Here is a 288358-nt window from a genome sequence, read left to right on the forward strand (position 1 = left end):
GGGGCTCTGACATGAGCTGGCACCTTGTCTGCCAGCATCACAGGGAAACCCATCAGTCAGGGCCCTTTATTCAATCAGGATAATAACATTTCTTTACCTCCACATTCAAGCTAATGTTAAAAAATTATATAATACACAGGTTAAGAAAAGAGTGTCTGTACATCTGGGTATAGTGCTTAGATTATCCACAAATACAAAGTTGTTTTTAAAAAGTCATATGCTACATATAGTACATAATCAGCAATAACCCAAATTTGGGTGAATAAATTTAAGAATACAGTTTAGATATTAGCATCCAAGTATTCAGGTATATCACTCATAAAAAGCTGTACAGAGATTTGGTTGTGGAAAGCAAAATATATCAATGAGTGAAGATTGTCCCTCAGTAATTAAGAATTAGGTAGGTTGTCCATTTAGAAAATACAATCCATGAGGAAAGTATTTCAGTTACTTTTCTGACTGCGCTTCTCATCGGCACTCCAGCTCATCCCTCCTGGTATTGCTGATGTCTGGTGATGTGTTATATGTAGATGTCCTTTGACCATCTGATGGTGTCCGACACCATGAGTTGCCGCATCAGCTGAGCATAGCACTAACCAATTCTTCATTCTCTCAACATTCGCTCATTACCGGGGTCTCATGCACCAAAGGCTCTGACTATCAGTGCCTGTGTCTGAACCTGGTAACCCCTAGCTCTCAAGGTTTCAGCCAGAGGGGCATATTTCTCCACCTTTCAAGCTTGGGCATCATGGAAGTCTGGGGTCCTGTTCTAGAAGGGCACTGTGACATCCACCATGATGATCTTCTGGTCCTCGCCGGTGATGATGATGTCTGGTCACAGTTGGCTATCGGTTCTGGGGATGGTGGAGTTCATGGCAACCTTCCCTATGGGTGCCGAGATGGCTCTGACCAGGTGATCTTGGATGGTGTTGTGTTGCAGATGCCAAGCTCTCGAATGGAGCTTGCAGCTACACAGGATGTGGGGTAGTGTCTTGTTGGCATAGCTGCACTTCCTGCATCTCTTGTCCCGATTCCCATGGTGGATGGCTCCATTCAGTGGGATGCAGTTGAGCTGGGCCCTGAGGATGAACCTCCGGTTGGCAAATCAGGTGAAGTTGCTCCTAGGGAGGAAGTGATTGCTGGCATCCCACTTGCAAGTCACCTCAAACGCCTTGCCCTGGTCTGGTTTCCGCTTCAGGTTTTCCACATATGGGCAGTGGATGTCATCCTTCAGCGTCCTCTCCAGCATAGTTCTAACTTTCAGAGTGAGGACTGTGTGGTGATTTGTAACCCAAAATCAACCAAAATTGATCATTTTGGCAAAGCAGTTCCCTCTGCTAAATTCCTAGACTGGTAGGTGTGTTTGTGCAAATAGACCTGTTCAGCTCGTCACTAGATGTTGAGGGGTGACGTGGGGAGGGGAGCTCATTCAGACCTTGCTGACATTCTCCCCCAGCTAAGAATTTGTCATCCTGACAAATCACATTCTATAGTATACCAAGTCCACTAGATCTCCCCAAAGTATCTGAGGAAGCCAACTATATGTGCTACCGGCCTGTGAGCTAAATGTGTTGGCTCTTCACTAACCGCCAGCTGCATCATAAGTTAACCTGTCTACTGGCCTGCTAACCCTGTCACAGCTATTGAAAGTGGGCATTGCAGCAGCAAGGGGTCTTCTTCTTGGGTTAGGGACAGTGAAAGTTTTCTCAAGGATCCCTTAGATTCAGACATAGGCCCCTGCATCTCTTGTTCTAGTACTGGAGGGTCCAGGATTCCAGCGAAAGCTTCCCCAATGTCCAACAGCCTAGGTGTGTCATCACAGTTTGTCTTTCTTCAAGGAGGTCTGGGAATGCTGGTGGGGAAGACTCAGGTGGGGAAGGCTGGTCTCATTGGTGGCAGGTGTGCCAGCAACAGACCTAAATGCTTCCCAATCCTGTGTACATTTGTTATCTTATAAATATTAAGAATGTCAAGCCTGATCTTCCCTAGTTTTCCTGGGGAGCCTCCTGGATACCTCAGGGCAGAGGTATTGTGCGCTCTCACATCTAAAAGAAAGAAACAGGAGTGTTGAGACTTTAACAAAGATGTTGTTTATAAAGAATCCCAGTGTAGACAAAGGGGTAGGATCAAAAATGTAACTAAATTACTGAACTGGCAACATGGAGACAATGCTACAGCTCCACAAATTTAAAAACAAAACAAAATGCTGAAACCAGGCAAACCTCACAAACCTTTTGGAAAGTTTAGTCTGATGCATGGGTTTGGTTGGAAATCTTACAGATTTCAGTGGTCTTCATAGGGTACAAAGAAGAAAACAGACACAATTTGGTAGTTTTGGCTAAGTTTCACTTGGAAGTGTTCAGACAGACTCACACAAGCACAGAGATTCTTATGAAGTGAAATGATGGCCACACAATTTCCCATCAGATACAACAAGAAGTTTTCCTTTTAATAGGTCTTCAACTTTTAGAATCATAAGGGCTCATCCTTTGAAACTGGCAGCAGAGAGCAGTTTTCTCCAATAAGGCAAGGGAAGGGAGGGTGGTCCCAAGCTGTAGGAAAATGGGTTGGGATTGGCTCAACACAGCAGTCCTTTCCCAGCTCCTCCACCCCTCCTCCTCTTGCCCTTCTCCCTATTATAACATGCACTTGCCACCAGACATGAAAGTAAGCTGGTCCAATCTGGTACACCATACCAGTAAGAGCTGGTACACAGCCGACCGTACCGGCAGGGCTGCTGATGAGGGGGGCCAAAAGGGACAGCTTCTCTGGGGCCCATCAATTTAAAAGGGCCTGGGGCTCCCGGCAGCAGCCAGAGCCCCTGGCCCTTCAAATCACCGCCAGAGTCCCAGGGCTCCTGGCTGCTGCCGCCGCTACTGCTACCATGGGGCTCCAGCGGGTAATTTAAAGGTCCTGGGGTTCCCGCCACCACTACTGCTACTGCGACAGCGGCCAGAGCCCTGGGGTAGTGGTACTGGCAGTGGTGGCCGGGAGCCCTGTGCCCTTTAAATTGCCATCGGAGCCCCGGGCGGCGTGGGCTGGGGAGTGCTGAAGGGCTGGCTGGGGGAGTCTGGCCCCAGCCCCGCCCCTTCCGCCATAGGCCCCGACCCTTCCAGGGGTCCAGAGCTGCCTCCCCACCTTGCTCAGTACCCTGGCCACCCTGTGTACCGGTAAGTCCCTTAAGTTACTTTCACTCCTGCTTGCCACAAGCCCAAGGAAACAGCCTAGCCTGTGTATCAAGGCTTAATGAGCCTCCTCATGTTTTGTTTTGTTTTTTAAAAAAACATTGGAAATTTCCCCTATAGGTTGAAGAGTTGAGGTTTCCTTTCAAAGTTACATAGTACCAAAATATCTGAAGAAAGAATATTTAGGGTTGGTACTTTTTAAAAAGGTTAATAAAATACATGCTAGACATGAAAAGATATCAGAACTAATGGTTTATTTCTGAGTTGGAAAGAAATACAACCCTTTTTCGATTTCCTTCCTGACTAAGGAAGGTTTGGTTCAAGAATTGGCTGTATTCTTGTTTTAATTTCCAGCAGGAATGTTTTTTGTAAGTGTAAATAGCATGGGAGTTTTGGAAGCTGCATTGCTATTTCCTTTTATAATTAATAATGGAAACCTTTGAGATTTATATGAGCCTCTGGTAGAAGCTTCACGTCTCCTAAAATGCATGATTACCTGCCATTCTAAAACACTCCTCTCAACTGAGAGCAGTTGACTGTACACTCCTCAAGCCTCACTAACTCATGGCTGCATGAGAAAGCTGGTTGAGTCAGTGACTGTCTGGTTCATACAAAAAAATCTTTTTGGGGTTCACAGTGTGAAGAGGAAAGCTGCTCCACAGCTTTAGTTACTCCAAATTTACTCTGCACACAGTGCTATTAAAAAAGAATAAGCAGAAACATGGTGATGTGTGCAGAATTAACCGGAACAAGTACATTCTAGGTCAGACGGATGTAACCCTCTTCTTCCAAGCCTATTGGTCCCCTAGGTTTTTTTATTATTATTATTCTTAGTTTTGCTTCCCGCCTTCCTGGGGTGCATTTTCTGTGCTGTGCTTCTCCTCAGAAGGTACAGCACAAAATCTGCCTCAGACAACTAGGGTGGGGCACAGTGTAATTACAGCAGGCATATATAAAATTATTAGTGATCAGCCAATGCTAAAATCAAAAGCTAAACGTGTTTCATATAATAGAGCACGAAATGAACATGGCAAAGCTAACGTGCATCACAGCCTCATTTTTTAAGACTATCTTTTGCGTAATGTTCTGTGGTGAGGCAAAGAAAAGACCCTTACACTGAATAAGAGCAAATGTCAGATTGGGTTGATTTAGATTCATTAGGTCAGATTCAGACTCAATAACAAAGGAGTTTGACCCAATTCAAGAATGGTGGAGGCAATTATGCAAAGAGGAAGACCCTAGGGACAGTTTTTTTGCTGTTTGTTCAGCATCTCGCACAATGGGGTCCTGGTCCATGAGTAGGGCTCCTGGGTGCTACGCCAATACAAGCAATGAAAATAATACTAATAAGAGGCATATAGAGATTCAAAGGCCTGTTAACACATTTATGCAAATTCATCCCTATTGTGTTACAATTAAGTTCTCCATCCATCATTGTCAGCTATCCCTCGATATGAGGTAGTCTGACAAGAGAAAAGCCAATGATGAGACTTAAGATGGCTAAGGAGTCCAATCCATGTTATACAGGTTTTTCCACATATGTGACAGGTGGTTGCTTGGAGATCACAGCTGCTGGCTGGGATGCTGTACCTTTTCCTTCCTCCTCTGCCATTTCTCAGCCTCTTGAGCAAGGTGATTCTCCAAAACGGGCTGAGGCTTGATGTATGATGTGACGCCATTGCAGTCTATTGCCAATCAGCTCTTCCCAATTCGTGGGGTCAATGCCTCCCTTCTTAAGATATACTTTCAGGTGTCCTTGTAGCATTTCCTCTGTCCCTCAAAGGTCCTCTTACCATGGCTAAGTTGAGAAAACAGGACTTGCTTCGGAAGATGGGTATCAGCCATCCGCACACAATGGCCAGCCCACCAAAGTTAATGTTTCATAATCTTCACCTCAACACTGGTGATGTTAGTTGCAGAGAGAATGCGGTCATTGGTGCGATGGTCTTCCTATCCGATACAGAGAATCTTCCTCAGGCAGCACTGTTGGTACCACTCCAGATGCTTAAGTTGGCTTTGGTATGTCACCCATGTCTGATGCTCATAAAGGAGAGTGGCAATGACTACTGCATTGTAGACCAGGATCTTAGTTTCCGTCCGCAGATCTCTGTCAATAAAGACACAATGGAACAACTTTCTGAAGGATGCACTGACACAATGGAGTCTATGTGTAAGCAGGGTCTGAATGAATGCTTCCCTGACAGCTAGCTTGGAGGGTAAGAGACTGTGTATTTATGTAAATACAGTTCGCTCCTCCTCTGTCTACATATTCATCATTTACAGCTGTGTCAAGGGGTCAACTTTGGCTGATGTTGGGTACAAATGACCTTAGTACTGAATGAGGGATAGTGAAATACAGTTACCAATGTTGTAATTAGTGTAGGAATACAGGAAAGCAGGACTGTGCTTAACCTGTCCCAAATGAGGGGGGGGCACCCTCTGTTGGAAGAACCTCATTAAGCTGGGGCTTGAATGTCAGAGCCCTGTGAAAGTAAGAGGGGTGGGGACAGGAGTCCTCTCAGGAGGCTGCACAACCCCCCACCCCAGGGGTCCTCTCTAGACTGGCTTAACCTATTCTTCTCCTCCCTCCCCTTCACATAATAGAGCTAAATAGGCTTCATTAGGAGCCTCTTTTGTTATTTTAATTGTTCAATCAGAGCTGAAACCAGTTGTGGTAGGACTGTGTTTATGCCCTGCTAAGAGCTAAAATCACTTGAGATGGGGCAGTGTTTCTACCCAGCCTGGAAAAGAGCTGAAAATCACTGAGAGACTGATGTGCAGAGGTCACAGCAGAGAGGCAGAAGGTGACTGACAGTTAGCTGGGCCAGCAGGGTGGTGGTAGAGAGGTGTGAATCATAGAATCATAGTATATCAGGATTGGAAGGGACCTCAGGAGGTCATCTAGTCCAACGTCCTGCTCAAAGCAGGACCAATTCCCAACAAAATCATCCCAGCCAGGGCTTTGTCAAGCCTGACCTTAAAAACCTCAAAGGAAGGAGATTCCACCACCTCCCTAGGTAATGCATTTCAGTGCTTCACCACCCTCCTAGTGAAAAAGTTTTTCCTAATATCCAACCTAAACCTCCCCCACTGCAACTTGAGACCATTACTCCTTGTTCTGTCATCTGCTACCACTGAGAACAGTCTAGATCCATCCTCTTTGGAACCCCCTTTCAGGTAGTTGAAAGCAGCTATCAAATCCCCCCTCATTCTTCTCTTCTGCAGACTAAACAATCCCAGTTCCCTCAGCCTCTCCTCATAAGTCATGTGTTCCAGTCCCTTAATCATTTTTCTTGCCCTCCACTGGACGTTTTCCAATTTTTCCACATCCTTCTTGTAGTGTGGGGCCCAAAACTGGACACAGTACTCCAGATGAGGCCTCACCAATGTTGAATAGAGGGGAACGATCATGTCCCTCGATCTGCTGGCAATGCCCCTAATTATACATCCCAAAATGCCATTGGCATTCTTGGCATCAAGGGCACACTGTTGACTCTTATCCAGCTTCTCATCCACTGTTATCCCTAAGTCCTTTTCTGCAGAACTGCTGCCTAGCCATTCGGTTCCTAGTCTATAACGGTGCATGGGATTCTTCCGTCCTAAGTGCAAGACTCTGCACTTGTCCTTGTTGAAGCTCATCAGATTTCTTTTGGCCCAATCCTCTAATTTGTCTAGGTCCCTCTGTATCCTATCCCTACCCTCCATTGTATCTACCTCTCCTCCCAGTTTAGCGTCATCTGCAAACCTGCTGAGGGTGTGCAATCCACACCATCCTCCAGATCATTAATGAAGATATTGAACAAAACCGGCCCCAGGACTTACCCTTGGGGCACTCCGCTTGATACCAGCTGCCAAATAGAAATGGAGCCATTGATCACTACCCATTGAGCCCGATGATCTAGCCGGCCTTCTATCCACCTTATAGTCCATTCATCCAGTCCATACTTCTTTAACTTGCTGGCAAGAATACTGTGGGAGACCATGTCAAAAGCTTTGCTAAAGTCAAGGAACAACACGTCCGCTGCTTTCTCCTCATCCACAGAGCCAATTATTTCATCATAGAAGGCAATTAGACTTGCCCTTGGTGAATCCATGCTGACTGTTCCTGATCACTTTCCTCTCCTCTAAGTGTTTCAAACTGATTCCTTGAGGACCTGCTCCATGATTTTTACGGGGACTGAGGTGAGGCTGACTTGCCTGTAGTTCCCCAGATCCTCCTTCTTCCCTTTTTAAAAGATGGGCACTACATTAGCCTTTTTCGAGTCATCCGGGACCTCCCCTGATTGCCATGAGTTTTCAAAGATAATGGCCAATGGCTCTGCAATCACATCCACCAACTCCTTGCGCACTCTCAGATGCAGCACATCCAGCCCCATGGACTTGTGCTTGTCCAGCTTTTCTAAATAGTCCTGAACTACTTTCTCCACAGAGGGCTGGTCACCTCCTCCCCATGCTGTGCTGCCCAGTGCAGTAGTCTGGGAGCTGATCTTGTTCGTGAAGACAGAGGCAAAAAAAGCATTGAGTACATTAGCTTTTTCCACGTCCTCTGTCACTAGGTTACCTCCCTCATTCAGTAAGGGACCACACTTTCCTTGACTTTCTCCTTGTTGCTAACATACGGTGGTGTTTAGATGTTGCTTGTAATTATTAGAATTGGGAGCACTGGCTGTTGGGAGTCTGAAAGGACAGGAAACAAGAAGGAGGGGGGAGGACTTGAGAGGCTGGGAGAGAGCTACAGAGGGTGCAGCAGCAGCTTGGTAAAGAAAAGGTTTCCACTTTGAAAATAAAGTCCTGTTGAAGCTTGTTAGTACCTTGCCTGGTTGATACAACACATATCTGAAGAAACTTTTCTTGTTACTCCTAATATCTCTTGCTAGCTGCAACTCCAAGTGTGATTTGGTCTTCCTGATTTCACTCCTGCATGCCTGAGCAATAATTTTATACTCTTCCCTGGCCATTTGTCCAATCTTTCACTTCTTGTAAGCTTCTTTTTTGTGTTTAAGATCAGCAAGGATTACACTGTTAAGCTAAGCTGGTCACCTGCCATATTTACTATTCTTTCTACACATCGGGATGGTTTGTCCCTGTAACCTCAATAAGGATTCTTTAAAATACAGCAAGCTGTCCTGGACTCCTTTGATGAGAAGCCACCAGGGCAGCGGTGGAGAGGTGCAATGAACAGCCAGCTGGGTGGCTGGTGGAAGGGCACGGTGAGAGTGGGTCTTGTAAAGAGGCGCGATGAGAGCAGTCAGCAGGTGAGCAGCCAGTGGAGCGAGTAAGTTGCCTCTTTACCCCACCCTCCCACAGGGTGGGAGGTGAACTTTGCCGATGCACCTCTGAACTCTGGGTCTGCACTGAGCAAGGACAGCAACTGTGAGTGAGGTGCAGAGAAGGGTCGGGCATGTGAAAGGGACTTTTGGGTTGCTGGACTTAAGAACCTGAGGGGAAACCTGACGGCACTGCCCAACTTACTTGGTGGTGTGTCTTTTACTCATGGTTTATGTTTATGAACTCTGTTTGCAGTGTTTTCCCAAATTAACTCTGAGTTACTTCCCTCCTTTTATTAAAAGTTTCTTTTCTACACTTGGGCCACGTCTACACTACCCGCCGCATCGGCGGGTAGTGATCGATCTATCGGGGATCAATTTATCATGTCTAGTGTAGACGCGATAAATCGATCCCCGATCACTCTGCTGTCGACTCCAGAACTCCACCAGGGTGAGAGGCAGAAGCAGAGTCGATGTGGGAGCGGCGGTCATCGATCCCGCGCTGCGAGGACACGAAGTAAGTGATTCTAAGTTGTTCTAAGATACGTCGACTTCAGCTACGCTATTCTTGTAGCTGAAGTTGCGTATCTTAGATGGATCTCCCCATAGTGTAGACCAGGCCTTGGACTCTGTGTTTGCAAGTGGGGAAGTATTGCCTCTCAAAGGCGCCCAGGGTGGTATGTAATTTTCCCATGTTACTGGGTGGGGGCTTGAGCTGGTTCTGTGTTGTATCGATGAACCCAGCCCTTGTTGCTGCTGGCTCCACCTGGCAGAAGGTTACATATGTTTGCTCTCCACATCAAGATTGGCTGTCTGGGAGAGGTGGCTACCAAAGTAAGGGAAATGCTCAACATTTTCCAGGAGTTCACCACTGATGAGAGTTTGTGGGAGAAGAGGGGCAACTTGTGCTGGGGCAGGCTGGTAGAGCAACTTCATCTTCCCAATGCTGAGGGAGAGTCCCAGGCTATGATAGATGCCTGAGAAAAGATCTAGGGTAGATTGCAAGTCAGCCTTGGTGTGCACGAGCACCGTTGCCAACATACTGAACATCGGTAATAACAGTCCTGGTGACCTTAATTTTAGAATGAAGAGGCCGCAGGTTGAAGAGCTGGCCGTCCATGTGATAATCAATCCCAATTTCAGAAGAAAGGCGGTCACAAATAAGAATCAAGATCATGGCAAGAAGCGTTGGGGCAATAACACAGCCCTGCTTAACACCAGTATGGATGGTGAAGGTGTCTGTCTCCAATCCATTTCAGAGGACAGTCGCAGTCATCCATCATGAAGTAGCCTGAGAATGCGAATGAACTTCAATGGACAACCAAATCGAGACAGCACCTTCTATAATGCTTCACTGACTGATGGAATCAATAAGTGCCATAAACAATGGCTGGAGTTGTTCTCCGCACTTCTCTTGGATCTATTGTGCAACAAGTGTGCTGCTTGATGGCAGTACGAAATGGCACTAAGATGATTGGTAAGAAAACAGCTTTTCGAAATGTGAACCAAGTCACGACAGAAGCACCAATGCTGAACTATTATGAGGTTAAGAGCCTAAGCTTTCAGTCAATATATGCTCACATAGGCTGGAATCCATCTTTTTGCATGATCAGCTAGAAGCATATGCTTCTAATACTCTGGTTAAAACACAAAAGAATCTGCTTAGATTGAAAGAGAAATGTTAGTAACTAGTTTTGGTTGTGAGTAGTTTTGTAAATTAGTTTATGGACAGAAATCAGTTGCGGTAGAAACAGACCATAAGTAGCTGGAAACTCTATTATGGAAGCAATTGTGCAAAGCACCACCTAGATGTCAGAAAATGATTTTGTCATTGCAAAAGTGCTGATTCAAGGTGATAAGGGTCTGAGGTGAAATTCTGACTGCAAAGAAATCAGTGCTGATATTCCTATTGACTTCAGTAGAGCCAGGATTTAACTCCTGGGAAGGAGCTTCTTGTATAGATGTGCTTTCAAAAGTGCCTATTAAAAATGAAAGCAAGGAACTACAAGAAAATTTTTTTGAAGGAATGGGGATTCAGCTACTACCCATTTCTGAAACAAAATTTTAAAAGCTCAGACGAGAAACAAAATGACCCAACCTTACAAGAGCTTGAGAGAATATTTCTTGATGGATGGCCATTAGGAAAATCTGAGGCACCTTCAAACATAAGAACTTCAAGATGAAATTGCGCCATATGATGAGATTCTTCAAAAAGGATATCATGCCATGATACCACACACCTTGAGGTTGGAAATGTTAAGCAGAATCTGCAGTGCTCATCTGAGTAGTGACATCAGTAAGAACAGAATCCAAGATGTCCTATTCTGGCCAGGAATTAATTGGCTCTTGGTACTAACTTATCTAAGGGTGATTTGCAAATATAGTAAAGTTGCCATTAACGCTGACTGTGTTTATGAGGAAATATCTAAACGCCTTTGGAGTGTGACTGTCATGAGCAGAGTGGTTTCTTTGCAAAGCCAGAGTTAGTAAACAGTGTGCAGGAAAATTCCAGAGGAGAGCCAAGTGCAATAAGTTAAAATTGCTGAATGTGCATTTATTTATTCACCCATTTATTTTTGTGAGTGAGAAGATATACACAGTAGATTTAACTCAGAGAAAAAGATAGCTTTTTTGTACACACCAGCATACAAAGAAAGAAGAAACTGTGGCCAAAACTTTCATACATGGATGCCAAAAATTGGGCCCCCAAGCCCAGATTCAGGCACTTAAGTAAGTGGTCTGATTTTCAGAGAAGATGAGTACCTATTGCTCTCATTGAAGTATCAGCACTTCTTAATATAAGATCACTTATTTTGGGTGAGCTGATATTAAATAGGCACCTAAGTATATAACCTTCAGATGTCCAAGGCTGAAACCCTTGGCCTATATTTCTGAAATACACCAGCTATAAGCAATGGTAATTAACAAATTTCTGTAAAAAATATCTTGGCATTTTTCTAAGATCAGGTGTAAAATATTTGTTTACTATCACTAGATACCTGTATTTATGGGACTGTGCTCTGTGATCTAAGAGGACTTTTCCACCTCTATTTATTATGACTCAACAGATTTACATAGCACATCTCATAGGGAACATGCTTTTCAGAATAACAAACTATATGTATTGTATGTAGGGATCACTTCATACACCACCAAAATACACACCCTCTGAAATAGAATTATAATGGCACCAGCCTACACAACAGAACAACTTTAGTTCAGGAAATGAAGAATGTCTTATCTAATTGAAAAGGAGTACTTGTGGCACCTTAGAGACTAACCAATTTATTTGAGCATGAGCTTTCGTGAGCTACAGCTCACTTCATCGGATGCATACCGTGGAAATCTCCTGCTGGTAATAGCTATTACCAGCAGGAGATTTCCACGGTATGCATCCGATGAAGTGAGCTGTAGCTCACTATTACCAGCAGGAGATTTCCACGGTATGCATCCGATGAAGTGAGCTGTAGCTCACGAAAGCTCATGCTCAAATAAATTGATTAGTCTCTAAGGTGCCACAAGTACTCCTTTTCTTTTTGCGAATATAGACTAACACAGCTGTTACTCTGAAACTTATCTAATTGACTCTCCACAGGAGTTTTAGGCAGCAAGAATGCAAGCACCCAAACTACAGTGCAGTTGGGACACAGGCATTAACAACCTTAACACTTGTGTAAAAGGCCACAGGACCAATAATGATCATGAGAATCATAGAATCATAGAATATCAGGGTTGGAAGGGACCTCAGGAGGTCATCTAGTCCAACCTCCTGCTCAAAAGCAGGACCCATACCCAATTAAATCATCCCAGCCAGGACTTTGTCAAGCCTGACCTTAAAAACTTCTAAGGAAGGAGATTCCACCACCTCCCTAGGCAATGCATTCCAGAGTTTCACCACCCTCCTAGTGAAAAAGTTTTTCCTAATATCCAACCTAAACCTCCCCCACTGCAACTTGAGACCATTACTCCTTGTCCTGTCCTCTTCCACCACTGAGAATAGTCTAGAACCATCCTCTCTGGAACTACCTCTCAGGTAGTTGAAAGCAGCTATCAAATCCCCCCTCATTCTTCTCTTCTGCAGACTAAACAATCCCAGTTCCCTCAGCCTCTCCTCATAACTCATGTGTTCCAGACGCCTAATCATTTTTGTTGCCCTTCGCTGGACTCTCTCCAATTTTTCCACATCCTTCTTGTAGTGTGGGGCCCAAAACTGGACACAGTACTCCAGATGAGGCCTCACCAATGTTGAATAGAGGGGGACGATCACGTCCCTCGATCTCCTCGCTATGCCCCTACTTATACATCCCAAAATGCCAATGGCCTTCTTGGCAACAAGGGCACACTGCTGGCTCATATCCAGCTTGTCGTCCACTGTCACCCCTAGGTCCTTTTCTGCAGAACTGTTGCCTAGCCATTCGGTCCCTAGTCTGTAGCTGTGCATTGGGTTCTTCCGTCCTAAGTGCAGGACCCTGCACTTATCCTTATTGAACCTCATCAGATTTCTTTTGGCCCAATCCTCTAATTTGTCTAGGTCCCTCTGTATCCTATCCCTGCCCTCCAGCGTATCTACCACTCCTCCCAGTTTAGTATCATCCGCAAATTTGCTGAGAGTGCAATCCACACCATCCTCCAGATCATTTATGAAGATATTGAACAAAACCGGCCCCAGGACCGACCCCTGGGGCACTCCACTTGACACCAGCTGCCAACTAGACATGGAGCCATTGATCACTACCCGTTGAGCCCGACAATCTAGCCAACTTTCTACCCACCTTATAGTGCATTCATCCAGCCCATACTTCCTTAACTTGCTTAAATTGTGACAAGACCAAGTACCTAGATTAATAGATTCCAAAATCAGAAGGGATCATTATTATCATCTAGTCTGACTTCCTGGATAACACAGTCCCAAGAACTTCCTACTGCATCATTTTTAGGGAAAAAAAATCGAGTCTTGATACAAAAATTATCAGTGATATAGAAGCATAGTCTCTAATGTCATGCCAGGGCACTGATGCAGTCCAGTCTTTGTCAGCCAGAAGACTGTTAGGGCTTGTCTACACTTACATTTTATAGCGCTCTGACTTGCTGAAAAATCACCCCCCTGAGTGCAGCAAGTCAGAGCGCTTTAAAGCGCTAGTGTAAGCAGGCTCCCAGCGCTCGGCGCTAATCCCCTCGTGGCGGTGGATTACCAGGAGCGCTAGGAGAGCTCTGGTGTGCGACCACACTCGGACTTCAAAGTGCTGCTGCGGGAGTGCTCCCGCAACAGTGTTTTGAAATTTCCAGTGTATCCATGCCCTTAGTTGCGATGTAGGGCCTCCAAGGTATCCAGCATCCTTACAGCTTCAGTGAGAATAAGGAAATGTCCTGAGGGAAAAACAATGTTTAGCACTAGATGCAACATTTTGGTCATAGTGCCCTTAATGGTTTCTGGAAAATGCAGAAAAAGGATGCATGTCTTCCACTTTTTGCACAGTCCAAGAAAGGCCGTGAAACATCATGTGCTAAAAACTGTTGAAAATGTCACTTTTATGGGGACAAATCCCGCCCTGCCCCAAGCCCCAAACAAATCCAAAGCTGTACATTTCGTTTCTATCTGCTACTGTTTATTTTTCCTTATTAGCAAAGGATGTATCCTATGCTCCAGTTCTGTCCTCCTGGACTGTGGAGGATCTCATGTTCTACAGGTGAATTTGGGGCTGAGGTTTTTCTTAGGGCTGTCGAGCGATTAAAAAAATTAATTGCAATTAATCGTGTTGTTAAACAACAATAGAATACCATTTATTTTAAATATTTTTGGATGTTTACTACATTTTCAAACATATTAATTTCAATTACAACACAGAATACAAAGTGTACAGTGCTCACTTTATATTTATTTTTATTACAAATATTTGCATTGTAAAAAACAAAAAAAATTATTTTTCAATTCACCTCATACAAGTACTGTAGAGCAATATCTTTACCATGAAAGTTGAACATACAAATGTAGAATTATGTAAAAAAACCTCCTGCATTCAAAAATATAACAATGTAAAACAAGTCCACTCAGTTCTACTTCTTGGTCAGCCAATCACTCAGACAAATAAAGTTGGTTACAATTTGCAGGAGATAATGTTGCCTGCTTCTTGTTTACAATGTCACCTGAAAGTGAGAACAGACATTCGCATGGCACTGTTGTAACTGACATTGCAAGATATTTACGTGCCAGATGCGCTAAAGATTCATATGTCCCTTCATGCTTCAACCACCATTCCAGAGGACATGCTTCCATGCTGATGATGGGTTCTGCTTGATAACAATCCAAAGTAGTGTGGACTGACGCATATTCATTTTCATCATCTGAGTCAGATGCCACCAGCAGAGAGTTAATTTTCTTTTTTGGTGGTTTGGGTTCTGCAGTTTCCACATCAGATTGTTGCTCTTTTAAGACTTCTAAAAGCATTCTCCACACCTCGTCCCTCTCAGATTTTGGACGGCACTTCAGATTCTTAAACCTTGGTCGAGTGCCCTAGCTGTCTTTAGAAATCTCACATTGGTACCTTCTTTGCGTTTTGTCAAATCTGCGCTGAAAGTGTTCTTAAAACGAACATGTGCTGGCTCATCATCTGAGACTGCGATAACATGAAATATATGCAGACTGTGGGTAAAACAGAGCAGGAGACATACAATTCTCCCCCAAGGAGTACAGTCACAAATTTAATTGACGCATTTTTTTAATGAGCATCATCATGGAAGCAAGAATGGTGGCCGAAGCATGAAGAGGCATACAAATATTTAGCACATCTAGCATGTAAATACCTTGCAACACCAGCTACAAAAGTGCCATGCAAACACCTGTTCTCATTTTCAGGTGACATTGTAAATAAGAAGCAGGCAGAAGTATCTTCTGTCAATGTAAACAAACTTATTTGTCTTAGTGATTGGCAAAATAAGAAGTAGGACTGAGAGGACTTGTAGGCTCTAAAATTTTACACTGTTTTGTTTTTGAGTGCAATTATGTAACCAAAAAAAATCTGCAGTTGTAAGTTACACTTTCATGATAAAGAAATTGCACTATTTCTATTGTTTATCATTTTTACAGTGCATATATTTGTAATAAAACTAATAATATAAAGTGAGCACTGTGCACTTTGCATTCTGTGTTGTAATTGAAATCCATATTGAAAACGTAGAAAAAAATCCCAAAATATTTAATAAATTTCAATTGGTATTCTATTGTTATAAGTGCGATTAATCATGCTTAATTTTTTTAATCGTGATTAATTTTTTTGAGTTAAACACGTGTATTAACTGCAATTAATTGGCAGCCCTGGTTTTTCTAGTACAGTGGTTTCCCCCGGGCTCCGCAGACTATGTCCAAAGGGTCCGCAAAAGGTTATTGTTACCGTAGAACAGTGGTTTTCAACTTGTGGTTTGTGGACCCTTGCAGGTCTGCAGACTATGTCTAAGATTTCCAAAGGAGTCCACACCTCAATTCAAAAATTTTTCGGGGTCCGCAAATAAAAAAAGGTTGAAAAACCACTGTTCTATTAGAAACAGAACTGCAAACCTGTTTCTAAGTACTGCCATCCACTGTCAAATGACAGTTACATGTGGTGCTGCTTGAAAAGCCATGACAACCTCCTCAAATGAATATGATTTGGCTTTCTACACTACAATTTTCCTATGCCATGGATCTTGCCTCTGAAATTGAAAGATGTCTCTTGGTAGAGCTAAAGCCAGTGCCATCCCTAGAGGCACTCAAAACAAAAAGCCACATTGGGCTCCAAGTTGCAAGTGTGCTCTGGGCTCCTTTTGGCCTTCACAGAAAAAAAAAAATCACACCTCGTTTTTATGCCCTTTCGGCTTACAAAGTCCTCACTTGCTGATGTTTAGCTGCCTATGTTTTTACCCATATGAGACAGTTCTAGACAGTTCTAGTTCTAGAAGTTCTAGGCTTCTGGTTTATGCTTGTGTCTTAATAGTAACTTCTCTTCTCTCTAATGTAAATAAAGACAAGATACAATTGTGTTCATACACTGCTTTTGAAGTGAAAGCCTAACGTTTTCATTTTTCTAAACAAAATTCGCTTTTAGAAAACTCTCCCATCTCTGAGCTCAACTACGCCATTAAAATCTAGTTTTGTTTAGCCTACCAAAAAACTAAGATTGGCCCTGAGCACAGCTGAACTAGTTGCCAGTAGGACAGTTACCTATGCACCTGTCTGGTGATAAAGCATATTATAATAATGTAGTTAGCTTGGCATGGTGGTAGTTGGCTGCAAGGAACAGGCAGAGGAAGGCTAAATCGACCAAGAACCAACCATTGAGGATTTCAGTCAGATTATGAAACAGAATTTCTTTTGTCTTCCTAGGCCTTGTCAACACTTGAAAGGATTTCCGGTATACTATACCAGCAGGCCCCCTAGTGGAAACGCAGCTTATAGCAGCAAAACAATTTTGTTGATCTCGCTTGTACCAGTTCTCCAAACTAAATAAACTGTACCAGCAAAAGGATTTGTTGCCAGTATAACTGCATCTACACGACAATACTTTTTGCCTGTATAAAAATTTCATAACAACTCAAACTCCTAATCAACATTTTTATCCAACAGAACTTTTTGAGCATAGACCTGGTCCTACAGAATTTTAGGCAGCCAGGATGACCTCCACAAAGGGTACTTCGTGTCACAACCAGGATGTGGGCAGTCTGACCTAATGGTCAGAGAAGGAGTCAGGCTGGGGCAGATACCAAGAGGTCAGAGTCCAAGACAGGAGTCAGGTATCAGGAGGCAGGCAGGGTCAGGCTACCAAGGGTTCAGCAGCAGCTACAAGTATTGCAGGAGAAGCAGTCCTAAGCAGGGGCAACCCAGTTGCATGGATAACTTCCTGTCCCTGTGCTTGGTTTAAATAGAAGCTGGGAAGCAATCAGGACCCCGCAGTGTTCAGCCAATCAAATCCCAGGATTGGAGTCCTCTGTCAGCATTCAGCTTCTATTCTGACAACTGTTAAACAGGTCACTGAGTGGCAGGTTAGAACTTACTGTCTCCTGGGAGCCCTGTGTATCAGCATTCAAGATCCATGGTCCCTGACACCTAGGTGGCTAAGTCCCATTTTTAGGCACCACTGCGATCCACAAAACATCTGCTTGGCTTCCGCCTAACTTTGTAGGTGCCTAAAGTCACTCAGGGCCTACGTTTTTGCAGTGAAAGTTCCCTATGCATCTATGTTTCTGCCTCTGCCTCTCTCTAGGCCAGTGGTCTCCAAACTTTTTGGCTCGTGCACCCCCAGAGTGAAGACTGGAAGACCTGCCACAGATGTGCTGCCAACGGAAGAAGACTGGAAGGCCTGCCGCAGATGAACGGAAGACTTACTGCAGGCAGACCGCCAAAGGGGAACACCAGCCATGGACTTGCAGAGCTGCCGCCGAAAAAAAACCTGGCGGACTGTTGTCTGGCAGTGCTTCTGCTGCCGAACACCCCCGGGATCATCTCGCACCCCAGTTTGGAGACCACAGCTCTAGGCACCCAGACACCTATCGCCCAGGCCCGGATCGATACACAAACCGGGGAAAGATAGACCCTTGGATGCATGTGTGTGTGGAGACGGGGGCAGAGTCAGTAGGCATGCCCAGAGCCTGCTTAACTCTGCACAAAACAGCCAGGACCTCTCTTATAACACAGTAGTTGGGGTATACCAAGGCTGTGAGAGACCCCCTTGTTCAAGTCCCCATTTGCCTGCTGAGAAGGTATTTGAACAGGGAGTTGTCAGGTGCATGCCCTACCAACTCGGCTATGGGCTATTCTGATGTAGGTCTCAATTCTAATTCAATTAAATCATTGGATAATTAAATACTAATTGGGCCAGAAAAAAAATCAGAATGTAGCTGTAGCTCATGAAAGCTTATGCTCAAATAAATTTGTTCGTCTCTAGTGTAAACAGAGTAATTAAAACATTGGCAGCTGGTCTACAGAGGGAAATGCACAGATCAAAGTGCCAGTTTCCCCATCACTATTCCACTAAATAAACAGTGCAATAGCCCCACTGGCATTGTGCATGGTACACTGTGTAACATGTACTATACATTTTGATATTTGCATCTCTTATGGTTGACCCCATTAGGGATTGTGAATCGTAGAGGATCAGGCCTCTAAATTTGAGGAACGCTGCTTGACCTGCTTCAAGAAAACATATTATTGGAACTCTGTCCTTTTAAAATGATCATAACATCCATGCAATAAGGATTTAAATACAAGGTAAAAAAAAAAACCAAAAAACTACATGCTCCCAGCAGTTAACTTCACCAATCAGAAGTTTGCCCAAGCCGACCTCAGTTAAGACAGCGGAATCTGCAGGAACAGCTTTCTGGCGCTGAACAGGGTGTGAAAACATATCCTGGAAAGGGGCTCAAAAAAATGAAAGAGACCAGTTGAAAGTCTGAGCATGAAACTAGTTATGTATGAAGTGAAGGATTTCAAGTATGAATGTGTGTGTGTTCTTGCATGTGCTGAGGAAAGAAGGATTTGCAGAGGAGACAAGGGAGAGCTTTGTGTACAGTGCTCACTCTGACACAGCTCAGCCTGTTCTCTATCTCTCTCTTTCACTTCTGACTCTTCAGGAACATGCAGTGGCTCCTCATTCCCACTCTCCTCACCATCATTTATATGCAACAGGTAAGTTTTCTCGAAAGATTTTTTTTCTCCCTTGAGTGGTTAAAACTTTTATTTGCTTCATGACAAAATAAAATTCACTCAAGCAAATACTATGTGCAGAATAGGAAGCCAATTTTTTACTACCATGTACAAGTTTATTTGCAGCTTATTCATTGTACAGTCACAATTTTGATATTTTCCTCTTACTTCAGTTCATTGCTAAGAAATTTTAAATTCTCAGTGACTTCAACTCTCTCGCTCTCTTTTTTCTGAGTGCAAATTCTTGTCTGACACAAAGTAAGTAAACATCTTTCCCTCATTCATATTCCAGGTACGTGCACTGATCTGGCTCTAGGGCTCCATGAGCTAGTTTTGCAAATTAGCAAGGAGCTCTGGTGTTATTAAACTGTTTTAACAACAAAGAAATTCTGCTCTATTTACTCCAGTTTCAAAGTCCAATTCCATTAAAAAAAAATACCTTGCAAATGTGTTTTTTCCTCTTTTAGTGATGAAGTTAAATCTCCAAGTGGACAGTTTTCAAAACAATTATGCTTTGGTATTAATTTACCTACCTCATACATAATTTGCTTAATCTTAAAAACCAACCACCCACCCATCAAGAGATTTCCACACAATGGTCTCCTTTTTGAATCTGCCCATAGGATTGGCAAAATACGTGCACGGGTTTGTGTGATGTGGACACAATTGTTATAGTAGGCTAGGGAAGGAAGAATCATAAAATATTTGGTTTGTCAACTTTACAGGCAGGCTTTACATTTTTATCCTAACTTGATAGACTGTTGAAGATTTTTCAAGTAAACAGTGTTATTCAGTGGCAGCAGAGTTAACTCAACCACAGGCTGTTTTCTCATGATTTGTTTTTCTTGCTGTGAAGAAACCTCTGAGTTGTCCTCTCTTTCTTTTGTTTTGTTTAGGTAGAGCTCTGCAGGTTCAAAGTACAATTCTGATTTATAATACAATAGCTTAAATAACTGCATCAATGTAAGCAATATTGGCTGACTCACAGTGTATGAAGGAATCCTGTTAAGAGCACACAGATCCATTTTGAAATAAGAGATACCTGATTTCAGTCACACAGACAATACCACAGTGTGTAGTTCAGACCCTACCCAATTTTTTACAAGGAAGATAATATTTTGGGGGAAAAGATTTCAGCAAATGTTGAGCTGTGCTGATGGGAGTTTCCTAAAGTAACCATCCCATCACTTATACTGATAAATGTTTAAGAGCACCTGTTTACCCCACATCCTTCTTCCAGAGACACAAACTTTAAAAAGCTGTAACAACTGGCACCCGAAGTACAGATTAAGCTAATTTTTATGGCTGGTTGAAAGGTTAACATAAAGCCGTTCCTTAAAAAAATCAGTTATAAGAGCTAGTGATTTGTCATATTACTACTATGTTTGTGTGGCGATTGAATGAAAATAAATAATGGAATGATTAAAAACACCGCCTGTATTAACCTGTGCCTGGTGCATTGCAGAGCCTGTTGTGAGGCATGGAATAATATTTCAGCTCCCATAGTGGTTGATTTTGTGAACAGGTGCGGATCTTAAAAAATAGTTCTAGTCAAGTGACCATGGAAGCCGTATGTTGGAACCCAGTAAAACTGTATAGCTTATAAACCTCAAAGTATGGTGGAATGCTTGAAAAATGATTATCATCGCTAGAAAAATTATGATAAATATGAAAATCAGAGCGGAAAAACCCCATTCGGAAGATCCCCTATTCCCTATGGTGAACTGGAATTCAGTTACGCAGCTGGTTGTTGTGGCATGCAAAGCAGAGTTCTGCAGCAACTTCCAGTTTAAAAATGGGAATTTGTATTGAATTAAAAAGGAAAATGAATAATATATCTAGTACAATAGTCTTCCATAGTCTGCCAAAGGTTGTTTTTACTGACCAGACAGTACTGCACTGCAGAATTTGTTTGGGGAAAGAGAGAGAGAAGCTGATAGCATTTAGCTGGGTCCTTAGGTACTCAGAAAAATGTTGAAGATGGATCAGGTTTTTGGCACCTACGTGATAGCTGAGGCTTTTGTCAGTGGGGAGTGCCTGTATCTTCTCTTTCCCTGCCTCTTAATGGGCAAGGTTGCAGGTTTCTTTAAGCTACACTAGTAGATCTACTAGTACTCCTTGTTCCCAAACCCATTAGAGCATGGGAACTACTAGCTGCTCTACGGGTCCTTTCCCCATATCAATCTATCTATTCACCACGGCTAAATAAGCACATTAAGGTCTAGGTTTTTATTTAAGACCAGTGAAATAGTTAGGGTTGACATTTAAATTGTCATTATGTTTGAGCATTAATACGCCGTTGAAATAAACAGAAACAATGCTCTGCTCTCGGAAACATTGTTTCAGGCTCACTGTGGACTTCAGAAAACATCACTAATAGCTCATTTCTGCAAGGTTCTCTATTCAATCACAGGCTAGAACCAGTTTTCCTTTAAAGTGAAGACTTAAATTCTGAAGCAGGAGCTAGACTGCATGGAGAATTCTGTAGATGCAGAATCATGAGACACACAGGACTTTTGCTTTAGGTCACTCAGACTACCATCTTGCCATCTCAGTGCTGCCACCAGTCTGTTAAGATCTCTTTCCTGCTTAAGCCCTAGATCCTGCAAACACTCATGTGAGTAAATTTATGCACGTGAACAAATCCACGAAACTCAGTGGAACTGCTCACATGTGTACCTGTTTGCAAGATCAGCACCCTACAACACTAGCACAGCAAAGCCAACACAACAATGGAAAAGTGACCTGTCTTCTGTTCCTTTGCACACCAACAACCCAATTATCAAGTAAGCTGTGAGTGCCAAATTTTCAAATATTTGTGCCAATGTAAGTGGCAGAAAGAACATCACTTGGCTTCCAGATACCAGAGTGAATTTGTAGGGCTGACAGATACAGTCTATAGATTAGGGCTGAGTACGTTTGGTATATCATCATCATCAATAGTGTGAAACCCTACAATACCAAATTTAAAACCTTGTCCTGACTCTAACTACACTAAAAGTTTTATTTTGTTGAAAGAAGAGACAGATTAATTTTCTTTGAAATAAACAGTAGGTCAGATTCACTGTTGGTGTAACACTCCAAATGTGCTAAGTTAGTGGTGAATTTGGTCCTTTGTTTCTCATGTACTACCTCACTTTTTCATCTTGTGAATTTTTACAAAAGCTTTAGTGGCTTTATGAAACTCTCTTCCTTCATCCTTACTAAAGTTTATGTACTAACCACGCTAAAGTAACCCAGCCCTCAAAAGTCCAACCATTGTAAGTTTTTCTGCAGGGCACAAGGCAATGGACAACTAGAAGTGAAGCCTGGGGAAAAATCTGCAGAAGCCAGTGAGGTACATCAGCGTAAAGAATTTTGTCACTGGCCATGCAAATGCCCCCATGTGCCAACCTGCACCCCTGGAGTGAGCCTGGTAAAGGATGGTTGTGGATGTTGTAAAATCTGTGCCAAGCAGGCCGGAGAGATCTGTAATGAAGCAGATACCTGTGACCCTCACAAAGGGCTTTACTGTGATTACTCTGCAGACAGGCCTAGGTATGAAACAGGAGTATGTGCATGTAAGTTACTCTTTCACGTCCTATTCTTGAAACTTCAGGGGGTGATAAGCATGGCTCTTTATAGTCTGACTCAAAAGAAAAAAAAAAGTCTTTTAGTTTGGGCTGTATAGTTCCTTGCCTGTAAATTACACCAATTTCCTTACACTCACTCATTTACTGATGTGTAAATAAGTATGTTTAGGGTGTTACTGCTACATCATTTTACACATCAGTCAAAGTGGTCCATTATTTATGGATGCATTTGTGACTGGGTTGAAACAAAGCAGCCAATAAGTAGAATTTCTCACAGATAAAAGTTGTGTTTGGGTGGGAAAGGGCAGAACTCTCCTCTTACATCTGCAGAACTTCATCCATAGAAGTACTGGGTGCAGTATACACTGCTGGTAATTGGAGTAGGAAAGGATGGTCTCGCCTTACCATTTGGTATCCATTAACTGCATTTTATAGCTTGTAGCTGGATTAGTAATTCTGCTCTTTACCATTTTCAGATACGATAGCAGTCGGATGTGAGCTCAATGGAGTCTATTATGTCAATGGCCAGGCCTTCCAGCCTACCCCACTTTATAAGTGTCTCTGTGTTAGTGGTGCAATAGGATGTACACCTGTGTTCACCTCAAAGGCAGCAGCAAGTCAGTGCGTCATGGTCAAGGGCAGAAAAACGTCTGGACATTCCAACTGTGGCCCTGGACAACAGAAACAGCTACAATCAACAGGCTACAGATTAATGCCAGGTGTGCATGACTAGAATGGTAAACCATTTTCATACATGGTAAATTTTTAAACTACACATTTATTTAAAAAAAAAAGAAAAAATGGGTCAATATTCTATTTACCGACATCTTGTAGGGACCTTCTTCTCAATAGAAAATGGAGGATTCTAGATTTGGCTCCGACAGCCTGGTTGGTTATTGACAAAATCTCAGTCATTGAAAGGGGGGAAAAACCAACCTCTTTCTCTATGTTGAATTCAGTCTATAAGAATATGGAGCAATTTCTGGCTTCTAAACTACTCAATATTATCAGGTTCAAATTATAATCGCTATTTCCTGGTTAAATCGTTTGTCTTCTGCTTCTAGGATGAGGAGAATAAAATAAAACTAAGGGTAGCCCAAGGCTCAAGAACAAATCAGATTCAAGTATTGCAGATATATAGGAAGGAGCATGCAAGCAAGCGAGCCAGCCCAGGCTATAGCAAATTTATACACATGTGCTGGTGGTTAACCTCACAAAACCTGGAATTCAGTTTGGACAAGCTTCCAAGAAGTTCAAGTGCTTATGCAAGCTATCCTAAAAATGGAAACTCATCCGACATCAAAACAGTAAATTTGATACTTAGACCAGACGTGAAGGATAGCAATTCCTTTTTACAGAATTTATCCAAAGCTGGGAATAAAACCATACACAGTAGGAAAGGCACTCAGAAAAGCAACCGAGTCTAAATGAATGAACTGCACACTTTTAAAGAATGTTATTAATTTAACCGAGGAGAGACAACCTCGAATATTCGATACCAAATCATTTAAACCAATTAAAATGTAATAATAAACTGAAATTATAATTTTATATACCTGCACAGCAACAAGAAGTTGCTTCCTCCCAGCACCTTAATACAATAGAAATCTTAAGGTGCCTTTTCAATCATTTTTACTGAGAATGAAGAGCAACACTTCAGTGCTTGCTATGACTTGAGAAATTTGGATAAACCGTGGAACACAATGAAAAAGCAATGCAAAGCAACTGCTTCCCTAGTTGGCTCTCAGTTCACAGGGCTGAGCACTCCAGCCCCATGTTTGCAGGGGATGGGAAGGATCACTGGTTGCTACACATGTTGAATGCAAATAGACTAGTCAAGTTTATTTACATGTCTAGTTTCACTTTCTGGTTTTCATGTATTACCATGATGTTACAATATTTGGGTTACAAACTCCTGGTAGACATTTAAATCTAACTAAAAATTTCCTTTGATTTAAAAAATGAACTTTGTGGGTCACATGCCTGTTCATCTTAGGTTTCAAACTATGATTTTATAGACCCAAGCCAACAATGAATCACTGCAGAGTGATGGACTCAAAAATTAAATTAAATTTATTGTTAACCCTCAGCATGACCATCTGAGGATCTGGATTAATAATCTATTTCTGGAGGAATTCTGTGCCAAAAATTAAAAATTCTGCACACAATATTTTAAAATTCTGCAAAATTCTTCACATTTTATTTGTCAAAATAACACAATATAATCATGCCCATTTCAATTATTTTGGTAATTTATTTCAAAATACCTGTGAGCTATTATGTCTGTAACAGTACAGACACAAAAATTCCCCTAGGAGTAGAGAGTTAAAGAAACCCCTATGACAACCTAGTTGTTTCTCTGCCCCCTACCCCCCCTAGAGCCCAGCCAGGGGGCCAGACACTCACATCCCTCTCCTCTCAGAGCCCAGCATCAGGTGCCCCCAGCCCAGACACTCACACCTCCTACCCTCCAAAGGCCAGCTGCAGGCCCCCCCATAGCCCAGATACTCTCAGCCCCTACCCTCCTAGAGCCTAGGGATCCAGAGGGAGAAACAGCCTGATGCTAGGTCCCAGGCTTGCACAGAGTTTCCTGCATGCCACCTCCTTCCTTCAGGGAACGTTGGGAACTGCAGCTGCTGGGAATCCTCCAGTTCCCTCCCCCTTACCCAGCCTTGTCTTCCATTTGCGAGCTGGGCTCTGCGAGGTCCAATGGTCCCTAGTGGAGGCCAACATCTCTGCAGCCCATTTCTGTGGGGGCAAAAAGGAAATTCTGCACACACAACATTAATTTCTGCAAAATTCTGCATTGCGCAGTGGCACAGATTTGAACCTGGAAGCAAGAGCTCTTGGAAGAAAAGTACCATTTAGCACTCCCTGAATAAACTGAAGGTCTGTACTATGTGGAGGCCTTATTTATTACATCTGAAGCACCAGAGATGTACATGGCACTTTACAATACTGATTAAGATTGAGGGATGACCCAAACAAGAACAGGGAGACAACGTGGAAAGTGAGGAAGAGGGAAGGGACAAAAACAAAATGGAGTAGGAATCCTTGGTAGGAAAAATGCTCTTTTTTCCCCTCTCAGAGAAAACCTGAAAATTTGTTTAAAAAATGATGTTCTCTCCTTAACATAATATAATAATCTATAGTTTAAATTCAATTTGTGCATAGTTTGCATGAAGTCATGCAGTGGCTTGTTAGCTCTAAGATAGTTTTAATTCTTTCCTTCCTTCTGTTAATGCTGGTAGCAAATGCTGAGCTTAATTTTATTGCTTTTACTGTTCTTTCAGTTTTCCTGCTTTCCTTAAGCATTTTCTGTTTAGCTAATAATTCCTAAATGAAGACAGTATCTATATCATACGTAGAAAATGTACTACATATGAGCAACTATGTAACCTCCCTTTATTTATTGCAGATCTGTGCCAGGCTTTTAATCTGCTTCCTGCACTGAGATCTTTAACCTGCTGTCTACCTTCCAGGTACCCTCATAATTCTGCCCTACCCTCTTAACTACATGTGCAGATTTCAAACCCTATGAGCCCTTCTTGAGTATTTCACCAAGATTTGCCACAGTGATTTTAAAATCTTATTTTATACCTTTACTTATTTGCACTCCTATTAGGTAGGGGATTCGATTTATTAGCATCAGATATTTAGAAATGACTGGAAAAAAATCATTCCTGACATTAAAAAAAAAGTTACATATCAAAAGATTTATTTACATAGGTTCATATAACTTTTCACAGCTACACTTGGTCTGCAGTTTAAGAAGTTTTTAAAATGTGTTCTTCACTACTCTGGATGTTTCATAACAGTTCTTCAGAAGGGATTTTGGGTTCCCATAACATTAATCTGGAGGGTCATAGAACATACAGTCACGCTGAGATTTTCAAAGCCATCTCGGAGTTTTGGATGTCAAATTCCAATTTTAATGGAAATTGGTGTCCAAATTTCTTAGGCAGCTTTGCACATCTCAGCCTCAGCCTTTTAGATCTACCTATGAGAGAAACCACATGAACAGAAATCAAATGCTAATCACTTTCAATTAATGCTACTTTAGACACAGAACTTTTAAAAATAGCCTGTCTTGCTGTGTTGCAACATATAATATATTGCTCTGTCTCTCAGTTTACAGAAGTCTACCACTTGTTTTGAAGGAGAAGTGCTTAGTACAGGCAACTTCTTGGACACCTTGTTCCAGAACCTGTGGCATAGGTATATCCAACAGGGTGACCAATGAAAACAGTAAATGTGAAATGAGAAAAGAAGAGAGGTTGTGTTTCATTCAACCTTGTCAGACCAATATATTGAAGACTATAAAGGTAAACTGTGGTGCAAAATGGCTTTCCATTATCTCCGATATGTGAGCCTTCCTGAAATACAAGATTGATCTTGTCTTTATCATGTAGCAGTGAACTACAGAAGTATAATTTTAAAGAAAGCCACAAATCTGAGGATTATTATGGTAGCCCGCTGTTTTATTACTTTAAAAAAATAAATCTCAGTCTCTGACTGGTACAAAGAAAAATAAGACAGCTTTAAAAAAAAGTAGTGTTTCAAATGCTATCGCTATTTAAATGCATAAGAACCTTTGTTGTTTGTTCTGTTGGTTTTTTTCATGTGACGTTTCAAGCTTTGTTTTATTTTACATTTAAGATTCCAAAAGGAAAAACATGTCAGCCAACATTCCAGCCTCCCAAAGCAGAGAAGCTAGCCTTTTCTGGATGCTCAAGCACAAAAAGCTACAAACCTACTTTCTGTGGTGTGTGTCTGGACAAGAGATGTTGCATACCTAACAAATCCAAAATGATCATTGTACAGTTTGACTGCCCCAAAGAAGGCTCCTTTAAGTGGAAGATGATGTGGATCACATCTTGTGTTTGTCAGAGGATTTGTAGTGATCCAGGAGATATATTTTCTGGACTCAAGTTATTATAACTTACAACATGGACAGCAGTGTATCATCAGGATGGCAGCATGCTCATAGTTTGAAGAGTTAGCTAAAGAGAAGACCCTTCCACTGAAACCAAACTTGTTGGCATTCTTCTGTTAAATACCCTGAGAACATGGTTTAAGAACAACATCTATGTATGTAAAACAAGACACTCAAAACACGTAAGAATTAAATTGTTTGAAACGTGAGTATACCTTTGAGGTACAAGTCTAGCTAACATAGGGACAGTCATGGAGGGAAAACTTTTGTAATTTAAAAAAATCTACAGGAATGCAGGGGTGAGTTTGCTCCATATAGACACAAAAAACTCCTAGAAATAGGTGTCCTCCCTCATCTTCAACAAACATGCAGGTTTAAATTAATTAAACATCCAAGTAACTTCGTAGAAAAAGGAATCTTAACTTTTTTTGCTATAACATCTGATCTATCATTCTTGATCCACAAGACAGATATTCTTACAGCTACACTGACACAGCATTAGAAAAAAAAGGATGATCTTTTGTGAGTTAGAAAAAAAACATTACATATTGTAGCATACAACTACAAATAAATTTTAAGCTCAGTTTGGTTGTTCACCAATTCTTATATTTTACATTTCTCCAAATGCAGTGAATAAGAAACATTATATTTGCACCAGTACAAATGAAAACATATTTGTCAAGACGTAGGTTAATTCACTTCATCCCCAGTGAACCATTTTTCTAGGTTTTAATTTTAAATGTATACAATTTGCCATTTCTTTATTTTCCCCCACTCATGACATGCTAACAAAAACAAAAACACTACGTATACAATGAAAAGTAAGCTACTGATCTTATACTGGTCCCACCTTCATTTCTGTTCTCTCTTCATGCTATTTTGTATCTATTTAACCTAGACTGCAAGATCCTTGGGGTAGGGACCATGGGTGAAGTCCTGGCCTCATTGAAGTCTATGGCAAAACTCCCCGTGACTTCAATGGGGATAGGATTTTACCCTATGTTTTTTGTCAGAAAGTGCCAAGCACATTTATAGTGTTCTATAGGTAAGTTGTTTCACCAGAGTGACTTTCAAAATGCTTTCAACCTAATAAGAATTGCCTCTACAAATATTTGTCTTGTGTATTTCTGGCCTCATACATTGAAAATTAGAACCAATACTATTGTGTCTGGTCATACTGCCACTGAAGCTCTCTTAAAGAAACGTGTAATTAAAAAAAATGTCATTTTATGGGTCCATTTGTAGTGGCTTAATGCAGTTTTAAGACAAGAGAGTCAGGTTGGCAGACAAATTCTGAATATCTGTATATTTTATTCTGCAAAAGCATAGTAGTTGTTATTAAGACAACTGTTTATAAATATAATCTGATCATAATATAAAAATCTCTTTAATTTAAAATATGCTTCTATTTTAATTAGGTTCTTTTAAGAATATAATCTTCATTCTCCAAACAATCCATATCATATGTACTTATGATCACAGCTATTGGATAAAGAGGCAACATACTACGCTAGCCTCTTATCCTCATCAGTACATAAACCAACATTAGTGCAACCTACAGTTCATGAAAGGTGAATCATTATTATACAATATATTAGTATTGTACTTGATGCATTCGTTTTGCCAAATTATTCTTGATATTGCCAGTTTTGATATCAACTTGGAAAATTTTAGTTCAATTACATCTAAATACAATGACGAAGCAACACTCTAAGTTGTGAATAGTGACACACATCTTAGACCGTCATTTTGGAAATAAATTTTCTAGGATATTCGGAACTTCAGAAACAAGACTCACTAGATGCCTCCTTTCATTGCAGAAAAGGGAATGTAGGATTTCCCTTCCCTCGTGTATCTTATACCAAAGGAGACTCTTTTCTCCAAAGCAGGGATCAATTTAATTTAGCTTAAGTTGGTCTAAGGAGTTCACCAACTCCATTTTGGCCTGTTATAATTCCTCCCCCTCTCCTCCTGGCAGACGTCATCACTATTTACTCCGCTAGCGTGCAATATATGCTGGTCCCTTTTCCACAGGCTGAGCACTTGATACAACACTCCCGGCCAGCCTGGAGAGTGACAGTACCAGGATCCCTGCGGAATAATTAGTCCTAGATGCTTCACAAACCATCCAGTTGGCTTAGGCGGTTTGCTGTTCTCCAAATAACAGCAATTCTTCCTCTGTTACATAGCTATCTTCAGTCTTGAGGGATCTGTTCTAGGTGCACCTTTAGTGGCATCTAGCTGGTTATACTCCTCTATTAGGTCTGACAAGGAAGATATGGCTTCGGAGAAGCAGCTTTGCTCCATCCCATCAACGTGCAAGTAATGGTGAAGGTGAGCCTATAAGAATATACACAGATTATCTATATCCTTTTCTGTGCACAAGGAGTCAGATTAACCTAGCTCAATATACATTATTGTTTAGCCTGCCTTGAAAGGGGACAACAAGCACTATCATAAAGAGATTGAAAGACTGTCTGGAGTCACCATATCCTTTGCTGAAATGCTACTTAGCAACTTCCTGTTGCAATACTCTGGGGCATGCCCACACTACAGCTACTACAACGACACCACTACAGTGCCATAGCTGTGCTGCTGTAGACTTTCCCCCATCAATGGAAGGGGGTTTTTCTATTGATGTAGTTAATCCACCTGTCCGAGAGGTGGTAGCTAGGTTGATGGAAGAATTCTTCCGTTGACCTAGCTGCATCTGCACCGGGGGTTAGGTCAACCTAGCGACAGCGCTCAGGGCGTGAATTTTTTCACAGCTCTGAGTGATGTAGCTAGGTTGATCTAATTCTCTTTGGGTGAGTAGGGAGGGGATCTTGAACAATACCGCCAGCCAGATCAGTCACATACCTCATTCGCCATCCTGTCTTACTCTAAATAAAGGTCATGAAGACTTGTTCCTTTGTGAAACGATTCCCCAATACATAGTTAAGAATCTTAGGCTATGTCTACGCTGCACTGCAGTGTGGACTATTGGGGGTGTGAATTGCAGAACATACCAGAGAGTTGCACACACAAAGAGTTGTGTGGATGTTGCTGGCATGAAAGTAAGAAGTATCTAGTTCACGTTAACATAGTCCTAACAGAGAACACAAACTAGTTTGGCCAGCAGCATCCATATGGGGCAGTTAGTGCAAAACACTTTGGTACACTTTGCAATTCACGCCCCAATATTCCGCACTATGGCACAGTGTAGGCAAGCCCTTAGTGTCACTTCTGACCAAGCCCTGTATAGTGAAAGCCACGTGCCAGTTGTGGTTCAAAAGTGTTTTTTCCAGTGTCGCAAGTTATCAAGGTAGTAATGGAATGAAGGCAATAAATGCTTTATTATTGTAATTCCTGATTAGTAGAGTTTACAGCAGAGCTTCTCAACTATTTGCCACTTGTAAAAATGCTGCTGCATTCTGAACTCCTTGGTTTGACTGACTGTTGGCTGCTTCTGAAGTGGCAGGTGGTTCACAACACTATTATTTTCAAAAGCCTTTAAGGGCCTAAATCCTGGCTACTTTAGAGACCGCATCTTGAACCTTGGGCAAAGCCCTCATCCCTCCTCCAGCCCATTTGTGACAGGCAAAAGGGCCACAGCACATAAAGAAGCCCTAATAACCCTGGTTCTGCCTGGGAAAGGCAGCCTCCTGTGACTTCTCTTGAAAGTTTTGGTGTAGTCTGCGGGTGGGTGGAGCAGTGCTGTATGCTGCAGAAATTCTGGGCAGCGCAGCAGTCCATAGGATAATCTGTGGAAGCTGCTGTAATTTAGACAAGCCCTCAGGGCTGCCTACATTACGCTGAGGGCCTCTCTGGCCCTTGGAGAAGCCCAGGATTGGGAGCATACAATGACGACTCCCCCAGCTAGAAAGTCAGTGCTTATGTTTATCTACCACCAACCTTTAGAGGGCCCATCAAAGCAGGCAGGCAGACAATTGTGGCTTTGTTGTGGTGGGCTGCGGTGTCTGGAATTCACTGACATTAGTATTTAGCCTAGACTACACTTAAAATGTAGCTAACTACAACCTAGCAACCTCACTCAGGTATGTGAAAAATTCAAACCTGGAGCGCCATTGTTAAGCTGATTTAACTCCCCAGTGTAAATGCAACTACATCCATATAGCTGCTTGGGCACTGGGAGGTGGATCATTTACATTAACAGAAAACTTCCTTCAGTCCACATAGGAAGCATCAACAGCTCTAGCACCTATAGTGTAGGCATGCCCTAAAGTTAATCTTCCCACTTTTTAGGTTCCCTTTAAAAACTCTGAACTTCCAATAATGTTTTAGAACAGTGGTTCTCAACCAGGGGTACACGTATCCCTGGAGTGTGCAGAGGTCTTCCAAGGGGGTGCATCAACTCATCTAGATATTTGCTGGTTTTACAACAGGCTACATAAAAAGCACTAGTGAAGTCAGCAAAAACTAAAATTTCATACAGACAATGACTTGTTTATACTGCTCTATATACTATACACTGAAATGTAAGTACAATATATTCCAACTGATTTATTTTATAATTATATGGTAAAAATGAGAAAGTAAACATTTTTTCAGTAAGTGTGCTGTGACACACTTGTATTTTTATGTCTGGTTTTGTAAGCAAGTAGTTTTTAAGTGAGGTGTAACTTGGGGGTACACAAGACAAGTCAGATTCCTGAAAGGGGCACAGTAGTCTGGAAAGGTTGAGAGCCACTGTTTTAGAATATCCTGTTAACCCAATATAGGTTTCTTTTCCTTTCAGTCTTTTCTTGGGTTATCTGCCCAACTTAGTTTTAGTTAACTTAAACACCACCTGCATTTTAGCTAAGGCTGTATGTTTGCCACAGCCATGACTTTCATGACAAAACTGAAGTCTCAGTCTGTGTTACATGACAGCTTCATCGGATTTTACAAGTTTGATACAGTGAGTTAGAGTACTGGTGTTAAAAACTTAAAGGTTTTTAAACAATTTTTGTTGCTTAATAGCACAGGACTTATAATGACAAACATTAAAAAAACCCAACCTATGAGCTATAACTTAGTAAATGTTTCTATCTTTTACTTTGACAAAGCTGCAGCTTTTCCACTTCCTTTGCCATGACAAACAGCCAGGCTTAATTAAAGTGTTTTTAGCTATATTTAGAAGTGCTACACCTTTGTAGCATGCTCTCAGCTATACCGGTGAGGTGCAATTCAGACAGATGTGTTATCAAGACACTCATTCTGCTGGTAGAGGAATACTAATAAAAAAAAAAGGTAATGCATTGTTATCAGAAAAGGTAGGTTCCCAATACTGCCTTGCATTCGGAGTGCAGTCTATTGCATCTATATTAAAGCAATATCTTGTTACAGCTTGCACTGAAATTTGCTTTTCTCCTCCACTTCTCAAAAAAATAAAATGTTAGAAGAGACTACTGCTACTTTAAAGTACACTGGGATGTTATGCTGCTTTTCACCGTACCTTTTTCTTGTAGAGCTTCATGAATCTGTCTTTGAGCTCTGTAAAGGTTGGTTTCACACAAGTATTGTTTGCTAATGCCAACAGTGAGTGAGAATGGCCCACAGGAGGTACTGAACATAAGCCAGTTTTCCAGCCTTCTTGATTCCATGAGACAAAATGAAGGGAAGGCTTCAACCTGCAATACATACATTCATAGCTAAAATAAGCAAGCAAAGAGGTACAGTACATTGCACAGTGTTAACAGTTCTGTTTACTTTGCTAAAACAAGAAATCTCAAGGGTACCTGCATATAAAATTTCAGGAAGAAAAAAGCCATTATAATTAGCATTTGGCATAACTCTTAGATTTTATAACGTGGAATTAGCATCTTAATTAATGTAACCTTAAAAACCACAGGAGAATACTAATTTTCATAATAATCTGTGAGTTTATTTTATATTTCAGTATAAAATAGAAAGCTACCTTCAAGGGACTTGTATCATAAGGCACTTCACTCAGTTTGTTTTCCATAAAAAAGGGGAAGCCTACCTGCAGCCAAAACTAGTCAGACATAGTGTAATACAATAGACAGCATATTCTTAAGTTTGTTGACATATCATATAGGCTATTCACTGGTGCTGGAAGGAAGGACAGTTACTTATCTCCCAGTAACAGTGGTTCTTCAAGACATGTTGTCCACATGGATTACACTCTTGGTGCACATGCACAAGATTGGATTCCTTTGTCTTGGGGCTGCCCCTGTGCCTTAGATGTCCTTGCACCTCAGCACCCGAGGGCATAAAGGGCAGGGCAAGCCCAACCATTCTTCAGTTGTTTTGTCAATAACGAATCTCGGAGGAGGACTCTGTAGTAGAAGGGAAGGAGGACGGCTCCTGAAGTCCATGTGGATAACACATCTCGAAGAGCTACAGTTGCTGTAAAGTAAAAAGTAACCGCTCTTCCTTCAGTGATTGTCCGCATAGATTTCATTCTTGGTGATCGTTTCCTTGGAGATGGGTACTGGAGTCCTACTTGAAAATGACAGCCCTACTAAAACGGGCATCTGATCTGGAAGCCTCTACAATGAATAGTGACTTGTGAATGAGTTGACTGAGCTCCAGGAGGCTGCCTTACGTATTTTCAGTAAGGAACATTCATCAATCTGGTAGCAGAGGCTGACTGAACTCTAGCAGAATGAGTTCTAATATAGCTAGCTGGGTCTAACTTGGATAGCTTGTACCATGTTTTTATATAGCTGAAGACCCATTTTGATAAGCTGTGAGGATACTGCCTGACCTTTAACCCTCTCAGTAGGGTTAGCAGAATTCAAGGTTTTTAAAAATAACTTTGACAGATATTCATATTTATTTTCAAGCATTTTTTATATTTAGTGATTTAAATTATCACAGTTGTACAAAATTATGGGTGTCAAGGTTCCTCCCCCACTCTGAACTCTAGGGTACAGATGTGGGGACCTGCATGAAAAACCTCCTAAGCTTATCTTTACCAGCTTAGGTCAAAACTTCCCCAAGGTACAAAATATTCCACCCTTTGTCCTTGGATTGACCGCTACCACCACCAAACTAGTACTGGTTACTGGGGAAGAGCTGTTTGGACACGTCTTTCCCCCCAAAATACTTCCCAAAACCTTGCACCCCACTTCCTGGACAAGGTTTGGTAAAAAGCCTCACCAATTTGCCTAGGTGACTACAGACCCTTGGATCTTAAGAACAATGAACAATCCTCCCAACACTTGCACCCCCCCTTTTCTGGGAAATGTTGGATAAAAAGCCTCACCAATTTGCCTAGGTGACCACAGACCCAAACCCTTGGATCTGAGAACAATGAAAAAGCATTCAGTTTTCTTACAAGAAGACTTTTAATAAAAATAGAAGTAAACAGAAATAAAGAAATCTCCCCTGTAAAATCAGGATGGTAGATACCTTACAGGGTAATTAGATTCAAAACATAGAGAACCCCTCTAGGCAAAACCTTACGTTACAAAAAAGATACACAGACAGAAATAGTTATTCTATTCAGCACAGTTCTTTTCTCAGCCATTTAAAGAAATCATAATCTAACACGTACCTAGCTAGATTACTTACTAAAAGTTCTAAGACTCCATTCCTGGTCTATCCCCAGCAGAAACCAGCATATAGACAGACACACAGACCCCTTGTTTCTCTCCCTCCTCCCAGCTTTTGAAAGTATCTTGTCTCCTCATTGGTCATTTTGGTCAGGTGCCAGCGAGGTTACCTTTAGCTTCTTAACCCTTTACAGGTGAGAAGAGCTTTCCCCTGGCCAGGAGGGATTTCAAAGGGGTTTACCCTTCCCTTTATATTTATGACAATGTGTTTGAAGCATTTTTAAATTTTTATCGCACAATTGTTGTAAATTATGGAGGAGTTCAGATTTAATGACAGTAGCAGATGAGATTAAAAAAAAAGTTAAAGCTTTATAACTGCTAAAACCCAAATTGTCACTATCACATGTCAAAATATACAAAGTAAATATCCTTAAATCAAACTTTAAGAAGTTTTCAAGCATCATTTTTCTTACTTTGCCTACCTGTAAATTTTGATTATTACTAGGGCTGTCAATTAATCACAATTAACTCACACAATTAACTCAAAAAAATTAATCACGATTAAAAAAATTAACTGATTCATCACAGTTTTTAATCACACTGTTAAACTGAAAATTATAAATATTTGTGCATGTTTTTCTACATTTTCAAATATATTTGAAAATGCCCTTTCATGCTTCTGCCACCATTCCAGAGGACATGATTCCATGCTGATGACGCTTGTTAAAAAATAATGTGTTAATTAAATTTGTGATTGAACTCCTTGGGGGAGAATTGTATGTCCCCTGCTCTGTTTTACACCTGCATTCTGCCATATATTTCATGTAATATCAGTCTCAGATGATGACCCAGCACATTTGTTTTAAGACTACTTTCACTGCAGATTTGACAAAACACAAAGAAGGTACCAGTGTGAAATTTCTACAGCACTCAACCCATGTTTTAAGAATCTGAAGTGCCTTCCAAAATCTGAGAGGGACAAGGTGTAGAGCATGCCATCAGAAGTCTTAAAAGAGTAACCCTACAACGCAGAAACTACAGAACCAGAACCACCAAAAAATAAAATCAACCTGTTGTTGGTGGCATCTGACTCTGATGATGAAAATGAACGTGTGTCAGTCCACACTGCTTTGGATTGTTATTGAGCAGAACCTGTCAACAGCATGGAAGCATGTCCTCTGGAATGTTGGCCAAAGCATGAAGGGGCATATGAATGTTTAGCATATCTGGCACGTAAATACTGTGCAATGCCGGCTACAAAAGTGTCATGCCAATGCCTGTTCTCACTTTCAGGTGACACTGTAAATAAGAAGCGGGCAGCATTATCTCCTGTAAATGTAAACAAATTTATTTGTCTTAGCGATTGGCTGAACAAGAAGTAGGAATGAGTGAACTTGTAGGCTCTAAAATTTTACCCAGTTTTGTTTTGAGTTCGGTTATGTAACAACACAAATCTACATTTATAAGTTGCACTTCACGATAAAGAGATTGCACTACAGTACTTGTATGAGGGAACTGAAAAATACTATTTCTTTTGTTTATCTTTTTACAGTGCAAATATTTTAATGAAAAATAATGATATAAAGTGAGCACTGTACACTTCGTATACTGTGTTGTAACTGAAATAAATATATTTGAAATTGTAGAAAAACATCCAAAATATTTATAATAAATTTGTATTGGTAGTCTATTATTAATAGGACAATTAAAAGGGTGAATAATAACGATTAATATTTTAATCTTGCGATTACTTTTTAAAATAGTTTGACAGCCCTAATAATTACCAATAGAAATATTTTTCATCTGGTGGTACATGTACGGTGAAATCAATGTTTACCTACATTTATCAATAAAAAAAATGAATCCTTCCAAGCCTATCATCAAAGATCACTAGGTGTGCTTCTGAATGATTTTGTCATGTTAATATTACAATGCCTTTATTACATTAAGTGTATGAAGTTTAGCTTCCCCTGGAGTTGAGTGAGGCTTAGGGGGGAAAACTGGGAGATGAACTGAACCATTCTCTCACCAAACATCTTTATGACAGGTGTATGATAAGAATGGTGGAGGTTTTTGATAGTATGCAGATAACTATTTGGTAATCACTTGATCATAACCACAAATTGATTTGGCTTGGAAAGGGTCCAATGATGCTTAGAAAGGGTCACTACTTACAAAGCTTAACAAATGTCATTAGGAAGCACAGAATAGTATTTTTAAGCTCTTTCACTTATTTTCTGTTGGTCAGTAACATTTCTTCTCTCAAGTGCCTATAACTAAACTTTTCTCTTTTTGCTGAATTTATTGTTGAAACTTTTTGTATGAATAGGGATATCACTGTGAGCATCTGACAACAGCTTCTGTAATAAGTATTGTGCACAAACAAGCTATAACAATAGATCAAACCTTTCAATGTTTCTGCGAAGGTCTGAAACCTGTACATTTCCTCGAACCAGAAGTGCACAGGCAAGGTACAAGCTATGCTTTGGGTCTGCTTGAATCAACTGGTGATCTTTACTGAAAGCATCTGAAAACATTTGATCCAACCTAAATTAAGAAAAAAAGGCTGTTACCTACTTTTATTAAGCATGTTGAAGTTCTTCACTAATCCTATAGCTTGTAATTTAAGAGCAACTAAAATTCATCCACTTCCTTGTTATTTGAAAGTATAAATTAGACAGTCAAAAAGAATATTCAAACAATAGCACAAGCTGGATGAACTATTTCAACTTACATCATCTTATGCCCACATATTATTTGCTTTTCTTGGCTCTCTTTCCTTTGAGCACTTTAGCATATAAGTTACACCAAGGTCAGAAATAGTGGATAAAGGGGAGTAAGGTACATGCCAGTAACTTGTGTTGAGTATACCAGTCGTGTCCAAGAGTTGTGATGAGTGTACAAGAGTTGATGCAACCTGAACCCACTGAACCACACTTCATCTTTATTTCTTAAGGAGTTGTTTGGCACTTTTGGGAAAATTTCCTTTTTTTTTTTCAAGTTCAAATTGGATTGGCTTATGTGATCTGTGGAAGGAGAGCCATGGTTGAACAGATCTTTTGGGGCCCAAAGTGGTAAAGCTCCTCTACCGTAGAATCTGGAAAGTTCATAAAGGGGTGGAATCTTGGGAAGAGAGGTACAATTATACCTGGGCATAATATCGAGAAGTAGATGGTGGAAAGAAAGTTTAAAGCTTTATGCCTAGAAAGTTAAGTTTTTAATGTAAATAAAAGACTCCACTTTCACAAGTCGCCTTCATGCCTTCTTTTAGTCCCCGGTATACTCCTTTAAGCTGCCCTTCCATGTGCCCAAGATATACAGTTTGTCCCCACTCTGTGTCCTCTACCACTTACCTCACCCAGAATCTCTCTATTAAAAGAGCTGAGAACATAATGCTACCCTGCATGTGTCCCCCATTCCCTACCAACATAGGTACATCTCCCAGTTCCCTGCATCTTACTCCATACCCCATCCTGGAATATCATCACTGCATTTCCCCTTAATCTTCCACCCTCCCATTTACCTGTACAGGGACCCTCACCAGCACTGCACCACCCTCTATCACTGCTCTACTGGTGAGATTCAATTCCTGGGTGGGAGGTAGAAACACCCCATCACCAAGCTCTTAATATAATACATCTTTGCAGTCCCCTCACTGATTTTCAAAGAACCCACTAAAAAGGCACTTCTCTGAAAGGCTAACAAAACATATTTTGAGTTTGTAAGCCAAGCCATAGTGGAGATTGAGCTTAAAAAAAACACTATTAAGAACATTTTTAAGGTGAATATCAGGGCAATTTTGGAAATACCACAATACTTTTAAATTTCTTTTATTTTTTCCCACAGGCTTCCAACGAATTTTTTATCCTGGGGTTAGATATAGAATATGCAGTTTTCTTTTTGTGGATGTTAGAAGAGTTAAAAATAGGGTTTAAACCAGACCTCAGCTATGGCGTAGCCTCCCACCATAACAGTCTGTTTCACCTACCTTCTAGAAGGTACATTAACATCAGCCAATGTATACAGAGGAGTCAAGCTGGAAACCAGGTAATGAAGTCGAGGAAAGGGAACCAAATTCATGCTGATTTCATTAAGATCCATATTAAGGGAACCTTCAAACCTGGCAGAGCTAAAAGTTTAATAGTACTATTATAAAACCAAAATCATTTATTTACAAAAAGTTATGTAGAAGCTTGATATGTTACTGTTATATCCATATTTTTTTCCAGTTGTTCCCTATAACAGAGAACATCATGGAAATGAAATATAATGCTTGCAGTGTTGTTGAAGCCGTGATGGTCCCATGATATGAGAGACACAAGGTGATTTATTTTATTGGACCAACTTCTGTTGGTGAAAGATCAGCTTTCGAGCACCACCGAGGCAATCTGTTCCATCTTGTACTTAGCTGTGACACTCTAATTACCTTTCCAAGAGCCGAAGATGACCTCCATGGAGTCTGAAAGCTTGTCTCTTTCACCAACAGAAGCTGGTCTAATAAAAGATATTACCTCACCCCCTTGTCTCTCTCATGAAGTATAATGTCATTTTACAACTCCAGAATTGGTGATTCAATCACTATCACGAGAGTTACTGGTTTTTCATACATTTGTACCAATATCCTTTGTGTCTCTTAAAAAAAAAAGCACTGAACATTAACACTAAGCACCACTGTTTACTGGTTAAGGTACTGCTCTACAGCGAGGTGGTGTTTGGCTGAAGATAAGCCTGAGGTGTGATAACTCCCTTAGTAACTAGACATTTCAGGGTTACTACTGCAGATCATTTCCCATAATTGGGAATAGGCAGTAAGGGCTGCTATACTACTAAACACAATGGGGGGTTAACAGTTAGCTATGGTCATTAACTGAAATAAAGAGAATTGGCTAGCAGGAACATATACAAAAAGTCTTAACCTCTCGGTTTAACACAGAGTCAGTATATGACTGTATAAAGCTACAGGCCATCTATATCTATACATGTGCAAGAATCTTTCCACCAATTCATTTCAACCAAAAGAACTGCATTATGCAAATAAACAGACGATGACAAGAATGGAGAGAAGAGAGGAGGAGTTATGCCTCCATCCCACTGAGTGTACTGCACTGATAACAGAGCAGCCACAAAAGGAGAAAAAAAGAGGGGAAAAAAAGCAGAAAAAAATGGATGCCACAATCCTGATGTCACAATCCTAAACAAAATGTTCACAGGGTAGCAGCAGGTGGCAGGAGACGGAGGGCCAGAGACATGGAATGCTCAAAGGATGAAAGAGTCAAGAAACCTGGAAACACTAGACAAAAAGTTTTCATGGTTAAAGAAAAAAAAGAGAGAAGTAATCATTAGACATCAGTTTTAGTAACCAAACCTATTTTAATAATGATTTTGCATAAATTCACACATCTTTTGCACCAATCAGTTACAAAAAGTAGAGGAGTACTCTTAAAGCATTAATCCCAATTAACTTCAATGGGAGTTTATAGTGATTAGTTTTGTATATTAAAGAACCAGTGTTTTGGGGGCAGCGGGTATATTCAAGAGGTGGTGTATCACTACTTGAGTAATATTCGTTTAGACCCTGTCTTGTCTCATTAGGTTCCTATTTTTAATAAAGGTGAAATGGCATTTCTGCTGCATAAATATTTTCTTATATTTGAATGTACTTCAATTTGTCTTTTGAAAAATCACTCAATAACAACTTCTCACTTTTTAAATTTATTTAACACCTACTTGACACACAATGTAAGGGTCGAAGACCTGAACATCTTAAAAAATTTCTACTTGCCTGTGGTGAGTAATCACTTCCTCCAATGGGTGAGTAAATTAAAAAAAAAAAAAACCCTCCACACCACCACAAAATAAACAAACACCACACACACCAGATCTTTAGGCCAAACCATGGATTTAAAAAAAAAAAAAAAAAAAAAAAGTTTCTTTTGAGAAGGGCAAGTTCTCATGATAGGTTTGCAAAGCCAGGCTAGCATGTTAGAAAAGTATCAGTCCTAAGAATTCAGATGACCTCTTTCTTCATCTGTACCACAGTTCAGGATTTCTCCTACTGAATGTCAGAGGGGTGTCACTGAAGTCAATGAGAGTTTTGCCATTGACTTCAATGGGACAGGATTTAATTCAATATCCCTTTTAGGGGTTCTACAGTAGTTTCCTCATGCTAAAATGTAAGCCACTTTGCCAAATTACCCCCTGAAGTGGGTTCTCTAGACTGCTGTTACAAGACTTGAACAGTGCTTATTAACTTAATTACAACAGCTGACTAATACCAAACTGAGAATGGATCAATATTTTCAGAAGTGCAGAACATCCACTGTGCATACTATCTCTCGCAGCATTACTTGCATAGTGGAAATCTCAGTAAGATTACCTTGTCAGGTTCAGCAGCAAGTTGGCCACAATATTGTTCATAGCATCAAATGGCTTCTCCTGTTCAGTTTTGATACTGCCTGAACTTGAGGTTAACAAGCTGTTTTGTTTCACAGTTGATCCTAGCTTTCCAGAATTTGTCATCTGATGAATTTTACTAACTATAGAAAATAAAGACTTGGAGAGAAGACAAAATGAAATAATTATAATAAAAAAAAAAGCTTCCAGATACTCCTGTACATAGAGCTTTCACATTCAGTGTCCCTGTTCATTTCAGTTAAACTTAGAACCTAAGAACAAAAATTTAAGCACAGTAGCTAAAGTTAACAGTTTGTGCCTTTGAAGTCTGCTTCACTTCACAGTTTGGTCATTCGCAATTGACTAAATGTATTTTTGAACTGCTTTTCTTAAAATGTGTCAAGGAAATTGAAACTTAACTCAAACAAGTTTAACTTTTATTCAAATACAGAAAAACCAGAAAAAAAAATAGGATATTTGTTCTCATGTTCATATAATTCAAAAGAGAGTACAAGAGTTTCTTCAAACAAAAAAATTCACTTTTGCATGGGGGACAATTTTGTTTATAAACCAATAGCCTTATATTGAGAATAAGGATCTTAAAAACAAGGGTTTTTGCAATCATTTACTGTTTACCTTAAAGCAGACATAGGAATAAAATTCCCTGCTACAGACCATTTCTGTAAGGAAGGGGAAAAGTACTGGGCAATTTTTAAATGATTCCCAAAATAAGGATACAGTTTTCAAAAAACCCAAAATAACTTAGGACCCTAAGTAGGGTTGCCACATGTCTGGTTTCTGACTGCAAAGTCTAGTCGAAAAGGGAACCTGGCAGTGTCACTAAAAGTCCAGTTACCAGAGTAAATGTGATCAACCTCCCTGCTGAGAGGGAGGGAAGATCAGCAGATGTTCAGCTGCTGACGGAGAGCATCAGTTACGGCTGCAGGAGGCATCTCACAGCCCGGGGAGGCACGTCTGACTGAGGAGGGAGCCGGCCCAGGGCTGGGGAGTGCCCACAGGTTCGCACTGGCGCTGCGAGCAGAGTGGGTGAGGGGAGGGTAAGCTTCAAGCACGAGCGAGAGGCCATAGGAAGGAAAGGGGCAGCCCACTACCTACAGGGCGCGGATGTTGGGAGAGGGGCCATTTGGAGAGCAGTGCTTGGATCTGCTTGCCCCCCTGCCGGTTGCAGAGGGGTCTGGGCTCGGCACGCTGCACCGCATGGGGCCACTTCCCCTGACGGGCCAGGCTCCCCATCCCCACTCCCTGCATGGTATGATCACTGCCCAGGTAGGACCCTGGCTACCCCCCGATGCTACTCTCTGGGAACTCGGGTGCTTGCTCGCTCTGGGCAGCAGAAGTTGGCAGACTTCAGTGCATTGAAGCCAGCCAGCTCCAGCCTTAGCCAGGGTAGCCTGGGAGCTGGGGCCCCGGGGCCTCAAGAGCCCCTCGCTGTGGGGTGCAGAGGAACCAGGAGCGGAGGCTCGTTAAACCCCTCGAGAGAAGTGGGGAGACCCCAGAATCAATATTTCTGTGCAAATTTTCTGAAGCCAGCCAGGCCGAGCGGGTCACCGCTGCTGGGGGTGGAGGGTGGGGGAAGGGGGGCTACAAACAATGGGGCAAGTTCCCCAGATGGAAGCGACCAGCCCCCTACCCCCAGTTCTATGGACCCAGACAGGCAAGGGACATCTGAGCGTGTTTGGAACCGTCCCTTGCCTCAGTGTTGGGGGCGGGGGGAGGGGGGGCAGCCTGAGGAGCTGGTGTGGGGAGCTGGGAGTCAGGACTCCTGGGTTCTCTTCCTGGCTTTGGGAGGGGAGTGGGGGCTAGTAGGTTAGAGCGGGGGGCTGGAAGTCAGGAATCTTGGGTTCTATCCCCAGCTCCAAGCTGTGTGACGTGAGTGGCTTATGCAGAGAGTGCCCCCCGCAGGTAAATGGTGGGGGGGGCAGAGTGTGGCGGTCCCCAGGTTGGGCGCAGGGTGGAGGAGGGGGAGGAGTGAATGGAGGGCGGAACCTTGGGGGAGAGGGTGGTGGAGCAGAGGGTGGGGCCTCGGGGGAGCAGCAGGGTGTCCAGTTTTCAGAAATGGGAAAATTGGCAACCTTAACCTTAAGTCTCATTTTCAAAAGTGACATAAGAGCCCAAGCCACTTTGGCTCTTTTTGAAAATAAGTTTCAGGATAACATTTTCCTGTTCATCAATACAGAGAAGGAAGAAACACTTCCTACGTAATGTACACCACAAGAGAAATTGACAAGAATATGAATACTCTCTTACTTCATTTTCAATTGGAAGCACACAGTCCGCATGCTCATTAAGTTCCTTCATAGCCAGAACACTATTATATGGAGAAGTAATGACATCATCCTCCCCAGAAGGGTAAACTGAAGTAACAAATCTATATACTTCCGGGAACTCATCCTCAAGCACATTTAGTACAAAAGTACCAAGACCAGATCCTGTCCCTAAGAATAATTAAGAAGATAGTTACAATGAAAAGAGATAATGCTTAAAACATCCTGAATTATTTAAATCCCCTCTGAAACACAAGATTTCTTTGTACATTACAGACCAGATTTTCATAAGAGCTCAGCACTCGGTGATCACAGAAGGATTTAGTAGAGTTGGACAGGAAAAGGTTTTTCCATCCTGAACTGGGATAAGAATTTGATATCTTGAACATTTTTGTGAACCAAAAATCTGAAAACAATTTTTATTTGGGTCAGCTGAAGAAATGTTGAAACAATTTCTAAATTAAAAAAAAATATTTTGAAATGGGAAATTTGTCAATTTAACAGGGATCCTGGTTGATTTTCCATCACTGACAATTTTAAAATCAAGACTGGACGTTTTTCTAAAGTCTGCTGTAGGAATTATTTTGGGGAAGTTCTATGGCCTCTGCTATATAGGAAGTCAGACTTTATGATCTAAATCCCTTCTGACCTTGGAATCTATGAAAAATGACTCTTTTCCGTAAAAAGTTTGTTTGGATGAATTTGTGTTTTCTGACTGAAAAACTTTTAGTTGAAAAATTCCAGACCAGCTCTCGTACTAAGCTTTTATGAAATACCCTTAAGTGTTACATCTAGTCTACTGTGGAACATTTCTTGTGATGGGACCATGACTCCTCTTAGCAAGTTGTTCTAGTGTCTAGCTAACTTTATTGTTAAAAACATAAGCATGGATATTTATAAAAGATGTGGTTTTCTAATCTTTTTAGAAAACTTAAATATTGTATCCCATCAGTGTGTATTTCTACTTAAGCCTAAAATACAGATTCAAGTAGAACAATAATGCAGGTAAAAGAGCATCTTCAGCTTGTGTGTGTAGATATATCATCCTGGGAAAAGGCAGGGTATCTACATAATGAGTTTTGTATAGTACAGTTTGTATGTTAGAGTATAATTATACTCAGAGATGACTGCAAGTGGTACTTTTTCGTGTTCAAATTTATTTTTCCTTCAGTGACTTCCTTATTAAGTTTGCTTGGTTTTCAAGTCAGAACATGATTTCCCCCCCTTTCTTTACTATCAACATTAAGTTCAAATCAGAGACCTGAAAATTAAGCTGTGGATCTTCTGCCTTGGACAGCTAATGTTCTGGAATCCTAGCAGCTGGCAATTTCAATTATGAGGCTGGAGGATGAGGAGAATATAACTGCTTTTCTGCAATGCTGAGAGTAGTAATAAGCAGGTTCTCTCAAACTAAGCATATTACACTGAAGACACAGCACAAAGATACATGGAAACGGGGCTACTTTCATATTCAGTTTTCAGATCCTAGTCATTTAAACTATCTTCTCTTAATGTAACAGCACTGAAGTTGTTCAAGTTTGGTTCCAATATGCTAACACCAAAGTTATCATTGCACAAGGTTCCCCTTGGATACATTTACAAAAATGGTACTAGGAGAACACTTCATTTATGTTGATAATAGGTAAAAAAGTTAGAAGAAAACCCTGTGGGAGCAGGATGGTCTGACAATCATGGTCCAAACACCCCAAAGGAGAACAGAAAATCACAGATGGAAACAAAAAAAAAAAATACCACAGATAGAAACACAAAAAAATTAAGCTACCTCATTATCCTCCTTAAAACTCTGCTTTTCTGTGATGCCTACAAAAAAAAAAACCCTTGAAAATCATTAGGCACTTATGTACTTAGACCTATTGCCTATCACGCTGACCTGTATGGTCTCTTTGTGCACCCCCATCTGTCTCTATCCATCTGTTGTCTCTAGTCTTATACTTGGATTGTACGCTGTTTGAGGCAGGGATTGTCTTTTTGTTCTGTGTATACAGTGTAACAAAAAGGAGTCCTAGTCACGAAACAGGAACCCAAGGTGCTACGGTAATATTACTATAACTACTAACTTGACTTAAAGGGTATTTGTTGATTAAAAAAATTCCTTACCATGTTACCAGTGTCTTATATTAAAGTAAAAAATTTTCAAAATCTAGTTCCTTTTTCACTTGTGGCATTTGCAGACATGTTAACCATGAAAAAAAGCTTACCACCTCCCATTGAATGAATTACAAAAAAACACTGCAGACAGTCGCAGTGTTCTGCCATCCTCCTCAGCTTTTCCACAATATGTTCCCGGTACCGACAGCCATACAGTTGATGACCTACAGCCCTGCATATATGAGAAATGATTAAGAAAGTTTAAACTTAAGCTTTGTACTCTAATACTTCCTATTCTTGTCTGTACACACAGTTGAATGGTTCAGAATCTGTACTCAGTATTTTGTTCTCATAGAAAAATAAATTGTGATGTTGGAAGCATATACAAAATGATGATACAGCATAACACAGAAGTACTGCTTATTTAATAATTTTTTAAAGTCACAAATGGGAAGGAAGGGAACTATTTTTCCTTCAACCCGTTACTATCAATGGAAGTTAGACACCCACATTAAGGGGAAAAATCCAGTTCACTATTTAGTAAAATGAAAACTGACAGACAGTTTTTATTATAGGAGCTCTGAATACTGGAGCTCGTAGTTACAACAATTACTGAAGGTAAAACCAAGGTTTTTTCCAGTACCACTTTACCTATAATGACCAATATACTAATGTGTTAAGAGACTCAATATTATGGGATTCTCAACCGCTGCATTGCTCCCTACTTTGGGATATTGCTTAGGGCCTGTCTACATTACCCGCTGGACGGATGGGCAACGATCAATCCAGCAGGGGTCGACTTATCGCATCTACTCTAGATAAATCGACCGCTGAGCGCTTTCCCGTCGACTCCAGTACTCTACCAGAGCGAGAGGCGTAGGCAGAGTCGACGGGGGAGCGTCAGCCATCGACTTACTGCAGTAAGTAGATCTAAGTACGTCGACTTCAGCTACGTTATTCACATAGCTGAATTTGCGTAACTTAGATCAACCCCCTCCTCCCCCGCCAATGTAGACCAGGCCTTAGAACTCTTTAGTGAGCTGAGTATTGTGCTAACGCCTCAGAGAAAAATTGGAAATTTGTTCAGTTATCTACTTTATTCTGAGTTTCTCCTCCCTTTTTTGTGACTTGGCGTATATGCAAAAAGTCAGGATCTGTGTTGCCAGAAGTCAGAAATTCATCTGCTTCCGTTATTCACTCCTCACTCGGTCTCCAAGCAAGTTGCACAAATGTCCCAAACAAGATTATGACCTCCAGTGAAGAATGAGCCGCTGGAGCAGGAGAATGCCTAAGACAAACAATCCTTTCTTCATGCAAGTAGGCCAAGTAACAAAAAACAGTGAGGGAAGAGAAACACAGAAGAAATGATATATCAGCAGAATGATTCATAAATAAAGTGCTTTTCAAAGTTCTCCTCAAGGTGACAGCAATTCTAAGATTTACTGTTAATGTGGCACAGTTCCCCCCGGTGCAATAGAATCCTCTTGAAAGACATTGCTATCATTTCCCTTTTCAACTGCCATCTATTAGTAGCTAAAATTGCTTTGCGAAGAAGAGTTTATTCTCACCAGTTGTTCCCTGAACCAGAAACATCTGTGATGAGCTGCTTGCTATCAAACACATCTCTCAATGGCCCCTGCAGAATTTCATTCACTACACCCTCCTCCATGTCAATCAAGAGAGCCTTAGAGAAAGAAAATTTTTAGTTCAGTCAGTATGCCACTCTTTGAAATAGTTACACAAAAGGGATGCAAGTACTTGCAAGATAAAAGGTTTCTTGTTCCTTTAAAGTTTCAGGCAGAAAGATCTTATTTTAAAAGATACACTATGACTGAGAAGCCGACTCTAGAAAAATTCACCTTGATCTCCTTGTCAGAAGACAAAATTTAATGAAGCATTATTTCAGTTATTTCAACTTTTGTTTATGCTGTTCAAAACTTCAAGGGTTAAATGCATAACATGCTGAATACTTAGTAACAAAAAAAAAAAATTGCCATAGCTTTTCAAAGATGTTTCCTCTTAAAAACTTAGTTAACATAAATGGCTCAAATAAAACCCTTTACTGCCCCCTCCAAACAAACACCATCTATTCATGTGATCTACACAATCATTTTCCCAAATTATACATTTTAAATTATTACTGAAGTCTGCCCGTGAAGTGGACTCTAATACTGTTACACTAATCTGGGGAACTAAGAAATTTCAGTTTGAGAAACATGTCTAAAATTGTGCATTTAAGACAAAAGGTAAACATAGGAAGTTTAAACTGTGAGCTTTTTACAGTCATAAGTATGCAATGTATACATCTATAAAGATAATTTTGGTCTTACTCGTGCTTTTAAAGAGAAGATTTTTCCTTTGTGAATATCAGCACCATCACCACCATTTCTGGAAAAGGGAGAAATGTTTTATAAGATCAAAACCATTATGGAAGTGATACAGTATCATTAAAATTCTCTTTCCTTCTCATTGATCTCTGCTGTCCATAGAGGTTTGGCTCAATGCAAAACTATACCACTCCCCCTCACACACAAACACATTCCACTAGCAAAGTCTTAACGGAAATTCCCTAAAATAAAATCTTCACAGGATCCCATCCCACTGATGATATCTTAATATCAACTTCACGTGACGTTAAGATGGTCAGCATGAAATATTTACCATCAGGAACATCCCCCTACTCGTAGCTGCCAAAGTAGCTGGCTCTGGGAGAGGAGTATAGTATACAGTGGTTAGACAGAGGACAACTAGACTGGTTTAATCACTCTGAAATGAAGTATGGTGCCGTGTGTAATATCTGGGCCTGTCAAAAGAAAAACCTGGGTCCTGTGCCTGCAGTGACCTTGCATAAGCTCTCAGCTAACTTATTTTTAAAAAACAAAAAAAAGAGTAGGGGAGTGTTCAGCAGCTCTTCACTATCTTCTAGGTTATGTTTCATTATAAATTAATTATAAAGGTAATGAATTGTTTGGGAATTTAAACAGCACTCAGAGGTTAGATTTGAGCTCCTACTCTCCTTTTTTTCCAGTTCAGGAACTTCCCCCAGGCTACAGGGCACAGTCAAGTAACTATGATGTGATTGGAATAACAGAGACTTGGTGGGGTAAGTTACATGTCTGGAGTACTGTCATGGATGGGTATAAACTGTTCAGGAAGGAGAGGCCGGGGAGAAAAGGTGAAGAAGTTGCACTGCATGTAAGAGAACAGTATGATTGCTCAGAGCTCCAGGATGAAACTGGAGAAAAGCCTGTTGAGAGTCTTTGGGTTAAGTTTCGAGGCAAGAGTAACAATGGTGGTGTTGTGGTGGGCGTCTGCTATATTCCACCAGACCAGAAGGATGAGGTAGACGAGGCTTTCTTCGGACAACTCACAGAAGTTTCCAGAACACAGGCCCTGGTTCTTATGGGGGACTTCAATCAACCTGACATCAGCTGGGAGAGCAATACAGCGGTGCACAGACCATCCAGGAAGTTTTTTGAGAGTGTTGGGGACAACTTCCTGGTGCAAGTGCTGGAGGAACCAACTAGGGGCTGTATTTCTCCTGACCTGCTGCTCAAACAGGGAAGAACTGGTAGGGGAAGTAGAAATGGGTGGCATCCTGGGCAGCAGTGACCATGAGATGGTCAAGTTCAGGATCCTGACAAAAGGAAGAAAAGAGAGCAACAGAACACAGACCCTGGACTTCAGAAAAGCAGACTTTGATTCTCTCAGGGAACTGATGGGCAGGATCCCCTAGAGGCATAAGATGAGGGGGAAAGGAGTCCAGGAGAGTTGGCTGCATTTTAAAGCAGCCTTATTGAGGACACAGGAACAAATCATCCCGCTGTGCAGAAAATAGCAAATATGGCAGGTGACCAGCTTGGCTTAACAGAGAAATCTTTGGTGAGCTTAAACACAAAAAGGAAACTTACAAGAAGTGGAAGCTTGGACAGATGAGTAGGGAGGAGTATAAAAATATTGTTTGAGCATGCAGGGATATAATCAAGAAGGCCAAAGCACAACTGGAGTTGCAGGTAGCACGGGATGTGTAGGGTAACAAGAAGGATTTCTACAGGTAGGTTAGCAAGAAGGTTGTCAGGGAAAGTGTGGGACCCTTACTGAATCAGGAAGGCAACCTAGTGACAGATGATGTGGAAAAAGCTGAAGTACTCAATGCTTTTTTTGCCTTGGTCTTCCCAGACAACATCAGCTCCCAGATTGCTGCATTGGGCAGCGCAGTATGGGGAGGAGGTGAGCAGCCCTCAGTGGTGAAAGAACAGGTTAAGGACTATTTAGAAAAGCTGGACAAGCACAAATCCATGGGGCTGGATGCAATGCATCCGAGGGTGCTAAAGGAGCTGGCTGATGTGATTGCAGAGCCATTGGCCGTTATCTTTGAAAATTCGCGGTGATCGGGGGAAGTCCCAAACAACTGGAAAAAGTGCCCATCTTTAAAAAAGGGAAGAAGGAGAATCTGGAGAACTACAGACCAGTCAGCCTCACCTCAGTCCCTGAAAAAATCATGGAGCAGGTCCTCAAGGAATTCATTCTGAAGAACCTGAAGGACAGGAAGGTGATCAGGGTCAACATGGATTCACCAAGGGCAAGTCATGCCTGACCAACCTGATTGCCTTCTATGATGAGATGACTGGCTCAGGATATGGGGAAAGCAGTGGACCCGATATATCTTGACTTTTTCAAAGCTTTTGATAAAGTCTCCCAAAGTAATTCTTGCCAGCAAGTTAAAGTAGTATGGATTGGATGAATGGACTATAAAATGGATAGAAAGCTGGCTAGATCATCTGGCTCAACAGGTAGTGATCAACGCTCAATGTCTAGTTGGCAGCTGGTATCAAGCGGAGTGCCCCAGGGGTTGGTTCTGGGGCTGGATTTGTTCATCATCTTTATTAATTATCTGGATGATGGAATGGATTGCACCCTCAGCAAGTCTGCGGATGACATTAAGAATGGGGGGGGGGGGGAAGAGGTAAATACGCTGGAAGGTAGGGATAGGGTCCAGAGTGACATAGACAAATTGGAGGATTGGGCCAAAAGAAATCTGATGAGGTGCAACAAGGACAAGTGCAGAGTGACAAGTGACGGAAGAATCCCATGCCCTGCTACAGGCTGGGGACCTACTGGCTAAGCAGCAGTTCTGCAGCAAAGACCTGGGGATTATCGGGGATGAGAAGCAGGATATGAGTCAACAGTGTGCCCTTGTTGCCAAGAAGGCTAATAGCATATTGGGCTGCATTACTAGAAGCACTGCCAGCAGATCGAGGGAAGTGATTATTCCCCTCTATTTGGCACTGATGAGGCCACATCTGGAGCATTGCGTCCAGTTTTGGGTCCCCCACTACAGAAAGGATGTGGGCAAATTGGAGAGAGTCCAGCAGAGGGCAACTAAAATGATTAGAGGGCTGGGGCACATGATGTATGAGGAGAGGCTGAGGGAACTGGGCTGTTCTCAGTGGTGGCAGATGACAAGCAGCAGCAATGGCATCAAGTTGTAGTAGGGGAGGTCTAGGTTGGATATTAGGAAAAACTATTTCACTAGGAGGGTGGTGAAGCACTGGAATGGGTTACCTAGGGAGGTGGTGGAATCTATAGCCTTAGAGGTTTTTAAGGCCCAGCTTGACAAAGCCCTTGCTGGGATGCTTTAGTTGGGGTTGGTCCTGCTTTGAGCAGGGGGCTGGACTACATGACCTCCTGAGGTCTCTTCCAACCCTCATCTATGATTTGATGAGGTACACACTCTCTCCCTTCCCCACCCTCCCTGAGTGGGCGATAGCATTTGTGCTGCAGCAGATTTGTCATCAAACTAAAATCTGGTGGGTTCACCTTGACATCCATTTTCTGTTACGGCAAAAAAAGTTATAAAGCAGTCTATGGACAAACATATTGATGTATAACTGGTATTCAAGGAATCAGCATACGAGGAGCAGCAATGTGGCCAAAGAATGTGGCCAAAGCAGCATGTTTTTCCTTTATGCTCTTTTTGCAAGAAATCTAAGTGAGTCAATCCAAAATTCAAATAATACTCTAAATTTATTGTCTGTATTTTAGTTTTTGCCATTTCAATGAAGTCTTTACAAAATAAAGGTTTAAAGCCACTGTTATAATTGAACGTTGCCACACAACCTTAACTATCTTGCAGCTACTGATCCACCATCGTATTAGATAGAAAGCTGCTTAATAGTTTTACAGCTAAATACCATGCATGGGAAGCAGCACAACTGTTTTATTCCTTTAATTAAGTTACAGAGCATGGGGCGTAGATGCACATGTGTAAGCAGGGAGGAGTAGAAGGGGTGCCAGTATGGTGGGATAGGTGGGTTTGTTTTTCTCTCTAGCTATGGGTTCTCGTGCTCATGCTAGAAAAGGTTAGGTAAATTTTTCAAGGCCTGCATAGTTTGTGCTTCTTAAATGAATTCCTCTTGCAAGATCCGCAATCAACACTAAAAATCATAATTATAAAGCCTGACATTTGAATATGACTGAGCGGCTGAAGCAGAATACATTTTATTTTAAAGGAAAATTAATGTGCAGTTATTAACTGACTGCTTTTTTTTGGCAGGAGGGAGAAGGGTGAAGGAGGAGGAGAATACTTTCATAGACTTAGAATAGCAAAGGTCTATATCAAAGAGGAGGAGGAGGATAGGCACAATGTATGAAAGTACAAGACGTTAGGATCTCTTTCTAGCACAATTAGTAGTTTGACCTGAAACACAGATAAAACTGTAGTTTATTATGGACAATAGCAGATCGGGATTGCTGACCTACTGAAATCAATTACTGTGATAAATTTCAAATAGCTCTCTTGATACAGCAAAGCTTACCTGGTATCCACATTTCTAAAGAAGCTGCTTAATGCTTCATCATAAATTCCTTTCTGAAAAACAGAAACGTTGCACAAGTTAAGTTTTAAGTGTGCAATTTTAGAGATTCTCTGCTATTTCTGGCTAACACTATACAACAGTATTTAGTTAAAAATATACATAGAATTTGAAATTATTAAAGTAAACCATTCATTCAATAAGAAACATTTTATTCAACATAAGATTTAACAAATCACAACCAATATTATATTTTCTTTACTTTGTGTTTTTGAAGATTTTTGTATTTTATGAAAAAAATACATTAATTAGCAATAGAACGAGCTTAGCTAACTGCTTTACATGTATTTGTTATGGTATTATAGCTGATCCATATCTTCAGTATAGCTGCCCACTAAACAGCTGAAAATGAAAGCTGTGTTGCTGAATACAATACTAGAAACATAGTATTTGCCATAACGAATCAGAGGAGTATTCCATCTAGTCCCATATCTTGTCACAACTGAGGCCAGTACTAGCTGCTTTGAAGCAAGGTAGCCAAAAGGACTGTCCACCACTATCTTTATTAACACATTGACATTTTCTTTAAATCATGTCTATATATTCCTTGTAAATTGGACACATTTCCATTCAGGGGTCCTCGGCATGCTAATTACTCTGTCCCTGTGCTGAACATAGAAATGGAGAAGGGACCAACGGTGACTTTAGTGAACCTTTATACTCCTTGTATTTTGGACCCTGCCGGGGGCCTACTTGGATAAGTTAGAGAAACCCCAGGGTTGCTCTGATATACACTCTATTTGCTGTTGACCATGACAAGTAGAGAACAGTTGGACCACAGCAGTGTTCCAAATACACACACTACACAGGGATGTGGAAGGGGAGTGGTGTAGAGATGTTCCACTGATTCTATGTCAATTGGGCAAGCCCCCTGAAGGGGTGGGATTCCCAGGGTCTGTCGCTGCCCCTTTAAGCTGAAGCCACATAATTTGCCTGTGGGACAATAAGAATTGGGCCCCAAGTGTTCTTTATTGATGTCTATACTCAACTTTTTCTAGAAAAATCACTGCTGTTGCCTTGTGATCACATCTGACAGCCAAAGAACTAAACGTTAATTTTTTGTTCAAGGTCTACATGTGTTTTGATAACTAAATCACTTTTTGGAGCAATGCTCAAATACCTTCATAGACTGTACTATTTGTAATGCCAAAAAATCAACAGGCCACCATACTGCAAATCAATATTAGTACAATAGTGAGAAAATATGCACACCCTTTGGCAGTGACTAGATCTGTCAGAGTACCATGGGCTGGAGAGGAGTGTATTTTTGTGTATTTGCATAAGCAGAACTGTAGTAATATAGTTTGCAGGACTTAAAAAGACTTGCACAGGGAGCACATAGGCTTTAGCAGGACTAAAACTGGCAAACACATTCCCTCAGGCGAAGAGAAGGATTGGTCAACCTAGAGATGTTTAAATCACCTCAGAACAAGAGTTGGCAGGTCAAAAGTCAATATGCGGCAGTGGGGTTATTTCAATGACCCAGATACATGTGACTGTAGTGAAATATAAATCATGTCTGTCGGCTCCTGGGAGGAGCCATGAACCATGGAAGATCTTGCCAGGGCTACAGACTAGACCTTACGTGCCCAACACTGGAAAAAACCGATTGTGATGGAAGGGTATGGGACACCAGAAGGAGGAGGACAGAGAAGGGAACATAGTAACTGCCATACTGGATCAGACCCTAAGTACATCTAGTCCAGTATCCTGTCTGCAACAGCAGCCAGCATCAGATACTTCAGAGGAAAGTGGAAGAAACCCATAGCAGGACAATGTAGGATAATCCGCTGCATCATGAAAGGTTCCTTATGGGAAACAATTACTTAGTACTTGGAAAAGGATAAGCAATACTAACTGCTCAGTCCTAGCTGGAGCTGAAAGTTTGTCAGAAAATCATTCAGACGAAAAATGCCCTTTTCACAAAACTGAATTTGTCTCAATTTACCAGAAAATTTCTGTTTCTCATGAGGAAAAATCAAAGGGGATGGCTCCTGGTTGGGCCTGGAAGGCCCTGTGAAACTGTCAAGAGCCTGCCAGGCCTACCCAGGAGCCATCCTTGGGATTTTTCCTATGAGAAAAAGAAATTTTTGGTTAATTGAAATTTGCAGAAAGTGAAACTTACAAAGGCTTTGGAGGGCTATGAGGCAGAGCGCTCACCCAGCAGGTGACTGCTGAGCATGTCAGTTTCACTCCGCAGCTGTCTGGGTCCCCGGAGCAGACTTTGTTTCATGCATTGGGGTTTCCCTCCCAAAGAAGGGTTTCTCGGGAGGCGGAGTTCATGGGAAATTTCGAAGCCACTAATTTCCCGGCGAAGTGGGACGGCGGCGCGCGGGGCGGCTCCAGCGGCGGGGCAGTGGGAGGAGCTGCTCGTGCTCACCCCGGTGCGATTTCAGATTCCCAGGGGCTGCGCTGCACAGGTCAGGGAGTCCCCCCGGCGCCCAGCCCAGTAACGCCCAGTCCTCAGGCTGCCCCGGCCCCCGGAGGCGGAGACAGACGCTGGGGAGACACCGCGCGGAGCCGCCACCGAGGGCGGGAACGAACGGGACCTCAGCGCCGACCTTCCACGGGGGCGGCACCGGCTGGGCAGCCGCGCTCAGGGCGGGGGTCCCGGGCTCTGCTCCGAATCAGCGGCCGACGCGGCGCGCGCTCAGGAGCAACCCGGTGGCCGCGCCGCCCCGGGAGCTGACGCTGCGCCGCCCGGCAGCTGGGGCCGCTCCCGGGGGCCGTTACCTTGTTGACGGCGGCGTGTTCCCTCAGCGCCAGGTCCCAGAAGCGACAGCCGATCTGGTTCCCGCACTGGCCCACTGCAAATGGGGAGAGACACGGGTCAGCGGGGCTGGGGGGGGCGGGGTCAGAGTGGGGGGGGCGGGGTCAGAGTGGGGGAGGGGCGGGTCACACCGGCTTACCCTGCACCACCACCGACTGGGTCATGCTCCCCGCTCCAGGGGCCGTTACTAGGGGCGCGCGGGCACCAACGGCGGCTCCACCTCCTCCAACCGGCGGGGAGCTGGCCCCGCCTACTCCGCCCCAGGCTTCCGAAAGCCCCGCCCCTCGCGCGCGCCCGGCGCCGGGTGGGTGAGGCTCACGCAAGCGTTTCCAATAAGGCCAGGCTCGGCGTGGAAGGTACCATCCGCTCTCCTGTCTCCGCCGCGGGCGAGCGCATGCGCGACACCTCTCCCCGCCCACTGGCTGGGTCCTCTCTCCTCCCGCAGATGGAACGTTCGGTGCTGGAACGCTCCGCGCGGCGGCTGCTACAGGCGGCAAAGGGAAAGCTGGAGCCTGATGTGCTCAAGGGCAGCGCCGGCCCTCGGCTTGCAGCCCTCCTGCCTCCCTAGGGTTGGTTGTTGATATTTGGATGCTCTCTGACCCCTGGTGATGCGCCTCGTCAGGGGCACGTGCCGCCGAATCCAGAAAAAAGGACACTATTGCCAGGCGTCAGAGTGGGGCAGTAGGGGGCATGGTGTGGAGGCGGCATGGCAACCTCTGCAGGATTTGAAGCTTTCCGTAAAAAAAAAAAAAATCAAAACTCAACCACATACCAGTGCTGTACGCTGATTGCTGCCAAAAGTAGGGGTAGGGTTTATAGCCACCTTTCAGCCTTTAGAGAGTAAGTAGCTCATCAACGGCTGAGCCCCTAAAATTACAAATTACGGGCTCAGCCGTTGTCCTCCAAGAACATTGGAATATGCAAATACTCATTCCAAACTTGTTGAATGGCGAGTAACGCACCACCAGGTGTCACTATGTGATGATCATACTCCCAGCCCACCAAGGCCTGAATGCGGTATTGGCAACCCCAAAATCATGAGTCAGCCTTAGCCCTCCCTCCCCCAAATAATGAGATTGTTCCCAAAATCATGAGATTTAAAAAAACCCTGAAAGACTATATTGTGATTTTTGGTCTGTTTTTTAATTTTTTTAAAAATAGCCCTTCACTTTGGACATGCCATGGACTGTGTACAGTCATCAATGTTTAACCATCTAGCAGTCTAATGCTATGTTTCCATCCTCTATATTAATGCCGGTCAAACTGCTCATGGTGTAGTACTATACTATACTGAGCCTTCTGAACAAAATTTTTTGGATTCCAGGAGTGAATTATTCTGTTGCTGAGATATACATGAGTTGACAGGCCACTGTGTCCTAGCTTCATTTTTTTGTATAGTGAGTATGCTCTTGAATCTGAGAGATATGTTAGATAACAAAAGAAAAATGCAGTTTGTAACTCAGACATGCACCATACTTTCAGAAATTTAGCAAATTTCTTATCACTGTCACTTTTAACTACTTAGACCACATGCTGCTGTAGGGAGATATCTTGGAATTCATAGTAAGCCTGTGATTAGCTTTGCCTCAGGGCTTTGTTCACTTTACAAAGTTGATATTTTATGGGGGTCATTTGCTTTCAGAAGAATTACTACCACACCTTTAACTTCTTTATCTTTCCTTATCTTTTTCAGGATGTTGTCCACTACCTTGACCTCTTAGGAGGATGGAAGACTGCTCAGTGTCTTCAAACAGTGTCCCTTGGGCATAGAGATGTTAATCACAGATGAACACATATGGTGCCTTCTCTGCTTGCAAATCAAGTAGGCTGTACCGGGGTGTTACATCCCTTGCAGATATTACTCTGAGCACTGAAGTGTCCCAGAAAAACACTTACAAGAATTCCTTCAAAGTTCTCACAATTTCTAGAGAAGCTGGCCAAGACAGCTGAGTTTGCATTAGTACTGGTCCAGGACTGTTCAGGGGCCCAACATGAGAAATATAGAGGGAGTGGGAGGAGTTGATCGGCGGGGCCTCTGGTAGGCAGGAAGCACTGGGGAGGTACGGGGGGAAGCTGACTGTCAGTGGGTGCTACACACCTAATTTTTTTCCGCGGGTGCTCCAGCCCTGGAGCACCTAGGGAGTGAGTGCATATGATTTTGCGCTGGACAATTAAGTGAGTCAAATGGACTCATGATTAAAAGCAATTCCATCATAATTCCAAATGATATGAGAAGGGAAATCCTAAACCTCATCCATGAAGGCCTTGAACAGGCTCACCAATCAGTGTGATGGTTGGGCATCAGCCAGGACATAAAGAATAAAATATTTGCATATGAACATTGCAGAACTAACAGACCAACAAAGCACAGAGCACCTTTAATAACAACACCTGTATCAGACAGACCTTGGAAGAGACTATCTGAAGATTTATGCGAATTCAGAAGACATCATTACCAGGTCACTGTGGACTGTTTTTCCAGGAATACAGAAATAACCTACTTGGAAGATATAAAATGTCACAGCTTTATCGAGAAACTGAAGAACAATTTTGCTCACTTTGGTATTCCAGAACAACTAGTGATGGAGAATGGACCACAATTTACTAAGCAGAATTTAAGTCATTCAGAACAAAAATTAGAGAAGCCATTTACAACACACACTTTGCTTCTCTGCAAAGGAAAAAGGGCACTAAACTATCTAAACCAGTGCTACTCAAAGTGGTGATCCGCGGACCAGTGCCGGTCCGCAAGCCGTCGGCTGCCAGTCTGCGCGCACATTGGAAAAAAAAAATTGCCAGTCCGCCACAACAGATAGCTTGAGAAGCACTGGTCTAAACTACTACATGCCACAAGGGGTCACAACAGCAGTTTCCTTAACTCACCCAACAATATTGTTAATCTATCCAGCTATACTTTTAACCTGGAAAAAGAGTCTGTCCTATCTCGGGGCCTCTCCTTCTGCCCCTCCACCCCCACGCACATGATACAGTTCTGTGGTGACCTGGAATCCTACTTTTGATGTCTCCAACTCAAGGAATATTTCCAACACACCTCTGAACAAACAGCACACTAATCCACAGAAACCTTTCTGCCAACACTACAAAAAGAAGGATTCTGTGTAGACTCCTCCTGAAGGTTGAAACAAGAGACTGGACTTCTACATAGAGTGCTTCCGCCGAATTGCATGGGCTGAAATTGTGGAAAAGCAGCATCACTTGCCCCATAACCTCAGCCGTGCAGAACACAATGCCATCCACAGCCTCAGGAACAACTCTGACATCATACTCAAAAAGGCTGACAAAGGACGTGATGTTGTCATCATGAATAGTTCGGAATATGAACGAGAGGCTGCTAGGCAGCTCTCCAACACCACTTTATACAGGCCATACCCTCTGATCCCACTGAGGGTTACCAAAAGAAACTACACCATTTGCTCAGTAAACTCCCTGAAAAAGAACAGGAACAAATCTGCATAGAATCCCTAGAATCCCGACCAGGGGTATTCTCTCTGCTACCCAAGATCCATAAACCTGGAAATCCTGGACGCCCCATCATCTCAGGCATTGGCACCCTGACAGCAGGATTGTCTGGCTATGTAGACTCTCTCCTCAGGCCCTTCGCTACCAGCACTCCCAGCTATCTTCGAGACACCACTGACTTCCTGAGGAAACTACAATCCATTGGTGATCTTTGAGAAAACACTATCCTGGCCACTATGGATGTAGAAGCCCTCTACACCAACATTCAACCACACAAAGATGGACCACAAGCCGTCAGGAACAGTATCTCCGATAATGTCGCGGCAAACCTGGTGGCTGAACTTTGTGATTTTGTCCTCACCCACAACTATTTCACAATTGGGGACAATGTATACCTTCAAGTCAGTGGCACTGCTATGGGTACCCACATGGTCCCACAGTATGCCAACATTTTTAAGGCTGACTTAGAACAATGCTTCCTCAGCTCTCGTCCCCTAATGCCCCTACTCTACTTGCGCTACATTGATGACCTCTTCATCATCTGGACCCATGGAAAAGAAGCCCTTGAGGAATTCCACCATGATTTCAACAATTTCCATTCCACCATCAACTTCAGCCTGGACCAGTCCACACAAGAGATCCACTTCGTGGACACTACGGTGCTAATAAGTGATGTTCACATAAACACCACTGTATACCGGAAACCTCCTGACCGCTATAGTTACTTACATGCTTCCAGCTTTCATCGAGACCACATCACACGATCCATTGTCTACAGCCAAACTCTGAGATACAACTGCATTTGCTCCAACCCCTCAGACAAACACCTACAAGATCTCCATCAAGCATTCTTACAACTACAGTACCCACCTGCTGACGTGAAGAAACAGATTGACAGAGCCAGAGGGGTACTCAGAAGTCACCTGCTACAGGACAGGCCCAACAAAGAAAGTAACAGAATGCCGCTAGCCATCACCTTCAGCCCCCAACTAAAACCTCTCCAGCGCATCATTAAGGATCTACAACCTATCCTGAAAGACAATTCCTCACTCTCACAGATCTTGGGAGACAGGCCAGTCCTCGCTTACAGACAGCCCCCCAACCTGAAGCAAATAGTCACCAGCAACCACACACCACACAACAAAAACACGAACCCAGGAACCTATCTTTGCAACAAAGCCCATTGCCAACTCTGTCGACTTATCTATTCAAGGGACACCATCATAGGAACTAATCACATCAGCCACACCATCAGAGCCTCATTCACCACACATCTACCAATGTGATATATGCCATCGTGTACCAGCAATGCCCCTCTGCCGTGTACATTGGCCAAACCGGACAATCTCTATGCAAAAGAATAAATGGACACAAATCAGATGTCAAGAATTATAACATTCAAAAACCAGTTGGAGAACACTTCAACCTCCCTGGTCACTCAATTTCAGACCTAAAAGTGGCAATTCTTCAACAAAAAAACTTCAAAAATAGACTCCAATGAGAAACTGCGGAATTTGAATTAATTTGCAAACTGGACACCATTAAATTAGGCTTGAATAAAGACTGGGAGTGGATGGGTCATTTAAACAAAGTAAAAACTATTTCCCCACGCTAATTTTTCCCCCTACTGTTACTCACACCTTCTTGTCAAATGGTTGAAATGAGCCATCCTGATTATCACTACAGAAGTTTTTTTTCTCCTGCTGATAATAGCCCACCTTAATTGATTAGTCTCATTACAGTTGGTATGGCAACACCCATTTTTTCATGTTCTCTGTGTATATATATCTTCCTACTCTATTTTCCGCTGCATGCATCCGATGAAGTGGGTTTTAGCCCACGAAATCTTATGCCCAAATAAATTTGTTAGTCTCTAAGGTGCTACAAGTACTCCTCATTTTTTTTTCAGAACAAAAAGTGATCTTGATCATATTACTAGTGTAACCCTTCTGCCCGTCAGAGTTGGCAGCAACAAGGGCCGGGTTCAATATCTAGGGGATCCATTCCAATAACACAATGCAAACTGGCTCGAGCCCCCACCCAGTGACCTGGGACAAATATATACCACCCCCGCTGGGCGCTTCGAAGAGGCAATACTTCCCCTCTCGCAAGCACATAGTCTGAGTGTAGCAAAAGCCTTTTAATAACAGAGAGAAACAATGTGGCATTATGTTGGGGAAACACCACCAACAGGATTCATAACACAATCCATGAGCAAAAAAAACCCACCCCAAGCAAATTGGGGCATGCCCTTTTCCCTTTGGTTCTTGAGTCCAGCAACCCCAAATCACCCAAAGTCCCAAAAGTCCAATGCCCCAAAAGTCTCTGTCCCTGGTCAGGGCAGCCCCAGAGTTCGAAAGTTTATCTGCGGAGCTTTACCTCCCAACCTGGGTGGAAATGGGACGGGGGTAAGAGGCACCTTACATGATCTGAAGCTGACCGCCCCATAGCGGCGCTCCGCTCCGCCAGCCGCCCCACGAACTCCTTCGCTCAGCTGCGCTCCGCTCCACCAGCCGCCCCACGAACTCCTTCGCTCAGCTCCACGGCCCACAAGCAGCTCCTGCCATCCACAAACTGCCATCCACAAACTGCTCCACCAGCCGGTCCACAAGGCACTCCAGCCGTCCCGCAAACTGCTCCACAATATATCTTCAGGCTCCCCCGGTACTTAACACAACACTCAGTGATTTCAGCTCTTAGGTGAATTCAGCTTGTAGTAGGGGAGCCCCAGTGCTGGTGCACTGTCAGCCCAAAGTGAGCTCAGTAGCCTGTAACTAGACTTCTAATGAAATCAAAATTAGCTCTGATATTCCACAGTGGAGAGAGGAGGAAGTGCAATTAACATGTAAGGCCCTCACCAAGGGGCCCATGCCACCAAGTATTAATACTTGTCCCCAGCTTCTCTCCATTCACACAGTTTTGGAACTCATGACCCTTGCCTAGCGAGTGCTACTTAGTTGATGGTGAATCCCTCCATCATAACAAAAGGCCACGTACAGTTCCAAGCACAGTTCCCATAATCAGGGTAATAACAATTTATTCTTCCTGCCCCAATAACAGAGACACTGGGGATCCCACAGCAGCCAAAGTGACCATTTGGGCAGCTATGGTTTCATTCTAGGCGTGGTGGGTGTGCCTATGCAAATGAGATTGGCCCCTGAAGTTCTTTTCCACAACTTGCCACACCTCACCACCAGATGTCAGGGTGGAGCTCATCCTGACACTGCTTACACTAGTAGTCTACATTACCCACAAGTGAACGGAGAGGCTGAGAAAGTTGTACAGACAACCAAGAAAATCCTACAGCAGGAAGATCCATTCCCCACTCTTCTGAGTTATAGAGCAACACTCATGCCAGCTAGTGGATATAGTTCAGCACAACTCTTGATGGGAAGACAGTTCAGAACTATGGTTTCAACTTTGGAAAAGAATCTATCTTCCAAATAGCCAGACACGAAGAGAGTAGCCAATTTGGATAAAATGGCAAAAAGAGCCTATGAACACTTTTACAACAGATGACACTCAGAGAATTGCCTGGTCTAGAAACTGGTGACTGTGTTTCTGCAAACTGGATGGAGAAAAAGGATGGACAACTCCAGCTGTTGTAGACTTCTGAGACAAACACCATTATCTTGGAATGTTAATGCAGAAGGGTGTGAACCTGGCTTGGAAATGGGTACAGTCATCATTTGACCCAGATGAAATGGTTCTTGGAAAGGTTGAGGGTCCATACCAGGGGTGGGGGCAGAATCTGGGAATGCCAGGGGAACACATTTCTTCTCCACCTCAGCCATGTAAAGATTCCCTGGAATAGACAATACCATCTGGGGCTACAGTATTTTTTCTTTGCAGGCCCCCTTCCTTTGGGCAGACATGGCCAGGAAGCCAGAGGGGCTGCTAGGCATCAGTATTAGTGTGGAAGTACAAGGCCTTTCATGCAGCTGGTCCTGGACTCCTGCAGGTCTCTGGGGAGGGTAAATCCTGTACCCCCTGGTGGGGTAGAAGTCTGAGAAGCGAGCCTCATGGAGAATTCCTCCCCAAGACAGGTGTGAGGGGGGAAGCTCCTGGTCCTATATACTTCAACAGGAGTAGGATCAGCCCCCCCTCAGCTCGATTAGCTTCTGATAAATTAAGGTAGAGTAAATTGAATATTAACATTTTTGTGAATTCTAATTGAACTGTGTTTTTTGATTCATGAATGAACTTCAGGTAGCAAGCATACTGAAAAAAAAAGCCCCACCTAGGGAAATTTTTGTTTATTCCCAGAGCTCAAACACTTCTTTGGAACAGAAGTGAGCTGGAAGAACATTCTGGGTGTCTGCATACAAATAAAATCCACAGTAATGAATATGTAACTCCTTCCTTTTACCAACATTTAATAAACAATAGTGTGGTATATGCCTAGGAGATGCAAGCATCTGTTATTCTTGGCCATACCTGCCTGGAAGCAGCAGACAACCTGAAAAGGAATTTCAATAACACCTGTGGTGAGTCTGCTAAACAGTGAATTTGCTGCTCTTTTCTGTCCTGCATTGGAGGGCTAGAGATTAGCAGGATGGGGAAGGTTTATGGGAATTGGGAGGATGGTTGGTAGGAGTGGAAATGTCAGGGAGTCAGGTTTTCTAGGGGACCTGAGCAGAATGTGGCACTTGAAGGCAATTGGCTGAGTGCTTATTGGGATCCATGATGCACGAGATTACTCTAGGTCTAGCAACTGCAGTACTTTTCCTTCTTGCCTCTGAGTAGTGGCCCACTGGATGTGCTACCAATTACTGTGTCAGAGAAAGGTTGGCATACCACCCACACCAATGATCTCACAAGGGGGTGATTATTACAGTTGTGTAATGGTGCTTCTCCAGATGCTTTGGGGCTGATTCTCCTCTGGTTTACACAAGTGTAGATCAGGAGTAACTCTGCTGAAGTCAGTGAAATTACTTGTTATATCACTATAATGAGGTCCTGGATCTTTGTGTATTTATATGTGTATATTGGATATATTAAAGTTTAGATGAAAAATGTAATCAAAAACTTTAAATTTTGAAAATTTCAATCAGCCCTTACACACACACACACACACACACACACACACACTCTGCTTCCTTTGTGAGGCAGTTTGTCCTAATATTGTTTAGTTTATGTAACCACCATTATCTATATTAAAAATAGTAAGTCCTGCTTCACCTCTTGCTAGGATTCAAACTATCACAGGGTGTCAGATGAGAAAATCACTAGAAAAGGGTTCCACAAATTCACCTGGAAGTAGAAAGAAATGGGTTCTAATTTTTTTATTGTTCCCAAAAATCCTATGGTCAGCATACTCCCATTTTAGCTGAGCAAAGAATAAATGAGCTCCATGTAAAAGAATCTTGCACACAATTGTTTGCACAGTAAGTTTATTATCTAGCTTTATTCTTTAATGCATATTAGCAATTCTTTTCAAGTTAAACCAAAGATGGTGACCTAGGACATTTGTATGGTATGGAATGAAGTGATTTAAAGGTCTCTGGAAAGCAACATATTTAAAATCATTTGCTTTTATTCTGTAATCCATCAGCATTTTCATTGACAGCGTAATAGGGCTTGCTTCAAAGATACTATAAGAATTGTAAAACTCGTTCTTGTGGTTTAATAAGAGCATTGTACAAATTACATCTCTTTGTTTATTCTTCATATTTTTTGTTTTCACACATAGAAATTTCAAGTGAGTGACCCTAAACATAACTGCTTTATCATATAAAGACCCTGGGTGATATATTTTCATTTCCCCCCAGCATCGGTAATGGAATAGAACATGGTTTCTTTTGCTTGTTTTTTTCCCTTCAGTGCTGTAAAAAAGTTTGCAGTGTAGCTGCTGTGCGGTATCAGGCTGTTGGACATGTGTTGATGCTCACAGCACCACTGACCAGAGCTGCTTTACTGAAACTCACTGGCTTTCCATCAATCACAAAGTTACGAATACAGCCAGTGAAGGAGTTGCGTGTGGTCAGGCTGGACGTTAGAAGGGACTCTGGAAGAATCAAAGAAAAAAGGAGAATTAGAACCAATGATGACAGAAGTACCATTTACAACAATTTTAAATAAAGCTGGCTGAAAACTGGGGAAATGATTTTGAAAATATTTTGAAGTTGTTTCTGTATCGCAGGTTTGAAATTGACCCATTTTCTGTTTCTTGAAGCAGGATACTTTTTACTGAAATTATTAAAAAAAATCAAAATCATTTCTGAAAAAACTTCTTTTACCAAAACCAGAGTTTTCAGTAAGACCAGTTCCAGTTCTAGCAAAATTCCAAGGGACCAAATATGGCTCTCTGGTACATACAGGCAATCTCAAATATTTTTATTATGCAGATAGATTTAAAAAGACACAAAATCAGTAAAACAGTAAAACCTTAGAGAAGGTGCCACAAGTACTCCTTTTCTTTTTGCGGATACAGACTAATACGGCTGCTACTCTGAAACCGGTAAAAGAGTATTAACCAGTATTAATCAGGGGTCTCAAACTCCATTTACCCTATGGCCAGTGCCAGTCCTCAAATCCTCCCAGCAGGCCAATAATGTCACTCATGGTGCCCAGAACTCACTCCCCAAAACTCCGCCCCCCACCTGCCTAAGGCTCTGGGAGGGAGTTTGGTGGGGGAGGAGGTCTGGGGTAGGGGATTGGGGTGCAGGCTCGGAAGAGAGTTTGGGTGCTGGGTGCAGGCTCTGAGCTGAGGCATGGGGTGGGGGTGCAGGAGGAGGGGGTGGGGTTGTAGGTTCTGGAAGGGAGTTTGGGGGTGGGAGGGGGTGTGTGGGAAGGGGGTGGGGTGCAGGCTCTGGGAAGGGTTCAGGGGGTGTGGTGCTTACCTGTGGCTCCAAGGTGGGGCAGGCCAGGGGGCCTCCATGTGCTGCTGCCCCCCAGACACCGCCCCCGCAGCTTCCCATTGGCCACAGGGGCGCTCAGGGTGGGGCAGCATGTGGAGGCACAGCCCTGCCCCACCCTGGGGCCGCAGGGAGAGGCCGGAAGACACGTGGAGCAAGCAGGCAGACGCCGCTCAGCTCTGCTGCGCTGCCAGGGCCCCAGGCCATTTTAAACGGGGGGGGGAGGAGCGCTCGGGGGTGGCAGATAGGGCCAAGGGAGAGACCCGGCTCTAAAACTGCTGGAGCCCCGCAGGCCACATTGAGGAGGTTGGCGGGTCGCACATGGCCCATCGGCCGTGAGTTTGAGACCCCGGTATTAATATTAATACTTACCTTTTGTATAGCTCTTTCCATCAATAGATCTCAAAGCGGATTACCAAGGCGGTTAGTATCATTAGCCCCTTTTTATGGATGGGGAAACTGAGACCTAGAGATGTGAGACAACTTGCCCAAATGGCCACTGGCAGAATGGTGTCTAGACACCAGGTATTCTGAGTCCCGGTGCAGTGTTCTATTCACTAGGCCACTCTATGATATATCTTGGGTGTAGTCAGTACAACAAGAAAACTGGAATAAGCCTAATTCTACAGCATGGTTTTGTATGGGACTATCAATCAATCATGGTTTATGAAATAGCCTGATTTAGTAGCATTAGTATTACAGCTGGTCAGAAAGTGGAAAAATATTCCCCTAATTTTTAATCAAAATTTTTTTGGATGGAAGTTTTCTTGAGAGCTAATCAGGCTGCCTAGTACTGTGGTTTAGGCCTTAAATTTGGGCATTGGGTGCCTAAATCCCTTTGTAGATCTGAGTCTAATTTTGTAATTTCTTGTGATATAACTAAATATAACCAAACAAAACAGACACATAAGGGTAAATGTGTTATCTGTTTACTATATCTACATTCAGTGTTATGTCTTGTAGTGAAGTTCATTACTGGATACTTCTGTTCTAAGATGATAATAATATCATGGAGTCAATATGTAAGGTCTCTTTAGTATTTTATAGTTAATGCAGAATTATAAAGTTCTGTTATCACAGGCCAAAACAGCATTCACAATTACCACATTACATATCAGGGTAGTTTTTGTGATGATTGTTTAGAAGTTCTAAGAAAATTTCAGTTTAGAATTAAAGAGTGAGCAAGCTTGTGCACAAAGCTGTGGTTCCTTTCCGACTCATTTCTTCCCCCTCATAGTGTGGGATGAATGAGAGCATCACACTCTCAAACTACTAATCCAAGATAATGAATATAATAATATAATTGTATTGTTAATGCTATTCTTGATTGACATTCATTGCACAGAGAAATAATGCTCAATGTTACCAAAGAGAAATGCAGATTTTACAGAAAGTGATTTAAAAGTCAAATTACATCCTCTTTTGACTACAGTTTGCATATGAAAGCGCAACAGAGTACTGAATAATGGAAGTAAATATAGTAATCTTGGCCCACACCACACAGATGGTCTGAGTCACAAAGTCACATTAACTGACATCTGTGCATTGGAAATCAACAGTCAGAATAAGAATTTTCATGTCGTATATTCAATGTTCAAGGGAGTTGTTGCTTGGAGGAGTTGGAAGCCTAGCAACGCAAGACCCGGAGACTAAACTATGCGGGAACTAGAATTTCTGTCCCATTGAAAATTTCACATTCCCCCCCTCTACAAAAAGAGTTCATTTCAAATTGGAACAAAAAAAAATCAGAAATGCAGGGATTTTTTTACAGGGCCAGCAAGCCAGCTCTCCAGCTGCCCAGGTGGCTCCCCAAATATCTCCACAGCTGCCTGGAATGTTTAGATTCCATCAAATCAACATTTTCTGATGGAAAACTGTTCTTTCAGAAAATTTTCAACCACCTCTCCTTAAGCTGTCAAATGTGACCAGGACATTAGGTCAGTTCTTCAAAATTTGGGATTATGTGAGGAAAACAGAGAGCACAGAGGAAGGGTGATTTTCACTGTCTAGAAGAAAACTAAACATTTCTGTTTCTGTTTTAAACTGTGTTGGCATTTGGGTACAAAGTTATAACAACACCAACAAGTCTTACCTGGCACACCTCCAACAAACACAGGCTCCCTCTGGTCAACTGCTTTTGGATTTAGAGGTCCTACTACATGGTTTACCTCAGAGTCCACATCGAGCTGCACCACATTAGAGGCTCTAATAACTGGAATGCAAAGCAAAATCTTGTCAAAAAGAGCCCTAATTATAAAATATATCATTTATGCTTTGTATGGGATATGAAGATGTCTATCTGATCTGCTGTATGGTATGGGCTAGATTGTCTATGGCCCTTGTGTAAGCCTCCCTTGGCTTACACAGTGCAGGCCCAGGATGCACTACTGTCCTTGGGCATGGACTGCTTCTTCCATGCAAATTTGCTTTGGGGACTGTAGTGGGGCGGCTGCCCCACTCCATGAGATAAAGGGCTGGAACAGGCCAGAGAGGCTGCACAGACCAGCAGCCAATCAGCAAAGGCCTGTGGAGAGCCAGTAAGGGCAAAGGAAGAGGCAGCCAATCAGGGCTGGGCTGGGTCCTATATAAAGGCTGCCTAGCAAGGGAGGAGGACTGGCTCCTGAGATAAGGAGATAGCACCTTGGCCAGAGCAGTGCTAGGCAGGCTCGGGGGATCAGAGGAGAGCTCTGGCCCAGTTACCTGCCAGGCTGTGGCCCTTGCTAGAAAGGGCTGAGAAGGTGCATGGAGCGAAAGGGCAAGTGGCCCAGGGAAGCTAGGCAGACAAGAGGGGGTGAAGGAGGGCAGAGAGAGGCTGCCGCTAGAGGGTCCCTGGGTCGGGACCCAGAGTAGCGCTGATGGTGGTGAGGGGCTAGACTTTGGGGTTGTGATTGGCCACTGAGGCAGGTTCAAGCTGAAGGACTTTTACCACCCCCCCGGAAGGGGGTGAGACTGGAGTAGTAGACACTGTCGGAGGGCAGTGTCCTGAAGAAGTGGACACCGCTGAGTAGGGCGGTTCCCAAATCAGCAGAGCAGACAATGGGCGAGACACCACATGCAGAGGGCGCTCCGCAGTGGACAAGAGCTAGTTCCCAGAGCAACCGACAGGAGGCGCCAGCGGTGGTGAGTTGTGATCCTGTTACAGGGACCTTTCATCCCAAATGCTGGTGAGTTGAAGGCATGATCCCTACTCCCTCTGCTCTGACCCATGAGAATGGACAACCATGGAGGGAGGATCAGGTTCCATGACCCTTCTCAGTGGTAAGATCCGAGATTTACTCACCTGCAATTCTGTGCCACATGCCATCACAGAGACTTTGTTTTGGTGTAACTGAGGTTGAAAAGTGTCTGATTCCATTATTCAGTTTCACTATAACCTGGAGAAAAACCAATGTAATTCATACTGTAAAATTTTTTCTTTATTCCATGCCCATCACTTCCCTCCCCGCTCCCTTTTTTTCCACCTTGTTGCACTAAAGCTAGGTTCCCAATTTTGACTTTTATAAATTTAAAAGTGATTGAACCAATTTCCTTTACACTAATTCTTAAGAGATCTTTAAAATGAACCACATTTTAAGCTTCTAACTTCAGCAGTTTTTGCAACATTTGTGTTCTGAACACAGGGAAAGATTTTTGTTTTGTTTTTTACCCTCAGTTAAAAAAGAATATACCTCAACCAATTTCACTCAGATTTCCAGAACTACAGCCTTATTGATTATTTTTGTATTGCTTAGTACTGCACAAACACTTAGTAAGTGATAGTCTCTGCCCTGAAGAGCCTACAATCTAAACAGAGAAGACAGACAAAGGGTAGGAGAAAAGAAGTATTGTTCTCTCCATTTTATAGATGGGGAATCAAGGCATAGAGAGCTTAAGTGAACTGTCTAAGATCACAAAGGACATTTGTGGCAGAGCTAGGAACTGAACCCAATTCTCCTGAGTTCAGTGCCTTAATTGCAAGACCATCTTTCCCCATAAAGACTGCAACAGCAGTTGTGGAGCAGCTCTGTCTGTGGCAGAGTGCAAGATTCCTTCTGAGGACTCACAACTCATGCACATACAGCCCATTTACTTGGGCTGTGCAAAGATCCAGAAATTAGCCCTTAGGGTATGTCTACGCTGCAAATGGCGGTGTATTTGTAGCTCAGGTAGACATACATGCACTAGTTTTCATCAAGCTAGTACACTAAAATGACAGTATAGCCACAGTGGCATGGGCAGCAGCTTGGGCTAACTTCCTGAGTACATACCTAAGTTCTTGGATCAGATTGTACTTGGGCAGCTAGCCTGAGCAGCTGTGGTCACACTGCTATTTTTAGTGTATTAGCTCAATCAAAGCTAGTGCATGTATGTCTACCTGAGCTGGAAATTACACCTCCATTGGAGTGTAGATGTACACATATAATATTCACAGGTTGGCCACTGAAAATGATTAAAAGAAATCACTCAGCTTTCATTGTAGAGGAAATGCCAGTGATAATTAGGGAACATTTTAATTTTTCTCTGGAGGCTATCAACATAAGAAACTGCAATAAGCCTCCTTCTCTTTTTACTTCCACTTGGCCTTGGCCAAGTTTATGGGCATCACTAGCAAAATCAAATACAAAAGACTTGGGGAAAGGGTCTACTGGCCTAATAAAAGTGGTCAGGTGAGCTGATGGTGGTGAACTAAGATGGTTGACTGTTTAAACGTAAGTGAAAAGGGCTGGCCATTCTGGTTTATCTCCTGTAGAAGTGTCTGTCAATAAACGAAACAGAAAGCAATTCTCAAAAAAAAGAGCATTGACTGTGATTAAAGAAAATCACATCAGAAGTATACATCAATTTGCTAAGGGGGTAACTGCATGACCATTTTGATGAGGGGAAGGGATCTATACTTACCTATGCCTTTCCCTACCCCATCTTATCTGTGACTCTCATCTATATTATATGCATAGTAAAGATCACACTGGACCAGTCATGTATAGATCTATAGGTTAACAGTGCCATGACAGCAACATCATATGCAGCTGCAAAAGGCTCAGAGGTTAATGTCCCCTGTTAATTTATAAAGATCAAAACTTGTTACAGCTCTAGCCTCCATGCCTCAGTTTCCTATCTTAAAAGTGGGAGAAATGATTCTTTCTCCAAACACTTGTCTATTTGGGAGCCTCTCTTAGTGTGTATGTATATATATGTGTATATACACCCACACTAGCATTTAGCAGTGTTGGTTGGGGTCTCCAGGTGTTACTGTAATACAAACAACAAGCAATAATAGCAACAACTATTAATCTCAAACCCATTGTTTTCAATTTATAGTTTCCAAAACCCTGGGGGGGGGCTCTGATTATCAGCCCAAGAATCAGGTGGGAGAACCCCTCAACGTGTCTGCTAAAAAAAAGATTAGTACAACTCAGATGTCTCTTTTAACATGCAGTAAATAAAAATGTATTAACTTACCAAGAAAATGAAATCAAGTCACCTTCCTTGTAACTGTTATACATTTTTAATATGCAGATGAAAGCAGCACCAAAGTGTCAGTGTTCCTCTTCCCTTTCATCTGTACATTAAATATTAATTGTTGTTGCCAATAAAGTGATTTGATATTGGCTGATAAATATTTATGTACATTAACAGAAGTATCTGGGTTGTGCTTAACCTCTTCTTGTTTAATGGGGTAATATATTTAGGAAAGAAAGATTCAAAGAATAGTGAGTTTGTTAGACAAAAGCTGCATGTAGCATTGAATCCAAGTACATTGGAAAGAACAAGGCATAACAGTTAAGAAAATGTGACCTTCCTTATACCTGTCCTTGTTTCATGTGCATATTCAGGTACTCCCCATTCACACTGTGACAATGCATTAGGATTCCTGAAGTGCTTCGGGGGCGTATTTCAAAAACAACTTCAAATTTCAGGCCTAAACTGAAGGATTCATCTGAAGGGAGAAAAGTGAACAGTCGCACAATGTCATTTCTGTACCCAGATTAATTGTGAAACTGGACATCTACTGTATTGCAGCGTACAGTTCTAATGCTGACTTCTGGTTTTAATATTGTTACAAATATTTTAGTCTTGAAGATCCTTTTTGACAGCAAAAGGGAAAGTAGAAAATTGAGACCTTCTAGGCCATTTTGCTGCCAGGGGATTATGCTCCCCTCATACAGCCTCCTCGTGTAAAATTGTCTTGGAGTGAAATTCTGCGGTTCTAACTCAGGCCATGTCTATACGTACAATCCTGCAGCAGCATAGCTCTACTGATACAACCGTACCTCTGCAGTGCGTCTGGTGAAGACACTCTATTCCGACAGAAGAGAGCTCTCCCCTTTACATAAACACCCACCTCCACGGGCGGCATAAGCTACGTCTGTGGGAGAAGCTTTTCTGCCAACATAGCGCAGTGCACACGAGTACTTATGTCTGTAACTTATATCACTGAGGGGGGTGGAATATTCAGACCCCCTGAATGACATACATTTTGCCAACTTAGGCTGCAGTGTAGACATAGCCTCAGGGAGTGGGAGTTTTGCCTGAGTAGAGAATGCAGGATTCAGTAGCACTAACCCCCTCCTCCAACCCTGCGGCAGTCCATGGAGCAGATCAGAAACAGCCAGCAGTCCCTCCTACTATTCTCTTGAGGTGTTGTGTCCCAGCTTCATCCTCTGCTTGGTCTACTGCCTATTAGGCACAACTTGTCCTAAGATACTTCCAAGAACAGAATACTGTTCCATAGCCTTAAATAACTTAAACTATTTTATTATACATACTGCTAACTTCCTTCATGACATACAGGAAATCTTTTCATATGCCTTTTGAGTTAAGTATTTTGTCACTTAAAAATTCAGGGGCAGATCCTCAGCTGGTGTGGATTGTTTTAGCTCCAATGAGTCTTTAAGAATTTACACTTCCCCATCATGAGAAGAAATTTGACACTAGTTAACTTGTAAAATATCATTGTTCCTACATACTGACATTCTCCACACCAACATTAGGTAAAGGATATATCGTGTTGTTGAATTGATGTCTCATGACTCCCTGCACAGTGATTAAATTAAAAAAAATTCTGCAGCTAGATAGAGATGTGAAGTACAGTAAATACTCCAGTCTTATTATTGGATACGTTTGTTCAGTTACACATTACCAAGAATTACATATCCTCCTTCTGATGAAAAGTATGTTCCTGCTTCTGATGGGCCTTCAAAGCAAGGAGTCACACTGAATGTCTGAGAAGCAGAAGTGATTGATCTTCCGTTGAGCTGTAAATTGCTGAGACAACCATTAAAACTGTAGACTGAGTTAATCTGAGGAAACAAAGTGAGCGATTATTAAGTAAAATGCCACTGGAAGGAAAGCAAGTCTTTCGTCTTTCCCTTTTGATTCAGAGCTCTAGCTGGGGTTGTTTATGAATTCTTGGCCTCTGTTTCTCTATTGCACCATTTGTGCACTAGGTAGGGAAAAGGGAAGCGTGGAGGTATGGGAAGGGACTTTAAACTACCTTTGTGCTCCTCTTACTCTGGGTCCTGCCTGTTCCCTGGTGTCAGTCAGACCAACCTCAGATAAGAGCTAACTTGTGCTCTCATGGCCTTCTCTGAGCTTTGGAAAACAAAATAGATGGAGCGCAGCAGCAGGGCTCTAGCCACACCCTCTCCCATCCGGGTGAGGACAGGGCTCTACACGCCATGGGTGGCAGAGCTACTACCTTGGTATGTGCACCCAAGGATTCCCCAGGAGGAATCCTGGTTACTTCAGGTTTTGCTTTGTCACGTTTTTGCTCTTCAGCATCCTCCAATGTGTCTCCAATGTGCAGGGCAGACTCTTGGCCTTCATGTACCTATGTAAAGCTCTCAGGTATCTGAGCCAACACAAGTGAAAATCACTGCCTGCTTAAAACCTTCACAATTGACATGTATATTGGAGACCTTTATTCTTTATTGCTGCGACTAACAATCAACAAAATGTCTTTGTCTTAGCTTTCCCTTAGTAAGGTCTGCACCCATCTACACATCCACCACACCCTCCTACCCAAATTATTAAAAGAAGCAAATACAAAAATCCTCAAAGCCAAGCTATTTTATTGCCATCTGAGAAGGAAGAAAGTGAAGGAGGGCATGTTATTGATATCTCTAGTTTTTACAGCATTAAGGAGGCTTTCAGATACAATGGTGATGGGGGGGGCATAGAGATTATATTAGATTATACAAAAGTGACAAATTTGGTTATAATCTATGACATGCTTACAAGAGTTCGCAGGGTTTCGCAGCACACTTGGTCCTTTTGTCACTGAATAGGCTGGGGTGATGCATTTTTGCCAGATTGCACTGCCTGTTCCCTTTTTTTTGTTTATGAGGAAGCAGATTTGAATAAATGGCAAAACAGTTTCCCTATTCTCTCACCCCTGGAAGCACACACATTCTTTGTATTGTACGTAGAGTTTATCTTAGGCAAATGGGAATAATTTCTGTGGGAGTCCCTTGTTAAAATGTTAGCAGCCTTCCCTGGTGTAATTCTTCTATTAAGTAGTGCTGTTTTGCTGTGTAACTTCTTTAGAAGGAAAACAAATAAATCCTAATCCTTTTCTGTGGAGAAGCATCTTTGAGCCACTCTGCAGTTTCAAAGCAGCCCTAAAGCCAGTTAAAATAGCCATGTGAGAGGGATCATCCCATTTTAGAGGGATCTTCCAGTGATGCAGAGCTGGCAGAATGATTTCTATGCCATTTTCTCCATTCAGTCTGCATAGTGGGCATGGACAGAGGAAAGGGGTGTGACTGCTACTTCTGTGGTCCTTCGTGATCCTTGACTGACATAATGATAGCTCAGCTGTTTTAGGTTTTGCTGCAGGTCCAGCCCAGTACATCCCCAGCCCAGGATCCAGGAACACAGTGGTGGTTTAAACCAACCTTTCACCCCTGCCTCTGATTTGTGCTGTGTGGTCTTCACCTACGCCTGAGGATTGGGGCAAAAAATGTACATTAGTAATTTCAGACATAATGTCTATTTTACCTGGATATTTTTTACAGCTTTTCCTGGAGCCACACCCCCTATATAAAGCGGTCCACTGACTTGCCATGTATTATCAACAGAAGGAAGACTTTCTTCCAATACTCGGAGACCATCAATTATCAAACGGCCAGTATCTTTTTCCCGAACAAATATCACCTTGAAAGGGAGAAAATTTGTTCAGTGACAATTTTAACTATTGAGGCAGATGATAATGAAACTGCTGAGGAAACATCACTGTATAGCAGAAGAAGATGAGAACATGAGATAACAGGATATTAGAGAAGACTGATTCAAAATTTACAAGTCAGCTGCACACTGGCTGTATTTAAACTGTTAAACTTCTCTGTTGGACAACCGTTTCCTCCAACATATAAGGCTGGTAATGAAACTTTTGTCTTAACATTTTAAAAACAAAATAGAATATTGTATATAGCCAAAATATTTACAGAGACAAGGTGAGTGAGGTAATTTTTTTTTTTGGGACCTCACCCACCTTGTTTCCCTAATATTCCAGGACCAGCATGGCTACAACAATGCAAAGAAGATATTTATACACACACACACATATATATATTGTGAATATATTTTGTTCACATTTAAGGTGCCCTCCCTGCTCCTCTGTCTCAATACTGCTTCAGATCACACAGCCTTCTCTTCCAGCTCTAAGCCTTTCCAAACCTTGCTTGGCCTCATTGTTCTGATCAGCTCTGCCTCTTCCACATGGCTGCATGTATGGAAAACAGCTGGATTACTGTAACTGACTAAACTCCTTAGTCCCCAGTTAATGACTTGCCAAAATACTCAGATCTACATGGTGGATTTTAAAACATTAGCATATAGGCAAGTGTACGTGGTTATGGACAAAGACTGACATCCCAATGGAAATGAGTTGTCAGATCAGAAGATGCTCTACTATGGTTTCCTGACGCATGTATCATCATAACATCAATCACTTTCTTCAACTTACATTGTGCCAAAGCCCATCATTGTACTTCTCTTGGCTTTTAATCCTTAGTTTCTGATGACCAACATTAAACATAAAAATCAGCCGGCCATGGGCAACAAAAAGGGTGATGAAGTTGTTTTCCTCTTGATCAGAGGCATAAAAGATCATTCCATGGGATGAGTGAGTTTTCAGACTAATGGAGAACTGTGATCTGTCAAATAAAAACATGTCATTTTAGTAACAGAGCAGATGTAAACTGACTGAAGTCACCATGCAGAGACAGGAGAATTGAGATCTGTTCCCTTATGCCAGAGAATGTATTCCTTGTTTATGCAAATTATGTTTTAGATGTATATTCTATATGGTTGTTTGAATAGGAGGCAGAACTGATACCAAGTAGAGGAAAATCCATCTCACAAAGAACTAATCTTTTGAAAACTAAATCCTAGGGAGTGAATAAAAAATACAGATCAATCACGAAGAAGTGTATATGCATTTTTTACATGCTGTGACAGAGTGCTGGGCTACAGTAGCTGATCCAGCACTCTGATCCCTGCAAGGTAAATCAGTTGCCCCGCACACACCTGAATATGGGGAACTGTGTCAACTTGATAGATTGAGGCTAGGTGGGAGAGAGTGAAAAGCTAATTACCTCATTAACTCAGAAGGGACCAAGGCACAGGAAGAAAGTACGAAAAGGGGACAAGAAAGGAAAAGAGCTGTAGGCTGGTAGAGCCAAGGCCCCAGGAGGTCTCTCCCCTGCAGGGCTCAGAAGCCTTAGAGTCCCAGGATATTTGTAAAGCTGCTGTACAATCTGCAAAGATGGTGGATGTGAATTTTATAAATAAAATCACTGTGTGTTTCACCTGAAGAAAGTCTCCAAATTGTTTGTTTGGAAAGAGGCCGGAGTGGACTATGCCCTGCCATATCCCCGCAGTATTAAAACAGAAGGTCTAATTGCCACAGTACTTAAAATGTCATCTAGGGCTCCCAATATGGCAAGGTCCGGAGAGTTAGTATAGTGGAGGCCTGAGTGTTCACTAGTCCGATCCTTTATGTTACAGCAGTGGTGGTGCTGAGTTCCTGCACGCTCGCACTTCTCATTTAGTCCAAGGTTTAGCTTGGCACCTCTCAGGATTTTCTGTCAGATTTGTTGAAATGCTTAATATCATATACACTCACCCACAAGGAAATATTTTAAAATGTCAAAGTCATGGGTATTTTTAATCAACATTAAAATCATGAAACCTATGACTTCCGTGTTCATTTTTTTATTAATACATTAATAAACAAATGCAGCATTAGGGAGGAATAGAAATTGGGTTCTTTTTTGTTATCTGTCTCACATGTACTACACTTTGAACTTCATCAAGGTTACAATAGTTGTTTGTAAAATACTGTATTGAAGCAAAACAAATTCAATGGTTTCATTGTGATTCAGTAAATGCCATTCTTGCCTCTGAGCCAGTGCTACAGTATGTTTAGGGGCCACTGTGTTGTTGAATCTGATGGTTTTTGCATAAACATTAAACCAAGATTCTGATCCTTTGTGTTCAATAGACTATCATATGGCACTTTCTGTGAGAGTATGAGCATTAAATATCTTTGTTATGCAGACCAAATGAACCATATGTAGGGAATTACCTTCATTACAATTCCACTGCTGTTTGACTAGGACATGGTATCCTTTGCTTCATGTCCTAATCCACTTTGCAGTGCTGCTAGACAGCTGCCATGTTCCACCCAAGAGGTGACTGTACTTCAGTGGCTGGGGAAGTGATTGGTATATAAATATGTTCATTTCAGGCCATGCAGTTCTCCCTGATGTCATTATTGCTTATGTGTGCAAAGAGAGAGTTTGATATTGCCTGTGGTTGGATGTGTGCTTTTGGAGGGATTCGTTATGTAAATATATGATATTGTAATAGTATTAATACTGAGTCAAATCCTGCATTTCTTACTCAGGCTAGGCTTCCATAGAAGTAAATGGGCATTTTTGCTGCGTATTGATTGAGTCAGGACTGCAGGCTTTGGCCTGTGTCTTTTTGCATTGTGATATGGGAGGGATGTAGCTGGCTTGCTCAGAGGTTTAATATATTATTATTAGCAGTATTATTGCACTAGCATCCAAATTGCAATAAGTGCCATACAAGCAGCTAGGGAGGCACAATTTCTCAAGACACAAAGCAGATGAAGAGCCCATGACAGGGATACAGCATATAAGCACAATAACAAAGGTAATGGCAGCAAACACATCTTGTTAGTTCAAAGTTCTTTGTTTGTTTCCATGGCTCTTTTCCCTGAGAGTAAATTGTTTTTATTTCTCAGGTCACTATGTGATGCTTTACCTGTCACTGAAATTCTTTGGTATGTGGTCAAACTCTTGCCGGCTGTTTGCTATTCCTCCAAACTGGTTTGCATGTTCAATTGCCGTGGGGTTCTTGGACAACTGGCAGTCAGGGTCTCTTTGCACACTCATTTCTTGATCTAAATTTTTGAGGCCAGTTGCCTTTGAAGTTCTTTCTTTTTCTCTTCCCACCTTCATACAAAGAAAGCCATTACATAAGTGTTTAAAGTGGGTGTGCATATGACGAGCAGCGACAATACTGTTACAATACAATATTACCAATACTGGCAGGTGATATTTTGCATTGCTTATAAAAATATCTGGAGTTGTTCCAAATCTAATCAATATAGCTGTCCCCAAACAATTCTATTGTATTTAATTTTCAGCTCCATGCCCACCACTGATGCAGAGAAACACAGAATTTCTAACTGCTTAGCCAACATATAATGGCAATTCAGTTCTTATGAATTTGCCTGAGCCCATTGTGGTGGTCTTCCCCCCCTTTTAAGGATGTGAGCTCTGCTGCAATTCAGCATAGCATAGCACAGGGACCTACAACCTTTGGCATGAGGCCCGTCAGTGAAAGCCACTGGTGGTCTGGGATGGTTTGTTTACCTGCAGCATCCACAGGTTTGGCCGATCGCAGCTCCTACTGGCCAATGGGAGCTACGGGAAGCGGTGCGGGCCGAGGGATACTGGATTAAGGTTGACACTCATTTACACCAATGCAAGTTGACTATACTTAATGGAGTTGCATGGATGTAGCTGAGAGCAAAAATTAGCTCACTGCTTTAAGACTAAAGACGAAACAGAAGGGGGAACGTTCTGTCACACTTTTTAGGAGACCTCAAATTTTGTTTTCCAATTCTACTAATGAGGAAAGAATGATATGACTGTTTCCTGAAGCTGTGGCAAATGCAGCCCTGTAAGTGTCCAGCAATAGAAAAAAGAAAAGGAGTACTTGTGGCACCTTAGAGACTAACAAATTTATTTGAGCATAAGCTTTGTTGAGCTACAGCTCGCTTCATCGGATACATTCAGTGGAAAATACAGTGGTGAGATTTATATACATAGAGAACATGAAACAATGGGTGTTACCATACACACTGTAAGGAGAGTGATCACTTAAGGTGAGCTATTACCAGCGGGGGCGAGGGGGACCTTTTGTAGTGATAATCAAGGTGGGCCATTTCCAGCAGTTAACAAGAACGCCTGAGGAACAGTGGGGGTAGGGGGTGGGGGAAATAAACATGGGGAAATAGTTTTACTTTGTGTAATGACCCATCCACCCCCAGTCTCTATTCAAGCCTAAGTTAATTGTATCCACTTTGCAAATTAATTCCAATTCAGCAGTCTCATGTTGGAGTCTGGTTTTGAAGTTTTTTTGTTGAAGAATTGCAACTTTTAGGTCTGTAATTGAGTGACCAAAGAGATTGAAGTGTTCTCCAACTGGTTTTTGAATGTTATAATTCTTGACATCTGATTTGTGTCCATTTATTCTTTTACGTAGAGACTGTCCAGTTTGGCGAATGTACATGGCAGAGGGGCATTGCTAGCACATGATGGCATATATCACATTGGTAGATGTGCAGGTGAACGAGCCTCTGATAGTGTGGCTGATGTGATTAGGCCCTATGATGGTGTCCCCAACAGAAAAGTTACAGTGGATTGTCCTTTTACTTTTGTTATAAAATCAAACACCCCCTCCCCCCAAACCCTAACAACCCCAAACAAAAACGAGCAAATTATACAACTGACACCCTTTTTGATCCTTTGGCTAAGAGATCAAGTGTAGTATCTGATAAGTTCTTGTTGGGAGAACTTGCAGAGGGTTGGATTTGATATGTTCTTTCCCATCTATAACTACTATAATACTATGATGCTCTGACTTTTACTACATCTTTCTGTATATCTCCTTTCCCCAGATAAACCATTGGGTTAGGCATAAAGAAGTCATTTTCATTAGCAGGTAAAAGCATCAGTAGCTGGTAGAGCATTTTAAAAGTCTCTTTTAAAAATGGGTGAAACTATAATGAAAAAAGTCTTTGATGAATCTTGGAATCTGCAAAATGAGATCATCTGTTTGAAATTATGAAATATTCAAAGGGGCCATGTCCCATCCTCGAAATATTCAAAGGGGCCATGTCCCATCCTCTGTTGTTTTTCAGATGTGTCTTGGAACCATAAAAAATCTGGCCAGCCTAGGATCATGAGGCAGTATATGTGGACTTTGGCAAACTGTAAATTGATTTCAGAGTAGTCACAAGTCAGACAGTGCTAACCTTTTTATTATGGCTTCCTTTGGCTTTTGAAGAGTTCTTTCCTTTCTTATGGAGAAGGGCAACTGGAGGGGAGTCAACAGGGCATCCATAAAGAGAAGTTCGCACTTTCTCAGGGTACCGCTGGAAATCTTCCACTTCAACCTCTCGATCCAACCTGTGTTTCAAAGAGGGGATAATGTGAAGAATAACTGACTGAGGTGTAGCAAAAATAGCTTTTTAAAAATAGAATGGAAAAATAATTAATGTATCCAAATTAAGCTAGTATAAAATATATAATTTTTTCACTTATCACCAGGACAACCACAGAGATCTTCTTATTGTGTTGAGAGTTGTCACTTTGGATGGGCTATTACCAGCAGGAGAGTGAGTTTGTGTGTGGGGGGGTGGAGGGTGAGAGAACCTGGATTTGTGCTGGAAATGGCCCAACTTGATGATCACTTTAGATAAGCTATTACCAGCAGGACAGTGGGGTGGGAGGAGGTATTGTTTTATGATCTCTGTGTGTATATAAAGTCTGCTGCAGTTTCCACGGTATGCATCCGATGAAGTGAGCTGTAGCTCACGAAAGCTCATGCTCAAATAAATTGGTTAGTCTCTAAGGTGCCACAAGTACTCCTTTTCTTATTATAAGTGAAATTTTAGAGAGCTCTGTGACTTCAAATCATGGGGAAAAAGTTGGGCTCGTTGTGTGTATATATAACATTTTGCCCAGAATAAGGGGAGTGGATAGTTGTGCTGACCCAGAAGCAGACTGACCTTGCTCCATTGGGGTTCAATCTGGAAGGACCAATTCTGCTCTGCACATTGCCCAGGTGAGTTGCCTGATGTGCATCGGGGAATGGAGATAAAGTTCTACCTCTTCCTACCAGTGCAAGAGGAGGCGTAACTGTTCTGTTCTGTCCCCTCCTTGGACTGTGACCTGCGGTGGGTGGCTAGTGCAGGGCAAAAAGCAATCTTGCTCTAACTGATACACCCATCAGTCCAATTTCCCTGTATGAATCACCGTCTTGATAATCTGATATTTGGAAAATAAATCTGACTACATTTAAGTTCATAGTTACTAGAGGGTGGGTGCACACACACAAAACACTCTCCCAGCTGGCATTAGTTGGTATTCTTCTTGGCAGTCTCAGCAGAGGGGATGAACAACCCTCTCACCCACACACAGATGGTCCTTCGAGGCTAGCACAGTGGTGGGACAATATGTGCAGTTTGCTCAGCATCTGCCTGTCTTATATCTATGCTGTTCATAAACAAAGGATTTCAGTCTGCAGGACTCTCAATCTGGCACCATTAACCAGCAATACATTTCAGAAAAAAAATTGAAATAGGAACATTTTAGAAAATGATTTAGATCCACCATGCCTAATCATTTCAACAAGACCAAACTCCCAGCTTGGAGGCTTTGTGAGACACTGTCATATCCTTTTATTACAAAGGCAGAGCTGTAAATTATATTATACAAATGTAAATTATTCTGCAAATTACACATTGCACCAAAGTAATTAGCAAGTATGGTAATGGCTGATTTACCTCAATAGTTATTTCCACTTCAACAGTTTTTTAATGTAGAAGGGCAGTTCTGAGGCATTTCATAGTAAATTAAAGAAAAAGGTGTTTGTATACATTGGTTTCAGAGGAACAGCCGTGTTAGTCTGTATTTGCAAAAAGAAAAGGAGTACTTGTGGCACCTTAGAGACTAACGTTGGGTAACTCCACGAAATAAGGTAAAATATTTCATCGTGAAAATAAGCAGTTCTCGTTGGTATTTATTTTCTATGCTGTCAGACACAGACTGTTTGATGTGTACTGTTGTGGATGTTACCTACCTGATGAAGTAGGCGTTGCTTATACACCCAGTGAAATTGGCATATTGAGTACTGATGGGAGAGCCACCAAAGTAGAACTTCTTGGCACTTGCAGGCTTTTGCTCTGTTTTGTCTCTAGCTGGATTCTTTTTGCTATGTTTTTTGTCATCTACTATCAGCTCGTATCTGCAAAGAGAAATATTCCTTTTCACAAACTGATTTTGAAAGAGCTTATTCAGAGTTATTACACAGTGTGTTATGTATGCCAGTGTTCCCATAATGCTGAACTCAGCGTCTGATTCCCTAAATAGCAATATCAGAAGACAACCTATTTCCTTCCAGCTATGCAATAAATGGCGGTGGAATTAGCCAGCGTGGTAGCTTGGAGTCCAATGACCAAAAGCTCCAGTGAGATCTTTGAGATACTCCAGATATTCAGAAAGCCACAGTACACTATGGCTAAGACTAAATAAACTAATTGATCTCAAGTGAAAGGATGGAACAGTATATGGAAAAGTGAGATACCATACACACACCATATCACTTTGGTGTTTAAGATGATATTGTATTGCTTCAGCGTAATCAAATCTCATTCTGCAGCATGAAAACTAATTGCAGCAGAAGTCAGGAAAGATTTCACCTCTCTAATGCCAGACTGCCTATATTTGGAGCTTCTGATTCAGGCTAGGAAGGGTTAAATATTTATTGGTAAATGTCAATAAGCATTGATTTCACCATACACAGACAGACCGACTTAAAAATGTTTCCATCTGTAATAACTGAAATTTACAGATAGACAAAGTAAGAAGAATGCAGCTTGAGAACTCATTAGAATTTGGTTTAAGGCTTTTTACTTTGTATATTTTGATATGATGTTGACAATTTGTGTTTCAGTGGTTATAAAACTTTAACTTTTTGAATCTCAGTGTTGACTATCATTAAACAATTGTTGACTGAGCCCGCCATAGTCTGACCCTTCATAATTTTCCACAACTGTGAACATTTAAATTGATAAAAATAAAAAGGTGCTTAAAATAAACATTGATATTATGTTAAAATTATAAAAAAATCCTCAAATTCTGCCAATTCTAGATATTGATCAATATCAAAAGAAGAATACTGGATCAAACAGATCTAGGTTCTGATCTGGTATGACAGATCCTGAGGTCAAAATGCTCACTGTAGTATGTCAGTCCTCATGATGACTATTTCAGGGCTAAAGTTTCAAAATGTGACCTGTGCTCACACGTAATTTCGAGAACAATTTTTCTTAAATGCCATAATAAATTACAGAGATCACACATGAAAACCTCCATTTAATGCACAAAAACTGTGCAGGTGAGAGCACAAAGTATGTGTGCAACGATTTCCTCTCACAGAGTTGCATATGCACATATGAAGACCAGGAGGAAGACTTTTGGATAATTTGGCTTTCAAATTACAAAAGATTATTATTATTTTTTTTAATACTTAAAGTACAATGATGAAATAAAACCTTCAGGGAAAATGTTTCAAGTTTTATAAAAAGTGGATGTGTAGACTCACTCACTGCTGTCAGGAATCCAGCATATTTTTGTCAATGCTAAAAATATGAACTTGTTTCCCCATATACTGTATAATGACTTTTTTGCATAAAGATACCTTGGTTAATTTAAGTTTCTACTTTGTTTTAACTAAGCAAAGCAATCACCCCTTCTTTAGAATTAATCACATCAGTTTTATTAAGGTGCTTTTACAGGTGAGTACAAAAAAGTCAATAAAATTTACAAGAATATTTTTTTCAGAATCTTAGTGAAAAGACCCATCTCCAGGCCATGATTCAGCCATTTGGATTTTGGGCTTGTGTTTTTTAACTAAAAAAGTGATAATCCCTTGAAATAGGACATGGCTGTGAGAAAAGCTCCTAAAGTAGGGGCTTTGCAATCGCAACATTAAAAGACATTATGTACATAAAAGAGCTACATATCATACACTATATGTGGTAAAATCAAAGATATTGAACAGCTTTACCTTTCCTGTGAGACAGAGGTAATGATAAAATGGGTTTTGCCATCATTGTAGCGTGTCTCTTTTGACTGAACTTCAGTTCCCATAGCATTTAAAACCACAGCACCATGATTCATAGAGATGGAGAACATATCTGGCTGAAACACAAAGAAAAACTTGTTTCAGGAGCAGGTTTAATACAAAAAGCTTTAAAAGTTACATGAGTTTTCCTTTAATATTTATTTTTCCTTTTTGCTAGTTAGCGATGTGTATTATTGCCATTCCCCCCTGGGTTTTAAGTGTGTGCAGAGCATGGCCGGTGAGAAGTGAGACATTCTTTTTATATTAATGTCACCCTTTAAACTGCAATACTCTGAGGTCTGGTACCTGATTATTTCCCCCTTATCTATCACACATGCTCCATCAGTTTAGCAATTTATGGTGTTTACATTCAATTTGTGATTCTGGGTTTCTTTTTTACAGAATATCTGATACTTCAGGCTAGCCACTGTGGTGAGCCCAGCATATTTATGTTCCTTTTCCCCCAATCAGACTGCAAATATGAACTTTGCTTAAGCCCATTTCTTAATTCACAATTGTCTAGAGATATAATTTACTCTGGGAGTGAGGCATTTGGGACTGCAGCCCCAAACAGCAGGAATAATTTATCTATTCCACTGAAACAGGCATCCGTACTATTTGGTTTTTAAGGTTCATACAGTCTGCTCTTGGGAGAAGCTAAGTATCTGAACTCCTATTGGAGAAGAGGGTACTTAACATCTCACAAGATTAGGGTCTTAATCCTTTGAGCCAAAATCAGAAGTGATGGGTAAGAAAGTGTTGGTTAGCCTGGCTGACTGCAAGGGAGTCTTTCTTAGAACTACTTATGCGCACTTATCAACTTGTAAGCGAGTTTAAGCCCCATGCTTCCTTCCATTGCACACTGCAGAGGGAGCAGTTAGAGCAGCTTGGCTGCTCATGACTGCAAGGGGCCTTTTCAGCACTGCTCCTTCTCACCACACAGGCATCCTATGGTGGGGGATGGGATAGGGAGTCTACACCTGCTGGGGATGAAGCCAACTTTTTGGCCGATTTGTGTCACCTGAGGAGGGGTCAGACTATAGCCCCACCAATTTAAACTCAAGGAGTTCTCTACTTCATCTTCCCTTGCATGTGTTTTTCCTGGGGAAGGAAATATTGCCATTATTATTACTATTATTTATACTGTGGTAGGACCTATGTGTTCAAATCAGGATTGCAGCCCTGTTGTGCTAGACACAGCACAATCCGCATTTGTACTGTACGCACTGTGTTGAGAACAGTTATATACAAACGATCAAATCCTGCAATCTTTAGTTAGGCAAAAATCCCATTGATGTCAGTGGGATTTTGCCCAATAAAACATTGAAGGATTTGGTCCACTGGGTGTAGGATATGAAAATTAGCTCATCAACCGGTATTTCTAAATCGTGGATTATTTTTTGGTTTTAAGAAACGAAGCAGGAAATGATCATGAAATTCTCCATAATGCCAGTATGTTTAAAAAAAAAAAAGAAAAAAAGCATACTCACTCCTTCAGCATAATGGAATAGCAGCCCATTGGGCTGCAAAGTCCGGAAGTTGAAGCCGCCTTCAAACTCATCAAAGAGTGACATTTTTTGGCTGGAGGAAATGTAGCTCTCTCCATTGAAATATGCTCTGCGGGACATCTGCATGCCAAGTTAACAAAGTCACAAGTGTGCTATAGGAAGTATTTTTAACAATAATAAACAACAGAAATAGAAGCCTCCCTTTTTCATCAGATTCAGGTGGGCCAATTTTCATATGAAAAATTCAGACTTGTCCCCTAGGTTTAAACTGATTTAAATGGAGTGGTATGTTGTGAAAACATTAAGAAAGTAAGAACATAAGAGCAGCCACACTGGGTCAGACCAAAGGTCCATCTAGCCCAGCATCCTGTCTTCCAGTAGTAGCCAATGCCAGATGATTCAGAGGGAATGAACAGAACAGGCAATCATTGAGTGATCCATCCCCTGTTGTCCACTCCCAGCTTCTGGAAGTCAGAGGCTACGGACCCTCAGAGCTTGGGGTTGCATCCCTGACCACCTTGGCTAATAGCTATTGAAGGACCTATCCTCCTGTTGGATCATATTAAAGAAGTTCTGTATTAAAATCACAAATGAGTTTGATTCCCCAGAGTTTAAATTCCAGGGTATTACTAATTAAGAGGTCTCTTGGTTTTTGGTACTCTTTCTCTCCCTCTATGTGTGAAACTTGCAAGCTGCTAACTGTGTTAGTACATTCTAAGACAGAGTCTGTTCTCAAAGCAGTTCACAGAGAGAGAGACTCAAAGCAATACTCTAACAACAGAAACAACACCCAGAGACTCCCTGCCCTTTTGTTGTATTAACAATTGTGATTAAAATAGAGATAGAGGATGTATGTGGGTGGATGCTTGGTGTGGATAATAACTGAATGATCAGGGAGGTGCCAGCCTAAGAATCCAGTGTCCATCGGCTGAAGAAGGCGTCAAGTGGAAATAACCAGAGGACCCCCCCGGAGGGCAGACTGGAATCCACCCAACAGCCTCAAGAATGGGAGAACCAAAGAACAAGATAACATCTTGGAGCCGTCAGGAATGTGCTATCTGCTGATTGATTCAGCAACAGCATGATGAAGCAATTCCCATAGACTGGCATAGGAAGAAATTCCTATAAAAATAGACTCTAAAAAGTGAGAACTTTGGGGTCTGATTCTGCAAACCAACTTCCAGGAGCATCAGATGAGCATCTGACAAGGCCCTGCTCCCTCCTCATGTCCAGGCCACCTGGCCAGTGACTTGGCATGAGCAACTCTAAGGCTGGTAACTATGATAACAACCTTGCAGAACCTGTATGTGTGTGGGTGTGTGTTTGTATGAATGAATGTGTGAATAAATATGAGATTGAATGGAATGTTATAGCTATAACTAACTGCTTACTATGATTCTTTCTGTATTTACAATAAATGTGGTATTTTGCCTTTTCCCTTTAATAAGATCCTGCTGGTTTTTATTTTATTGGTACAACACTCCATGAACTTAGCAAATTTTTTTTAACCTCGTTATAGTTTTGGCTTTCACAACATCCCCAGGCCACAAGTTCCACAGACTGACTGTGCGTTGTTTGAAGAAGTACTTCCTTTCTTTCCCTTTTTTTTTAAAAAAAAAAACCTGCTGCCTGTTAATTTCATTGGCTGAAATCAACCCCATCCGTTGTTTGAACGAGTAAATAACACTTCCTTATTCACTTTCTCTAAGCCATTCATTATTCTATAGACTTTTATCATATTGTCCCTTAGTCATCTCTTTTCCAAGCTCAAAAGTCCCAGTTTTTTTAATCTCTCTTCATACAGAAGCTGTTCCATATCTTAGTCATTTTTGTTGCCCTGTCCTGTAACTTTTCCAATTCTAATATATCTTTTTTTGAGATGGGGGCAACGAGAACTGCATACAGTATTCCAGGTGTGGCTGTACCATGGATTTATATAGCGGCATTATGATATTTACTGTCTTATTAGCTGTCCCTTTCCTATTGGTTTCGAACATTCTCTTCGATTTTTTTTTTAAACTATGTAAGTCAAATTGTTCTCTATTTCTTTAGAGACTACGGGCCTCATTCAAAGCCCACTGAACTCAGGGGAAGTAAAGGTCCTAAACTGAATGAATCCCTGAATAAACACAGAAAGAAAAGGAGTACTTGTGGCACCTTAGAGACTAACAAATTTATTTGAGCATAAGCTTTAGTGAGCTACAGCTCACTTCATCGGGTGCTGTTAGGATATAGATATTCAGGCCTGTCTGTAAAGGCCTATACTCTAAGAATTTAGGTGTATTCTTATCACTTGGCTAGTGATAGAGGTATAAAAGAAAGAATCAAAACCACTGTCTGCGGGTGTAAGGGCCTTCTCTTACTGTGACAGTTTGTGGCCCTGTGCTTAGGCTCAGGCCTTTGGCTAAGCAGCAGAGGCCGCCATAAGCTGGGAAGCGAACGGTCACATCCTCGCATTCCAAACTAGTCACATTGAAATAAGGTGCTATTGGGCTGTTAGGCACTATCAGGACAGGATTGTATTCCTATCACCTCCAGAGAAAGGGAAGTGCCTAGAAAATGTAAAAGGAAACTTAGTTTGATAGCATCCTGTCTGGCAAGAACTCACTTATCAATAGCTGGGATGTGAAATCCTCACTTCTGTATTGTTTTGTCATTATAGTTCCCACTTTGCTGTTGTTTGTCTGTATAATCTCTGTCTGGTTCTGTGATTGTTCCTGTCTGCTGTATAATTAATTTTGCTGGGTGTAAACTAATTGAGGTGGTGGGATATAATTGGTTACATAATCATGTTACAATATGTTAGGATTGGTTAGTTAAATTTCAGGAAAATGATTGGTTAAGGTATAGCTAAGCAGAACTCAAGTTTTACTATATAATCTGTAGTCAATGAGGAAGTGATGGGGTGGGGGTGGGGGTGGGGGTGTGAGAGTGAGATGGGAATGGGGGTAAGAAAATTGGAATCATGTTTTGCTAAAGGGGGAGATGGGAACAGGGAATGGGGGTAAGAAAATTGGAATCATGTTTTGCTAAAGGGGGAAATGGGAACAGGGAATGGGAGTAAGGAAGTTGGAATCATGTTTGGCTAAGGGCAGGAATGGGAACAGGGACACAGGTGTAAGGCTTTGTGGTGTCAGAGCTGGGAAGGAGGATACTAAGGAAGGAAACTGGAATCATGCTTGCTGGAAGTTCACCCCAATAAACATCGAATTGTTTGCACCTTTGGACTTCGGGTATTGTTGCTCTCTGTTCATGCGAGAAGGACCAGGGAAGTAAGTGGGTGAAGGAATAAGCCCCCTAACATCTTGGTGCCGTGACTTGGATGCATCGCATTGGATAGGTGAGTGGCAGCCTGTAAGTCCCCCTCCCCAACAGTCCGCGCAGCTGCTTGGAGGGGGTATCGCGAACTCTCGTGATGGTAGTTGCGGGTTCTGGCAAGCCAGGGTAAAGGATTTTTTGGATAAATGGATAAGGGAGGACCAGGGCCCATACCAGGTACAGGGGTCAACCTGGGATAAGATTAAAAAGGAAATGAGGAAGTGTTAGGGGACCCAGAGGTATGGGGGGTGGCTGAGGAGCCCACCCTCCTTGGTATATGGGTAGGGGAAGAAGGTCCCTGCCCATGGGGACTGAATGCCTCCCAGGGAAAAGAGGCACTTCAGTCTGCTTGAGAGGTTTGAAGTAAGGGCAGCATTATGGGAAGCTGCCAGTAATCTTTCAAGTTTGGTGCTGCTTCAGCAAGGGCTGCTGAAGGGTTGTAAATTAGTTAGGGATAGTGAAAGATGATTTGGCACAAAAGGGTTTAAGGTCAAAAGCAGAGTTAACAGACCACCTTTAGAGACTGGATCTGAGACTTGGTCCTGGGGGAGTGGAGGAAAAAAAAAATAAAATAAAAGTTTCAAAGTGCAACCTGCCTTTCCACACTCTTTTGTTTTTCTGAAGTTTTAATGGAGGGTACTTTGGATACTTATGTGAGATGTCAAGAAGGAAGTTTTTGTTTAATGATAAAACCCAGTTATATAAATGTAACTGTATGTGCAACTCTGTGCAGTCACATTGGATGGAAGCTTGGTAATTAAATTATCCAAGGGGGTCAGGTAGAGTGGCTACTATCACCACTATGCTTCTGTCCACAGAAGCCTTTATAGCTATTCTGAGGGAAAATGGGCCCTTTTCCCACAGAAATGGTCTATAGGGGACTGCTGCAGGCAGAGAGAGAATCTGAGCAAAATTATTTGACTATTGGGTAATGTAATCAAAATCACTAAAGGATGGAAGAGGTTTCTTTTGGAACTTAACTTGGCTGCCCCTAGTTGTGTCTAGTTGTACAAGATGGAAGTGTAATCGGGGTACAGTTGTGTAAAAAGAGTAATTACAGTGCAAGGGATGTTAGGCAAAACAGAATTTTGTGTGTGTGTGTGCACAGGTAAAAGAAAAGAAAAGGGGAGGAATGATGGGAACACTGAGCCTTGGGATTGCTCTGGGGGATCAGATTGTTGCTTTGGTGGGTTCTGCATGAAAACTCTGTAGGCATGGGGGAGGCAGTTATACCTTGTGTAAAACTAATTTGGCTAATATGATGTTATGGAGGTTAAACTATATGGAAGGAATTTGCATTTTCCCAGGACATGTGCAGTGTATATTGGAAAAGGAGTAAAAGAAATGCAAATAAAACATGGTACTTCATTAAAATCCTAATAGGGCTCCAAAAGGAGCCACAATAGGTTGTGCTTTCTTTTTCAGATCGCTGTGTTTTGGAGCAGGAGATGAAAGTGGAAAGTAATCAGAACTCTGGTGGAAGTAAAATGCTTCCCTTTTAAGACAGTGTCTGAGCTGCTAACAGCTTTGGATCCAAAAGCAAGCTAGTAAGCCTCTGTGTGTAAATGCAAATTACCTAGCTGATGGGCACAAAGGAGCTGCAAATAATGAATACATCCAGTCAGCAAACAAGCTACTAGAAGACTCAGATTATGGCCCTTCAGGAAAGGGAGGTGAAAAAAACAAGTCAAGCCTGAAAATAAGGGGGACAGGTTAACCTTAAGGGGTGTGTGTGTGTGTGTGTACAGTACTAAAATCTGAAGCTGTGTCTCAGCTATTACCTGAGAATAAACTTAAAGCTTGGTACAGCAGAGAAACTATTGCAAACTTGGTCTGTTGTACAAGAGGGGAAACTGAGGTACACCATCTCATGAATTTCATAAATGACCAGTGAGTGAGGTAATTCACTAGCCTGACTATAGAACAAAATAAGGACAGTCTGGAGGTAATTCTTCTGTTTTTTCCTGCAAGTAGCAAGGACATTTGTAAAAGAAAGTGGTATTATTATTAAGCAATAATCTGTCCCCACCAGGGGGGTGGAAATTGTTTCTTTTGTTTTTCAGATACTCTACAAGCAAGCTGGTGCCAGCGGGAAAAATAACCCAGAATACCATGAATCTATGTTTTGTGTTGTTTGTCTGTGGTGTTTGTCTTGTTGCTAGCATTGTTGTGTTTTAATGAACAGAAAACCTCATGATGTGGGTGGGGGATGGCTTCTAAAGGCTGGCCTTGGGGGGGAAGATGTGTATGGGAATGCAAATTCTCAACTAGGAGGCCAGCACCTGTGTAATAGCTACCGTGATACCTGGAAATGGAATGGCAACTAAGGTGGCCCCCACAAGCCCTATGGAAATAATGAGAAGGGGAGGAGCTCACTGGAAATCAATGGGTGTGTGTGTAAAATAGTGTAAATTAATAGAAGATGTTTGGATGTGCCCCTCTCCTATGACTATAGAGGAGCAGGATCAATGGCCTATGCAAGGGGTGGACAATTGGGTGTACTGTGTATAAGGTGTTTTGCTGGGAATGTACATATTACTGGGGGCACAATTACACCAGCCCATAACCAAACTACACCCATCTACATGCTGCTATATGGACTTTGGTGCACAAATGGATCTGTGAATCTTATTGCTGTGAATAAGCCAGGGCTTACTGCCTGATTCCATACCAAGTGGTCAAGCTGGTTTGGACAATATCCCATTTCTCTGTGAACATTCAATGGACTTGTGATATGGACAAAAGCATACAAAACTTGAAGGAGCAGCTTGTTGCAACTGCCAGCAACTGGACACAAGATCGTGACCCCATCGAAGGAGGAGAGGCAGTATTTTGGGGGTGTCTCGGATGTTGGACCATACTGCAGTGGTCAGGACTCGGTGTTGCTGTGGATTTTGTATTGTTAACTGTACTTGTGTTACGTTGCATAGGGAGATAACCTATTAGGAATGTAATAAGCCCTCCAAACCCTGCAGTGTACTAGACAACCCGGACCCAATCTTCTCAGGCCCACTCTAATGGGAAGTCTGGAACACTAATTGGAATAGGTGTGGTATGCCCGTATGAGAGAAGGTGCAGGGCACAATACTACACAAGGGGCAGTGGGACAAATGGAATATCGACACCTTCCACCTTGATGCCTGGCCCTATCAGGAAATGTGTCGCCATATGTCCTATGCTTTTCCAGGGATACCTGGGCAGGAGGATCCCAAAAAGAAAAAGAAAAAAAAAGGGGTGGAGTGTTAGGATATAGATATTCAGGCCTGTCTGTAAAGGCCTATACTCTAAGAATTTAGGTGTATTCTTATCACTTGGCTAGTGATAGAGGTATAAAAGAAAGAATCAAAACCACTGTCTGCGGGTGTAAGGGCCTTCTCTTACTGTGACAGTTTGTGGCCCTGTGCTTAGGCTCAGGCCTTTGGCTAAGCAGCAGAGGCCGCCATAAGCTGGGAAGCGAACGGTCACATCCTCGCATTCCAAACTAGTCACATTGAAATAAGGTGCTATTGGGCTGTTAGGCACTATCAGGACAGGATTGTATTCCTATCACCTCCAGAGAAAGGGAAGTGCCTAGAAAATGTAAAAGGAAACTTAGTTTGATAGCATCCTGTCTGGCAAGAACTCACTTATCAATAGCTGGGATGTGAAATCCTCACTTCTGTATTGTTTTGTCATTATAGTTCCCACTTTGCTGTTGTTTGTCTGTATAATCTCTGTCTGGTTCTGTGATTGTTCCTGTCTGCTGTATAATTAATTTTGCTGGGTGTAAACTAATTGAGGTGGTGGGATATAATTGGTTACATAATCATGTTACAATATGTTAGGATTGGTTAGTTAAATTTCAGGAAAATGATTGGTTAAGGTATAGCTAAGCAGAACTCAAGTTTTACTATATAATCTGTAGTCAATGAGGAAGTGATGGGGTGGGGGTGGGGGTGGGGGTGTGAGAGTGAGATGGGAATGGGGGTAAGAAAATTGGAATCATGTTTTGCTAAAGGGGGAGATGGGAACAGGGAATGGGGGTAAGAAAATTGGAATCATGTTTTGCTAAAGGGGGAAATGGGAACAGGGAATTGGAGTAAGGAAGTTGGAATCATGTTTGGCTAAGGGCAGGAATGGGAACAGGGACACAGGTGTAAGGCTTTGTGGTGTCAGAGCTGGGAAGGAGGATACTAAGGAAGGAAACTGGAATCATGCTTGCTGGAAGTTCACCCCAATAAACATCGAATTGTTTGCACCTTTGGACTTCGGGTATTGTTGCTCTCTGTTCATGCGAGAAGGACCAGGGAAGTAAGTGGGTGAAGGAATAAGCCCCCTAACAGGTGCATGAAGTGAGCTTGTAGCTCATGAAAGCTTATGCTCAAATAAATTTGTTAGCCTCTAAGGTGCCACAAATCCTCCTTTTCTTTTTGCGGATACAGACTAACATGGCTGCTACTCTGAAACCTGAATAAACACAGGGATTTCCCCCCTTGCCTACATTCCCTGCCCCATGAAGACTCTGTATCAATGTTTCTCAGTGAAAATATGAAAATAAATACTGACAAGAGTATGTTACAAAGCTATAGGTTCCCCCCTACTTAGTTGATATCCACTCGAATTCTGTAATGAGTTCTACAAACACAGATTTCTGCTCTGGCACGAAGTCCTACTGATTTCAATGGGGCTTTGCATGGGTGCAGATATACACTTGAAGGATCATGTACATTATCTAGATTTACCAGGTTTCTATTATATTGAACAGAATGATTCACGATGGAGGGTCATTTGTACTAATGCCATCCCATTAAGTTTGATGGGGTTGTAGTTGTATTGGTGACAGCAAGGGGAAAACTGACCCAGAGGTTCCAAGGACAATTTTTTCTTCTTTGGGGTTTTCATATGGACCTCTGAGTGGTTTTCTGACCAGAAAATGCTTTGACATTTTTGTCTGTTCATATTGGTTGTAATGCACAAATTGAAATGGCTGCCATGTGGCATCATACATTTCAAACTTGGTTGCCACTCTGCTTACTGAAACAATCCAACAATAAGAAGAAAAGCCACAGAGAGGAAAAGTCTCTTTATCCACAATGCCCTTTGATTTTTCTCCATGAACAGGATCAGCCTAGAAATATTTGTCCATCTGTCAATACTCCTGGGGAAGTAGTACCATAGATGGGTTAGCATTCTGTTGTTTTTCACATTTGCCTTCTGTACTCCTCTTCTGTTAAGCACTCCCTTTCTAAGAATATTCTCTTTACTTCAGAAAACAAAAATGGAATAAAGTGGGACTGTCTGCCCTCAGAATACAGTACATTACGTATTATAGACTGAATCCTGACATCACAACTTTTGAAATATCAGACAAAACACGATTATTTTGTACTGCAATTCAGCATAAAAGTTAGGAATCATTTCAGTATGCAATTAAAAAAAATCAAAATCAATGAGTTAAGTATAGTTCCTGGGTTGCAGATTTCTCCTTCCCATTATTTGGAATTAATGTCAAGTTGATGGTCAGATCCACAACCAAAAGTTTGCCACGGCTTCATGCATGGTGCTATACTTACAAGTGACTCTTCTGGACAGCCATAACTGATTCCCAGGGTTCCTGACTCCTCTAACAAGTTGAAATCCTTCTTTTGAAACTGGAAACCCTTCATGCAGCCCTTAAAGCCAGTATTTACTGTGAGGTGTGGGCTAACATTGCTGGAAAACAGTGTCAAACAGACTGCAATTAGGTAACCCTAATTCTCACAAAAGTACTTTTCCCCCTTTTTCCCCTGTCATAGCATTCAGAAAACTTGAAAAACACAAACCTCTTGCCCCAGTCAATCCCAATCCCAGCTTTTTATGTACAGCAACTATTTCCCCATGTTTTATATTCTGAAAGGTCAAAATACATCAACACTTACAAATGTTAAGGAGGGAAATTGGTGAGTATGCTGAAGAAATCATGTGGAGAAATCTTGAGAAGTTTAAAATAGCAACTGAAATTAAAATGTGGTATGATTTCTATTTTTAAGAAGAAAAATATGGGTTTTGACTTTTGTCTTATGAACAAATCTATGAAAGTTATGTTTCAGTTTTTCCTCTATGAACTGCCCCAATAGGCAATTCCAGTCTCATTTCAGGAAACAGACAGGACTTAACTGGCAAAACAAATAATACCAACAGAGGTAATGGATTTGGGACCAAATTCAGATCTCACTTACACCCATGAATCTTTAATTAAATGGTTTCAAGGTGGTAAATGAGAGCAGAATATAGCCTTCAGTAATCCTTTTAATGTCAGGTTTGAGATTGCTAGCACAGCAATCTGTAGTGACTACTCTTTCTCAGACATTTTTCTGTTGTGCTCATCATAATAGTATCTGAGCACCTAACATCATTGAGTTTATCCTCATAACACCCTTTGGAGGTAGAAAAGTATTATCATCCCGATTTGACAGATGGGTAGCTGAGGCACAAGAAAAGTGAGGTGACTTGCTGAGGGTTCCATAGAAAGTTTCTGTAGTGGAGCCAAGAAATGAAACAGGATCTCTCTAGTCCCAGGCCAGTGCCTTAATCACCTTATTGACAGGTTTCAGAGTAACAGCCGTGTTAGTCTGTATTCGCAAAAAGAAAAGGAGGACTTGTGGCACCTTAGAGACTAACCAATTTATTAGAGCATAAGCTTTCGTGAGCTACAGCTCACTTCTTCAGATGCATATCGTGGAAACTGCAGCAGGCTTTATATATACACAGAGAATATGAAACAATACCTATTCCCACCCCACTGTCCTGCTGGTAATAGCTTATCTAAAGTGATTTCCAGCACAAATCCAGGTTTTCTCACCCTCCACCCCCCCACACAAATTCACTCTCCTGCTGGTGATAGCCCATCCAAAGTGATAACTCTTTACACAATGTGCATGACAATTAAGCTGGGCTATTTCCTGCATAAATCCAGGTTCTCACATCCCCCCCACCCCCATACACACACAAACTCACTCTCCTGCTGGTAATAGCTCATCCAAACTGACCACTCTTCAAGTTAAAATCCAAGTTAAACCAGAACATCTGGGGGGGGGTGTAGGAAAAAACAAGAGGAAACAGGCTACCTTGCATAATGACTTAGCCACTCCAAGTCTCTATTTAAGCCTAAATTAATAGTATCCAATTTGCAAATGAATTCCAATTCAGCAGTTTCTCGCTGGAGTCTGGATTTGAAGTTTTTTTGTTTTAAGATAGCGACCTTCATGTCTGTGATCGCGTGACCAGAGAGATTGAAGTGTTCTCCGACTGGTTTATGAATGTTATAATTCTTGACATCTGATTTGTGTCCATTTATTCTTTTACGTAGAGACTGTCCAGTTTGACCAATGTACATGGCAGAGGGGCATTGCTGGCACATGATGGCATATATCACATTGGTGGATGTGCAGGTGAACGAGCCTCTGATAGTGTGGCTGATGTTATTAGGCCCTGTGATGGTGTCCCCTGAATAGATATGTGGGCACAGTTGGCAACGGGCTTTGTTGCAAGGATAAGTTCCTGGGTTAGTGGTTCTGTTGTGTGGTATGTGGTTGTTGGTGAGTATTTGCTTCAGGTTGCGGGGCTGTCTGTAGGCAAGGACTGGCCTGTCTCCCAAGATTTGTGAGAGTGTTGGGTCATCCTTTAGGATAGGTTGTAGATCCTTAATAATGCGTTGGAGGGGTTTTAGTTGGGGGCTGAAGGTGACGGCTAGTGGCGTTCTGTTATTTTCTTTGTTAGGCCTGTCCTGTAGTAGGTAACTTCTGGGAACTCTTCTGGCTCTATCAATCTGTTTCTTTACTTCTGCAGGTGGGTATTGTAGTTGTAAGAAAGCTTGACAGAGATCTTGTAGGTGTTTGTCTCTGTCTGAGGGGTTGGAGCAAATGCGGTTGTATCGCAGAGCTTGGCTGTAGACGATGGATCGTGTGGTGTGGTCAGGGTGAAAGCTGGAGGCATGCAGGTAGGAATAGCGGTCAGTAGGTTTCCGGTATAGGGTGGTGTTTATGTGACCATTGTTTATTAGCACTGTAGTGTCCAGGAAGTGGATCTCTTGTGTGGACTGGACCAGGCTGAGGTTGGTGGTGGGATGGAAATTGTTGAAATCATGGTGGAATTCCTCAAGGGCTTCTTTTCCATGGGTCCAGATGATGAAGATGTCATCAATATAGCGCAAGTAGAGTAGGGGCTTTAGGGGACGAGAGCTGAGGAAGCGTTGTTCTAAATCAGCCATAAAAATGTTGGCATACTGTGGGGCCATGCGGGTACCCATAGCAGTGCCGCTGATCTGAAGGTATACATTGTCCCCAAATGTGAAGTAGTTATGGGTAAGGACAAAGTCACAAAGTTCAGCCACCAGGTTAGCCGTGACATTATCGGGGATAGTGTTCTTGACGGCTTGTAGTCCATCTTTGTGTGGAATGTTGGTGTAGAGGGCTTCTGAACAGAACCACTAACCCAGGAACTTATCCTTGCAACAAAGCCCGTTGCCAACTGTGCCCACATATCTATTCAGGGGACACCATCACAGGGCCTAATAACATCAGCCACACTATCAGAGGCTCGTTCACCTGCACATCCACCAATGTGATATATGCCATCATGTGCCAGCAATGCCCCTCTGCCATGTACATTGGTCAAACTGGACAGTCTCTACGTAAAAGAATAAATGGACACAAATCAGATGTCAAGAATTATAACATTCATAAACCAGTCGGAGAACACTTCAATCTCTCTGGTCACGCGATCACAGACATGAAGGTCGCTATCTTAAAACAAAAAAACTTCAAATCCAGACTCCAGCGAGAAACTGCTGAATTGGAATTCATTTGCAAATTGGATACTATTAATTTAGGCTTAAATAGAGACTTGGAGTGGCTAAGTCATTATGCAAGGTAGCCTGTTTCCTCTTGTTTTTTCCTACCCCCCCCCCCCCCCCAGATGTTCTGGTTTAACTTGGATTTTAACTTGAAGAGTGGTCAGTTTGGATGAGCTATTACCAGCAGGAGAGTGAGTTTGTGTGTGTATGGGGGTGGGGGGGATGTGAGAACCTGGATTTATGCAGGAAATAGCCCAGCTTAATTGTCATGCACATTGTGTAAAGAGTTATCACTTTGGATGGGCTATCACCAGCAGGAGAGTGAATTTGTGTGGGGGGGTGGAGGGTGAGAAAACCTGGATTTGTGCTGGAAATCACTTTAGATAAGCTATTACCAGCAGGACAGTGGGGTGGGAATAGGTATTGTTTCATATTCTCTGTGTATATATAAAGCCTGCTGCAGTTTCCACGATATGCATCTGAAGAAGTGAGCTGTAGCTCACGAAAGCTTATGCTCTAATAAATTGGTTAGTCTCTAAGGTGCCACAAGTCCTCCTTTTCTTTTTGCGAATCATCTTATTGTTTCTCTCTTTATCTGTGGATAAAGGTAGAACTTCAGTTGGCATTTGCACAAAGATGTTAGAAGATACTCAGTTACTGGCACATAATGGTGCTATTTCAGAATTACCCCCATCAACTTCCACAGGGGTAAATTAAACACTGACTGTGCTAATAAACCTCAAATGATCTGGGAGATTCAGCCTAGCTGAAGTCTGGATGATTATCAGCAATTATTTGTATGTTCTAAACAATAAGCACAAAGTGCCTCATCTAATCCGCATTGAAGTCAGGGGAAAACTCCCATTCTCTTCTGTGGGACTTGGATCAAGTCCTAATAAATAGGTTAAGGGGCTGACCCTTCCTCATGTGGGTAATCCCTTTGGTTTGTTACTTCAAATAGCTACTTAACTAGTTAAATATCCCTAACTGGGGGAAAAAAATGGTGTGAGGGAAAAAATACATGAATGGGATTCCAAATTCGTTCATTTGAAGACAAGAAAAATGATAGAGGAAAAGGCTACTGGAGTGAGTGAAAATATACTGCCTTGGAGGAAAACCAGATTACTTCCTAAGTCTATTAGCTAGTTGCAAAGTAACAAATTCAGTAAAATGTAAATCTCCTCAGGAAAATCAAGTAGATGTTGATGGAAGATGAATGGAAGATAAAGATTTAATTCAGATTTTGGTTAGGATCGTTGGTGAATATTTTCCAGGAACAAAGGAATTTCCATATCAATCAGAGCAGTGTTCTATCTAGTCTGCTATCCTGCTTCGGACAGTGGCTAGTAGTGGAAGGTATCAGAATCCTCATAGTGGGAAATTCTGGAGTTACCTGCCTGTAGAGCGTTTCTTCCTAGCCATCGTCACAGTGATCAGTTTATTCCTTGAATTATGATGGTTTATATTTATTGGGCCAGATTCTCAGATGATGTAAATCAGTGTAGATCAACTGACTTCAATGGAGCTATATCAATTTACACCACCTCAGAATTTGGTCCATTATATTTTTATCTTATATAATGTAACTGTGGATGTTTTCATTCTCTGTATAAATATCTAATTTTTAGGACTGTCAATTAATCACAGTTAACTCAAGTGATTAACTCAAAACAAATTAACTAGATTAAAAGAATTAGTCACAATTAATTGCAATTTTAATCACACTGTTAAACTATAATAGAATACACATTTAAATGTATGATAAATATTTGTGGATGTTTTTCTACATTTTCAAATTGATTTCAATTATAATGCAGAATACAAAGTGTACAGTGCTCACTTTATATCATTATTAATTACAAATATTTGCACTGTAAAAAGATAAACAAAAGAAATAGTATTTTTAAATTCACCTCATACAAATGGTGTTGTGCGATCTCTTTGTCGTGAAAGTGAAACTTACAAATGTACAACTATTTTTTTCCGCATACATGCACTTAAAAACAAAACAATGTAAAACTTTAGAGCCTATAAGTCCACTCAGTCCTACTTCTTGGTTAGCCTATAGCTAAGACAAGCAAGTTTGTTTACATTTATGGGAGACAATGCTGCCCATTTCTTATTTACAATGTCACCTGAAAGTGAGAACAGGTGTTCACATGGCACGGTTATAGCTGGTGTTACAAGGTATTTATGTACCAGATATGCTAAATATTTGTATGCCCCTTCATGCTTCGACTTGTACATTGCAAGTTTATTTTTTTGTTTGTCTTTTCTTTCTTTTTTACAGTGGAAATATTTGTATGTCGAAAAACATCAAAAATATTCATAATAAATTTACATTGGCATTCTAGTATTGTTTAATAGTGTGATTAAAACTGCAGTTAATCATGATTTTTTTAATCTTGCAATTAATCACAATTACTTTTGTTTGACAGCCCTACTATTTTTTTTTTTAAGTATGGCTAGGCTCTTGGCTTCAATGATATTATTTGGCAATGAGTTACACAGGTTAATTACTCATTTTGCACAACTGTATTTCATCAGTTTTAAAGTCGTTACCTTTCAGTTTTGTTTGATGTGCTATGTTATCTTGCTATGTTATGAGAAAAGGCAAAGAAATGTCCAATATACCTTCTCTATACCATTCATTATTTTATATTACACACATGACCTACGTTAAAAAACATTAATAAGTTTGCAAAGTGAAGCACTTAAAAAGTAGTAAATGCCAGACTTAATGTTGCCCATGCAACCTTAATTCAGCCCCTTTGTGTGTATGCATTATGAGAGAATCTTTAATTAGTATTTTTTTCCGCAGGATTCTCCCTCACTCGATGCACAGAATGGATTTTGCTCACTGAATGAGCAGCTATTTATTTTTATTTATTTATTTTTCATTTTCTCCTCATTGTTCAGAGTCTGGCCCCAGCCATTTACTACACACTATTCATACCATGCACTGAATATAGAATTATTAATTTTCTCATGGACTGTTCTATGGTGTTCATCGCTATAGTATGAGTGTTTCATAAATCTTAATTAATTTTATTTTACAACACCCCTGTGAGGTGATGGATAGTATTATCCCTATTTTACAGCTGTAGAACTGAGACACAGAAAGATTAAGGATGAAAATATCTGCTAATTTTGGCCACCCGAGTGAGATGAGTAGGATCTGATTTTTCAGAGTGTTTAGCCTCGTGTAGGACTTCATTTATTCAGCGCACAGCTCCCATTGACATCAGTTACAGCTGCACGTCAGCTGCACTTCTGCAAGTCAGAATTCAGGGTCCCAAATCAGGCACGCAGAAAATGGGGAACACAAAATTAATGACCACCGGTGATAAGTTTGGTTTAAATGACTTGCCCAGCTTCACATGGCAATTCTGTGGCAGAGGCAGGGATCAAATCCAATTCTCCAGGGCAGCATTCAACTGCCTTAGCCATAAAGACCATAAAGTTGCACATCTTCCAACTTCTGCAACAAATGAGGCAGGGGTCCTACAGACAACAGTCTCCTTTATAACACAGCCCTGATTAATCCTCAGAGCAGGTCCATCCTGTTCACTGAATGAAGCAGGGGTCCTGTACTTAACCTCATTCTAGCAAAAGGCTGAACCATTTTTCTGCAATTTTTCAAAAAGTGTTCAATCTGAGGTGGAGACACAGCATGGAAATTTTTTACCCCACACGATTAAAGTCTGGCAAAGTTATAGGCAACTGAAAACAAATCTTACAATGGGAAGTGTAATAATGCAGTAGCAGCTCTGCCACCATTTCAGAGTACTACTTTATGCATCTAACAAAATCTTCTGGCTGATCCTAAAATAGGAGCAGAGAGTGTTCATGGTCCTACTCCTGCTCATTTTAGGAAGTAGGACCTGTACTCCCTAATGGGACTATGCTTGGACTTTGTCCAGTGGCTTGAGGGGAAAGAGAAGGATCCCTGGGATCTCTCCTCAAAACCTTTGCACATCAGTACAGGGACAGCTACATTTGAGCCCAAGGATAAATAGAGACTGATTTGAACTAAGGTTTATAGTGGAAAAAATCCCTTTATCTGAAAATATGATTGAGAGTGAGATATGATATCTGTGTTCATAAGCTAAAGGCATTTTGCTCAAAGAAGAATGCTTGTTGAAAAGAAGGGGGATTAGCTTTTCCTATGTACATATATGTATATATATTTGTTTTCATACACTCTTTAAACATTTATTTTTGTCTCAGCTGTACTGCAGTTTCTGTTATCCTCTGTGGAGACTCTTCTAGATCACATGACTAATTTCAGCCAGCAGCAGAGCTACAGCCATCTTGGATCAATGTACAGATGCCAAGTTCTTTATACATGGAGCTCTGAGCAAAATTAAAATGGAATCTTAGAAGCTGTTTTTGCTGAAGGAGCAAAGGTGGTAAAACACACCTTCTTGCAAACCATTGTGCGACAATCAGATAAGTACTGATGGAACCTGGACTGTCAACAAACCTGGACTTCAAGATCTCGGAAGGAGCACCTCCTATGTAGATATCAGTGAATGGCATTGCTTTCTTTTCATTTTCCACACTTTTTATATGTCGTCTGTCCACCACCAAGATCATCTTCTTAGAATTGTGATATATAACAGAAATCTGAAAGGAGAAATGAACAGTTCAACTCCAAATGTCCAAAAATATTGTCTTTTAGAAGTTATCATGCTGGGTTTGCCAAATTGGCATTTTTAATAAAAGGGAGTCTATAATTATTGTCTATTGTACTTTTTAAAATTAACAATTATTCTAATTAGTCAAAAAGAGGCTTGTGAATCAGTGGGGAGCTGACAAGAATGACTAGTAGTGAGTTCATTTCAATATAATGGTTTCTCTAATGGCCAAAAACAAACAGAAGCCTTCTTTCATTTGCTTGTAAAAAATAATCACAGGCCAAATTCTATACTGGTGTAAATGGAGCACTTCCATTGACTTCAGTAGAGAATTTGGATATGTCTTTAAATCTGATTTTATTGTTGAAACTTAGGGCTTAGTTCTGCTGACACTTACACAAGTTAAATACCACTGTAACTCCACTGATATCAATAAACAGACTCCTAATTTGCACCATGTAAGTGAGAGAAGAATCATGCCCTTATGGTTCAGATTTATTACTGTCATTGTCACAGCTATGATGGCTTGAAGCAAATTCTCTGGTACCCCTAATGCAGGTTGCTGAATGCCTAAATAAGTGTCTATAGATCCAACACCAATACTGAATTTCATTTGAGTAATTTCTTTTGTACTGAAATGGGAGTTCAACACTTTGTAATACAGTAGCTGCTAAAACTGACTGAGTTAAAATAGTGATTTGTGGTTGTAGAGAACCATATTTATGAAGTGCTTTCCTCTGGATATATAGTGTAACAAAGTTCCTCCTCCACGTTGGTGGGTCTTACGCTTATTGGTGGATTTACTCACCTTGGAGCTTCACGGCAGCCCTCCGCTTGGCCGTTTTTCTGAACCCACAGTTCAGGTCGACTCCTCCTGTGTCTGACCAGGAGTTGGGAGGTTTGGGGGGAACCTGGGCCCGCCCTCTACTCCGGGTTCCAGCCCAGGGCCCTGTGGAATGCAGCTGTCTAGAGTGCCTTCTGGAACAGCTGTGCGACAGCTACAACTCCCTGGGCTACTTCCCCATGACCTCCTCCCAACACCTTCTTTATTCTCACCATAGGATCTTCCTCCTGGAGTCTTTGCCCGAGAGGTTTTCCGTGAGACCTCTCCGGGCTGCCGGTCTTCTACCAGGACCTCCTCCGGACCTGGAAACTGTTTTCAATGACCAGGTCCGTGGCGGCCACCGTGGGAGCAGATCTCCTCGCGGAGCCCTTGCTACACAACCCCCAGCTCCGTGTGCAGGCGGCGGAGTCCTGCTCGGTGCGCCAGAGTTTGGTTCTGGCAGAAGTCACGAGAGTCGCAGACCTCCTGGACTACGACCGGGGAGACTGGCTGGATCCCCTGACACTCGCTTGGCGCATGGGGCTCTCCAGACCTCATACCCCCCGGTGCATACTTCAGGAGGTGAAGGCCGCCTTGACGCCCGCTGCTCAGGCTTATCTCAACCGAGCCCTGTGCGAGGGCGCACCCCGCCCACCCTCTACCCCAGGCCCGCCGGACCTTTCAATTGGGCCCCTACCCTGTAGATCCCAACAAACCCCTCACCCTTTCACTGCGAGCCAGCTGCATGAACTGCAGCCAGTTAGTTTCCAAATCGCGCCACGGAAATATCTATACACACTCACGCTTCACATCCTTCACGCCCACACCCTGGTGTTCCGCCCCGATACAAAGTGGTGGGACGTCCTGCCACCTTTGGAGGGTGAGCAGTCCCAGTGGGCCAGCCTGTATTCCACTTTGGTCCCAAGGCCCGTCGGGGACATTAGTTGGCGGCTCCTTCACGGAGCTGTGAGCACGGGCGTGTTTTTGACGCGGTTCACCCCCATCCTGGATATTTGCCCTTTTTGCAACGTGAGGGAAACCCTGGCATACGTATATTTAGAGTGTGCCAGGCTGCAGTCCCTTTTCCGGCTCCTCACAAACATTTTATTATGCTTTTGGCTACACTTTTCCCCTCACCTTTTTATCTACACACTCCCCATCCGTGGCCCCACAAAATCGTGAGATCTCCTGGTTAACCTCCTCCTAGCCCTAGCTAAAACAGCCATTTATAAAACCAGAGAGGGGAAGTTGGCTAATGAAGCGTTCTGTGATTGTAGGACCATTTTCCAATCCTCAGTACATTCACGTATCCGGGCGGAGTTCCTCTGGGCGGCGTCCACCGACTCCCTTGACGCCTTCGAGGAACGGTGGGTACTGTCCGAGGTTCTCTGCTCGGTGACCCCGTCCGGTTCCCTCCGTCTGCCCCTTTGATTGAGGGGAAGAGCGAGAGACCCCAGCCCCAGCCGTTGCCACTGTGGATACCATCATCACTGTCACCTAGGAGGGGTCTTATCACACGTGGTGTACGTCTCCTCCACCCCCAAACCGCCCACGCCGCAGCCGTGCCCATCTTGTCGGGCACTCTCAGGAGAGGAATAATCTGTGACACTGGGCGTGGCACTAGGTAACTCGAGGGGGTGGAAGACCATGAGTGTCGAGGAAGCCCCCCCGCTCTAGGCCACCAGGTAACTCAGGAGGGTGGAAGACCACGAGTGTCGAGGAAGCCCCCCTGCTCTGGGCCCAGGCTAGCCTGAACACTTCTCCCTCCTGAAGGCTGCTGTGTTATACCTTGTGTTTGCTTTTGTTTTGTTGCATAGTTTTGCTTTATCCTTTTTGGTGATTCTTTGTAAGTGTTACACAAATAAAATTCTTTTCTGCTTTAAAAAAAAAAATTACTCTCCTGTAGCCATCTGGTCCGACCCTGTCACAATAGTTTTATTCTGACTTTTAATACTTTTTAGTATTAGTATATTTTTTTCTGCCCGGTGTTCCTTGCCACTTCATAGCAAAACTGACACATTTGGTATTATATAAAATCTGACCCATCATCTTTTGGTTCTTTAATTATAAGAGAAGCAACCTAGCATTATGCTTTATTATTCTTGGTGTGGCTACCTAAATAAAAATACTTTCACATCAGTATTACCTCATGGAATTTTGCATCATTTATTTGAGCCTTCTTCATCGAATCTTCAAGAAGCATGGGGGTGGTGCTGAAGCCAAAGTCATAGCGCAGATACAGGAATCCATTCTGCATCACTAGACTGAAGAACATACTCTGTACAAAACAAACCGCATTAAAGGAAAGTATATAGACATCATTCTTATGCAAGCAATATAGAGATGGATATATTATATGATTCAAGATGGTTGAACTATTAATTATGAAAAATTTATTCACTGAAAATGGTGTTTTACCTATTTGCAAAATTATCATAATTTTCCTGGATTTTTTTATTCATAAATTGTTTGATAAACAGTATTGATTTGGAATTTTGGTGAACTACTGTTTGAAACATATACTTATTCAGTATTCTGAATTAGGTTTTCAGGCTGTGCCATTGGTCACCTATGCCACATGCTATGGACTCTATTCTATGGTTGGATAACCAAAACTTTATAGTGACAAGGTGGGTGAGGTAATATCTTTTACTGGACGAACTTCTGTTGGTGAGAGAGACAAGCTTTTGAGCTTACACAGAGTAAACTTGAAAGCTTGTTTCTCTCCCCAACAGAAGTTGATCCAGTAAAAGATATTACTTCACCCACCTTGCCTCTCTAATGTCCTGGGATCAACACAGCAACACCAACACTGCATACAAAACTTCATAAGCAGAGCAGCACTCAGCTAAATCATTAAGGTAGTGAATTTTTCAGGGGAACAAATGGGGAGCACTTAAAGGAGAGAGAAATACCATGGCACAGGAGGACCAAGAAATCAAGTTGAATTCAAGTTCTGTGGCATAGAATTAGTTTGGTAAACCATCTAAACATGTAAGGGAGTAAAATGGATCAATTTACAGCTGCTGGGGATCTGGCCAGATGTTTGTTTTTATATTTTTCTAACATTAATATGACAGTCTCTAATGGAGACAAAAGAGCGTTAAACCTCAGAAAACACTACAAAAGGAACAGGCCAAACTTGTAAATAAAGTAAAAAGAATCTTATTTTTGCATATTTATGAGCTGTCCACATAGAACATAACAGTGGTAGCTGGTTTTGTACAATCCAACCAAAAATGTCCATCAACAGAACTGGTCTTCAACAGCTTATGTCCAATATGACTGTAGTTTCCATCACAGAGTACAAAATTATAAAGTACAATTGAGACACAATTTTTGGAATTTCTGCTCAGAAGAAACCAATTATTGATCTACTACAGAAGAGTTTTTGGGTAGCAACTGCTGCTTAAAGCAGAGCTGAGGTTACTGGTGGTTTTCAGATGCTGTAGAGCAATCTGCACTACAGAAATCTCTTCTATAAGTATCCCTGGCGGAAAACATTGCCAAGTAAGTGTTTTCATTAAAATGGAATTAATTCATTGCAGTGAAGTCTGTGCACATACTGTATCAACATACATTTTTACATCCTTATGAGCCAATATTGGCATACGGGGTGGAATCTTCCATTTCCTTCTGTCATTTGCTGCTGCTTGCAACTGTTCTATGGTATTGAGATAACCTGTTCTACCCTGCCGGTGAAGGGTTCTTGTTAGGGTTTCTCTTGGGTGCCCTTGTTTCCTGACACTGTCTGGTTTCCACTTGACAGCTTCATGGGTGTCTGTGTGTTGGAATCCGGAGTACATGTTCCAGATATGTCCAGCACTTCCTTCTGATTCTAGTGGAAACGAGCTGCTGGTTGGTGATTTCTCAGACCTCTTCGTTGTGACGAAGTCTTTCCAACCAATACCCAGTATCTTTTGTAGGCACTTACTTGGAAAGCATCTACTTTTCTAACTAACATTTTGGTAGATCTCCAGCTTTCACAGCCATCTATTAGCACTGAAATGTTGTTTGAATTAAAATGCATCTGTTTTGTTCTGGTGCTGTGTTTCTTTGATTTCCATACGATGTTGCATTTAGTAAATGTTGTGGATGCCTTTCTATCCTTGATGTCACTTCTTTCTTGAGGTCTCTATTAGCCGATATGGTTCTGTTCAGGCAGGTGAACTGTTCTACTTTCTTGATATTTTTGCCATATCTACACAATAAATTATTTTCTTTTGCTTCATTAAAATTATTTTAACCCAGACTGGGCTTGCAAGTTTGAGGAAGAGATGCCTCAAGACACAAGTCTGAGTTTATATTCAAAATTTTGTAAAGCCCTAAAGATGTTTGGATGTGGGTTTTTTGTTCAGACCATTCTAGAGGTAGGGGACAATCTTAAACTTCTGAAAATTTGGGGGTGCTTGGATTCACCATTTTGGTTTAGGATAGTCTCTAATTCCAAGTTACAACAATAACTAACTATATTGGTTCAATGAAAACTATTATCTTATCCACCTTGTCTAGTGGTTTGAGCATTGGCCTGCTAAACCCAGGGTTGTGAGTTCAATCCTTGAGGAGGCCATTTAGGGATCTGGGGCAAAAATTGGGGATTGGTCCTGCTTTGAGTAGGGAGTTAGACTAGATAACCTCCTGAGGTTCCTCCCAACCCTGATATTCTATTGCACTGTATTAACAGAGTTCAGCCATCTATCTACCAGGGGACAAATGTATAGAACTTCATGTCAACTACTATATAGTAACATCTGATAGCACGGACAGTGCATTCATGTTTAAATAAAAGTAAAAATACTGGGTATGATTATCTTCTCACTTTAAGTGGTTTCATGCTACCCTAACTCCACTGAAGTGCTCATTATGCCACTGTGGGAGCAGAATTAGGGCCAATGAGAGTAAATCAGAGAATACTAGGAGCTTTGTACCCAGTACTTCAGGTTTCTCATGATATGTGAGCAGAAGGGAATTTTCTCTTCCAAAATGAAATATAAATCATCCACGTTGGGGGTATTGCATAGTAACTGTGCAGAATAGGCACAAGAGAAACAGGGGACAGTGTGAGAACAGAATTTTATACTCACTCCATTAATCATCAGGAAAATAAGCCCGTTGTCTATTGGTGTTCGAACTTCTATGTCAAAACGAGTCACCTGGCTGAATCTTCCTCTTCTCTCAATGTTCCTCACCAAACCATAGCCAGAGCCATCAAAGAAATAGCTCACAGCTCTGCTCTGAGTGAAGGCCAGCTTATTCCTAGCACGGAAAAAAAACACAGAAACAAGCAAGAATTAGAACCCATCTTAGAGCATTCTTAGTATTATGACCCTGCATTAAAGATCCAGGGAGTTGTTAACATTTGGGTGTCAGAGTTTATAACACTTTCTTGGAATAGTCATCCTGAACTTTTATTTATCCCTGGGAGGGACGGAGACTTTAAGTCTCTGATTTTTTTTATTTTTACACTGGTGTCTGAGAATTTTCCCTGAAAAATTATTTAGGGCTGTGATAGTGTATCAGTCTCCCTTATCATAAGGTCATGTGTTGGTTTTGTGGTACAGAGTCATAGATATGTATGTGTGGAAGGGATGCTGAGAAGTCATCTTACCCAGCCTCTGCACTGATACAGGACCAAATAAACCTTGACTATCCCTGAAAAATGTTTGTGTAACCTCTTCTTAAAAATTTCCAGTGATGGGGATTCCACAACCTCCCTTGGAAACCTATTCCAGAGTTTAACTATCTTTATAGTTCGGAAGTTTTTCCTAATATCAATCCTAAAACTTCCTTGCTGCTGATTAAGCCAATTACTACTTGTCCTGCCTTCAGTGGACCTGGAGAACAATTGAGCACTGTCCTCTTTATAACAGCCCTTATCATATTTGAAGGTGTTCTGGGGTCCCACCCCTCAGTTTTCTTTTCTCAAGACTAAACATGCCCAGTTTTTTATAGTTATATGTTGGAAACTGGAAAGTTTTGAGGCTCATTCTTGGACAGGTGTTAGGGCCACAAGCCTTCCTGATTATAGGCAGAGGTATTCTTTTTAAGGGTTATCCAACTCCCATAGAAGTCAATGGGAATCCAACATGTACTTTAACTGCAGATGGATTGGATCCTCAATTATGCAAGGAATGTACCCTTCACACACTGTTACAGAGATGTGGCAAATAGGGCTTTTTCACTCACAGTATCTGCTCTCTGTAAGAGAGATTTGGAAAGAAAATCCTATACTTTTGTTGCTCTCTTCAGATTTATTAAAATCTACATTTATTTCCAACAATACTAGAGTTTCTTCCTCTCTGATCATACAGATATACATCAAAATGCAACACAAAACTAGAGTTCCTGACTACCAAATGAAGAAACCTCCCATAAATATTTACAGTAAATGAATTTTACAGTTTCCCTTTAAGTGGAACATTTCTTATTCTTTCTGCAAAGGGCTTAAAAAGAAGAAAAATCTTTACTGAATAGTTCAGGAGCATATGACTAATGGCTCTGTGTCAGAGGAGCAAATAAGCCATTTGTGACAATTTGTGCAGATGGAAAATAACAAAGAAAATGTACAATTGTAGACCAGATCAAGCCAGTTGGTATATTCAGGAAAGGTCAAGTTAATATTATCCTGATATTCTTCTCTAAAACGAAACAAATGAAGTAGCCATTTGGTTCTGCAAACATTGCAGGCTATCAAATAACTTCATTGTAACAACTGAATTTTTCTCTACCTGGCACAAGGTGGCGATACAGTGGTGTTCATATTGTAGATGTGCTTGAAATTGTATAAACTGATTATATCATCATTCAGGGTGGCCAGTTCCAGGCAGCCAATGAAGCCGGGCAGGTTCAAACTGGGAGGGAGCTGTGCAGAGAAGGAAACAAAGGCAAAAGGGTAAAGTCAACATATGTATTTCATTCAGAGATGCCAAATTCATTTGTTCATGAGATCAATTTTGTTTTGAAGCTCTTAGTATTAGGCTATGTCTACACTACGGACCTTACAGCAGCACAGCTGCACTGCTGTAAGGTCTCCTGTGTAGTTACTCTATGCCGGCATAATTAAACCACCTACAATGAACAGCGGTAGCTATTGGCCACACCGTCCACACCGGCACTGTCCACACCGGTGCTTTTGACAGTGAAACTTCTGTTGGGGTGTGTTTTTTCACACCCCTGACCTACAAAAGTTTTGCCAGCAAAAGTGCTAGTGTAGACAAAGCTTTAGAGACAAGATGGCTGAGGTACAATCTTATATTGGACCAACTTCTGTTTATGAGAGAGACAAGCTTTTGATCATACACAGAGTTTTTCTTCAGGTCTGGGAAACCTACTCAGAGTGTCACAGCTAAATACAAGGTGGACAGATTGTTTAGCATAAGTAGTTAACACATATTTCAAGGGACCATTCCAGGTAAAGTGGCCTGTTAACACCCCTCTTAAAGTTAGTGAGCCAGATATGGGAAGTGGTGTGTCCAAGCATGGGGATAGGCAGTTATGCTGTGGTCTACAAAGGAGTAATGAATAACTGCTGAAGAGAACAAATGCTTAGATAGGACTACTACAAATGAGAACTTCCACCATAGTTTTTAAAGACAAGGGGCAAAAAAAGAAGGAGTTAGATTTTAGGGTATGGTGCTATGTGATGCTATAATGATTTTATGACTAATCACAGATCTATTTTAGTCGAATTACACAATTTATTATCCAAAGACCTGAAGAAGAGCTCTGTGTAACTTGAAAGCTTGTCTCTTTCACCAACAGATGTTGGTCCAATAAAAGATATTATCTCACCCACCTTGTCTCTATGATATTCAAAGAACAACATTTCATAACAATCTAAATGGAAATATCCCCCAGTATTTTGTGTTCATTTCATTTACATCTCTTTGTGGTTTAAAGGCCATTTCATACCACAAGAAAGGAAAAAAAAAAAGCATGTGAACTCTGAGAGATTCTCGCATATTCATGGAACTTATCTTTGCCAGTAGCTAAAGTTCAGCAGAGATTATTTTAAATAACTCAACAATGATCACTGCAAATTGAATTTAAATTGCCTTGTTAGTGAAAGGGAAAAAATTAAGTGATGTAAAAACAAAATGAAAGTAAAGCTGGCAGAATTAATGCAGCAGTCTTCCAATGTTAAAAAATGCTGCACTGTAGAATAGACATAGCAGCAGCAAACGTTTCGTCAGCACATTATCTGCCTGTTACAACCAGCATTAATTGGCATATCAGTTGGCTTTTTCCACAGTCATATCAGGTCCTCATTGGGATTTAGTAATTCTGCTGAACCATCTCTGGTGTGCAGATTTACATCCCTGAATAGATATTTACTGATTAAAATCTTTAAGAGTCTTTGATGTTTAGAAAATGGGTTTTCCAACTAATTTTCACAGAAGTAGCAAACAATTTATGGCTAATATTAGGAACATATGGATGTCTGCACCATGAATTCTATAGGGTGTCTACCTTGAGGCCACTATCACATTTCAAATTGGCCATCCAACAGCCCTCACATAGGAAAGTCTCTATGCCAAACTTGGTACCCAGCGTTGACAGAGTATAGCAGAAAGCACGCATTGTTCAGTTGGGCTACTAGGTGTCCATCTAGAACAATAACTCCGTATTTTTTCTCTAATTACATGTCAGAAACATTTTACTGTAGCCAAGATGAATCTGATCAGCTTCTCATTGGAGGACATTCTATGTAGATGGTAGCATTAGCCTTGGTCAGTGCTGCAGATTCCAGGGAACTTGTTGAAGAATCGTAATGTGGTATGTGACTTAATAAGGATGTTTCCAGTAACCAAACCTTTCCATTAATGACAAGTTTGTAAAGGAAGTCCCAGCAGCCTGGGTTTGATTTATTTAAATTTCAATATATACAGAAGAGTTATTTGATCTACCTTAAAATTTGAAGGCACTCCACCAACATAGAAGACGGTATTTTTGGGCTCCAAATCCAAAAGGGAGTCAGCACCAGGGACCTCTCCTTTTTTGATGAATTTTTCTTCAGCTGTGCTGCTAGGGCTCGGCACAGTTAGAAATATTTTGCCATGCTTTCCCACCCTGTTGAAGGAATTTGGAGAAAAAGAGGGCTGCATAGTCATATCTTTAGCTTGATGGTTAGATATAAGAAACAGGAAAAGATAATTTTAAAAAAAGTTTTTTTGGTTGTTTAGTGTAAATATTTTCCCCACCAGAAAAGCATCACCCATCTGGTGTTCTGGCTGGGATCAAAGCGAGAAATTACAGAGATTGCAGTGGATTCTCCTTCCATTTATGACTTGAGCCTGCCCTCTTGGAGTCAATGGGAATTTCTACTGACTCCAATGGAAACAAGATTAGACTCTTAGGCTTGTGCCAATGAATAGCTCCATTGAAGTTGCACTGGTGGAAAAATGGTGGAGAAGAGATACAGGCCCAATTGTTTTTTCTGGAGCTCTTGGGGCAAATATTTGGGTCAAGTGTAGGATCAGGGAGAAATGGAAAAAATACGTTGTTAACTATGGAGGAGACATTTCTGTTTTCTAGCTTTTTTTCACCTTTCCTAAAAAAAAAAAAAGTGTGAGTGTGTATATATATAATAGTGTGAGTTAACTGCAATTAAAATATATATATATTAGGGCTGTTGATTAATCGCAGTTAACTCATGCAATTAACTCAAAAAAATTAATCGTGATTCAAAAAATCACGATTAATCGCACTGTTAAACAATAGAATACAAATTGAAATTTATTGAATATTTTTGAGGTTTTTCTACATTTTCAAATAAATCTATTTAAATTACAACACAGAATACAAAGTGTACAGTGCTCACTTTATATTATTTTTTATTACAAATATCTGTATTGTAAAATGATAAACAAAAGAAATAGTATTTTTCAATTCACCTCATACAAGTACTGTAGTGCAATCTCTTTATCATGAAAGTGCAACTTACAAATGTATTTTTTTGTTACATAACTGCACTCAAAAGCAAAGCAATGTAAAACTTTAGCGCCTACAAGTCCACTCAGTCCTACTTCTTGTTCAGCCAATTGCTAAGACAAACAAGTTTGTTTACTTTTTTGGGAGATAATGCTGCCTGCTTCTTATTTACAATGTCCCCTGAAAGTGAGAACAGGCATTTGCATGGCACTGTTGTAGCTGATATCGCAAGATATTTATGTGCCAGATGCACGAAAGATTCACATGCTGCTTCATGCTTTGGACATCGTTCCAGAGGACATGCTTCCATGCTGATGATGTTCATTAAAAAAATAATGCGTTAATTAAATTTGTGACTGAGCTACTTGGGGGAAAATTGTAAGTCTCCTGCTCTGTTTTACTGCATTCTGCCATATATTTCAGCGCTGGTGCACTGTCTACACTGCGCTTTACAGCACTGAAACTTGCAGAGCTCAGGGGTGTGTTTTTTCACACCCCTGAGTGAGAAAGTTGCAGTGCTGTAAATGACAATGTAGACAAGGCCTTAGATAGTTAAAGTACCTTAGATAGGTACTGCTGAGTTTTACTTGTTCACTTGTGAAATTCTCAAACCAAACTGATCTCATAAGAAATAGAGCAGCTGCACATAAACACTTTACCTCTCAACTTTGATGATACTGAAGTAAGCAGGCCAAGAGCTGATTGGCTTGGAGTCCAGTGGTATCTCCACATCTCGACCTCCCAGATTATAAATATACACCAGGTTGTCATTCTTGATCGCAAGACCCATATAATCTTTTGCCTAAAACATCAATGAGTTGGGATGACAGGGCTACTTGATTCACTCATAATCCAAAAAAGCTAATAAATATTAGACAGTTTTAGACAAAAGAGAATATTTATGTACAACTAATAAACTAAAGCACACCTTCCACTAATTATATTGTTTCAGTAGATGGCACTGTCCAAAAAGTATGGCTTCAAATCCATTTTGGATGAAGTAATTGCCAGGTTAAATATTTCTAAGACATTTTCTGACTGAAATCTATCACATGCTCTTGCATGTGCCTACTGTTTACTAGGCAGTATCAATATAGGAAGTGGCAACAAAGTCTTGTCCATATGCACCATAATCAGATCTGCTCTCAGCAGGGAATTTCTTAATTTACATGCACTGTACACAGAAATTCCTTTTTTTAAAAAAAGATTAAAAAGAAAAGCCCTTGACTCCACCTTTCCAAACTACCAGTTGGCCCACATTGCACAGAGTTTGTGAGATGTGTCTTTTTTGTTTTCTTTTAACAGTAAAAATTTAACACAGTTGCTTCACAACCCTTTTTGATAAGGAGAGTGCAAGCCCTTTCTAAGTGTTTAAAAGTAGCTATGAGGAGGGTATTCAGTAGCAGTAGCACATGCCACAGGCAAAGAAACACTCTTATCTCTAAGACCTTTGAACTGCCAGACTTGAAATCTACATTGTCAGCAGTACAGTGTTGATTACATGTTACCCACGAAAGCTGGCAGACAGAAGTAATTGCTTCAGAGCAGTTCAATACCAGTTGAGTGTGGATGGTAAGTGTAGTTTACAGAAGCTAGCCTCTGTATCTCAGTGCATCAGGCAATGCAATTTGCTACTTGGATAGAATATTTTATTGGAGAGAGGGAAAAATTGCAGGGATAGTTCACTGCATGTCACTAACCAATGACCAGCATCAGTAAAATATTATTGTGGAAATCCCTGATGGTAAGAAATAGAGAAATGTTGCTGAAAAATCCACATACTTATTTCCACTTCTGTCTTTTTTTTCCGAATAAAATTAATTAGATTATTCTCTTACATTTTTGTTTCCAAGGTACAGAACAAATCTATCTGGAGATGCTACCAGCTGTGGGTGGTCATTCTGAAGTTTCATGTACAAGCTCATGGAGGTAAAAGCCTTTAAATCATCTAGGCTGGTCTTTGGATTAACTTCTACAGCTGATCGGCCTTCAAACTTCATAGAGACTTGGACCTGAAGTGGCAAACATATAAAGTTAGATACATTCTGTTCTGAGACTCTGCTATGGGGAAATTTGCAAACCTACTCCCTCAACAGCTTCCTTGACTAATACTGACAATGGCATTGATTGTATGTTCTTAACAACGCAAATCAATGAAACACACTGTAGAAAGATAAAGGGAAACATACTGATGAAATGGTGTCAGTTTTTTCTTTACTTTCATTGAAGCCCCTATTCAACAATACACATAATTAACTTTCACTGGGCTTCAATGGGACTTAAGCACATGATTCAGTGTCTTGTTGAATCAGGGCTATTGGTTAGCCCTGATTGGTTAGTCTCTAAGGTGCCACAAGTACTCCTTTTCTTTTCAGGGCTATAATATTATTCTGTACACAACAAACTTCTTGCATATTTTAAAAAAAATATTTCCCAATCATTTATTTCTTTGCTTCAGAAATAGACCTAATTCTCCTCTCCCTTTCTCTGGTTTAAATCAGGAGTTACTCCACTGAAGTCAATGGAGTTATACTAGTGTAAAACTGGTATAAATGAGAGGTTAATCAGGCCAAGAGCATTCATTTTATGATACCTTTAAACATATTTAAAGCAATATTTTTACATTTTGAAGAACTGTATGTTTTAAAACTAAAACATATTTAAGGAATAGTCAAATATTGTAGTTCCTGACTGAGTTTTAGTTTTTTGGACCAAATGTAGACAATTCAGTTTAGGTGGACAGTGTTAAAGGGTATACCAGGCCTCTGTGGTTCCCAGCTGGCGGCCCCGCTGATCCATCTGCAGATCCAGGATAACTAACATCACACACTTGAGATGGGTGCAGGTATCATTCCGTGTCATCATCTCTCCTTGCTGAGAGGGGGGTCTCGCATCCCTCTTCTGTACCATGTTTATGGTAGGTTGCACTTCCTTCTTTGAGTGTCCCCCTCCCCCCATGGTGTCCGGGTACAGTACTGTCATTTTCTTCAGCTCCCTGCACCCCCTGCAGGCTATCAGTCAGACTCTGTGGCTTGGTCCTGTGGCCAGGTCACACAGTTCAAACCCCTTTTCAGGGTACAACAAACTCAAATAGAAGTTCCTTGCTATTCAGGGCCAATCATAAATCAAATGGTTGCTGATCCTTCTGAGGCTTAATTCCTTCTCCAGAATTAAACCAGCAGGGTTCCTCCTGCACACGTTCCCTTGATTGTGGCCAGAAATGAACACTGGTCTGGCCTGGTTCCTTTGGCTGTGGCCTAGAGTGAGTCCCTCCTCACTCCACTGGCTCTGCCAGGAATTGCTTTGCTAGCAGGCAGCTCCTTTTATTTTAGCCTGCTGTGCCTTGATTGGCTGTTGCTGGTCCCCGCCCTTTTAGCTACTGGAGGACCAGATCTCAATGGTTCACCCTGGTCTAATGGCTGGTCTAATACTCGCTGCTCTTTTCTGCTCAGAGAAATGTTTCCTGGGGCAGGGTGAAGCAGAGCAGCGATGCTTCGGGGGGGTGTGGGGGGGTGTTAAAGACCCTGTACACCATTACAGCCAGAATATTTCAACACTGTACAGATGTATTCATCTTCTGACTTCTCAGTATTCATCCAAATGCAATTGCATATATCATTTTCATTTTCAGCATCACTTGTTGTTATAAAGTGTTTGCCAGAAATATCTCTACGCTTTTGTTGTTGCAATTAATGTCACCATGGTATTAGTATAGTACAGATTTTCTTATGTGAAAAAGGCCTTTTTTAACAAAAAGAAATATTGTGAACTCACAATGGTTTTCATTGAAATGATCACAATTGCTGCTGCTCATAATTAATGTTTGCAATTGAATAATAAACTAATAGTAAATATCATTTTAGCTTTAAATGATTCTGCTGCAGTGACCACCATTATCATATTGGCTAATTAACATTACCATCATATTCTGCCATGAATACCATGTTAATTATTTGCATGTACCAACTCTAAAGATTTTAACTGCTACCACTGTACTGTGCTCATCCAGTTGTTAGGGAGAGATAACAAGATTCAGACCTGGAATCTAGCTCAGGGAAATGGAGTTGTTAATAAGATGCATTTGATCATTATCACTCATAATCGAATGTCTGATCCAAGTGTTTTACCTTGCTTGCTACACTCCTAGTCTGAGCAATTAGCTCCCTGATCCGTTGAATGCTGGCAGAAATGTTGTTTGCTGGCAACTTTTGGTCTACTGTACGCAGTTTATCCAGGAGCTGAGGGATGACCTCTGTCAGATTCTTCACTGCAATTAGAAAGGAAACTAAAAGCCCAATTCCCCACTGCATAACACTGTTTTTGTACGAGTGGAATTCAATTTGCATTCCTTCCCTCTCACTAGTATTTGTTTGCATCACCCATGTTGCTTCTTCTCTTAAGCAAAGGTCCTGATATTGCAAGCTGCTCCATGTGGGTGGACCTCTGCACCTGTATAGAGCCCCATTCACTTCACCAGGGCTCTGTGTAGGTGCAGGTATCTGCCTGTATGCAACAGTATGCAGAATCAGTGCTGAGTACTATAAGATTTTTTGGTGCCTCTAGGTGCTACTCCAATATGAATAACAACAGCAGCTTTGCTCTCACGTAACACCTTCTTTTGGAACATGTCAAAGTGCTCTACAAACATCAATGGGTTTAACCTCACAACACACCTGTGAGTTAGATTAGTACTATGTTCATTTCCCAGACAGGGAAACTGAAACATAGAGCCAGTAAGGCCCAGATCCTCAAAGGTATTGAGGCACCTAGCTTCCACTGATTTCAATAGAAGTTAAGCACCTAAATACCTTTGAGGATCTGGGCCTAAGTGATTTGCCCAGAATCCCACATGAAGTCTGTGAAGAAACTCCTGGGCAGAGCCAGTAAAAATCTCTGCTGGCTACCAACACAGAAGCAACTGCAGTAGACACAGTTGGACACCAATGACATCACGAGACTGCTCTCTGCAGTTTTACTCTGGAAATTCTCTGTGCTAATTGGCTGTCTTCTATCTCCCTTCCCTCCCTCCCCCACAGTCTCTTGACCTCAGCCTCACTCCATCTGCCCTCCCTCTTCCCCTTTCCTTGTCCCTTTTACCTCCCTCCCTTCTATGGTCCCTCTTTATTTCTTCTTTTGTCTTTCTGTTCAGTTGATCCCTTCACTTCCTAACAGCCCACTTCTCCCCCCCCCCCCCAAAAAAAAACCCCAAACAAACTAGGGAACTAACATGATGCTTACAATCCATCCCATTGATCACTCTGCATGTATGTTATATCCCTTTCCCCTGTCCTTTGTCTTGCTTGTTTATTTAGACTGTAATCTCTTCAGGGCAGGGACTTTTCTTCTCTATGGCTGTAGTGCCTAGCACAATGGGGCCCTGTTTGTGGTTGACCTATAGGTGCTACAATAACAATAAACCACCAACACTATTGTCACCACCACCATCACTACCATAATAGTAATTGGTAACATGTATTTAACAAGCAGTAAAATTTTCAAAAGGGCCTAAGTTCCATTTTCAAAAGTCTAAGACACCGTTGACTTTCAATGAGTCTCAAAAATGTTGAGTCATTTTTCAAGCACATGTTATCCAGTAGTTAGAGCAGATAGTAATATAATATGCTGTGAGGTGACAGGGAAAGCAACTCATACCATATTCAATGGTGACACTTGTCAATCTACATTTACACTATAGTGCTTGCAATGAATACCTGCTACAGTAACACCAAGTAACATTGGGTCTCAGTGCCATGTTACAGTTAGTATACCTGCATCCCCAGCTGAGTCCACAGCACTGTCATAAGCAACAGCATCATGTTCAAAGTTCTGAAGGTTCTCGGACCAGTTCTTCAGATTTTTAGCCATTGGGGTAGTAGTCTGGGTTACTGCCATGGTAGCATTGACAGCCTCTTGAGTAATGAGTTTAAATTGGTCCAAATGCTGTCTATTATCACCTGTAATATGAATAGAGAATGAGCAGTAATAAATACTATTAAAGTACACTACTTCTGACTAATGCTTCAGAAAATGAAAATAAGATTAATGAGCGTTTTGCCTCAACAGTGCTGGAGCTTTCCTCACACAGAGGTAAAAAACAAACCTTAGTTTTATTATTTTTTCAAATTACACAAAGAATTTGAAAACCCTCCCTTGTTTGCTGTTATATTAATGATTAAGATGTACCAACTGCATTTGGCTGATCGTTTTGACTGTTACATTTTAAGCTTTTCAGTGAGCTTGATTTGTAATGGCTAGTATATCCCAGGCTCTGGGACTCGAATGGATTAAAAACATATTTTATTTTTGGTGACATTGTCAAAGAATATGAAATTTTTTTGTTGAATTTTTTTGGTGAACATTTTCAGATTATTGTAGAAAAACAAATACTGAAAAGTTTTTGATGACTGACATTCTCTTCCAGTATTTTAAAACAAGAACCCTGAAAATATCAACTAAATCAGAAATTTTCACATGACAACATACTTTTAGTCAAAAAGCCATTTTCAATGAAAAATGTTTTGATGAAAAATTATTGCCCAGCTCCTTTTGGGACATGTATGGCCCTCAGGACATGGTAAAGTACAGCTGGAAATGCTAATGAATGCTCATGACCTCTATTTATTTCAAGAATTAAGGGAACACCTAGCTAATCATAAATTGCCAGTGGCATCCCACCAAAGTATTCAATCTGCCAAGTACAATATTCTCTTAAATTACATTTTGATTATTAGTGCAATAGGTCTACAAATTAATGGAGTATCCAGTCTGTAATGAAGTCAAGAATAAAGTGATGGACGGCAACCTTTAGTAAACTGCAGGCCAAGAGAAGTCAATGCAGCTTCAGATGATAGGATATGTTCTCTCATCATGCTATGGAAAGCATTGTACAATGAGCTGTTGCATTGTCATTGTTAATGGGAAAGGTCTTCACATTATTTTCTTTTAAAATAATGAACAAAAGAGAAAAAATAAAACGTGTCATCTTGTAACTTTTATATTATATCATCATAATTGCAATTTGGGGAGACAAAAAGTGCCTTGTGAAGTTTCTGGCTTTGCCTAAATGACTCATGTGACAAGACTGTGATGACTAATGAGATGTCATTCGGAGTAGTTATGTGTATATTATGTGCCCCATCGCTAAGAATGTGCACATCAGAGAGACAGTGTGTTTTACTGCAGGTTATCTTAATTTTCTGCCTTCATCGGGAACTTCTAGGAATCTTTCCTACATTTTGAATGGGTTAAAGGCAGACTTGTTTTTGAAATCTTATTTTTAAAGATTCAGTCAAATGCTGCTTGAGCTAATCAGAGTGGGGATCTGACTATAAATTTCATAGTCAGATAGTAAAGATAAAGTCGATGTATTTATCTTACAACCTTGCTCTACTGATTGAATTTGTTTCATGGCTTTCATCAAGCGGCTTTTCAGAGCATCCTTTCTGGCAATTGTTCCAGCAATACGGCGACTAGTGTCTGCAACTGTTAAATCGTTACCTGTGAGGACAGAACAGAAAAAAACGACTGAACTCTGTGATTTCAAAGGGCACGTAAAAAATCTTGTCTTTAGTGTTACTATACTGCACAGATATATTGCTGTGCATTTAACAAACATTAGTTACTATAGTGTTTACCCCTGACTAACTTTAATATCATGCATTCTAGTGATGTTGGTTTCAGGTGATCTAAATTGCTAAGCAATCTTCCAGCTGATGCTCAACATTCTCCTGGAAGAGTCTTCTCAGGAGAATCTGGAAACTGCTTCCTTATCTTCATTAAACATCACCTCTCAAAAAGAACTTTGATAGCCAATAACTGCCTGGGACAAGTGCTAATATATTACAGTACAAACTTCAAGGTGAGTTTTTATGGAAAGCACAAAGCCTTGAAAAATAAAAACAGTAATTTCCATTGGTTTTATAGAAGTTCCATTATTTTCAATGAAGAAAATGCCAGAATCTTTTAAATCTTATCTTATTCCTAACTAGAATTTTAGGGCCCAAAACTGCATTCACTTATGAACGCATAAATGAATGTGTTGACCTCTCTGAGACTACTCAGATGAGTAAAGTTACTCAAATGCATACATGTTTGCAGGATCAGACCCTTAATCTTTTAATACACCTGAAAATGTGCCCACTGTAAATAACAGAAAACTCTCATCAGCTTGGTACGACACTAGCTATTCAAAATTTTCCTTTTCTAACACATTGGATTCTAACTTTGATCAATATGTTATTCTGTTGCAGCAGCATTTCCTCCTTAATGATGTGCTTTTGAAATCTCTTTTCATATTCAGAGCTATCGTATTACCAGCGAAGTAGCCAAACCAATAGGAAGGATGTATATTTACTGGCATCTGCTGTCTCTTGTAGTTCCTTGGCTTGATTGAGGAGCCTTTCGCTTTCATCTTTATGGTAAATGATCTGAGAATCAATTCCAACTACAGCCTACAAATTCATTTCAAAAAGAGAGTCAGAATCTGCTTGATGAAATGTATCTCTTTATTGTGTCTGCTTTTAGATGACATAATATTTCACAATTTCCAATTGCTGCTGTTCCATTTTCTCTGCTAAAGTAAAAAGTGGGTGATTGGATGAGAAAAATGGCTCAAATGCAAATTTTCTATAGGTTGCAACTGAAGTTTAAAGGAATATATTTCCTCCATACAAGTGAACTGAATAATAAATTTGCAGAATAGCACAAATATTATCTATATTAGGCAACTAAGATGTGGCCTAACCAATAATCATGCTATTCAGATTGCAAGACACTATCCCTGAGAAGGAAGAAGTACCCATCATCAGTTCCCCACTAGGGAGATCATCCCCTGTTAGGGAGGAAGAATGGAGCAAGCTGTGGGATAAATAGAAGATGCATAAGATGCTTTTTGTTTCTGGAACTTGCTTTCATTGAAGTCGATGGCAAAAGTTTCATTGGCTTCAATGGGAGCAAAACTGGGCTAAAAAGGAGAACGAGAGGGTGAATCTTCCAAGATAAGAGAAAGGTTGCTTGCTCTTATATGCAGGGGTTGGGGAATCTGCTTCAAGAACTGCTTACTCCCTCTCCAAAGTTAGGCTCCCCAGGCCATGACACCTGTGGCAATCTCTCCTCAGTGACTCACTGACCAGAGGATGGAGTCCCTTGGACGAGACATAGGTGGTCGGCCTAGTGTATTGAAGGACGAATTTGTAAGCTGTGCAGGGCAGGGACAAAGTCCTCCTATATGTTTTGCAAAATACTGTGCATACTTACGATGCTGTAAATCCAATCCAGTGTAAAACTTGCACATTAAAAGCTATTCTACTTGCAGTACACTATAAGTGATACTTAATAATGTCTTAAACTTGAGTACTGCTTTACAGCACACAGAATCCCAAAGAGCTTACAAACTATTTGGGCCAAATTCAGGAGTGATATATAAGTGGATGTAAGTTATAAAGTAGGGTGAACACTACTTAAACACATGCTTTCTACTGGCTCTTTGGCACGTAAGTTACACCAACTTAGATTCCTTTTCACATTAGTAGAGCAAGTAAATGATAGCTTAAGAGTATTTAAGTGACTCAATGCTAGGGCAATAGGAGCAGATTCAGCAAAACACTTTACCCTTGAAGTCAATGGGACATATGCTTATGCTTAAGAGCTTATAAGGGATGGCACTATGTATATGCTCATATCAAGAATATGCTTTATCAGCTTTGCCAAATTGGGGTCAGAGTCTAATCACCACCACCTTCTGCATCACTTCTGATCTATCACTTCAACCACTCCTGAAATGCAGCCTCTCTGGGGCCAAAACATGGCAGCCATTTTAACAGCACACAGCAACAGTACACAACAGTTTAGGACAGGAAGTGAAGAACACCACTGTACTCTTATGAAACTACCAGGGAAATTTGGGATAGCAGAAGTAAATAACCAGTTTGGAATTTGTTCAGGCAACAGGGATGAAGCCCCCATTCTTGCAAAAATGCTATATTGACAAATGGTGAAGAGTTCGGTTTTACTTCACACCCAGGAGCCCAAAGTCTTATAACATCATGCTGGGACCCTAATTCAGTGCAAAGCAGACATGAACATTATGAAAACTACTTACATCACTGACTCTGTGTGTTGTGTTTAATGCCAGTAATGCAGTTTCATTAGCTTCCTCAATATAAGTAGCAATATTTTCATAGACATTTGAGGCATTTAGTGCTTTTTGTACCAACCCATTTGTATCAACACTGTGTAAATTCCTGTTAGAAGGACAGAAAGGAAAAAAATAAAAAAATAATTTGTTTACATCTCTTACTTGTAAAATCTTGAGACACAGGAACTTTGGTCTAAATACTACTCTCGCTTCCATACATGTCCATTGACTCCCATCTGATTTCCATGGTGAATTTTTCACATGTGTGAAGATGGAATTAGGCCATTTAGCTGGAACTTTCAAAAACACTCAGCAATAACCTAACTACTCTGTTCCAGCTGAGATCAATGGGAATTTTACCATTGACTCCAATGAGAGTAGAGAGAGGCCAGCAGTGAGTGCTTTTATGAAGACTACCATTTAGGTGTAGTTTACATATTCCAGTTTCATATAATAAATAAGATAGCTACTAGTTATATCTAACACATCAATTTATGACCTCAATCTACTTGCAATAGGTTTTTATATTTGGTGATGAACAAACCCATGAAAATTCATAGTTTATGTTTGGTTCAGAGAGGAACTCAAACACACTTTATCCTAACTTTCCAGATTTAGGGCCTAATCCTGCAAACATATAATTTCAATGGGACTACTCTCAGTAATCAAATTAATCATATATGTAAATGATTGACAGATCAGGGCCTTATTGCATCTCCAGACTGGACTCTCTCATAAGATTTCTGAAACGTCTTAAATGTGTCCAAAGACCAAAATGAAACTATACTAAACAAAATAAAGACAAGCAAAGCAAAACAACAAAACCAGAAGGCATGATTTGAAGACAGAATAAATGTTTTAAGGGATTAAACTTTCACTGTAGAATAATCTTTCCAACAAATGTAAGAGTGTCACATTTCCATCATCCATAAAGGTTTCCGTTTGCTTTGTATTAAATTCCTGATCTCATGTATTCGAGAAAGTGCTAGCTATCCATTTCATCCTGTCGTGGAAGCACTCTCTTTCAAATGACTTCAATACCATTAATTAGTAGCTCTCAAACCTAACATAGCAGTTTTTTGTGGGGGTCTGTTCCAGTTTATGTAAAATTATAGACCAGGCAATTTTAAGTTTCTGCATTGTTTAATTTTAGAATAAGAAACCACTGGCTTTCAGTGTAATTTTTTTCTCTATTTTAATCTCCTATCTAGGGCTTAAGTATATTAAGAAACAACTCTTAAAATGTATTTAAATTAGATACTTGATGAGCAGTTAAGGGTTGATACTGCAAACCTTTATGCACAAGAATACCTTTACTTGATACTGAAAGCAGAATTTGGTAAATGTGTTTTCTGCAAGTAATCACTTACAATAGTATTTTTTCACACATAATCACATTTGTAAATAAAACCATAATTCCAATCTGTCTAGAAATCACTTTTGTATATATTGGTTAAAATCTAAGTATTTATCATCTCTCAACAGAACAAAAAGGCTTGGGACACCTTTAATGTATGCAACTGGACCAATTCACCCTGACACCATCCATTTGGTATTTAAATTACTATAGGTTTAAAAGTAACAGCCGTGTTAGTCTGTAGATAGTCAGTGATGAGCTGCCAAAATCTTAACAACGGGTTCCCTCCTCACCCCACGAGGGGGTCGTTGCCCACCCCCACTCCCCAGGACTCCTGCCCCATCCAAACCCCCTGCATTCCTTGATGCCTTCCCCAGGATCCATGCCCTATCCACCCCCCTCCCCTGTCCCCTGACTGCCCCCAGAACCGGGCAGGAGGGTCTTGTGGGCCACCGTAGTGGGTGTCCACCCCACCCCTAAGAGCCAGAGGCACCTGCCAGGGGGCGAGGTGGGGAGTCCCGGTGGTGCTTACCTGGGGCAGCTCCCAGGAAGCATCCAGCAGGTCCCTCTGGCTCCTAGGGGCGGGGGAGCGTAGCTAGGGCGGGAGCAAGGGGAGTGGCCGCTCACCCACTGATCACATCAAAAGTGGCACCTTAGGCGCTGACTCCCTGGGAGCTCCGGGGCTGGAGCACCCACAGGGAAAATTTGGTGGGTGCAGAGCACCAGCTCCCCACACCCGGCCCCAGCTCACCTCCGCCTCCTCCCCTGAACCCACTGTCCCGCTCTGCTTCTCCACATTCCCACCCCCCGGCTTCCCGTGAATCAGCTGTTCGGCAGGAAGCCGGGGAGGGCTGAGAAGCAGGCCGCGGCTTCCTGCTCAGGCCGAGGGTGGCGGAGGTGAGCTGGGGTTGGGAGCGGTTCCCCTGCACGCCCCCATGGGTTACCTGCTGCGGTGCAGGTGGCCTTTCTCACGCCCCCCCGCCCCAGCTCACCAACGCCTCCCTGGGCCTGAGCGGGAAGCCGCCGCTTGCTTCTCAGCCCACCCCGGCTTCCCATGCAAATAGCTGATTCGCGGGAAGCCTGGGGGGGCGGAGAAGCAGAGCAGGGCGGCGCGTTCAGGGGAGGAGGCGGAGGCGGAGTGGACATGAGCTGGGGCCGAGGGTGGGGTGGGGAGCTGCCGGTGGGTGCTCTGCACCCACTAAATTTTCCCCTTGGATGCTCCAGGACTGGAGCACCTGTGGAGTCGGCGCCTAAGGCGCCACTTTTGGCCAGTTAAATTTAGAAGCCCTTTTAGAACCGGTTGTCCCTCGCGGAACAACCGGTTCTAAAAGGGCTTCTAAATTTAACAACCGATTCTAGTGAACCGGCTCCAGCTCACCACTGGATATAGTACACTCAGTTTGAGTCAAAACTACAGCAGATCCTACCTCTGAGTGTAGCTGTAAGGCAATTTTTTATGTGAATCATCTTATTCACATGAACCATTTTATTTTATGAGCTATTTTTGAAATCCCCATTTACATTTTCCAGTATCATATTATTTCTCAGTCATCTACTTTATATCTGTTACTTTGGGATTATAAAGAAATGATTGAAAAATGTGTGAATAAAAAACATAAGGAATTTAAATAAATATTTTTGACATTAAATAAAATTCAAAAATATTAAACAAAATATTGACCAGCTCTAGTTAAAAGACTTTCTCACAGACTGTGATATAATCCCTGGAACATATGACTTTACAGTGATTTGCTTAATGTGTATCTATAATTAGTATATATAATGTACTATCTTTTTGCTCATCTGTTTACCTATCTAACTGTGTGACTAGCAGCCCTTAAAATTAGCGCCGTACAGTCTGCTGTAGTTAAAATTTACCGGTCCAACTCGTCAGCAAGTCTTTGAAGCTCCTGTGCATACTCCATAGCCTGCTGCACCAAACCATCATCAAATCGAGACAAATTGGCTAGTTTTTCTTGTAATTCCTTTTTAGCGCCATCTATTTCTGCATAGAACCCCGACACATTCTAAACAAAATATGGAAGGATAGAAAGAATCTGAAAATAGTAACAAATATATCCTCTTTACTCTAACAGTGCAGGGTTTTTTTGGTTTTTTAGGTAACATATAGTTTAACTATGATATATTTTAACAGATGAAAAAGAAGGAAGTTGAAAAGGAGGCAAAATATAGATGGGGTCAAGGTGACTGAATGGGAGGAGTGAGAAGAGTGAGAAAAATAAGCCAAAATATCATAAACAGAGGGAGAATGGATAGATACATGGGACATGAACACATTTGAGAGATGGTCTCATCTTCCATTACCTTTGCTGATATTAGTGCCACAGTGATTAGCTGAAATCATCTGAAATTGAGGCTTAATAGGTTGGATAAAAGAGACAGTTTGTACTCCACTGATCTGCACTTGAAGGGCTCACCCCATCTGGATCCACAGCACAGAATGAAGGGTGGGGTGGGCTCATCTGCCTCTGAGGCACTGTCCACCTCCCCATACATGTGCAACCTTTGCACTCCCAGCAGACTGTAACCATAAAGGTAATAAAGCCTCAGGCTTATTATGTCTTCTGCATAGCCCCTTTGGGGTTCCTGGTTATAGCTGTAGCCATAGGGAAGTCTCCCTGCTAGTGTAGTTCCTATGGATTGAATTCCCTGGGTTCTGCTAGGGGTGGGGACATATTCTGAACCCTTTTCTACAGAGGGACACTGATGGGATTATGTGGGGGAATTCTCACAAAGGTTTCTTTGCAAAAAGCCAGTATCTGTAGCTCTTCCTAAATTAGAAAGAAAAAAATTATGGTTAAAGAATCCTATCTGCAAAGAAACGTCTTATAGTGACCGGCTGATGGGACTACTCATGGGTATGGCAGCATGGATTCAGAAGACTGTGACTACCAACAGTTCATGAGTGGTTATTTATAGTGCCTATGGCTGAGGACAAGTAATGTCTCTTTGCCTCAGCCATAGCTCTTCTGGACAGCCATATAAAATACTTGTACAGAAGGCCCAACATAAGACAGGTCTTCAACCATCTCCTCTCCAGTGTGTAATCCACCTGCTTAAAGCCCTGTAGATCAACATTAAACCATAGTGGCCTCGGTGTACAAGATACAAGAATGGAATAGAACAGTGAGTTAAGAGCCTCTCTTAACAGCAAATGAGCTGCTTGACACTCATTTTCATGCCACTTTCCTTCCTGCAATTTGTTACCTTTATACTTACGAATTAAGAGAGAAAAACAAACTGTAAACACCTGTTGTATGAAATATTTGCAAGGTAACTGGTATACAAATAGAGCCACATGTACATATTGTATCACAACATGAAAAAGATTATGCTTACTGCAGGTCACGTTTTTTGGGGGGGTTTCTTGTTTTGCTGTGTTGTTGTTGTTGTGTGGGGTTCCTTTCGTTAAATCAGTTTATCAACGAAAAGTGATTTTTTAACCAAAATGAAAAATTTCTGTTTCAATTTTGTTTGTTAAAAATAAAATAAAATAAATAACCAGAATGAAAAATTTCCACCAAAATTGTGGTCAAAAAAGTTTTCATTTCTATAAAAAATGGAAACTAAATTTTTTGGAGTAAAGTTCTTCAGTGTTTGGTTATCAGAAACCTCTTCTTAGATTGCTTCAGGTTTTCATAAAAAAGACAAACAAATTCCAGAAAATGTTAAAAAAACCTCTTCTCACAAAAATGATTGGCATTTTCTGACCACCCTCGTCTATTTTCAGTGTTGAAACAAAAAGGATCAACCTTTTTTACACCATGAAACATTAATCCTTACTTCCTCACTCCACTGCTTCACAGAGTAATTGACTTTTAAGAGGATTTGTAGATTGGGTGTATAAACATCAAATTCCAACAACTGCTTATCTCTAAATTGAGATTCAGGGTCTTTAACCTGTTCCTGCCTTCTGCCTGAAATGGACAAAAGGGTTTGTGTGGGGCTTTTTCTTTAACAGACAGAACATTTCTCTGCTCAGTGCATCTTCTGGTCTCTTGACTGGGCATCCCTTGTGAAGTAACTGAGAAATGCATGAAAAAAGGCTTAACTCAAATCTATCCCTAATAGGGTACTCTTAAAATAACATCATTTTTCTGTGGCAGTAAAATTTCATTACAAATATTTTGACTGTGGCAGAAATTATTAGGTTTTATTGGAATATTTGTCAGTATGTCAGCAATGCTATGTAGAAAGCGTTCTACAAGTTTGATGTTTTGAATACCTGACTTGTTAAAAAAAAAAGCAAGCACAGCATTTAAACAGGTCATACAACAGGTCATACAATCAGGCACCTACCTTTATCACATCACTTAATTCTGTGCTGAATTGCTGTGGCTCAACTAAAGTATCTCTGGCACTCAGCAGAATACTGTTCACATCATCAGTTTGCTCCTTCACCTTCTCCTGTTGCTTCTGCAGAAAAAAATAAATCCACATTCAGAAATGTTTTGTGCATTGGTAAAATGCAGTGTTCATGTTCTCTGGTATGTTGTTAATACGAACACTACAGTTATACTGGTAAAACAAATGAACAGATAATATTAATTAAATGGGAAAAAAGCTAAGACCAAATTTTGCTCACACTTCTCAAGTTGCATATTGTAATATGACATTTTCAGTTTGGCTTGTCCTCATGGAGGACTAGGGCCTTTATTTACAAAAATAAATTTCATTTTATATTACAGTTTGAGCAATTATTGGAATGAACCACCCCTACTAAACCATCAGAACAGTGCTCTGGCAGTACAAAGACAAATAAAATATGGACTTTTCACAGTGGCATGTAGATTAGTTTGGACTTGAAGGTTTTTTTCTACATACAAATTAGAGATCTGTTTTTCATAGCAATAATAAGAGTAATGTGAATGTTCTCTTTGGTACAGCAGCTGCCTTAATTGTGGAAAGTAATGAAACTCAAACAATGGTTAAAAGCAAAGAACAATTATGACCACATCCAACATACTTCAGCCTTCACTTCATGATTATGAGATAAGCTGCAGATCTGCTTCTGCACTGTAATTATAAAACAAAGGAAGAGAGGAACAAAGGAGATTCTGTACATGAGAATCCCAAGCTTCTTATAGAGCAATTCACAAAAACTGAATGCCTGATTTTATATTTAATTATTGAAAGAAAATACTAAGTCCTTAGCTACATACTATTTAGCGATAATAAAAGTCAGAAAGGAAGAATAAAATAATGATCTGATTCACTGCGCTGTTCTCCTGGACATTTGTTTAAAACAAGTACATGTATCTGGTGCTTCTTTTCCTAAAACATCTCTCAAGTCCACCAGTTCCACAGCATCCCTACACTTAAAACCTTGGACTGGCCTTAGAAATCTCCTTTTTACCAAGAAAACTTCTCTTTCTGGGAATTTCTGCACCTTATCTTCCTCATTTTATTTAATACCAAATGCTGTGATTTAAAATCTGGTTCCTGTGACCATGTTGTTCCTCTCTTTGATCATCTATGTTGGTGTTTTCTTACCTTTGACATCAAGTTCAAGTTGCCAATATTGCCAACCCCAAAAGTTCAAAAACCATGAGTTGGAATAAATTAAAAAAAAAAAAAAGCACGAGACTGACCTAAAAATCATAAGGTTTTAAAAAAAACAACATGACAAATCATGTTTTTTGGTTGCTGTCTGATTTTTGAACTCCTCTGTCCACCCCCAATACATGTGTGACACTTAAAGGGTGAAAATTCATCCTTAAACACATAAAAACTGGACACACAAATCTGTAGGCAAGAACTCCCTTGTGTGGCTTCTCCCTGCCTAGTGCCTTCCCTCCCTCCAACTGCCCAGAGGCCTTGCTATTCCCTGGCTCTCCATTGACAGCTATCTCCTGTCTCTAGCCTGCAGGAGAGGAGGCTTTCCTTGGGCTTTTACTTCCAATTTTCCCCTTCATGGACTGTGAATGTGTGTGTGTGTGTGTGTGTGTGAAGAGTGGGTGTTCGAGGCTGCTTGAAATGTGGATCTTAATCTGAACGTGTGTGTGTGTATGTGTACACACCACTGCCTGTTGCTGAATGGAACAAAAACAAACTGCTTTGTTTTTATATAGGACCTATACTTATAATACTTTAGTTACACTGCGGGGGCCTTGTGCTTCTGAAACAGGAAGATCTGGGTTGAATCCTGATTACCCCCATTAAATTAAGAGTAGCCACGTTGTGCAGTGAAGGGTGAGCCATGAAATCCTTGCCATGGGTTTATTGCAATGTATCTCAGATAGGTTTAAGCTGTCAAGCCTGTGTCTTGGTTAGCTCCCTGGGGCAGAGACCATGTCTTCATCTTCTGTAGCTCTGGATAGCAGCTGACTTTTATTATCACTTAGCTTACATCTAGACTAAGAGTGTCAAATTCATGCTGCAGAATGGACCAATTTACATTTTTCACTGTGGTCCATGGGCCAGGGCTACGAAGTTAGGGTCATCTGAGAAAACAGAAGCACAGAAAGGTAGAGAACTTACCTAAGGTGACACACCTTAACAACTGCAGAGCTGGGAATAGAATCCAGGAGTCTGGACTCCCATTTCTGTGTGTTAGCCATTAGACAGCAATCCCTCTGGTGATGATAGCATCAAACCACAATACAGAAACTCACATAGAGGAAAAGTTCTACACTGTCATTTCTGTAGCTATACATCTTTAGAATCCAACATTTAAAATGTCCTTGTCAGTGAAAATGTGTTGCTCACAGACACACTTACAATATACATGCTGCTGCACAGTACCTCATTCTCTTGGAGTTTGCCAGCATTTTTCTTATTTGTATCCTCCGTTTGCCTGACATAGTCATGAGCCTGGTCCAGAGCCTCCTGTAAGTCTGACAGCTTCATGTTATAGTCACTGAGCTGGTCCAATACGATTGGAAACAGAGATCTGGTGTCATTATACCTCATCTCCCACTCTTCCACCCGCCTTAGTACTGAGAGAAGAGTCAGAGGTTATTGATTAATCTTTCTGCATTCCTTTGTTCTCTCCCTTCACAGCATGAGTTACCAATCTAGCTACATGTGATTTTCCAAAAAGTTCAAGATCAGGGTATGCTCTTTCTGATGGAGTTTACATATATCAGCATCAGACCAACTTTATGACCTGAGTGACTGTCCTTAATCAGGGATCACTAAAAACGTATTTGCTCCCAGGGAGCTTGGGTACTCACCTATGACACTTAGCTAGATTTTATTTCTAACTATTCTTCTAAATGGGAAAAAAACTTGTCTCACTTGAACTTTCTCATCATAAAAAATTCAAATTACAATGATTTATTATGGAATGGGCAGGATTGTTTTTTGTTTACAGTCTCAGCTAACTAGTTCATACTTTCATTCTCTGAATGAAAGAGTACTTATTGTCTTACCCTTCAAGGTGCAATATTCCCAAAATTACCTAAGCCAGGTTGGAAATAATAATGAGCTAACTGTGGCTCTGATTCACCATTGTGTGACTCCAGTTTTATACTGGTGAACCCCACGGAAATCAATGGAGTTACCCTGGCCTAAGTTTGGAGGCACAAAGCATGTGTCTACACTGCAGCTGGAGGTATAATTTCCAGATGTATATACACTGGATTTGATCAAATGAGTGTACTAAAAACAGCAGTGTAGCCATGGCGACATGGGTGGTGGCATGGGTTAGCCACCCTAGTACACGCTTATATTCTCATATAGGATTGTACATCATTTCATATGTATAAATGGGATTATGCTTTCCAATGTGCATTACTTTGCATTTATCAAGATTGAATTTCATCTGCCATTTTGTTGCCCAGTCACCCAGTTTTGAGAGATCCTTTTGTATCCTTAAGCCATGAGTAGTCCAGCTGGCCAGCCACTACAGTCAGCATCTATGAGCACACTCTGCACATAGGTTCAGCACTGCTGGTTACCATGGTCTGATTACTACTGGAACATTGTTTGCTATACTATGTCTTTCCATCAGAATAAACACATCCATAGATAGATGGAGACCTAAAACTCACACTCTTGTGCAGCATCAGCCTCATCATCAGCAAGCAGCCTCTGATTGGTGAAAGGCTTGCGATGCTGGATTTCCCTCAGCATCTCCTCTGCCAAGTTCAGCTTCTGAATTATATCTTCAGTGCTCAGCTCATGCTGGATTCCATAGTATTTCATCTTGCTGCTGATTTCTGAGGACAAAGAAACAGATTGTCACTCCAACATAGTTACAGTGAAGTGAATTTCTTTGAAACACTTTTGTCCCTAGGGCCCTGGTTTGAATCCAGGTCAAGTTGATGGTGAGTAAAATGGGGATGACACAGAGAAAAGCTGACACTGATTGTTTCTGAAGTTAGTGGACAGAACTATGTCTTATGAGTTAGTCTATTTACAACATGTTTATCAGATTGTCACAAATGTTTCCCAGTGCCTACATATTAATCCACATTTGGATTTTCTTTCCTGATAAATTATCTTTACCAATCCACAAACTTCTACCACAACTCCCCTTAATATGTCAGAACCATTTGGGTGTACATAGCACAAATGATTTTGGGCAATCGACCAGAATGTTTACATGTGTCAGTTCAGCCATCGCCAAGTCCCTGACATAAGTACGTATCAAGCACAGCACCAGGGCATTCTAGCTCTGTCAGAGAGGGGGAATAACAAATGGTCTGTGGAGGCAGAGAAAAAAGGGAGGCATACAAGAGAAGAGGATAAAAATACAACAGAGAAAGGAGAGAAAGAAAAGGATAGATGAGAGAGACAGCAAAAGGAGAAAAAAGAGAAATGGAAAAAGAGACAGAAGGAAAGGGATGAAAGCTGACAGGTATTAGGTTTCCAAGACATATGGATGGACATGACAAGATAGGCAGGGTAGGGAGGAATGCAGGGATTATGCGTATGACACTTCTTTGGCGCTACATTAAGCCCTGAGTCCTCTAGAGTGAAGCCTAGTAGCTGTTCAACAGTGCGCACCAGTACTACATAATAGGGCAATAAACAAAAAAGTTTAATGACAGGTTTCAGAGGAACAGCCGTGTTAGTCTGTATTCGCAAAAAGAAAAGGAGTACTTGTGGCACCTTAGAGACTAACCAATTTATTTGAGCATGAGCTTAAAGTTTAATGCTCACTATCCAAAGTAACTACCCAAGTAATTGCAAAAAGAAAAGGAGTACTTGTGGCACCTTAGAGACTAACCAATTTATTTGAGCATAAGCTTTCGTGAGCTACAGCTCACTTCATCGGATGCATACAGTGGAAAGTGTAGAAGATCTTTTTATACACACAAAGCATGAAAAAATATCTCCCCCCACCCCACTCTCCTGCTGGTAATAGCTTATCTAAAGTGATCACTCTCCTTACAATGTGTATGATAATCAAGTGGGGCCATTTCCAGCACAAATACAGGTTTTCTCTCTCCCTCCCACCCCTCCACCCCCACACAAACCCACTCTCCTGTTGGTAATAGCTTATCTAAAGTGACCACTCTCCTTACAATGTGTATGATAATCAAGGTGGGCCATTTCCAGCACAAATCCAGGGTTTAACAAGAACCTCGGGGGGGGGGGGGGGGAAGGAAAAAACAAGGGGAAATAGGTTACCTTGCATAATGACTTAGCCACTCCCAAACTCTATTCAAGCCTAAGTTAATTGTATCAAATTTGCAAATGAATTCCAATTCAGCAGTCTCTCGCTGGAGTCTGGATTTGAAGTTTTTTTGTTGTAATATCACAACTTTCATGTCTGTAATCGCGTGACCAGAGAGATTGAAGTGTTCTCTGACTGGTTTATGAATGTTATAATTCTTGACATCTGATTTGTGTCCATTTATTCTTTTACGTAGAGACTGTCCAGTTTGACCAATGTACATGGCAGAGGGGCATTGCTAGCACATGATGGCATATATCACATTGGTGGATGTGCAGGTGAACGATAGTGTGGCTGATGTTATTAAGCCCTGTGATGGTGTCCCCTGAATAGATATGTGGGCACAGTTGGCAATCAGATGTCAAGAATTATAACATTCATAAACCAGTTGGAGAATAAATGGACACAAATCAGATGTCAAGAATTTGGACACATCTGATTTGTGTCCATTTATTCTTTTACGTAGAGACTGTCCAGTTTGACCAATCTACATGGCAGAGGGGCATTGCTGGCACATGATGGCATATATCACATTGTTGGATGTGCAGGTGAACGAGCCTCTGATAGTGTGGCTGATGTTATTAGCCCCTGTGATGGTGTCCCCTGAATAGATATGTGGGCACAGTTGGCAACGGGCTTTGTTGCAAGGATAGGTTCCTGGGTTAGTGGTTCTATTGTGTGGTATGTGGTTGCTGGTGAGTATTTGCTTCAGGTTGGGGGGCTGTCTGTAGGCGAGGACTGACCAACAGGAGAGTGGGTTTGTGTGGGGGTGGAGGGGTGGGAGGGAGAGAGAAAACCTGGATTTGTGCTGGAAATGGCCCAACTTGATTATCATACACATTGTAAGGTGGGTGATCACTTTAGATAAGCTATTACCAGCAGGAGAGTGGGGTGGGGGGAGGTATTTTTTCATGCTTTGTGTGTATAAAAAGATCTTCTACACTTTCCACAGTATGCATCCGATGAAGTGAGCTGTAGCTCACGAAAGCTTATGCTCAGACAAATTGGTTAGTCTCTAAGGTGCCACAAGTACTCCTTTTCTTTTTGCAAATACAGACTAACACGGCTGTTACTCTGATACCCAAGAAATTGAAATACTAGTTGGCGAACCCAAGTAGTTGGTGTTTGGACAGGACAATGACGTTGTACTTAACACCACTTCTTTTCAAAAGGTGCCATGGAACTCCTAATACCCACAACTGGTCGTGATCTCAGTTTTAGGTCTCGTCTGAAGAAGGGCACTTCCTACTTTATAATACCCCTCAAAATTTTAGGCACCCATTCAGTACCGATATAGAGGGAAGAGTGCCCCCAATTGCATCATTTAAACCACTTTCTAGAGCACAGAGATGTTTCATAAATGTCCCCTACCCAAGTATTGATCTATACCAACCCTGACTGGAAAGGGGATGTTCAAAGGTCAGGTTAAATCAGTATTTACATACTGGTATCGCATGCAGTTTTCCTTTTTGGCCTGTCAATGCTTGAGTAACGTAAATGTGCTGTAAGATAGAGCTTTGGCCTTTATGGCACAGAGAACAGGAAAGCTTTCAAGTATATTTCATTTGTTTTTTATTGCTTCTTGTAGATACAAAAGGAGAAGCTGCAAATGGTTTAATCTCAGTTTTATGTGTCCATGTGATAGGAAGGTGCCATCAATATTCTGGAATAGAGATAATAATCTCTGACTAGAATGTCTTTCCTCAGTGCAGTTGTGCTTGGGAAGATGCTCACTGTTGTTACTTGTCTCTATTACTGCTAATAAAAACTCTTGAAAATGCAAATAGTCTCTTAGTCCCTAAATCAAAAAGTTATTTCTTCATCTGGGAAGGTATAAAATGGCATATTGCTGGTGAGAATGCTGTTATTGCAATAGTATTAAACAAAGATAGATTTTAGAAGTGTTATCTACATCTCTAGACAGTCAGAAAGAACGAGGAGTCCTTGTGGCACCTTAGAGATTAACAAATTTATTTGAGCATAAGCTTTTGTGGGCTAAAGCCCACTTCATCAGATGCATGTAGTGGAAAATACAGTAGGAAGATATATATACACAGTGAACATGAAAAAATGGGGGTTGCCATACCAACTCTAACAAGACCAGTTAAGGTAGGCTATTATCAGCAGGAGAAAAAAAAGCTTTTGTAGTGATAATTAGGATGGCTCATTCAAACAGTTTACAAGAAGGTGGGAGTAACAGTAGGGGGGAAATTAGCATGGGGAAATAGTTTTTAGTTAGTGTAATGACTCATCCACTACCAGTCTTTATTCAAGCCTAATTTAATGGTGTCCAGTTTGCAGATTAATTCTTGTTTTGCTGTTTCTTGTTGGAGTCAGTTCACAGATGAGTTGGACTCCAAGACAGTAGGTGACTGCTTGTCACAACATTTTAATCTGAAGAGTCCCCTTGTTGCACTCTGCTAGTTTTGGGAGACCTTAAGGCTTGTTATATTGTTTGCCTGATGTGAGATAGTATCGCAGTAACAGCTTATGACATTTTGGAATAGTCAGTGAGTTTACAAAACTGTACTTTCATTCACTGAAGGCAATGTTTTCTTTGGAAGAAAGGAGAAAGAGTCTTAGAAAGAAAATCTAAGTTTCTTTGCAGAAATGCAGTATCTGTATCCAAACTAAATTGAAAACTCCACAGCCTGAAGATAAAAACAGGCTTGGAGTGGAAACCTCTGTCTGTCCCCTTGACTGAGACCAAGTGGAGGGGGAATTACGTTTGAGAAGCTCTTTACCCTTCAGCACCTCTGCTTAGAGGTTACAGTGTTCTTTTCCCTTTGGAGATGCCTGTGTGAAACTCATATGACAGGAATCTTAACAAAACCAAGATTTATTAAAAAATGAGAGAAAATGGAGTTAAACTGACAGAGACTTTGCTTAATATATCTAGATTTACATTTCTCATCAGCTAAACTAGATGAGGCATTCTCCACTTAATTACAGAGAAGAAAAAGAAAAGCAAATAGCTGAAAGTAATCCTCTGTCTCTGACCATTCTGGTCTGCTTGCCAGCATTATGCTGATGTCTAAAGATGAGTCTTTCTCCCACACCCAACCTCTTTATCAAGCCCCCCCGTGGAGCCAGAGTGGATAACCCCCTGTTTTCCAAAACACTTTTCTCCACCTATGTACACACATACAAGGATTTGGACTCTCCACTTTCTCTAGGAGATGGACCACTGAAGACACAGAGACCCTTTAACAATAATTAACACCTGTCTTGCAAAGACTTAACAACTTAGCCTGGATGCCACTTTTCACATGCCACCTTGGCTGGTTGGATTTAGTTTCAGTTACCCCTCTGGTTCAAGCCCTCCAAGCAATTATTTCCTTTGAAGAGCTGGATTACCCTTTTGTGGGGCTTTGGGCCAGAGCAAGTGGGGACCCCTCCCCACCCCTTTCGCCTGCAGTTCCCTCCCTCCCCCCAGCGTTCCGACCGGGGAAGTGGGATCAGGGTGTGGGGGCTTGCCACACCCTGCCTCCCTGCTCGGCGCTCCTGCTGGGGAGTGGGGTCAAGGCGCGGGGGCTTCCCGTGCTCCCAGGCAAGAGCACCAAGTGGGCGGAGTAGGTTGGGGTGCAGGAGAGCCCCTTTTTCCAGGGCTTTCCAGTTGGACAAGGCCCCTGGGCATGGGCCCCTTTGGCCCAGTGGTTAATCCACCACTGTTCTTTTGTCAGGAAATATGACTTGTGGGCACGTCCCCAGACTCTCTGTCATAACACCATTTTGAAAACAAAGAAATAGACACAAAATAAGCCAGATTTTCTGCCTTGGCCAAGCTGAGTTCAACACAAGACCAGAGGGGAGGGCATCAAAGATGGCACCAATCCCCAGCTGGCTCAGAGCTAGGACTGTCTCCTGATGGAGTTTACAGCAGAGTCTGCACTGGCTGCCAGTGGCTTCCAAGAGCTGTCATGGTAACCAAGGATTGCTGGATTGCAATGATGCTCTGGTTACACTCTCTGCACTAGGCTCTGAGAGTGTAGGCAAGGGTGTAGGAGCCATTATGGTATCTCTAGGTCATCTAAGGGCTCTCCTTGCCAGGGTGAATTCCTCCACTGGCCATGTCTGTCACGTTTGTAGCAGATTTGCACTGAGAGAAAATTGTATAGTTTCCCTAACAGAACAAAGAAGCTGGCCAATAAAGCTCAATGACTAACCAAAGACTACTCACTAAGTCAGTGGCAGAGGTGGGATTCGAATTTAGGATGTCCAGTCTCGTATTCAATCCATTAGACCATGCTGTCTCCCGAAATCAGAAGCAACGAAAAACCATGATGAAAAAATAGATTTATAAAATGGGGTGAAATCCTGGCTCCACTGAGGTTAATGACAAAACTCCCACTGCCAGTGGGGCTGGGATTTCATCCTTGGTTTTAAATATCTTGTAATTTTATTGACACAATTCTTCTAAAAATCACAATGATCTTTCCATATAGAAACTTTGTAGAAAGTTACTTTTAAAATAAAATTTGATTCTAGGGACAGATTCTACAGACAGATTCTACTTTAGTGCTGCCATGATAAAGAACTAAAATTCTCTGTAATGGGTCAATGCGGGAAAGCTTTTGTTTGTCTCTGTCTACCTAGCTAGTTACATAGCCTCGGTCACTATAGTATCTGGGCATCCACTCTATTTAATTGAGATCAAAAACAAACAAACAAACAAACAAACCAACATACATACATACATACATACAAACTACAGCCTGTATAATCTTTTAATATTTCACAAAATAATTGATTTCATATGTAATTGACCTGAGATTTAACTTCCTGAGGGAGATGTCAGGAGGGAGAGAAAAGAAGCGCAGCATTCTATAATGGAGGATACCTGACACACTGGCCACAATAGCTTGTTGAGAGAGACAAATTTTCATCCTGGCATCATATTCTGTTAAAACCTGATGTCTGATGGTTTTATAACCGTACTTCTGGTGCTATGACATTTCTTCAGTGGAGATTTTATTGATATATTCTTGACACTAAGCTGAACCAGAAAAATTTTATTTACCTTGGATATTGTCCCTCATATTGCCGAGTTGCTGCACAAGTTGAGTAGCGTGATTAATGGTCGCCATGGTTTCCTTCTGTACCAGTAGGCCTTTGCTTGATGCTTGATTTCCCTATGAATAAACCATGCGAGCACAAGATTAGTAATTTTTTTAAATCCACATGCATGTGTGCGGGTGTGCAGTACAAACATCTTTTTTGCCTCTTCCCGATGAAAGTGTTGTGTAGGTCCATTCAGCATATAAAATGATATTTTAAAAGGTGTTTGACATGAAGGGCTGCCCTTATTGGTATTTTGAGAATTGCAGAATAAGAGATTAATATCTAGCCCATATTTCTCCATCATCTGGTGCAATCAAATTGCCATAAATTATGTACATTTGTAAGACTCCCATAAAACATTCTGCTGAGTCTCAAGCTGCTTGTTCCTACGCACCCACCAACACTGCCTGATTTTGTCAGATGTTTGTTTCCCAAATAACGTAGGTATATAGACAAAAGACTAATGTGAGATTCAAGGCCAGTTTTGGGAATCTGTCTCTCCTAAAGAGAGATTTTGTTTGGGGGAGGACTCCCAACCCTCTCAGCCTCTCCTCCAGTGGATGAGAAGTTGGATATGAGTCAATAGTGTGCCCTTGTTGCCAAGAAGGCTAACAGCATATTGGGCTGCATTAGTAGGAGCACTGCCAGCAGATCAAGGGAAATTATTATTCTCCTCTATTCGGCACTGGTGAGGCCACATCTGGAGTATTGCGTCCAGTTCTGGGCCCCCCACCACAGAAAGGATGAAGACAAATTGGAGAGAGTCCACTGGAGGGCGACAAAAATGATTAGGGGGCTAGGGCACATGACTTTTGAGGAGAGGCTGAGGGAACTGGTCTTATTTAGTTGGCAGAAGAGAAGAGTGAGGGGGGATTTGATAGCAGCCTTCAACTACCTGAAGGGAGGTTCCAAAGAGGATGGAGCTAGGCTGTTCTCAGTGGTAGCAGATGACAGAACAAGGAGCAATGGTCTCAAGTTGCATACCTGAAGAAACCCTTCTTGTTACTTTTAACATCTCTTGCTCGCTGCAACTCCAGGTGTGATTTGGCCATCCTGATTTCACTCCTGCATGCCTGAGCAATATTCCAGAACTTCACTCCTCTGATGGTTAGAAACCTTCATGTAATTTCAAGTCTAAACTTCCTGATGGCCAGTTTATATCCATTTGTACTTGTGTCCACATTGGTACTGAGCTTAAATAATTCTCCCTCCATGGTATTTATCCCTCTGATATATTTATAGATAGCAATCATATCTCCTCTCAGCCTTCTTTTGGTTAGGCTAAACAGGCCAAGCTCTTTGAGTCTCCTTTCATAAGACAGGTTTTCCATTCCTCTCATCATCTTAGTAGCCCTTCTCTGTACCTGTTCCAGTTTGAATTAATCCTTCTTAAACATGGGAGACGATGTACACAATATTCCAGATGAGGTCTCACCAGTGCCTTGTATAACTGTACTTGTTCCCTGGGGTTCTTTCAACCCAAAGCTCTTGGTAACTTTTACTCTGTGCGAGGTGATGTCAGGAAATAAATCAGGGGAGACACGGCCGTCCGACCGATCGATGGCTGGCACAAACAGGACAACACAAGAGTGCTTTCACTTAAAGCTAAACTTTACTTTGTCTCAAGCACTTATACACACGTCTGCAAGAGGTTAGTAAAACACCCCCAACCCTTGATAATTACCAAAGCTGAGTGTGGCTGGGAAACACAAGATGCATCCAGAGAGAGAGAGTCCAGTCCTGAAGAGTCCCCCTACCTCAAACTTTCCCCCCTTATTTATACATTAGTAATAGAATGACATGTCCCTTAAAGCAAACTTGTTAAGTAAGCAGTTTCAATGGTCAAATGAGAGGTTCCTTCTGATTATCGATTAACCAGGTGTGGGTTTTTCCAGAGTTTGCAGGCTTGAGGCCTCAATAGACATTCCTGGGGCACATCCTGCTCTTCTAAGATGCATGTATCAGCAACTTCAACACAATTCTTATCAGGAAGGACACGGGGTCAAGCTGCCCTCTCTGTGGCACCCGACCCCCCCTCTTCCCTCCTGCCTTGGTTAAGCTAAGCCTGCTGAATGGCCAATTTACAGCCTGCTGACTTGGCTGCTTTTAGCAATAAGCCAGAGTGGTTTCAGGCACTTTACTGGTTTGCCAAAGTCTCCCCGTACATACTAACACCTCCTTATCTCTACTGGAAATACCTCGCCTGATGCATCCCAGGACTGCATTAGCATTTTTCATGGCCATATCACACTGACGGCTCATAGTCATCCTGTGGTCAACCAATACTCCGAGGTCCTTCTCTTCCTCTGTTACTTCCAAGTGATGCATCCCCAGTTTATAACAGAAATTCTTGTTATTAATCCCTACATGATCTTGCACTTTTCACTATTAAATTTCATCCTATTACTATTACTCCAGTTTACAAGGTCATCCAGATCCTCCTGTGTGATTTCCCGGCCCTTCTCTGTATTGGCAATACCTCCCAGCTTTGTATCATCCGCAAACTGTATCAGCACATTCCCGCTTTTTATGCCAATGTCAGTAATAAAAAGATTAAATAAGATTGGTCCCCAAACCGATCCTTGAGGAACTCCACCAGTAACCTCCTTCCAGCCTGACAGTTCACCTTTCAGTGTGACCCACTGTAGTCTCCCCTTTAACCAGTTCCTTATCCACCTTTCACTTTTCATATTGATCCCCATCTTTTCCAATGTAACTAATAATTCTCCATGTGGAACCGTATCAAACGCCTTACTGAAATCGAGGTAAATTAGATCCACCGTGTTCCCTTTGTCTAAAAAATCTGTTACCTTCTCAAAGAAGGAGATCAGGTTGGTTTGACAGGATCTACCTTTTGTAAAACCATGTGGTATTTTGTCCCAGTTACCATTGACCTCAATGTCCTTAACTACTTTCTCCTTCAATTTTTTTTCCAAGACCTTGCATACTACAGATGTCAAACTGACAGGCCTGTAGTTACCCGGATCGCTTTTTTTACCTTTCTTAAAAATAGGAACTATGTTAGCAATTCTCCAGTCATATGGTACAACCCCTGAGTTTACAGATTGATTAAAAATTCTTCCAAATGGGCTTGCAATTTCGTGTGTCAATTCCTTTAATATTCTTGGATGAAGATTATCCGGGCCCCCTGATTTAGTCCCATTAAGCTGTTCAAGTTTGGCTTCTACCTCGGATATGGTAATATCTACCTCCATATCCTCATTCCCATTTGTCATCCTACCATTATCCCTAAGCTCCTCATTAGCCTCATTAAAGACTGAGGCAAAGTATTTGTTTAGATATTGGGCCATGCCTAGATTATCCTTAACCTCCACTCCATTCTCAGTGTTAAGCGGTCCCATTTCTTCTTTCTTTGTTTTCTTCTTATTTATATGGCTATAGAACCTTTTACTATTGCTTTTAATTCCCTTTGCAAGGTCCAACTCTACATGGCTTTTGGCCTTTCTCACTTTATCCCTACATGTTCTGACCTCAGAAAGGTAGCTTTCCTTGCTGATCCCTCCCATCTTCCACTCCTTGTAGGCTTTCTGCTTTTTCTTAATCACCTCTTTGAGATGCTTGCTCATCCAGCTTGGTCTACAACTCCTGCCTATGAATTTTTCCCCCTTTCTTGGGATGCAGGCTTCTGATAGTTTCTGCAACTTTGACTTGAAGTAATTCTGTTCTGCAGAAAAGGACCTAGGGGTGACAGTGGACGAGAAGCTGGATATGAGCCAGCAGTGTGCCCTTGTTGCAAAGAAGGCCAATGGCATTTTGGGATGTATAAGTAGGGGCATAGCGAGCAGATCGAGGGACGTGATCGTCCCCCTCTATTCGACATTGGTGAGGCCTCATCTGGAGTACTCTGTCCAGTTTTGGGCCCCACACTACAAGAAGGATGTGGATAAATTGGAGAGAGTCCAGCGAAGGGCAACAAAAATGATTAGGGGTCTGGAACACATGACTTATGAGGAGAGGCTGAAGGAACTGGGATTGTTTAGTCTGCAGAAGAGAAGAATGAGGGGGGATTTGATAGCTGCTTTCAACTACCTGAGAGGTAGTTCCAGAGAGGATGGTTCTAGACTATTCTCAGTGGTGGAAGAGGACAGGACAAGGAGTAATGGGTCTCAAGTTGCAGTGGGGGAGGTTCAGGTTGGATATTAGGAAAAACTTTTTCACTAGGAGGGAGGTGAAACACTGGAATGCGTTGCCTAGGGAGGTGGTGGAATCTCCTTCCTTAGAAGTTTTTAAGGTCAGGCTTGACAAAGCCCTGGCTGGGATGATTTAATAGGGTATGGGTCCTGCTTTTGAGCAGGGGGTTGGACTAGATGACCTCCTGAGGTCTCTTCCAACCCTGATATTCTATGATTCTATGATTCTAATTCCAGGCCTCCTCCGCATTTAGATCCACAAGTTTTTCAGTCCAATCCACTTCCCTAACAAATTTCCTTAATTTTTTAAAATTAGCCTTTTTGAAATCAAAAACCCTAGTCACAGATCTATTTTTGTTTATCCTTCCATTTAGTTTGAACTGAATTAGCTCATGATCACTCAAATCAAGGTTGTCCCCTACAACCATTTCTTCTACGAGGTCCTCCTGACTGCTCACCAAAACCAAATCTAAAATGGCATCCTCTCTTGTCGGCTTAGCAACTACTTGGTGAAGGAATCCATCAGCTATCATATCCAGGAAAATCTGAGCCCTATTATTATTACTTACTATTATTATTATTTCTTCCCCAGTGTAATTTTTGCCCAGACAGACTCTGTCTTATCCATTCCATCACTTCTTATTTCTTTACAGTCTACCTCATCATTGATATACAATGCTACTCCACCACCTTTGCCTTTATTTCTGTCTTTCCTAAACAGCACATACCCTTCAATTCCCGTACTTCAACCATGACGACTATTCCACCATGTTTCTGTTATCCCTATAATATCTGGTTTCACTTTCTGCACCAGTAGCTCTAGTTCCTCCATTTTGTTACCTAGGCTCCTCACATTAGTGTACAAACATCTTAATTTTTGCTGTTTGGCTTCACTCACATTCTTTACCCGATTGGGCACAGACATTCTACTGCCAATATTACCTATTAGATTGGTATGTACACTGCCCTTCCACCTTATGTCCATTCTCCTACCCACAGCTGTATCCTTTCTTACTTCATTTTCTTCCCTCTCAAAATGAAAATCTGGTGTGGAGATTACCTGGACATCTCCCAACCATCTCCCCCAAATTCCTAGTTTAAAGCTCTCTTGATCAGTTGTGCCAGCCTCCATCCTAGAAGTCTATTTCCTTCCTTACTCAAGTGAAGTCCATCCGAGGAGAACAGTCCTCTGTCCATGAATGCATCCTAGTGGCCATACAGCCCAAAGCCCTCCTTATAGCACCACTGCCTGAGCCATCTGTTGAGCATCATAATGTTGTCAGACCTTTGTTTCCCTTCTCTAGGAACAGGCAGAATCCCACTGAAGATCACCTGAACCTCGATTTCCTTAAGCATCTTCTCCAGCCTGGCATAGTCTCCCTTGATACATTCCAGTGCGAATCTAGCTGTATCATTTGTTCCCACATGAAGGATAATCAGTGGATTCCTTTCCTGCTCCCTCAAGATCCTCTTCAGCCTCAGATCCACGTTCCGTATCTTAGCACCCGGCAGACAGCACACCCTTCTGTTTTCTGGATCAGCTCTTGTTACAGGCCTGTCTATTCTTCTCAGTAAGGAGTTCCCAATCACCTGCCTTTTCCTGGTGATGGTGTGATTCTCCAGTCTATCCCCTGTTCCATCTGGCTGCAAGTCCTCTCAATTCCTATTGTCCCTTGCAATCCTCTGCAACCCATCCTGTATCCTCCTGGGGCTCATATCTGGTGTTATCTCCATTGACTCTTGCCCTCTTCCTATAGGACTACCTGTTCTTCTCTTCTTCCTTGCCCTCTAACCTTCAGTGACCACCTGCTGTGCCCCTTCTTCATTTTCCAACTCCGCAAACCTGTTCCTGAGCTCTATTTCTCCTTCAGTGGCCTGTCTTTTCCTCTGCCTGGCTCTCTTAGTCACATGCTTCCACTGTCCACTTTCCTCACCCAGCAGTATCCCCTCAGAGTTCTTTGGTCATGCTTCCATCTGCAAGTCTGAGCTTTTCCCTTCAGCCGCCTCATGTCTTTGCTCCATCATCCACTCAAACTCCCTGCAAACTCAACCAGAGTCTCCACCTGCATTCCAATCCTCAGATTTTCTCTTCCATCAGCTCTATGAGGTGGCACTTCACGCGACAAAATTATTTTCAGGTACCCCCTCCAGGATCATGTACATGCTACAGCTTCCACATCCAGTCATCTTCACTGTGTCTTCCACTACTTGGTTCACTACCGCTGCTGCCTCTGTGTCTGTCATTGCCTTCCCACCTAAGTCATGTTAGTCTGGGAAACACAAACCAAACCAAAACACCACCACCCACAGCAAAACAAACCCCCAACGAGCACCAAAACAGTCACAGAACACCACACGCTCCCTTCACTAGCCTGTCTGTTCCTTTACCTGGCTCTTATTCTTCCCCCCAAACTCCCCTTACAAATTCCCACTCAAACTCTCCTGTTTACAGCTCTGTTTGCTGGCTCCTGTGCCACATATGATTCTATGATTCCCTTCCTCTAAAACTCAGGCAGCCGGTGGGTAGCCAATAAACTCAGGCAGAAGCAGAGCCACAGTCTTCTATTACATTTGAGACTGCCCTCTAAATAATACTCTCCTGCCACCATCACAACTTCTTGGAGTCCCCAAAACTGGCTTTACAGAGAAGCATTGGTTTAAGATTGAGGGAAGAGGGGATATTAAGATTTACTGTTGCATACTCATCATGGTTCCTAAGAAACTTATTGACTTCAGTTGTCCTTAGATTTAATTTCCTTAGGGAGGTCTCAGGATGGAGAATAAAAGAATTAAGCCTATTGCTAGGTTGTCCACTGCTGTTAGGTCTTGTGTGCCAATCAACATCTCATGATCGATGGTATCAAAGTGCTTGGATTCAGAGGTATGTTTTGGCTTGTAATAGAGTTAATTCTCACAGGAAAATTAGGATCTGGGTTCAGCTTTGGACTTTGAATCCCCCTTCCAATATTTTTGAAGACCTGTAGCTCCTTGTAAATCAGTTTTCCTGGAAAAATGATGCATTTGGTTGAAAAAACAACTTTCATTTCTCTGTCCTGTAGTTATTAATAATTGTTATTACCATATTCCGTAACTCTAGCTGCTTTGTTTGATCTGCTGTGGCTAGTACTAACATAACCACATTATCTTTCAAATAGATGTTTTCACTTGTGAGAGCACCAGGTGGCGCTTTAAACCAGATAAAAGGCTGAAAATAAGCTTGGAAAGAAAAAAATGGGTCAGTTTAGACAATAGGATGGAGCCTGGCTTCAGTGGGAGCAGAACCAGGAGCAATCCTGGGAAATAGAACAGGAATGTATTTTTACCTGAATGAAATAAATAGTTGGGTTCATAGTAAGAGTTTTATTTTTTTACACATTATTTACTTTGCCTTTGAAGGAAGAACACTATATGGGTCACTATACAGATTTATTATCTTCAGGGTTTCTGGTGGTTTTTTTTTTTTGGCTGTTAATTGTTGTTTATTTTTAGGCAATAGCTATTCATGTTTATACATAAGCATTTGCATTTAAATATTTTTCCTTCTTTAATAACCCCCAAATTCTTCTTATCCAGTTATGGTTTTATATTTGCATACACTAAGAATTACAGTGGTACAAGCTGAGACTGCAATCAGAATGAGAATATCACTGATCTCTTTCAGAAGGGAAGCAGCATTTCCTCTAAGATTAATCAATATTACAGTGTAAACTAAGGATGCTGTTGCTGAACCCACTAATCCCATTGACTTCATGCAGACTTTGGGTAGGATTTCCAAAGAAACCTACAGGAGGTAGGTGTCCATATTCTCCAAATCCTAGCCAAATTCTACAGGACAGAGCCTTTAAGCTACTTAACCAGAATTGCATCACATTAGGTCACTATAAATCACATTTATTGTAATAAAACCTCACATACATTTTGTGGTTCTGTTCTGTTTGGAAGGTTTAAACCAGAAACCCAGCCATCACTTAGACATCATGAAGTACACTTGCAAAACTTTGAATGGAAGACACAGTACACACTTGCAAAACCCACTAAAACTAACAAAGGCTCCTACCCTGATTTCCCTTTTAGTGCTTTGAAAAGAGCAGAAAAGTGATGTATATGGAGGAATTACTATGCTGCTATCTCTACTGTGAGAGCCCAGGAACTTGATCTTCCCCCTTCATGAGCAATCACAAGTTCTGATGTAGGCCACTCCTCACAAAAGAGAGGCCCCAATGGAGAAAGCCCACAAGTAAATTAAATCATTTAAAGACTCAGGGATGCTGAAATCCAGCGACCTCAAAACAAATCCCAGTGCCAGTGAAGATGATAGGAAATCCTATTATCCATATACAGTAGAGATGCCAACAAAATCTAAAGCCTCAATCATGCTACTTTCAAACCACAGAAGGGGATATTTAGACTCCCTGAGTGATTTCACAGTACTTGGTGAAGGTGAGTTGGTTGAATCAGCTGGTCCTTTTGCAAAGTGCAGAGGAACACAAATAACAGTAAATTTAATCCTGCATGGTCCTTCCATTAAGTAAGTACTGATCTCCCACCTCCTTACTGCCTCTCTTTCTTCCTGCCTCTGTGTTGTTCTCTGCTTACTTCTGTGCTTGAGTTTTAGTCTTAAGTGTAATATTTTACTTGCCCGACAGAAGAATTAAGAAGTGAAGCACAGACTTTGGAACTGTGCCATAAACTCGAATTGTATTTGGCTCTCATGAAAATATGGTGATCGCTGACTTGATATCACTCAAATTATGAAGGATGTCTGTTAATGACTATTTTTAAAAAAGAGAAAGTATTTTGAGCCCCAGCTGTTCTCTTAGGAGATTTCATGTTAGCGCTCTGTTTGGCTGCGGAAAGTGTGCCCCTTGACGTGAGGGAATGTAACACTAATTTTATGGTTTTGCAATTGAACACAGATAAAATATGTATGATTATAATTGTGTCAAAATATATCTTGAGTGTTGATCAGGTGCCTTTCTCAGCAGGTACCTGAGAAGTCTTTTTTAACTGGCAGTTTTGAAACATGCTTTGAAGTATCTAATCAGTGCTAATTTAAATTTTATGAGAGCATCTATGTAAGATATATACAGTTCAAACATTCAGAAAGTACACTGGAATTACTTTAATCTTGATTACTTTGCTCAATTATAAAACAGAATTTGAAATGGAAGTTCAGCATGTCTACCTCAGGTCAAAAGTGGTGCCAGTTTAGTAAATGTGGCCTCTGTGAGGGACTATGGGCAATATGTGGAGGACAATGAGTCAGATCGAAAGTTTTCTGAAGCCAGTAGAATGACGCCTATTAACTTCAATGAGCTTCATATCAGGCCCTATATCCTGCGTTTTCAGGAAGACAGACTGGAGAGGTCACTTCCATTTCCAATTCCTAGAAGCATCCTTCTTTGTTTCAAAAATAAAATAATCTACTAAGGCCCTTTAAGGGTCCTTTTTTGAAACCCTTTTGCCATAATGGGACAAATCATAGGCTCACATTGGTTCACCTACTTCATCAAGGAGTTCATAATGGGAACTGCAGACAAACCTGTTCTTCAAGTGCCTCTATCTCTAAGAGGAGATTGGCCATTTCAGTCTCAGAATAATCGATGTGGATCTTCCTAAGTACAGAATGATTTTCTTTTTCTGACAGTTTCATCTGTATAAAAAGACATTTTTTAAAAAATAGTGTTAATTCAGTGTAGCTGAAAACAAATTTCTCTATAATGAATATGGTATAGGCAGCACAGGAATTCAGCTATGCTGAATAGGGTTTGAAATTCTTATGGATGGAGCAGTAATTTTTAGGTTAATACTAAACTAAAAAATGAAGCCCATCCAAATAGGATAATCTGTACCTTGAGGAAGGAAACAGTGGAGTTGAGTTCATTCAAGTGTCTTTGAGCAGCAACACCACTGGAAATGCTCAGCAAAATTGATTTGCTTTCATCAATAGAGAGAATTGCTAATCGGATGTCATCAGTCAAATCCCAAATGCACTTATCACAACCTGACAATAAAATAAGATATGGTAATTTTTCTTTTAACTTCAGTTTCAGTTAAATGGAAAACATTCTTCTTCTTAAAGTTTACTTTGTGCCCTTTGCACCATGGGGGATTCGCCTCTTAGTTGTTAATGGAGCCCTTAGGAAACCCATTTTTCTTCATTTTAATCCACCCACTTTCAAGGTCCCACAGTTTAACCATCACACTTCCAGCTGAGGACAGCCAGATGGAACTAGTTTGGGAGCCTGTCAAGGCTGCTTGGTAACCAGTGGGAGGGGTAATAAGAGGCATTTCCTGGCTATGCCGTAGGGACTCAGCATGCTTGTGGCCCACAGAACAAGAAATCAGGGCCAAAAACTGAGTTCACCCAACTGTTATAACACAGAAACACGTATTTATTAATACTTGCAGTTATAGTGAAATATATTCTTTGTTCAGTGACTGCAGTGATCTGCAGAAGCTGAACTCGATTGACAGTTCAGTTAGGAAGTCACTTCTTAAAGGCACAGAACTAGTAAATCCAAATTATGGTTAACAAGAGGGCTACCCATGGCCATGCAGAATGCTGGTTCTAAGCAATACTATAAGCTTTCTAATTAAACGTTTACCATTACTAAATGCCAAGAACCTTTGATGAATTAAACATTGGTGTTACATTGTTAAAAATCACAAAGCTAGGAAACATAAAACAAAGGCTCCAAAGACAACTTTTTCTTGGCTGTGTTGCACATTCTGTATACAACAAAAAAAGGTTATACTGCCATTAACAAGGTCAGCATTTAAGCACAGTGACAACACTGTGGTACTGGAGACACCAGAGTGTCCCACCCGCATTTTGAATAGGAGATATCTGCAATATCTCAGAAACTTAGTTGTAGTACTTCTTGCTGAATACTGATTTTGCAAGGGAGACCATTATATACTGACATACATAGGAACTGATGTTCAAGGCAGCTGAGGAAATATTGCTGCTGGAACCAAAAGTTTTGCATTTCCTGTGTTTTAAGATGATAACTTTTAGGGCCAGAGGCCCATATGCTCAAAAGTATTTAGGCACCTAACTCCCATTGATTTCAAAGAAAGTTAAGTACCTAACTCCCTCTGAGGAATTGGGCCAGCAAACTTATCTTTAGGTACTGCCCTGAGTAGAAGACATTGTGCCTGAGGGCTCACAGAATCAGCCTTTTGAGTCATTTATAGTGCTTCAGGGTCTCTCTCTAAGGGCTTGTAAGGTTCTGACCAATCTCCCCCAGTCCAGCAAAACAATTAAGCCTGTGTTTAACTTTAAGCACTGGACCACACACACTTAAAGCTAAGTACAGGCTTAAGTGTTTTGTTGGATCCTGGCCAGAGTGCTCAGCATTTTGCAGGATCAAACCTTAATATGTATTTGCAGGCTTCTAAATACGGTAAGATTATTCCATTGTTTTTATTGGATGCCTCGCTGTTATTCTTACTGATTGTTGGGCAATCCGTGCCTGTAGGGCCCTCTGCTAGACATTCTCCAGTTCGACTGTCACAGGGTCCTCCTCTGCAATTACACTCTGTGGAAAAAAGGAGATTTTTAGAATCATTTTGAAAGTGTGCCACCCCCTACTCCTACACTTACTAAATTACTGTTTGTATTACAATAGTGCTCAGGGTATGTCTACACTGCAATTAAAAACCCATAGCTGGCCCATGCCTGCTGACTTGGGTTTGTGGGGCTTGGGCTAAGAGGCTGTTTAATTGTGGAGTAGACATTTCAGCTTGGGTTCCAGGCTCTAGGATCCTGTGAGGACCTAGTTCTACTTCTATTTCACTGTAGCCCATACATGGCTTTCTGTGATTTAAATAGTCCTCATATTTACATCCTACTGTGACTGTTCAAGAAGTTTTGGGAAAAATTTGTAGTATATGATTAGCCGTAAACATTATGTGGATGAGGCTTTTTTTAAACAACTAACAAAATCATCCAAAGCACAGGACTTGGTGGTGATGGGGGACTTCAACTACCCAGACATCTGTTGGGAAGATAACGCAACAGGGCACAGACTATCCAACAAGTTCTTGGAATGTATTGGAGACAATTTTTTATTTCAGAAGGTGAAGAAAGCTGGGGCGAGGCTCTTCTAGATTTAATTTTGACAAATTGGGAAGAACTGGTTGAGAATTTGAAAGTGGAAGGCAACTTGTGTGAAAGTGATCTTGAAATGGTAGGGTTCATGAGTCTAAGGGATGGTAGGAGGGAGAATAGCCTAATAAAGACAGTGGATTTCAAGAAGGTAGACTTTAGCAAACTCAGGGAGTTGGTAGATAAAATCCCATGGGAAGCAAGTCTAAGGGGAAAAACAATTGAAGACAGTTGGCAGTTTTTCAGAGACATTATTAAGGGCACAAGATCAAATTATCCTACTGCATAGGAAAGATAGGAAGCATGGAAAGAGACCACACTGGCTTAACCAGAAGATCTTCAATGATCTAAAACTCAAAAAAGAGTCCTACAAAAAGTGGAAACTCGGTCAAATTACAAAGGATGAATATAAACAAATAACACAAGTATGCAGGGACAAAATTAGAAAAGCCAAGGCACAAAAGAGATCAAACTAGCTAGAGACATAAAAGGAACAAGAAAACATTCTACAAATACATTAGAAGCAAGAGGAAGACCAAGGACTGAGTAGGGGGGAAAGACAATAACAGAAAATGTGTAAATGGCAGAGGTGCTTAATGACTTATTTGTTTCGGTTTTCATCCAGCAGGTTGGTGGCAATTGGATGTCTAAAATAGTGTATGCCAGTGAAAATGAGGATCAGAGTCTAAAATAGGGAAAGAACAAGTCAAAAATTACTTAGACCAGTTAGATGACTTTAAATCACCAGGGCCTGATGAAATGCATCCTAGAATACTCAAGGAGCTGACTGAGGAGATATCTGAACCATTAGCAATTATCTTTTGAAAAGTCATGGAAGATGGGAGACATTCCAGAAGACTGGAAAAGGGCAAATATAGTGCCCATCTATAAAAAGGGAAATAAGGACAACTGTGGAATTACAGACCAGTCAGCTTAACTTCTGTACCTGAAAGATAATGGAGCAAATAATTAAGCAATCAATTTGCAAACATCTAGAAGATGATAAAGTGAAAAGTAACAGTCAGCATGGATTTGTCAAGAACAAATTGTGTCAAACCAACCTGATAGCTTTCTTTGAAAGGGTAACAAGCCTTGTGGATGGGGGGAAGTGGCAGATATGGTATATCTTGACTTTAGTAAGGCTTTTGATACTGTCTCGCATTACCTTCTCAAAAACAAACTGGAAATACAACCTAGATGGAGCTATTATAAGATAGGTGCATAACTGGTTGGAAAATCATTCCCAGAGATTAGTTATCAGTGGTTCACAGTCATGTTGGAAGAGCATAATGAGTGGGGTCCCACAGGAATCAGTTCTGGATCTGGTTCTGTTCAATATCTTCATCAAAGATTTAGTTAATAGCATAGAGAGCACACTTACAGAGTTTGTGGACGATACCAAGCTGGGAGGGGTTGCAAGTGCTTTGGAGGTTAGGATTAAAATTCAAAATGATCTGGACAAACTGGAGAAATGGTCTGAAGTAAATAGGATGAAATTCAATAAGGACAAATGCAAAGTACTCCACTTAGGAAGGAACAATCAGTTGCACACATACAAAATGGGAAATGACTGCCTAGGAAGGAGTACTGCAGAAAGGGATCTGGGGGTCATAGTGGATCTAGCTTGTCTAAATGTTTCTACAGTGTTTCTGTTCAGGCAGTATACTCCTGTTAGTGAAATATGCCACGTTACAATTTTTAGCAGCAGTTAAGATAAAATTAGAGCTTTGAATCTCTCCAAAATGAACATTCCAAAATCAGGATTTATTCAAGAGTCAGCTGTAAAATGAACTTTTGTAACTAAGAATAAATAAACAGATTCAGATCAAATAAGATGTGACCCAAACTTTGTTCAAGTCCAAATTTTTCTTGAGATTTGGAGAAAAATGATGCACCATTCTTAATTTGTTTCCTGGTTTTCATGAGGACTGAAATACTGCAAGAAAAGCTGTTCTTGCAGGGTGAACCCTTGATGGAAAGCCAAACTGATTTACAGTGGACAGACTCTGCATTTAAATCATTTATGTGCAGAAAGCTAGCACAAGGTCTGTGCATCATTGAAATTGCATTTAAGCCCTATTTTAACAATTTAAATGTTTAAATGTTGTGACCTTTTGACAGAGGGATGAATTTTACCCTCCATGCATAGTGATCATTTTTAGAGCTGGTCAAAATTTTTCCAGTGGAACACTTTTCTGTTGGAAAACACTGATTTTATACAGCCGAAATGTTCTTCAGGAATGTGTTAATTCCATCAGAATTTTGGATGGAAACCAGGCCTGCCTGCTTGCTTGGTTTCCTGCCAGCCCTTAGCTCTCCCAGCTCCCTAGGCAGCATGGGAAGGCTGCTGCTTGGAGAAGGGGGGAATGGACAACCCCAGGAGGCAACTGCCCAAGGAGCTAGTTGGGAGCTAGTTGCAAAATTCCATTTTGGTTTTCTTGAAATGGATTTTTCAGAATTTTTCCTCCCACAAAATTTTAATTTTTTTTTTAACTTGTCATTCAAATTCGGGACAATTTTTCCCAACAAAACACCATCCTCTTGTGGCCAGTGCTAATCATTTTACCCACCTCTGAAACTGCATTCATCTGAAGTATGGAAACACTGTAGCTTCTCTTGAACCAACAAGGTTACACAATAGTGTTTAGAGTAGAAAGTGACGAATAAATTATCAGTCGGGGAAATCTAGGTAGACTGAGTTGGAATGTAGCCAGGCCACTAAGAAGAATCCTATTCTCACAGAAACTGCTACTGGATCTTTAATTACTATGGCATCAGTTTTATGTGGTCCCATTGTGCAGGGTGCAGGATAGACATACACAAAGGCATGATTTACAAGCTAATTTTAAATAAGACACAACAGGTGAATTTAACTAACAATAGGAAGACATGGAAAAGGGAAGATGAAAGTAAAAGTAAGAACAACATGGTATTTACATCAACTAGCCATGTGCATAACTAGCTGCATAACATAGCCTATTCCAAGACTGCTGTCTGTATTGCTTCTCACACTGGCTGGTATTACAGACATTGTTCAGAATTAGTGTAGTAACTAGTTGGCCACTTTCCAATGGACTGAGACTCCATGAGACTCCCAGCCTCTGCCAAGCAGAGAAGAAATGTAAGGTCAATATTGGACTTGGGAGTTTTGTGTGGTGCACAACAAATGGTACATTGCATACATACTTAGTTACTTGTCTAGTATAAATGAAATGTTTTTAGTAGCAATGAGTTTATACTGTTGTGAATTGGGTTAAGTTTTGGTTGTTGTTGGTTGAGTTTAAATCTTGTTGATGGATGTGAATGCACCCTTCAATTAAGATAGCTGTAAAAGACAGTTAAGGGGTGACATCTAAATAAGGAGCCCGTGGAGTCTAGTCAGAAGCTAGTTCCAAGTGTGAAGAGGGTTCCTCTGGGTAGTTTCTGACTGGGTGGGTGGGTGGATGGGTGGGGACAAGATAAGCAGGGCACAGACAAGAAGCTGAGAGAGACTCAGAGGCATAACAAGAAAGCTAAACTGCAGCCTGTAATCATGGTGTGACCTTGGAGAAGCGTGGAGAGAAATTCTGAGTCAGCGTGACCCTGTTTGACAAACTAGTTTGTCAGTTTGACCGTGTGCTTGATTGTTTGAAAAGTGTGAATTGGGAGTGCTTTGTTCCAGGTGAGCCTTGAATGGGCCTGACTGTTATAAAAAGCCAGTCAGCTGCAAATCAGCTGAGCGGCAAACAGCAGAGAGGCTAACAGAGGGAGTTTGCCTGGGAGTTCACCGGGGGAGAGCGCACTGAGGCTTACATCTTGCCGGCTTCTCTGAGTAGTTACTACAACTCCTGAGGAAGCTCGTAGAAGGAAGGTAATATGGATGGTGAGCGTTCAGCTGTTGTGACCTGCACAGGATGTGCCATGTTTGTCTTTTTTCCACAGGACAGAATTGACTTTGTCTGTACAAAGTGCAAGCTGGTCTCCATATTGGAAGAGAAGGTTCAAGGTCTGGAGAAACAAGTATCGACCCTGCTTTGCATAAGAGAAACTGAAGATTTCCTGAACAGACGTCAGGATATGCTTCTATGGACACAACGTTCTGAAGATTCAGAGCAGGCTGCGCAGCGGGGACAGAAGGACAGTGAAGAAATTTGGCAGCATGTGACCTCCAGAAGAAGAAAGGGGAGCATCCATGTACCAGCAATGGAGACACAGGTAAGCAACCATTTTCATGTTCTCTCCACAGGTACTAATGCAGAGAGTGGACTAGATGATAGTCTGAGGGAAGTGAACAGAAGGAGACTCCGCCAACTGGAAGGCATGAGATGCACTGTCCTAGGGATGGGGGTTCCACGACCACCGCTCCCAAGGGAAGGAGGCAGGTGGTGGTGGTCGGGGACTCCCTCCTCAGGGGGACTGAGTCATCTATCTGCCGCCCCGACCAGGAAAAACGAGAAGTGTGCTGCTTGCCAGGAGCTAGGATTCACGATATGATGGAGAGACTGCTGAGACTCATCAAGCCCTCGGATCGCTACCCCTTCCTGCTTCTCCACATGGGCACCAATGAAACTGCCAAGAATGACCTTGACTGGATCACTGCAGATTACGTGGCTCTGGGAAGAAGGATAAAGGAGTTTGAGGTGCAAGTGGTGTTCTCGTCCATCCTCCCTGTGGAAGAAAAAGGCCCGGATAGAGACCGTCGAATCATGGAAGTCAACAAATAGCTACGCAGGTGGTGTCGGAGAGAAGGCGTTGGATTCTTTGACCATGGGATGGTGTTCCAAGAAGGAGGAGTGCTAGGCAGAGACGGGCTCCACCTAACGAAGAGGGGGAAGACCATCTTCGCAAGCAGGCTGGCTAACCTAGTGAGGAGGGCTTTAAACTAGGTTCACCATGGGAAGGAGACCAAAGCCCTGAGGTAAATGGGGAAGTGGATACCGGGAGGAAGCATGAGCAGGAGAATGTGAGGGGGAGGGCTCCTGCCTCATACTGAGAAAGAGAGATGATCAGAGAGTTATCTCAAGTGCCTATACACAAATGTAAGAAGCCTGGGAAACAAGCAGGGAGAACTGGAAGTCCTGGCAGAGTCAAGGAATTATGATGTCTTTGGAATAACAGAGACTGGGTGGGATAACTCACATGACTGGAGTACTGTCATGGATGGATATAAACTGTTCAGAAAGGACAGGCAGGGCAGAAAAGGTGTGGGAGTTGCATTGTATGTAAGAGAGCAGTATGACTGCTCAGAGCTCTAGTATGAAACTCCAGAAAAACCTGAGTGTCTCTGGATTAAGTTTAGAACTGTGAGCAACAAGGGTGATGTCATGGTGGGAGTCTGCTATAGATCACCGGACTATGGGGATGAGGTGGACGAGGCTTTCTTCCGGCAACTAACAGAAGTTACTAGATCGCCTGATATCTACTGGAAGAGAAATACAGCGGTGCACAGATAATCCAGGAAGTTTTTCAAAAGTGTAGGGGACAATTTCTTGGTGCAAGTGCTGGAGGAACCAACTAGGAGCAGAGCTCTTCTTGACCTGCTGCTCACAAACAGGGAAGAATTAGTAGGGGAAGTAAAAGTGGATGGGAACCTGGGAGGCAGTGACCATGAGATGGTTGAGTTCAGGATCCTGAAACAAGGAAGAAAGGAGAGTAGCAGAACACGGACCCTGGACTACACAAACTACAGAAAAGCAGACTTTGACTCCCTCAGGGAACTGATGGGCAGGATCCCCTGGGAGAATAACATGACGGGGAAAGGAGTCCAGGAGAGATTGCTGAATTTTAAAGAATCCTTATTGAGGTTACAGAGACAAACCATCCCACTATGTAGAAAGAATGGTAAATATGGCAGGTGACCAGCTTGGCTTAACAGTGAAATCCTTGCTGATCTTAACCGCAAAAAAGAAGCTTGCAAGAAGTGGAAAGTTGGACAGATGTCCAGGGAGGAGTATAAAAATATTGCTCAGGCATGCAGAAATAAAATCCCGAAGGCCAAATCACATTTGGAGTTGCAGCTAGCAAGATATGTTAAGAGTAACAAGAAGGGTTTCTTCAGGAATGTTAGCAACAAGAAGAAAGTCAAGGAAAGTGTGGGCCCCTTACTGAATGAGGGAGACAACCTAGTGACAGAGGATGTGGAAAAAACTAATGTACTCAATGCTTTTTTGCCTCTGACTTCACAAACAAGGTCAGCTCCTGTCATAAATATAAAGGGAAGGTTAAACACCTTTAAAATCCCTCCTGGCCAGAGGAAAAACCCTTTCACCTGTAAAGGGTTAAGAAGCTAGGATAACCTCACTGGCACCTGACCAAAATGACCAATGAGGAGACAAGATACTTTCAAAGCTGAGGGGGTGGGGAAACAAAGGGTCTCTCTGTCTGTGTGATGCTCTTGCTGGGAACAGAAAAGGAATGGAGTCTTAGAACTTAGTAAGTAATCTAGCTAGATATGCGTTAGATTCTGTTTTGTTTAAATGGCTGATAAAATAAGCTATGGTGAATGGAATGTGTATTCCTGTTTTTGTGTCTTTTTGTAACTTAAGGGTTTGCCTAGAGGGATTCTCTATGTTTTGAATCTGATTACCCTGTAAGGTATTTGCCATCCTGATTTTACAGAGGTGATTCTTTTACTTTTTTTCTTCAATTAAAATTCTTCTTTTAAGAACCTGATTGCTTTTTCATTATTGTTAAGATCCAAGGGTTTGGGTCTGTGTTCACCTATGCAAGTTGGTGAGGATTTTTATTAAGCCTTCCCCAGGAAAGGGGATGTAGGGTTTGGGAAGATTTTGGGGAAAAGACGTTTCCAAGCATGCTCTTCCTGGTTATACATTTGTTAGATGCTTGGTGGTGGCAGCAATAAAGTCCAAGGGCAAAAGGTAAAATAGTTTGTACCTTGGGGAAGTTTTAACTTAAGCTGGTAAAAATAAGCTTAGGAGGTTTTCATGCAGGTCCCCACATCTGTACCCTAGAGTTCAGAGTGGGGAAGGAACATTGACAGCTCCCATACTACTGCACTGGGTAGCACAGCATGGGGAGGAGGTGACCAGCCCTCTGTGGAGAAAGAAGTGGTTTGGGACTATTTAAAAAAGCTGGATGAGCACAAGTCCATGGGGCCGGATGCGCTGCATCCGAGAGTGCTAAAGGAGTTGGCGGATGTGATTGCAGAGCCATTGGCCATTATCTTTGAAAACTCGTGGTGATCGGGGGAAGTCCCGGATGACTGGAAAAAGGCTAATGTAGTGCCCATCTTTTAAAAAGGGAAGAAGGAGGATCCGGGAAACTACAGACCAGTCAGCCTTACTTCAGTCCCTGGAAAAATCATGAAGCAGGCCCTCAAGGAATCAATTCTGAAGCACTTAGAGGAGAGGAAAGTGATCAGGAACAGTCAATATAGATTCACCAAGGGCAAGTCATGCCTGACTAATCTAATTGCCTTCTATGACGAGATAACTGGCTCTGAGGATGAGGGGAAAGCAGTGGACATGTTATTCCTTGACTTCAGCAAAGCTTTTGACACGGTCTCCCACAGTATTCTTGTCAGCAAGTTAAAGAAGTACGGGCTGGATGAATGGACTATAAGGTGGATAGAAGGCTGGCTAGATCGTTGGGCTCAACGGGTAGTGATCGATGGCTCCATGTGTAGCTGGCAGGCTGTATCAATCGGAGTGCCACAAGGGTCAGTCCTGGGGCCAGTTTTGTTCAATATCTTCATTAATGATCTGGAGGATGGTGTGGATTGCACCCTCAGCAAGTTTGCAGATGACACTAAACTGGGAGGAGAGCTAGATACGCTGGAGGGTAGGGATAGGATACAGAGGGACGTAGACAAATTGGAGGATTGGGCCAAAAGAAATCTGATGATGTTGAACAAGGACAAGTGCAGAGTCCTGCACTTAGGAAGGAAGAATCCCATGCACCGCTACAGACTAGGGACCAAATGGCTCGGCAGCAGTTCTGCAGAACTTAGGGGTTACAGTGGCCAAGAAGCTGGATGGCCAATGGCATTTTGGGCTGTATAAATAGGGTCATTGCCAGCAGATCCAGGGACGTGATCGTTCCCCTCTATTCGACATTGGTGAGGCCTCATCTGGAGTACTGTGTCCAGTTTTGGGCCCCACACTACAAGAAGGATGTGAAAAAGTTGGAAAGTGTTCAGCAGAGGGCAACAAAAATGATTAGGGGACTGGAACACATGACTTATGAGGAGAGGCTGAGGGAACTGGGATTTAGTCTGCAGAAGAGAAGAATGAGGGGGGATTTGATAGCTGCTTTCAACTACCAGAAAGGGGGTTCCAAAGAGGATGGCTCTAGACTGTTCTCAGTGGTAGCAGATGACAGAACAAGGAGTAATGGTCTCAAGTTGCAGTGGGGGAGGTTTAGGTTGGATATTAGGAAAAACTTTTTCACTAGGAGGGTGGTGAAGCACTGGAATGCGTTACCTAGGAAGGTGGTGGAATCTCCTTCCTTAGAAGTTTTTAAGGTCAGGCTTGACAAAGCCCTGGCTGGGATGATTTAGTTGGGGATTGGTCCTGCTTTGAGCAGGGGGTTGGACTAGATGACCTCCTGAGGTCCCTTCCAACCCTGATAGTCTATGATTCTATGTATGCTAAGAAACCCTTCTTTTGTTTTTTTTGCTTCCTCCTGCATTGGGAGAAGGAGGACTGTGTGCATTCCTTGTAAATAAACAAGATTGCATCAAAGAAAATACCAGAATTAGTTGTCAATTTCTATTTCCAATTTTAACAACCTAGAAGGCCCTGAATTTTGATTAGGTGCTCAGGTCAAAATAACTATAGTTAAGACAGTACTGTACTGCCAAAAACTACAGTGAGACATGAGCTTTAGTTTACTGATATGTGGTAATCTGTATTTTCAAGGATACATGTGTGCAGTAGAAAGATGTGTGGGTGTGTCTTTCTATATATGTGACACCAGAGATCTCAAGCACCAGTCCTTTTCTTGTAATATCCATGTAGCCTAGATAGCCTATTCAGATTCTGCAAAATCTAAACTATTATTAAAAAAAATAATAAATTTCTAGCCTTCATGGTTGCAAAGAAAACCTTCTAAATGTGATCAGAGTGTAACGAATATAGAATTGTCTTCCTAAGTGTAAAGAGCTTGAATCAAAGAGTCAACAGGTGTAAATTACCTAGACACTCACTAATCTCATTGGGCATTTAACTCTGAATCCTAATAATGACATTTTAATTACCGGTGATATTACAAAATTGCTGATCTTTTTAGTGGATGAAATGGGGAATGGGGCAAGAGTGAAGCACTATATTTGTACTATACTATACTTTAACTACACGATAGTATATATTACTAACACAATACAATACCTGTACAGTTTTTAGCTGTTCTGGCATCTCCATAATAGCCAGGAGCACATTGTTCACACTTGAACCCTGTTGTATTGCGCAAGCAGTTGCGGCACTGGCCTGTCACTTCATCACAATCCTCGAAGATTAGGTTAGGATCTGAGTTTCCACTGCAGTCACATTTTTTACAAGTGCTTCCAATCAGCAAGGGATTTCCATAGTAACCTGGAGCACACCTGAGAAGAAATCCAAGCCCAAAGATGATTAATAATGATCAATTTCCCCTCTGCTGTATCATTTTTCTGTCCTTATTAGGCCACCAGGAATTGATGGTGACATTCTGCAAGTGCTAGTGAACAAAATTTAAATTATGACAGATGTTTTGTAATCTAATCTAATTATAAATCTATCTAGGGATTTATAGCTCTGTGGCATTGAGGAACAAGTACTGCATCTAGAACACTTCTAGTTCATGATTACTTCAGTCCATATTTTTTTGTCTGTTTCTTTAGCAATGAAAATGTTTGTTACACAGTGCTTTTTGAAAGCATCACAAAACTATCTTGGCAGGTCACTCAGCAATTCTGGTGTTTATTTTATTCACTAACAGCTTCGGACTTCATGAACTATCTTGCATTATATGGGAGACGGGCCGAGGAGGTCAGCTTTCATGTTGCAAAAACAACCCGGGGAAGTCCAGATTCAGAGTCCATTTTATCTCCTCTATCTAAGTTCATAGCAGAAAGGATCTCTGTAAAATGGTTTGGTGTTTGCCAATCTCTATGATGGAGCAACTGGAGTTTTGCAAAACCTCAGTCAGATTTTGATAAAACCTAAACAAGATTTTACTCAAATCCACATTTCATTTTATCAGTATGCTACAAACTTGGGAGATTTGGGCAGATCGTTCTGATTTTGGCCTCTCTCTACATTTGTTTGGTTTGGTTTTTTTTTGTGAAAGAAGAAAGGAGTTCTGATTCCCTTGAGCTTCCTCATCAGTGCTTTGACTATACTCACATCCTAAACTCCCACAATAAAATTGTACATAAAATGAAAAGCATTTCCATATAATTCAAACTGACTTTAAACTGCTTGAATTAATTGCCTTTGTCAGTGAAGTGCATGTCCATGTGCACAAACTACTAGGATAACCTGACAGTAAGAAAAATGGTCTGTCATTTTGGTGACTTAGAGATAAATAATAAAGCCAGGCTCCATGGTTATGTGTCACCGTAGCAGCGATCTGAATTCAGTTGTAATGATATACAGCCTGATTCTTCTCTCATCATCATCAGTTTAGCTCCACTGTTTTCCATGGAGATACTCTCAATTTACACTGGTGTGAGGGCAGAATTAGGCCCATAGTGTCTCATCCACATGGACCCAAGTTTGGAGTGAAAAGAAATTATGTTCAGCTTCAGGAGTTAGGGACAGTATGTCACTTGTGCCACTTCTCTGCATCAAAGCGTGGCAGTAACTGTTTCCGGAGGGAATTTTGCCATGGTATTCACCCTTCTAGTTCAATATTGCAAGCATTATTGTCAAGCACAGGCATTCCACTGGTAAAGATAGCAATGCTGCGATCCAGTCATGCTGAAAGTCTTTTAAAGGCTTTTCACACCCTCAGTTAGTACCAGCTAGTGGAGCTAGCCAATATTTTTCAAATGTCAACAACATTCTGAAGTTTGAAATATAGACAGGAAAAAATTCCTCTAATTTTTTGACCATCAGTAGAACTGGTTGAATTTTTTTGTATTTTCACATTTGTCCTTAAAAAAAAAAAATCTAGTTAGAGGTTTTTCATGTGGTCACCCATCTACTAGTAAGTGTTGTGTGACTACCAAATCGTTTCATATGGGCCACCGAACAAAACTTCAATAGAAATAACACTTGGACACTGCTAACCTGAGCTAGATTTAAATTAATGGCCTCCAGGTAAAAGACTCTATATGCCATTACCACAGGACATTCCTTATAATGAAGATGAGGTGCTCAGTTTTTCTTCTCTGAAATACACTATTCAGTTGAAGTGCAGCTTCATACATGACAGAAATGTGTACGGCCATGCAGTCTCATTCCCACTCATGTGTTTGTGGGCATGGAGGTAACTGCTGTTTTTTATGACTGTCTGCCTCACTTCTATTAGCCATAGCTTATCAGCTGGAATAGCTGTTTAAAATGGACAGAAACGTTCAGAGCTGAAAATGTGCATGTGTCACTTTCACTTCCCCATATCACATAACATTGACTTGGATTGCATCCAACTCCTCTGAATGGTTGGCACTGAATGAGAAAAGCAAGGAAACTTGGACAGAAATACACTGCTCCATCTCCTTACTTTATGTCCCAAGGAAAGCTGCAAAGAAAAGGCCTTCTCCATTCCTGTCATGTCCCGATAAATGACTCTTCACTGCTAAATAAAAATATTTTCATTTCCATGTGATTTTTCAACGTCTCATTGTTGAAATAATGAAGTTAACAAATTCTCTCTCTTTTATTTCTTGTGATTTTTATTTCCTGTGATTATTGGTGGGTAAGATGTTAACTTCCCCTCCAGTAACCGTGGCAATGGAACCTTTCCTTTATGTCCACCATGGCACTTTTTCTATAGAGAAGCTTGTAATAATTAGAAAATAACAAAAACTGGATTTCATTTGTTACTGCCATAATGCCTCATTTTTTAAAGCCATGAACAAAAGGATTTCACTCGCTCACAACTTTACACTTGGGGATTGTGAGGTCATTTTCACAATTCCTAGCAAAAATCTCCATGGTTTCCCAACATTACGTGTTGGCAACTAACTGAAGAATAAGTCAGGCAGTTCTGTGCCAAGCCTCCCGAGCAGAACAAGAAAACCTCTCACACAGAAGCCAGAGGAAATGAGGCAGCTTGCTTCCCAGTGCACTGCAAGAGCACACATGCTGTTACATCTCTTCACGTCCTGCCGCTTACTACCCTGAAGTGCCAGTCACATTCCTTAGGCCTGTACAGAGGGGTGGGAACACGGTCTGATTCCACCTTGGCCCTTTTGAGGTCCTGGGCAGTCCCCAGGGAGCAGGAAAGTAGGCAGGGATCAGTACTTGTGCACTTCAGAGTGCAGGGGCTGTAACATGGCTGTTACATAGGAAGGGAGTGAAAATCTTTGTGCTCCACCCCTACTGTACACCATGTCAGGGGCACGCATGACATGGGCCTAAAGTAACATTTACATGTGATCTTGTGGTAATTTAAGGTCAAAAACTGAAAAGTGCCAGATTAGCAACCTTTATCGGTCTTCCATGTCTGCACATGTGGTAGAGTCCAAACAGCCCAGCACTGCCCTGGACATGTATCCCCTCACCAATATAAAGGATCTCCTATGGGAGAGAGTAGGGGCATGCACAGGGTGTGGGGGGGAAGCAGAGGCTCGGGATCCCCCAATAATCAGCAGGGGCACAGAACTCCTCTGGCCCCGGGGCCATAGCAGGTGCTGACAGCTCCTCCAGCCCCCGGGCTTTGTGGGGAGAGTGAGTGAGTGAACTCCTCCAGACCCGGGGCCACAGGGAGGACAGCAAGCTCCTCTGGTCCTGGGGCTGTGGCTGGGGCACAGAACAAGCCCCTCGAAAAGTTTCAAATTTTTATTCCTGCACGCTCCCCGGGGAAAGAGAGAAAGTCACTCTCCACACCAACTGAATCACTAGTCTGACAACTGAGATTACCAATGAAGAATACTAGCTAGTGCTCAGTGAGAGGGTCCTCTTGGAACAGGATGGTGACCACCACCTCATTTCATCCAGGCCCCATATATAGGCATCAGAAGATAAAGACTTTTCATTGCTGCCGACATAGATTGGATTGCAATTAACAGCCTAGAAGAGAAAAGATCCATCCACCATTACTAATCACTTAACCAACTTGCCCTCACTGACTTGGGCTAACTGCTTTCTTCTTCCTTTCTTCTCCTTTGCCTGCTCTTATCTTTTTCCTCTGGTACACGAAAAGCAGGCCAGTGGCTCTTAGAAACCAGATAAAGTAAGTTTACATTCTCCTTTTCTGCCACTCTGAATAGAAATATGTCTGTTACCCTTTCCACAGAACTTCATTCATTTGTAGTCTAGTGTGACATTTTAATAACCAGTGAGAAATCTTACCAAGCTTTTAATTGTCTATATTGTCCTACGTTTGCATATATGACATTCCAGAAGAATAACAGTATATAGTCAGACTGGAAACAAGTTTATTTCATTTTTATGCTCTCCATCTGCAGTAGCTTTACTTGTAAAATTGTAACTGTGGCCACTTTAAAGGTTCAAAAGGTAGTATATTGACACTTTGAGTTACTTGCATTTACAAGAAATTATTTTATTTAGGAGGTAACTGTAACTTTTACTTTGTGACAAAATCTCATTTGTTTCCTTGCTCTTTACACACAACTCTCTCCTTTGGATATTTGGCATTCATTTTTCCCCTCATTCATAGTCCAGTTATGCACTGGTTGCACACAATCTTCCATTGGAGTTAATCGACTGAATTCTCTGTAACACCAGAGATCTTACTGGGTACAAAGGATAGGATGGGGAGCCAGAGCCAGATGAGGCCTCCATATCTTGTGCTACTTAGCCCCGTTGTAAATTAGAGCAACTTTAACTTATATCCTCAATGACCTTATGCAAGTGGCAGCATAAAGGGGTCTCCATTGACTTCAATGGAACGTCACATATTAACGTCACACTTTCACTGTGAATAAGCATAACAGAAGCTGGTACTTCACAAGATTAAATTGTGTTGTATTATATAGCTCTGTTTATTTGTATACATTGTCATTCTTGATATGTAGTAGCAGAAATTGTTTGAGGACATATAGACAATCTGACAATCTGAGAGCTTGACCAGGATTGCTCAATGCACTTTTTATTGAGATGTATCATTTGAAATGTATTCCAAGTTTAAATAATAAATATATATCTGCTTGTTAATAATTTGATCAGATATTATGATTTCTCTCTGGTTCTGAAAAAAATTCACTGGTAGAACTACCATTTTTTTTTTTTTTTTTTAGGAAAGGGGATATAGGAGGCATATTGCTAATTTTAAATTCAGCTGCTAGTTGTATCCAGCATACTACAATTCTGTTCCTTTGAAGAAGCTAGTTTCATGAAGATAAAATGCAATACCTAGACAAAAAATATAAAATGCAGGTCTTTCTCCTGCACCTGTTGAAGTCAGTGGCAAACTTCTATTGGTTTCAGTGCAAGATCAGGCCCTTAGGCAGACAGACATAATATAAATCACTGAATGTCAAGCACAGAAAAATTCTCCCCAGTGTGTGAAACTCTCTTAAGGGCTTTGGAACATTGGCAAACTTGACCAGCCATTCATACTGCTAGTCTGCTTACCTTTCACAGTTGGGTCCTGCATAGTTTTCTTTACAGACACAGCGCACTACCCCACTTTTCCTGTGACAGGAAACTGCAAAACTAGAATTGCATATAAAAAAAGAATCAATCAGGGCAGCCAACACTTATTAATAGCCTAAGTACACATGCTGTATTTTGTGAACATTTATTATTTATATAACCTTTGGGCCAATCCTACTTGGTGCTGAGTGCCCTCAGTTCCTACTGAGGTCAATAGGAGATGAAGGTACACTACACCTGGTCTTTTTATTTTCACCTATAAAAACCATGCATACCTACGGCACTATATAAATTGTAAAAAGATGCAGACTTCCTTCTTGCAGCCTAGCTCAGACACACTTATATGCTTCTATACATATATTATAAATAAGAAACTTGCGTTCTTTCCAGAGTATACAGTGATTCTTATATTTCCTGTGAACTTGTCTCCTCTATTTTATTTCAGAATGTTTAAACTAACATGTTGTTTTTGAAATATGTTGGATCAAGTTCTTTGGGAACTAAAATCTTATATTTAACCATAGGAAAGGTACAATAGGAAAGATACAGTACAGGCAGCGGCAGTGTAAGTTTCCTTACACAATCCCCACAGACTGTCTCAAAGGTGTCCTGTAGGAATCAGAGTAGATCCTCAGATGGTGTAATTTGGAATAGTTCAATTGATTTCCATTGAAGTCAATGGAATGATGATGATTTGCACCAGCCAGGGATCTACTCTACCACCTCCAGGAGATTAGTCTACAAATCTATTCAACCCTTGGCCTCTGCTGAGACTGCCAGCCAGGGTGCCGGTTTGTGCTGCTTGTGGTGGGGGTTCTGTGCTGGGATTTTTAACAGTATGTTATTCTAACATCATAGCTTCCTTTACCCCTTGTGGTCTTTAATTTTCAGAATCAAGTTTCAGTTTCTTAAAATAAACAAATAACCACGTTACAATATGCAAAACAAAAATTATTTGAAATGTAGGTTAGCTCCTAAAAATGACCACAACTTGGTTCGTAAAGACAGGAAAAGTACCAAACCTTGCACAATTGAATCAGGGCGATGTGTCTTAGATACAGTTACAGACAAAAATGGGCACACAATTCTAAAGACATTCTTAGTGAGTTTGGAAAATATGGGGCCAGATTCTCTCCTGCACTGACACCCATTCAGCATGGGCAGGGAGCAAGAAGGTTGTCAGGGAACCAATTACAGCTCCATGATTCTTTAACTGCATGCTCCTTGGTTCTTGGCCTAATCTTATTCTAATTTATCTTAGTTGGCTATTGCCCTCAAAGTACTGTGTGCCAGCTGAGAACTAGCAGAGAGAGCAGAGCACCACAAAGTATACTTTTCCCAACACACTGCCTTTGCCTGGATTAGTGAGTGGTTTGTGTAGGAACTGGCTCTGACAGCTTTATGCCAGTTGAGAGCTCCCCTAGCACAGGGACATTCTCAGTTGGGCATATATGGCCAGATTCCATCCCCGTTGTGTAGCTCAGGCTATACAAAGGGGCCAAAACAGGGGATGAGAATCTGGTCCATGTACTTGTCCCAGGAACAAGCAACAATAAAAGTATATAAATAGTTTCTTCACTGTTTCTGTTCCCACCAGTATTTCAAAGCTAATGTTTTCCAGAGTAAAGTCAACGATCTGTTGGCCTTGTTTGGAGACATTTATACAACCAGACAGAATTTAAAATGAGACTCTCTTGATGAAATTCCCAGATTATCTTCTGTAACATTTTGATGTGAACATGCCAAGAAAATTATAATACTTTGGCAGTTTCCTCTCTTCCGGTATACAGGCTAATTCCTTAAAACATTTGAAGTTATTACTTTGTGGATTTAAGTTATGAAGTATGACCAAAGTCTTCCTGGGTCTTTATATTTCTTTAGGGTTTTTTTTAAAGGTCATAACATTCCCTGAGGTTTAAAACTAAGTAACATCTGCTAGCCTCCATCCAATTTTTCCAAAGAGATGTCATTTCACTTAATGGGAACTATTACAAAAGTTCCCAGGATAGCAGATATGAAGATATTCTGGCCAGACAAAAAACTAAAGCCATACAAATGAATCTCAAGAACAACAGTGGATCTAATGATTCTGTCAGCTTAGAGATTTGGATGCAGAGTTGGTCTGTCTGTTTGAGTGTTATGAATCCATTGGTTATGTTATTTCTAGGGATAAAACTTTTGTTGAAAAATGGAGAAAGCAATATCGTCTGTATATTTCCTCTTTAAAGCCTCGGTAACTTCTTGGTGAAGGCACCTTCTTGTTTTACTATAAATAGAGTAAGAATAAGGTGAAATGATAAAAAAGAAAAAAGGATGTATCTCTCTGAACCCTGTTGTTTGAGCCTGAAGATTACAACATAAATATAATAATTTATTATTTATTGTTTGCATATCAGTAGCTTCTAGAGCGGGGTGGGCAAACTTTTTGGCCCGAGGGCCACATCTAGTTGGGGAAATTGTATGCAGGGCCATGAATGTAGGGCTGGGGCAGGAGGTTGGGGTGCGAGAGGGAGTGTGGGGTGTGGTGTGCAGGAAGGGGCTCAGGGTGGGGGGTTGGGGTTCAGGAGGGGTGTGGGGTGTGGCAGGGGGCTCAGGGCAGGGTGTCAGGGGCTTAAGGCAGGGGTTTGGCGTGCAGGAGGGGGTAAAGAGTGTGGAAGGGAGCTCATGGAAGGGGGTTGGGTGGAGAAGGGGGTGCGGAGTGCAGGAGGGGGCTCAGGGCAGAGGGTTGGGGTGCAGGAGGGGTGTGGCGGGGGCTCAAGGCAGAGGTTAGGGGGCTCAGGGCAGAGGTGTGGGGTGCAGGAGGGGTTCAGGGTGCGGGCTCCAGCCTGGTGCAGCTTACCTCAAGTTGCTCCAGGGTGGCAGCAGTGTGCAGTGTGCTAAGGCAGGCTCCCTGCCTGCTCTGGCCCCACGCCACTCCCAGAAGTGGCCAGTATATCTGGCAGTGGCTCCTGGGGGTGGGGTGAGGCAAGCAGCTCTCCCTGTAGGAACCACCCCTGAAGCTGCGATTCCATGTTCCCGGTCAATGGGAGTTGTGGGGGGCGGTGCCTGCAGGTGAGGGCAGTGCACGGAGCCATCTGCCCCCCCCCTCCCCCCGGGGCTGCAGGGACGTGGTGCCGGCCGCTTCTGGGAGCCGCACTGGGCCAGGGCAGGCAGGGAGCCAGCCTTAGCCCCACTGCGCCACAGGGCTGGCAATCCTGCATGCCGGATTGAAAGCCCTGAGGGCCGGATCTGGCCCACAGGCCGTAGTTTGCCCTCCCTTGTTCTAGAGGCCTCACCTGAGGTCAGGATCCCTATGTGCTAGGTGTATATACAGACAGTCCTTGCCCATTACAGGCAATCAGCATTTAAACACCAATATGTTGCAAAATGGGCTATGATATTATTACTTTGAGTTCTGGGCTTCGTTTGCTCTAGTAGTCTGAAATAGGAGAGGAGTCAAGGTAGTGGGGACGGGTATGGCAAGACAATAAGGTTTTCATCACCAACAACAGGCAGTAATTTTAGGTGAGTGTCTTTAAACTAGGAATGATTGTTCTTCACTCCCTAAAAATGGTAATTTAGGCTCAGATACAATCCTTTCAGAAAAGCTAATGGGACAATGAACAATAAAGCTGTAGCTGAAAGGAAGGTGTGTTGCCAATTAGGAAAAATATAATATGCTAGTATAAAGGGGAACAAGGGCCAATTAGCCCCTACACAATAAAAGTAACAGGAGCCAAATGTTACATATAACATTCCAGTAGACACAGAAAGCATTTAAATAGACATTTTGATGTAAGACTGGCAGAGATTCCTTTTCTAACAGTATAGTCATTTCTTATTTAGTAAGCATATGGCTTATTTGAGTGGAAATGCAGAATCACTAATAATTAGAGCTCAACAGGAATTTTCTGATTAAAGGCTTTTTCATCAGAAAATGTCAATTTGTTGAAACCAAAAAAAACATTTCATGGGAATATATTGTTTTCAATGGAAAAAAGTTTCTCGGGTCCAAGATGGAGTTTCAGAGAAAGACCCAAATAGTCTGGTGGTAAGGCACCCATCTGGGAGGTTCAAGTCCATTCTTTGCCTGATGTGGAGAAAGGACTTGAACGTGGATTTTCCACAGCTCAGGTGAGCTTCCAAACTACTGAGGTGGGTCTCTCTCTCTCTCTCTCTCTCTCTCTCTCTCTCTCTCTCTTTAAAAATGTTTGAAAGGTCTCCATTTCATTCAAAATTGGACTGAAAATAAATGGTGAAACTTCATTTTGTGAAATGGAATTCTTGTTTAGTGGCCTGCCGTACTAATAACTGTCAAGATCATAGGGTATGAACATAACAATTCTGAGAGTAAAGTTGCAGAGCAATTTAAATACTTCTGTAACACTGTAATCACTCACACTAAGAAAAACAACTTTTTAGTTTTGTCGTTTAGGTTTGAAGTAGATTTAGGGGTTAGGGTACACTTAAAAAACTTCAGATTTAATTTGGTATTATTTATTAGTAAGTCCTTGTCATATATTATGTGGAAATAGTGTCACAGGTTGTCATAAATATAAAGGGAAGGGTAAACCCCTTTGAAATCCCTCCTGGCCAGGGGAAAGCTCCTCTCACCTGTAAAGGGTTAAGAAGCTAAAGGTAACCTCGCTGGCACCTGACCAAAATGACCAATGAGGAGACAAGATACTTTCAAAAGCTGGGAGGAGGGAGAGAAACAAAGGGTCTGTGTCTGTCTGTAGTCGTTTTGGCCAGGGACAGAACAGGAATGGAGTCTTAGAACTTTTAGTAAGTAATCTAGCTAGGTATGTGTTAGATTATGATTTCTTTAAATGGCTGAGAAAAGAATTGTGCTGAATAGAATAACTATTTCTGTCTGTGTATCTTTTTTGTAACTTAAGGTTTTGCCTAGAGGGGTTCTCTATGTTTTTGAATCTAATTACCCTGTAAGATATCTACCATCCTGATTTTACAGGGGGGATTTCTTTATTTCTATTTACTTCTATTTTTTATTAAAAGTCTTCTTGTAAAACACTGAATGCTTTTTCATTGTTCTCAGATCCAAGGGTTTGGGTCTGTGGTCACCTATGCAAATTGGTGAGGCTTTTTATCCAACATTTCCCAGGAAAGGGGGGGTGCAAGTGTTGGGAGGATTGTTCATTGTTCTTAAGATCCAAGGGTCTGGGTCTATAGTCACCTAGGCAAATTGGTGAGGCTTTTTACCAAACCTTGTCCAGGAAGTGGGGTGCAAGGTTTTGGGAAGTATTTTGGGGGGAAGGACGCGTCCAAACAGCTCTTCCCCAGTAACCAGTATTAGTTTGGTGGTGGTAGCGGCCAGTCCAAGGATAACGGATGTAATATTTTGTACCTTGGGGAAGTTTTGACCTAAGCTGGTAAAGATAAGCTTAGGAGGTTTTTTCATGCAGGTCCCCACATCTGTACCCTAGAGTTCAGAGTGGGGAGGAAACCGTGACACAGGTAAAAGCTAAAACAGATTATTATAGTACGTGGGCTTGCTCCTGCTCCCACTGAAGTCAGAGCTAAAACTCCCATTGAATTCAGTGGAAGCAGGACCACCTCTTACAGCTATTAGTAATTTTAAGGTACATAAACTTCAGTAGCAAGACAGCACGAAAATGGGAGGATACTTACAGGCCAGGGATGAAATCCTGGCTCCATTGAAGTTAACAGGAGTTTTGTCATTGATTTTAAAAAGGGACAGAGTTTCATCCAAAGAGCCCAAATGGAAGACACAAGACAGTTACTCATGCAGAAGCGTAGGGCTTGTCTACACAATGAGTTCCTGCTCACCAAGTCAGGGTGTGAATCTGCTCTAGCTTGCCATGTAGTAACTTGCTATGTGGATCCTGCTACAGTGCAGTGAACATTTTGGAATAGGGTTTAGCGTTCTGCTGCTTGAAAGTGTAATATGCCAAGCTGCATTCTGGGACTTTCACTGCACTTCAGCAATGTCTACATGGGTGTTATTGCATGATAAGCTGGTGCACTATAAATTCACTTGCTGTGCAGTAACTTGCCATGTAAACAAGCCATAAATGCCAAGATTCATCCCCTTAGCATAGATACAGGTTTCAGAGTAGCAGCCGTGTTAGTCTGTATTCGCAAAAAGAAAAGGAGTACTTGTGGCACCTTAGAGACGAACCAATTTATTTGAGCATAAGCTTTCGTGAGCTACAGCTCACTTCATCGGATGCATAAAGTGGAAAACAGTGAGGAGATTTATATACACAGAGACCATGAAAAAATATACATTGTAAGGAGAGTGATCACTTAAGATGAGCTATTACCAGCAGGAGAGTGGGGTGGGGGGAGAGAAAACCTTTTGAAGTGATAATCAAGGTGGGCCATTTCCAGCACATTTCCAGGAGTTAACAAGAACATCTGAGGAACAGTGGGGGAAGGGGGGGAGGAATAAACAAGGGGAAATAGTTTTACTTAGTATAATGACTCAACCACTCCCAGGCTCTATTCAAGCCTAAGTTAATTGTATCCAATTTGCAAATTAAGGTTGAAGGTGAGGGCTAGCCCCCAACTAAAACCTCTCCAATGCATTATCAAGGATCTACATCCTATCCTGAAGGACGACCCATCACTCTCACAAATCTTGGGAGACAGGCCAGTCCTTGCCTACAGACAGCCCCCCAACCTGAAGCAAATACTCACCAGCAACCACACACCACACAACAGAACCACTAACCCAGGAACCTATCCTTGCAACAAAGCCCGTTGCCAACTGTGCCCACATATCTATTCAAGGGACACCATCATAGGGCCTAATCACATCAGCCACACTATCAGAGGCTCGTTCACCTGCACATCTACCAATGTGATATATGCCATCATGTGCCAGCAATGCCCTTCTGCCATGTACATTGGTCAAACTGGACAGTCTCTACGTAAAAGAATACATGGACATAGATCAGATGTGAAGAATTATAACGTTCATAAACCAGTCGGAGAACACTTCAATCTCTCTGGTCACTAGATTTCTGATCTAAAAGTGACTATTCTTCAACAAAAAAAACTTCGAAAACAGATTCCAACGAGAGACTGCTGAATTGGAATTAATTTGCAAATTGGGTACAATTAACTTAGGCTTGAATAGAGAGACTGGGAGTGGTTGAGTCATTATATTAAGTAAAACTATTTCCCCTTGTTTATTCCTCCCCCTCCCTCCCCCACTGTTCCTCAGACGTTCTTGTTAACTCCTGGAAACGTGCTGGAAATGGCCCACCTTGATTATTGCTTCAAAAGGTTTTCTTTCCCCCCACCCCACTCTCCTGCTGGTAATAGCTCATCTTAAGTGATCACTCTCCTTACAATGTGTATTTTTTCATGGTCTCTGTGTATAAATCTCCTCACTGTATTTTCCACTTTATGCATCCGATGAAGTGAGCTGTAGCTCACGAAAGCTTATGCTCAAATAAATTGGTTAGTCTCTAAGGTGCCACAAGTACTCCTTTTCTTTAGCATAGATAATATTTCTGATAATCTCATGTTTCTGTATTTCTGAGGTAAATATAATTTACAGCAATGAAAGTAAAGCATGGAATGGAGATAAATTTAGGTTTGAAATAAAGGACTCCCTAGTAAAGAAGGGCAGTTGGGGGAGATTGGGCCAGATCTTCAGCTGGTATAAATCAGTGTAGCTTCAGTGAAGCCAATGGAATTACACTGATTTACTTCAGCTGGGGGCCAGCCCTATACTTCCATGTTCTCCCAGCACAACATTAATAATCTCTATTTTATGGTGCCACAGATAAAACATATGCAAAAGGATAAGGATGCTATCGTGTCCCACGAAAATCTGGATGTTGTTCAAGGAAACTGTGCTCTGCACCCTGAAATGGCTTTTGTGTGGCAAACAGCCATATGAAAAAAATTCAATTTCATTTATTGAACAAAGGAGCTGTCTGACTTTTCTGTTTCTACTTATGTGTTCTTGCTATTGTCCCGGTTAGCGACATGAATAAATAAAACAATTCCCATGTGAACTCATTCACCTGGATGGCCTTGCATAAATATAGTAAAATGTAGGTGCTCAGACAATTGTGAAGAAAAATTGGACATCCTTTCTCCTCACTCTCTTGGGCATTCTCTCTAATCCAGTCAGGGATATAGTTTTTTCAGTCATAGCTATTCTCCATCTTGCAGTCCTTATGTGCATATAGCTCTTTTGAAAGTCAGGAAGTGTTTTGTGGGACTGTGAGCTTTGGTCCAGCTGTGATTTTGAGCCTGTGCCTCTGAGCAGCTGAACAAAATGCAAATTTCTCACTTTCAGGCTGTGCTAAAGAGCAGTCCTATAGCAACTGTAAGAAGTAACATGAAATAAAGGGAAAGAAATTCAGTGTAGAAAAGGACTAAAACCTGCTGGTTGAAAGTGGAATGGGAAACAAAGTGAAAGTAGCTGACTCACTAAAAAGGTTTTTGACCTACAGTGAAATATTTAGAGGTACATAATCCTGTCAGTGTAATGGAATATGCATAGATATCCATTCAGATGGAATACAGTGATAAGTAATTGAATGCTGATTTCTTCTGCTATGACATTGATGTGCTATTAAAGCTCTCTAACAGAAAGCCACATCTTCTGGTTAATTGGTATCTCTGAAACCACAGGGAATAATGACTGCTATAAATGTCCTCTTATTGGCCTGGACCTGTATTTTCTGTCAGGCTTCAGAAATTCATATACAAAAGCAGGCTATGCATTAGTAGAAATTAGAGTTACTGTCTGTCACTTGTACCACTTCTGAAGTTGGATGCATTAATTTAAATATCAGATTCTGTGCTTTCATTAACCAGGTCAAGCTACTGTTTGCTTGGGTCTGTGTCATGCTAGGGCAGTGGTGCCCAAACTTTTCCTGTCATGCCCCCCCTTACCAGTAATGGAATATGTCTGTGCCCCCTCCCACCATCACTGCTCAGATGGCTCAGTAGAGGAGCTGGAGTTGAAGGCAGAGCTGGGGCTGGGGCTGGGGCTGGGGCTGGGCTGGGAGTGGAGCGGAGCTGCATCTGGGGGTGGAGCTGGGCTGGGTGGTGCTCCCTCCCCAACCCCTGTACCATGCATCCCCCCAAATGTTCTTTGGCGCGCCCCACAGTTTGGGGACCACTGTGCTAGGGTTTTCCCCAATCAGTATCTGCTTTCCATATGTCATGGGGAATTTTACATATAAAGAGGTATGGCTTTAACTTTGAGCTTATTAAAAGTCAGCTCACCCCTGACAACCTTTCTCATTTAAAAGAGAAAGAGCCCAAAGTTGTCCAAATATTTCCTCCCATTTGTGCAATCAATGCAGCAATCAATGGGAGAGACTGAAAAAAATATTCATACCTTTTAAATAAAATTCCAGTTGCTGAGTTTAATGTTGGTAGCCTCTGATTATATACAGACTAGATGATCAAATGGTCCCTTCTGGCCTTAAACTCTATGACTCTAAATGTTATTTTCCATTTTTTCCTTTTCATTTTGTGATAAGTGTAAACAAGTGAAAATGTTCTTGGTTTTCTATGCTTGAAGGTGCATCAGTCTTTCTCTCACCCCCAGTCTAATAAGGTTTATTGTGCCTGGCTCTGAAAGAAGAATGCAGAACAGAAAGTATAAGGATCAGGACAAATAAAATAAAACAAAGTGTCTTTTACATACTTGGCAACTAATGGCAATGGGCAAGGGCAGGGCTGGCAGAACGTGGGCACTCCTCTGACGATGTCCCCAATGTAACCATCCAGACATTTTTCACAGTGCTTTCCAGTGGTGTTTCTCTGGCAGTCCTTCAATAAAGAAGAGTGACAAATGTTAAAGGAAGGTGCTACTTAATTCAAGCCTAGCAGAGATGACTTTAGTGAGTACTCTGCCAAGCAGAACAAGGACTGGTACCAGACCTGAACCCTTCAAGGTGCTGAGGGATTAAATGAAAAGAGTTTGTAAGTGGCAGCATAGTACAAATGAAGACATTTGGAACAATTCACTGGTCTGCCTGGGAGTGCTGACAAAGTGGCATACAGGATAAAGCTATCACTATAGGCATTCACATGTGCAGACTGCCTGAGCACAAACGCTGCATTATATATCATCAGAGATGTTGCTAGAATTTGCATGTAGTGGACAGGTCTGTCTAAGCTGAAGGCACTAGAAGGAATGCTGAACTTGCCTGGCACCAAAACAAAGGAAAATTTGCCCACTGGTGTATATACAGTATAAGATATAATTTCCAATACATTCCAGTACAGATGCCTGCTTGTTGAGAGAGAAAGGGGTTATTCTTTGGACTTGATGACTGAAAGTGAGTATCATGGAAAATTGCAGGTTATCGGTAATTAATAGGCTGGTGTTTTTTATTTTTTCCCTGAAATGAAATATGCCTGAATATTAACAGTTATTTACATATTTGGATTGATCCCTACACATTGCCCTTGAAAGATGTTCAGAACAGAGGAGGCAATAATTAGGAGACTGCCATATTCTTTCTTTCTAAGATATGAAAAAAATAGTTCATGAATTTCAAGATTATTTTTCTGGTGGCATTTCTATGGAATACAAAATAATGGAGCAAAAGCTCACTCATCTTCTCAAGAAGTGATTTCATCTCCATTGTGCAACATTTATAGGAAGTAATCTCACCCTGCACAATACACTATACCTCAGCCAGTGTAAGTTATGATGCATCAATTGAAATCAATACAATTTACAGTAGCTGAGGATTTACCCCAAAATATTTTATATTTTTAATTATAATACTATGCACTTGTATAATACTTTTATCAAAAGATCTCAAAGCACTCTACAAGCAATTTTAATCCGGCCCTGCCACACCCCTGTGAGGCAGGATAAGTATTATTATATTGCTAATTTTACAGATGGGCAAACTGAGGCACAGAAAGGTTACGTGAATTTCCTGTGACCACATTGCAAGGTAGTGAATGCCATAGAGACAACAACAGAATTAATGAATCCAGGCTCTGCGTTTTATGCTTTAACTACAAGATACCATTTCCACTTCAGGGTGGTACCCGGAAGTTATCATCAGAGTGTTTTCTTCCAGAGAAACATGCTCTACAGTTGAGTTATTTTAAAAAGGATACCCTAAAGAAGATGGGTGCACTTGTACCTAGTGATTTTTGTGATATGTGTGTTAAACGCTCCCAGATGAGAATTCTATGTACACCATTGTACACCATTGGTAGTGTTTTACATCCACGTTGCACTGACTTTATTCAGATGTAAATGACAATACAAAGTGCAAGGCAGTGAAGAATCAACTCCATGACATACACTGTATGGAAAAAACTACTTTGTGTGTTGGGTTAATGTAAAAGCTTTGTTCCTCTAGACAACAGTGTTCAAAGTTGGCACATGTGTTAAAATAAATTATCTTGGCTCCTCAGCATATTCTCCAGCAGATATTCAATCACATCACAAAATAACTGTGCAGTTAGGGACTGGCAATCTCTGGAATAACAGGGAAGTTGCAGGTCAGGTTTCAGGTGCATTAGCAGAGCTGCAAGAGGAAGCTTGTGCAGGGCCTGCCATGCAGTATGTTTGGATTTAGCCTAGCAATCAACACTGGCCTTTCACAAGCACCAAATTCAGGGTGGATGAGCTTATTCTATATAATTTTGAACCCACCCAATGCAGTAGATTTGAAAGGTCATCTTGAACTCATACTTTACCATACTCTTTGTCCAGGAGACTGTGAAAAGAGGAATGAAAGGACGGAAAATCTCTAATAAAAAAAATAGTACCAGTATCTCAGATTAGACATTCTCAGCCGTGCTTTGTGTCAGATACAGTACAGTGAACCTTTACTTGTTGACATAAACTGATTATGAGGACACTGATGGGTCATTTTCATTTACCCATATCCAGATGTCACCAGCCTCTTCTGACAGCTAGAGAGAGGCCAACCACTTGTGTGAAAGTTACAAATACACTGCATATTTGGCTGACCATTTAGCCTGTCTTCCTTCCTTTGATCTTCAGGCAGATGCAGCTTCTGACAAGAGCAGTCCAGATAATTGTAGATTCTGGATGAATCCTGGGAGATGGTCTGAGTTAGTCACTGCATATGTTTTAGCCACAGTTAGCGATACGCAGCCCAACTATTCCAATGTGCAGCAATTATCACTATTTATTTGTTCAGAGCTATAATTCCACCATGGAGTTTTACAACAGGTAAATATGGTAAGAAAAAAACCAAACAACCCCACCAAAATGAATAACAAACGAACAGAACCCCTTCCCCGGCCAAATCCCAGTGCCACCACTTTTCCTGAAGATCTTATATCTAGTATATCAACAAGTGCAGTGCAGTGCATTTAGTGTTATAGAGTGGAATACTCTCCATAATTTTACAGGAGGGTTTTTCACAAGTTATGTTTGGAGAGAAGAGTAGGAGAGAGCTTGGTGTACATTAAATGGAAGGTTGTTGTAAGCATAAGGGATGGTGTGTAGGGGGAGAAGAGAAGCTTAGTCATACCAGAGGAAGCAGGAATGGGTATAAGAGGAAATGAGGCAACAGCTGAAATATGGGATGCAAGTGGAAGTTCTTAAGGCTAGTACAATTTAAAGAAGTAGTAGAATTTGGCAATATTCTCTGAATAAGTGTTTTTGATTGACTGGAGGAGAGGGATGAGAGAGTGGGAAATCAAAGTTTGTTCTCCAATCAAAGAGGAATAATGGCCTTGTGGTTAAGGCACCAGACTAGGAATCAGGACTAAATTCAATTCTTGGCTTTGCCACAGACTTCCTATTTTACTCTCAGCAAGACACTTAACCTCCCTCTGCCTCAATTGTCCATACATCAAACGGGTAGTGAGAGGATAAATTCATTGATGTTTTCCAGGTGCTCAGATGCTACAGTGATGAGCACAAAAAGAAAGCAGGGGACTCAGTGTTAATATTCATATCTGCAGTGTTCCTCTTCTACCGCAAGGGAGATTGTTAGCACACTCTCTCCCCTAATAAATCTATTAGTTGAGTGCTTGGGACATTTGAAGTCTGGCTCTACTCTGAAAAGTGACTATGTAAAAATAGCATTACCTTGTTCAACAAATCTGAACCCTTTTGTGTATTCAGGGTCATATTTTTTACTTGAGTGGCAAAAAAGACAGTCTTTGGCTTCTATAGCACTGCAGAGTCAATGCAGATCCTGTACGTCTTCAGCAGAATTGTTGACTAAGTTAAATCTGTGAAACCATTGAAGGGAAAGGTGACACTGGGGATCATAACTGATTCTCACAGCCCAAGCTACGTTTACAGTTAGAAAATACATCTTCTCTCTTTTAAACTGAGCACATCAGACAGAAAAATAGCTGTGAGGGCCAATAAACATGGAACTCCATGATGGAACTTTTATAAAGTCACTTTTCACAGTAGTAATGCACTTTAAGCATAGAGAAGAGCACTCCTGGTCCCAGTGCATACGCACACATGTCTTTGCATGCATACGGAGCTGTATCCAAGCACTGGTTGGGTCAAAAATTCTCCAGTGGCGTATTTGGTTACAACCCCTCAATCCCAACTTCTCTTTCAAATGAAGTTTTAAAAAAAAACGTTGAAACATGTCTATTGATATTGGTGTTTAATTTTTTTTTCATACAGAAGAAGCAAACAGATGGCTTTTGGTTTTGATTAAGAAAATAAATGTAAAACCAGAAAGAGAAAAGTAAATTTTCCATGAGACTCTTCTAGACAGTATACACTGAACTAAAAGCAAAATTGCTGCCTGTCTCTGCAGACAGATACCTTAGAGGCTTACATGTGCAGTTCATGGAATACAAAGGCTGAAAAGTTATACAGGTAAATGCACTGCTATTAAGTTTTTTAAAACACTGGTGTTAATTTTTTTTATAAATACTGTAATTTAAAATTCTAAGCCAAATGTTTTGCATTTTGCCACGTTAATACAATCTTCTGCTTTTACAAAACCAAAGTCAACCCAGTAGTGTCCCTTAAAGATTATGGGAAAAAAATATAATGGAAGCCATGGTTCTAAAGGCTTCTAAATGAAGAAACCCTCTACAGTATGTAATCATTCATGCACCATTTCATCAACAGCAAGTCAGATGACAAAGTGGCCTGAGTGTATTGTCCTATGTTAGAAAATCCCCTGATTTCAGTAGGAACAAGAGTATGTTATCAATAAAATTTGAAAGTTGCATCAAGCCACTAGGAATTCAGATAATGATGTCTCAATTTAAAATAGCATTTTCAACAGAGTGTAATAGGAATAATTTTGCTTGCTAAGAGACAGCCTGGTAGCAATTATGAACACAGATAAATGGCATGTAAACAAATAAATAACATGGCTGCACTGAGGAAAGGGCTATGCATTTCTGTATATTCTTTAGATTTACTGATTCAACTATAGAGATGGGCTTGAGCTGCAATGTTTGGATCCAGATCTAAACTTCCCCAAGATTTTGATGTGTTTGTGTCCACCTACAATGAAGATAGAGAATATTGCCAGCCCCAAGCATTCAAAAAACAGGGGTTCAGGTCCAAAGTGTCATGAGAGTGGCTTAAAAATTGTGAGACTTAATTAACAGGAAGCATTACTGTGGCCAACCACAGATATGCTATTGCTCCTTCACAGTGAAGAGTAGACTCTCTGTGGGCCTCATGTTTGAGAACTGCATTCCTGTGCCTCTGCATAAGGCGGAAAAAAGTGACCCACACAAAGATCTGAGTGTGTGATGATCCTTCCTCCCATATCAGATGAAGGACCATGTCTCCCTGGTTTATTCCTGCAATCAAAAGAGCCATAGCTAGTCCTCCAAGGCCTCTCATAGATATTTATTACCTTTGTCTCCCTCATTGTTGGACAGATGAAATACATCTGTGCAGAAGGAAAAAGATCAGTTGTAAGATGCAAGGCTATTCTTTAAACCAGAAGTATCTATTAAGCTGCTGTGCCAACTCCCTGTTGCTTTCCTTTATTACTTGATGGATGGATGGAGATCTATTGGCTACTCTCCAGATCTGCCTTGGCTATCATGTGGAACGTATTATCCTCAAAGGCAGAGCTGCCAAATCCCTTCCAACCTTTCCAGTCAGCTGTATACCCAAACTCTTAAACATACAGATCATTCAAACGACAACATGCTCTATTGTTAAAGAATCCATAAGAGGGACAAATGGATCTTAGTAACTCTAGCTTCCCATCCCGTGATCCTTTTGTTTTTCTAGTTCCTCTAAATGCTTTCTGCCCAAATCACTAGACACCTCAAATGCATGTGGATCAAATGTACAGCACCTAGAAAAACAAAGCATTGTAATATTTCTAGCAACAAATCAACACCCCAACAAAGCTTTATCTCCAGACGCTGCTCTTTTTGTACCACGTAGCCTAATATGATCTCTGTGTAAGGAGCTAATCCTAGACTAATGTTTACTCTCCATTACTAAATATATCCTCAGAAAGGTCACTGGCAAGTCACTTCAAAAACACCTTTGCTCCACACAGCCCTGCTTGCCACTTCTTAATTCTCCCACCACTGCACTGCTCTGCTGAAGTCATTGTCAAACTGCTCTACAGGCAGTACTGGCTGGCCTCCTCTCTCCAGTGTTGCACTACTGTGTTTCAGCATTGTGGTAGAAGCCTGGTTTGTTGAGCAGGGGCTATGAGTTGCCCCACAAAGTCCACTCGCATACTAAACCAAGAGCAAATTGCTTCTGACAAGCTGCAGGTTGACTGCTTCTGTTATATTTGCTACTCAGAAAATTTCAGAGCAGATGACCTTCCATAACCATCATAAATTCATGATCAAATATAAAGGAATTTGAAGAATGGAAAGGATTATTTCATTTCACTATCTGCTTTTGCAAATTCCAGTCTCAGTTTACAATGGAGGAGTTTCTTATGACTAGGTCAGCTCCCGGTTGAAGGGTGCTAGTGAAAGAGAGATTCACTCCCCCAAATCCCATGCAATTTAGTCTGCAATAAAGCCCAATTGCTTGAGCTTTATTCTGGTGAAATAAGTTTCACTCTGTCTGCAGCTGCACCGTGTCCCACCATTGTCAGCTACTGTAAATTCATACATGTAGCAACTGATATGTACATGTAAACCAAAACAAAGGTACAAAGCACTGCTGTAAACTGGTTTCCTCTCTCAGTCAGAACCAAGGAGGTCACAAACAAGAAGCCTTTGACATTTGTTGAGGGCAATATCCTAAGGTCAGCACTGAGAGTTGGTGTCTCGTATTGTGTAGACGCATTACCAATGCGTGTGACACAGCTGACAAATGACTTTTTTGAGATGAAGCATTATTGTGATATCTATACTGCCATATATCATAAATGCAGCTTAGACTATGCTGACTGCTTTCTTTTCTTGGGTGTGTTTCTATATTAGAAATAGATTGAGCAACTGTCCAGTTTTAATTAAAGGATCAAATGATTGATCTATGCACCAATTTCACAGTAACATATATAAAAGCAATGCTATAAGCAATTATACCTTGTCCTTGAATACCTAATGAGTTTGCTGATTTATTGACTGTGTACATTCAGTTCACTTTTAGAAACTCCACAGGACTGATTCATAATTTATAAATAAGGTTGAAGGAGATTTAAAAATAGAACCTTAAAATAACATTGTCATGTTTATAGAAATTAAAAATCTGAACACTGCATTTTGGGGCATCATTAATAAGGTTTTAATTTTAGTTGATTTCAAATTCAGAGCTGAAGTCAATACAAATTCCATTTGGTTTCTATGCACCAGAGGCCACTATCAACAAATTGATTTTTGGGATTTGCATGGTATGGAACTCTTAAAGCATTTTTATTGAACTTGATTCTTATAATTCATCCTTTTCTGTGCAGCTTTTTTGGTTTTCATTTTCACAATAGCCCAGACTATTTATTCAGTTTTTGTACATTAGTTATTATCTCCTAGAAGACAAATAATTATGTTCTGAGATGATGTAGTAACACTTGTAGCTACATGACAAGATCATTTCCAGGTTGTCTTTCACCATTTGAAGCACAAACCCCCCAAACTTTTTTTTTACAATTATTTGAAGAATTCTTTTTTGGGAGTTGACTTGACAAATGTAAAAACTTTTTGCTACTTTGCTGGATTTTAGTTACATTTCAGACATTTATCTGGGTAAACTTAGTCACATCAGTGACTCATTGTGATTGTACTGTGTTTTTAGAATCCATAATTAATAAAACTTAAAAACACCCTCCTGCTATCACCTCTTTGAAACAGGAAGCTAGCTGGAGCAATAGCTCCCTTACCTGGTTATAAATGGGTGAACAAGAACAATAATACAGTAAGCTATTTGGATGCAGAGGGCCCTGATTCTGCAAACTGTTACTACCAGGTGTGATGCTTACTAACCTGAGTAGCAGTGGAGTAATTTGCCTACCAACTTGTGAGGAACGAAAACTTGAACACACAATACCATGTGAACCAGCCGCTATGAGGCTCCCAGTGGTGGAAATTCCCTCTTCCTGCATAGTCTTTGTCCAGATTCCTTCCTGTGTTGCTTCAGGTTTGACAGCAGCTGTCACGAGCAGGTGCTTTTAGGGCCTCGTCCATTATTTAATGGGCATTGGACCGGGCTCTTCATCTCCAAGTTTCCTCGCTCCCATTAACTTCCTCTGTTTTTTCCTCTCACTGTCTCTTCCTCTCTGACCCCATATCCATTCATTCTCTCCTTCTTCTTGAAACACTCTCACTTCTCTCCTTCTCCTCGACCCCACCACTCTCTTCCCTCCCTTTCCTTTTCTTCTCCCACTGTAAGTCTACCAGCCTCCCCTAACTCTCCCCTTCAAACTCCACAGCCTCACAAGTGTCAATATCCCAACAGCCCCTCAGGCCATCTCTTGTCCTGCTCCATGTTCTCCCTCCCCATAAACTCTTGTATGCTCCCTTTTTATCAAATCCCTTTCCTCTCCCATTTGCTCCTCTTTTTCGCCTAAACTTTCCCATTCTCCGCCTTTCCCCAAGGTCTGCTGGCTGAGCTGTACTGAAAGATTTGTGAAATCCTTCAAGTGTTAGCGCCTCGTATTTTTCTCTAGCAGCTGCTCAGTTCCAGTGAGTCTAGTTGTCCCATTGGTTAAATAACACACGTGGGCCATAGACGTGTTCCCAGATTACTCTCTGCAGCATGTCAACCACTTTACCTGTTTCTTTTCTACCCTCTGCATCTGCTATGCTTTTCACAAAGAACAGCAAACAATAAAGCCATTTAATGCCTCAAGGCTTTTGTATTGTTTGCTAATTGATATATACTCACCTTCCTTTCCAAAACCTGTTGCATTGAGGATGCTTGATGATTGGTCACATACAGGAAAATACAGTTGCTAAGATCTCCCTTTTAGTTTTGAGACTTTTATCACCAGTTTCCTCTTGTGTTAATCCCAATGTTTAAAAGTCACATGCATGGAGGGTATGAGTACCTGTGTATACATATATATGGCAATTTCAGGAATATTTTTCATTTAATTTATATTAAAATACTAAAACAATCAATGTTAAGTAGAACCAGGGCTGGTGAGTCATTCCAATCCTGAACATACAACTGAGGCCAAAGACAGAATAAGTTATCCTACCTAGGCAGTGATGAGCTGCCAAATCTTAACAATGGGTTCCCTCCTCACCCCACGAGGGGCTTGTTGCCCACCCCCGCCCCCTAGGACTCCTGCCCCATCCAACCCCCCCACGTTCCTTGACGCCCCCCCCAACCTCCAGTACCCCTGTCCTGTCCCCTGACTGCCCCCAGAACTGGGAAGGAGGGTCTCATGGGCCACTGTAATAGGTGCCAACCCCACCCTGAAGAGCCAGAGGCTCCTGCCAGGGGGAGAGGTGGGGAGTCCCGGCAGTGCTTACCTGGGGCAGCTCCCAGGAAGCATCCGGCAGGTCCCTCTGGCTCCTAGGGGAAGGGGAGCGTAGCTGGGGGGAGCAAGAGGAGTGGCCGCCTTAGGCACCGACTCCCTGGGTGCTCCGGGGCTGGAGCACCCACGGGGAAAATTTAGTGGGTTCAGAGCACCCACAGGCAGCTCCCTGTTCCGCGCCCAGGCCCAGCTCACCTCCGCACCTCCTCCTGAACGCACCGCCCCCCTCTGCTTCTCCGCCCCCTCCCTTGGCTTCCCGTGAATCAGCTGTTCGGCAGGAAGCCGGGGAGGGCTGAGAAGCAGGCGGTGGCTTCCCGCTCAGGCCGAGAGTGGCTGAGGTGAGCTGGGGCGGGGAGAGGTTCCCTTGCGCCCCCCTCCCCGGCTTACCTGCTGCGGCACGGGAGGCCCTCCTCGCTCCCCCCCACCCCAGCTCACCTCCGCATCCCTGGGCCTGAGCGGGAAGCCGCGGCCTGCTTCTCAGCCTGCCCCAGCTTCCCACGCGAACAGCTGATTTGCGGGAAGCCTGGGGTGGGGGGGCGGAGAAGCAGAGCAGGGCGGCTCATTCAGGGGAGGAGGCGGAGGCAGAGCAGAGGTGAGCTGGGGCCGGGGGTGGGGTGGGGAGCTGCCGGTGGTTGCTCTGCACCCACCAAATTTTCCCCTTGGGTGCTCCAGGGCTGGAGCACCCATAGAGTCGGTGCCTAAGGCGCCACTCTTGGCCACTTAAATTTAGAAGCCCTTTTAGAACCGGTTTTCCCCGTTGGAACAACCGGCTCTAAAAGGGTTTCTAAATTTAATAACTGGTTCTAGCGAACAGGTGCGAACTGGCTCCAGCTCACCACTGTACCTAGGTACTGAACATGCTGTAAAGATCCTCTTCCCACTAGCTTATTAATGGTAAGAAACACGTCCTCTTGAATGTCACAGTATATAACTGTAAAACCTGCCAACTTGATAAAAGCTACATTTATATACAGTAGCATCTTTTACTAGTGGATTTCAAAGCACTTTCCAAATATAAATTAAGACTGACAACACCCAGCAAAGTAAGTTGGTATTATTTCCCATTTTGCAGAGAGATACATTGAGGCACAGAGGGGTTAAGTCAGTGGTTCTCAAAGCTGGTCTGCCGCTTTTTCAGGGAAAGCCCCTGCTGGGCCGGACCGGTTTGTTTACCTGCCGCGTCCAAAGGTTCAGGCGATTGCGGCTCCCACTGACTGCGGTTCGCCACTCCAGGCCAACTGGGGCTGCGGGAAGGGCGGCCAGCACGTCCCTTGGCCCGCGCCGCTTCCCGCAGTCCCCATTGGCCTGGAGCGGTGAACCACGGCCAGTGGGAGCCACAATCGGCTGAACCTGCGGACACTGCAGGTAAACAAACCGGTCCAGGGCACAAGGGGCTTTCCCTGAACAAGTGGCAGACCGGCTTTGAGAACCACTGGGTAAAGTGACTTGCCAAAAGTAGCAGAGTAAGTCAGTGGCAGAGCCAGGAATAAAACCCAGAAATCCTGATTTACAAGCCCCTACATTAACTCGTAGATGTTTGCGATATTGTTTAAATACAGTACAATATAAAATCTTCCCCCGTTCTGTTAGTATTTGGTAGTTTTACTGTTTTAACTTCCTATAATATTTACTGCTTTGATTGTCTATTATACTGATGGTAGTTTTGCTGCTTTGGCTTTTGTTCCCTAAAGTGATACACTACTAATACTAACCCCAGTATTCCATATTAGCCAATGAGTGAGACAGAGCATATGGCAGGCTATAGTGTTACACTGGAATTCAAGCACGTTCTTTCCTCAGTGTATTATTTCAAGCTCCTACCATCGTTAGTCAGCAGCAGAAAGCTAGCTGCTGTGAATTATGAGGTAGAGCTGCTATAGACAACACATATACATACACACTTGGAGGTCATATACAACCATAAGCTGTTTGTATGATATAAAACACAGTACAGTGAAAGGGAGAGTTGAAATGAGCTTACGTTGATATGCTTTTCGCAAGATGGATCCCAAAGTCCTTTTTGTGTTGATAAACTGATTAAAATTCTCTCTCTAGGAATCACTTTATCTTTGAGATGAAATGTGGCAACTCTTTAGTGGCTCATCCAAATGCTTCAAACCTCAGAGATAATTTGGGTTGGCAGAATGTAAGTACCTTCACTGAAATTTGGTCAGATCATTGTAGTTAATGATCCTAGCACCTGGATATCTTTAATGATGACAAGTGATGATGACCTTTTAAATGTAATTCAGAAGAAAGCACCTCTGGTAATGTAGTATAATACTATGCTGGTGTATTGGGATCCAGGATTATTGATGATACAAGAGTCTCAGATTTTGATTTACCAATACCACAACCTGCAGTAGCTTGGGTTTTCCTCCAATGTATTTCATTCAGGTGGTGACTTATCCAAGATCAAGAGAGGAGACTCTGCTAAGGTTTTATCTAGTCAATCAAAATATAATTCATGTTTATGATTAAATGGAAGGCATCCATGAAATGGGGGACAGCAGAGTGGGTGGGGATGGCACATAAGACTTACCACACAGATTCCAGATCCATCGAGGCACTTGTTTGCATTACCATTACAGTTACAATGCGAACAATCTCCTGAAGCAGTTTGATAAAATCCTTCTTGGCATTTCTGCAATGAAAAAAATCAAAATGAAATATTTTCTACATATATGCATTTTAAGGTCGGGTTTGGCTAATATTCAGAGACAGGCAAGTATTGCATCAGTCTGGTTTCCTCAGAGAACATGACATAACCCCATCAGAATAGACACCACACACTCTGCTGAACTCAGGTAGGGTTTTACCTCCTTCTCCTTTAGTCTTTCTTTCTTGTCCTCTCCTCATTAAAATGACAACATCCATTCCTCTTTCCCCAGATGGCTATGTGATGAGAAACTTGTAGATTCTTATGGTAAATGTGAGGTGCAAATGGAGAAGATAAGCTGACAGAAAATTATTGACTCTAAGGCTTTATAAAGATAGGTGTTTTTGAGGAATATTTTGAAGGAGAGGAGGTATCTCATTTCACACATACAGGACCTGATCCAAAAGTCTACTGAAGTCAATGGAAATCTTTCCATTGGCTTCATTAGGGTTTGGATCAGGCCTATAGAGAAGACAGAAATATACCTATGAAGATTAACATTCCTCTGAACAAGAGCTAGCTGACAATCACGGAGTGTGGTTTGTATGGTATTCATCTACTCACTCCAATATCTATTGATGGGGATGACAGCATGCCAAAGCTATACTATATTGTCATTCCAGAAAGTAATTCCTGAAACGACAGCACAGTTCTGGATGTGCCATATAGAGATTCTATGTTTAAGTCAAAAGAGATGTGAAGAAATTAGATGTGCTTTTGTACAGTTTGTATGCTGACTTTCCTGTAAACCCTTGAACGTGTGACCATAACTGGGATACACCTATATTTATTTTGATCAGTATGTTTACTGAAATTGGACATTAATACATGTAACATAATTTCATAGAAAAGAAATAGTCTAGTATAGCAACATGTTTTAAATATTAATTATAGCAATAAAATAAGATAATCAGTAAAATAAATACTAATGCTAATAACAAAAAACTCTAAAATGATATAAATAAGATTACAGAGTGCACAGGGGCTTAGAGAGGGGCGGTCACAATAGAAAGATGAAGTGAGCTGGAGCCCACGAAAGCTTATGCTCAAATAAATTTGTTAGTCTCTAAGGTGCCACAAGTTCTCCTTTTCTTTTAAGCTTGACTCAGGTCTGAGGCTTCAGTAGGGACCCCAATAATCCTTGTGGCAAAGAGTCTCTCTGCATCATTTGTGTGTGGTGTTATGGCCATTGGGGTTGTGTGACTGTGGATCCTGTGGCCCTTCCCCTTGCCTACCTCCAACAATGTCCTAGGTGGGACTGTTGTGAAGACCTATTCCCTCACTGGTGTGTAGTGGATGCAGGGGCCCCCAGAGCCCCTATAACATTTCCCTCATGGGTCTTAAAGGGTCTAGTGCTGGCTTTCTGTTAGCTGAAAGCTGTGCTACATACCACATATACTTGCATATAAACAGGAATAGGATATTTGGCCTAAATGTAAAGGAATTTTTCAGAGAGTCACTTATATAAGGATATGTAAAAGACCTTCTCTTCCCCAACCTGAAGGATTGGTGTAAATATGGTAGTTTAGATGTACTGGCATCTCTCGGGAATGACAAATCCTCTTTTTCCATCTGAGGGTTGGATGGACCTGAAGGACTTGCTGATTTGCCTACAATTCTTGCCTGTGTCCTGGACTTAGGCTGTGGTGGCATCATCGGTGCGGCAGTGCTTTTCTCCTGTTCTCTTATGTAGCAGTGTACTCCCAGAACAGGATTTCATGCCTGTACAAAAGCCTACATGGCTTATGTGTAGGTCAATTACACTTTTAATTTACAGATAATATACCAATATTTATGGTAAACATAGTTAATCGTAAAATGTCCAGATCTTCAAAACCCATAAATCTGTTATTTGCTTAAAAAGACAAATGCATATAAATAGCTCATCTGTGACGCTGAACCTCTTTACTTGATTATGGCTGAGCAGACCTATTAGCTGCTTGTGGTCCCTTTGTTAAGAGAGACTGAAGGAAGAAGACTCAACAATATTCACTAGCCATTCAGGGATAGGATATATTAACAGTTGAGTATGGTGGAAAGGAAGATTATTAATAAAATTCCCCTGAATATATTTTATTCTTCCATTGTTTGGTTAGATTTAGAGGGTCTATCCTTGAGGTGATTTTCATAGTTGGGTGTGTGCCCAATTTTCCATGAAGATATCATGGGGTTGGCTCTCTGCTGACTTGCAACTTCTGTACGTCATTTATGATTTAGTTCCTCAATGATTTAGTTAATGGCATAGAGAGCACACTTATAAAGTTTGCGGATGATACCACACTCGGAGGGGTTGCAAGTGCTTTGAAGGATAGGATTAAAATTCAAAATGACCTGGACAAACTGGAGAAATGATCTGAAGTAAATATGATGAAATTTTAAAAAAAGGACAAATGTAAAGTACTCCACTTAGGAAGGAACAATCAGTTGCACACATACAAAATGGGAAATGACTGCCTAAGAAAGTACTGCGGAAAGGGATCTGGGGGTCATAGTGGATCATAACTTAAATATGAGTCAACAGTGTAAGACTGTTGCAAAAAAAAGCAAACATCCTTCTGGGATGTATTAGCACGAGCGTTGTAAACAAGATACAAGAAGTAATCCTTCTGCTACTCCATGCTGACATGCCTCAGCTGGAGTATTGTGTCCAGTTCTGGGCGCCACATTTCAGGAAAGATGTGGACAAGGAGGAGAAAGTCCAGAGAAGAGCAACAAAAATGATTCAAGGTCTAGAAAACATGGCCTATGAGGGAAGATTGAAAAAAATTGGATTTGTTTAGTCTGGAGAAGAGAAGACGGGAGTGGGGATGGCGGGGGGGGGGGGGGAGGGAATATGGTAACAGTTTTCAAGTACATGTTGTGAAGGCCAAGAATATAACAGGGTTCAAAAAAGAACTAGATAAATTCATAGAGGATAGGCCCATCAATGGCTATAGCCAGGATGGACAGGGACAGTGTCGCTAGCCTCTGTTTGTCAGAAGCTGGGAATGGGTGACGGATCACTTGATGATTACCTGTTCTGTTCATTTCATCTGGGGCACCTGGCATTGGCCACTGTCAGAAGACAGGATACTATGCTCAATGGACCTTTGGTCTGACACAGTATGGCCGTTCTTTTGTTCTTGTGTTCTTAAAAGTTTGTTACAAGGAGGAGGGAGAAAAATTGTTCTCTTTAACCTCTGAGGATAGGACAAGAAGCAATGGGCTAAAATTGCAGCAAGGGCAGCTTAGATTGGACAACAGGAAAAATTTCCTATCAGGGTGATTAAGTACTGGAATAAATTGCCTGTCAGGGATGGTCTAGATAAAACTTAGTCCTGCCATGAGTGCAGGGGACTGGACTAGAAGACTTGTCAAGATCCCTTCCAGTCCTATGAGTCTATGATTCTATGATTTTCCTCTTGTAAAGTGGTTATAAATTGCTAACAAGTCAGAATGGCAGCATTTCACACCCACTTTGCACTGGTAGAAATGACTACTAGACTTGCTTTTCATAGTTCTCTCTTATTTTCCTGAGTTGCTCTGAAATAGGGATCATCTTCTGTTCCTACCTGTGCCTTACTTTCCATTGTCCTACCCATTGCTCCTCATGTCCATTCCCTAAGATGGTTCTCCTTGCCATTACATTAAATGTTCTCGTAGATAGTAAGAGACAGCAAGAGAACTGCCCTTGTCTTCTATTCCCCTCTCAAGGATACTGGATGAAGTCTTTTATTCTACCAAACTAGCTGCTTATTTTAAATTATAATGGTATCTGACATGATATTGGCAATAGGAAGGCGAGATTTAGACCTGAAACATTAGCTTAGCCCTACCCCAAAGTTCTGGAGCTGGTTCTTTGGCAGAGGTGAACATAAATGGAAAACTTAGCTGCCTTTACAGTTTTTATACACATTGTTAATTTAATTTGCTTTTGGAAATATTTGTTCTCTGTAATAGCTACTGAGGAGGAAAATCCTTCATACTATGGCTACATAGGGGTATCATAAATACTAGACATTTGTATTGCTTCTTTCAGCAGATGAAACCTGACATGGAATTGCAGAATTGGCTCACGATAGACTAAGAATTTCAGCTGGATGATTGAACCACACACCATGGAAAGCAGACAATTAGTTTCCAAATTGAAAACAGATTCTTATTACAAAGTCTTTCTTGGCAGTAGTTCTCTCCTCCCACATAGATATAAGGCATGTTCTGTTCTCTAGTGTCATTCAGCTGGTGGGAGGTCTTAACTGATAAATTAGTGTCTGTCTGTGATAAGAACTTGAGGGCAGTCCAGACCAGTAAGAGGTTGTGTCACCACTTGCCCTGCAACCCTGGATGCCTCACAGTGCTTTACTGCATTAGCTCCCAGCCTGGGATGCTCAGAACCAGCCTACAAGCATGCAGGTCATACTCTGAGCATCTGTGTACTAAACAGCTCTGGTTCAGCAGTTTTGATCCCAGCAGCCTGTCTACAGGCCCACAGTGGCTTCCACCAGCCTTGGTTACAACGAGCAAAGTGACTCCAACAGACTCCGAGTCCTGAATTTCCCCCAAACCATGTCCTCTGCAATGTTCAGCCCTCTCCTGGACAGTTCAGAGAAATAATATGGTTAATTTGTTCCTTTAAGACACAGAAGCACATAACAGCTTGTTAACTTAACTGGGGTAAATACACCGTTTCATTAAACACAGCACTGAGTTGGTTTATAGTAAAAATAAAACAAATTTATGAAACAATAGGACATAGATTAAGTGATGCTAAGTAAAAGGAATAAAGTTAGAAAAGGTTACAAGCAAATAAAAATGAAAACACATCTAAATGTCTAAACCTTAATCCAGCAAATAAAAGTACTTTGTTTAAGATGTTTTGTCACCTATATTCAGTTCCCAGAGATGCTGATCCCCCCGGACTGGTGGATCCATCTTTTTCAGTTTGCAAGAGTTCTATTGCCTTGTGTCCGTTTAGTGATCAATGCCCAAAGATGGCGAGTGTTTGTTTATATCTTCCACAGTTCAATGACTTTGTTTTAAGAGGCAGGATGACCTCATGCTGTTCTTCCCTTCCTGAGGGCTTCCCACCCCCCTGTATGTAAATGGGGCTTCCATTGTTTTAATTCCAGTGTGCTTAATTTACATAGGAGACAGGTAAATGGTTGTCTTCTCTCCTGTCTGAAAGGGAATCTTTCTCCCTGTTTGGCCACAGACTTTAAAACATAATATCATTAAGTATGCATACTTCCTCATAGTGTTAATACATACATTTCACAATGATATTAATCACTGGCATGTCATTAGCTTTCAGAAAAGACCTCTCTGTGCCCTGTTATTACACAGTAATATTGTATACAATCAGTTGATTCAATTGCTTATCACTTGTGGTTTAGACCCCCTGTCTTTATAGACAAGCAAACCTTTGAAATAGATTCTTCTGAGAGCTACCTGTCAATCAAAGTAAAGTTTATTGAAGCTGTGAGGAAGAAGACATGTGTTTGGTTGTGAAGGAAGTTCCATGCTCTTTCTTCTCCCAGTTATTGGCTGAATAGCTTTGTTTACCTAATATGTGAAAATGGACCTTCATTATCTTCACCTGAAGATTGGGCTGGTCAGAGAATCAACACAATTCTTTGTTTAAGACAGACTTGTTTAACAACCTCCCCTGACGTGCCTTATTGAAACACACTTTAGTCATAATTCAAGCATATATCCATAACTCTTAATACCTCCCACATACATACATCACACAACAATATTACTGATAAGTGAGTTATTAGTTTTCAAATGATGTCTCACAAAGCATATTCTGTACAAAGATTACTACAATAGTGTGCAGGGTCTGAATAAAGGGGTGCTTAGTGTCACACTGTCCAATAGCTTTCTTGCTCTTGTGGTATGCAGAATCATTGTTAGGATATAATGATGACCATGCACATTGCTGAAGTGTGTATAAAATTGAGAAAAGGAGACCTACAAGCTATTTACAACTCTCCAACAACGTTAATCACCTTTACACTTATGTTAAGCACATCTGTTGTGTCTCTGCACACCATGCTGTAAACGACTACCCTACAATATTGTAACAAATACCCAGCCCCCTAAATTGTCACTCTGCTGCAGTGCACACCCTGGTCACTCAGAAATGTGCAGCTGCAGAGATGATAGAACCAAACTTCTCCCATTCCAAAAGTATAGTCACCTTCCATTTAAACTAAAGGGAACTCTCTCTTAGCTGAATAAGGCCTATAAAAGACAGTTCACCTGTTCTGAATCAATCCCACGGAGGAGAGTGATACACAAAGAGTTAAATTTTCAAATGTACTTAAATGACTTAGGAGCCTAAGTCCCATTGACTTTCAGTGTGACTTAGGCTCCGGAAGGCCTGATTGAAATCAATGGGGATCAGGCACTGTTCCTACCTAGGTGCTCTTCTAAATTGCATTAGTTACCCATCTGTATCTTTAGGCACCTAAATACCTTTGTAAATCTGTCCCTGAGTGCCTAAGGCCCAGATCTTCAAAGATCAGTATGAATTAGGATAATTCCTTTAAGGATCTGGGCCTAAGTAATTTTTCAAAATGGGACTTAAACTCCTAAGTCATTTGGGTGCTTTTGAAAAGGTTCCTTTTTTAAGTGCTGCTACTAACCATTGTAAGTACAATGGGCCTGATTCTGCTCTTGCACTGGTTTAAATCAGAAATGTGCTATCGAAGTTAATGGAGCTGCACAAATGTGAGAGGGAAATCAGATCCAGACTGTTGCCCTTGGATACTGTCAATTTATCAAGTATTAATTATTATTATATTTTTCTTATTCCCTCCTCCACCAGTGACAATGGAATGATCCATTATATGTTCCAGTGCATACAGCCAACATCATGTTTATAAAAAGACATGTCAGAATATTCAGCTAATTGAGTGATCCAATTGGGCTAATGTTTGTGGGTGCATAAAATAATTGCAGACAGGGCATAAGCAGGTTTGGAACAAAATCAATTTGGCCTCCTTGAAAAATGTTAAGTATACTCCATGAGTGATGCGGGAAGTGGGTGAGCAACATTTCCACCCACTGGCCCTTTTATGAACTTGGGAAACAGTTGGTGGGCCAGAATGTTGGGTCTGCATAACCTATTATATCTTCAGGATTAGGCGTTATTGGCTCCGGGAGGGGATTTCTTTAGCCCAAGGGACAATATTTTTTCCAAGTACAAGTTGAAAAATCCAATTCAATATACCTCTTTTACTAAGTCCTTTACAATCTGTAAACCCTGTTTGCGTATTTTACATTGATTTTTGCACCTGGGTTTTATTATGACATTTCTTAAAACCGGCTGTAATGCTGCAGTATTAGCTCTTCTTGCTGAAGATTGCTGTAGAATATGCTGACAGTGCCACTGGAGTTACTTCCTTTCCCCTGCTTTGTCTTAACCCCCTGTTTCCACCGTCTTTGGTGGTGTGGGTGTAGGATAGGGCTGTGGATAGAAGAGAATGTGGAAACATGAGGCATGGTTCTGTTCTCACTTGCAGTCATGTAACTACACTGCAATCAGTGCTGTTACTCTGATCTATACCTGTGTAACTGAGAGCAGAATCGGGGCCACGTTCCCTTTTCTGAAGCCTCAGTAGCAGGAGTGATGTCATTGCACGGTACATAGGTTTGCTATGAACATGCCTTTTCTAATTTATTTTCTTTAAAGTGGGAGAGAGATGTAGGTAATTGCTCAGAGTGTTCTAGGTGAGTCTGTGATCAGGTGGCATTTTCCTGAGCAGGTTTTTAGTATATCTCCCTGAAGCAGGTCCCTCTTGTCAACAGAGTGTCATATACAGGCAGATAGTGCCTCTTACTATTAGCTCTTACTATTTATTATTTGTATCCAGGTAGTGCATAGGGGCCCCAGTCATGGATCAGGGCCTCCTTGTGCTAGGTGCTATACAAACACAGAATAAAAAGAAAGTTACAGCTCCAAAAAGCTTACAATCCAAATAAAAGATGAGCCACAACAGATAGATGCGGGAAGCACAAGGTAACACTGACATAGTTATGAATAATGAGATAAGCAGTGATTACAGCCTGCCGGCTGCCTAGCCAGTGCTGAGTTGTATGTAGCTCTTAGACTGAGGAGTACCTGTCAAACAATCCTGCTGCCACTTTGCAGCTTGGGAGTAGGGCTGAAGGATTTCTTCCTCCCAGCCCTGAAGAAGCAACTCAGCATACAGCATGGGTGGTCAGGCACCAGACTGAAGATTAGGCTCTAGAGAATTATCTACTAGATTCTTACTTCCAAGTGCAATTTAAGGATCACTTTAATCACAGTGTCATCTATGGAGGAACAGCTTTTGAGTTAATTAAAACCAGGGCTTTATTTGGCCGCAAGCATCTTAAATATACATGAGACTATAAAAAAAATTCTGTCCTGGGTCCTAAATATCACAGTTCTGTATGGTGTGGTGATTTTGTTACAAATGTTTTATATGCAAAATGCATAGACACTTCAGTTTCTTGCAATAAACACACATTTTAAATCATATTGGAATTATTCCTTAATATGTTAGCTTTGTTTTGGAAAGAACTATCAAGATGTCTACATTCCTCAGTGAGTAACCACAGTCTTATTTGGTGACCCCTTTTCTGCTTCTCTTCTTCCCCTGCTTTGTCGGTCTATAATCCTCTCTCTGGGCGGGAATGTCCATTCACAACTGGCCCTGAGCAGTTCTTAATTTGTAATGGGAGAGATGCTGGGGCTCGAGCAATGATTTAATTTAAAATTTTAAACTTGCTATGTCTTTGAATGAGTGGTTACCAAAGATAATACTGCTGCACAGTCAGTCGTAAAGTGTTTATTTGAAAGAGTAGCCTACTGTCAAACTAGCGTTAGATGTTTACAATCACGTATTCTACCAGGGCTGCAACCAGGGCGCGGACAGCGGGGCAGCCACCAAAGGCACAAAGCCGGGGTAGTGGGTGGGGCTAGAAAAATGGGGTGGACGAAAAAACTTGGTAGGGTTTAGAGCTTTGCAGAAGGACTGGGATAGCGGGGGTCCTGTTACCATACCAGGCCACCCTTACTTCGGCATTGCTGCTGGTGGTGGTGCTGCCTTCAGAGCTGGGTGTCCGGCCAGCAGCCGCTGCTCTCTGGCCACTCAGCTCTGAAGGCAGCGTTGCTGCCAGTGTGGGTGGCCTGGCATGGTAATGGGACCCATGTGATCTCAGTCCCGCTGCAAGGCTCTACCCCATACTGTTTTTTTCATCCCCCCATTTTTCCACAGACACCCTGGCCTTGCGCCCTGGGTAGCTGCCCTGCTTGTCCCACCCTGATGTATGGCTCTGATGGATACAATTGTGCTGAGAATTTTAAGTAAAACACATTTCAGAGCAAAAAATAGAGATTTTTTAAGGGTCATAACTGATGCGGCAAGCGGCGAGGTGCCCGGGCTATGAACTGCCAAGCCTAGAGATACTGGGGTTCACCCCCAACAAGTGTAACCCACACACCTTCTGAGTGTGATGTTCTGTCCCATCTAGTGGCACCAAGACAACTTAGAGAGAGAGAGTTAAATGAGTCTGCTCTACAGCCTTAGCTAAGAGGCAGTTGGCTTTTAGCTCATGTGGTAGAGGCTCATGAACTAAGCTCCAGAGGTCCCAGGTTCAATCCTGCCAGCCTACAACCGTGGTCTGTCGGTCCTACACAAGCCCCAACAGAAATTATGCACTGACCCTGAGTAAGAGGTAGCTGCACTACCCAGGAGCAGAGCAGGGACTGAATTGTGACACCGCAGGTCACAATTTGGTCCCTGGTTCTCCCTTTGCTCCAGTTGAGAAGTAAACAGTGCCAGCTCCCTACCAGGCATGGATTACTTTCCCATTGGTGCCAGCTTCATTGTTGTTGGGGTGGCCAAGGTCAGCCTGTTGCCAGTCCGCTCCCTGCCTGGGAGGGTGAGTAGTGGCTCTCGCCTCATGCTGTGACTTGCAGTATGGATAGCTTGAGCAGGGGAGGGAAGAGTTACCTTATGCCCTCTTATTCCCCTACACAGTGCGCAGGGCAAGCCAGGATCTTGCTGTCTAATATCTGAATGTCGATCTTGAGCTGTTCAGGGCAGATACTGAATCTTTTTTCTGTGACATTCTTAGCATGCTTTTGGGCTCTGAAAATCATTATTGATCATCATTATTATTTTGAATCTTCAGTGTGAGCACAAGACTATACCTCTCCAAAAATGCTTACAAAAATCAAATCACATTAAGAATTGCAGACCACTGGCAACAGAAATGTAAATTTTTGCAAGGTGCAGATTTATCAGTGCTTCCATATTTTGAGCAGTCCTAGAAATGGAGTGTAAAACGGTAAAGAACCAGGTGCATGTGTGACTCCTATTACTTACCATGGGAAATTTGCATGCATTGAGGAGATAATATATCCCCAAGTAACAAATATGCCCTTATAGATTTTTGATGCGTATTCTGATTATTTGTATTTTCATCTTCACGATCTGACCACCAGTATGATGGGTGATACAGCATCTGCAGGACCCCAAAATGTTTCCTCCCTCCATCCCTAAGAAAAGGGCTTCTAGTTGAGAGGTGGGATGCTAGAACCCGGAGGAGCTCCTTCAGGGGCACAAGGGAAGAAGGCAAAGCAGCTATTCCTAATTTCTAAGGAGCATATAAAGCATAATCTAGTGGAGAATGGCATCATAAGAACTAAGGCTGGAAGTTAAAGCCAGGCAAATTCAAATGAGGAAGGCACAGGTTTCTTTTTATTTTTAACAATGAGGCTGATTAACCACTGGAACAAACTACCAAGGCCAGTGGTGGATTCTCCATCTCCTGATGACTCCCTATCAAAACTGGCTGTCTTTCTGGAAGATATACTTCACACACAATCGTTGTGCCAGTACAGGAGTAACTAGATGAAATAATACGACCTGTGTTACAGAGGAGGTCAGACTAGATCATCCAGGGTAATGTGGTGGAGAGGGCAACTCTTTACTACCTGAAGAGATTTTCAAAAAACATAGGTACTTTGGTTTGGTTTGTTTTTGTTGTGAGCCTTGTTTGGAGTTAGCAGCCCAAAGATCTGAGGCCCTTTGGATTATAAGGCTCTCTTAAGATAAATAAGCTGACCTCTGTCCCAAAAGCAGGATTTTTCCTTTTAGAGTGTCCTGTTTTTTGTGAGGAGGACTTTGGACTGGGGCTCTGTCACGCCATCATTTAAACTCTGTACATAACCTGCTGTGACAGAGGTGCTACCTGGCATCTACATTTTTTTCAGTTCTGAGAAAGACAGTCAGACATTCCCTACAATTCACTGGATGCTTATTTTAAACTAAGCAAATTACTTCAAAGGAGAAAGAGCCATATTTTCAAAAAAGCTAGATTTCTAGCTCCCATTAAATATGATCCAGTTTTTCAGATGTTTTCAAACCCCAGCAACTCCCCATTGTGACACATGTGGCTAGGTTTTCAAACAAGCTTTTCTACATGTAGCAAATATTGCTTTCCCTGCAGTGTGCTTGAATATCTTTGACTATGTAAATAAATCCTCCCCAGCCAAGGGTTAGAGATTGCACTTTCATCTGAGCTCCTCAAAGCTCTTTGCAATCTACAATGAATAAGCCCCAAAGCACACCAGTGAGAAATAGGGACATTGTCCCAATTTTACAGATGGAGAGACTGAGGTACAGAGGGCTTAATTCTCATTGACTAAGTACTCTGTGGTGGGAGAATCGCAGCCAGAATATTTGAAAGATTTGCCCACTATCAAGTGGTGCTGACTGCAGTGTAAATGTCTCCAGAGACGGTCACCCAGCAAATCCATGGTCAAGCGGGGAACAGATCCCAACTCCCAGTACAGTCTGCTGGCTCCCAGGCTTGTGCTTTAACCTAGAATACCATCCTTTTGGTCCTGTTCTAGTAACTTATATTTTATCAAACTGGAATCATCCTTCTGTGCTATGCTGCTTTTTTTGCTTTTTTTTTTTGAGTGAATAAATGAAGTGTTGGGTTGTCCTTATCTAACACGGCATCCTAGCAACCTACCCCTGGACATATGGTGGGCACAAAACATTCAGCTTGTCACAGTAGGAAAATATTAGCTAACAAAGCATTCACTTTAGCATCAGACAGATAGGGGACCCTCAGTCTGTTAATTTCTCTCAACCAAGGAGAGAATACAGGCTACAACCTCCCCTCCTAACTGCTGTTTGGTGGCATAAGTAACATCCTACAACTTTCAAACATAGATTTTACAGTGTGAGCTCCTGGTCACAGACTCATGGATACCCATTTTCCTGCTCCCTGTGAGTGAAGTAACAGCCCTTTCAAATTCCCCAGCAGTTTGCCCAGTTCAAAGACATATTTTTTCACAAGCACAAAGATTTAGTTCTTCTCAGGACTGATGGGAAACATTCTGCAAACAGCAGGAGCTGTAATAACACTATGCCCCACAATTCTGACCTCCTGCATCCTGTGACCTGAATGAGATGCCCTTACTTGGTGCTGAAAAATAAAATCTGAGAGACATAGAGTACATCTCATGTGCAACTGGTTTCTAGCTCAGACACAAGCTGCAAGTATGGCTAATGAATAGAACAGGGGACTAGGTTTCAGCAGTTCTAAGTGCAGCTACAGAACTTGCTGTGTGACCTTGGGCAAGGTGTTGAACCATTTAGGTGAAATTCTGGTTTTGGGGGGTGTAGTTGTAATGTCTGATGTATGGTGCTCAAAGACATTCTGCCTGCATGGGAGGTGGGGGAAAGGAAGAAACAGCCACCTCAAAGCTCTGTGTGTGTGTGTGTGTGTGTGTGTGTGCGCGCGCGTGGGAGCGGAGTAGGTTTTGGGCACTAGCAGGTATGCAGACCCCTTACTATAATTGCAACTAGCAGGTAGCTCCCTCTTGGTCCAAGACACACTAGTGGCCGCTCTCCCATGCTCTCAGTCTCCCATCTTGAGCAATGGCATTTGCTTGGTTCTTCTTGCACATGCTGTCTAGGAAAAGTAGGCAAAAAGGCTCCCTGTACAGCGTTTCCATTCTAAAGTGCCCCTGCAGACACAGTCAGAATGTAGCTCTCTGTGACTCAGTTTACCAAACTGTAAAATGGAGATTTATTATATTTTTAATGCATGCTATGGTTTGCTCCTAGTAAACTACATTAATTGCATGTGTAAAAGTCTTGAGCACTGCACCATACTAGCAGGTCACAGAGTACAGTATAGCTTTAGAAACACACACACATTATCCTAGACATCTTTCTACATCAAAATCGCACTGTGGCTGAGGGACTCATTAATAAATTAACAAATCTTTTCTGGAACGAACTAGATGAGTGGAGAGTAAGACAATGCAATTTTTGGCTATCCCTAGAGCAGGGGGTCTCAAACTTCATTGCACTGCAACCCCCTTCGGACAACAAAAATTACTACATGACCCGAGGAGTGAGAACTGAAGCCTGAGCCAAAGCCCGAGCCCCACCGCCCTGGGCTCCACCCACTTTGGAGTTCCGACCCACAGTTTGAGAACCGCTGCCCTAGAGGACAGCGGACATGGAGGTAAGCAGACATTTTAACAGGAGTCTTAGTAACCTATTGAGGTGTGTGTCAGCAGGTGTTGTGCCTTTGGTCTCTGGGCTATTTGGCGTTATGCTAGGTGACTGTGCAAGACTGGCTTGCAAACATTGTCAAGAAGTAGAACTAGGAGCTAATAAATCACTGAACCCTGCATCAAGTGTTACCCACCTCATCCTTGAAGATGATGCTCACTCACATCTCACCACTATTACATGTATGAGCATTAGACTTTTCACATAATACCTAAGAATGCTATTTCCTCAATCAACTAACACCAGACATTTAGCAGTTACGAGCGTACGACAACCATCAGTTAGGAGACAGGCTTGAGGCCATGTGTAACACCATCAACAGTTGGAATAATTGAGATCACAAATGACTGTGTTTAAATTTTTTGTGCCCCCTTTGCCCCCAAGATGGGTGGTGCCACTCCATCTTGCCAAAAATGGACACTTGACTACATCAGGTCTAAGTCTGGTCCAAGGAGGGTAATGGGTCTGGTCATCATGGATATCAAATCTGTGTGATGTGTCTGACTTGGGTTCAAATTTGTATAAGCAGCGTGTCTCCATTTCGTTCTTTTGGAGTTAAATTATTTCTAGAGTGAGTCATCACACCCTTTACATATAAGCACATGATAACTGTTCTTGTGTTTTGCTGGGGTCATTAATTTTCGTTGTGATATGATGTCTGCTAATCTTTCATTATGTAGTCTGTGCACTTGTGATATCAATTGCAGCTAATTTAATTTATTTGTGCATCATGTCTTCTAGGTTTCATTTTCAAAAAGTTAAAATGACTTTAAGTTTGCTAAAGAAAGAGAGAAACTCAATAATAGACAAGGGACCAGTTCAGTCCTAGATTTCCCCAAAAGCTTAGTGACTAAGTGAGGGAATAATGGTAATGTTGTGGGATAAGTGTTGTTCTCGGCAGTTTGTTATGACAGGCCTATTTACGTATGGCGAGCCATTAAGTGAATCTGCATTTCCTCAGGGTTCTATTTGTGGCACTCATGCTAGTTTATATTTATAGGTTACCTTCTGGTCCTGTCTGTATTACATGTCTCTCTCGTCGATGACTGGGCTTGAATATCATTTAACTTTCTTAAACTGAATGCTGTCAAGATGAAATGGTTGCTGATTGGCCCACTTCAGGGGAGGCCTCTGTATTTCTCCTGGGTTGTTTCTATTAATGGCTGTCCTGCTTTACTAGTGTTTGGACATTATGCTGATTGGTTGTTGATCTACTGCCCCTCTCCAACTTCCATAGTCCTGCTGCTGCTGCATCACTCTCCTTGCTCACTGGATTCCTCTCCACCCATCCTACTTTGCTCTTTCTTTTTCCCCCCTTCCCATCTCTCCTTTTCCCTTTGGTTCTACTAACTCATCCACTTCATGACATTCCCATCATCTCTATCCCATTAATTCCCTGCACAAAAACAAATCATATTAATTTTAAAATTAACATAACAAGCAGTTTCAAGATACTCACTGAACAGTTGATTAAACTCATTAATTTGCATCTGTAAACTTGTACCCTACTCTCCCTACCTACTCCCTTCTGTTTGCTTTACCATGTTGGGTCAGGTCCTCATATAGGGCCCAGTTCTGTATGTATGAATGTGGGTCAGATGAATAATTTTATGTACGCAGGTAGTCCCATTGAGTTTAGTGGGATTAATCAGATTCATAAGATGCATTAATGTTTGCATGTTTGATGCCTTACTTTGTAAGTTTTAGGGGGGATTAAGACAATATTTTTTATGTCTCAAGTATCTACCATACTCTAAGTATTAAATATTTAATAACTAAAAATAGGTCAAATTCTTTTGTCCTTAAGCAAATATTAAGGATTATGGAAACTGGCCCATTGGTTGTATCTTCAGCCCCAAGTCATCCTTTGTGTTTTGTATAAACTAAACACACACTTTGTTGAAGTAGTGTGGCCTAGTGGCTAGAGCACTAGACTGACTCAGGAGATCTGGGTTCTATTCTTGACTCTGCTACTTGTCTTCTGGGTGACCTTAGGCATATTTAGGAGTCAGTGAAGAATTTTCCCGCTGTTATGCAGTATATGGAATTGGCACATATATTATATGGAGTTTTCTATTCCTCTGAATGAAAAACTACTCATCTTTGATCCAGCCTGGTATATTCTATGGACTCAAGCCTGCAAGTGCTCTTCTAGCAGAACTTCCATTGGCTCCAGTGGGAGTCCTCCACAAAGAGTGCTCACAAGATTAGTTCCCCTTTTTCTATGTAACCGATGTAACTGAAGGATCTAACCAATGGCCTGATCCAATACCAAGACTCTAATTCACGATATCATAACTTTCCATTTGTGACTACTTTAATTCAGTAGTAATCGCAGTTCTGACTAGTTCTTTCCAATGTCTACAGCTAGTACAAAACTTGGCAGCTAAACTGTTCATCAGATCCAGGACCTCCAATCATCTTAATCCAATGCTGAAAGCACCTCACTGGCTTTCAGTTAGAATAGCAGATCAACTTTAAGATTCTTTTGCTCACTTACACAGCATTGCTTGGCCTAGCTCCATCTTATTTTAAAGTTCCCTTCTCTCCATACTGTCTAAGGAATAAATTGGACTATAGAAATTGAGGGTCTTTTAAGAATGACCTCCAACCTTTTTGTTATCCAAGCTTGACAGGCCTGTGAATCTAGCTCAGGTTTAGCTTGAAGGTAAACAGAGAGAGAAAGAATTAAGCACACACTTAACATTTTAGTGTTAAGTATTTCACTTGTAAACGTGCGAATGGGATTGGGGGTTTTCTTTTTTTGAATGTTTTGGACCAAATTCTGCTTTCTTTATTGCATAGGCAGTCGTGGTCTAGGAAGTGAGGGAAATTAGGATATGGACAAACTCATTCTACACAGAAATCAATGAAGAGAGCACTTAGCCGTGAACTACAGTTGAAGTATCAGCCATTTTGTATTTTATTTTAGTTCAATAGAACATTTTAAAGAATTTATTTTTTCCCTTGATAAAACAAATGAGGACTGGGAATTTTAAATGAAGAACAGTAATCTCTCCCCTGCCTATGCCTCTCAGAACCAGTGTTGTACTGACACCCTTTCTGCTTACCTGCCTACCTTCTTCAGCACGTCTCATCCCAGCCCTGGTGTCTAGGATGAAGGATTTTGTGATGGATGCTTCAATGAGACAGTGCAACTCTAACCAGTTTTTAAGATCTCCTTCGTTCATTTTGATGGCTCTTTTATGGATTTTCAAACTGCATTTAAGTATAATTTCAGTTAAAGAAGAAATTAATGGGATCCAAGTTAGGAAGTAGTAGTATTTTCAGGCTCTCTCTGGACCTGATTCTGCAGTCCCAATAAAATGAAACTTCTGTGGGAGTTTTCCCTCTCTGGGTATTGCAGTATTAGATCCTGAGGGAATATCTAAACTGCAAAAAAGCCACCCATGGCAATGAGTCTCTGAGCCCAAGTTAACTAATTTGGGCTCATTGGGCTTGTGCAAAAAGATGTTTCTATGCGGGATGGAGCCTGGTCTCTGAGATCTACCTCCCTTCACTACTCTCAAAGCCCGGGCTCCAGCCCAAGCAGGAACATTTACATTGCTATTTTAGCCCCATAGTGCAAGCCCCAGTTAGTTGACCTGGTCTCTGAGACTTGCTGATGCATTTTTTTTTCAGTGTAGACATTCCCCTAGAAAGCCACAAACATCCCAGTGTGTTGACTACAGTATAACATCAAAATAACTACAAAAAGCAATGCAAAGGGCCAGAATCTACACGGCAGAATTACTTCATAGTTACACCACTGTGACCAAGAGTAGACACTTGCTCTCAGAGTTTTTATTTCTTCTTCATTGGCTTCAGCTAAATTAATTTGAGTTTCCAAGCCTTACAAACCTGGTGAATTAAAAACAATCAAGCTTGCTTCCCCATTTCCTGTAGGCTCTATTTATAAGCCTTCATTACCTCTGTTCTACAGTATCCCATTCTTTGAACTAGAAAGGTCACATTGTAACTATGATTACTGAAGAAATTAATTCTGTATTGACATCATAGCTAGACAATTAAGTAGCCTTGGTAATAAGGCAGTACAGCTGTTAGAGAGTAGTCAGTGTGATAAAAGCTACTTTGTTTTAGCCTTCATTTTGGTAAATGTTGGTGAACTGAAATTATATGTAAATTTATTATGTGTGAATTAGTTTATTTTTAAAAATGTGAACATTTCGGGAACGACACATTTCCCAGATTTTAGTGTCCAAACCATTATTGATGGTACATTTTATTTAAAAAAAACCCCGCCCTATTGTATTGTATCTCTCTAAATTACTGAACAGTCTCCCTGGACTTTGATCTTTCTCTCTGCTTCATTTATGCTGCAGATTAGGAGCGAAGAAAAAGTTTGTAGTGTTTTTTGTCCACAAGACTGTAATCTTTTCTTATCCATTTATCGTGACAGGTATCTCAATCCGAATGACATTTAATTAGATTGTAAACTAAAGAAATTACACAAATTACATAAATAGCAAATTATACACATATTATGTGTTGCTTAATTTGCAGAGGTAAACTCACGTTTTTTGCCAGCTAAATATTCATCTTGCTAAAGAGAAAGCACTGTCACTGCACAATTTTCTTTCACCGTATCCAAGTCTGTCTAAACAAACTGCCTCAGGCAGTCTTCAAAGTCCACCGCCCCATCTGCAACACTTCCCCAGTTGCTGGTAGGGAACCCAGGCCCACCCTCTACTAGGGACCCAACAATCAGCAGCTAAGGTCCATGCAGTCTCACCCTTGCTGCTGTTTTCCCTAGGCTTCTTCCTACTCCTTTCTCTCAACTCTGAGGAGTGACTGCCAATGCTCTATCTGGCCTCCTGGGGTCAATGTCAGCTGTCCCAGGCTCTGCAGACCTGGGTTCTAGACCCATGATTCACGAACTGGGGAAGATAAGTGTTTGGCTACTTAGTTCACATGCAGGGCTTGAGCCAGTAGGTGTGCTCAGAGGCTGTCTAACTCCACACCAAACAGTGGGAGGGGGCACTCACTTGAGAAGGGGCAGATCCCTGTTCAAATCTTTTCTCCTCAGCAGGACTTGAACTGGGAGTCTCCTGCATCTCAGGTCTGTACCCTGACCACTGGGCTAAAGGGAGGAATTCCTTGTGCTGCACACTCCCCAGCGGTTTTGTGGAGTTAGGTGGCCTCTGAGAATGCCTACTGGCTCAGGACCCACATGCAACTTAGGCGGCACTTACATTCATGAATCACTCTGGGATTTAGGCTGGAGATAGTTGCTTGGACACCTAGAGAGAGGCAGCAGTGCACATGTCCAGAGGCAGAAACATAGGCACAGGGGGAACTTTTGCTGCAACGATGTAGGCGCTAAGCGAGTTTAGGTGCTTATAGGGTTAGCTGGCAGCTGCATGGGAGTTTTGTGGATTGCAATGGGGCCTAAAAACAGGACTAAAGTACCTAAGTCCCTTTGTGGATCTGGGCCTCTGGGCTTCAGCTCCTTATTCGTAAAATGGGGATAATAGCACTTCCCTACCTCATGTGACATTGTGAGGATAAATAAAGTTTGTGAAATGCTCAGATACTAAAACAACGGGGGCCACACAAGAACCTTGGGTAGATAGAAAGATGGAAGCCCTGCACAATATCTAGGGACAGGACCATGATAAGAAGTCCAGCGGCACCCTTCCCTTTCTCAGTAGCTAGGATCTAGCTGGTGCCTCCTCTGCTTATCACCTTCTGTATCAGCTACTGATTAGTAGGTTCAGCTTCTAGCTACTGTGGGAATTGCACAGCCATACTGGGGCTTTTGGCAATTGACTACTGTTATGCTAATGTGGCAAATGATGCCACTTCTTAAGATGGCTGCCAGTGTAACTGACAACCTTGTTTTCAAATGCGTTTCATAACTTATTTGATTATACCACGAAGCATGAATCCTGCTTTCTTACCAACATTTAAATTAGGGGGCTCAGCTGCTATTTCCTTTCAGCTATGCTTTAACATCTCAATTTTCCCAAACATTTTACATTCTAATTTATTGAAAATATTGTCTTGTGAGAAAAATCATATCTCTATCTACATATATCTATATATAATCTATTTGTTTATTTGATATTTTCACGTTAGTAAGCGTGGAATTACAAAACAGACCTATGGGACTCTGTAAACCCTTGAGAAAGGTCTGCCTGTGCATATCTCTGTCATAGTGGTACCAGAATAGTTGTGTGCTGTAAAGGGAAATGATAATAAAAGGTAAAATGGTCTGATTTAAAGCAACAAAATTATCTGTCGTTCTGGTCAAATAATTGCATTTAACTTTGAAAACCTCATCCATTGCTCGTTTCCACACTATTACCCTTCCTCAATCCATATGGAAAACAAAATACCATTCAGTAACAGAGGCTGATTTAGAGATGGGGTTGGTTCCAATGTAAACAGTTCTTGGCTAGGCATTCTTCATAAAAGTGCACAGTCATTTTTACCATATAAAGTGGGAAACACAAAGCCTTAACTTAAAAGGCATTCTTTCCCACAAAGGCGAAGAGCTAAAATGTTTTAGCTGGCTGCAAGCTAGCTAAAGATAATTTAATACCAAGCTTCAGCACTAATTTATTTTTTCTACAGCTAGTAAGTATAAAACTTGTTGTAATATATATGCACTGTGGCAAACAGAAATACTGCTAAGTTTGGCAACGCAGATGGTCCAAACCTCTCTTAACAAATGTTCATTTTGTTTCCCTTGAATAAACTACAAGAAAGACATAAATAATTTTGCGTCATTCTGTTAAAAAAAAAAGAAATGAATAATTGAGTCATTTTTTTTCATGTTAGTCCATAGGACAAGCTAGACGTAAAACTATAGTTATCAACTACATGCTTACAACCCACACACTTCCAGATGTCCAGGACCACTGAAGCAATATATATATATAAGCAATATATATTTTCAAATATTAGTATGCCTAAGAGGCATTTACTGCAGATATTATTGTATTTACCATGAGAACATTGGATAACAAGAAGGTAAAATCCAAGTAAGGCCACTATGGGTGACTGAAATTTTGTTTAGAGTTGCTTAATTATTTAACCAATAGATAAGATAGTTATTGCAAGGCCTGTAAGCACCAAATGGAAGCCACAATGCAAAACATTAAAACACAATGCAAAACACAGTCAAAAATTCTAGTATGAAGGCTACCACACTAGAGATGTAATCAGTTCCTCGCTGGCTCAAAGAAAGGGTGAAAGGGAATATCAGGTTCAAAAGTAAACAAACAGCCCCTCAACTAATCTGTTTTCCTTCCCCTGAAAAATAAACAAAATAAAGGAAGGTGACCATAGAAGTCAGGAATAAACCACTGTGGACTTGTAGCATTCAACAGTGGAGGGATAGCTCAGTGGTTTGAGCATTAGCCTGCTAAACCCAGGGTTGTGAGTTCAATTCTTAAGGGGGGCCATTTAGGGATATAGGGCAAAAACTGGGGATTAGTCCTGCTTTGAGCATGGAGTTAGACTAGATGACCTCCTGAGGTCCCTTCTAATCCTGATATTCTATGATTCATGCCATGAAAGTGATTAGCAAAGGTAATTTAGGGGACCTATGGTGTCCCCACAGAGATCCCTCCCCTTATTATTCCACTAGAGCAGTGGTTCTCAAACTTTAACAACCCACGAACCCCTTTCACTAAAATGTCAAGTCTCGTGAACCCACTCCTAAAAATGAATATTTCCAGAGATTTTCTCCCTTACCTCAGCATAAATTATAAAAGCAGTGATCTTGGAAATATAAAATTTGTTTTTATGACATGCTTAGTACACACTATTTATTATTATTTATCATTACAGTATTTTATTACATTATGAAAATGGTAACACTTTTCCAAGATCTCACTTTTGTAGCTTGTATGACTTTTAATTAAGCATGTTATAAGACAAGGCTCCTATCAGAGGCTCCAGTAGAAAAAAGTGGTGCGGGGACAAAGCTCCCGTGCACCCTGGGGCCTGGGGGGGCACCGCTGGAAAAGAGGGTGGGCCGCGGGGGCCATCAGAAAAAAAGGGGAGGGACCCGCCGTGGGGGCACCGACTTGGGGGCAGCATGTGACCCTCGTCACTCCCCAATCCTGGTGCCTCTGGCTCCTATGTTTCATCAAGGAGTATCAGGTGTGAAACAGCATGAAGGTATTTAAGAAGCCAACTCAAAGAGTTCCTTCTACACAAGGATTCAGGTCTTGAGCAGTTCAGGCAAACAATGCACGTTACAACAAAGCTTAAACTTGTTCTTCATAATAATTTAAAAACAACACTAACACCCTATTTAATTTAAAAACAACAAAAAATATCCACCTCCCTTTCCATTTCGTATAAGGAGTCTTGAAGTTTAAATATCCTCAGTGTGATAGATATGCTTGCTTTGATCTGCTTAGCTCTTGGAAGTCCCCAAGGCTCTGGGCTGCTGGCCCCGTGCTGCCCGGGATCCCTATGGACAGTTCTGTCCGCCATTAGGGAATTTTTTCCCGAGAACCCCCTGTAACATTTCGTGAATCCCCAGGTTTGGGAACCACTGCACTAGAGGATGGTGTAAAAGACCAATTAGCCCACCCCAAACCTGGTAGAATCTATGGGATCCGCAGAGGCCAGATCCATTACATGAAGCCCCTGTGATTTTGCCTTCCCTTCCTCCCACCTCCCTGGCAGCATGGTTCCGATGGATCTGCATCCCCAAGGACTCTCGGAGACTCTATAATTCTCAGGCTGTATTATCTTTTCCAGGGAATCTATGTGATACAGAAGGGGAAGATGTGTCCTGAGCAACTCCAGGCTCTACAGTGAGGTTTACACTGGATCTGGAGGAGAGTATACATGGTGCTGAGGAGGTGACAGAATTCTTCTTCTGCATGGAATGGGGGAGATCCATGAATGGATGGTTCTCTCTGAGTGGGCAAGTAGATGGTATTGTATTGGCCCTGGGAGGAGTTCCCCAAAAAAGCGTCATCGACTGAAAAAGCTTTGCCTCTGCTCTAGTCAGGACTTAACCTGTGGTCTGACCAGCCCTAACAAGTCATGACTAGCTTACAGCAAAATCAGGCAAGAGGAAGTTTCCTGCTCCTCCCCCCTCCCATCCCCTTGAACCTCTACTAAAAGTGACAGGAATCATAGTAGGGGGATAATAAGGGTATTATTACATGGAGCCAAGGTTTGTAATAGGCTGACTCAGCCAAAATGGCAAAAACAATCCAGACACTTTAGCTAAAAATGATCATTGTTAATGCGTAAAGAAAAGGTTAATCCCATTTAAAACAAAAACGACCTCATATCTTTTGGCTTCTTGGTATTTAGAAATACTGGGTTAACGATGCAACATCTAGCTATCCATCTTTCCATTCATACTCTCTCCCCTCCAACCTCACAGCTAGTCCTCTTTTTAGCTTCCTGCCTCCCAGTCCACTGGGTCCTCTCCATCTGACATTCCACCCAATGTGTCACCCTTCCTTTTTGTCTAGGAGCTGCTGCTCCGCCACACACTCACTTGCTGGATCTAATTGACACCCTTCCCATCTGATATCTATGGGGAATACCAGCAGAGAGGTCATCCTTGGCTAATTAGTACAAGTGTAGGGGTTAAGCATATCTCACAATTTACAAATCTTACTTAAAATTGTTGGTTTTGACAGAGTTTGTTACAGCAGATTTAGTTTTTTGATTAATTATAGAAACAAATTTGGAACTAACATTTTGTTATGTTAAAAGAACACCATGAAAGTGTTCTTCATCATTTAGGGGCCAATCAGAGTCTTTCCACTGACTTCCAGAGGCTTTGGAGCAAGCCCTCACAAAATAATGTTTACTGTTGTGCGTAACACATTGTAAACTGGGAATTGAAATCTGCTTCCATACCTAAGTGTGTTTTCCTCCATTGTTTGTTGTTGTAAAGGTCAGATTTGGGATGAGAGCTGGGCTTCTGGCACTATTTTTTGTTTGTTTTCAGAAAAATGGAGCCCTGCTATGTTTGTTTTGAGAAAAGAAACATCTAAAGAATTATTTGGATATTTCAAACAAATATGAACAACAAACAGATCAAATTTAGTGCATTCTTTTATCATAAAACAATTCAAATTGCTCAATATATACATTTGGAATGCGAGGATAATTTCTGGTGGTCTTTTGTTGACAAAGAATGAGGCATCAAGAAGAGAGTAGTGTAAAGCTGGTGGATTGACAAAGTTACAGTTTGCATTAGAATCAGAATGCCAGATCCAAACACTCCTGAATTTGGGTAGTGTTTATAAATGAACTGGGATCCTGATCCAAATTTTGCAATCAATCTTTAGTAAAACCCAGATTGGAATGTTCCTAAACTTTAAGGGGTTTAAAATTTGGATCCAGAATAAAATTTGAGCCCATCTCTCCCATCAATATTTAGGCATATTTATCACAAATCACTCAGTTTAAAGGTATTGGTCATATTTTTACAGCTGTTGAGCAACAAAAATTCCAATTAGAATCATGGCAGCTGTGGTTGCTTGGCACCATTTAAAATCAGGTTATATCACTCTCCCTGACATGCTCATCCTTGTATTGCTTCCCATGCCCATTAATAAAACTGACCCTTTAATTCCTTCTAGTCCTTCCCTTGCCCATGAATAAGAGTGGACATAAAACTCCTTTTATTGTTTGTGTGCCCCTGAATAAGTTTGAGCATTTCACTGGTACTTTCCCAACATTTGGTTAGAAATCATAGAAATCATAGAATATCAGGGTTGGAAGGGACCTCAGGAGGTCATCTAGTCCAACCCCCTGCTCAAAGTAGGACCGATCCCCAATTAAATCATCCCAGCCAGGGCTTTGTCAAGCCTGACCTTAAAAACTTCTAAGAAAGGAGATTCCACCACCTCCCTAGGTAATGCATTCCAGTGTTTCACCACCCTCCTAGTGAAAAAGTTTTTCCTAATATCCAACCTAAATCTCCCCCACTGCAACTTGAGACCATTACTCCTTGTTCTGTCATCAGCTACCACTGAGAAGAGTCTAGATCCATCCTCGTTAGAACCCCCTTTCAGGTAGTTGAAAGCAGCTATCAAATCCCCCCTCATTCTTCTCTTCCATAGACTAAACATCCCCAGTTCCCTCAGCCTCTCCTCATAAGTCATGTGTTCCAGTCCCCTAATCATTTTTGTTGCCCTCCGCTGGACTCTTTCCAATTTTTCCCCATGCTTCTTGTAGTGTGGGGCCCAAAACTGGACACAGTACTCCAGATGAGGCCTCACCAGTGTCGAATAGAGGGGAACGATCACGTCCCTCTACTTATAGATGCCAAAAGCAATGCCCCTACTTATACATCCCAAAATGCCATTGGCCTTCTTGGCAACAAGGGCACACTGTTGACTCATATCCAGCTTCTCGTCCACTGTCACCCCTAGACCAGAACTGCTGCCTAGCCATTCGGTCCCTAGTCTGTAGCGGTGCATTGGATTCTTCCGTCCTAAGTGCAGGACTCTGCACTTGTCCTTGTTGAACCTCATCAGATTTCTTTTGGCCCAAACCTCCAATTTGTCTAGGTCCCTCTGTGTCCTATCCCTACCCTCCAGCGTATCTACCTCTCCTCCCAGTTTAGTGTCATCTGCAAACTTGCTGAGGGTGCAATCCACACCATCCTCCAGATCATTTATGAAGATATTGAACAAAACTGGCCCCAGGACCGACCCTTGGGGCACTCCACTTGATACCGGCTGCCAACTAGACATGGAGCCATTGATCACTACCCGTTGAGCCCGACAACCTAGCCAGCTTTCTATCCACCTTATAGTCCATTCATCCCGCCCATACTTCTTTAACTTGCTGGCAAGAATACTGTGGGAGACCGTATCAAAAGCTTTGCTAAAGTCAAGGAACAACACGTCCACTGCTTTCCCTTCATCCACAGAACCAGTTATCTCGTCATAGAAAGCAATTAGATTAGTCAGGCATGACTTTCCCTTGGTGAATCCATGCTGATTGTTCCTGATCACTTTCCTCTTGTCTAAGTGCTTCAGAATTGATTCCTTGAGGAGCTGCTCCATGATTTTTCCTGGGACTGAGGTGAGGCTGACTGGCCTGTAGTTCCCAGGATCCTCCTTCTTCCCTTTTTTAAAGATGGGCACTACATTAGCCTTTTTCCAGTCGTCTGGGACTTCCCCCGATCGCCAGGAGTTTTCAAAGATAATGGCTAATGGCTCTGCAATCACATCCACCAACTCCTTTAGCACTCTCGGATGCAATGCATCCGGCCCCGTGGACTTGTGCACGTCCAGCTTTTCTAAATAGTCCCGAATCACTTCTTTCTCCACAGAGGGCTGGTCACCTCCTCCCCATGCTGTGCTGCCCAGTGCAGTAGTTTGGGAGCTGACCTTGTTCATGAAGACAAAGGCAAAAAAAGCATTGAGTACATTAGCTTTTTCCACATCCTCTGTCACTAGGTTGCCTCCCTCATTCAGTAAGGGGCCCACATTTTCCTTGACTTTCTTCTTGTTGCTAACATACCTGAAGAAACCCTTCTTGTTACTCTTAACATCTCTTGCTAGCTGCAACTCCAGGTGTGATTTGGCCTTCCTGATTTCACTCCTACATGCCCGAGCAATATTTTTATACTCTTCCCTGGTCATTTGTCCAATCTTCCACTTCTTGTAAGCTTCTTTTTTGTATTTAAGATCAGCAAGGATTTCACTGTTAAGCCAAGCTGGTCACCTGCCATATTTACTATTCTTTCTACACATTGGGATGGTTTGTCCCTGTAACCTCAATAAGGATTCTTTAAAATACAGCCAGCTCTCCTGGACTCCTTTCTCCCTCATGTTATTCTCCCAGGGGATCTTTCCCATCAGTTCCCTGAGGGAGTCAAAGTCTGCTTTTCTGAAGTCCAGGGTCCGTATTCTGCTGCTTTCCTTTCTTCCTTGTGTCAGGATCCTGAACTTGACCATCTCATGGTCACTGCCTCCCACGTTCCCATCCACTTTTGCTTCCGCTACTAATTCTTCCCAGTTTGTGAGCAGCAGGTCAAGAAGAGCTCTGCTCCTAGTTGGTTCCTCCAGCACTTGCACCAGGAAATTGTCCCCTACATTTTCCAAAAACTTCCTGGATTGTCTGTGCACCACTGTATTGCTCTCCCAGCAGATATCAGGGTGATTGAAGTCTCCCATGAGAACCAGAGCCTGCAATCTTGTAACTTCTGTTAGTTGCCAGAAAAAGCCTCGTCCACCTCATACCCCTGGTCCGGTGGTCTATAGTAGACTCCCACCACGACATCACCCTTGTTGCTCACACTTCTAAATTTAATCCAGAGACTCTCAGGTTTTTCTGCAGTATCATACTTGAGCTCTGAGCAGTCATACTGCTCTCTTACATACAGTGCAACTCTCCCACCTTTTCTGCCCTGCTTGTCCTTCCTGAACAGCTTATATCCATCCATGACAGTACTCCAGTCATGTGAGTTATCCCACCAAGTCTCTGTTATTCCAAATCTCTGTTAGCTACAGTAAAGTTTAGCTCATTTTATTTTGCTGGTTACATTTTAAGCACAGACTCTCATCTTCTTGACTAAACTTGAAACACACAACTTTTCCCACTATCCACTCAGTCCTCTAATTCCATTTGCTTCATGATTTAAGGGATTTTTCATGATTTAAGGGATTTCGGGCTGGCTGCTTCTCTCCTGCAGCTGATTTTCATTAAAACTTTGATGAGAAACTTAAGTTGGAAGTGCAAACATCTGCAGTTAAACATCCTCATCATTAATGGACTTTTCTCAGAACATAACCCTGTCACACCAGGAACAAACAGCAGCAAAAAATCCAAATTACCCATTATGGTAGTTAACCTAACATAACCCTTGAGGGTCTGAAATGAAACTCATTACAAGATTTGCTTTTTACACAGTGAGCTCCCACTAGTCAAAAAAATGTAAAGATCTTTGTCAGGTTAAAAACCCTTTTGGTTTGTTTGAAATGGACGCATACCAAAAGCAGGGATCAAACTATGTTTCCACCAAAAAGGTCCCTAAGTCTTTCCATGCCAATTTTTATTGCTGGGAATGGCACTTTTGATTATAGTTACTTTGAGGCCTACGTTTTCAAGTGATTTTTGAGTACCCCAATTTCTGAATACCTAAATTCAGATGCCTGACAAAGGGGCCTGATTTTCAGAAGGGTTTACCTATTTTTGGTCCAGCTATTTTTGGTCATCACTTTATAAAAAATCAGGCCTCTTTACTTGGGTGCCCAAAAACGAAGCATCCAAAATATCACTAGAAGCTTTTGGGAATTTAGGCCAAAGGATATTGGGATAAGTCAAATATGGGAATGAACTGCTGTCAAATACATCATTTCATTATTATTTTAAGGTGTGGGCTTTCATTGCCAGCCAGAACTTTATAAGAAGTACTACTCTTCCTATTTTGATGGCAGTCATTGGCTCCTTTTGCCTCAACTACTGTAAGCTTTTCCTCACGGGATCTCTCTCTCCCATGGCACCTTTCTGCTCTCTAGTCTATCAAAAATGCTGTTGCTGAAAGTAATCTCCTTTCCCTATTACTCCTATGATATCACCCCTCCTCCCCCAAAACCCTGAGCTGGCTTCCTCTCCTACTGCAGCAAGTTCAGTCACCTTTGTCTGTACTACTAAGATGCACATAATTTCATTACTCCCTACATCTCTGTTGTCAGTGCCTCCTATGATGCCTCTTGCTTTTCTCAGGTCTGTCTCTATACAGCTCCCTTCATCTCCCACTGTTGCTTCCTCCCTTCTTTCCTGCCATTCCCCATGTTTGGCATACACTTTGTCTTTTCTTGCTCAGTAGTCCAACACCACTCCTTCGAATCCTTCCTTACAGCCCCCTTCTTCCACTAATCCTTCCTACACTGAGTTCCTCAGCAGTGTTGGGCCCCATTCACCATTGCTCTACACCTTATATAATCATTAACACCAGTGCCTGGTAGATGTAAAATGTTATCATTCTGGACCAGAAGCATTTAACCTCACATTGCACTGGGTTAAATAACTACACCAAGTTCAGGGCAACGCTGAATCAGGGCCATGTGTCCATTCAGACACCTGAACCATTGTCCAATGTTTAATGTTTGTCTGTCTTAGATTACAAACAATTCCAGTGTTTTGCAAAGCACTGTTCGCATTTATGGGGCTCTATAAATGAAAACCACTGAAAAATACAACCACAGAGCTCAAAAGAAATCTGCTTGTCAGTCTGCAGATCAAATTCTAACACATATTCTACTTATTTTGAAATGGTTTTATTACATGTTGGTAACTAACTACCTCTTCACAGAGCTGAATCCTGATTTTTTTTTAATCTTGTCTGGGTTGTTACTAGAATAGAGATGGATCCACACTATGCTCCCAGACCTGGACACCCCAAAATCAGTGTGTGAAATTTGAATGTAGACCAAGGTCTCACTTTTGCAAAAGGTGTCTGACTTTTGTAACTGTCCAAACCATAACCCAATTGTTCTCAAACACTGATGTATTCAAAAATTGGCTGTCTCTAAGCAGAACCTTTCCAATAAAATATTTTAAATTTTTTACATTTGGCAAAAATAATTCCTGGCCTAAATCCATTAACTTCAGCATAGTAACACAAAAGATTAATTTGGCCCTGTGCAAACTGCTCTCTGTCCATACATCCCCCCCTTCCTGTATTGTGATGCTTTTCCCCTCACCTCATTCATGCGCTAGGGAATCTAAAATTATTGAAAGGTTTGAATAAGCCACTAAAAGTTCTGATGCTTTTAAGTGTGTTTTTCATACCTATCTTCCTAACATGCCTATGAACAGCAATGTCTAGGCTCAGTCTCAGAAACAGAATCCCAGCGACCCTATTTATACTCATGTTTACTTTCCTAATACAAATTCTCCCTACTGATTTTGCTCCTCTCTCTCACCTGGATGCCTTTTGCTAAATTCTTCTCTAGCCCCAACTTTGGAAGGAAATCTCCCATCCTTAGTACTTGCAAATCTAGCCCACTTCTCTTATTACTTTCAAAGGAACCATTGATTGGTAGTTCATGACCCAGTACTTGCTCAAATCAAACCCTTCCGAGAAGGTATTGCATTCTTCAAGAAGACACCCTGGATCCTGTACTACAGAAGGATTAATGGCAGAGCTAGCTGTGCCAGTGGGGAGCAACACTACAGAAGCATCTGAACTACAGAGAAAGAAAGAATGTAGGAAATGGATGGAAAGCCATGTGTAGGAGGGAAAGTCCATTACGGTATGAACAACACTGACCAGCACGCTAGACTCCTAGGGTACAGCTACACTGCAAATCAAGGTGTGATTGAAGCATGGATAAGCATACCCATACTAACTTTAATGTAGCTAGTGTGGGTAACAATAGCAGTGAAGAGGCAACTGCATGAGCTTCGGCATGAAAACCCACGTACTTACCCATGCTTCCCATGAAGCTTGTACTAAAGTGGTTAGCCCACACTGCAGCTTGCAGCACTGTATCTTTGCTGCTAGCATTACCCGTGCTACCTGGATTAACCGGAGCTCCCTGAATGACCTGAACAAAGTTTCACTCCTCTTCCAGGGAAGTTGTATGTGTTGCATGGAGCTAGGAACGGTGCATTATTGGGGAGTTTTTTGTAAAAGGACAGCAGAGTATAAAGATGTATGGGTACCTGTCCTCAAGGGTCTGTCCAGTTACTGGGATTCAGTACTCTCACATGACATTCAGGTATTTAATATTCTTGTATCAAGCATAAAAGGGTTGGGGTTCAAATCAGATACACAGGTAGGCTAAAATTCCAGCTAGTTCTGAATTTTTCTAAAACCAGTTCTTCCATTCACCATTAGTTTTTAGGTTATCAAATCAGGAAAAGGAGAAAAGTAAAAGGCTAAGAAATATTGACCAGTGTGTTCCCTTGTACCACAGGCTTTCTTCTGCTTCCCTTCAATTATTCAATAGGTTCATAGTATCACAACCTCAGCAAAATCTAAGAACAACACACCAATGTAAACCCAGCCAAAAAAGTATGTATTTTTAGAAGTTCCACCCACTGTATTTCTAATCCTTCATATTTGCCAGTGCATTATCTAAATAAGAATGGTTTGCAGGGCAAACTCTGTATAGTATTAATGCCACATGAATAAATGTCATGAATTCTTTGTGGTTTAGACCTACATTCTGGCTATATTGTGGTTTGTTTGCGTTGCGGTTAAGTACAGGCCTTCACTGGCACCATAGTCTACCAGGACGCATTACGTACAACGATTCTGTGGTTCTATAACTCTACCTCATAAACCCACCCGCTGTATAATTCGGCACTGTTCAGCATGACTAGCAGCCTCTGTCTGCTTGGGGGAGTTATAGGCCTGAGCCAATGTTTAGACTAAGGAGTAGACTCAAGCAGGGCTGTGTAAGGGATTCTCTACTGTGGTTCACACTGATTGTGGATAAAGAGCTCAAGCTCACAAAACGGCTAGTTTTAAAATGCACACTTAGGGAGAAATCCTGTTCCCAAGGCCCAGCCTGAATAGTTGGGCTGGTGCTAGGGAAATCTGTGAGGGCTTGAGGGAGGAGTCTTCTTCACTCAGGCTGCAGAGAGAAAGAGAGCTGCTCTCTGACCTCTACTCCATTCTCAGGACTGGAGTAGTCTTCCCAGCCCTAGCAACCAATTCTAACCCAGGGGTCACTGGGCAGTGGATCCATGCAGCAGCAGATCTACCTGCCCTGCCCCAAAAGAATGTCTGTACATGGCCAGACAGGGAGTTGCCATGCAGCTGGGCTCTGAAGCACACAGGGCATGTACCTCCATCATGTAGGGGCTGAAATCCAGCTCCCATTCCTCACAATGGAGCCTCAGTGGTTCTGCAAGTAGGGCCCTCTGCACCATTGGAGCAGGGGGTAAGATTCAGTGCTTAGGGACAGATCTAGTGTCCACAGAAGTGAGTGGAAAGACTTCCATTGGCTTCAGTGAATCAGGCCTTAGTGCAAATATTAACTATTTAAAAGATAAAATAAAATAGAACAAATTACACCTTTCATGTATCTTCATCCGTGAATGGGGGTGGCAGAGAGTGTCTTTCCTAAGCCGTGTGCAAACTATCACTCAGGACTTTCCTGGTGTAAAGTCCAATAGGTTAAACGAAGCACACGCAGTCTGGTTTTGTGGAGTCATTCAGTGTAATTATACCCAGAAAGGCTAGGAGTTTCATCTGTTAAAAGCTTATGCTCGTTATCCTGTGAAACTCAGTTACAAAACCCATTTGTCTCTTAAATCAAGCATTCATTCAGGGACTTTCCATTTTGTAAGCAACAGGTGGAGATACTGCTTCCCAGTGGCTAATTCCAAGCCTGTGGAGAAGAGATGTGCTTCCTACATTATGGAATGTATCCAAACCCAGGCAAGCTCCCCCCTGCCTACATATTAAGCTGGGCAAACTTTAGGTTCAACACTTTCTCACGTAGGTCACATTTCGCCCCAGAGAAGTAGTGGAGTGGGCAGGCCTTTCCTGAGATTCCTCAGCTGTTTGGAAGCACAGTAATGTGGGTGAAGTTTGCATAATCAAATTTGGCCTTATATCGAAGCCCTATTGTCCCAGAAGATTTTTTTTCCAGGATGCTGTACATTTACTTTCATGGTTATTATCATTAGTAATCAAAGCATGGTAAAAACATTTAGTTTCATGACATAAGATATCAGTGTCATAACTGTGATATCAACACAGCTGTGCTTATCTCTCCTTTTTCATTTTCTCTCTCATTTTCTGATGTTATGCTAGAGCAATTACTCTTTCCCTTCCCATGACCTTAGGTGACTTAATTTGCCTCCTACTTTGTATCTCCCACACATGCGACATTGATCTGTCTCTAGAGTGCCTTGAAGTCATTTATTTTCTTCTCAGTTTTTTTTAAATAGTTCAGCTCAGATGCAGCCTTACTGAAACCAGAAGTCTAAAGTAACTTCAAGAAGAAAAGATTGCAAGAAAACTTACCACAACAAAATAACTTTAGGAACTTCCTGATTTCTTCTGTCATTAGTCCTACTATCATACTTTCTGTAATGTTTAAAATCTATGCAGGTGTTTTCTTTGCAGGCAGTTTCCTACATACCCTTTGATTTATTAACTTTAACCACAAAAGGAACCTCAATTTCCAGAGCTGGATTTTATGTAAGAGACAAAAGAAAAACTTCTGTAATATAGTACATTTTTTTTTGGCAAACTCTTTCTGGAAATCCAAGTGAATTTAAGGATCCAGTGACTATTGTGACAATTAACCCTTGTAAAATAACTCTGTTTGGACAGGCCTATTTAGTTATGCTGGCAGGAAAGTCAGAGACATGCTAAGCTAGTACCACTTTATATAGTACAGCTGTTTATTCAAAGCAGGCAGGGCATGTGTCTATTCTGAAGTCTGAAATTTCTCTTTTATCCTGAAATGCAACGTCCAAAATCCCCCCACAAAACTACAATATCACTTGAAGGTTCAAATGATTAAACTAACTTTATCCAGATGGGAATTTCACCACAAGAACATGAAAGGAGAAAGCTCAGACTCTAGAGAGAGAATGGAGTTACTGTACCTCAGCAAAAGGCACCCAACTTCCAGTAGCAACTGACTGCTGCTGCCCTCTGATAACAGCGGATTCTTGATTGCTGACCGCTGAGCTACCTTCAATGTCAAAATGAAAAACGCTGCCCTCGCTTGAGGCAGTGCTGGAGAAGAAACATCCCAAGAAGAATAATATAGGAAAAACAAGGGGCCAGGCTGAGATCAAAGCCATTTCCTCCCCTTACATCCAGCAGTGGTCTTCTAGCTTCTTAGTAATTGTTTACGCACTTCTGCAATCAGCCCCCACCCCCCTTCGTTTAGTAGTGCCTCAGATATTTTAACTTTCTCTCAGCTTTCAGTTTCCAGATGTGGCACTTCAAGGCAGTCTGACCAGATCCTTATTTAAAAAAGAAAAGCTCTTTTGCTTCCTCCCTCGCTCGCAGTCTGTGCCTGTGGCTCCTCTTTTTCCCTAGAGGCTTCAGCTGAATAACATGCAGATGGGCAGTGCTTAAACAGAGAGTGTCAAACACAGATTGTATTCCAGGAAAGCACCACAGCTCCCCAGCCACCTTATCTCCACTCTGTCAGGATACAGACTGAGTCTGTATTCAGGGCTCTGGCTTCCTTCATATGTTCACATCATTCCTTTTTACCTTTAGATTTGGGATCCTCCCACTCAAACTTTGCCATTCAGAAACTGAGGTCAGACCTTTACTCTCCCCTCCCACCCCCCCAGTTAGGACATAATCTGACTGCTCCAGAATAAGAATCAACTCTCATGATTATATTTTTAGCACTTCTTATTTATTCAGCCAAAGACAGAAAGGTGCCAGATTTATTAAAAACTTTAGAGGTCCCTACTTGGGAGGGGGAGCATGGGCGTTGGCAGGGGGATCAAGATTCAGAATGTGCCAAGTGTTAATAGGGCTAGGTGGCTTTTCTGTTGATCAAGATTTCATGCTTGTGTGAGAGAATGGAAGATATGGGTCTTATTGAAACTGTCCAGCTAATATGCTTAATTGAAAACCCCCCCTTTTTCCTGAGCCTCACCTCCCATTTTCATGTCTGCTTGTGCAAAAGACTATCATTCACTGCAGTTTTGGAAAATGACTTCATTACTCAAATACATGAACTTTTATTTACAAAGAGCATCTTGTTTTCCTTTTCAAGAGATGCTTTGTGAGTCCCCAGAAACAAGGCTTTCAGTGTATGAAAGCACATCCATAGCGGACCTCTTATTTTCTGACTATAATCTCATGAGGACTACATCAGACTAAGTAACCTTTCCAAGATTTTTGGACAAGGTCCAGATATAATTATATCACTGTGCACCCCCTCACGTAAGGCTCAGTGCTGAATACATTTGTGACATACGGGGTCCCTTAAAGGAATATCGGACTTAATATATTTGTATTGTTCAGGAGAGGGCTGGACAGTACAGGATATACATTGCTGGGGGAAGATCCAGGACTGCGGGTATGTTGGGGTCAGTCTGCAGTATAACCAAGACTGGTGAGAACCAGGGTGTAGTTGGCAGGCTGCAGTTACACACAGATGCTCAGTGTCCGGCTTGCATGCTGGAAGTCTGTTTGTGAGTGGCCCAGATGGGAACAACTTCAGCAAGGCATTGTAAGGCACCCAAGGTTGCAGGGGGCGGGTGCCACAGTCCTCCATTGGTCTGAATTGTACCCCGGTATGTCACACCACTATACACCTTGTTCTTCAGTGGTTTATAACACAGATGCCCTAATTCACCTCAGACTGAAATTGACTTATCAGGCTTCAACCTGAAAGCAGATTCTTGCCTCCCCTTGTAAATTACTTTAAATATTATCAACTGAGGGAGCTTTCAATAAAGATGTGGGTGATTTCAAGTGCTTTTGGGATTTGGGAACTTTTGCAGGCATATAGGAAGCGACAGTGGTTGCAGCACAAAGCACTACAGCTGTTCTTGGCTGTGCAGCAGCCAGGGGGAAAGATAGCTCCCCCCCAAGAGCAGGCAGAATCCAGGCAGCGCAAAGGTGGCTTTAAGCTACCTTTCATAGACTCATCAATTATAAGATAATAACACAGTCCATAGAACTTCCTTAAATACATTCCTATTTGAACTTTTAGGAAATCATCCAATCTTGATTTAAAAGTTGTCAGATATGGAGAATCCACCTCCTTGGTAAATTGATCTAATGGTTAATTACCCCGACTGTTACAAATTTGTGCCTTAATTCTAATCTGAATTTGTCTAGCTTCAGCTTCCAGCCATTGGATTGCTATAGTCTTGTCTGCTAGATTGCAAAGCCCTCGATTACATTTCTCTTTCCCATGTAGGAACATATAAACTGATCAAGTCACCTCTTAACCTTCTCTTTGATAAGATAAAGAGATTATGCTCCTTGAGTCTATCACTATAAGGCATGTTTTCTAAGCCTTTAATTGTTCTTGTGGCTTTCTCTGAACTCTCTCCAATTTATCAACATCCTTCTTGAATTGTGGGCACCGGAACTGGGCACAACATTCCAGTGGTGGTCATACCAGTGCCAAATACAGAGGTAAAATAACCTCCTAATCTATACTCAAGATTCCCCTGTTTATACATCCACGGTTTGCATTAGGCCTTTTGGCAACAGTGTCACACTGGGAGCTTATGTTCAGTTGACTATCCACCATCCCATCCCCAAATCTTTTTCAGAGTTGCTGCTTCCCAGGATACAGTCCCCACATGTTTAAGTCCGGCTTACATTCTCTCTTCCTGAATGTACAGCTTTGCATCTGGCTGCAGTGAAACACATATTGTTTGCTTGGGTCTAGCTTAGCAGCTTTGTCTTCCTCCCACCTGGACAGCATCTTCCGTGCTGTGTCTCCTCAGAGGTGCAGCACACAGTTTAGTCCCTTGTGTTTAGCCCCTTGTATTTTGCTTGTGAGACAGGGTGGCTAACAGTCCTTAATTTTCCTGGGAAGTGCTAAGATACTATGGTGATGGGCATCGCAGAAAAGAGAGCAAGAGAGAAGGAGTGTGATGGTATGTTGTGTTGTACTTGCATGCCTGGCTAATTTGGGCCTTGATCCTGCAAACATACATGTGAGTAACTTTCAGCACAAGTGGTCCCATAGAGTTAAATGCTAAGTGTTTGCAGGATTGTAGTCTTAATTACATTGAGAATGTGATGGTCTTGGCATGGGTGCACTGAACGAAGAATAGCTACTGCAGAACCCCAATTAGCATGCTTAGTACTGCTAGGTCTTTTCATTTAAATGACCTCGTCATCTCATTTATTGACAATTAACCCCCCCGTCTTCATTTACCTACACTAGAGAAAACATGGAAGATGCTTCTATTATAAGCCCTTTGGCAGGGACTATCATTTATTATATGCATGCATAATGCCTAGCAAAGTGGGGCCTTGAATGAGGCCTCTAAGCAACTACTGCAATATAATAATAACGTAAAACATCTGGGACATTTCCAAAAAATTAGAAGACTCCATTTCCAAATTGATGAGGCTCAAAAGCAAGTCTATCTACAGATATAATGTTACTATAACTTAACTGTGTTGTGTACTTTCTCTATTGAATTAACTGTACATACGCCATTAATGAAATTGCAATTAGAAGTAATTTACTAAAAAAATTCTATTAAGTGTATTGATTGGCAATAGTTCCCATTTAACAGCATCCCTGCCCCCCCCCCCCAAATGTAGATGCTGAAATCGAAGTAACAGAAATTATACATAAAACCCTGCCATCAATCCATGGTTTTGAATTAAAGCTGTGTTGTGATGAAATAAGAGTTTTTTAAGAATGATGTGTGTTTTATGGGGGCAGTACAAGACTTATGATCTCCTCAGCTAAACTTAAGATGGGCTATAGAATAGATCCCAAGAAGCAGTTAGGAAACAGTGTAATTCCTTCTCATTTTTCTCCATCATCATCTCTCTCCTTTTCACCCGTTTGCATTCTCCTCCTCACCATTGGGTTTGGGTTCGGGTTCAGTGAGGCAGATGCTGGGACTAGTGGCTTAGAATGATCCAGCTGGATGCTATAAAGAGTACTCTAAAGGGGAGAGCACTAGTTGGGGTATTTGTGCTCATAAAGCAGCGAGGAGCCAAGCAAGCATGTGCACATGCATTTCCCATATTGCCATGCTTCAGCCTTGACATCTCTCATTCTTTGTATCATTAATTACTGGCATTAGACCCAGCTGGCTTATCCTGGGCTGCCTTCAACTAATCTTGTAATGTTTTTTTTCTTTCTTGTTATATTGTGTTGCTCTAATTTATTTTGTCTGTAAAACTCTTTGAGTTCAATTAAACATACCCTGGCCTCATGAGCCTGGTGAACATGTCATGCTTTTTTATTACTGAAAAGAAAAAGAGAAAGTTGCTTATTGGGTGAGATTTTTCAAGGTCTCTGCTTCAAGTGTGTAATGGGGTAGGAAAACAGCAAGAATAATGTGGTTGATGGTGTCTTTTGTGTTAAAAGCATTGTTCTGGGGGAATTGGAAATGAGATACAGAGCCATTTACTACAGGGTCACACATTTGAAACACCTGATCCATGTCAGTGGTGATTGAAAGTCACTACATTTGAAAGGCTGTTCAGTAGTAACATACGAATTGCTGTAGTGCACCAGACCGTCAGTAGAATAGCCCATGTCATGCCACCTGCCCATGGCGTCCAAGCAGGGCTGGCCTTACCATGAGGCGAACTTACCATGAGGCGGCCGCCTCAGGTGCCAGACTGTGGGAGGGGCGCCACTAGGACCCAGAATGTAGAAAATTGTGTCTGCTGCTGGTGCATATGTATTCTCTCTGCTCTAGATGCACAGAGATGGTGGAGTGCTGTGCTGGAGGAAGGAGGGCACAAGACACATAACAGGCAGGCAGGAGAAAAGGTGAGGGAATAACAGAAAGCAGCAGAAGCTGCAGGGGGAGACAGGAGGAGAAGCCTCTTTTGTACCTCTCTAGCACCCCCAGGAGCCTGGACTGATTAACACCAGCTTCTCAGGGAGCTTCCTGTTCCCTGCTGCTTCCCTGAACCCACTTGAGGAGAACAGGCAGCCAACTGAAGTAGTAGGAGCCAGTTAGGCCCTTAAAACGCTGATATCTTCCCTCACTCAGGCCCTGCTACCAGCCTGCTTATTTCTCCCCTTCAACTGAGTGTTGAGAGCCACTATAGCTGGCACAGAACAGCAGTCATGAGTGAAAGAAGAAAACGCCACTCTGGGGCAGCGTTCAGAAAAAGAAAGAAAGCAAAGGAAGCTTTTCTATCTAAGCAGGAAGGAGTTCTCCTGAGATACATAGACACAAATGTTCACGGTGAGCCTTCCAGCCCCAGTGAAGATGTGAGTGGTGAGGAGATGCCTGATCTTCCAGTTAGTCAGAGTGCAGGTGACCTGGCAGCTACTGCAGCATCCATATCTCCTCTCAAATGGATGAAACCATGCACATTCCTGAAGAAAAGTGTAGATCAGAGAAGAGTGTGGTGGAGGCGCAAGAAACAGCTGCTGCTGAGTTTAGTTCCTTAAGTCTAGATGATCCAGGACTGTGGACCCACTTGAGCAGTAGCCTGAGGGACTTCCTTGTACTGCATGGGCCACAGCAAGTGAAAAACTTCATGTTCCCCAAAAGACAATGTAAATAGAAGTTTCCATCCCACACATTACTGGCGTGAAATCCCCAAGGGTGACAAAGTAGAAAGGCCATGGCTTATGTACTCAAAAACCCAGAATGCTGCATACTGTTTTTGTTGCAAACTCTTCCAGTCAAATGTTCCAGCCACTTTGGGTTCTACAGGAACAAAGGACTGGAAAAATCTGGCTAGAAATCTGGCATGCCATGAGAAGGCAGCAAATCACCAGAGAGCATTCCATAGATGGAAAGAGCTCGAGATGAGACTAAGGTTTTCGGCCACCATAGATGATCAGCATCAAGAGAAGATTGCATCAGAGTCTCGTTACTGGCAAAATGTTCTGAAAAGGCTCATTGCCATTGTGAGAATGCTTGCTACCCAAAACCTAGCACTACGTGGTACTTCAGATCAGCTGTATGTGCCAAACAATGGAAACTTCCTTAAAATTGTGGAGCCGATGGCTGAGTTTGATGCTGTACTCCAGGAGCATCTAAGAAGAGTCACCACCCAAGAAATGTACACACACCATTACCTTGGAAAAACAATTCAAAATGAGATCATACAGTTACTGGCAATAAAAGTCAAACAGAAGATTGTGGCAGATTTGAAGTCAGCAAGATATTACTCTGTTATGCTGGACCACAAACCTGACATCAGCCATACGGAACAAATTACTTTATTGGTGCATTTGGTAACAACAACAGAACCTAGTGAAAATGTCCCTGCACTGGTGACTGTCAGAGAGCATTTTCTAGAATTTATTGACATTGATGATACTACAGGAGCTGGTATGACAAATGTGCTTCTTAAAAAGCTGGAAGATACGGGAATTGCGATAGCTGACATGACAGGTCAGGGCTACGATAATGGTGCCAACATGAGAGGAAAGAACAGAGAAGTGCAGACATGGATCCAAGAGTTAAACCCTCAAGCTTTTTTTCTCCTATGCAGTTCTCATTCATTGATGGTGGTGGTCAGTGATGCAGCATCAGCTTCTAGTGAGGCTGCTGAAATTTTTAATGTAATTCAAAGCATCTATGTATTTTTCTCTGCATCAACTCATCGATGGCAAATTTTGAAGCAACATCTGGGAACATCCTCTCTGACGCTGAAACCACTGAGTGCCACACAATGGGAAAGTTGAGTGGAGGCGATAAAGCCTATCAAAGAACAAATTGGGAAGATGATGCCATAGTTGCCATTATGGAGGATAATGCTATGACAGGAACTGTTTGTGGGAGAACAGTGGCAGAGGGAAGTGGAATCACCAGAAACATACATAACTTCAAATTTCTGTGTGGTTTAGTGTTGTGGCGTGACATGCTGTTTGAAATAAATGTTGAAAACAAGAGACTCCAAGGTGTTGACCTTGATATATCTGGAACAGTGGAACAACTGGACAAAGCAAAGTCATACCTACAGTCTTACTGGTCAGATGAGGGATTTCAAAACGTTCTGAAGAGTGCACAGGAACTTCACACTGAAGCTATTTTCCCACCCATTCAAGAATACAAGAGTCACTGAAGACATTTTGATTATGAGGCATGGGATAATCCCATAAGAGACCCCACACAACAATTAAAAGTTGAATTCTTTAACCAGATGCTAGATTGTGCAATACAGTCAGTTGAAGAACATTTCATGCAGCTCAAGGAACACAGCAGTTTATTTGGGATGTTGTATGATATTCCAAAACTCCTCACTATACCCGAAGAAGACCTACACCAGCAATTCAGAGCATTAGAGACAGTGTTGACATGCACGATCTTGATGCGAGTGATTTAGGTGATGAACTGAAAGCTCTTTCAAGATACATTTCAGCAGGATCAACTCCAAAGGCTGTTCTGGAATATATGTGCACAAATAAGATGACCACCCTCTTTCCAAATGCTTTTGTTGCTCTGTGCATACCTCTAACACTTCCTGTAACAGTTGCCAGTGGAGAACGCAGCTTCTCCAAGTTGAAGTTAATAAAAACACATCTACGCTCCACAATGACACAGGAGAGGTTGGTCGGCCTTGCAACCACCTCAATAGAGCATGAGCTGGCCCAGACTGTGGACCTTCAGCAGGAAGCAGTTCAAATCTTTGCAATCAAGAAGGCACGGAAAGCACCACTTTGATTATTCAAACAGATAAAAATGCCAGTGTTTACTATGCAGACAAGAAAAGTTGCATTTGCTGTTCAGACGTTTGAAAGTTAAGTGTTACTTAAAATTTTTGAACAAGGCATTTTAAGTTGTTAGTTCTCCTTTATTGGGGTAGGTAGCAGAGCAGTACCATGAGAAGAGTAGATCAGGAAGAAGGCAGAATTGAGACCTTTCAAAGTTTTGGCCCAAGCGAGGGGGTATTGGGGTGTCATTTGAGCTTCCGCCTCAGGTGCCAAAATGTTGTGGGCTGGCCCTGCGTCCAAGGACATTTTGGAAGTCAGGGATTGCTTGATGCAAGGATGCGCTGACTGTGCCCCATTTCTCCCAATGTCCCTTCATGAATCACATCTGGGAGAGATGGCAGGGTAGGACAGGATACAGTAGGCCTATGCCACTGTAGAACTCCCTTAGTTAGCAAGAATCATCCCCTGGCCAGTTGAGGCAGGTTTAAGGCTGCTGTGTGACAGCAATAATTAAAACAGCCTTTAGAAGTATGGAAGATCTGGTCTAAAGTGCATTAGCTGCTATGCTGCAGTAGAAAGCAGAAATGTTCTTTTGAAATGCCTTTGTTACAGTGGGCCATAAGCCTTTCAGTATGGAATACCAGGGACATGGGGCAGCATATTTATCTCATACATTTCTATCCATCTAGATTCTTATGTCCATTACCATGGAATCTGAACTGAATTTTCTTGTGCTTTGGGGGGTTGTTGAACCCTTGATATTCTTTTTGATATTGTTTTGTATTTGCATATTTGGAGAGGACTGTGAACTCATTCAGTCTTAGCTTATTGGTCTTGAAAACCCAGACTGCTTCCCCTGAAAGGCCCAGTAAGCAAAGCAAAGGAGTATATTTGGACTATGCTATGACATTTCTATCTCTGACAGCTTAATTTGTTAATGTCAAGGGAGCAGGCAACAAATGAATGCTCATGCAGTTTTGTTTACCTGATGAAGGTCACAGACTAGTATGATAAAATTAATTGAACTCATATATTATGATAGACAGCTGGAGTTTTCTGGGCCTTTCTAAAGGGCTTAATCAAAGCCATCAGAATAATGGAAGCTTTCTAAGCAAAAAAGGCAGTGAACTAAGCGAGTTAATTAGTTTTTTAAATTATGTTTATTATTATTTTCCTTTTATTGTTGACATTTAATGTCAACCACAAATGAATGTAACAGTACCTTAGTTTGCACCTTAATTAAATGCTTTTCATTTTTCATAATGAGCTGAAAATAATGGTCTGAAACAAAGACCATTAATTCCATAAAACAGTCTCAGTCTCACAATGATCTGTAGAATTTTTACAGTCTGTCTTAACAGCAAAGGTGATTGAAAGTCACTTTCGCAGATGGTGGAGACAATTTTTTTACTTTGTATGTTTGCAAACATTAAAAATCAATATAGAATTACAGCACCTGCATTTGACAGAAGGCACAGTACTGACTGGGGCTGATTTTGCTTGTCTGGGAGCAGCAGGGCTGGCTGAGCAGCTGGCCCACATCTCGCTGACAGGAAATGCTGACACCAACAGCTACAAAATTCATCGGTTAAGCTGCTCCACAGTACATCTCGCTGCCTAACGAACTGCATAAGTGTTACCCGGGTTTGCTTGGAACTGAAGAAAAAGAATAATGCCCTTGATTCCAGGTATTGAGAGACCTTGCACCAGGGGAAGTTTTATTACAAATGCATCCTTTGTATATCAGCAATTCATTTTTACTCTAATGGAATAACACATGCACACATTACACGGAGTGGGTAAGTGTGTCTTTAGTTAAAATAGAGCGATCAGAGATCAGGAGGCGCCTGCAGCAGCACCAGAGAGCAGGCACTAAACTACACCGCACCAGCACTTAGCTATAGCAGGGTGAATGGACAGAAATAGAAGAATCATCTGAGTGTGTATATATGCTGAACATTGGCTGATTTAGATTCTGAACTGCATGAACAGACATACCATTGTAACCCTCTCCTTAGCAAGCTGTTAGCAATGCAGTTAGATAGTTCCAGATTAAGCCAGTTTTCAACCGTTAGATGTTCACTTTCATAGCTGTGCTAGAACCTATGCTGCTCTGTCCATCTTCTTTATTAACACGTTAGGTATCTGAATGCCTTCAGTACTGTGTGGATGGGCACAGTATAATATCCCGAATAGAATAGAATATCCCAGCTAGGCACCTGCAATAAGTAGACAACTGCATGTAGCCATTTTTGACAGATTTACCTTCTCTCACATCTTAGGCAAATATTATCTGAAGTTGAAAAACTATTTCACTTTTAATGAGATCCCTAAACTTAACTAGGTCGCCTGGGGAGCTAATTTTCTAAGCAATAGTAAAGTGTAGGGCTCAAATGGAATGATTTTATATAGCAAACAAAGAAATCTCTGTAAGAATCTCTTGACTAAGACAACTACTCTCCTTAGATGCCAATTCATGGGTTAGTGGTGCTAGAAATTACAAGCTGTTGCTCTGAGGCCAGACTGTGCCTCTTTCCTGCCCCCCTATATTCTGACTTTCAGATTCTGGCATCCTCTGGAAAATCTCACTCTTAGATACCTGACATTTAGAGAGTTTGAAGGTTGTTTTAGATACCCAAGGGGATTTTTCTATTGACTTCAGTAGACTTTGGATCCAACCCTAAATTCTGTTTTGACTAACCTGAGCATATATCTTTAAGAAATTGTTGGGAGGAGGAAATTGGTAGTTACGTCAAAGTGAGTCTTGACACGTGAAGTTTAAAGGATGGATTTTGCATCCAGGCTTTATTGGACCACATCGGGGGCATATGTGATGGGTACATTCAACAAGGTGTGATTGTATCATGGGTAGCCAGACCCATGCTAGCTTTACTCTAGCTAGTGTGGGTAACGAGCAATGAAGACATGGTGGCATGGGCAAGCTCTGCCAGTACAAGCCTCTCAGGAATGCAGAAGCCCATGCCTCCATGACTTCACTACTACTGTTACCCATAGTAACTAGAATCAGGGGTTCTCAAACTTCATTGCACCATGACCCCCTTCTGAGATCAAAAATTACTACATGACCTCGGGGGCGGCCCTGAAGCCTGAGCCCACGTGAGCCTGTTGCCTCGGGCGGGGCAAGGCAAAGCCAGAGCCTGAGCCCTGTTGCCCAGCAAAGGGGGGGCCAAAGCTGAAGTCCAAGCCTCGCCGCCTTGGGTGGTGGGGCTCGGGCTTTGGCTTCAGCCCCAGGCCCCAGCAAGTGTAATGCCAGCCCTGGCAACCCCATTAAAACAGGGTTGTGACCCACTTTGGAGTCCTGACCCACAGTTTGAAAACTGCTGAGCTACATTAAAGTAGTGTGGCTATGCTAGCCTTAATCTGTAATGTAGACATACTCTACATTGGGAAGATGAATGGGGCGTATTGCCTAATCTTTCTGGAGAGTAACTCTGAAATGGCTTGTAGTATAAAACAAAACAAAACAAAAAAATCCCCTCTGACCAAGGACTAAGCATAAGAAATTTCAACAGAGCTTTTGAGGGAAATGTTAAGGTGGGAGATCTACCAAAAACTGAGCTTTGAACAGAAAGTGTTTTCTCACCTTAATTATTGAGTCACTCTTCTGGCTCCATAATAGAGTTGAGCACAGTGGCTGGAATAGCAGCCCCATTGTTTGCTCATGGTTGAGTGGTGGATTCCATCCCCAGCTCCCCCATTCAGTCTCCACACAAAGCTCATTTTCCTCAGATTCTGTGGAGTGAGGCACACATTTCAACCTAAAGCTTGGGAGGAAAAAGAGGTGCTGCAAGGCCCAATAGCCTTGACAGAAAATTCTTTACTGAAAAAATCAGTTCACCGGTTAAGCTGGGTGGCTTAACTGCATGCATATTAAAGCTTTTAAAATTGTATACTGTTTTGAAGTATATTGTCAAAAACTCATCTAATGTTGTAAGCGTTGGTAAATGGATGCATGCTGTAGCTATAATATATACTGGGGTTTTATAGCATTGCCTTGTGTTCTGGGGCAAATGGGGGATCCAAACGAAGCATACACCAGCTAGTCTCACTTTATTAACTCCAGAACATGATGCATGAATCAGAGTAGTTAATACATTCTTGCTTGCCACCAATTTAATGGTTGAAAATAGTGTCATGTCAAAACTCACAGTGCTAAGACAACAATAAACTCTCTTAAAATCTTGACTCAAATCCCACTGTGGTTTCTAAGACAATCAGCTCCTTTTTTTAGTGGTTACCCCTAGTTTCCAAATTCAGTAAATTACTATTAGCTTCCAAATTCAGAAAATTACTATTAGCTATAAGAAAGTTTCTCACACCTCATCATTAAGGATTATTCTTACCCAGAGCTGCAAATGTTTTCTTTCTAGTCCTATTTTCTACATTCCTTGTTACCTAGTTGACAAGCACAAAATGACTGGGCATGGATTTATATCCTTTCCTGCTGTGACAGTCTTTTACTGTGGAGTTTCTACAACTCCAGAGCTTGTTAGGGTAAGTGGAATGCTTGATTTCAATCACACTGTGGACTTTTACACTTTTTTCTGTGTAATAGCTGAGTGTTCACAGCAGATTCTGTGGTGGCACATTTGCAGTATCCATAGCAGCCATCACACTAGATTGCATCAGACAGACTCTCTTATTAGCATTGGATTTGCATGAAAGGATTAGTTGTTCTGTAAATCCCATGAAGTTCAATGAGAGACATTTGCCCTTTTTGCTGGATTTGCAGAAAGACCTTTAAAAAAAATACCATGGGCCCGATGTTGCATATTCTCAACTTGGGAACTCCTCCCGATATTGGTAAGCAGTTACTCCTACTTGTGGTTGTCATTAAGGTCTCTAATCTCTTTCTGGCCAAATTTCAGGGCTGATACTCCAGCCTCACCCTTCTTGATTTCTCAGCTATCTTTAACAGTGTTGATCATACTATTCCTCTTCTTGAAATCCTGTCATCTCTGGGTTTTTGAGACTCCACCCTCTTACCTCTCAGATCACTGCTTCAATGTCTTATTCAGTGGGGTTTCCTCTTTTTCGTCCTTCTCTCTTTCTCTTCTGGTGAGGGTCCCTCAGGACACAGTCCTCAGCCCCCTCCTCTTTTCTCTTTACACTCCATCTCTGGGTGATTTTACTGCAAACATGTCTTTGACTACCTTCTGTGCTGATGATTCATCTCCTTTCATCCAAACTAAAATCTTGGCCTGTCTTTCTGACATCTTCTTGTGGATGTCAAGCCATTAACTGAAACTTAAAATAGTCAAAACCAAGCTTCAGATCCTTTCCCTAAATCTTTCCCTTCTCACCCCTCGCCCCCCCTCCCGCCTTTCTCTACCATGCTGGACAACTCAAACATTCTCCTGTCACTTACACCTGTAATCTTGGCTGTATCTTTCACTTGGCTTTCTCACTTGGCTTTCTCCTGTACATCCAAGAAGTATCTACATCTTGCTTCTTCCTCCTGTACTACATCTCCAAGATCTGACCTTTCTTCTCTGCCCACACTGCCAACATTTTTGTCTAAGCCCTGATCATCTCACAGCTTGATTGCAGTGGCCTCCTCCCCACTGGACTTGATACCTGCCATCTTGCCTCCCTCAAATATATTCAAAACATGGCTGATAAGATCATCCACTTGGCTCATTGATCTGATTATGTCACCCCTGTCTTTTATTCCTGGGGGAATGCTGTGTCGCTGTGCATGTGCAGAGTTCACCTTCTGTGAAGAATTTTTTTTTCTCCACAAAATATAAATTCTGCTGTAGGGTGCTGCAGTTTCGTCTTTCACCCATCAGGAGCTGCTGTGGTGCCAAAATAGAGAGCAGCCTCTCCCAGGTGGGAGCAGCCCCAGTTGTGGATAGGGAACAGAAAAGGTTGCCTTCCTCACAGCACCCTGCCTGTGAGACCAGGTCAGGAGGCATGGGATATGGGGAATGGACAGCATCAGACACATGGGGCTGGTGGTGGTCACAGACTGGGGTTCAGAAGGCATAGTGTGTGTGGGGGGGGACAGATGGAGCAGGGGCTGAATGAAAATGGGTGTGCAGGGACACATGGGAAGGTGGGAGGAGAAGTGGCTGAGTGGAGGTGCTGAAAGATATGGAGACGGGAGGTGAAGGAACACATGGGGTCAGGGACAGATGTGCCTGACTGAATAAGAGAAGCTAGGGGTCAGCCAGGGTCTGAATGGGGGAGGCTCCCTAGCAATTCTTCCCCCTCCCCCAAAAACTTGTTCTATATTTTCCCACCCATACCCAACAACCCTTCAAGTTCACACCCAGGCTTCCTTCACACACCAGTTACTTCCTTCTCCCTTAGCTCCTCCATTACACCTGACTCCCCTAAGCCTTTGAACTGCTTCTGAGGGGTGGGGGAAATACATTTCTGCATTGTAGTTTAAATGAATGACTGAAAGTTCATTATTAATATGTCTACTTAGGAATCATTTGTCAAAAACATTTCCTAAATCTTTATTGTTGTCTGTATTGTTACAGACATACCTACTGATAGGTATTTTCAAATAAATTACCAAAATAATTGAAAATGGTGTGATTATATTGTGTTATTTTGACAAATAAAATATGCAGAATTTTGGAATACTGTGCACAGAATTTTTAATTTTTTGGCACAGAATTTCCCCAGGAGTAGTCATTAAGTGTCTTAGAATCATAGAATATCAGGGTTGGAAGGGACCTCAGGAGGTCATCTAGTCCAACCCCCTGCTCAAAAGCAGGACCAATCCCCAATTAAATCATCCCAGCCAGGGCTTTGTCAAGCCTGACCTTAAAAACTTCTAAGGAAGGAGATTCCACCACCTCCCTAGGCAAAGCATTCCAGTGTTTCACCACCCTCCTAGTGAAAAAGTTTTTCCTAATATCCAACCTAAACCTCCCCCACTGCAACTTGAGACCATTACTCCTTGTCCTGTCCTCTTCTATCACTGAGAATAGTCTAGAACCATCCTCTCTGGAACCACCTCTCAGGTAGTTGAAAGCAGCTATCAAATCCCCCCTCATTCTTCTCTTCTGCAGACTAACCAATCCCAGTTCCCTCAGCCTCTCCTCCTAAGTCATGTGTTCCAGACCCCTAATCATTTTTGTTGCCCTTCGCTGGACTCTTTCCAATTTATCCACAACCTTCTTGTAGTGTGGGGCCCAAAACTGGACACAGTACTCCAGATGAGGCCTCACCAATGTCGAATAGAGGGGGACGATCACGTCCCTCGATCTGCTCGCTATACCCCTACTTATACATCCCAAAATGCCATTGGCCTTCTTGGCAACAAGGGCACACTGCTGACTCATATCCAGCTTCTTGTCCACTGTCACCCCTAGGTCCTTTTCTGCAGAACTGCTGCCGAGCCATTCGGTCCCTAGTCTGTAGCGGTGCATTGGATTCTTCCGTCCTAAGTGCAGGACCCTGCACTTATCCTTATTGGACCTCATCAGATTTCTTTTGGCCCAATCCTCCAATTTGTCTAGGTCCCTCTGTATCCTCTCCCTGCCCTCCAGCGTATCTACCACTCCTCCCAGTTTAGTATCATCTGCAAATTTGCTGAGAGTGCAATCCACACCATCCTCCAGATCATTTATGAAGATATTGAACAAAACCGGACCCAGGACCGACCCCTGGGGCACTCCACTTGACACCGGCTGCCAACTAGACATGGAGCCATTGATCACTACCCGTTGAGCCCGACAATCTAGCCAACTTTCTACCCACCTTATAGTGCATTCATCCAGCCCGTACTTCTTTAACTTGCTGACAAGAATACTGTGGGAGACCGTGTCAAAAGCTTTGCTAAAGTCAAGAAACAATACATCCACTGCTTTCCCTTCATCCACAGAACCAGTAATCTCATCATAGAAGGCGATTAGATTAGTCAGGCATGACCTTCCCTTGGTGAATCCATGCTGACTGTTCCTGATCACTTTCCTCTCATGTAAGTGCTTCAGGATTGATTCTTTGAGGACCTGCTCCATGATTTTTCCGGGGACTGAGGTGAGGCTGACTGGCCTGTAGTTCCCAGGATCCTCCTTCTTCCCTTTTTTAAAGATTGGCACTACATTAGCCTTTTTCCAGTCATCCGGGACTTCCCCCGTTCGCCATGAGTTTTCAAAGATAATGGCCAATGGCTCTGCAATCACAGCCACCAGTTCCTTTAGCACTCTCGGATGCAACTCGTCCGGTCCCATGGACTTGTGCACGTCCAGCTTTTCTAAATAGTCCCTAACCACTTCTTTCTCCACAGAGGGCTGGCCATCTATTCCCCATGTTGTGATGCCCAGCGCAGCAGTCTGGGAGCTGACCTTGTTCGTGAAGACAGAGGCAAAAAAAGCATTGAGTACATTAGCTTTTTCCACATCCTCTGTCACTAGGTTGCCTCCCTCATTCATTAAGGGGCCCACACTTTCCTTGGCTTTCTTCTTGTTGCCAACATACCTGAAGAAACCCTACTTGTTACTCTTGACATCTCTCGCTAGCTGCAGCTCCAGGTGCGATTTGGCCCTCCTGATTTCATTCCTACATGCCCGAGCAATATTTTTATACTCTTCCCTGGTCATATGTCCAACCTTCCACTTCTTGTAAGCTTCTTTTTTATGTTTAAAATCCGCTAGGATTTCACCATTAAGCCAAGCTGGTCGCCTGCCATATTTACTATTCTTTTGACACATCGGGATGGTTTGTCCCTGTAACCTCAACAGGGATTCCTTGAAATACAGTCTTCATTGGCTCATTCTTTTCCGATATATCAGATATGAACTTAGTCTCTTAGACTGAGCTCTTTGAGACAGGACTGCCATTTGCTATATGTTTGCACATCACCTAGTGCAATGCAGCCCAACCTGGTAGCTTTCAGGCACTATCAAATATATATCTTTAATGACATTAATCATCCCCAATATGACTAGGGTTTTTACCATGCTTCCCAATTCCAATTAACTTCCACTTCAGCTGAATGAGTTCACAGGAGGAGCTAAGAACTGGGCCTTAGTCACCCAATACAAGTTTCATGAATGTTATGATAAATGAAATGCACTCATCACTGCTCAGGTAGGAAGGAGGAGCTGACCATCCTGGAAAAAAATTCTGAATTCTAATCCTGTCCTCTAAAGTGCTAGGGACACCTGCCAGGTTGGTATCATCCGCACATTTTATAAGCATACCGTCCACTCCATCTTCCAAGTCATTAGTAAAAATATTGACTGGTATCGGACCCAGGACAGACCCCTGCAGGACCTCATTAGATACGTCCTCCCAATTTGACAGTGAGCCATTGATAACTACTCTTTGAGTACAGTGTTTTCAACCAGTTGTGCATTACCTATAGTAATTTTGTTTAGAATACATTTCCTTAGTTTACTTATGTGTGTGTGCATAAACTTATGCTCACAGATCACAAGTGCAACTTGGATTAAAACCAGAAACAAAGAAATATACCTTGCATACAGTAAGAAAGAAAGGCAAATGAGTAGAATAAACAATGTTGGGAGAGGCCTTTAAATCTCTAGAACTGTCCACATATATTTACCACTGCAGTCTAAACCACAATACAATGACGCTTGGTAAGACAAAAAATGTTTGAAGACCTTTCTCTGAAATTTCATAGTACAATACATTAGCACACTAGGATTTAGCATAGGGGTTCCTGTAATTGTGATACATGTGAAACATTTGGTCTTCAATAATCTTTCCAATTTCAATGTCTACTTGTGTGACAAGGTTCCATATCAGTACAATGGGCTAGAATACCATACATGTAGGAAAGGCCCAAAGATTCACTATTGTTCTTTTCTTATGGTCCCTGTGCTTCTATTTCTTTCCTAGTGTCTTTTTTTAAGATCCCCTAGAACATTTAAAGTTTATAAAGAGATTATAGTGCAACAGAATAGATATCGGTTCTGATCCCATTTCCCAGGAAGTCAATGGGAGTAGACCTTGTCTCTCTAATAGGAGTTTTGGTATTTATGTCACTGCGGGCACGATCGGGCCTGTTGATCAGATATGTGCATTTATTTTTATTTGGGTAGAAAACTCTTGCATGCTCAAGACAAATGCATATTACCCTGACCTTTGGAAATCTGGAAAAATTTCATCTAGTGGAAGCTGTGTGTGAACAGCAGTGCAAACAGAAAAGAGGAAGAGCCAGAGTTGTGAGATAGTAGCTGCTAGCTATTGAGAGCTAAAGAAAAATCAGGCTAAAGGCAAAAAATTATGATTGTAGAAAAAAAATAAGAACAGACTTTGCAAAGGACTGTTACTGCTCCACTCAGATTGCACAGTCTGGGTTTCCACTCTGCATTAATTCATTCCAGAAGCCAGCCCAGAATGAGACACTGCAGTTTGTTCAGGCTCAGAGCGGTTGGCAGCTGTTTTTCTTATACAGTATATTAGATTTACAGTATGTGTGGCTGTGGGATTATATCTTTTCCTCCCTCCACCCAAATGAGCTCACTTTCTTTCACCAGCTCCACTGCTTAATTCCTGTGGAATGGAGGGTGTGTGGGGGGGCGCGGAAGGGTGGAGAAACAGTCAACACATCAAAATTTCCAGGATGTAATGTGTACTTGAAAGTAATTACATACGTCTGTAAGGACAATGTCTCTTTCGAGGCCTGAATTCTCCACTAGCCATAATCACTGAAATGTTTTCCTATCTTTTTGGTCAGGCATTTTAAAGGATAACATATGAAACCCTGGAATTTAGACCCACTTTTACTGCAGTGATAGCCTCAGTGTTACTACCCTTTTGTTGTTTCTCTCTGCTATAGTAACCAGGGCATCAGAGGAACCCAGGGAAAGTAGGTGTTTCATGAAACCCAGGCTGCCACGCGTTCAGCGCAAAAATGGGCATAATGAAACACATACAAAACTACTGGCGGGAATCGGCATAGCTTCACTGAAGTCAGTGGAACTATGCTGACTTACACCAGCTGAGTATCTTGATCATTGTCTGGAGACTGAGGGCTTGTTTACACTGGCACTTCACAGCATGGCAACTTTCTCGCTCAGGGGTGTGAAAAAACACCCCCCTGAGCGCAGCCAGTTTCAGTGCTGTAAAGCGCCAGTATAGACTGTGCACCAGCACTGGGGGCTACGCTCCAAGCGCTGGTAGCTACGCCCCTCGTGAAGGTGGTTTTTTCAGAGCACTGGGAGAGCTCTCTCCCAGCACTCTGCTGCGACTGCACAAACCATGTTAAAGCGCTGCCATGGCAGCACTTTAACACTGCCAGTGTACATTAGCCCTGAGAGACATCCCTGTGTTACTACTGCAGGGTGAGGACCAGCCACAATCACACTCTCTGCACACAGAATACAGAGATTCCACCCCACCTTGCACTACTACAGCCCAAATCAATGTAGCTGCTGTCCTCACTGTTCGGAGGTGGGAAGGGAAACATGCTGAGCCAATCACAGAGATCCCCTGAATGCCAGGGAGCTCTGGAAGGGATTGTGCAACTTAAGGCACAATCTCTGTCTCTCTGTTCTACCTACCAAAAATATTCTCTCTCACTTTCACACACCCTCACCTCCTAGTAGCTGACATACTCAGCAGAATGACATCTGTTCATGTACTGTACCTTACAGATTCTCTGGCAGATCCAGCTGGCAAATTATTCTGGGGGGAATGCTACACCAAAAAAATAAAAATTCTGTGCAAAATATTCTAAAATTCTGCATATTTTATTTGTCAAAAAATACAATATAATCATACCAGTTTCAATTATTTTGGTAATATATTTCAAAATACCTGTCAGCAAGTATGTCTGTAACAACACAGACAACAAAAAAGATTCAGGAAATGTTCTTTGACAAATTGATTCCTTATTAGACATATTAATACTGAACTTGCAGTCATTCATTTAAACTACAATACAGAAATGTATTTCCCTGCCCCTCAGAAGCTGGGCACATGCTTAGGGGAGTCAGGAGTAATGGAGGAGCTGAGGGAGAGGGAAATAATTGCTGGGAAAGAGCCTGGGTGTGAACTTGGAAGGTTGTTGGGTATGGGTAGGAAAAGTATGGAACAGGTTTTTTTTGGGGGTGGGGTGGGGTGGAGGAAGGATTGCTAGGGAGCCTCCCCCATGCAGACCCTGGCTGACCCCTAGCTTCTCTCATTCAGTCAGGCACATCTGCCCTGTCCCCATGTGTCCCTGCACTCCCACTCAGCCATCACCCTCCCCCACCCTCATGTGCCCCTGCACTCCTGTCCCCCCCCCGTCCCCATGTGTCCCTGTATCCCCACTCAGCCACCCACTCCTCCTGTCCCCATGCGTCCCTGCACCCCCACTCCCATTCAGCCTCTGCCCCAGTCTATCCTACCCACTAGCCCTTCTGAACCCCAGTCTGTGATTCCCCAGCAGCCCCACGTGCCTCACGCTGTTTGTCTCCCCTGTATCCCGTGCCTCCTGACCTGGCCCCACAGGCAGGGTGCTGTGAGGAAGGCAGTCTCTTCCCTTCCCTATCCACAGCTGGGGCTGCTCCTGTCTGGGAACTACTGCTCTCTGTTCTGTTGCCACAGCAGCCCCTGGTGGGTAAAAGGCACAACTGTAGCACCTCTCTGGCAGAATGTATTTTCTGAGGAGAAAAAAATTCTTCATGGGAGATGAATTCTACGCATGTGCAGTGGCACAGAATTCCCTCAGGAGTACCATATGCTTGACACAGTGACATACTACACTCATTGAAAGAATGCTTATTTTCCCTGAAAGAGATTAAAAGATATTTAACTTTGATGGTATGTAGTTATCTCTGTATAAACCAACCTTATACATCTGCAGTGGGAATGAAAAAAGCTTCTGTGAAGCTGTAAGACTGGAGCTATTGCTATTTTAAAATGGTGATAGTGATGTTTTGTACAGCCTTAAATAAAAGTAATCAAACTGGAATTTATAATTGAACTTTGCCAAACTAGTGATTTCTCCTATTCTCAATACTGGATTGCCAACCCTTATTATGGACACAAATTTAAGACTCAATCCTGCTCCCATTGACACCAAAGTATGTTTTATATTGATTTCAATGGCAGCAGGAATAGGCTGTTAGTAAATAAGTACAAATTGAGCCCAAGCCCTGAAATTTACTATAAAAGACAAAACTTGCTGAAGTACAGAACACGTCTGAGAGGAAGAATAGTCTTGTGGGTAAGGAACTGGACTAGAAGTAACATTTCAAAAGTGCCTGAGTGGGAATTAGGCACTGAAGTGCTTTTGTAAATTCCATAGGTGCCCATCTGCATCTTTAGGCACCTAAATACCTTAAAAATCTGACTCGAGATGGTTTAAGAGCGTAAGTCCCACTTTCAGAATTTATAAGGCACTTAGGATCCTACACCAATGGGACTTAGGGGCTTACATTCCTTTGAGGATCTAGATCTGAGTGCCTACTTTACTTTTGAATATGCAATTTAGGCTTCTAAGTCACAAAGACACTTCTGAAAATGTTACCCTAGGACTCAGGAGACCTGCATTGCACATGCTCCCAGTGTGACTTTGGGCAAATCACTCAACCTTTTCTTTGCCTCAGTTGCCCATCTGTAAAATGGGGATAATCTCAACCTTACTGGAGTGTTGTCAGGATAATTTCATTAATGATCACAAGGTGCTCAGATACTACAGGGAGGGGGCTATGTAAGTAAGTACTTAGATGGGTGAGGAAAAGTGGAGGTTATTTACTGAAAGTGGAGTTTCTTCAATATGTGTGGTCCCTATCTGTATTCCATTACCCCCTCCCCCCATCCCCTCTGCTTTGATTCCTGTTGAATTTGCAGTAAGAAAATGAACTGGAGAGGCATCAACCTGTGTCTTATACCCTCGATCAGGAGCATGAGATGAGCAACTGCACATGTGTGGGCCAACAGACACTGCTTTGAAGAATTTCTGGACTCAGTCACACAGCGCGCATATGCACCCATGTGTGGAATACAGATAGGGACCACACATAATCTGAGTTCCAAGGCCCTGTGTGTTGTGCTCCTGAACACCCGGCATAGTCCTCCTCTTGCTAAAGGTTAGTGCCACTGTGCAATAGGCTCTCAAAGGCCACTTACTTACAGAAAGACGAACAGTGACAAACCCTCTGATATTTTGTGCCAGATCAGGTCATCATGGAGCTGTGGCTTCTTGCCAGTTGTGGAGTGTGTGATGTTCCCCTGGTTATCTGGACCGGTGATCTGGTAGGTCTCTCCAATCCTCGACTCTGGGAGCCAGCCTTACCCCGCTCCACTGTGAGAACACCCACTCCAAGGCTGTTCACCCACAGCCTCTAGCATGTAAGCTGCTCCTAGCTACGTGAATGAGCACTCTTGGCCAGCCACTGCTTGGATTGTGCAACAGAACAACACTAGCCAGTATCTCCGGTCCCAGCCACAACCCTAGGAACCTCCATCTTGCAGTGTCCAGTTATGCCCGCTCGACGCGGCAAGCTTATACGAGTTCATCAATTTGACAAAGAAATTGATATTACCAGGCTTGTTATTCCAAGGGGAGTCTCTGACGTGCTTCAAACCAAACATACTGCTTCAGATAGAATAAACAAAGTTATGAACTACAAAAGATAGATTTTAAGTGATTATAAGTCAAAGCACAAGTCAGATTTGGTCAAATGAAATAAAAGCAAAACGCATTCTAAGCTGATCTTAACACTTTCAGTGCTCTTACAAACTTAGATGCTTCTCACCACAGGCTGGTTGATTGCCCTTCAGCCAGGCTTTCCCCTTTGATCAAAGCTTCAGTTGCTTGGTGGTAGTGTCTGGATATGGAGGTGGAAGAGAGAGAGCATGGCAAATGTATCTCCCTTTTATCATGTTCTTTCTTCCCTCTTGGCTTTGCCCTCACACCCAGAATCAGGTGAGCATTACCTCATCATAGTCCCAACCTGACCAAGGGAAGGGGGGTGACTCACTCGAGAGTCCAACAGATCCTTTGTTGGTGCCTAAGCCAGTGTCCTTTGTTCCTGTGAGGCAGGGCTGGGTTTGTCCCATACATGCTCTGATGAGGTGTGAACTGCCCTTCTGCTCCTGGAGAGTTTTGCCTGGGCTTGTTTTAAGCCATGAGGACTCATTTTCAGCCTCATAACTATATACATGAAATTACAACCTATAACATTACTATAACAACAATGCTCAGTGCATCATGAGCCTTCCAAAGACACTGGACATGACAAACTTTGCATTGGATACCACACAATCATATTATAAGGATGAACATGGGGATGCAGGGTGTTCCCCTGAGGTACAGAGTGTCACAGAGTGGTCATGGCTTATCCTGGAGCTGCCTCCCGGGGATGTAGTTTTGAGGGTGGGAGGCATCCTCTTTTCATGTTGGTTTACCTTTTCCTCTTTGGCCAGGTATACCTATTAGCTGATGACTTCTAGCATTGCGTGCAGGTCATAAAAATCAACAATGGTATACAATCATTTCTTGGTACAAAGCCTGCCAGACATCAATCTGCAAGTATCAAGTAGTGTGACATGTACCACACATACAGGCATGAATGATACCTGTACACCTCCCCTGCATTACAGACCTTTGTCCATTCAACCTTCTCACCCCCACCCCCCACCTTGTCTGCAGGTCCAGTCCTAATTTTGGGAACTGGTTGGCTTAGTCCCAGATATTTTTTAGTTTATACTTCACCCCAGCATACAGGGCAATTAGCATGCTAGAACAAATTGCTGAATTGGTGCTAGTATGTGTGAAAACTTGGCTATGTATCAGGTTACTCTCATCCAGAGGCTCTAGTCAAATGGTTCATAATGTTCCCCAGTCTGAGTCATACCAGGTTGGAAGGATGACCTTGTGGTTAAGTCAATGGTGTAGGACTCAGGCAATTTGAGTTCAGATCCTGGATTTGTCACAGACTTCCTGTGTGACCATGGGAAAATTACAAACTACTTGCTTTGTCAGTCGCGTCTACTGAGACTGTAAACTCTCCAAGGCAGGAACTTATTCTTACTATGTATAGATATGTCAACACTGCAATGTAAGGGTTAGTAGAACTCAAGTTAGCAGATCGTGGGTTTGTTAACTTAGGGCTTGAGCATCTCCACTCATCTGTAACCCCAGGTTAGGAATTCTTGAACCCTGGGTACTAACCTGGGGCTCCAGCACCTACCATTGAGTTATGCAGACCTGATCCTAATACCAGACTGCCTGGAACCCTCCCAAAATGTGGCTGTTCTGACCCCTTGCTTGTGCTACAATGTGGAAAAACTTGACTGTCCAGAGGACAAAGAAAGTCAGCCCATCAGATTGTGGAATACTTTTGACAGACTCCCAAAGCACAAGTCCAGTGGGGCTGCGTCTTCACTGAAAAGAACAGGTCTTAAATACTGGGTCCCAGCTTGACTCAAACTCACACTCTCCACCCCCTGGAGTTCTAGGACAGTGGGTCCAAGCCTCAGGTTTGTACAATGTGTATGTAGATGGACAGGGGGGTTAGGCTTGAGCCTGAGTTCAAACCCTGGGCTTGCACTGCAGTGTAGACATACCCTCAATGTACATTGCCTAGCACTATGAGGCCCTGATTTTGGTTGGAACCTCTAAATGTTACCATAATATTAATAATAAAATTGTCATCAGCAGTGTTCAGTCACAAGGAGAACTAATGCAAACATCATGGAAGATGAAATTTGCAATTATTCATGTTTTCCCTTCATTTTGTAGTTTCTTATTAAGCCTACAAAAGGGTACTTATTGCATCAACTGTCTATTAGTGAGATATAGTATGTTGTGCTTCCCAGTTCCACATCAAACATGGGATCAAAGCTGCAGGGAAATGAGAGAATGTTGTGACTCACACAGTGTGGGCACTTGGTCTCGTAAGGTTTTTATTGTTTGCTTATAGTTGATGTTACATATTACAGTATGTGAACATCACCAGCTGTAGTTTGTCTGTTCATTTTCTTTCCCTTATGGGGATTTGGAAGGAGGAGATGAGAGGACGTTAGCAGTTTTATTCTTTCTGGTGGGAAAACAAAGAAGGAAGGATGATGGAAGAAAATAAAGAGGAAAAACAAGAGGCAGAGAGAAAAATTACCTTCCCCCAACACTAACCACCCCTTTTCCATTAAGACCTAGGTCAATCCTGCTTGAGAAAAATATATGGTAGGGGGATTAAGGGGACTAGAGGAGAATATTGATTCAGCGGTTAGGGCCCTAGGCCAGGACTTGGGAGATCTCGGTTCAATTTTCTGCTCCGCTACAGACTTCCTGTGTGATTTTTGGCAAGTCACTTAGTTTCTATGTGCATCAGTTCCCCATGGGTAATGGAGAGAATAGCTATTCCCTACCACACACAAGTGGTGTGAGGATAAATACCTTAAACAGTGTGAGGTGCTCAGATACTACAGTGATGGGGCGATATAAGTACCTACGGTAAATAGAAAGCTCCATGAATTTCCCTTTAATAATTCCAGGATGGGAGGTGTTGTCCCTTCCCCAGAAAATAGGCCAACATTCCACCCTCAAGCCCCATGAATGCCAGGAGGCAAGGACTCTCCACACAGAAGCCTTGTGCCTCAGCATTAGTTTGAGGACCCCTCGGCACAGTTCTAATGAAGCCTATCACAGCTGCCTCTGGCCAATGCTACAGGGGACAGGGTAATATTTTATATTAGATCAATGTCTGTTGGTGAGAGAGACAAGCTTTCAAGCTACACCAAGCTTGTCCTTCCAATCCCCTCTTTGTCTCCCAGTAGAGCACTGTGACTCCATGCAGAAGAAGCCTAGGTGAAGATTGGGGGTGGGGGGAGGAGGGGAAGAGCAGACTTCCAGCCTGTCCCCTTCCTCTCCCTCACCCCTAGGCCTGCTTCTTAATCCCACATAGATCCCAGGTCCTGTGGAGAGCCAGCCATGGGGTCACAGGAAACTAGGTTGGATGACGATGGTGCCTAGGAAGCAGCAACTCACACAGAAACACAGAGCAGGGGAGATTCCCGCTGTGATCAAAACCCATATGTGCTCGATGTTTTTAAAGAGGCAGAAGTATTAGTGCACAGCGAGGGACTGATATTTCTGTAGTCAGAGCAGAGGCCGTAGCAATAGGGACAGGTGTGGCAATGGCAGGGAAGGGTAACAGCAGCTACAGTAAATGGGTCCCTTTCCTCCCCCTTCCAAACAGGGCCAGCAGAGGCAATAGCTTTATTTCTCTCCTAAACAAAAGGTAGACTTTACTGTGAAAATCCATTCCCTAGCAGTTGATGAGTGAGTTCATTTATTTGCCTCTTGCAGTGTATTCAGTTGCTTTGCAGTGAGCACTGAAGACAGTCTAACTGCCTCTTCTGGGTCTCTCAGGACTAGTAGAAGAGATAGTCATGCACCAATGCCCCTAGAGGGGCAGGCAGGAACGTTCAGGGGGTAAGCGGCGACGACAGGAGACTCAGGCTGCTGATGCCAGGTGCTCAGGCCAGCTCTGCACAATGGGGCTCAGAAAAGGAGCCCTACCTCCACCCTCTGACTTGTCAGTGGGCCACCCACCATGTCTGGGTTGGGGGGGGAGGCACATAAAAAAATCTTGGGAGGCATAGGACACCCCATGCCTCCCCCCCATACATTGCAGACTCTCTGGAGCAGATACTGTCTTTTCTGCTTGCAGAGGCAATCTAGATTTGTGACAAAAAGAAACAGAAAAGGAACTGGTGAAAGGACAAAGAGGTAACAGTGAAGCTAATACGTTTTTACATAATTAACAATGGGCTCAACTTTCCACCTGTCCAGCATTCTTGCATTTGCCTCTTGGTAATGCAATATAGAGTTGGTTTATTGTTCAAGTGCTGTGGGTAAGTAACATTTTGTAAAATGCAAGTTACATTTGTACAATTTGCAAACATACGAAATTTCAGCATCGAGTGATAGCAAATTTGCAAAACATGGCAGCACTTCATATGTTTACAGGTTTGTCATATTTCACAAAATTAAGCAGAAGAGAGTGTTTGTTTGCCACTATAGCTCCCTGAAGTGAAAGCTAGGAGTTTCACCAAAGCCCAGTAGGAACAGAAGTAGTCTGTTCTTTCAACAGTCTCTGATACCCTTAGTCACCTTGAGTATTACCTTAGGCTCCAATCCTACAAACACACATGATGGGAGCAATGTGAATGGGGTTAGAGTGGTGGTGTTTGCCAGGCAGGAGATATGCAGGGAGGGAAAAGGAAATTAGTAGATGGGTATGTGCCCTCCATGGCATGGGTTTGTAAACAATTGATGGTCAGGGTTTCAGCATGAGATAGAAGCTGATTACCCAGCCCAGCTGCCATTTTGAAATATGTTTCAGAGGACAGAATAAAGGGGGGACCATCAAGAACTGGTTGAGTGAGGGGGATGGGGTCTGGTGGCTCAGAAAGGATGCAAGCTCACATCTGCCCAAAATGGCAGCAGCCATTGGGTGCCCGGTACAGAAGTTGGCATAGTTGTACAGTGTAATAAATATCAGTTGTAAAGATAGATACTTACATGCTGAGGACCCCTTAAGAGGGTCTTCTTCTTGTGTCCCAGGCTGGGACTGGGCTGGCTTCCTACATAGCCACTCTCAGGTTCTTGAATTCAGAAGTGATCCTGGCTCTTATGGACAGAAATCACTTTCCTCTAATGAATTGTGGTCATCCTCAGAGGCCACAGTCTCCTCTGCAGAGGGAGGGGCGCCACTGTCCACAAGGCCATTGGGTTCCGTGGTGCACACGGGCAAAACAATTCTGTCCAGCTCCTCGTAAAATGGACAGGTCACATGGGCACCACCTAATTTGTTTCTGGCAGCCCTGGTTTTTTTTGCAGATGTTCCTAAGCTCTTTATATAGCACTGATCAGCTTCCAATCCGTGATCCTTCTTATTGTGGTGGTTGGTCACAAGAGTTTGCTGATCATTGCTTCTTCTCCACAGACAGTGAGGAGATCAAGAAGGTCACAACGGCTCCAAGAGGCATGGTGTAATGCTGATTTACTTGATCCTGGCCTTATGCCAGTTTTTAAGTGAGGAAGGGGTTATCTGGTCAGCTGGACCCCGGAATAGTGAAAGTCACAGAGTTAAACAGTCAGATTGGTCATGGATGCCAACAGAACAGTGTGGGACAGCAGCTGGAGAACAGCCAGAGTAATGTGCAGAACAATCGTGTGCACATTGACAATAGTCTGCACTAATTCAAAACTGAGTACATTCACTGTGAACTGAACGTGGAGTACAGAGTTCACAGCAAATAGGGAGCAAGTGCACTTTAAGTGTTTGTGTCATGTGTACACAGGCATTTTCAATGCACACTAGCTTGAGTTACTGTGAACTAAACCCACCATAAGAGTCCATTCTTCTGTAACACATAATCCCAATTGAATAGGCCTATGTTCTGACCGCATCTTATTGTAAAAAACATAGTAAACTTACTCATTTAACTCCAGAATGTTAAAAGGGAAGAGAATGAAAAAAAAACAATGTATTTAAACTAAGAAAATATCAATTATGCCAAATTATATTGTAATACAGCATTAGCTATAGGATATGATCGTTCAGTAATAGTATCTCACAGGCATATGGTACCTTTACCTATACTTGCATCGAGAATTGCAGTGACAGAGAGCCACTTGCATCTAAAATAAGGAGTGGCAGAGGGCAATTTTGTGGTACTAGGTTGGCCTAGAAATTAAGCTATCATTGTTTTGTTCTCTGGGCACTGCCAGGAGCAGAAGACGTGTTTTATTTAGCTTAGTTTGTGTCAGTAGGCTGCTGCCACCACTACATGAGGAGACTGCTGCGGCCTCACTCTCTAGTCAGTGCACCCCTAGATCATGTCTTCTGGGTCTGGTATTTTCTGCCTGGGGCTATTCTCCAAAACCAAGGCAATCGACCCCTTGAGACTCAGCCCACTTGTTGGGTCGGGTCACTCATTGTCTTACCTATTCTGGGGTAACCAAAGACGTTTAAACAGAACCAAATATCTAATGACCTTCGATTAGGTCTTCAGCTCCAACCTGAGCTCAATAGTCCTTGCTTGCTCCTTTGCACTCAGGGGCTTGCCCCTCCCCTCCTGAGGGAGTGGGAGAGGAACCCAGGCCCACCCTCTCCTACAGGTTCCAGCCCAGGAACCCTGTGTTTAAACAGCTCAGGACTGCATCTTAAGATAGTTGGCTGCTTCCTACCTCTTGCCTGCTTGCAGGTGTCATTCATTGAGCTGTACTCATTGACTTTCCCCTTAGAAACCTGACTCCTTGGACAGGTTTCTGCCAGTTCATTGCGGGGAAGTTTTAGAGGCAACTCCCAGTCTCTCTGGCAGCCACCATTCTCTGTCTAAGCTATAGCCTTTTATCCCAGCTGTTGCCAACTAACCACAGAGTCACAATTGGAGAGGTAATTGCTCCATCTATTAGCCATATATTAACCCTTTTGTGGCTGCTACTGTGTGGGATCTATATACCCAATTATAGGGATGCATGGAGGACAAATTGAAATGGTTTTGGTTTGGATTATAGAACTCTGGTTTGCACTGGCTAGCGCAACTGATTATTCCACACCATGACTTCACAACTTACCTCTTTCTTGTAGCTTCTACTATTCAATTGAGTGTTAAAGGGAGACAGAAGTGGGTGAGAGAGGCCATCAATGAAGGCAGTTTTGCTGGAGAAATTTAAAAATTGAGCCTCTCCAAAAAACCAAAACATGGCAGATCTTTTACTAGCATTTAAGAGAGAATCGCTTTACAAAAGAAAGTTGTAAGTGAGGAGATACAGGAATAGATACTGAAGTAAAAGAAAACATTTTGTTGCCATAAGAGCTGCTCAATGGAAACTGCCTTCAAGGCAATGAGTTTGGTATCAAATTCATTACCCATTTTGACTTGTGTCTCTTGGGGGTAAGGAAAGTTGGAGGTTGATTAAAACCGAGAAATCACTAGGGGACTGGATACTTTTCAAAACAAAGATATAAAATCCTCTTTGCTTTGACTTGGCTGATGGCCACTAGATGGTTGTTCTCACGAAAGGTCTGGCTTTCTCTTAGCTGTATGAGAGTCAAGTCATCAGAAAGCATTGGATGCCTCAGAGAGAAATCATTCAATGAGTATGGCTCATTTACTTAATATTGTATGGGAGAAAATGATTATTTCTTTACCTGTCGGCTATTTTAAAGTAAAGAGTTAACTTTATTGAGAAATGTCTAACAGCAGAGGAGTGTCTGACGGTGACAAGGCTAACATCAAGCATGTGCAACAAGAGCAACTGAGTTCCACACAGATACACACCATGGGCTAATCCAATCCTTCTACAGCAGACTGGATTGTAACACTCTCAGGCAGGCCTTGGCATGAGACCTCCACGAAAGTTTGAGGCACTAAAAAATTGTTTAATAGGGATGAATATAGGTATTTAGACAACGGGTGTTTTGACACTGACTTCAAGGGGAGTAGTATCAAGCCATTAGAAAATAGACAGCTGATTCCAAGTTCAGAGACAGATTCTTCACAGCTCAAGCTTGTTGTGGTTATCAAGAATGTAAACTTGTCTTCCATAGGAATAGTGAGCCAATATACTACAACCCATGTAAGAGGTATTAGGATAATAGCAGTTTGCTTTGGTTAATCTTAATGTAGTAATATACACTGATATTAAGTATGAGAATTTCATGAAAATGATTGAGGAATTTTAAAGACATACTAGAGATGCTACAAGGATAGCAAGGATATTTTGATATTGCTATTTACTAAGGACATTTGTGAATTCTTCCTTGGATCTGAGCTGTTTGAAGACCACTTAGCATTCCCCTGTCCTTAACATATTCCATCTTGACCAATATTGGACTTTTGGACTTTTTAGAACTGATCCAGATGTTTAATTTTAAACTTTAGTTGACTTGATTTAAAATCTCTCTTTTACACAAAGGGAAAGCCAAAACAGATTCCAAAAGTAGACTAACTTTCTTTACTATGAATGCAGAGAATTTTTTTATTCTTACCCAGGAAACATTAAAAACACCCTCAAACCACAACAAAAATCCAATATTTTTGGTTTTTTAGTTTGTATTTTGATTGCTGTGTGGTCAAGAATACAAGATTAAATAACCATGTGAATGCAGATATGTTTATTTCTATTTTGGAAATGTAATTAATTTTTTTTATGTTCAGCTGTTTCCAAAGTTATAGGAGCATATGGCATCCTGCCCTCCACCCAAGATTACAGAAATATTTGAAACCACAGGAAGGCTATGCAGCTGTGCAGGCTTAGATTGCTACTCATTGGTTTAATTCAGTTTTGCACAAGCCATCAGCCCCAACAATTTTTTTAAAGAGTGGAGTTATTAGAGAAAATAGTGGTCTTGTTTTCTAACTATTCACTGTCTACTTAACATGATACATATTCTTCTATGGTTTCCCAGGCTGTCCCAGCTGTCTTCCTGTTCTTTTAAATCACACATTTGATTACATTTTGAGATTATTAATGTGAAGAAAAGTTACTTAGGGAGGAACCTGACTTTAATTCATACTGTTGGTTTTAATCTATAAAGCCTTAGAAATATTTACTTTAGAGATTACCTCTTTTCCTATGCACAGCAATGTCAGCAAAGTCAGTTGATGAACTTCTATTGATAGCCCCTCTGTTTGCACTGGTGAGGATCACAGACAGGGCACTTGCAGGGGAGGGTTTTGTGGGCCTCCTTTCCTCTGCTGGGCTGCAAGAGCCAGAATCTGCTAACCTTCAGAGCACAATGCCAGGTTTGTTTCTTCCACCAGGCCTTTACTCATAAGGTCTAAAAGTCAAGGAAGTATTTTCTTTTAATAATGTTTTGACTCTTTGCTTGGTGAATTATGGCTACAGAAATGGTTAGGATTGCTGCCTATTTGAGGTAGTTAAATGTTCATGTTTATCTGTGTGACGTGTCAAATAAACCCCTAAATCTGATTCTCTGCTTCATGAGTAGGGCCCTACCAAATTCACGGTGCATTCTGGTCAATTTCACGATCATAGGATTTTTTAAATACGTCATGATTTCAGTGATTTAAATCTGAAATTTCATGGTGTTGTATCTGTAGGGATCCTGACGCAAAAAGGGGTAGTGGGGGGGGGTCACAAGGTTATTGTAGGGGGTCGTGGTACTGCAACCCTTACTTCTGTGCTGCTGCTGCTGGTGATGGTGCTGCCTTCAGAGCTGTGCAGCCGGAGAGCAGCAGCTGCTGGCTGGGAGCCCAGCTTGGAAGGCAACACCACTGCCAACAGCAGCTCAGAAGTAAGGATGGCATGGTATGGTATTGCTACCCTTACTTCTATACTGCATACAGAACTGGACACCTGGACAGCAGCCACCGCTCTCTGGCCACCCAGCTCTGAAGGCAGTGCAGAAGTAAGGGTGGCAATACTATGACCTCCCCTAAAATAACCTTGTAAGCCCGCAGCAACTGCCTTTTGGGTTGGGACCCCCAGTTTGAAAAATGCTTGTCTCCCCTGTGAAATCTATATTGTACAGGGTAAAAGTACACAAAAGACCAGATTTCACAGATTTCACGGTCTGTGATGCATTTTTCATGGCCGTATATTTAGAAGGGCTCTATTCATGAGTAATTCTGTTTTACCATCTGTACAACAGTATTATATTAGATGGACCCCTCTTGTCTTAAGTCACTAGACAAGATAAAGTAGTAGATCCAGAAGCATGGAAGCAATGCTTGGAAGTAGCCTTGGCTGAAGAATACTGAACACATTGTAAAAGAGCAGGAAGGTTCTTTAAGATCTAATGACTTGATTTCTGAAGAGTTAGGAGTCAGCTGTATTTCCTGCATCACCTTCTATTGGAGGCGGCTATGGAATGAAAAGAGTAATCTTTGAAGCAGTGAAAAAAAAAAAGATTCTACACATCTTTTTCTACCTGTTGGCCACAGAGGGGAGATAATGTGGAAACTGGATAAGATGGTGGAACATGGAGGTACAGAGCTGTCTGCCTCCACAAGACAAAACCCAAATCCACATCCAAATGAAGAGCTATTCTCAAAGGATTAAGTGGAGTTTTGCACAACTGTATTCCATTGGACAGGCCTTAGAGATTTCCAGAAAACCTCAAATTTAGAGTAGATCATGTCTAGAGTCTCAAAATTTGACATTTTAAGTCCAAGTTCATTATATAATTATTCAAATCACATACACAATTCTTTGAAAAAAGGAGGTTCTGGATGACCACTTGTAACACTCACAAGTCAATACAAGGATAATTAACTCAACATGGGTGATTGTAACTATGTAAATTGGAAATGTGTTAGTTATACAAAGTATGGAATGCAAGTGAACTGCCTTTAATGTCTCATTAGAAAACCAAATCAAATCTTGAACACTTTGATAGAATGAAATTTCCATATTTTCATTCTGCATTCTATTTGTTTGGATTTTGAAGTATTTCAGCTAAACTCAGACAGAATTTGCACACTGTAGTATTGCATTTAAATGCTGTCAGATGAGAACTCCAAAGTCTGAGAAACTTTGAAAGACATTTTAACAAACAAAACATAGCCACATTAGTTTAGTAAAGAGGACACAGCAATAAGAAAAAAAAATGAAGTTAGTCAATTCAGTGGAGGGGAAGTCTAGTATTACTACTCCTTTGTTAGATTTGTTTATTCAGTAAAGGCATTTGTATTTAAGATGTGCCAAATAATTTTACTTGGATTAGAGAATGAATGAATGAAGCTGACATTTCAGAATGCCAGTTCAACATAATTCGCATCCTGAAGAGTAGTGTGTGTACAACTCTAATTCACCTGACTCACCAGGAACAAATACACTATAAATACCACATATTTAGGATGTCACTAAAATATACTCTACAAGTTATGTAACAGTTTAACTCTTTACATACCACTCCTCTATACATATCCAAGGATATACAATTAAATACAAGATCATATAGCCTTCCTTTATTTCTTCATCAATTGCGTGATGGCATAGATAGAAGGTGGTAAAATGGATTAATGAACAGGCCCGCTCTTTCATGAATACCTACATTAAAATACTGATCAAAAGTGATATTGTTGTTCTATTTGTCCACATCAGAAAGCTACCACAAAATCTGGTACAATTGTCTAGGATGTTTCAGGTCAGGACTGAGAAGTATCGCCTACATTAGAGGTTCTCAAACTGTGGTCCATGGACCACCAGTGGTCCACAAGGTCCATTCAAGTGGTCCGCAGATAGTTCCCTCTAAGGTGTATGCCTGGGTGGCCACACACGAGAGAATGAAAGGCCACCCACCTAATTAAGTGCCTGGACCCTGGAGAAGATGCACATGTGAAGTGAGGTGGTAGCCTTGGGGAAATAGGGGGTAGGTGGGAAGAGGGGGTGGAGGGAATTTGGGATGTGCAGGGCTGTGGAGCCAGAGAAAGAGGTGACTTTCCCCAGCTCCAGAGCTGTGGCTGCTGGAGAGAGATGGCCCTCCTTCCCAGCCTCAGCTTTGTGGCGGGGGAGAGACCCCGCTCCTTCCTGCCCCAGCTCAGGTGCTGTCACAGCGAGGGAGAGAGAGCACATCCATTTCATTAGAAAGGTAAGACTATTGATATTAAAGTATGAGTTGTGTGCTTTTATTTGTAGAACAAAAAAACGATTATTAAGGTTTTTTTTTTATGTAAAGCGCTTTGGATAAAAAACATTTGGAAAGATCATTAAGTGGTCAGCTGAGACCCTCAGCAATTTTCAAGTGGTCCATGAAAAAAAAAAAAGTTTGAGAACCACTGGCTTACATACATCACAGGCCCTGATCCTGCAACCACATATTCACATGCAAGCAATAGTAATTGGCTAAGATGGGATTACTCACGTGAGTAAAGTGAATTATATGTATATTTTCAGGATTGGGACCACAGTTTGGTAAGGGAATTAGCTAATCATCAATTTACTAAATTATTGCCAATCTCTTGAAAAGGCATATTGAACTTGTGCGAAGATTTGAGAAATGCAAATTCGATACCAATGTTCAAAAATAAAAACAACAGTGACCCTGGCAGTAGCTAACTCATATGTGTCTAGTAACAAAGATGAAAAATATAATAACTAGTAAAAAAATAGGATACCGGACCACTGATTTTAAATATTAGAGTTATGAAGAGCAAGTGTTACCAGATAAACTCAATAGCTTTTTAATAACAGAAGGACAAAGTCAATGGATAAAAAGAATGAAGTAGATGTAATTGTAATGCTGCCTGCAGTGACTCAAGATCATAAATACCAACTTCATGGCAGACTGTTCGGAACCAGGATACAAACCCCAAATTGGTTCTGAGTTCTATACTTTGATTTCATCAACCAATCAAGTGTAAATTCTTCAGGCACTGTAACAGCCGTAACATGGAGTCACAGACTTGGGTATCTCACCACCCAGGTGTTTGTATCTTTGCGATACCTGGTCCTTCACACCAAGAATCACAGCACTATACATGTTACGCCAAGTCCCAAAGGACTAGTCACGTATCTAGGTCAGTGTTCCCCTAGATCTCACACCAAAAACAATTCTTGTAGCCAATCGTGTAATACACTATACAAAGATTTATTAAATAGGAAAAGGCAACCAGAGAGTTATTTACAAGGTTAAAGCAGGTAAACATATATACACACAAATCTTAAGTTTCAGAAGGTAATAGAAGTGTCTATAATCAGCAAGCTCTATACAGATGCTCCCTGGGTTACGCAAGACCCGACTTACACAGATCTGCACTTACGGAACAAGGTCCATAACCTAGAAATAGGAGGGTTTTTTTTGTGTGTGTGTGTAATGGTCGGGTATACGTTTCCGTCTTATGCAAAATTTGAGTTATGCAAGGCATTCCAGAATGGAACAATTGCGTAAATTGGGGAGTGCCTGTATGTCCTTTAGGGCTAACCCAGGCTAAGCACCTGGGGAGCTCTTGCTTATGCCTAGAAAGATCTTGCCCCCCAGAGTCCAAGCAGCATAAAGATAATCAGTTCATTTTTGTTAGGGGTTTTCTCCTCTTCCTCCCTCATGCTTTTGGCTGCAAAGCTCAGCTGATGGGAGGAGTCCCTTGCATGACTCATCTTCATGGGAAGTAGGCAGAGTAAGAATAAAAATCATTTGTCCTTATGTTGATGGCCAGGGTCATAGTAATAACTGGATTTTAGGTAAGCATTTGGTAGAGCCTCAAAATCAGTTCAAGTCACCTAGGATATAAGTGCGGTCATGTGGAATAAAATCTGGCAGTGTGGCCATGAAAAAAAAAACAGTGAGGTCAGCAACGCATCAAATTAGAAAAGGGGTGGAGCATTTGCTTAAACTGGGAGAGAGAGGAAATGAGAACTTTAACCCTAAGGTAAGAGGTGAAGATAAAGAGACCAGATGGGAAGAGGTCCAAGGAAGTAGCAGCTAACTGAAGGGAACAGTGTTTACTCCAACTTTATAGGGTCCCAGGTTTGGAACCTGGAGCAGTGGGTGGACCTGGGTTCCCCCACTGAGAAGTGGCCTACGTCCCAAGAAGGGCTATTGAGTGAAAACAATGAGCATGGAGAAGAACTAAGGGGGATAGAAATAGTTGGGAGCACAATATTAAGGGCGAAACTCTAGGTTGAATATCTGGAAAAGATTGCTGACAATGAGGTTTATTAGACTTAAATCCCAAGGTAGTCACTTCATTACTTGAAACATTTCACCTAGACTGGACTATGCACCAATCAGCTTGGCTTTGGGAATCATCCTGCACTGACTATGGGCTGGATTAAGTGATCTAAATTTCTAGGGTTATCCTAGTTAGATAGGAGAATATACTAAAATCTGCCTTAGAGACCACCTCTGAAGAGAGACCACCCGTCACGAGTTACTATGTGCAGAGGGCACAGAACATCACCTCTCTGGTGTGCAAACCTTTGAAGACAGACTACCTCTTACAAGTAACCACTTCTGCTAACTCCCATGCGGGGTCGCTCTTGGAAGGTTTTACTGTATGTACATCTACTTCTCTAACCTCACCTGCTTATATATCAGGTTCTTTAACCCTTCCATTTCATGAGAAGGAGGTTAATAAGCACCATTTAAGTCACAAAAGAGTGATAGTGCATTGTACGTTTCAGAGTGGCTATATCACAGTAATGTGGTAATAGCACTGCTAACTATTTTCCCTGTAATGCTGTGCTAACGGACAGTAAGCTACCCAATGCTTTCAGTTTTTGAAATAAGCTTTTACGTCCTCCTTGCTCCATTTCCCCGACTATGCAGTATCTGTTTAGCCCTGAAAGCTGATAGAGTTGCAGCAGTCACAACTGTGTCATCTTCATCCTCTTAAGCAGAACTTGCTAAAAAAAAATCAATTGACTTTTGACTACACTTGCAGTTTGCTATTAAAAAGGTTGGAGACCAAATAACCAAGCGTAGACAATTTATTGTCTAAAGACTAAGCAGTACAATATAGAAAGGAGGTATACATACGGAACCTGTGTCTTGCAGCATGCAGTTCACATTACACAGAAGGTTTGTGCCGAATTTCACCCTGCAAAGCTATCATATTTATATGATTTATTTATATCATATTTATATCCCTGTGTTGGATGCCACACTGCAAATCAATTGCCTGTGAAGGTACCTCACAAGCAATTGATCCAGGGCAGAATGTTTATGTATCTAGTGTTTGACAGGTTTCCTGTATTTTGGTACCAAAGCTGACTTCAGCTTTGCAGAGTGTTATGGGATACTTAGCCTGGGTGCACAGAATTGTGGGAAGAGCATAATACTCAGTTAACAACTTCCCAACACCTATATTTAATATATTAATACCATATGGAAAATACCTCTTAATGTAGTATGTATAACAGATGTTTTGGTGAATAGTTCCCCATTTGGCACTGTGATTATTATAAAGGTAACACCTTTGTTAATTGAATATAGGAAACAGAGGTAAGAGCATTCATGTGAGATTTATAGTGTGTTAGAAAACTGCTTAAATGACAGGACATAATCAGTACAATTAAAACTAATACTCACTGCAACACAAGCAAAGCTTTAAATGCATCTTCTATCCAAGTGTGAAGCATTAATATTTTCAGATCAGTATCATGGATAAAGTCACTCAAGGCTTCTTCTGCTTTATGAAGGTCATTGGTAATCTGAATAATGGAGTGTATTTTTTGACTTAATATTTTTAAATTGAAGGTTAGTGGATCAAGATGTACGCTAAAACCTGTTATTTATTTTTCAGCTTTATCCTGATTGGAGCTTACTTGGAATCATGGATTCATTTTGAAAAACTGGAATAGGCTCTATAGCATGACCTGTAATGAAGAGTAAAACAAATTTGGAGCAGTGACATTATGAACGAAGTCTTCACGTGTAAATTTCTTATAATTACTTACTACACAATACTGTCCATCCATATTATAGGTTATCCTTACCATTGGGCATCAGGTGACATTAGCAGCTAACTTTCCATGCCAATGTGGACTCACACGGGAATTGTGATATCAAAAACATTACATCTACACTTGTATTGATATCCCTTAGCAGAACAAGCCATATGCGGTGCCTTCCAGATTTGTGTTTCTGAGTGATACATCAGTAACTGAGTACAGCCAGGTGTTCCTTGAAGACATTGTCTTACAGGTAACTTACTGAACAGTGAGTAGCCAATGTATTAAATATTGCAGTGCAGAATCCAATATTGGTAAAGATACCATATAAATATATATATGGAACCTGACATGAAGCATGATTGTTTTGAACAACATGTGCCTCAGTTAGGATGTAGGGTCACTGACCCCACAATATGAATTTTGCCAAGGAAACTTGTTTACAAGAATCTATGATCTGGATTGAGGACACTACCATTTAGCTACTTGTATAATGACAGGTTTCAGAGTAGCAGCCGTATTAGTCTGTATTCGCAAAAAGAAAAGGAGTAGTTGTGGCACCTTAGAGACTAACAAATTTGAGCATAAGCTTTTGTGAGCTATAGCTCACTTCATCTGATGCATTCAGTGGTCCACTGAATGCATCCGATGAAGTGAGCTGTTGCTCACGAAAGCTTATGCTCAAATAAATTTGTTAGTCTCTAAGGTGCCACAAGTACTCCTTTTTTTTTACCATTAGCTAATTGATTATTAACATAGTTCTTTTGGGACTGCTATGGAAGTTAACATAACTCCCATAAGTGGTGCAATTAACTTGTTTACCTACATGATTTCCCCTTGCTTGCTTATTTTCTGTGATCAATTCATTTATCTTTTCTTGTTTAAATAGCTCAACAATGTCATGTGTATTAGACACTATTCCTCAGGATCAGGCCCTCAGTGCCATGGATTTAGAAATGGTTTCTGCTGCATGATGCTTAAAATAGTTAACATGCCTTTTTGTATCTTTCATAGCTGCTCTGTTCCAAATGGACATCCCAGATCCAAACAGTCCAGAAATGGAACCAACAACTCTAAGTTTTGGAGTCTAGTTCAAAAGATACCAGACTACAGCATAGTCTCTTGCCAAGCTATTGGGGCTCATGGACATTCCAGATATAATGCTAGTATAGTTCCTTGTTAGTTAATATACAACAGTAATGCACTTGCTCTTACACAATTACCAAATTTAGCCATATTTCAGTGAGAGATTTAAAACAGTACATGCACGAACTGTACATTATTAAGCAATGTCCCAGGTGTGGATGTAGCAATTACACACCTAGGTGGACCTGTCCTATGCAGGGAAAATGCATTATTACTTTTACTGCTGACATGGGATTAAATAGTTTGCCCATGGTAGGATGGATTACAGGAGTTTGGGTCATAACCATCAGTGTTGCCTTTTGTTTCCAACCCCAGCTCCCCATTCTATAATACATTAACATATCAATGCTTTCTGCTAACTTTATATAGATTCATCTCCTTAACTTAATTCAGGGTTAGTAAAGTTTACTTTCCCCTTCCAAGACCCATGGGTATACATTTTACTTCCTGAAAACATAACCCCTATGGTTTCAAAGTGACTTAAAACTAGAGTCATTAATTCGCTGGGGCTTCCTTCAGTGTCCCCAAGTCGTTTATCCTCAGGCATGAACATGACTGGGCATTGAAAGGTAACTTCATCCTCTTTGTTTCTTTGGATTACGCAAACCACATCTCTGCTGTCAGGCATAATTGTGAGCTCATTTCTCAACTTCAACAGCAGTGGTGTGTACCCATAAAAGCATGATCACCAGGCAGTCTCTGGAGGGGGAAGGCCTTTCTTTTAAAGAGCTTATCTGCTTTGTTTCCAATAACCTGAATTTAATACACAGATGAACTCAGTTTGCCCACAGTGGTAGGAACCAAGCCATTAGTGCCATAAATTATTCTCCTGTACAGCATAAGCCAAAAGTATAACTGCTCTCCCATTTTCCATCACCCATTTGTCAAAGCAGTCTTTTGCCTTCTGTTTTGCCTTGCCTGATTCTTTGGGCACATACAGATGCATGTTTGTTTCTCTGGTACCATAGCGAACCCTTTATCTCTTTGTTCTGAACACATGTACCCCAGCCTTCTTCAATACAACCTCTCTCACCTAGAAGGAACTGGACTTGGCTATTATAGGGCCCAGATCCCTCTGACTCCCAGCAGCCTCTGAAAGGATTGGATCATTGGAACTGATTGTCAGTTTTTTCTTTTCTTCCAGTTCACTCTGTCACACAACTGAAAATGGGTTCCTTTAACAGGAAATGTCAGGAAAACAGCCCCTCTGATGCTTCTAGTAATTAATTTTCACATGTTTTGCTGTAGTTTATTGCTTATGTTATGGTAGTAATTTAACTACCTGTTCTATTCCATTTCTTTAAAAAAAACAGTGTAACAAACAATGTGAACACTCAATGTACAGAGGATATATATAAATGTATTGGATTTATTTATATACACACACACACACACAAAGGCTGAGCAGGGCACTTGTATACTCTTTTGGCTCACCTAACATAACTTAGGGTATTATTAGTGATATATTTTTTAAGTTCAGCAGTAAAATTCAGATATAATCTACCACCTGTAAACAAGATAATCAAAAAATGTCACCCCTTAACGGTTCCCCATTTATATTCCCCCCCCCCCACACACACACCATTTTCAAGAGTCTGGAGCGGGGTGAAGGAGGAGATAAGCTGTGTAAGGTGCCCCAAAGTCTTAAGATTTTGGCTATTTTGGACCAAGTGAGGGAGCAAATTCCCAAGTCACAGGCCCCTCAGCCCCCCCCCCCCAGGGAATGCAACCCTATTCAGGACAGCACTTAGCCCCTTGCTTAAATTGAAGTGAGTTGGACTTTATGTGCTTAAATTTAAGCATATATTTAAGTGTTTTCCTGAATAGGGGTGGATTTAAGCATGTTCCTGAATTGGGGCCAGAAAAGGACTGGCCAGCAGCCCTCTCTCATTTATATCAGTAACTCCAGCTCAAACTCCTTTGCTGTGGCAGTGTGTGGGTTGTGGACAACTGTACAATGACAGCATGTTATTCCACACAAAACAGAAGGATTTAGTTACAGATGGTGTCATTCTAAAATGTTTAGAAATTCAGAAAAGCTTTTAGAAAAAGTCTTTTGCTGCATTTCTTCATCCTTGAGGCGAACAGAATGGAGACCTCTTGTGTTCATTTAATTTATTACAACATTTACATTTGATTGATGTGATTTTATGAGCTCTTTTTTTGGTTAGGGTTTCACATGCTTTTATGTTCCTTGTGTCTTTATAGGTACACATTAAGTATCACATAAAATCTCACAATACCAGCTGTCATGGTTAATAAACCCATAATCTTACCCCTGTTGAACTATATCAAAGCCCTGTAACGTCTGGCAAGTTTTAATTTCTATATTATAGTGAGGTTTAATTTCAACTACAAAGCCTCCAGATATGGTCATAGCTAGAATTTCTTTATCCATAGCTTATTTATGCTGCCTAAACTGTGTTTGGTAGATATGAAGACTGCCAAGATTTCCATGACTTTATCCTATCCAATTAGCACTAAAAATAATTGCTAAGTAGTGTACAATTTTTTTTTTTGCTTTTAGCTCTGCTAAGGTTGAAAACAAAGATAAGGATTTGCAATTTCTTTCTAATGTTCTTTCCATCTGCTGTACTGTATCTGCATTCTCTGTGGATTAGAAGGTATGTAATCTACCTCTGGTGCAGAGGAAAGCTGTCCTATTGCAATCAGAAGTGTTCAGGAAAAGACTACACTCTTGTACCTGTCTTATTTCCCAGCCTCTGCTCCTTAGACAAGATTTCTATTCATATACCTTCCCTTTTTTAAACAATCCTATATGTAGGGTCTGAGATACTTATAGTGCTCTCCTTAATAGAACCAAATTTCAACATATCTATCTTGCAATTTGTGGTGGGCTGGGAAATAGGTCAGAATAAATCCCTGCAACCCACAAGGGTTACATGTATATTGTATTTGGTAATGTTTTCTCCCCAAGCTGCCCAGCCACTCCTCATTTTGAACAAGAGGGTGTAAGTTCAGCATGAGTACTGATTGCTGTAGAATGTCAGAGGCTAATACTGTTCCTCTCTGCTAAAACTTAATGGAGCATGTGTTCCTTGCATATTAATTCATTGGAGGCTACACCAAGTGATATATGATCTGTATAAGCACTTTCAGACAAGCCACACCATTAATAAAGCTTCCACAGCATCCCCTCAGCTATATGAAAAAGCACATTGAAAAGACAAGCTAAAACAAGTCATTGGTCTTGCTGAAGGGATGAGTGATAGGCTGCTGAGAGAGGAGAGAAACAGAATGAAATTCAATCTAGGTATTATTTTGTCACCATCCTTTATCCTTGGTTCAAGGTTACATATCTTCCAGGGAGATGCGAGCTGTCAGGTGGACACGTCAGCTCACATTTGAAGCCTGAAATTCTTTCCCCTCCTCTTGAAATCTCTCACTAGATTAGTGTGATCAAAAATCTCCCTGAGGGGTAGCAATGAAAGCCCTTCTTTAGGAGTGGATGTTGTCCTATAGCCTCAGAATTTAATAAAAGCAAAGAACCCTATCATGCTGCTTTGGAAACAGTAGGTCACATTACCTCAGGTGCTGTCAGCAGGAGGAATTGCCTGTGGGACCTGCCTGAGAATATATTACTATATGGTACACACAGAAGATCTGTGAAAATTCTAACTAGATGCTCCAGTAGGAGGTTTTGGGGGTGAGGTTGAGGCAGCATAATGTATGTTCAATGACCACTTGACACTTGCTTGAGGGTTTCCATTAAGGGCAAGAAGCCATCCAGGTACGATCAGAACTAATTAGAATTTTCCGAGGTGAATGTAAATTGCCTGCTATACTAACCAGTTCTCATGACTCTTAGTCCAGAACCTATCCACCAGGCCATGTTACCACTCCATAACCTTTGAATTAGTGTAGTTTATAAATAAACTATTCTTAACAATATTACCTTCTTGATTTTTAGCCTATCCATTTGACAAGCACTGATTCCTCCCTGGACCATATTTTATAGGGTAGAAGCAGCACATCTTTTTCTCATTTCTTTGTCAGAATGATTGACAGTGTCAAAGTTTTTCTGTGCAGGATTTAACTGAAGAGGGGTTGTTACTTAAACTGAACTCCCTCTGCTGACACAGAATCTATGCGACACAGAATTGGTCCAGCTGTACAGAGGGCTAGAAAGTGGAGATAGGCCCAGTTAGAGTTAAGTGGAGAAAAGGGAGTAAGAACACTCATATTTCCTAATCAAGATACAAAATAAGAATAGCCAAGCCACCAATAAATATTAATGTACCTAATTAGAGTAAAATGATCAACTAGGAGTCCAAAAAGAAAGAGTACTTGTGGCACCTTAGAGACTAACAAATTTATTTGAGCATAAGCTTTCGTGAGCGACAGCTCACTTCATCGGATGCATTCAGTGGAAAATACAGTGGGGAGATTTATATACACTGAGAACATGAAACAATGGGTGTTACCATACATGCTGTAACGAGAGTGATCAGGTAAGGTGAGCTATTACCAGCAGAGGGGCGGGGGGGGGGGACCTTTTGTAGTGATAATCAAGGTTGGCCATTTCCAGCAGTTGACAAGAACATCTGAGGAACAGAGGGGGGTGGAGTGGGGTGGGGGAATAAACATGGGGAAATCATTTTACTTTGTGTAATGGCCCATCCACTCCCAGTCTTTATTCAAGCCTAAGTTAATTGTATCTAATTTGCAAATTAATTCCAATTCAGCAGTCTCTTGTTGGAGTCTGTTTTTGAAGTTTTTTTGTTGAAGAATTGCCACTTTTAGGTTTGTAATCGAGTGACCAAAGAGATTGAAGTGTTCTCCAACTGGTTTTTGAATGTTATAATTCTTGACATCTGATTTGTGTCCATTTATTCTTTTACGTAGAGACTGTCCAGTTTGACCAATGTACATGGCAGAGGGGCATTGCTGGCACATGATGGCATATATCACATTGGTAGATGTGCAGGTGAACGAGCCTCTGATATTGTGGCTGATGTGATTAGGCCCTATAACGGTGTCCCCTGAATAGATATGTGGGCACAGTTGGCAACGGGCTTTGTTGCAAGGATAGGTTCCTGGGTTAGTGGTTCTGTGGTGTGGTGAGTGGTTGCTGGTGAGTATTTGCTTCAGGTGAGGGGGCTGTCTGTAAGCAAGGACTGGCCTGTCTCCCAAGATCTGTGAGAGTGATGGGTTGTCCTTCAGGGTAGGTTGTAGATCCTTGATGTGTTGGAGAGGTTTTAGTTGGGGGCTGAAGGTGATGGCTAGTGGTGTTCTGTTATTTTCTTTGTTGGGCCTGTCCTGTAGTAGGTGACTTCTGGGAACTCTTCTGGCTCTGTCAGTCTGTTTCTTCACTTCAGCAGGTGAGTATTGTAGTTGTAAGAATGCTTGATAGAGATCTTGTAGGTGTTTGTCTCTGTCTGAGGGGTTGGAGCAAATGCGGTTGTATCAAAGAGCTTGGCTGTAGACAATAGATCATGTGGTGTGGTCAGGGTGAAAGCTGGAGGCATGTAGGTGGCATAGCAGTCGGTAGGTTTCCGGTATAGGGTGGTGTTTATGTGACCGTCGCTTATTAGCACCGTAGTGTCCAGGAAGTGGATCTCTTGTGTAGACTGGTCCAGGCTGAGGTTGATGGTGGGATGGAAATTGTTGAAATCATGGTGGAATTCCTCAAAAGCTTCTACCCAGAAGTTACCTACTACAGGACAGGCGCAACAAAGAAAATAACAGAACACCACTAGCTGTCACCTTCAGCCCCCAACTAAAACCTCTCCAACGCATCATCAAGGATCTACAACCTATCCTGAAGAACGACCCATCACTCTCACAGATCTTGGGAGACAGGCCAGTCCTTGCTTACAGACAGCCCCCTAACCTGAAGCAAATACTCACCAGCAACCGCACACCACACAACAGAACCACTAACCCAGGCACCTATCCTTGCAACAAAGCCCGTTGCCAACTGTGTCCACATATTTATTCAGGGGACACCATCATAGGGCCTAATCACATCAGCCACAATATCAGAGGCTCGTTCACCTGCACATCTACCAATGTGATATATGCCATCATGTGCCAGCAATGCCCCTCTGCCATGTACATTGGCCAAACTGGACAGTCTCTACGTAAAAGAATAAATGGACACAAATCAGATGTCAAGAATTATAACATTCAAAAACCAGTTGGAGAACACTTCAACCTCTTTGGTCACTCGATTACAGAAATGAAAGTTGCAATTCTTCAACAAAAAAACTTCAAAAACAGACTCCAACAAGAGACTGCTGAATTGGAATTAATTTGCAAACTGGATACAATTAACTTAGGCTTGAATAAAGACTGGGAGTGGATGGGTCATTACACAAAGTAAAACGATTTCCCCATGTTTATTCCCCCACCCCACCCCACCCCATGCTGTTCCTCAGATGTTCTTGTCAACTGCTGGAAATGGCCAACCTTGATTATCACTACAAAAGGTCCCCCCCCCGCTCTCCTGCTGGTAATAGCTCACCTTACTTGATCACTCTCGTTACAGCATAGAATCATAGAATAACAGAGTTGGAAGGGACCTCTGGAAGCCATCTAGTCCAACCACCTGCCCAGAGCAGGACCAATCCCAACTAAATCATCCCAGCTAGGGCTTTGTCAAGCCTGACCTTAAAAACTTCTAAGGAAGGGGATTCCACCACCTCCCTAGGTAACACATTCCAGTGTTTCACCACCCTCAAAGTGAAAAAGTTTTTCTTAATATCCAACCTAAACCTCCCCCACTGCAACTTGAGACCATTACTCCTTGTCCTGTCATCTGCTATCACTGAGAATAGTCTAGATCCATCCTCTTGGGATCAGGTAGTTAAAAGCAGCTATCAAATCCCCCCTCATTCTTCTCTTCCGTAGACTAAACAATCCCAGTTCCCTCAGCCTCTCCTCATAACTCATGTGTTGCAGTCCCCTAATCATTTTTGTTGCCCTTCGCCGGACTCTCTCCAATTTATCCACATCCTTCTTGTAGTGTGGGGCCCAAAACTGGACACAGTACTCCAGATGAGGCCTCACCAATGTCAAATAGAGGGGAATGATCACGTCCCTCAATCTGCTGGCAATGCCCCTACTTATACACCCCAAAATGCCATTGGCCTTCTTGGCAACAAGGGCACGCTGTTGACTCATATCCAGCTTCTCGACCACTGTCACCCCTAGGTCCTTTTCCGCAGAACTGCTGCCTAGCCATTCGGTTCCTAGTCTGTAGCGGTGCATTGGATTCTTCCATCCTAAGTGCAGGACTCTGCACTTGTCCTTGTTGAATCTCAGATGTCTTTTGGCCCAATCCTCCAATTTGTCTACGTCCCTCTGTATCCTATCCCTAGCCTCCAGCATATCTACCACTCCTCCCAGTTTAGTGTCATCTGCAAACTTGCTGAGGGTGCAATCCACACCATCCTCCAGATCATTAATGAATATATTGCACAAAACCGGCCCCAGGACCGACCCTTGGGGCACTCCGCTAGATACCGGCTGCCAACTAGACATGGAGCCATTGATCACTACCCGTTGAGCCCGACAATCTAGCCAACTTTCTACCCACCTTGTAGTGCATCCATCCAGCCCATACTTCTTTAATTTGCTGACAAGAATACTGTGGGAGACAGTGTCAAAAGCTTTGCTAAAGTCGAGGAATAACACCTCCACTGCTTTCCCTTCATCCACAGAACCAGTTATCTCATCATAGAAGGCAATTAGATTAGTCAGGTATGACTTTCCCTTGGTGAATCCATGCTGACTGTTCCTGATCACTTTCCTCTCGTCTAAGTGCTTCAGAATTGATTCTTTGAGGACCTGCTCCATGATTTTTCCGGGGACTGAGGTGAGGCTGACCGGCCTGTAGTTCCCAGGATCATCCTTCTTCCCTTTTTTAAAGATGGGCACTACATTAGCCTTTTTCCAGTCTTCCGGGACTTCCCCCGATCGCCATGAGTTTTCAAAGATAATGGCCAATGGCTCTGCAATCACATCCGCCAATTCCATTAGCTTTTTCCACATCCTCTGTCACTAGGTTGCCTCCCTCATTTAGTAAGGGGCCCACACTTTCCTTGGCTTTCTTCTTATTGCCAACATACCTGAAGAAACCCTTCTTGTTACTCTTAACATCCCTCGCTAGCTGCAACTCCAGGTGTGATTTAGCCTTCCTGATTCCATTCCTACATGCCCGAGCAATGTTTATATACTCATCCCTGGTCATTTGTCCAATCTTCCACTTCTTGTAGGCCTCTTTTTTGTGTTTAAGATCAGCAAGGATTTCACTGTTAAGCCAAGCTGGTTGCCTGCCATATTTACTATTCTTTCTACACATCGGGATGGTTTGTCCCTGTAACCTCAATAAGGATTCTTTAAAATACAGCCAGCTCTCCTGGACTCCTTTCCTCCTCATGTTATTCTCCCAGGGGATCTTGCCCATCAGTTCCCTGCGGGAGTCAAAGTCTGCTTTTCTGAAGTCCAGGGTCCGTATTCTGCTGCTTTCCTTTCTTCCTTGTGTCAGGACCCTGAACTCGACCATCTCATGTATGGTAACACGCATTGTTTCATGTTCTGTGTATATAAATCTCCCCACTGTATTTTCCATTGAATGCATCCGATGAAATGAGCTGTCACTCACGAAAGCTTATGCTCAAATAAATTTGTTAGTCTCTAAGGTGCCACAAGTCCTCCTTTTCTTTTTGTGGATACAGACTAACACAGCTGCTACTCTGAAACCTAGGAGTGCAAACTATTTAATAATTTAAAACAAATTTTACTTTATGTAAAACTTCCAGTAAATCAACCTTGTTTTTAGATCGATTATGCATTATTTAAGACTTTATTTAAACTGTAAATTACAATATTTCTGAAACAGCTGATTAAAGATTTCATTTTAATAGGTCAGATTACTTTGATGATCATTAGTATCGTGCAGCTCACAGTAGCTAGTGGGGGTTATGAATCTGTATGTTCCTTCTCTCTGTCTTCCTGTGTAGCCATATTTAAGTTTAAACTGACAAAAGCACATCTGCCACAGACCTAACATATGATCTGGATACACTATTGTTTGTTTTTTTGATGACATCTATAAAACGTGTTTCTCAGAAGGTGCTGACTAGCTCAGGGGATTGGTAATGAGTTATGAAGTCTTTCACATTAAGGCTGTCACTTTGAATCCAGCCCAGGTTGATAATGACAGAATATTGTTACCACATAATGCCTGTTTGGTGGCCTGTATGGCTGACCATGAAGCCTGAAATGCTCTTTTAGCCTTAAAAGGTCTTGCCTCCAGATCATGGAGGTGCAATGGCAGGACAGGATGGGGAACCTTGTACACAATGTACTTGTTCTGTGGATAAAAAGAAGCCTTCATTCTCCAGGGTGGTCAAGCTGACAACTTCCATAAGAAACCTTTTATTTTACATTTAAAAGTGGCACTTTCAAAGTTTGTGGCACAAATACAGATTTTAATTTCACAGTCCTGGCTATCCATTTTCAGTGTGATATTTATACACATTATGATATTTACGCTGCAAGGATGCAGCAGCAAGACTTCTGTTTTCTTCTTCACAGCAGCAGTGGTGTTACAAGCTCAATCCCCAGCACTCTGAAATACTTTGTAGGGTTACCAACATTGTATTTCAGCAATAAGAGACTTTTTTTAGCACCCCACGCCCAACCCCTCCTCCCAATGTTATTATTATCATCATCATCATTAATAATAGCAACAACAACAATGATAACTCACCTACATTCACCAGGGGTATTTCTGAGTGCTGCAAAAAGCATCAAGAAACTCCCAATCCTGTTGTACAGAGATGAAAAAAATAAGGGATGTTCCTTGTAATAAGGTTTCAGAGTAACACCTACTACAGGACAGGCCTAACAAAGAAAATAACAGAACGCCACTAGCCGTCACCTTCAGCCCCCAACTAAAACCCCTCCAACACATTATTAAGGATCTACAACCTATCCTGAAGGATGACCCAACACTCTCACAAATCCTGGGAGACAGGCCAGTCCTTGCCTACAGACAGCCCCCCAACCTGAAACAAATACTCACCAGCAACCACATACCACACAACAGAAACACTAACCCAGGAACCTATCCTTGCAACAAAGCCCGTTGCCAACTGTGCCCACATATCTATTCAGGGGACACCATCACAGGGCCTAATAACATCACACTATCAGAAGCTCGTTCACCTGCACATCCACAAATGTGATATATGCCATCATGTGCCAGCAATGCCCCTCTGCCATGTACATTGGTCAAACTGGACAGTCTCTACGTAAAAGAATAAATGGACACAAATCAGATGTCAAGAATTATAACATTCATAAACCAGTCGGAGAACACTTCAATCTCTCTGGTCACGCGATTACAGAAATGAAAGTTGCAATTCTTCAACAAAAAAACTTCAAATCCAGACTCCAGCGAGAAACTGTTGAATTGGAATTCATTTGCAAATTGGATACAATTAACTTAGGCTTGAATAGAGACTGGGAGTGGCTAAGTCATTATGCAAGGTAACCTATGTCCCCTTGTTTTTTCCTAAACCCCGCCCTCCTCCTCAGACGTTCTTGTTAAACTCTGGATTTGTGCTGGAAATGGCCCACCTTGATTATCATACACATTGTAAGGAGAGTGGTCACTTTAGATAAGCTATTACCAGCAGGAGAGTGGGTTTGTGTGTGGGTGGGGGGATGAGAAAACCTGGATTTGTGCTGGAAATGGCCCAACTTGATTATCATACACATTGTAAGGAGAGTGATCACTTTAGATAAGCTATTGCCAGCAGGAGAGTGGGGTGGGGGAGGTATTTTTTCATGCTTTGTGTGTATAAAAGATCTTCTACACTTTCCACAGTATGCATCCGATGAAGTGAGCTGTAGCTCACGAAAGCTTATGCTCAAATAAATTGGTTAGTCTCTAAGGTGCCACAAGTACTCCTTTTCTTCTTGTAATAAGGGACTCTTGGCAACCCTACTTATATCTGACCAGCTAGTGAAAAACTACCATCGGGTAACTATGCCCATTTACACCCATAGTCTTTAAGGTCATTCCAGAAGACTTTAATTTTGGTTGTACAAAGTCCAGGATGTGAACATTTTGGGGAATGGGATGAGGGGATACGATGAAAACAATATCACAGACAAGTGATGCTGGAGCTTAGGGTTGTAACCAGCCAGAACTGAGTCATGCTCCTTTACTTGCAAATTGAGTTATATCATCTTAAGTGTTTGCTAATGAGTTAAACTTGGTTTGTGTATGAGCCACATGGGAAGTTTAATTACAGAAATCCACTATAAATTGTAATCCAGGATGATATTGTGCTATTCTGGGATGCATCAGAGCCAAGCAATCCAAAAACATACACACACTGTATTGGGGTGCTCTCATGAGCTACCCCTTGCCCAAGTGTGTGTGTCTGCTCTCTCTCAGATTGTCCCTGCTCTGGGATAGAGCAGTGCCCCAAGGCTCCCTGCGTAGAGATAATGTCTCCGCCCTCTTGGGCTTCCTGGCTACTGCTCTCCAGCTGGACCACTATAATTCAGTCCCCACTCTGGGGTGCCTCAAAGTCCAGACCACTTCCTCCCAGTGGCAGTACCCAGGCCCACCCACTACCGTGGGTCCCAGCCCAAAGACCCTGTTGAGAGCAGCCATCTGCTGTCTCCCTTTAACTATATTGCATAGCTTCTCTAATTCCCTGGGCCACCACCCAATGCCATCTTCACCCTTACCTCAGGGCCTTGTCCTAATGGAGTCCCAGCAACCAGCTCAGGGCTCCTTCTCGCTCTTCCCAGCTTCTGGTAGCACTGTCCCGTCTGGGGTTCTGTAGCTCCATCAGCCATCCACACTCCTACAGCTCCAGCAAGGAACTGAACTGCCTCTGGCCCTGCAGCTCTTCTTATACGAGGCTGCTGGGCCCCGATTGCCTAAGTCCCACACAGCTGCTCTAGGCAGCTTGGAGGACCCTCTCTGCTGCCTTTTTTGGGGTGGGCTGTGGCAGAGCCATGAGCAGGGGGACTCAGAGGGTCTGGTGTACCCCGTCTCACACACACACACAAAAGAAGCAAGGCAGGCCATTAGGTTGTCAATCAAACATAATAACGATGAACTGGTTAGGTCAGCAGCAGTCTGAACAAAGCATAATAGTCTAATAGCAGTTAAGTAGTAGGTGGCCCTGAGTAGTGGTACACACCAAATGCCATGTGTGTGCATGCACAGAGAGCCTTAAACAGGAACAGGAATACTGAATTCAGGGAGCAGGAACCAGGAAATGGAACAGGAAGCAGGAAAGCATCTTGAGTCATCATATATTGGTAACATGAAAATCACAGAAGCAATGCAAAAAGAAAAGGAGTACTTGTGGCACCTTAGAGACTAAGCAGTGCAGTTTCAAAGCGACAATTAATTGAACAAAGTCCCTGTACCATGATATGCACTGAAAGCATTTGGGCTGACTGTCAGAACTGAGGTAAAGAAATACATAATGCAAGCTACTTGCCTCTTCACAGCTTCCCTCTTCCCTACTAGTGATCCACTGAATGCCGCCTAATTCACCAAAAAGAAAAGGAGTACTTGTGGCACCTTAGAGACTAACCAATTTATTTGAGCATGAGCTTTCGTGAGCTACAGCTCACTTCATCGGATGCATACCGTGGAAACTGCAGCAGACTTTATATACACACAGAGAATATGAAACAATACTCCTTTTCTTTTTGCGAATACAGACTAACACGGCTGTTACTCTGAAGCCTAATTCACCATTACTTAAATACAAAGGTGGCACTGAATCAAGACTTCACTACTTTTTTTATGGCAATTTCCTCTATCTGAGACATAGGGGAGATGATAAGCGAAGGGAACTTAGTAATGAGGGAATCTGCTGGGATCAACTCAGAAACCATAGCTTTATTGACATGATATACTATAAATACAAATAGGAGAATTTTCTAGCTCTCCTTTTTTGGTGGTTTGTGATACTTTGTCCTTCCAAGAGTTAATCCATAACCTTCCCTGGATATAAAAGTTTATAGAGAAACTGAGGAGCTGTACAAGTTTGTTGGGACTAATAATTTTGAAAGATTAGTCCTGCTCTAGGCTTTTTTTTTTTTTTTTACTTTTTAAGAGTAAAATTAAGATAGTAATTATTAATAATCATGAGGAAATGTAGCTACTTATCCTATTCATAGATATAAAGGCCAGAAGGGATCCTTAGATCGTCTATATATCACAGGCTATATAGTTTCACTCAGATACTCCTTTATTAAGCACAATAACTAATGTTCGATTGAAGTATATCTTCCAGAAATCCAGCCTTGATTCAAAGCAAGATAGAGAATCCACCACTTCCCATGGCAGTTTGTTCACAGTTTAAAAATTTGTGCTTTATCTAATCTGAATTTGTCTGGTTTAATGTATAGAAATTGATTCTTGTTGTGCCTTTCTTCACTAGGCTAAAGAGCCCTTTAGTACTTGCTGTTTTCTCCCCAGGTCAGTGCTTAGATACTAATCAAGCCACCACTTGGTTTTCTTTTTTTCATTCTCACTGTAAGGCTTTTTTTTTCCAGCCCTCATTTCTGTGGTTCTTTTCTACAGCTTCTCCAAATTTTTCAATATCCTTTTAAAATATGGGCACCAGAACTATATGCAGGATTCCAGTATCGGTCTCTCCAATGCCAAATGCAGAGGTAAAAATAACTATTCTACTCCTATTCATTACTGCTTTCTTTGTTCCCTTTGGAATTTGGCAGTTCTGTGTAGCCCTGATAGGAGTTGCCAGCTCCTGGAGCTCAGAGCCCTCTGACCTCATTTTCCAGTCCTTCAAGTCTGAGATGGGGACAGAAGTAAGTAAAAACATTCACTGAAGCCAAGAGACAGCAGTCCACTGGACCAATGACAAGCCTAGGCTGCACAGCTCCCAGTGAAGGGACATCCTGACTTCACATCGTTTTTAACTTTTGGTCAGAGGCAGAGTACCAGAAAGGGAGACTGCAAAAAACTCCCCCTTTTCTCCTCCCCACAGGCAGTTCTTGAATGGCTGTAAGATTTAACTGCCTGGATCAGGCAGTTCTAGCATTTCAGAGATGAGCATTCTGCAGAGACAGAAAAATGTGACCTGGCACCAGCTACCAAGAGCCAGCCCAGACCACCAGAGAATTCCACAGCAGGGAACCAGTGACCCTGGTTGGAGTCAGGAGAGGACTCCATGCAGGGGTGAACATAGACTATGGGGACATTTTTTGTTTCAGCCAGCCAACAAATCTCAGCATACCATCCACCTCTAGACGGTGTCACTGAGGGAGCTGGGGGTTTGAGCAGGGTTGCTGGAACAATTTTTATAGTGGAAGTGCTGATGGTGGAAACCATGTCGTTGGTGTTTGTTATTACTGCTTCAAGCCAGGTGGTGTGGCAGCATCCCCAGCACTGCTAGTTCCAGCACCACTGGATTGGTGTGTTAAGAAGTAGGGAATTGGCTTATTAACTCTTTCCTTCCCAAGATCCTATTTTCCTGTTCCCTTTGTTATACTGTTATTTTGGGTGTGTCATTCCTTAGCTGGGGTTTGTTTTATTTACTTTATTGTTCCCTTGTGTACTGGGCTGTACACTCCTTGCTAGTTAATAGTATAACTAATATTCTCAAGCGAGTGCACCTCTGTGTACATGGCACAACGAGGAGTTACCTTGGGTGGAAGCACCAGGCATCACACAAGAACCTAGGACCACACCCATGTGAGGGAAGGGGAAATATTGATGATAGCAAGCACCAGGGAGGAAAAAGGGAGGAGACTTAAGCCACACCTCAAGGGAAGGGTTGCATCTGTCTAGAAGTCCTTCAGCAACAGGTTCAGAATGACTAAAACAGGGTTTGAATTTGTGTATTGGTTTCAACAATTCCTTAGCAAAAGCATCTCAAAACACAATGAAAAATAATGTGCTTTGAATCTGATAATAGCCTCATTCTCCCTTTGTTATGTGTGGTACCCAGTCCCACACAAGCTCCTGCCTCAACATTTTACGATAAGAAAATATACTGTTATTTCTCATTGCAGTCCTCATTGCCGCTGTAGGTTAATGCTAACATGTGAAGCCACCGAACCCACCGTTTCTTGAAAATGCTTATGTGCACTCAGTAATGCGGTAGTTCTCTCCAGGTCTTTTCAGAGCCTGAACCCTGTCTGGGAGAGCAAGATCGAACTATATGTTGGTCACTTCAACACTACAAGCTAGGGGTCTGATTCCGAGCTTGGACACATATCTTTGCACTAGCCTTATGACAGCTAGCACCAGTGTAAATAGTTGTGTAGCGGCAGTAGCCGGGGAAGTGACAGCAGGGCTTAGCTGTGCTGAGTACGCAGCCAGTGTTCAGGCAAGTCTGTACGGGGCTTGGCCAAGCCATGCTAATGCTGCCTGCGCTACTGCAGCTACACTACTATTTATACTCAGGCAAGTGCGAGTATGTGTATGGGAATCATACCCCTAGCTTGTAATGTAGCTGGAGCCTTAGTACCTGGAGGTACGACATTTAGGTATTATCAGCAAACATTGCTCGCAATTCATCCCATGTCATCAAGCATGAGCACCATAGTGATCAGTGTTAGAATGAACCTCCATACTAACCCAGCCTATCTTAGGAGTGGTGCTATTTAACACGAATGTGTAGTTTTGATAACAGTAATGACATAAGAGTATCATACATACTGTACGAATGGAATAAAATGGAAATAAAATTTCCTTTGTGTTCAGAACAATCCTCTGTATATTATTTCACTGCAGGCCTTCTGCACCCATTGAAGTCCATGACAAAACTCCTACAGACATCAGTGGTGTAGGATTATAGAATCATAGGAGTGGAAGAGACCTCAGAGGTCCTCTAATCCAGTCTCCTGCATTCAAAGCAGGAGTAAGTATTATCTAGACCAGGGATGGGCAAACCTTTTGGCCCAAGGGCCACAACTGAGAATGGAAATTGTATGGCAGGCTATAATGCTCACAAAATTGGGGGTTGGGGGTGCAGGAGGGGATGAGGGCTCTGGGGTGGGGCCAGAAATGAGGAGTTCAGGGTGTAGGGGGGGCTCTGGACTGGGGCAGGGGATTGGGGTGTGTGGGAGGGGTGAGGGCTCCAGCTGGGGGCCCGGGCTCTAAGGTGGGGCTGGATATGAGGGGTTGGGGGTGCAAAAGGGTGCTCTGGGCTGGGACTGAGGGCAGAAGGGGGATCAGAGCTGGGGCACAGGAGGGGGTCAGAGGTGCAGGCATTGGGCGGCGCCTACCTCAAGCAGATCCTGGAAGCAGCAGCATGTCCCCCCTCTGGTTCCTACGCAGAGGCACGGCCAGGCGGCTCTGCACACTGTCCCATCTGCAGGTGCCACTCCTGCAGCTCCCATTGGCCAGGAAACCTGGCCAATGGGAGCTGTGCGGGTGGCACTTGGGGTGGGGGCAGTGTGCAGAGCTCCCTGGCTGCCCCTAAGTGTAGGAGCTGGAGGAGGGACATGTCACTGCTTCTGGGAGATGTGTGGAGCCTTGGCATGCATGGAGCGGGGCAAGCCCCTGACCCCACTACCTGGCGAGAGCTCAAGGGCCGGATTAAAACATCTGAAGGGTCATTTGTGGCCCCTGGGCCGTAGTTTGCCCACCCCTGATCTAGACCATCCCTGACAGGGGTTTGTCTAACCTGCTCTTAAAAATCTTCAATGATGAAGATTCTGCAACCTCCCTAGGCAATTTATTCCAGTGATTAACCACCCTGACAGTTAGGAAGTTTTCCCTACTATACAACCTAAACTGCCCTTGCTGCAATTTAAGCCCCTTGCTTCTTGTCCTATCCTCAGAGATTAAAGAGAACAATTTTTCTCCCTCCTCCTTGTAAGAACCTTTTATGTACTTGAAAACTGTTATGTCCCCTCTCAGTCCTCACTTCTCTAAACTAAACAAACCCAATGTTTTCAATCTTCCCTCATAGGTCATGTTTTCTAGACCTTTAATCACATTTGTTGCTCTTCTCTGGACTTTCTCCAATTTGTCCACATCTTTCCTGAAATGTAGTGCCCAGAACTGGACACAATACTCCAGTTGAGGCCTAATCAGCAAAGAGTAGAGCAGAAGAATTACTTCTCGTGTCTTGCGTACAACATTCCTACTACTACATCCCAGAATGATGTTTGCTTTTTTAAAAACGATTCATATTTAGCTTGTCATCCACTATTACACCCAGACCCCTTTCTGCAGTACTCCTTCCTAGGCAGTCATTTCCCATTTTGTGTGTGTGCAACTGGTTGTTCCTTCCTAAATGGAGTACTTTGCATTTGTCCTTATTGAATTTCATCCTATATACTTCAGACCATTTCTCCAGTTTGTACAGATCATTTTGAATTTTAATCCTATCCTCCAAAGCACTTGCAACCCCTCCCAGCTTTGTATCAACCGCAAGCTTTATAAGTGTACTCTCTATGCCATTATCTAAATTGTTGATGAAGATATTGAACAAGAACTGGACCCAGAACTGATCCCTGTGGGACCCCACTCATTATGTCCTTCCAGCTGGACTTTGAGCTACTGATAACTACTCTCTGGGAATGGTTTTCCAACCAATTATGCACCCACCTTATAATAGCTCCATATAGGTTGTATTTCCCTAGTTTGTTTATGAGGAGGTCATGCGAGACAGTATCAAAAGCCTTACTAAAGTCAAGATATACCACATCTACTGTTTCCCCCCATCCACAAGGCTTGTTACCCTGTCAAAGAAAGCTATTAGGTTGGTTTGACATGGTTTGTTCTTGACAAATCCATGCTGACTGTTACTTACCACCTTATTATCTTCTAAGTGTCCGCAAATTGATTGCTTAATTATTTGCTCTATTATCTTTCTGGGTACTGAAGTTAAGCTGATTGTTCTGTAATTCCCCAGGTTGTCCTTATTTCCCCCTTTATAAGTGCCTTATGATGTAATACTGTGCTAGATACTTCATAATAAAAGCAGATACCAGTCCTGAACAGACCCATGGTGTGAGGCTCTACACAGTTTCTGCTCCAAAATACTTACACTCTAATCTCATACAACTCCTTATTTTAAATAGGCCCTGATTCTACTGCCATCAAAATTAACAGTAGTTTTGCTATTGACATCACCAGGCACACTGCTCAACTCTTATTCTTTAAAGTTACTTGAACGTAACTTTGTGTGTCACTTTTCTGCATCTTTATAATTTATTATATCAATACATGCAAGTACATGAACAGAAGAAAGTATTTCATATAAATGTTTGTTAATACTATTTTAAAACTGAATTAAGGTTTATGTCTTCATCTTTCCTCACAGTAACCATATTAAAATACACAGTAGAAGCAAACAATACAAATATATCACTATACACTTCTGGTAATGGCCAGCACTACAAATCCTGTACTGTTGAGAATATTCCAAGATTCTCACACACTGACTGGAGGATTCTCTGAAGTGTAACTTCTCATTGTTTTCCCTAGGGATTTAGACATGGGAATTTCCACACTGGATCAGACCCATGACCCATCTAGTCCAATGTCCTGTTTCTGGCAGTGACCGGATGTTTCAGAGGAACATGCAAGAAACCCCACAGTAGGCAGATATGGAATAATCTGCCCGCTAACCCCTTCATAGTTAGAGAGTGACTTAAACAATGAAGCATGAAGTTTTAAACTTCTATGCATTGCTAATAGAAAAGTATTGATCCCCAAAAGCAGGGATTTTGTCACGTTCACCAAGTTCTAAAACTCCTGCTAGAAAACTCTTTAATACACATCTGGTTTCTTTCATTGAGTTCTGAATGTCTTTAGTGTAGATTTAGTACCCTTTTGACAAATGGTCACCTCTGAACAAAACTCGTTTCTCAAGATAAATTTTCTGGTTTTCTGGAAATGTGTTGTTTCCTTCATTTCTGTGAGGCACTGGATCCAAAATCTACATTAATACAACATTTCCCTTCTACAGCTCCTGCTTGCTCTCAAAATCTCATGTAACTTAATAGCGAGTGATGTTTAGTGGATGTGAGTTTGAAAAAAAAAGCTTTTGGAGAGAAGTTAGAAGAATCTAATAGTTTTAATTTCTCAGTGAAGCAAGTCACACAATATGGTCCTTGAAAGTGATATAGTTACAGAAGCTTTTCAAATTGCTGTACTACATCATATTAAACAGAAACCATCTGGGATACCTTGGGATTATTATCAGTTTACACTTTTCTGAAATCTAACTGCAGTGAGTGTCAGCCTTTTCACCTTCCCACTTAATCCAAAATCAATGCCTGTGTACCTATTAGCTGGCCCATTCCTGCAAGTCCTAACTCATGTGATCAGCCCTTATTCACATTAATAATCCTAATGCTCTCAAATGGATTACTCACATGGGAACAGTTAATTGTGGCCTTGATCCAGCAAAGCACTCAAGCATGGGCCCATCTTTATAACTTTTTGTCAAGCATGGGCCCATGTTTAAGTGCTTTGCTGGATTGGAGCCTGAATGGTTAAGGATTCAGTATCAATCACAACATGTCGTTTCTTTAATATCATCTTAACTGAAAACATTGTAGCTTCCTTCAGTCTTTGCAACTTCACAACAAACTCTTGATTTCTTCAGAAATATACCAAAAGAAAGATATTCAATGTGATCTTAATCAAGCCTTTTATTAAAGTCACACATGAATATAAACACTTATTGTAAGTGGATGACTGAAGGTAAGTGCCAGGCACTATCAGGCACCTTTAGTCTGAGTATTTATATGGCACTTATCACCATAGCATGTGAGAGCCTTCAAAACAATAAGAGTAGTGACAAAACAATCTCTCGTCCTTCCTTTCATGGGGAGGTAAATACTTCAACAGTTAGAATCGTTGTATGCATGAATGAAACTTATGGGGGGGGGGGAAGCTACAGTGAAGAAATGAGGTTGGTGTTTAGTTCTGAATGCACTGACTTGTGTGTGGCCATTTTTATCCAGTGAGGGCATGAGTTCCATACAGTAGGTCCAACTGCTGTGGAAATTCTTATCCTTCACTCATATGTTTCATGGTTCTACCGGAATGCAGTGGTCATGGGAAGGCATGGAAAGAGAAGTGATCTCTCAGGTAGGTAGAGACAACAATAGGGGAGGGCTTTGACTATCAGGACACTTGAATAGGACTCTGGATTCAATGGGGAGCTAGTGCAGAGGCAGAGAACCAGCGTGATGCACTGATGGTGACTTGTGCTATTTAGCAGACTGGCTGCTGAGTTTTGTAGCAGTTGAGATATCTCCACGGTATGTGGTTTTATTTCTAGGTATGAAGAGTTGCATTAAGTGAGCCTGAAGGTTCTGATGGTGTTAGATTTATGCTTCTCGCTAACCACAGATGAAAATAGTTTTTTTTTTGTCACCATCTTTGACTTCCCAAGTGCAACTAGACACCTAGATTGTGAGCTGACTTAATCTGTGGGTAAATGCCTTTGATAGTGAATGTTATGGAAGAAATGAATTCTTCAAAGCGCTTTCTTCTTCCTACTGACACCGCTTTTGTTTGTCTAGGTGCAGCTTCAGCCCCACAATGAGAAAGCTGGGAGATGGTGCTGCTTACATCAGCTGTAAAGAAGATGTCAAAAGTCATCTGTGTATTGCTAGCAGCAGCTTACAGACCTTTCTCCATGTTTCTTCATTGTAAGCCAAAGTTTTGACTGTGCTTATAGTTGCCTTTTTACAAATGCATCATTAAAGGAAAGAGAAACTGAAAACTGGGATTAAGTGACATTATACCCAGATCCCTTTCTGCAGTGATATTCACGATAAAGAGACAACGGCCCAGACTCATTGAGGCCTGGAACTCATTTAGCCAAATGATCTGTCTGTCATGTGGCTGAAGTGACTTTCCTCACATTGAGAGTTGAGTGATGCACAGGTGGGGCTGGGCCCACGACTTCTTAAAGGGCCCAGTGACAATGGGACATCAAAATTCACACAAAGCAATTTCGCTGCATGAAAGTTACAGAGCCGCAAAGGGCAGACAAAGGTTAAGCTGTTGTACTTTACATTTTCATGAAGTTGTCAACAATATCAGTTTTCAGTTTCACTTACAGGGCTGGATATTAAACTCCCAGCCTCCTTGAAGGTACCTGCAGTTCATTACCACATGGAGCAGTGTGGGTGGGGCTGTTAACTCAGCAACCCCTCCTGGCCAGCGGTCACTTTACAGGCACCTTTCCCTCTATTAGCTCCCTCTTACAGGCTCTCTTAAGTACTACAGACAGTCTCTGTTGTAGCTCGCAGTACACCTTTCTGGGGCTGGTTTAATATCACATAAAGTACATACAAACCTCGGAGTACGTCATCACAAAATAATCCAAAAAATCCTCAATGAGTCCACACTCTAGAGTCCCCAAATCACAATTCACTAGTTCAAACTTAGCTCTGCTTTTTCAATCACATCAGGTGCTCTTTCTTTGTCCGTCAGCTCTACTGGAAGCTACCGGAAGCATTTTCTGGCTGGAGCTTGTGGGGGGGGCTTGCTCATTCACGTCACCAGACACACCCTTGCAGTATCCTGCTGTCTTTTATATTAGATCACCTGTTTCCCCTTCGGTGAGGCGCATCTCATAATCAGGGCTGGCTTAGCACTAGGATCTCCAGCCCACTGGCAAGCCACCCTGCTACACAACAGATCATTGTGGCAGCTTTGCACTCACAGTTATTCATGTGAGCAAGTGATATTCAACCATCTTAACTGCCTAGTATGTGGGAGCAATCCGGTTGCTACACATGTGTGTATACCAGTGTAAAAAGAGAGACAGGGTTGAGGTCAGGCTGAGACTCAGGCCAACACTTTTAAAGAGGAGTGTCCTATTTATCTAGTCTGATATCCACACTTCAGGAGTGACCTAGGGTTACTTATTTTTCCAAAGTTGTTCAGCCCCCAGAGAGCCATGTGGGTGCACTGACTCAAATAACACTCATAGGCAACTTTTATAACTATACTCGTGCAGACTGAAGAGATACAATGAAAGCCTACAGGCAGCAAATGGCAAAAGCACTCTCTAATCTCTAAAAAAGAAAAGGAGTTTCTTAGAGACTAACTAAGGTGCCACAAGTACTCCTTTTCTTTTTGTGGATACAGACTAACACAGCTGCTACTCTGAAATCTCTAATCTCTTGTTAATGATATGATGTAATGCAATGCAGAGGAATGCTTCTCCTCTGGGCCTAGAGCCAGCCAACTAGCTCTAGTGGAGCTCATTCACACACCCACACTTACACTGACATGCACAAAAACCCTCTAGTTGTTACTCTGCAATCTAAAAAAAATGAAACTCCTGTTCTAGAAACTGGCAAATCCTTGATCTGTTCTCCCCAAACCTTGAAAAACAAAATGCAAAATGGATAGTTTCCCTTGAGAACTGGCACTGACAGATTAAAGAGCAATTAAAGTTGAACATTGTTTACATGGGGAAGGAAATGACTGTTTGATTCATGGTAACTATTGAACTTTATAGAGTGATCTGATTTTTTGGGAGGGGAGATAAAGGAATGATAAGAGAGTCTAGGTAGGGTGTAGATTTTGTTGTGAGCCATAGGAGCTACAAATGCCCATGCAGTCTGTCCCAACTTATTTTATATGTAAGGGAACTGAGAATCAGGCAAACAGGAGCTTTCAAAACTCTTCATAAATCCTTCATCAGGTGACAAATTGGTTAATACTCAACAGGTCAGCCTGTTCAGTTCAGATAAGCACCTATATGTCTCTATACTTATCACAATCCCTTGAGTCTGCTGTAAATCTTATGTGCAAAGGTCATGTTAAGAGATTTTGCGAATAGTCTGACACCATTTAGACATGCGATACCACAAGATCAGGCTTTCTTGCAGTATTTTGGAATTTTGATTTTTGGTGTAGAAGTACACAAAACTGAAAAGTAATAGAAAATAATCAAACAATGTTGGCTTGCAAAAAGGTTTGGCTTTAGAAGGGGCTAAATTCTTATAATTCAAAGCAGTTTACCAATGCCTACAATAAACCACAAGTGAATCTAACCTTTGGGCCCAGTTGTGCCTGATGATCATTGGCCTGCACTATGGATAGTACTCAACTGGCCCACTGCTTGAGGAGTTCTGAGAGAGACTACATCTCAGAATGCAGAATCCTTCCAAGATGTCTCAGTTGTTCATGGAGAATGAAAACGCTGCTCTATCTAATGGTCACTGTGTCTGGGAGAGAGCCTCTCAGCCTGAGCTGACAGACCTGTGCTAGCATGGCTTGTGCCAGAGTGCTAAAAATAGGTGAATAGATGTTGCTTTGGTGTTACGCCTCAGGCTGGAGCTTGGGCTCTCAGGCCTGGGGGCGGGGGGGTTAGGGGTGGAAAGGGTTTCGCATCTTGCTTTGAAACGTATTAAATTTGCTTCAAGAAATTAATTCTACAATTAGTTTTTACAACTATACTCTTGCGGCAAGCATCATCTTCTGGGTTTTCCAGAATAGTTTCATTGTATAATTTTGCTCTGTGTTTCAGCTTCTTGGGGTAAGCATGATGTCTTTCTTTGCTTCTTCTACAGTGCTGGTTATTACTGATGCTTGACAATCAATCAACAATATCCACATTATATTTTAAAAATTCTATTTGTAAATGTCATCTGGATTTTTCTTGGTTCCTTTGACTTTCCCCTCTCTCTGACAGTAGCTTCATAACTTCAGTTGCTCTACAGCATACATCACAATAATTGCAGTATTTAAAAATAATTAACAATGCTAATAGATAAGCTATTCAGAAGACATTTGCTCAGTTTGTTTTGTACACACAAGACTTGATTCATACGATGAAAATAATTGCATGAGCCCTATGTGACTTGGCAGTCTTTTACTTCACCAAGGTACATAGCCAGGCTACATGCCCACATACTGGGTATTGTGAACAAGGCCATTTGGCACCTCTGTGAACTCCCATCCTTTCACAGCTTCACATTTCAGAACAGAATCCCCAGCCCTGAATGTTGAACTGTGTCAGTAGGCCTTTCCGTACTGCCTATGGAAATCCAATTGGGAGCTTTGTTTGTTGCAAGATTCCAGAGATATAAGAAACGGATTTGTTTCAAGCTTTCAAAGACAACAATGAAAATAAAATAAAAAACAAAAAACAAAACAAAACAACAACAAAAAATGAAACAAAACCCATGCCCTTTTATCATGGTGAGACCTTGGAGAATGGGGGAGAACACCACTATATACAGGACCAGATCTGACATTTTACTCCTGGTGAGTAGTATTTTACTCCTGGAATAGTCTCCATGAAACTAATTAGAGGAGTAATGCACTATTTAACATGCATTGTATTCAGTAGTTGCCATGGAAACAAAGGAATTTATTTGGTTTTTCACTTCTGCACAGGAGGTCATAACAAATTATGGGAACAGGCAGTGGAAACTCCTCCTGAATAAGCATCAGCTCATCCTTAATTCACATTCCTGCCTTTTAAACCAAATCTAACATTCACTTTCTGTTCCATAAATATACAAGTGACAAAATTATTTAGGGCATGAGTCAGTGCACTTTGAGGTCAATGGAAAAGCTCCTCCCCATAAAGGACATAGAAATTGATATATTGGATCAGACCACTGGTCCTTGTAGTCTTATAGTCTCAATCTAACAGTGGCCAGTAGTTGTTGGTTGGAGGAAGGTGTAAGCACACTGAAGTCAGCAGAAGTGCGATACTCTTCCCCAGGGATAGTTTTTTCCTCAACTCCCAGTAGTCAGAGGTTGGCTCATAGCCAAAATATTTACTCTTAATTCTGGATACTCTTATTATCTCTCTAAGTAACTTTAATGGGAATTGGATTAGTCACTCAGACATTTTGCTTCAGTTGCATTCCCTCATGTTCCTTATGTTCCTTACACTTTACATGAAATAGATGTTCTCAGATTCAATCCTTGTCTCCCTAATTTGAAAATTTCTTCTTCTTATATGGCATTTCCATTACTGGAGATTTGCAACTATGGTAGTTCATTCCGTGTGATCTTCTGCTAATGTTTGTGGATGATTAGGCCTCTTGATCCACTCAGGACATCACATCATCCATCCAAGATCTTCTTTCTGCATCGTGTTCTTTTGCCACCAACTTTGCCTTTCAGTGCCCATAAACAAATATCACTCCCTGAACCTCTTAAAATGGACCTTGCAAATCAAATCCCTCTTTTCATAAATTTCTCTAACTAGCATTTGCTGAGTTCCAGTCATCTTCAATACTTTTTCACTGGTTACATGGTCAATCCATAATGTTTTCAGAATTCTTCTATAACACCATAATTTGAAGGATTGTAGTTTATCATCAACTGTTTTAATGTCCATGTTTCACAGCTGTAATTTAACACAGACCAAATTTAAGTTGAGTTGTAATTTAGTCTTCAGATTTGTCCCTTCTCATCAGACATTTGTTCTTTCAGCATGTTCTTCACTCTTGCTATTCTGCTGCTGACTTCAGTATCTGATCTTCCATCTTCTGTAATGATGCTTCCTAAGTAGTAATATCTGCTCAATTGCTATACAGCTGTGTTGTTGACTGGAATCTTGTATGTTTTCTCAGGATCCTTGCATACCACCATAGTTTTTTGTCTTATCCACTTTCAACTCTAGGCCATATTATTTGCCATATTCATACATAATCTCCTCTACTTTATCAGACCTTCTGAATCAGCCAACAGCATTGTATCATCTGTATAGTGAATGGTTTCAGAGTAGTAGCCGTGTTAGTGTGTATTCGCAAAAAGAAAAGGAGTACTTGTGGCACTTTAGAGACTAACAAATTTATTTGAGCATAAGCTTTCGTGAGCTACAGCTCACTTCATCGGGTGCATCACCCATTTTCCATTCATCTTCATATCTTTTTCTGTTTCTTCAATTAATTTAATCAAACACTCACTATAAGTATTGAATAAACTTGGTGATATTACATAAATGTGTCACATTCCTCTCCAGATTTTAGATTTTCATTTTCATCTCCCATTATAATTGCCTTCTAATTCCAGTGTAATTGTTTTTATTACTCAGAGTTCATATCTGTCTCTACAGATCTTAATATGTTGAGCAATTTACAGTTGCAAATTCTGTCAGATGCTTTTTGGAAGTCAATGAAACAAGTGTACTGTTTTCCCCTTTCCAATTGATCTTTCTCATATGAGCTTCAAGTTCATAATGGAGTTTATTGTGCCCTTTCCACGTTTGAAGCCATATTGTTGTTTGCTTACTTCCCTATCAATCTTTTCCTTATTTTCCATCTTGAATAACTTGAAAAAACTATTTTAGAGGTATGTGATATTAGGCTGATGGTTCTATAGTCTTTACAAACCATCTTTTTTTGGTATTTGGACACACAGTGAGGGTGTAAAGTCTTCTGGCAATTTTCCTGTCTCAAACATATTCTTCATTACCTCTGACAGGGCGTTAAAGCCTTCATTCTCTATGCTTTTCAGCAATTCAGCCAGTATTCCATCATAGCCTAGTGGTTTGGAAGTCTTTTTATTGCTGCCATGATTTCTTCATCAATTATTGGCAAGTTTATTTGACAGATCTCTAGTTGAAGTTTTCCAGATTTATCAGATTTATCATATAGTTCCTTGATACATTCTCACCATCTCTCATTATTGACTTTAGGGTTTGTCAAACAGTGTCCATTTTGGTTCTTTAGGGTCGTATTGATCACTTTTCTTCTGTAGTTACCAGCTCTTATCTTTAGATACATCTCACCTTGTAAAATTGCATTAAATTTTAATACCTTCATTTTTGAAAACTTCACCAATGGACAATTTACCTCTGACTTTACTAATGTCCTCCATGATTTTGTAAACTTCCATTTCAAAGTTCCCATCTAAAGCTTCTCTTTGCAAGGAGAATAAATGCATTTTCCCGTAACCTTTCTTCACCTCTCCCCATTGCCATTGTTTCAAATATTTGCATTTGATCCTGTGGTTTCCCCTGGAGTGTCCAGTTTCCTTTTCGGTTTGATTATGCAGTGAAAATATAACACTGTGGGGCTGATTCTGAACTTGTTTACATCAGTGTATGCCAGGAGTAATGCCACAGCAGTAAACATGTGTTATACTAAGGTGAGTGAGAGGAGGATCAGGCCTAGTATATCACCACTGAAATTCCTGTGGTGTCACAAATTTTGTATCAACAGGGGTAGGCATTAGGAGGACAAAGTGCTCTAGCTCAACTAGAAGTTACAGGTTTGATGGAGGATTTACTGGGTGAAATGTTACAGCTCGTGTGAAGCAGGAGGCCTGTAAGAACCTGTAGAGCTAAAATCTGGGACTGTGGGGATTGTGGGCCACTGATGCCTCCACTGCACCACGAAGGCTTAGACTGGATGCCTGTGGTAGGACCCAGCAGGAAGTACCACCCTGCAGGACCTGAGTGGCAGCTCCTCACAGCACACTGGCCGGCACTAGTACAGCCAGGCAGCCATGACGAGGAGCTGTCTGAGCAATGACATAGACTGCCTGCTTGCCTCTGCTTCAGGCCCCACATATAAGAGACCCTAGACTCTGGCTCCCAACTCTGCCTGTCTCCTGGCACCTGACTCTTGGTTTGCCCTCTGAGCTCACAGTAACCTCACCCTACCTGCCTTCCAATGCCTGACACTTGGTTTGCCTTCTGGCCTGTCTCAGACTCTGACCTCAGATAACTTGACCCTGCCTGGCTCTTGGTTTGCCCTCTGGCCTGTCTTAGACTCTGGCCTTCTGGTGCCTGACTTCCACTCTGACCACTAGGTCTGAATGCCAGTGTCCCTGTCTTGACAGTTTGTTCAGACATCCTTCACTCCCCACCCCCAAATCCATCCAACCCCTTTGCAGATGGATGTAACAGGCAGGCCACCTTCTAACCAGCAGCCCCCTGAGGGCCCAGGACATACAGGACGAAGTCATGCATCTGCAGGTGGAGAACCTCGCACTGCAGACCTGCGCTATGCAGTGTGCACTGGAAACACAGGACCTGTGCAGGCAAGTAACCCAGTCTGAGGCTCAGCTGGCACAGCTCACTGCCGAAGCCCTGAC

At 41.9% G+C, this 288358-nt stretch overlaps 4 protein-coding genes across 14 annotated transcripts; 2 read left to right on the top strand and 2 right to left on the bottom strand.

Annotated features, from left to right (window-relative positions):
• Positions 1-297: 297 nt before the first annotated feature.
• TUBE1 (tubulin epsilon 1) lies at positions 298-61509 on the bottom strand. Of its 11 annotated transcripts, none has more exons than XM_073337090.2 (13): positions 55886-55932; positions 55530-55603; positions 52740-52792; positions 48252-48309; positions 47490-47605; positions 46032-46153; positions 43796-43983; positions 41511-41686; positions 39123-39263; positions 37541-37681; positions 33070-33244; positions 25363-25444; positions 18943-20028 (listed from the first exon to the last, which is right to left on the bottom strand). In XM_073337090.2, exons 5-13 carry the CDS (start codon positions 47588-47590, stop codon positions 19865-19867), a joined length of 1290 nt encoding a protein of 429 aa, XP_073193191.2. In that variant the 5' UTR covers positions 47591-47605; positions 48252-48309; positions 52740-52792; positions 55530-55603; positions 55886-55932; the 3' UTR covers positions 18943-19864. The 11 variants fall into 11 exon arrangements, with proteins under 11 accessions (XP_073193190.2, XP_073193187.2, XP_073193191.2 ...); XM_073337079.2 differs by lacking the exon at positions 55886-55932 and adding an exon at positions 55706-55851; XM_073337085.2 differs by lacking the exons at positions 25363-25444; positions 55886-55932 and adding exons at positions 23297-23367; positions 55706-55850 and having other exon boundaries at positions 19952-20028.
• On the top strand, positions 18886-28179 carry CCN6 (cellular communication network factor 6). Its single transcript, XM_073337096.1, is given in 6 exon segments — positions 18886-19045; positions 19048-19106; positions 22401-22684; positions 23173-23415; positions 26828-27021; positions 27356-28179. Coding segments are annotated over 6 exon segments (1194 nt in total). The 5' UTR covers positions 18886-18913; the 3' UTR covers positions 27638-28179.
• Positions 55408-60921, top strand: LOC140908944 (uncharacterized). The gene is made up of 2 exons (XM_073337091.2): positions 55408-55625; positions 57260-60921. Exon 2 carries the CDS (start codon positions 59283-59285, stop codon positions 60330-60332), a length of 1050 nt encoding a protein of 349 aa, XP_073193192.1. The 5' UTR covers positions 55408-55625; positions 57260-59282; the 3' UTR covers positions 60333-60921.
• Positions 61510-64429: 2920 nt separating the features above from the next.
• Positions 64430-221699, bottom strand: LAMA4 (laminin subunit alpha 4). Its single transcript, XM_073337097.2, has 38 exons — positions 221158-221699; positions 187916-188017; positions 176172-176296; positions 166508-166588; positions 161153-161367; positions 151171-151257; positions 149566-149717; positions 149256-149366; positions 139522-139633; positions 132871-133038; positions 131621-131814; positions 129176-129292; positions 126734-126882; positions 123463-123604; positions 121717-121813; positions 120744-120860; positions 119132-119317; positions 117491-117630; positions 115202-115375; positions 114023-114165; positions 112340-112502; positions 110162-110295; positions 108518-108689; positions 105580-105711; positions 102457-102599; positions 94711-94849; positions 85823-85960; positions 84276-84409; positions 82287-82451; positions 80458-80611; positions 78177-78367; positions 75850-76039; positions 74883-75038; positions 73024-73183; positions 71690-71820; positions 69184-69277; positions 67996-68115; positions 64430-65053 (listed from the first exon to the last, which is right to left on the bottom strand). The coding sequence occupies exons 1-38, from the start codon at positions 221356-221358 to the stop codon at positions 64908-64910; spliced, it is 5475 nt and encodes a 1824-aa protein (XP_073193198.2). The 5' UTR covers positions 221359-221699; the 3' UTR covers positions 64430-64907.
• Between the last annotated feature and the right edge of the window lie 66659 nt (positions 221700-288358).

The sequence above is a fragment of the Lepidochelys kempii genome, chromosome 3 (genome assembly GCF_965140285.1).
Source record: "Lepidochelys kempii isolate rLepKem1 chromosome 3, rLepKem1.hap1, whole genome shotgun sequence".
NCBI classification, from domain to species: domain Eukaryota; kingdom Metazoa; phylum Chordata; order Testudines; family Cheloniidae; genus Lepidochelys; species Lepidochelys kempii.

Excerpts from the sequence above, each read along its gene's own strand:
- TUBE1 (XM_073337079.2), bottom strand. The coding sequence starts at position 55,730 with ATGACCCAGTCGGTGGTGGTGCAGG. Across the intron at positions 46,154-47,489 it reads TCTGGTTCAGGGAACAACTG|GGCTGTAGGTCATCAACTGT; the intron begins GTGAGAATAAAC and ends TCATATATGCAG. Across the intron at positions 25,445-33,069 it reads TGAAGCTCTACAAGAAAAAG|AAATGGGCTGCAGAGATGTT; the intron begins GTACGGTGAAAA and ends TTGCCCCCACAG.
- LOC140908944 (XM_073337091.2), top strand. The coding sequence starts at position 59,283 with ATGGATGTAGAAGCCCTCTACACCAACATTCAACCACACAAAGATGGA.
- LAMA4 (XM_073337097.2), bottom strand. The coding sequence starts at position 221,358 with ATGGCTTTGATCTCAGCCTGGCCCCTTGTTTTTCCTATATTATTCTTC. Across the intron at positions 129,293-131,620 it reads GCAAACTCCAAGAGAATGAG|AAGCAACAGGAGAAGGTGAA; the intron begins GTACTGTGCAGC and ends TTTTTTCTGCAG. Across the intron at positions 102,600-105,579 it reads ATGATGCAAAATTCCATGAG|ATTTCTGTTATATATCACAA; the intron begins GTAATACTGATG and ends TTCTCCTTTCAG.